Here is a 288,358-nt window from a genome sequence, read left to right as displayed (position 1 = left end):
TGCAGAATATATCACCAGATAAATTATGGTAAAGCCGGGCAATAAGAAACCACAATGGGAGCTGGGCTAACAGGGTCATCATTTCTTTCTCTCCCGTCTTCATGCTCACTCATACTCTTCCTCCTTCCTACCTCCTTCTCCAAACAGGGGACAGAGAAATAAGACAAGCCACTACAGTATCAATGCATCGGTGCGTTAGGCATTTTCATTTCCATTGTTTTTGCTAGTTTTCAGGGAACAAGCAAAACAGATATAAAAAAAGGACTAGGGGTGGCATAGAGAAAAAAAGGAGAAAGCAGTACAGGGAGTTTTTCCCCATTTAAAAAAAATGCGAATGCGCTGATGCAAATGAAAAACGAAGAAGAACCAGCATTGTAAAGACATGGAACCATTAACATATATATGTTCTGAACTGGACACATTTCCACATGCCTTATGAATAGCATTGTAGTAGTCCTACTTAACACAGAGCAAGATTGAAAAATATAGTCATCATATCATTTTAGACATGGCCGTCAAGAGGCCATAACCCATGTTAGCAATCATTGGATACGTGCCAACCAATGTGGTGACCAGAAATGCAGGCTGAATCTGGCAATGCACAAGTTCCATGGCCGTCACCAGCACCCCTCCCGCAACCTGCCATGTTTTGCTCCAGTATATCCCGTCCCCGAAACAACCCCTGACTCCCACCCTTCCCGCCTGCCAGACAACATGCCTACATGGTTGCTTCCCTCTGTCATCGACCTCCTTGCTGGACACCACAGCAAAATAATGGAATCCGCACGAGCTCCCTTTACTATTTCCAGTAGTTTGTAGTTTGTATTTAAGGGAAAGAAGGCCATGTGGTATGCACAAAGCTGATTTCCTTAACAAAAACAGCTCATATGTTTTCGTGGTCTTCTAATTTCATTTTTATTTTATTTTAATACACTTATAGCCTGACAGGCTTTGTATATACAAACATCACACATATTAAAAAATATAAAATCATCTCAGACATATCTTGTACACAATCAGTTTTCATACAAAGAAACAAAAATCAATTTGTGTAAAATTCATACATAATTTCGGACTGGCTAAATGACAGATAATCTAAAATATCTACACAATTGATATAAAATGTAACCATATAAAACATCAAATTATTACTTTTTCCCCTCCATCAGCATGTCCCATATGCTTTCCATTTCATCACAGTTCAACATGTTGTCAAATGATTTACAGTAGCTTATCCTCAGTTTATGTATGCTTTCACACTTAATTAGAATGTGTTTTATTGACTCAATTTCTTGACAGCAGCATAGGCGACACATTCGCTTGTCTTTACTGAAGCTAATTTTAGGCTCATGTACCTCAAGGAAATTAGTGACATTGAATTTAAGTAACAGATATTGGCAAACTATGTAGCTATTTGCATATGCTACTATATACCTTGGTTTCTGTTCATGCTCTAGCCAGTACTGGACATATTTGCGGCTATTGGCTTTCTGTAGCTAACTGTATGACATCTGTTTTACAACAACACACGTTTAGGGCCTCATCACGAGTTGGGCGCTAACCCCAGCGATATTACCGCTGGGTCTATTAGCCCTGTCGCCAAACCCCATGGCGCTATTAGCGCTGGATCACAGGTTTGGCGGAACGGTAAATCTCTATTCCCCATTGGGCCCATTCGGGAATTTCCCATTCCCCATTGGGCCCAATTGGAAATGTTCGGCGCTATTACCGCCGGCGCTATTACTGCCAGCGGTAAAAGCTCTGAAAATCGGCAAAATCGCGGCAGATTTGCCCCCAGCTCAGAGCTGGGGGGAAAATTGGCCAAGCCTGTGATTTGGCAGACCCTTAAATGCAGCAGTAATAGAGTTACCGCCACATTTGAGGATTACCGCCAAACTCATGATGAGGCCCTTAGTCTATACTTAAGCCATTTTTTAAAAGCCAATGATCATAATACAGGCACGGCTGCCGCCGGTGTCATTTTTTTTCCAGCGCCCGCGAATGGGCAGTTACCGGGTCATTATGGCTCTGCCGGACCCGGTAATTGCCCATTTGCGGGTGCCGGAAAAAAGATGCTCCCCATTCCCATTCGGCCCCATAGTGTATTTAGAGCTTAGTCAGATAGGGGCCAGGTGTAAGTATTGAAGAATCACAGGGAGAGTCAAGAGTCTTGATGGACCCAAAAGGACATCTTTGGAGATATTTATTCAAAGGGGCCAAGATTAATTTAAGAGGAAGAAGGAATTATTTGACACTCAGTGAGTATTGCATGGTCTTCTGCATCATAGGCTGCTACGTCTAGTAGAATCAGAATACATGCCTGGCTGTTGTTTCCGCAGCTTTGTGAATTTCTTCTCTCATGAACATGAACATAACTCTGGTTTCAGTGCTTCCCTTAAGATTAAATCCTGATTGTTTTTAATGGAATATTTTGCATGATTCCATGAAAGCTGGGAGTTGCAAGGTAGCTAGACTTTACAGAGGCTAGCCCATAAAGGGAAAATGGGAAATAGGTCTATAGAATGAGAGGTGGACTGGGGTGAAATTACACTTCTTTCTTAGAAGTGTACTGGCCGCAGCTTATATCCCTTCTGGAAATGCAACACTGCACACCCGGTAAATGTTTTGACACTACCAAATCCCACTGAAAGTGCTGTCACCATGAAGTCCCCAAGCTACCTTGCTGAAGTGCAGCATCTCCGGATGCCAATGATACACCCGAAGTAAGGACATGTGCAAACTTGAACTCTGCTAGTGCAGGAAAGAAAGAACCAAAAGCCAGGCCTTCTCATTCTACACCTTAATACACTGCAACCTCCTCCCTGTCAACATTAGGCTCACCCCCTCGACACTACAGTTCAGGAAGGAGCTCAAGACCTTCCTTTCAAGAGCTTCTCCCTGACCTAGGTCCACACACCCTCCATTCCCACCTACGTGAGAATGGGTGCTCTGCTAGCCACAATTTCCTCTCATGGTTGCTTGTAGGTCCCTTGCTGCCAAATTGCCCACCCTTACTCTCCCCTGTTGTTAGCTCCCTGCTCCCTTGTTTCGCTGCGTCCCTCACTGTGTTCTTCCCTCTATGATTGTAAAAAAAACTGTTGCTTCCCAAAACTAGGTCAGCGCACAATACATATAACAAAAATAACAATAGTAATAATAATAATCATAATAAGAATCCAGAAATGAACATACAGTGTGTGATGGGTGTTGCTTTGGGCAGGTGGGAGATGTGTAGTGGGTTTCGGGTTTCGGAGGCTCTGATGTCCTTTGGATTAGGGGATATGTATATAATTATTATAATATAAAACATATTTATGGGAGATAGAATCACAAACAATAGAGAAGAAAATTTAACAAATGCTCCTGGTGGGTGACTGCCTCTTCATAGCCCACAATGCATAAAGGCTCACTCTCTGAGTCCATACTGTTCAGGTTGGGCATTGATGCCTGGAGGAGACACGGTTCACCGCAAAAGCTGGCTTACTAGGGCCTTCGAGACAGAGCCATGAGCTGCCTGGATGGTGGTCAGGGGTGGGATGTGCAGATCCTCACTCCTTATCCATGCCCCCTCCATATCCATGGAACATAATGCCTAAACATGCCAGCTACTGTGATGGTTGTGCACCCTCTTATTAGGTCTTGTCCCCCAACTTTACATATGGTCAGTTGCAGAGGTCCCTATAGATAGTAAGGAGAGTCAGATTCTGAGTCATGACTACATGTGTGCAACAGAGACATTCTTAAGCTTCGCTGTTGAAGCACATTTCTCACTAGGGCAGATCTTGGGGGGGGGGCTATAAAAGGACTGGCAAATTCAGTTATACAATGATATCACCCAGATGAGCAGGGAAGTCCAAAATTGCAAAAGCACAAGGGAGGGAACCTTGCTGGAGCAGAGAGCCTATCTCTTAATTTTGCACCAGCAGGTGTACCTGAAGGGGTTGATGGTCCTTATAAGGTTGGGAGGGATGAAAGAGATACTGGGCCTAAGAGAGATGATAGCACTAAGGAAGCAAAAGGCCTGAGAAAGCTGAGATGCCTGAGCGCTGAGACTCCTGCAGAGAATACTAAGTAATCATTCCTTGGGATAAGTGATCTAGACACTATGCACATGAGAAAAGTGATATGGGAACTATATACCTGGAGGTTCACATGAAGTGAGCTTGGCATTATATCACTGAGACAACTGAGCTGGTCCCTTTACCCTCACAGCTGACAAGATATAGTATATATAAGACCTATAGTTTGAATAATTCCCGCACCTTGTGCTTAGTTATTTCACACAGAGAGGGACATCCTTTTCGATTGTAGGTAAAACCCTACTACCTATGCCATTACCCATCCAGACAAGAGTAAAATCTTTGGAAGCATATCATGTTGCATCAGGCGTCTTGTTGGTCTGCCATAATAACTTAGCAGGAGTGAGATAGAGATAGACAGAACATAACCAGAAGTTTCAAACCAGACTAATTCAAACCTAGGGGAGATTACCCATTAAAGTCATCAGGATCTCAGTAAGAGCTGTCCTACCTAGCAGGGTTATCTCCAAAGCAGCTAGCTCTGATTTGTTTACTGCAGAGAATTGAGCAACACCATCTAGAGAGAGGGACCTGATTTTTACACATTTAGGAATCACTTTCCCTCCTTCCCTCCAGGAGGATATGATAGATTAGCCCTCAAGATCAGCACTAGTGTAGAAATATTTAAAAATATAGGGGCAAGGTTAGTGGATGAGGACTACACAAGGACCATAATGGTCCTACTTCTGAACTTCAGAGGCATTGCTAAGGGTCTTGGGGGTCTATAGCCCGAGTACTTTTGGTTGTAACCCTGGATATAAGGTCAGGGCCTACAAACAAAAGGCTAGCTAGCACCGAGTCCAGACAGTCCTGACATTAGCGTAGGCCTAGATCTTTTCCAGACCTAGCAACACCACAGCTGAACTTCATCAAAAACCCTGCTATGTCAAAGAGGAACAACCCATTGCCCAGCTGATATGAGAATAGGTTGAAACTCCCAAGGTAGTGGAGGAGTCAAGGCTGATCCACACTGATATGGGTAAGAAAGTATTTGACTCAATGAATTACCTAGTGCAGCCTGTACTGGTGTCCAAGGTGGGTAGGTAACCCTACACTGAACCATGTGGCCTGAATTTGCTACAGCTCAGACAACCTCTTCAAATCTATGAAGTGTCTTTGAGAATGTGATGAGAGAGTAAGGTCTAAAACTGTAAGGATCCTTCTTTGTCAAAAGACTGGGATTGTTGCAAGGAGCTGATCAAAATCCCAAGGCAGATGGACGACTGAGGTATAAACTGTTGGTTGCCAGCTATCAACTGTAGGTTTCTCCAGTGTATGGTGTTGCCCTTGCTCATTCTCATTTGACAGCAGCACATCTAAGCCACCAAGGTACCGCAGGGAGTGGATTTCGACCCTGAGCAGAAGGTGGGTCTCATTCCTGGATTCATCATGGCCTTTAGGGGCCTTTAAAGCCCTGTAAGGACACAGAGAGAACACAGGTGAGGCAAACTGTTAGCTAAGATGAACTGACCTATCACAAGACACAAAACAGAGACACCCCGTCCAACCAATACTGTTCCATAGTAGACATGCTGACCTGTGGGGTTAGCCTATGAAAGACCTCACAGATTTGGTTATAGGGAGGCAGTTAGCCGGAACAGCAAGCAAGTCCACCATGGCAATGGCATGATGAAGATAACTCAGCTGGAACAGAGAGCTGAACTGGTCAAGCTGCTCCATGTAGTGTCCCTGCAGCAGATGATGAAGCTACAAAGTATGAGAAGCCTGAAAAAGCTAAGGAAACTGCAAGAGCTACTGGGTGTAAGAGAGGTGAGAGGACTGAGGAAAGATGCAAGATATGACGAAGCTGAGAGGCTTGCACCCATGAGACTGCCGCAGAGTGTGCTGGGCTCTATGTGTCTGAGATGTGAGCTGGGGACTATATCCCTGAGGCAAATGAGCTGCACTCTATATTCATGTAAGCTGACAAGAAGTGGACTGGGGAGGATATCCCTGCGACACTGAGCTGAACAATATGTCCCTGGTGAAGATGAGAAAAAGTGAGTGGGTATTATATCCCTGACACAAGTGAGCTGGACACTAAATCCATGGAAGGTAACACAAATCTAACTGGGACTGTATCCCCAAGCCAAGTAATTGGGGTGATATGTCCCTGGGAATTGAAAAGAAGTGAGCTGGGTGCTCTACACCGGAGACAAATTAAATGGTCTCTATATTCCTGGGAGCTGACAAGAAATGAGCTGAATACTCTATCCCTGCGACAAGTGAAAAAGGCACTATATCTCTGGGAGCTGATAAGATGGCAAAAAGTGAGCTGTGTACTATATCCCTGAGCTGATTGAGCTGGCCACTCTGTCCATGGAAACTGAAAAAGGTGAGTTGGGCATTATAAATAGCACGCTGGCTGCTATATCCCTAAACTGTGTTTTGAGAGTGGGTGCTATATTCCTGAGACTTTATTTAGAGTAGGAAATCAGAGGGAGACCAGTATCCTAATAGAAAAAAACAACCTTGGATGTACCATACTTTAGTCTCTTCCTGCACCTTTTGCTTCAAGAGTTCAGAAAGAGGGGAAGACCATTTTCCAGGTGTAGATAAATAAATAATAAAATAATTAGGCTTTTATATAGCGCTACAAACCCTCAGGTATCTGAGCGCTGCTTATTATTACCCACGGTGTGTGGTGCTACATCCCTGTTACCCATAGGCATTTACACCATTACCCATTGTGACAAAGATTTTTGTGACTGTCACAAGTTCTGTTGGCCTGCCACAATACACAATGCCTGGATGCCAGGATTGTGCAGAAAGCAGCACAAGAGATAGATCTTTCCAAATGCCCAGCCTGTACTGTTGTGGTCCTCCAATACAATGCTTAAAACATGACCTTGTGTTCAGGAGGCCAAATGCCTGCTCAGTTATCGCGGATCCTCATACACGTATCACTGCACTGTTCCTCGAAAACATTTTGGGATGTGAGGAGCCATGCAAATTCACCTCTGAAATGTCAGCACAGAAATAATAAAAGAATGCCTATAGGTCACATAATATTCTATTGAGGTCTTAAGATGACTTTTGTGATATTTATGGTATCAGTGCTCATCGTCACAGGGATTCCTAGCTTTTAACCCCTTGAAGTACAAATAATAAACAAGAAAATCGTGCAGATATCACTGCAAGTCAAGACGATGGACTCATCTGGGGAATTATGCCTATAAAAATTAATGATACAGTAATTCAGATAAAGTCTTAAATGTTTTTTAGAAAATACTTTCACAATTATATTCTAAAATAATTTGCAATGACTATTATACATTAATTACATTTATTTGCATTAATGAAAACATTTGATGAATCAACAATTAATTAAGTACATCCAAGTTAGGCTACTTTTTACAAAAATGTTGAAATATCTACATCAATTTGAGTGATGACCATATACAAAAGCCTCTAAATTTTGTGAACAAGTTCAAAGAGCCATATGTTTGATTTCTCAGAATTGCATGAGATTCATAACCTAATACCAAAACTGTATCAATGTCGTGTAGTCATCTACGTGTTTCGGGACAAGCCCTTCATCAGCAATGCAGACTACAATTTTTCTTGAAATTATCTTCGATCCAAGTACAACCAGCATGTTCACATCCCAACTGGTTAAAACAAAGATATTGGGCCTCATCACAAGTTAGTCAGTCCGGATTTAAAAGTGCTGGTAAAACTGTACCGGCACCATTACTGCATGGTGTTGTTGTTTCCGCAGTCCCCATTCCCGTAGAGTCCTATGGGCACCCACAGGAATGGGGAGTAACGAAATTCCAGCACTGGAATTACCAGACCACCAGGGCTGTAGTGCCCCGGTAATTCAAGCAAGTCCGGCACCGATAAATCCCCATGAGTCTGGCGGCAGCCTGCCAGCTACCGCCGGACTCGTAATGAGGCCCATTGAGTCTTGTAATCCCAATCCCACTTTTAAGATATATTCAATCGACGAACATGAGGTGGAAAAAGTCTCCTCTATGCATCATAACTGTCTGTATAAAGAGTGTACGTATTCCCCCACTTGGCAACGTGAACACTTATGCTTGGCTGCTCCTCTTGGTATTTTGGCCAGAATACTCAATTTCGAGAAAAACAGTGGTATGCATTACTAATAAAGGGCTTGTACTGAAACATGTAGAATGACTCGAGGACACTTTAGAATATGGAGGAAGTAGAGGGATGGGTAGTTGGCTCGGTGTTGCTGTCAGGGGTGAGTTTGTTCAAAATGGGTATAGTGGTTGCCACATGGAAATAGTTTGGGAATATACCAGAATGTAAACAAAAGGTTGAAGAGAGAGGTTAGTGTAGGTCCGGTGCACTAGCTCTTTCACTGTTTGTGGAGTGATGGGGTTAGCAAGAAGAGCTCAGGAGGGGTTGGCACCCCCTAGGATAGGTACCAAATCAACTGGAGTGGTGGGTGGGAGCTCTGATATTAAGAGGAGGCTGGGGGATGGTTGAGAGAAGGAGAGAAGGACAGAGGGGCAGGGGTATTGATAGAAAGACAGAGAAGACAGAGAGAGAGAGGCAGACAGAGAAAAGGGACATACAGTGTGTCCCATACCTTAGACATACATTTTGGAGGAAATGTAGCTGGCAAAGTCGTCTGCTGAGAGTGAGGAGAAGGAATGGTGCTGAAGATGACAGGCATGGGCTGGAGGGTCAGTTTATGGAGGAAATGAGGTCAGTGTAACAGAGTAATAGAGTCCCGAGTAGTATTGACAGAAAGGAGTGAATCCTAGATGGAAACAAAGAGGGAAGGAAGGATTTTTTGCTGCAGCAGCAGCACAGGTTGAGGCTCATGTCCTCATCTGTAGGATATCTGTGTAGATCCATGGTTGAGTGCATGGGTGAGAGGGAGTAAAGAAGGGAGCAGGGTAGTGATGCTCAAAACGAGATGCCAATGCGCACTACGATTCTGGAAATGAATGCCATTTCAAGTTGGCAAATTGGAGCTAGAGAGCCTGAATGATAGTGATGACCACCAATCAGTTTTCAGCCCACACGAGGAACCAACTCAGACCCATCTTTATTAAAAGTTAACTCCCTCTGGTTTGATAGTAACTGTCCTACCATAATCATTCTTCTTGCCCTAGCCTCGTCTTTCCACACTATTAACCATAATACTCTTGTGGACCATCTGAAAAACCCATTCAGCATCAATGCCAGGGCCTTCAGTTAAATCCCTTCCAACCTCCTAGACAAAGGAGTCCAGAACAGACCAGGGACTCTGGCCTGTTCTGGACCCCTTTGTCCAGGAGGTTGGAAGGGATTTAACTGAAGGCCCTGGCATTGATGCTGAATGGCCCAGGGTCTTCCCTCTCTCAGTCCATTGTCTCTCACTGTGGGACCCCTGAGGGCTATTTCCATCCCCCATGCCTCTTTATCAATTACCTGCCACCTCTTGGTGATCCCATCTCACTTTCATAATTATGTGGGTGACATGCAAAAATGTACTTCAGGTTGGAAGGAGACTCCCTGTTAGTTCTCACTCAAATTACATCCTGCCCTCATATTTAGGCTTCAATGTTTGAAAACAATTTGTGTCTGTCCTACTGTAATATTATGCTCTAAGGGATCCATGTGTGTGCACTTCCTGGTTCCCTTATGTTGATTTATTATAGTTCCTGCATATACCCTTATTTGCAATTACCCACTCCTCTTCCCTCTGCACCTACCTAACTTAACCATTACAAGACTGTGAAGGAAGATCAGTTCTCCCCTATTCCCTGTCCCCAAGTATGGGGCCACAAAGTGATTATGTTTCACTAATCAACTATACATAAAATAAATACAGAAGTATATGGTTTTATTGAAGTAGGGACAATAGAGTGCTTGAAGTTTTGTTTAGTGATATTAAGGGGAGGGATGAGGGAGAGTGGAGGAACGACAAAGACAGTGACGTGTAGACGGTTTAGGTACTAGGCTGATGGGTCAACAGATGGTGAAGACAAAATAGTTGAGGAGAGCAAGAAGGGATTGAGTGAGTTATCATGGTTGTGAGTCAGCTAGTTATTGAGGGTGACCAGAGAATGGTCAGGGAGAGTGGATTTCAGCTGAGGTTTGTGGACCTCGGTCATGTTGCAAGGTTGATGTTTCCAACAAGCATGTCTGGGACTTGATTGAGAATAGATTTGAGGAGAAGATGAAGATCGTGGAAAAGAGGTGGAGCATACCAGGGGACTGCTGTGAATGTGAAAGATAATAAGGGGGTATGGTAGCAGCACAAATATGATTGGAAAAGGTTGTATCTGATGTATGCAAACCCTGATAGGAGCAGAGACTCTGACATTCCCCTCAGTTAACTAGGTGAACACACCACTGACCCCTGGCCTTACTTCTCAAGAAATATATGGCAATGAAATCCAAGATGGTGTCCTGAGACTTTATAACTTCCTCTCTCATGACCAAGGAGGTCAGCAAAATAAATGATTTGGGAATGAAATGAGACAGAGAATAAAGGATCCATTAGACTATTGACAATAGGTCACGAGTCTCCCGACATATAATGTGAATTCATGAGGACGTTGAGGTGAAGGGACAAAGTGAGGAATGTAGAGGAAGAGAGACCATGGGGACCTGATTGAGTCCACACAGAGGCAGTTGCTGCTGAAACCTGGAGGAGAGATGATCCAGGGAGTGCTAGGGGATGGAGGCAATGTTACTTTAGTGAGCTAGCCCCAGAGAGCTCTGGTTGTTGGAGTGCTTCCAAGAGATGGAGGCCACAAAGAGAAATCTGCAATAATTCAGAATTCAGCATAATCCGAGGGTTAAAATACCACCACAAGATCCGTGGGAGGTCCTGAGGGAATGGGGGAGACATGACTGATATCGAGAGAGGAGAACTGTGCGCTGTGATAAGTCAGAACAGCCCTAATGGTGGAAGTTTGCGAGCAAGCTCAAGTGGGAACACAAAGAGATATGAGGACTAGTCCAAGGACTAGTCCAAGTGGAAGAGAAACCATGAAAGCAAGCGCACACAAGAATGTGATAGACATAGAAACAGGAACATTTACTCAAAGTAGCAAAGTGCCTAATAAAGACTGTGACCGAAGGAAAGCTCTGAGACTGAATTCTGGCAATTGTAGTCAAAGTACCAATATGTCCAAAACATAAATTGAGATGAAGCGGTCTGAAAATGTAGTCTAATAAATAGAGTGCATCTTCCATAGAATAAGCAAAAGGCATTTTATGAAAGGAAATACTACTCTGATAGCAGAATTAAAGAAATTCCATTCTGGGTGGTGGGGTTAAAGGTGATGATACAGAATATTTGAAAGAGAGTCAATATTTTTGCAAAAAAGCAAAGGAAGACATTTCTGTTTTTTACAAGTCACTAGCTGCCCCATTGTCTCTCCGTGACTGTAACCCAGGAAGTTAAGCAGAACATGCCATAAGCAATGGAATTTACTTTAAAGGGCTTTTATTTCTTGGGTTTTCAGCACAAAAAGATGCTACATTCTCACACATTTGGCCCACATGCAAACTCAGCATGTTAAATCACAAAACAAATGGTGTCAGTTCCAAAATACAGGCTTTTAAAATGCCAGCTGAGTGTAAAGTGTACAGGTTTTAAACCTACAAGTTTCCATTTCAAGAGTTCCTGTCCTAAATAAGATGCACAACTAAATGTCCTTAAACTGGCCAACAACCAACCACACAATCCCCCTCACCCTGCCCACATTCAAGTATGTCTGACATCTTAAATAGCCCTGTGTACTACTCCAACTATAGTCACTAATTCCCAAACACTTTCTTTCTTCAACAAAAACAGAATAAGCCTGGATCTCCACATCACAAATACAGTAACACCTGCCCACTTCCACTCTGCCTGCCAAGGACTATAAAATACATTATGCCAGAAACAGATGTACAATTACTGTTACAAGTTCTCGTAATTGCAAGAATATGCTACAGGAATGCTCGCCTCACTGGTTAGTAAAGAATCACCCAGCACCCATAAAGGTTGTGTATGTCTCATCTCTCCCACCCACCATTTTAATCGCATCATTCCAAAAACTCCACAGGCTTCATACAGATCTCTCTGTCACAACTCCCAAAGTACTTAAGACATAACTTTCTATTTTGTGACACTCTAAAGACCTTCTACCAGGAAGAATCCCAAGTTTCAACAAGGAAACATCTCTAAAGCAATCCTCATCTCGACATGAACAATGATCTGGAACTCTTTACCCCTCATACTTCACAGCGCTCCCTAAACACCACCTACCTCAAGGAGCTGAAAACTGTGTTTGTAAAACAACTTTCTTACTATGGAACCCTAAACCCTCTCTCCCCCCAACCACCTCCTCCTCTATTTCCTAAGGGTCTACAACCTTCACCTCTTTTTCACACTTATCCTTTTCTCAGATTACTATAACAGAGTGTTTTGGTGATACTAAGTGGCAACATTGTTTGAAACATGCAGTCTTTCTGCATTGTTTTCCTGCTGGAGAAGGTGTTTAATCCAGAAATACTCCTTTCCCAGCAGAGCGTGGCAGAGTGTCAGCAGAGTGTTCTTGTCATACTAAGTGCAAAGTTGTTTGAAGCGTGCAGTCTTTCTACATTGTTTTCCTGCTGGAGTAGTTGTTTAATCCAGAAATACTCCTTTCCCAGCGGAGCGTGGTGGAGTGTCAGCAGAGTGTTCTAGTGATACTAAGTGGCAACACTGTTTGAAGCGTGCAGTATTTCTACAATGTTTTCCTGCTGGAGGAGGTGCTTAATCCAGAAATACTCTGTTCCCAGTGAAGCATGGCAGAGTGTCAGCAGAGTTCTCTAGTGATACTAAATGGCAACTTTGCTTGAAGCATGCAGTCTTTCTACTTTGTTTTCCTGCTGGAGGATGAGCTTAATCTAGAAATACTCAATTCGCAGCCGAGCATGGCAGAGTGTAAGCAGAGTGTTCTGATAATACTAAGTTTCAATGTTACTTGAAGCATGCAGTTTTTCTACATTGTTTCCCTGCTGAAAGAGGTGCTTAATCCAGAAATGCTCCATTCCCAGCGGAGAGTGGGAGAGTGTTCTGGTGTTCTGCATTTCTATGGGGCTGCGAGCGTGCGATTGCAGACTTCTTTTGGACCAAACCCTGCCGTTGCCGCCCCACATCTTTATTTTTCCACCTACACCTTCGACTTCAACGTATACCGGGCCCTTCGCTGGTTGGCGGTTATTGTAATGCAACTTCAGGAAGTGAAAAGCAGCGAAAAGGCAGTAAGTGACTTGAGTTTGAACTTCTGATCTTTGTTGTTGGAAGCGGTCGCTGAGGTTTGCCTGCCCAGCGACCGTACTTATGTAATCGGGACAAAGGGGCTGTACACTTAATACCTAGCACTTAATTCAAAGTCACCCGCCTATTACTTGTTAGCAGACATACAGTACCTTTTTAAAAATAAAATTAAAATACACTATTCCAACAACTTTTCATTACTGCTAATCAGTGTTTGCGTGAGCTGCCCATTGTATCATTTTCAAACCATATCAGCTGCCCTACGAAGCGAGCAAAGAGCATTGAACTGGACAACATTAAAGATTGTACCATGTCCAAAACGCTTACTGGAAAATTTGACTATTCACAGTCTAGTTTAGAAAAAACCTTCAAACAAAACAATCAAACATTGTATTTCCTGTCAAATCAGTGATAAACTGGCCTTTAATGCGGCTGTCCGGTACCTAATCAAACACTGTTCTATCGAGCAAAGGGCAACTGGAGCCGCACAATATTTCCAGTGGGGGGCATCCCCCTGATGACCAGGGGTCACGGATGGAAGGTCTACCTTCGATCTTGAACATACCCCACATTCACTTTCCTATCATCAGTTTTACCATCCCTGCTGTGGTGCATGTGGCTGAAGACTTTAATCTGGGGGGAACCTCAACCGGAACCAGCCCTGACCGCATCACAAGCACCAACTCTTACGCAAAACGAACTTGAGGACTCAATTATTCTGGACAAGCCCTTTTTACGACTATGTAGGGAGATGGGTGATTTGAATGATAACAACCTGAGTGGGCTGGTCAATACCACAAACAAGCCATCCACTCTGGTGCAAAAACCCAATCTATTCACGAGTTGCAATGGAAATCTATCACAAAGACCACGTCCTATTAATGGGTCTAATTCAAATAACTTCTTTGCACAGCGAAACATTCAAAACAGGCGAGACTCGAACATTTTACCGAAGGTAGATTCTCTGGGTCCAGCCTCAATTACTGCTCTTCATTTGGTGCTGAGTCTTTACTATGGTCTGGTTCTATGATAACATCAAAGGAAATGGTGCAGGACAATTCTCATCAAATTACAGGGATTGACAAAAAAATCAAAAACTGTTCAGTCTAGCCACAACAAACAAGAAAAAGAAGAGGAGAAAGTCTATCCAAATTGACATCACTGACTCAAATAACAACAGCGTAGTCTTAGGGACAGGCTTAGACATACGCCTGGAATTAGAAGCAGTGAGCATGACACCTAACAGCCCATTGCCTCTTCTTGACTGTCATCTGGGAAGAAGTCCTACGTTGATGCCGTCCAATGCACCAACTGCTGGCCTCAATAAGTACACAGAGCACAAGAGCTAAAACAAAAGGAAAGCAACGTCAACAACAAAAAAAGAAAACAAAAAATATGGCAGCACAAATCAAGAACAGAAGGAAATCTTCCTTAAAATGTGTGCGGTATTTACCTACGGTAGAGGAATCCACCAACATATCTATCCAGGAGGCTCGGTACTCACATTTTCCAGCATCGGCTGGTTCTTTTAATTAAGAAGACCACTCAGTAGTCTGGGTGAAGGGGAATAAACCCAACCAACAGAAAATGATTTCCTTTCTAATACTGCCTCCTCAGGGTCTGGAATGCCACACAGGTCTACTCATCGCCAAGGACTACAAGACTGAGTAAAGAAAACTCTTTTCTCAATAAAAATGCACCGGGTGCCCTGGTTGTACAGCCCGTGGGTATAGGCCAAAACAGAACTGACCCATCAATTGAGCCTAGGGGGATCAAAGCAACAGGTCCTTCAACTAATCGAGAACTATTGACCGAGGAGACAAAATCGACATACAGGCGTACCACGAAATTGATGGGTTGGGTACATATTACCCATATCAATGGTGAGCTGGTCATGAACAGGAGTAAAGTTCTGGACCAGTTTCAAGCAATACCATGCTTACAGCCGCTATGTTCTGGAAACATAGACGTTGTTGAATTCTCAGACTCAGTGTCAGATATACCCCATTGATAACAAGAGTGTGCGCCTACTGGCAGTTGAACTTGTCGTGTAGACAGTGGTAGAAGTGAGCGGGTGCGGTGTCCTCTACTTTTTAGAATTAAGTTTTACTGTTCCTATACTTTTATTTTAAAAAGAAACCGTTCCGGAATGGTTTCGTTTTAAAATAAGAGTGTAGGAAGAAGTTGAAACTTGCACTTTCAGTGCACTGTACTTCATGTTCTCTTAAACAGCAGGCACATGTCTTTGGGGGTTTGCATTGTGTGTGGGAGGGGACGTGGCGATGGGGTTTGTGGGGACCGAGTGCAGGCCAGCAGGGAACATAACTCCACTACTTCTTTTGGCACACTTCGACCACTGCGTGTAGATGATGAATTATTTCTGCCAATGTAACTCTCAGGAGTACAAAAGAACAGACTGAGAGGTCTATTGACCGAAAGATTGGATGGACGTCCCCAAACACAGCTGGCTGAAGAAAGAAATACAGGTAATCAACACCAGGAAAGCAATAGGAAACAGTAATGCTGAAAAAAGGTTGTCAGTGCTAACATGTGTGTCAGACAGGAGTTCCCTGGATCTCAGGAGCCTTTATGGAATTCCTGTTCCCAATCAAGGAGGACGTCACCCTGGAAGTGGATGACAAGCACTATCTGAGATACAAAACTAAATAGCAGAAAGGGAGTGCAAGCATACAAATTAATAGCATAAAGAAACAGACTGGAGAAAATGTCTTACCAACTGGATACAGTGTGTGGCACGTAGAATGAGATGTTGTGGCGAAGTAGAGAGCAGCAGTAGGAGTCTTGAATGATGATCCCCTATACTGCCGGCACGAGGACGCCTAGAGCAGGAATCCCTATACCCGACAGCACGAGGACGCTTAGACTTCCTAGAAGTGTTCAATAAGGAAGTCTCTAGTCTGAGCACCAAAGTACAAGTTTCCAAGATTCAGCATAAGCACAGTAAGTCCAAGATAAGTTCTGTGTCAGTGAAACATGAAAGAACAATTCCGTTAGGCAAGATGAAATTCCGAGGACAGTCAGGGTTGTAACATTCCTAGCAGTGACAGCAACAAAGGCGAAAGGCAAATCAATCCAAAAAATAGTACTGTGTCTTAAGTATAACGGCTACACCAAGAACCAGACGTGAGGCAGAATGCAATCCAAGGGACGGTCCGAGTCAACACCAGGTTTCGTAAACTAGTCAAGGGGCAAGGAGAATAGCAGATCTGAGATAACAAGCAGAGTACAAAAACCAAGATTGCAAAAGTTAAGCGTAGTACAAGAAAAGCTGCCGATCAATGAAGATTCAGAAGCGCTCTTCCTCTGTTGGGCGGGGCTTATAAAGAAGTCATCTCATCAGTCGTACATGACGCTGCCGTAGCCGTGTGCATGAAGACCAGGAAGCTGGGCACCAGCGTCTCCATGATAACCCCAATGCACACGAAAAGACATGTCGTGTGTTGGAGGTTTGCCAGAGCCCAATTTAGCCCGCAGTTGTTTCCCTTTGCTAGAACTGAATGGGAAACAGGAGTGGGACGGGGAATATCCCTGTGCCTGACTGCGGCGTGCTTTCATTGTAGATAATGATGGTTTCCTGACAGTAAGTGGCTGGCATGCCACTTCTATTCCAACTTGGTCACCAGACTGGTTTTTGAAGAAGAATCAAACTCTAAGATCTTCGGGTTTTGACTTATATTATGTCAACAATGGAGAACAAGTAAACTCTTTTTCTTAATGGTGCTTAACAAAAACGCAATGTTAAAGAACAAGAAACAACCACCTGAAACAATTGTTCAGGCAACCTTTCAGCGTGGTAATCTAACTGCAGCTGCCAACATAGAATCGGGCCAGAATTGGTCAAGGTTGGAGGCTGCCCTCATGATGTTTGTGAACTCAAGACGAGTACAACAGCAGCTTTAACCCCCAAAACCTATCTTTAATCTCCTGGAACATATGTGGATACAGCAATTTAGACAAAGCTACGATTCAGACAAACCTCTTCTTGGACAAATACATCTTACTATTTCAAGAAACTATGGTTGTGTCCTACTTCGATTTAGAGGGTTTTTATACTTTCACCAAACCAGCCAGCAGAGGCCTCGATAGGTTGTCCCTTCAGAGACCTTGCAATTGCTATTGACTTGGGTCTGAAGGCCAAGTATAAGGAAATGGTCACTAGCCCTGATGGCCTACTGGCTGTAGTGCTGTCATTAGAAATTCTAAATTTGCCAATTCTTGTCTGGGTCCTTATTCATGTCCATGCAAGAGGGCCTGGTTGACCTCATTTCTAAGTGGGTCGACTTGGGTCACACCCTCATATCATTATAGGTGGATACTTTAATGCAAGCTGTGCAGAGGAGGCAAGACTTAACGACAAACAATCAGTCTCTATGGGACTTGCAAGGTGCTTTACAGCACGTGGTCAGCAATGGGACAGCTTCATGCAAGATTGGGGCCTACAGTTGGTCCTACCCTGGAATACACCAGATGAGGGGATGGTGTCGACCTGAAGTAGAGGCTCTGAGTCATCTTGGATAGACCATATCTACATGTCCAATTATTTACATTCTCTGTCTGGAGCCCAAGCCATTCACAAACTGGGACGTAATATCCATTCCACCTTACAGCTCAGTTTGAACATGGCTGTCAATGTACACACCATTTGTTGTTTCATGCTTCCGCTCTCTGACAACAGAGGATGGTTAACTGTGAAGTGCAACTCAACTACTGGTCATGATTTATTGGCCATCCAGAATAAAGCAATTATATTAGTGGACCAAAGAGGAGGCAACAATGACTAGATGATTATTCTAGTAAATTTTCCCAACCCGAAACGGTAGTTCAAGAGGACACACAGCTGACGGGACCCTTGGAGCCATCAGCTTATCCATGGGGAGAAGATGATTTGCTTTGGGCTATTTCAAGGGCCAAGGCATCTAGAGCACCAGGACCTGACGGCCTGGCACTGGCTCTACTGAAGAGTGACCCTCAGGCTTGGGTGGGACCAATGGGGTTGTTGTTTTCATCTATTTCCTGCACTAATTTTTTTCCTCCCTCCTGGCATATGTCAATCATTATACACATTTTTAAAAAAGGCCCCACCAACGACCCAAAAAAATATAGGCCAACAATACTCCTGGATTCAGTCAGCAACATATTTTATTCTCTGCTTTTGTGAGATTTGAATCGTTCGCTGGTGCATCTATGAGTGCTTAATCATTTACAGGTGGGCTTCAGAGCAGGCATGGACACTGCCCCATAATGCCAGAGTTATGGGACACTTATTGGAGCCTTTGAAAAAGGGGGCCACTTGTACCATCTATTGTACCATCTATTTGGCCTCACTTGATTTGAGCAGCACTTTTGACAGCGTACATAGAACTCTTCTGTGGAAGAAGCTGCTTGGATGGTCAGTGCCTTTGAACTTAGTCCAACTTATGGCGAACCCTGGCACCTACCCTCTTTAACATTCACATCAGCGATTTAGAAAATAATGGGTCAGACGCAATAACTTTCCCAGCTAATCCGGGACATGTAAAGCTAAATTGTTTGACATTTGCAGACAACCTTGTTTTCTTTGATAAAACTGCAATGGGCATTCAAAGAAAGTTGAATCTATTCTTTAATTACTCCATTTAGAATAATCTCCTGATAAACGGGGGAGAAGTCTAAGGTTATCATTTTTTCAAGCATAACTAAACCCAAAGTGATGTATTGGAAGGTGGGGAAATATAGCTTGGCGAGGGTGTCCTCGATTCATTATCTAGGATACAACTTCATAAACACATGATCACTGACAGCATGCAAGACCAATCTCAGAGACAAATCTAGGCCTCTGATCAGTCAGATGAAAAGGATCAACTCACATCTCTGCAAATTCTTGCTCCTTCCTTTAATCAAATAATATCTAGCCAAAGTGAAGCTGTCAATTGTGTGTAGTTTAGACATGACTACTCTCTATTTGGGACTATAGCTAACACTACTCAGGGTCTAGTGTGGAAGGAGACCCTGGGTCTGTCCTTATATGAGGTCTTGGTTGACCTGTTAGCAAACCAGTCCTTTGAATCGTTAAATGTGTTAAGGGTCAATAGTAAGAGCATTTGGGACACTATTAACTCCATGGAAGAGGAACTTACTTCCAGACCGTCCATCACAAAAAAAACATGTTGCGAATGACTGGTGTGTTACAATTGACAGCCTGTCCCGATACAAGACCTATACCGAATATGCAAAATTCCCAAGGAAAAGGGAGATGCTCCCTAAATTCGTTTACCTGTTTCCTTGAGTAGTAGTTTGTATCTCCGTTTACTACAATCCACTTACTACATTGGAACGGGTAGGTAGCTGGAACCCTGAGTTTGTGTCTACATTACATTGCAGACTATATGAGCAAGTATCTATTATAGCGACTGTGAAGCACTTAACCCTAGACTGTTATAAGGTACAGACAGTACACTCAAATATCTCAAACCTGCAGTTCAGTTAGAGCACAATGATCGGGGGAGCCTTTCTGGACTCGCCTTATGTGGTGCTACAGTGTATCACTCATATTGGCCGTGCTCTGTTTCTAGGTGGCTACATTCAGGAGAGTTGATGAACTTCCTCAAGTTTCTCTTTTGGTTTTCTTTCCTTCCATTAAACAATTAACACATGTCCAACTGTAGGCACATTTGGCAATACTGTTACAAATGATCATATATATAGTGTATGTAACAATTATTGTATTTTATGAAATTGTTCAAAATACTTATTTATAACTGTTTTTATGACTGTATTTACTTGTACCTTTTAGTAATCTTGTCAAACTGGTCCCATGGGACCCCCACATGGTCAGGGACGTTATGGAAAAATGCAATCGCCATGGCAGACGAGACAAAGCGGGATTACAGTCAGCTCCTCCCCTGATTCTGGACATGTGCTCCCTTCGAGGGACACCTTTAGCAATCAACTGCTCTCAGGGGCAAATCTTATTTCATTGGGCCCAAGGCGCACTGGGTGCTATAAGAGATATGGGGGAGGTGGCAGTTGATCTCTGGTCAAAAGTTTTGTCCGGGGGCACTTTCTCTGTTTTGATGGCTATGTTGTAATTTTTTTGCCAAAAGAAATGTATTTTTAGGATGTACTTTGATGGCCTTTTAGGCCGAATAAAGTTGCAAGAATGAATGTGATCTTGTTTCTGTTTTTTCTTCTTTTTTATTTTTTCTTTCTTACATACGTTAATTGTGAAAGGGATAAACTAAAAAAGAACACAATAAAACATGTTTCAATTATAACCTTTTAACCTTTTCTGGAACTCTTCACGCATTCCCCCCTGCCTTCTGCTTATGGCTCTGATGTTAGTTTCTTCCTCCCATACATGACTTTATGCCTGCACACATTGCTCTTCTGAGATCACCTCTCTTATGGTAGTATAGGCGCTTAAACCCCCTGTTCCGGCTGACGCCTGACCTCCCTTACTTTCCATGGCCCACCCCCTCCCCCCAGGCTTGTGGTTTTCCAGATAGCATGTTCTTCACTTTCCCCTTTCCTCCCCACCCTCATCTCAAATCAGCACCTGTCGCCACCATCCAGTGAGAGCCTCAAGCAAACTCACCCTGTTCTTCATCGTTTCCTTTCTCTGCTTTATATGCCACGGTTTAAATTCTAGCATATATCCCTCCCCCTACACCAGCCCTCTGCTCCCCTCTCTCCTATGTGAAGACTCTTTTCTCACCATTTACCAATATTGTAATATGGAAAATCCCCTTGCCAATGATTTACGGTTCTCTAATGCTTTTGTTTACCTTGTTCTTTGACGTGTTTCTCAGTGAGATATTTGCTCTGTATGAACCGTTTAAAGGTGTGTGTGTGTCTTCAGCACTTCGTGTACAGCGCCAGGCTCGGACTGGCCTACCGCACAATAGGCCAATGTCCGAACCAAAAACACATTTTAGTGTGGGCCTGTGTTTTAGTCAAAGTGGGCCAATTGTTTGCCCAGAGTGGGCCAGCTTGATAAGTTGCTTCACTATGCAGCTAGTAGTTTTGACCAGTGTTACTGAATACATATGCTTTAAAATGCACAATTTGCATCACATTTGATCAAAATCCTCCCCCTTGGGTACTACTCAAACAATCTGTCACAAAAGTAATGAATTTCCATTTGCAACAGTGGGTCTCTTTTTATATTGGTGCCCAAGACTATTTTATGCCCCAGTCAACCTCTGTACAGTGCTCTGATGCCCCCACGGGGCCTGGTCAACGCCCTATAAAACTGCACTTTGTCATGTCTATGTTACGACCCATACACATTGTTATGTGGAGGGTGTGTTTAGGGCAGGGGCGGGACACGGGAGAGAGAGGATGTGATGGGTAAAAGGGAAGTTGTGGTTAGTATTAATAAAGAAGGAGTTAAGACTGGTACTTACCGTGTGGGCCTCCCATCATTTGGTGTGCGTGTGGAGCCCTGAGAGTCAGTTTGTGTGTGTGCAATGCAGCTGAGCCTAATCGCTCCACAACATTGGCGACGAAGGTGATCCAGACCCGGTCTGGTCCCACAGCGCGAGCACCTGCTGTGTGCAGTGACTGGGAGGTGCGGCCCACCTCCACAAATAAGACTGGCCCGGTCTGCAGCAGTGCATATGGGGTGGGGGGGGCGGCGGTGAGTCTGACTGCAAGCGTTGCCATGAAATTAGCAGTGCACGTGGCAGTAGATCAGCTGGGGCCGCAGCAGTGTTTCTAGCTCCACATGAGTTGTGTGAGGCCACCTGGTGGCCATACATCGCACCGCAGCTGGCGAGGCTTACCCAGCTAAAATAGGGGAAGGAAACCCATCCCTCCAGGGGAAATCCAGACGTGGACCCTTTGCTCACAATTCTTAGAGAGGCACAGCCCACCCTACTGATGAGGTCCATCCAGACCGAAACACGTGTCTGGGGTTGCTGTTGGTTCTCTTGTTCAGATGAGAATTGCCTAGCATTTTGGTGCTGGACTGCCCCAGGGCAGGACAAAGACTGATATGTTTTGGATATTTCTCCTCTGGGAAAGATAGTGAGCTAAAGACTATGGGTAAGTCTGTCGTAAGGAGGTCTAATGTCTGGCAGAGAGACTCCCAGGACCCCCCCTTGTTACTTGGATATTTTAAGTAACTTTGGGTCTCACCCTAAATTACTAGGGAAATCCAGACATGGACCCCCTGCTCACTATTCTTAGAGAGGCACAGCTCCACACTACTGATGAGGTCCAACCAGATCGAAAAACGTGTCTGGGGTTGCTGTTGGTACTCTTGATCAGAGGAGAATTGCCTAGCATTTCGGTGCTGGACTGCCCCAGGGCAGGACATAGACTGATATGTTTTGGATATTTTTCATCTGTGAAAGATAGTGAGCTAAAGACTCTGGGTAAGTCTCTGGTAACCAGGACTAGTGTCTGATAGAGAGACTCCCAGACCCCCACTTGTTATTTGAAGAGCTGAAGCACGTGGGTGCCTCTAAAGGAAACAAGGTCACAGTGAAGGTGAAAAACAAAGGACAGAGTGAAGAATGTCTCAGGAAGACATCCAGGTGACAGTAGCTGCCAGGCTTTCAGAGGCTTTCCACCAAAGCCAGGGAGAGGTTACCCCTTGGCAATTGCTCCAACCATTTGACATCACAGACACTGGCAACATAGGGCCCCAATGGGTCAGATGGATGAAGGACTTTAGAGTGTATCTGGGGCGTTGGGCCCCATGGAGGATGAACGCAAACAAGCATTCTTACACTGGCAGTGGGAGCTGCAGTACGAGACATACTATATGAGTTGGTTGATGAGGCGAAGGCTAAGCTTAAAAAAATGTGTGAAGCACTTGACACATACTTTGCACCACACACCAACGTGGACTCAGAGCAACATATCTTCCACACCACCATGCAGGAAAAGGGTGAAACAATGGACAACTACATCATGATACTCCACATACGAATGGAGCACTGCACATTCCATCAATACTCCAATGACGAGGCTCTGTGCTCCCAAGTCATCATGGGGTGCAAGTCTGTTGAGTTTAAAAGAAAACTTCTCCAGAAACAACAGACCCTCGATGAAATCCTGGCAATCGTCCACACCGACTTGGCAGTAACACAGCATAAGTCTGGGTTGAGTGAAAATATCGTCAGACCCCAGAGATCAAGAGGCCATCAAGAAGCTAACCCCTACACCATCCCACAAAGGCACGCACCCCACCAATTTGTGTTACAGGTGTGGCTATGAATTTCCTCACGAGGGCATGTGCCCAGTGCAGGGTCAGGGGTGGGCGGCATGCAGAGGAAACAACCATTTCAGTAGTCTGCAGGAACGCCCCAGCTGTAAGTACCCAGGCCACCTCCCCGCAAAACAGCAGGTGCCAGCCCAACCATCGATTAGACGATAGAAGGTCAAGCTGCGAATACAGAAGGCGCTGTCCCTCAGATGGATACAGCAGCCGACAGCAGTCAAGATGATATGATATGATATGATATGGCATTTGTAACACACCTATACACGTGTTTCAAGGCGCAATGAGGCAGGGAGGGGGGAACAAAGGGAAGACAGACAACGATCGTACTAGGCCAGGTGTCATTCAGATCGTGCAAGTGCATGGGTAGAGGGGAAGGGAAAAGTGCAAAGGGAAAGGGAGAGGGGAAAGTGCAGTACAGGGGTAGTAGAATAACAAGATAAATAATAAGGGCCAGCTAGTGGCAAGTGCAAGGTAAGTGCAGACAGCTGGGAAGGGGGGCTGTAGGGATACAGAGACAGTCCCGCAGTGCAGGGGTTGCCAGGGAGGCAGTGCAAGGGGAGAGTGGCTGGGCCAAGGACCGAGATCGGTGAGAGTGGCCCAGTTGCAGATTCAGTGCAGTTTCAGTCAGGAATTTAGCAGGGGAGAGGGGGAGAGAAAGCAGAAGCAACGAGGAAGGTTTTGAGGTGCTTCCGGAACCGGAGATGGTTCTCCTCAAGTTTCAGGGAGGCAGGAAGGCTGTTCCAGAGGGAGGCCCCTGCGGTGGAGAGAGATCTACCCCCAATTCGTTGCTTGGAGAAGTGGCTGACCCTGAGGGAGTTGGAGGCGGATGAGCGAAGAGCTCAAGAAGGAAGATATCTAGGAAAAGAGAGTTGAAGGTATTTTGGCCCCAGGCCCCAGAAGGCCTTGTGGACAATGCAGATGGTCACAGCAGTCCCCGGACAGGAGGAGTGCACACAGACCCCGACAGATTGCACGCTAGGTGGAAGTCTGTGGAGTTTTCGTCCTCGCAAGACAGCCAGAGAAGGAAAGGGTACATGTGGGCACTAAGTAATAAGACAGCGAAGGAACACATCCCCATTTTGACTCTTCAGGTCCACAACATACTAAAAGAGTTCCTTATTGGCACCTGAGCAACAGTGAATGTCCTGAGCAAGGAGGCCTACAACTGACTCCCGCACCCACCAAAATTGAGACCCTCACAAGTTAACATTTTCCCATATGGCTGAAACACTCCATTGCCATTCAAGGGTACCTTTACAACAACTTGTGCACACAAATCGCACACAGCCCACATCCAACTACATGTACTCTCCGCAGAGGCCAACAGTGGCTGTATATTAAGCTTCAAACAGCCATAGACATGAGCATTGTCCACATTCTGTATCGCATGATGGCCCACAAGTACCTGGCCCCGGGCGGGGATGTCACCAAAGCATTTTTGAAACTCTTCAAGGGTCAGGGCAAACTACGGAACTGCAAGGTGAGATTTCACGTTGACCCGGAAGTTAAACCTGTCCCTCAACATTACAGGGGCATCCCCATAAATATCCAAAACCAAGTAGAAAGAGGACATAAAATTCCTACTAAACCTTCATATCATCAAGCCAGCGGTGGGGCCCACCCCTTGGGTCTCCCCGATTGTACCAGTTCCTAAGAAATTGGCAGAAGGATTTATCCATCTCTACGTGGATATGCGCCATCCCAATATCGCGATTCAGCCAGAACGGCACCAAGCCCCAAGGATAACGGATATGATCCACCTCCGAAGTGGAGCAACTATATTCTCAAAACTTGATCTCAATAAAGGCTACCATCAGCTGGAGTTAGCCCGGGAATCCCGATATATCACTACCTTTCTGACCAACATGGGACTTTTTCGCTACAAGCTCCTGAACTTTTGCATATCTTCAGCTGCCAAGATCTTTCAGGAAAAGATCCACCAGGTAATCAAGCACATCCCGGGGTGCCTGAACTACAGCAATGACATCCTGGTGTTTGGCAAGACAGCCCAGGAACACGACGACACCCTGAACAAGGTCTGCCTGGCCCTAGAAGCTACTCATGTGACGCGCAACAAAGATAAGTGTGAATTTGCCAAGCAGACCCTCAAGTTCTTTGGACACATCTTTTCAGACCAGGGAATGCGTCTGGACCAGACAAAGTAAAAGCTTTACGAGAAGCCCCCGACCCCGTGAATGTATCATATTTCCAGGATTGACTAGTTACTGCTCACGTTATCTAGAAAGTTTTGCAACAGTGAGAGCCCCACTCCGAGAACTAACCAATGAAAACCAAGACTTTGTCTGGACACCTGAATGGGAGGCCGCATTTACAGAAAATCCGCACACACATCGCCTCAGCCACCGACATGGCGTATTTCAACTCTGCCAAAGCGACGGAAGTAACTGCCAGCCCGGTGCGACTAGGCATGATACTCGTGCAATATGACCCTAGTACTCCACACATCAAGAAGGTTGTGTCATCTTCTGGTGGCAGCCTAACCACCAATGAGCAGAATTATTGTCAGGCGGGAAAAGAAAGCTTACCGGTCATCTAGGCGTGCAAACGTTTCCACCTGTTCCTATTTGGGAAAGCATTTACAGTGGTCACCGACCTCCAAGCCCTTCTCACCATCTACGGCAATCCACAAGCCCAGATGCCACCGTAAATAGAAAGATGGCGACTTCGTCTCCAGGACTACAAATTTACCATCTGCCACAGGCCAGGAAAAGACAAAAACCCAGCCAACTACCTCTCACGCCACCCTACTGGACCCCCACAACCCGAACACTCAATTGCGGATGCATATTTACAATACGTCATCCACCAAATGAAGCCATTCCCCACAGCATGGAGTACAATTCAACAGGAATCAGCGGCTGATCCGGTCCTATCGATCATAGCCGACTGCATCAGCCAAGGCAAAATGAGGCATGTGAAGGAAAGGGCCAAACACCTGCTCAATACGCTGCAAGGTGGCATCAAAGCCCTATCGCTTGTTCAGGACGAGCACACCATCCCTGAGGATCGAATCATCATGAAAGGCTGCAGGATTGTTTTGCCCCAGTCTCTACGGCAGCAAGTCATCGACCTGGCCCATGAGGGACACAGAGGGGTGGTTTCGACGAAGAAGCTGATATGGCAGAAAATCTAGTTCCCAGGTCTGGACAAGCAGGTGGAGGACACGCTGAAAAAGTGCACCATTTGTAGCGTGGTAGCGAACAAATGAGTCAATTGCCAGCTCTTCCCATGCTCCTAAGCGGAGTATGGGAAGAGCTGACAATTGACTTCTTTGGGCCCCTTCGGGATGGCACCTACGCATTAGTAGTCATTGATGAATACTCAAGATACTCGGAGGTACAATGATACTGAGCATATCTTCGAGGAAGGTGACAGAGTGATAGTGCGCCAGACCCAAAAAAGGAAAGAAGACTCCTGTTCGCACCTGGGCCTCTCACTGTCACAAGGGTAAAGGGCACAAAGATCACTGCAGCAGATGACGAAGGCAGGGAGATCACAAAAAATGTGGCACACTTCAAGGACTGTTGTGGTGATGTGACCTCCCAGGCACTCCTGTGGGTAGACCTGGAGGACCTGGAAGATTCTGATGACTCACACTGGGGGACGAGAAAGCCTCTCAGAAGATGACAACGGAGGATCATCAGGCTGATCTGTTCACTGCAGACTGGAGCCGACGAGAGAAGGCTGCCCAGTCAGAGCAAAGACTAAACCTAGAAGACTCATTGAAAAGATGGGCTAGCTCTTGACATAGCATTTAAAAAGGGGGAAGGTTGTCATGTCTATGTTAAGACCCATCCCCATTGTTATGTGGAGGGTGGGGGAGGGACAGGAGAGGGAGAGGATATGATGGGGAAAAGGTAAATTGGGGTTAGTATTAATAAAGAAGGAGTTGAGGCTGGTAATTACTGTGTGTTCCTCTCATCATTTGGCGCGCGTGTGGCGCCCTGAGAGTCAGTGTTTGTGTGTGTGTGTGTGTGTGTGTGCGACGCAGCGGAGCTTACTCGCTCCACAACTCACATGAATAAATAAATACAATGTAAAAATAATCATAGTGGCACCTGACATTTTATGTGATATGAGAGTACATCATTGCAGTGCATGGCAAACGGTGTTGCATCTGGGACTTATGATTGGCATAGCAGGCAAATAGAAAAGGCAGTTGAGAACAGTATTGTTTTGCCTCTTTTCATTTGTAAAGCGTTTTCGACCACGATAATATATGTGGTTACTGACTACAGAACCTGAAAAATGCGGTGAGTACCTAGGCATGTGATGGCAGTCCGTGGCAACGCTAAGAATGTTTTTATGATAGCAAAGCCAAAGGTGTTGGCGTTGTCCTGGCGTGTTTTCGTAGAACAGCCTAGGTCCTGTTTCTACTTCTTTTGAATGAACTGCTTCAGCTGGTGAGTGCTGCTTGCATCTGTATGCTGTTTAGGTCCTATTTCTACTTCTTTAGTTTTGAATGAACTGCTTCAGATGGTGAGGGTTGCTTGCATATGTGTGCTGTTTCCATAGATAGACCGTCTGTTTTACACAATAATCTCCTGTGAATGCAGAACTCCTTTATTCTGCACGCTGTTCTCGCTCAATCAGCAGCTCCATGAGAGGGTTTCCGCGAAGGAATTCCGGCTTATACTTCTTCGCCACTTTCCAGTACTCCAAAAAATATTTCATCACGATTGCAGGCCCTTGAATCATACTTACATCTTTGCACAATGTCGTCAGACCTGGCTTGAAGTGCTGTTTATTTAAAAGGTTCACAAGTTCAGTAAATGGTTTCTCTGCTCGCTACTCAATATTTAATGAAGGCCTCATCAGGCAACATATAGGAGCTCAACCAATAACACCGAGTAAAAGTGTGTTCTTTTTTTCTGAAAAGAAATATGATCATATTTTATAGAAGGCAGCAACTGCGGGTTAAATTCCGAACATTATTCCAGTGGTGGCAAGCCGCTATTTACTGTACGCTTCTTTGCAACAACATTCAGTGGTAAGAATTGTGTACTTTTTCTGAGACCAACTAGGCTCCAGACACTTTTGTTAAAGTTTCTATCCAGCCTGTTGTATACAATTTTGTTTTGTGTACGAAATATGTACCACACTCGTCATTATTATTGCAAAATAAAATAACTAACACGTTTTGTATCTTGAATGTAGGCAGCACCATTTCTTTCTTGTTTCTAGCTGCATAGAGGTTAAGCTCACTGTGAAAGCTCTTGTCACCATAAGTAAAATGTATTATTGACAGAAAGTCTTTGAATGTGCATTTTTATTTTAAAGCTCTGCGATTGGTGCTTGACGAGGAATATAAGTGCTAGGCTTCATCTTATGCTAACTTATTTGTGTTATTTGATATTGTATAGTGCCTACTGCCATTGTTATGCTTAGAAGCGCAGTGGGGTGGAAGGCCCTCCAGAAGACTCTTGTCTGTGCAAACATGAAAATAAAAAGAGAATTACATTGCATGCAATAGTAAATAGAATTAGGTCACTATTCAATTACAACATGTCAGTGACTATTTGGCAGCCAGACTGAAGTTTTTGTGGGGCTCATCTGTATTCTGTGGGTTGCAGTGCAAGAGGGGAATGGGCTTTCAATAGACTATTCACCCCTAGGGCATCTGTCTACAGTTGAGGACACTGCTGTACTTTACATGCAGAAGTCATGCAACTGAATAACATGCCGTCACATGCAAATTACATACACACTTGTCAGATAGGTCAAATATATATTTTCCTATTTATTGTGTTTGGTGCATTAGGCCTTTCACGAAGAAAGCAAATAAAACAAATGTACAATCAATTAATGACATCGTCATACATTGAACATTAAAATATTTATACCTATACATTAATACGGGACAATTCATATTTCTCTGCAATAAGACTACACCATATCAATCAGCTTAAAAACTGCTTTAAAAATTCTTATTACATTCAGTTTAATGCTGACGTTAGGTCCTTCTAAAATAACATTCCAGATCGTTTCCTAATTCATTGTAAGAGAACCAGCTAAGAATTTCCCAGCAAAAGCCTCCGGAGATAAGTCAAGTTCAGACAATTCAGGCACCAATGGTATAAACATTCAATATGGGAACTTTTGCATAACCAACAGGTTCTATTTTCCCTTACAATGTTCAACCTGGCTCCCAAGATTTCTATTGTATTTAGCAAATGGAGCTGAATTCTTAGAAATCATTTTCTCCAGGAGCTGTCAGAGAAAAGAACATATGCTATGGGACATTAGTACCTGGCATGCGCGGCGCAACGGGCATACAGCGTGGTGATTGGCTCATTTGCGAGCCATACCACACGGTATTCCCTTTTACGCCGTGCGTGCCGGCTACTCTGTTCCCGGCGAGGGGCGTGGCAGCCTCTCAGCCAATCAGGAGGCTCGAAGCGGGGCAATCCCCGCTCGAGCCTCCCCATGGCTGGAGGCTGCCTTCGTCCCCCGCCGGGGACTCAGGTAACTTATTTTTTTTTCCTCCACCCACCTCCCCCACAAACTATCCCCTCCCTGCCCTCCCAACCCCACTTACCTTCTTTTTTCTTCTTTTCTTGGAGCGAACGCGCTGGAAACACTTCTGTTCCCAGCGCGTCCGCTCCCGATGGCCGCCGTAGAAAGGGAAAACGGACTACGTTTTCCCTTTCCCAGCGGCCATCTTTTTTCAACTTCTTTTTTTTTTCTGCTTCGAAACGCGGCAGCGTTTCAAAACAGAAAAAAATGCCATTAGTAACCCAGTCTAACGGGCCGGGGTACTAATTTGGCAATAAGACCCTCGGCGACGGACCAATAGCGCCCACGGTAATGCCCCGGGGCTTCGTTAAGGCCTAACTACAGACCTGGGGGCATTACCTGGGGCGGTATTGGCCCGCCGCCGAGGGTCTTATTGCCACAGTATTTAATGCTTTCCCATCTAAGGATACATAATGCTGATGGGCATATTCTTTACACATTTCTATAGCGCCCAGCCGGTCTACCTCAGTCAACCATTTTTTTACTAGTTGAAGACAATCTTTTAATGTTTGCACCATTAGATCTGCCTCTAACAATATCCTCACACACGACTTAGCCCAATTGCTCAGGCTGGGTTAATTCTTTCTCTCCAGCACAGAGTGCACCTGCCCAATCGTAGGTTCCTGATCTGCAATTAGAATCTTTCTATAGAATGTTAACACTTTCCATATAACATGGAACCTGGGGGACAGCAAGCCCAACTCGAAACAGATGAGAGCATGGGAACTACTCAAGGGCAGATCGAATACTTTTTCCAAAAGATGCCCTCTAGACTGGCCCAATTTACCTCCTTCCACATCAATATGACATCCACCCCATAACTAATTATTGGAACCACCTTGGATCGATAAAATTGTAAGAGGGGGGTTTGCAGTACATTTTCCACAATGACGATTCGTCATTTTTGCCTGGGAAATCGGATTATTCAATTATTCAAAGATCTTGGTAATTAAAACACAAATACACAAAAACATTAACTTTGACTAAGATTTTATCCAATAAAACCCATTTAAAATTCTCTACCTTTTTTTCCCAACAGGTTTAAGGATCATCGCCTTTTTTTGTTCATGTTAATTACCAGCCTATTAATTTTCTTATATTGCACTAACGCAGACAATTGCTGTTGGACGCCAACGGGGTTTGCTCACACAATGTCAAGTCATCTGCGTAATGGAGCCGATTAACATATAATGAGCCTTATTTTTGGTGGGAATGATCTGGGCTCATGAAGGAGAAGCCCCATGTCAGCAATAAAAAGATTAAAAAGTAGTGGAGCCAAAAATCAACCTTGTTTCAGGCCCTTGTTGGAGTCCCTGCACATTCAGCCTTATTTTTAGAGCAGTTCCTGAATGCAATGCATATACTATTTCAAGCAGGTATTGAGGGCAGCCCAAGTATTCTACTTGTTCCATAATAAAAGACAGGAGACAGAATCAAAAGCCATAGTAACATCTATAAAACATATGTAGGAACAGTTCCTAAAATCCTGATACTTTGCCTGGATCAGATGAATTAAAACTCCATTTAGTGTGAAACCTAGTCCATGGACAAAGCCAGATTGGCTTGGGTCTAAAATCTTTGCTTTTAGCCCGATGTCAAAGTTCTTTTTCTATAATTGAACTGAAGATTTTTCCAGCGACATCTAAAAGGGCAATGAGCCTGTAATTCCTAGGTTTAAGGCGATTCCCTTTCTTATGCAGAGTTATTATTACTGAGGTTTTCCAGGACTGCAGTATTTGCCCTGTACTTATGAGATTATTAAACAAGGAGAATCAAATCGCAGTCAACAACTCTGGGGCGCCTTTCAATGTCAAATTAGACAGACCATCGCGCCAGGGGCTCTTGACACTTTACTCTTTTTAATAATATTTAGAATATCATCCAAATCAAAATTCAATGACAAGGGTACTTCCATATCAAATAAAAACCGGTTCAGTATCTTGTGTAATGTCTGTATAAACCTCACTATAAAATTCCAACCAATTTTCTTCTGTAATGGAGTTTAGCTGAGTTTGTGGTTGACAGTTTAACAGCTTCCTAAGCGCAAATCGGAACTGCCTAGAGTTCTGACTCTTTAGGATACTCAGCATTATTTCTGCATCTTATCATACTACCATGTTGTCTGAGCCAGTTCTTGTATTCTTTATATAAACCCCTACGCAGGGCCTGATAATATCCCGGGTACCTTGCTTGAAGTCACCTTTTTTCACAACATTTTCTTATGTCCTTTGAAATCATTATCAAAAAGCATGTCAATGTACAAACCCTTTCCTTCGTGGGTGAGCTAGAACACTGCATTTCATCATGTTTCACCATATACTGAAGTGAGATAAACTCCTCATGCCATTGTGGATTAAGTAATTGTCTGCTTAAAAGTATGTTAAATTTATCCACTAAAAACCCCTTCCAAATCAACAGATTTCCAGACAGATTACAATTCGCCTTAATGGGGTGAGTGTCATGAGGATCATCCTTACCCATGAATTTTATCTTTAATCTCATGGTCACTTTAAAGATATTCTTTAACCTGGAGAAAATTGCAATGAGGTGCAAGGGTATGAGAATTAAAAATGTAATCAATGTAGGAGGAGTAGGAGCAGCTTTTCCAAGTGGGATTGGGAAGGATATCACCTAACACCTCTCCATTTTGCTTGTGGATATCCCACCCATCCCAAAAAACACACCACCCTTTCCCTCTTAATAATGACATATTTTTCAAAGGCTTAAGCGTCACAACTAACTCTACCTGTAAACAACTACAATGTAAGTCCCCTCCAATCAACATATCCATGACAGGAAATGTAATAACCATACATTCCACAGTCGGGACAGAACCTCTTTCATCACCCGCAGGGACACAGCCACTGTATTCCAATACATGTTAATAAATAGAGTCGCAGGGATTTTTCCATATATTGTTTCGTAGGACAAATATACATTTAACAGATGTCCTCTTGTCTGTACCATTGTGTTATTGCAGTACAAATGTTTTATATTCAATACAAATGTGTTGGCGGTAATACAAAGCCATCTGTATAGAAAAATGCTGCCTCATCCTTCAAGACATCACCAATCACCAAGCCTCCTGGTACTCTAGCAAAAAACCACACACTCCCCTCAGCCCCCACCTCAGTTCCAGATATCAATTTCCCAGACAGCAGGAGTCCAGTGTTCCTGACCTTGGTCTGGTTGGAATTCTAATGGAGTATTATGATTCTTTTGAACCCCTGTAATCCCCATTGGTCCACCACAAGTCTAACGCTGACACAAACAGACCACAAAAAGAATTGCGACACATTGCAATGCGCATTTACCCATTGGGTGGACCCTCGGGCATACTGGGTAGACAAATCACAGTTTCATATGAGGATATGTATAAACAGCAGTATAACAGCAGGAATGACATTGTAATAGTATCCTGAAATATCTTTCTGAAACATATCGTATGAAGACCATCTCTTACTTACAAATCAAAGTCTAACATATAAATGAGGATATATGGGTGAAGAGCTCATCAGTGTAAAGCATAGCTTATCATGTAGTAACATCAAACTGTGTGTTGTGCAGGGCATGCCAGTGTTATTTGTAAGCAATCTCCTGAAATGTAATGCATTGTGCACGTAAATGAGTTCATGTTGTAAGCAAAATAAGACAGTAGTGTTCCCTTGCATTTGTTCCTTGCACTTAGTGTGGAATTTAGTTCTTGCACCATTAGCAGCACTTGTGTCCTAGATCTTTTGGAGAGTGCTCGGAAGAGAGCCACTGTCTTCACTGCAGCTATGTTAGGGGTAAGCAATGCTGTCATCGCAAAGCACAACAGCGCTTTACACAACAAGCATTGTCAAAACCAATTGTTTTGGCGTTTGCAATTGTTTATTATATTTTACATATATAGGTAAGAATGCACTCAATACTTGGGCTCGCCATAGACAGCAATTCTAAACATGTCAGCAAATTATTGCTTGTAGACAATAATATTAGTACTCAACATAATATAATGACTTCTCATCAATGCATTTTACAGAAAGGGTTATAGTTTAGAGGAGTGAAGTAGGGTGTGAGTAGAGAGGGGTATGGGAGGGTGGGAGGGAGTAGATGAGTGAGGAAGGGTGATAAAAGGAAGGTGGGTGGTGGGGTAGAAGGGTTTGTGAGTAGGGCACTGTGAGGTTAGGAAGGTTTGGTGTGTGCTGGAGAGAGGGGTGAAGAAGGGTAGGGAAGAGGGGTGAGGAAGAAAGAGTGTGTGGGGTAGAGAAGTAAGGAACGATCAGTGGGTGCTATGTGAGGAAGGGAGGATGGGATGGAGTAGGGGGCTAATGAAAGTTGGGCAGCTGGGGCAAGAGGGTGAGGAAGACTGGGCTGGTGGGGGTAGAAAGGACAGGACGGGTTTGTCTGTGTGTTTATGTGTGTGTGGGCATAAATGAGGCAAGAAATGTTGGGTGGGGCAATTGGGGTGATGAAGGTTGGACGGCACTAAGGAAAGGCAGTTGACGATACAAATGAAATAAGGAATGGTGGATGGAGTGGGAGAAAGAGGTGATGGTTGGGAATAGTGGGGGCGAGGAAGGGTATTTGGATGTGGTAGGGTTTGGGTAAGATTGGGTGGGTATAAAGGGGTGAGGATTGATGGGTGGGGTAGGGAATTGAGGAAGTGTGGTTAGGGATTAAGGGGTCAGGAAGGGTGGGAAAGAGGTTGTGGGGAGAGGAAGGGTGGATGGGTGGGTTACAGAAGTGAGTATGATGGGTGTATAGAGGTGAAAACGGGTGGGATGTGGAGGTTGAGGTGTGAGGGAGGGTAGGGTGTAGAGGGGTGAGAACTTGGTAGAGATGTGAGGGAAGGTGGAACTAGAGGTGTGAGGGTGGGAGAAGAGGTGTGAGGGCTGGTGGGATATAGGTGTGAGGGAGGGTGGGATGTACAGGGGTTAGGGCGGATGGTTGGGTGTGGGGAGTCGGGTGGGTAAGGGATGGAGTGTTGAGGAAGAGTGTGTGTGTATGGTGGAGGGTTGAGGAAGGTTGGGTGGGTAGAGGATTGAGGAAGGGTGGGTGGGGGGTTGATGAAGTGTGTGTGCTGGTGGAGGCAGTGGCACCTCACCCTCTTGCCTGTGTGGAAGGCCGCCTCCTTGGCTGAGTGACAGCCAGCAAATTCCCCTATGTGCTTTATCTGCATGGGGAACTATACTGCATGCCAAGGGCATGTCCCCACTTATGCATTTTTTTGTTAGTTTGTTGTGGAGCCCATGCAACAGAAGACTAGCTCGGCCACCACTCATTATTGGGCTAGCTGCATAAACATGTTGCCTGACAGGAGAGGCCTGCAAGTAAGGTAAGTGTTTATTTTTTATTTAATGTGTATGCATTTATGTATGTATTTATTTTAATGTTTGTTTTACAAATGCATGCATGCAAGCTGTTGGTTAAATGGGTGAAAGTGTTTGTTTGCGTGTGTGGGGGCATCGCATTCTTTTTTTCAGTACTTTGCATCAAGGGTGAAGAAAAAATTGCAAGTGAAGTGTTATTATTTGGATAGGCTGGCCTGCATTGAATACCAGTCTAGCCACATAACACTTATGTTTTCTTTACCCTTAATGCAAAGTTACATGTAGGCTAGTCTAGCCATGGAATAACACTTATGTTTGCTTTACCCTTGATAAACACACACTGTGCATAGGTTAAAGTAAACTTTATAAGTGTTGTCACTGGCCTACATTCAGTGTAGGGCAGTGCAAACATGATAAGTGTTATTTCATTGCTAGACTGTCCTACATTGAATGCAGGCCAGTCTAGCCGGGTAATAACACTAATGCTTGCTTAACACTTGATGTACATTTAATGTGATACATGCACATGATAAGTGTTATTCCATGGCTAGTCTGTCCTACATTAGTGGTGCCAGTCTGCATATACTTTCTTATTGTGGCATGGCATTTTTCACTTGGCATCAAGGATAATGCAAATATGATAAGTGTTATTACTTGGCTAGACTACCCTACATTGAATATAGGTCAGTCTAGCCATGTAAGCCACTTATCATGTTTGCATTACACTTGATGGCAAGTAAAACATGCCATAGCACATTAAGAAAGTATATGCAGCCTGGCACTGCTAGTGTCACTCTCTATAGACTTTCCTAATGTGGCATGGCATTTTCTATTTGACATCAAGGGTAAAGCAAGCATGATGCGTGCTATTATATGTTAGCTTGGCATATGGTGTCTGTGTGCATTTACTTTCTTATTGTGGCGTGGAATGTGTTACATTTTACTTGACAGCAAGGGTAAAGCAAACATGATGAGTGTTATTGCATAGCTAGATTGGCTTACATTGGTGGCTCTAGTCTAGCCATACATTCTTTGTGTGTCATGGCAATTTTGTACTTTGCATCAAGGGTCAAAGCAAGGATAAGTTTGATTACTTGGTACACTGGCCTATCTTGTTATAGCCAGTCTGCATATACTTTCTTTCCGTGGCAGGGCATTTTTTACTGGCTGGGAATTCATATGTGGTAATACTGGCATATACGTGCAGCATGCATGGGCATATATGGGCACAGCCAGCATGAACATGTTTTATATACTGGGATATGTTATGGGAAACGGCATAATGAAAATGTATTGGAAAAGGTCCTGTGCACTGTAGGTAACTTGCATCTATTGGGATTTTTCATGAGCTACCATACAACATTGATTGCAAATTGTGTTGCCTTTTAACACATTTTTCAAAGAAAGTGCTGTAAAATGCACCGTTTTAACCCATTATTGTACTCCTTTTCTTTGGGGGAAATCCCCCCAGTACTCCTCTTGTTTGGCTCGCCTTGTTTGCTCCTGCATATTTGACAAATACATGTATGCCCCTCCAGTTGAAAACTTCACCAGCCTCCACTGGGTAGAGGGAGGGTGGGTGAATGAGGGGTAGAGGGTTACGAATGGGTGGTATGGAGGGTAGATATAGAGGTTTGAGGGAGGGTGGTGTTGGTGGGGTTGAGGAAAGGTGTCTGGGTGTGGGTAGCAGGTTGAGGAGGGTTGGGTAACTGGGGTAGAGGGTTGAGGAGAGTGAGTTGATGTGAGATAAACGGTTGAGGAAGGGTGGCTGGGTGGGGGGTACAATTCTGTCGAAAGACTAGTGGGGTAGAGGGGTGAGGAAGGATGTGTGGGTGGTAGAGAATTGAGAAGTTTTTTTTTTAGAGTGGGGTGAGAAAGAGTGGGTGGGGAAGCATGGGGTGAGGCGTGGATGGCCATAAATGGCTGGGTAGGGTGGGAGCAGAGGGTAGAGGGGGGACAGGGGTAGAGTGGGTGGAGGGTAGATTGGCATGGGGTAGAGATGGGCAGGGGTGAGGGTAGAATGAGGTTGCGTGGGTTGTGTAAAAGAAGTGGTAGAGGGCAGGCTGGGGTAGAGTGCGGGCATGGTGTTAGAGTAGGGGTTTGAGAGTCGGGTGGTAGCTAAAGTGGTGTGGTGGTGTATGGTGTGATGTTCTGGTGTGCAGAGAGTAGTCTGTGGTGGTGTGGGGTATAGCCGGGTGGGGTGACATGGTGTGGGTGCTGTGTTGTGGCTTGTTGGGTGTGAAGGGGTGATGGTGTAGAGGTGCAGTGTAGAAGGGTGAGGTGGTGGCATGGGAGTGTAGGTGGTGTGGTGGGGTGGTAGAGGCCATTGGAGTGGTTTGGGGGATGGGGTGAAGTGAGATAGATGCCAGGGAGACAAAGAAATCAGCAGAATGTGCAATATGTTTCTAACCGCACATAACTGCACTGAAGCATGCCAGTGTAAGGGGGGCATGGGTTTGATGTTTAGTCAGAACTCAGAGGGAGTAAACACAATACGCAAGCACCCCCACGTGTACTAACAAGCTTTTTGACTCTCTTTAGAATGATGTGGCATTGAGGGGTAGTGGCGCAAGCAGTGCTTTAAGTGGATTGTGAAATCGTGGGTTGCAAAATCCCCTTGTAAGGGGGCACTCTAGCAAATGGGAATGGCCTGAAATGTGTGCCTGCTCCAAATAGCGATTGGAATGGCCAAAAGTGGTATCTCCTGATCCAAATAATACACCACGAGACCGTGCCAACATGTACTTTAAGTCACTCAGCATGGCCTCAAGTTGTATTTCTTGCATATGGTAAATTCATTTCTCTATGGTGTTTAAATGAGTCGCTCCCTCACTTAGTACATAAACAATTCAATCAGTGAGTAAATAAATGACCCTCATTCTGTAAATAAATCACCTATGGGAAAGGACAGGGGACACATAGCCTCAATGTGGTTTACTGGCGATTTACATAAAATCGAAGAGCATTTTGGGAACATAAGTATGATCAAGGAATTATATTTGAAATATGTCTGTTAGTGAATCAAGCCTGAAATCCTTCTGAGCATGTAATGCACACTGGGGTCTCTGCTCACTTCATTCATCACAACATTCACTCAAACAGCAAAATGTCTGCAAACCACGTGCCATATGAATTCATTTCAACAGTGTGAGCAGGAAAACAACTTTTAATTCCTAAATGCCTCACAGAGCTTGTAAATTAGTCACTGAGTCCCCCTCTCATACTGTGAGACTAATGAAAATTGTCTTGCACAAGGGAAATCTCACTGGCTGTTTATGGGTTGGAAAGGTCAATAAGTCACCCACTTCCCTTTGCTTAGCATAGCAGAGAGTCTCCAAAGCATGCTTTCCATATGAGATATTGGATGGGCTGCTTACGGGAGACAGAGTGAGCCCTCTGGCCCATAAGAGCGGCAAGGGAGAAGAATGGCTGTGAAGAGGCAGAGCCTGCAGTCCAAAGCCAGACACTTAAGAAATAGAATGTTCCTTTGAGAGTGAGAATTTGGATTCTGTACAGCAACAAAACACGAGTGGAATGAACACTGGTAGTGGGAGGGGGCATCCAAATAAGCAGAATCAGCCACCATAGGCACATCATGCAGAAGTAGGTGACCCACTGTTGCTCAGCAGGTCTCCTTAAAAGGAGGAGGAGGAATAGTGAGCTCTTAGGAGGAGACGCCCTGCAGGGGCTCAACCCATTTCATGCCACAAGCTACTCGAGTTGCCATACCCATCAGAGAATCAGCTTCTTGGCATCTTTTTCTCTCATTCGTTTACCTGTCGCAATGTTTTGACTATAGAGGTGTCATTAATATCACAAAAAGCCCAGCGCCAAAACGATTGCCCTGGGCGATGTGTACTGCTCTTGACTACTTAATTTGGAATTATTGAAAGTTAGGATGCCCTTTCAACCAGAAATGGTGTACATGGGAAAGAGTACAGTAGGCAGAGGCTGTCCTAGGATAGGGTGCACTTACAATATGTTTAGGGCAGGGATCTCTAACCTTAACCTTAGCAAGAGCTACTTGTAGTTGAGGGCCAGTAGGCAAGAGCTACTGGCGAGAGTTCCTGGGGTGCCGATTTTCATAAGAATGGGAATTTGTACCCAAATATTTTGGACGGTTTATTTACTCTTTATACAGAAAAGGATAAACATATGCATTCATCATTATATTAAGAACTTTGAAAACATCTTATTTGCATTGTTTTTAGTAGCGGATAAAGTAGCGCATAAACTTTTTCTAGCATATCAGAATGCAGGAAATCGATCAGGATATTGATGCGAAGACTGACATTGCCTGCTATCCACCAGTGCTACACAATCGGGTGTGTACCTTGAAACAGTAGTTTGTACATTTATTTTGGGACTGCACTTTCAAAAGGAATCTGAGGATTGAGATGAATGTGCTATTATAGTTTTAAAAATAATTCAGCATAGACAAAGGTCTGCTTCGTCTAAAATAAATCCATTGCCCTTTTAGCAAATCCCAATTTCATACAAATGTAACATTGGGGCATGCTGTTTTGCCAGGCCACAGATTTCAGCCAAGGAAAACTAGGCTGAAGGCAACTTTGTTGACTACCCTTACCAATTCCTATCTCAAATTAATGGGCAAGACTGAAAGACTGATCATGGTGGAAATTCATGTGATGAATTTATCCCTTTACAAATTAAATGCGTTTGCAAAAAAAGTGTAAATCACAGGGCTCAAAAAACACTGTCATATAGAGAGGATATGAAACGTGCGCAAATCCTAGTACAACCAAAAGAGGCAATATATGAATGGTTGGCGACCTGCTCCCAATCTGCCCATTATTAAGGGGATGCACAGGAGCGCTGCCTATCACTGCAGGAATCTTGCATTCTGGCGAAATCACAAAAAATGCAATCTCTATAACTGTCAGAGACACAGTTCTTTGTTAACAGTTAGTATTTCATTATTTACAGTTTTAGAATTCACAATGGTATATTTTTCAGGATGACTTCTCAATGCTGCTGCTTCCACTTCAACAACTTCACTTCTACTTGATTCACCATGAGAACAGATACCTTTATCCCACAGTACTCCACTTTGTTTAGGCTACTAAAATGTTGCATCTACTCACAACAAGATAAACCACCATAGCTTCGGTATTTGGACTACTACCACAACTTCAACGACTTGTACTTCAAAACAGGCAGGGACGTTATTTAGGGGTTGCCAGCTAAGGTCGCCCTTGCTACCCCTGTGGTCTCCCTTGCTACCCATAAAAAAGTTTATACATTCTTTTTAAATGCAAGGTCCTGGGCTGTGGCCAGCGCCATGTGGCTCTTTGCTTCTGGAGGGGTTGGCTTTCTTGTTCAGGCCTCTTAAAAAGAAAAATAGCATTAATAAATAAAAGGAAGGGGGTTCCTGAATCAGAGGCGGCTGTGCGATGGGAGGTGTGTCTCACAGTGCGGCTTGATTCAGCTGTGTTATGTTGGAGCTGGTGATGCTAGCTCCTAGGTTCTTTCCTTGAATGTTTTTCGTAAGGAAGACGAGAGGAGTTGGTGGCTGTACTTCGGTCCACTGATGGAGGCTTCAGAGGATAGTGTGCCGCAGTGTGTAGCAGTCAGCGCAGTCCGTGTGAGGCTGAGCTCCAACTGTATGCCGTGAGGAGTAAGGAGTAAGGTTTTCCTCCAATATGACGACATAAAGGTAAAAATACAAGTCGTCCGTCATCCATCTAGTTCCTCTCTCTCCAATTCAAAGTACTGAAGACTGTCAGCCCCCCTCTGATTTGTAACTGCCTCTGCATACGCTTGAAGTGTAAAACTTGAGTTTGGTGCGGGAGGTGGAGTTTTTTTGTTTTCCTGCTTTCCGTGCTAAAGCCTCAGAGGAACGATTCACTCTGTGTGCAGTGTAGTATCTGCACGGGTATCATTTGAGGAACAAGCTATGCTCCTTTCTGCCGCCCCGGTGCCTAACTCTAGAAGGCGCCTCTCGACACCACACATTTCCATCTGTTTGGTGTGTTTTGGTGAGATAAAAGAAGGGCAAAATTCAAGGACAAGTGTAAAGCAAATCCATTAGAATTCTGTAAAGTGTGGGAATCAGCATCACTTCCCATTGTCTGGTGCAGATCAGGATGAAGCTGCGCAGTACTTTAATACGTGATGACACTGTATGCCCAGAGTGGGATGGCTCTTTCATAGAGTCCACAGCGTCCGTGACCCATCAGTGTTCACAGGTCATTGAGATTAACTTGGCTGTTAATTGTAGTCAGACAATACAGGCTCAAGTTCATATGCATCCACTGCTCCATACGCCTGGAGCAGGCGTGGCACTGGATCAGGGACAGCATCCAATAACTCAAGCCTGGAAACGAGGCCTTGAGTATACAGTGACCACAAGGAAGATTCAAAGAAAAATTGATGATCATTTTGGGAAAAAAAGGAGTAAAAGTGTGAATGACCATGAACTGTTGTCTGTTGACCAGATCCTTACTCCACGGCAGGGCGAAGGAGGAAGAGAAAACATGGAGCCAGGATGTTCTGTACACTCGACTGAAACATTATTGGAAAGGGAGGCCTTGGATCCTTGGGAAGAAGGAATGAAGGCTAATAATTGCATCCAAGGAGATCCCGTAGAAAAAGAGAGGGTTAATGGAAACCCAGAAGGGACAACCCCTTTGCTGATAACTTCACCAGGACACGTGGCGCCTCAAACAACTGAAGCCACATTATCGGCACTCAACTTTGTCCTGAACTCTTTGGTGTCTGTCTTTGAACTCCTAAAGACAGAAGTTCAGTCACAAGCAGGGCTACTGTTAGAGCTCGGAAAAGAAATAGCAAACTATGAATCATCCTTGCTTGGGTGTAATAATATCATTAGCTCCATCGTTGTACCCACATTGAAGGATTTACAGCTGGAGGTAGCCAAAACAAGGTATGGATTTGTCAGCAATCCAGTCGTCCCTTGCTGCAAGTAGGAAGGAAAAAGAAAACAATAAATTGCTAGTGGAAGATATTCTGTCTCAGTTGAAATCTATATCCCAGCCAGCACAGGGTGTGGGAGAGGGGGACAATGTGGTGGAGCTAAACCTACCTTTCGATGACACTACCTTGTCGGAATCAACTTTAGAGGAATTCAGAAGACTGGCTATTGTGGCTGAGGGGGCCATAGAAGGGATATAATCCCTGTGCAGATCTCACCGGAGGACGCACTTCAGGTTATGAATGCAGATACGCAAATTAGGACAGAGACTGGATATCGCCTTTCTAAAGGTAGAAGGAGGTTAAGGAAGAAAGAAACGAGGAGGAGGAGGAATAAAGAATCCCTATCACTCATGAAAGAGTTGAAAAAAAGAAGCAAAAAAATCTGAAACATAAAAAAATAAAAACAAATCCCATATAACAAGGAATAATCAGGAAGATCACAATCACAAATGTAAGTGTGGGGCTTCAAATGGATTGGCAAGAACTGGGAAGTAAGAATAAGAACCTGCAACCCAGCTTAAACATTGAGAAGGGGATAACATGTCCCAGAGTGATATGAGAAAACCCCACTCTTTAATGAACCAGCGAGACTCCATCAAGTCCACGTTGCCAGTGGCGCCAATCTTATTGCTGAACAAATGCCCTGTAGTGACATCAAGGCTATCTACCATCGCCACAGTGATTGATGCACAGGGGGCAAAAGTGAAAAGCGCCAATTATTTTGAAGCATCTGAAAAAGGAGCCAGATAAAACCTCCATGTTAGAGCAAGTGAGATCTGGGCAAGGCAAGCACTCGATGATTAACATGAAATTCAATGGAGCTGGGAAGTCAGCAGAGGTTGGGGTGGGGTTGCTAATCAGTCCTCTTTGACGAAGCAAACACAGCTGGTTGGTTAAAATAAGAATAAAGAGGTAGACTTTTCATCCTTTGCAATGCCAAAAATCTGTCTCTCTTCAATATCAAAAAACAACAAACACAAGTCCCTTTGCAGAGTTGTAATTTTGTCGTACTTTAAAAAGGTAGCAAACCTTTATCTTCTATGTTCACAGGACATTGAATCTGTGCGGTTCCCCAACCTAAAGAATCTGTATATGGTGGAAGTGGGTCATACATCGCAAGAAGGTCTGGAAGCCATAATGGAGGCGGCAAGAGAACTGGAGAGCCAGGGTCTCTCGGTCTCACGCAAAGCACCATTGGAAACATCTATGCTGAACCTTTCTGCTCCGAAGTGGACATCTAGGGCTATAGTGGGCTCAGGTGGAAATATGAGGACTGAAGCCTCAGCTAAGAGGCAAAAGGACAATGGAGAAAGTCCTCAAGACAGTGCCCTCTCTTTATTGCCAGAAATCTTAACACAAGTGTTGCAGAAACTAGGTGTAGGCACGCAGTAGCTTTAGTCAGACAGGGTTGTGCCTGATCTGCTGGAACACGCGGGATCCTAACAGTTTCACCTCAAGGAAAATTAAAGAGCATCTGTTTCGTTATGCTGACATTTTGATACTGCAGGAAACATGGTTAGTTAATTCAATTGAAATTGAAGATTATACAGTTTACTCTCAAACCGCGCTACAAAAAGCCAAAGGGAGACCATCAAGTGGTTTGCTAATGGCATTTAAAAAAACACCACGATTGTAGATTCCATAATGATCTCTTATAGGCATTTTAGCCAGTAAGACCACTCTAAAAACATCAGAGTCCAGTCCTTGAGGTGATTTTTATCAATGTGTATTGGAACCCTGCCTGTCCAGTTATTGAATGCTCTTGCCACATTGCTGGAAAAGATTAAAATGCTCTATGGGTGTGTTCAGATGATATTTGCAAGGGACTTGAACACCCAATACGTTCCACTCTCACAGAAGTTGGCCAAACAAAGACCCAAGAGAATTTCGGAAAAGGGTAGAATTTGGGTGGAGTTTTTGGCCGGATGGGGGCTGAAGATGTCAAATGGGTCAATACTGGGGTATGTTCCAGCATCCCTGACTTGCATTGAGGTCCTTCTGCCTTGATCCTAGATTACATCTTTATGACAGCAGATCTCTTCACTCGCAATGTATCCTTGAGTATTGAATTGGATGGTGGGAGTGATCACTCTCGTTTGGAGCTGACCTTTTTGGACTTTGCCATCAGGCTACCAGATATACAGGTACATGTCCTTATGAATAGGAAAGGTAGGATACGCCTCCCTAAGTATAAATAGGAAGGTGGTGTTCTCAATAGTCATCTAATGGAAATTCCTGAGTACATCCAGCAGGAAAATTGTCAGCCTGAGGGATTTGTCAAATGTATCTGGTCAACATGTCCCCCGAGTGTAGGAAGTGGGGGGAGAAAACAAGCACATCGCTACTTGTTTGACGAGGCAAGAAGGCAGGAAAAAAAGTTGTTCAATTGGAAATTGAGACAACTAAAGAGATTGGATCTAAGCTGGGAGGACTTTAGGAGGGAGTCTAGAAAACTGACACAGCAATATAAACAGTGGTCAAAGGGTAGCGCCTACAAAAGGATGGCGAATTAATGTTGAAATTAATTGGCAGTAAAGATTCTAGTCATTTTTGGTCAGTCATTCACAAATTAGAGGGTAATGTATGCAGTTCACAGTGTAATCTTGTGCTGGAGAGTGGGTGGATAGACTACCTGTCTCTTAATTTTGAAAATCCCCTGGAGACTACATTTAGTGCAGTTATCATCTGGAGTCTCCCTTTCGATGAACAGATCTCGGTAGAAATTATTGCTAATTCCTCGACCTCAAAAGCAGCCGGTCCAAATGGTCTAACCTATCAAGTCCTGAAAAACAATCCTCCGCTATGGGTCAAATTGCTATTCTGGCTCTATAGAGAGATCCATCAGAGAAAAAAGTTTCCAGCTTTGCGGAAAACCGCAATTATTATTCTGTTGTTTAAGGGGGGCGACCAGATGTTACCAGCAAATTATCATCCGATCGCCCTCCTAGACATTGAAAGCAAGTTGTTCATGAGGATTCTCTTGGGGGAAATGGAGAGATGGGTGAAGGAGGCGAAAATTCTTTCTAAGTATCAAACAGGGTTTAGAAGGGGTCTTTCCAGTGCCCTGAATGAGCTGGCCTTGAATATCATAAGCGAAAAAACAGGGATGAAGGGAGAACAACAGCTATATGGGGCCTGGGTGGACTTTTCAAAAGTTTTCAACCAAGTTAACAGAAATCGATTACGGTCGAAACTCAGGAGCTGGGGCATTTCATCCTTCTGAGGTTGATAAATGAGTACCAACACAGGTTGCGTGATATGTATATTTGTTCTATATTAATTGCTTAAGTGTAAGTGCTATAAAATAACACATCATTATCACTTGGCCATTGACGTCTGCTTGCATTAACAGTAATTAGGTAGTATCAGCGTATTCACACTGATCTTAATGATACATATGGCGATCCATTCTTGTATGAAATGTACATCACATTATAGGATATCGTAACCATGTTTTTCATAGTGTACTTAGGTACAATGCTATGTCATGCCACTTCCTGTTTTATCAAGGGGAGAAAAGTCCTGTTGCATCGCTTCCTGTGATATCACTTATGGGTGGGGTCAAATTACATCACTTCCTGTGATGTCATCAGAGGCCAAGGGTTGTGTGATGTCACTTCCGCTACCCCTAGCATTTTGGTGAAATGAAGTCCCTGAAGACAGGCTTTGACAAGATTCACTTTAAAGACCTTCAACACCTTCAAGTAGGCAGGGTACTCTACCTCTGAATATCTCTATTCAAAAAGGGGCAGCCTATCTGCCTTTCTTGTCTGTTTGCCACAATGACAACCTGGGTTTGCCTCTACGACCCACTTCTCTGTCTTCCACAATCTTAGGCAATACAGGTTGTCAACTTCAGAATAATCTTCACAAGCAGCCAGTTTCTCTTCACCAACTTTATCTTCACCTTTCTGCCAGCTATCAGCCCATGTAAGTACCCAGAAGCCTTGGTGCCTCTCTTAGCTTCAGCAAATGATGGCACACTTGTATCGTAGGCTAGTTGAACTGTTATTAGATTCACAGTAAAGGTTAGATTGCTGTTTAACTTAGAGAAAGGCAGGTTTTACTCTTAATATGGGGAGACTCTTGGCCTGGGCAATGTTTGCTCTCCTCTTCAATAGTAGATACACTGTTAAAGTCTTTAACGTCTTGTGTATAAAAGATATGGCGCATTAAAGTACAGAATATTGTTCTGTCTTCTTTTGTGAATCACAATTAGGCACACACGACCACTTCTTAAGGTTGTTTTCAAAGGTTCAAGATTTGTATTGAATTGTATTCCTGTGTGAAAGTAAAGGACAGTGTTCAGTCTTCCTTTGTTAATCACAATTAGGTACACCTGACCACTCTCTAATGTAATTTTCACAGATTAAAGGTTTCAACAATTATTTTATCAAAGTCAGGTATTCAGTAATGGCCTTCGCAACTTTCACTCTTCTTAATAAGTGACACGCAACCAGTCCTTCAGATAGTTACAATACTTTAAGGGTTTAACAATGGTTTGAAGCAGCATTTACTTCTCACAGGAGTAAAAGTACTTTCTCAATATACAAGAGTGCTACTTTTCCATTGTTTAATGATTAGAGCTTCAAAGAACAACTTCAACTCGCTTTAAACACACAAGTGTATAGGGAAGTGGATACTGATGCCTGCAATGTTTGCGCAAGTTATTAGAACGCCAGGCTTCACTAACCTCCTATAACACTTGCTCTGCAGGTTGCACAGTTTCCACGACCTCTGCCACAACCTCTACTGCTTGTGGATTCTCAGGGACCCACACCCTTCCTCTGCGAAGGTGTCTCCGGTCCGGCCACTTGTTTCGGCCCCTCTTGCTTGACAACTGCTCCTCGCCTCAGTCTCCAACACGTTCTCTGAACTGCAAACATGGCTATCAGGCTCACATGTGGTAAGACACCTTCCTGCATGCCTTCTGCTTCAGTGTCAGCACTTCAGAGTTTGGGGGAACAAGACCCTCTCAGAACAAGCATGTGAAATCTGCTGTATGCACTTTCCGGCATACTGTCATAATCACGTTTGTGGTATTGGGCGCGTGTCTGATTCGAGAGCAGGCGAGTGTGATGTCATGGAGTTGGAGCGCGGTACGCCAGTGGTGACAGTTGGAGCTGAGTGAGCGCAGGTGGCTTCAGAGGTGTGGGGAGCCGGTGTGCTTCCTTATCGTCTTATCTTTTCTTGTGTTAACGTGACGTGTAAAGTGAACCTAAGACAATAAATGTAACTTATATAGTACTGGAGACCGGTATCACCTTATTTACGTCACTGGCGACGAGAAGTTGAAAGCGGACACGTGTGTAACCATCTCGCTGCTGTGGGGGGGTGCAGCTTGGACAGGACAGGACACCACCCCCCTGTTAGTATTCCCCACACCCTGTTTGGTTTTAGAGGCAGCTGGGTGCTGTTGCCTTAACGCGCCGCTGTTTGGCCAAGGCAGTTGGTAGTTGCCTGCAGGTGACGGCTGCCAGCGTTCTATGCGGTCAGGCTCAAGAGAGAAGAGGACGGAGAGTGGGCCAAATTGGGAGATGCTGTCCATCAGGAACAGCAGAGACTGGAAGAAAAGCGGCGCTGCGGTTCACCCTACAGGCCAGTGTGTGACTCAGCAGGAGGCTTTGTGGTTCACTCGACAGGTCTGTGCACTGCCCATGTCGCTAAGGGGCGGGGCGGCTACGCTGATTACCAGTTGGCTTCTGATTGGCGGATTGAAAATCGTCCTGATCGGCGGAGAGAAGAGCGGCTCCATTTGTTTACGGAAGTTGGTTTGCTGCAGTGAATCTTGGGACTTTGAGTACCTAGAACAGTCCCAGTCAGGGCACACATTTTTATGGTGCTGTGAAGAAGTACAGTGCGCGGTGTCTGAAGGTAATGCTGCCGGCTATGGAGGGCATTGTTAACCGGTCATGGCCGGTGTGGCACGTATGGAAATTGCACCGTGCGAAATGTGGACACCACTACGGCGAAGGGGTGTCGTAGCAATGGAGGTGCAGGTCTATGGTCTGTGCATGGGTCGGTCAGAAGGCCCTGGTGCAGTGCAGAGGTTGTGCATGGTGGTTTGGATCGCGAGCTCAAGCTTTCGGTCCAATGGTGCCCGGAAGATGGTGGAGATCCTTGTGTCTGGAACAGTTTCGGTGACGTACAAGGGCTGGGTGAGGATCCTGGAGGAGGCATTATCGCAATATGATTCCTCAAGTAACTTTGGGGAGGTGGGTGTTGTTTGGGCCTAGGTTTTGTTGTTATGCTTGGAATGTATTATTGTGTATGTGTTTATGTTCGTGCGTGGCCCATCTGTTTAGGGGTTATGTGTTACAGTTCCAGGGTTTGGGGGCTAGTTGTGGCGGCTGTTGTCATGTGGATGTAAAGTGTATGTAGTAGCCGCGGGTGTTAGGTCCTTTTTTTACATAAAATGTAATGGTACACGGTATGTTATGTGTTTTCCTTTTCAGGTATGGGTTAGGTTAAGGACCGCACCTGGAACTTTGGATGGGTTCCTGACTGTTTTTTCGGTCTGGAGTAAAAAAAAACAAAAAACTTGGGACAAATATGGGGACACATTTGGTTACTAAATTTTGTTTTAGTGGCATTCACAAGGGAACCAGGATTTGCAGAACCTACAGTCTGTGCTGGGTTTCTGGATCGGAAACACACTGAGGATCGGGTTGGCACAATATTGGGCTATGGCAACATTAAAGTTAATGCGCAGAGCTAATGTATTTTCCGTGTTAGGAGATTCACGGTACGGTTGTCGGGCGGATCTTGGACATGTGGTCGGGGGTGGCTACATATCACATGTATTTCTGTCAACGTTAATGATTAATCTTCAGAGTGTTATAATCGCGTGTGTGGTATTGGGCGCGTGTCTGATTGATTGCAAGGGTAGTGTATTTTCCATGTTAAGAGATTCACTGTCCCTTGGCGGTGATTGGACAAGTGATCGGGGGGAGGCTACATGATCTTATATGTTTTGTGGAAATGGTCTCATTCATTATCAACCTGTGTGCAGTGTTCAGGTTAAGGTTGAGCTGCTGGTTGGGTAATGTGTAGTGGTGCAGTTATGGATTATGGCTGTATTTGGTATTGCTTAGCAGGGGTTTGATATGTCATAGTGGCGGGTGGTTTATGTGCTGGTGGTGTTTCCCGCCTAGTACATGGGAGTTCTGTCTTTTAGCGCTTAGTTTTTGCAGCAATGGTGTTTACCATTTAGGGTGTTTGGTTATGTATTTTTGGTTATGTTATGCGGTAATTCAGGATGTGCAGTGGATGGTGTTACTGGTTTGGGTTGTTGTTTAAGTGGTTGGTGTTCCCAGTTTTTACATGGCAGGAAGTGCTGGGTGTGCTCGTGGCGAGCTGGTTTGTGCTTAGGTGTGGCAGGCCTAAGGCCCTAGGGGGCAGACTAGGGCGGCAGGTGTAAGTGCTTGCATGCATTGGGTTTGTTAGTTAGTTGCCCTTGTGGTTCTGTGGAATGTCCAGGTGTGGCAGACCTGGTACCGGTGGTTGTGCTTTGTTTATTATTTTTGTCCTCGAGGGTCCATGTAGCTTGGGACGGTTTAGGTGATATTTTGGTGATATCTAGGCCCTTGTATCAATTTGGTGGGTCTTATCGCTGTTTATATTTGTTTTTGGGATTTTCAGTGGGGTTGGAAGGTGGTGCTTGGTTAGCCTTAGTGGTGTGAAGGGTTTGCGGTTTGGTGACAGTGATACCGTGTTAGGTTGGTGCTGGTTGTTGTGTTGGTATTGCAGTTTAGTTATTGTGATACCACATTATGGCCAGTTGTTGTGGTCTGGGTTGGTTCAGTGAGGGTTGTATTCGTCTTTTGTGCTTCAGGTCTATCGCCTAGTTGGCCACTTAGTGATAGGGCTGGAGTGTATATGTTGTCATGGTGTTTGGAATATTGCTGGTCAGTATTTCACTCATTTGTTGTGTTGAGGTTTAAGGGAGGAGGATGTGTCATAATCGCGTGCGTGGTGTTGGGCGCGTGTCTGATTCGAGTGCAGGCGAGTGTGATGTCATGGAGTTGGAGCGCGGTACGCCAGTGGTGACAGTTGGAGCTGAGTGAGCGGAGGTGGCTTCAGGGGTGTGGGGAGCCGGTGTCCTTCCTTATCGTCTTATCTTGTCTTGTGTCAACGTGACGTGTTAACTGTACCTAAGACAATCAGTGTAACTTATATAGTACTGGAGACTGGGAGCACTTTATTTACGTCACATACCTCTTTTTCTCCCAATTCTGCTTCGTTTGGCAGCTTTCTGCTTCAACTGCTACAGCTTTCACTCCAGTCACAGTTCCAGCTCCTTACAATTGCCTGCAGCTGAGGGGACCTTTTATGCCTCACAGGTTCCTTCAGGTGTGGGTTGTTAGGCTTGATTGCCTGACTATTGCCTGACTATTGCAACTGCCTGCCTCATCAGCCCTCTTCATCTTCCCAGTACTCATGGGATTATGGGACTTGTAGTCCCTTTCAACAAGGTTGTTTCTTTCAACCTCTGTAGTTTGGCAAACAGCAATCAAAAGTGTGGTATTACGGGGAAAGTTAAACAGGGGGGTTTCCCAGTCTTCCTGGTCTGAGGTCCCCCATGATCCTCCAGCAGTACACCATGCCCAGGGTTGGGATCAGGAAGCTTATGTCTTTCGCTGGCCACATGAGACGGTTCCAAGACCAGGTTTCTGGGAGGAATCATCACTGATTCCTCACACTACTAAATGGCAATCCAAGTCGAAGACCGTAGTTTTGAAAGATAACTCAAGAAACACTTCAGAACAATTAAAAGAAGAGCACACTAATTTAGGCATTCCTAAAAATATAGAAAAGGGCTATGATAAAATGTATTCCACAAGGGGCCATCTACCAGCTTAATCTTCATACTGAATCTGTTGGTTGCCTCCATGACCCTCAGTCTGGCTTCAGAGCAGCCAGAAGCACGGAAACTGCTCTCCTGAACATCCATGAAGACCTGCTCTACAACCTCAATTCTAATACCCCTTCTGTACTCATCTTACTCGAACTCTCTTCTGCCTTTGACACGGTCAACCATGCCATCCTGCTCAACCGGCTCATGATAACCTGGGTATCACTGATCAGGCCCTAGCTTGGCTAATCTCTATCCTCTCTGATCGAACCTCCCAGATCCTTCCTCTCATCCCTCTCTCTCTCTCTCTCCCTCTCTCTCTATCTCTCTCTCTCTCTCTCTCTCTCTCTCTCTCTCTCTCTCTCTACCTGTGGTGTTCAATACCTGGCACCTCTTTCCCACTGCACTGCTGCTCTCTGCCCCAACTTTCAGTGCTATGCGGATGACACTCAGCTCATTTTCAGGCTCCCTTCTGCCATCTCTTCTCCTTCTCTCATCTCTGAATGTCTGCCTGCTATCCAGGAGTGGTGTACCACCAATGATCCCTGCCTTAATGACAGTAAGACAGAGATTCTCCTCATTGGCACACCTGCTCCCTCCATTCCTGTCACACTCTGGCTGGCCTCCATTGGCCCTCTTCCTGCTCCCACCTTTGAGGCTAAGAACCTCGGGGGCCTTCTTCGACTCCACACTCTCCTTTTCTCCTCACATCTGACATCTCTAAGAAGTCACACTACCAACTGCACCTCCTCAGAGGTATTCTCCAGAGCTGTGGGTCTCTCTAGGCTGAACTACTGCAACAACCTCTTTCTTAAATATGCCTGCTTCTAATCTCCACCCTATGCAACTCATCCCCTACCCGCCAGTTGGACACCTGCAATGCCCTCCCGGCAACCCTTGCACTTGGGTCTGTATCTGTAACCCTACCACACCCTACCTGCACTTTGGACACCTGCTGTCTGCACTTACCCTTGCACTTGCACTTGCCACCAGCTGGCCGCACTTCATTTATTGTTTGATCCCATGTACTGCACTGCCCCCTCTCCTTTCACCTTGCACTTTTCCCCGCCCCTCTCCCCTGCACTTGCTCTATCTCAATTTCACCTGGCCTAGTAAGATCGTTGTCTGTCTTCCCTTTGTTCCCACTCCCTTGCTTCGTCGCACCTTGAAACACTTGAGTATAGGCGCATTATAAATGCCATATCATATATCATCATATATGGGCACCCTCACCAAAAGAAACTCCACATGATATTTGTATTTTGTGTTTGCATTTGATTGCTATTTATGTAGTGTTTTCGCCAAAATGCTGAACAGGAGAAGACAGTACAATCAAAATTAAAATGACAAATGAGAATACCAGTTATAAAATTCCAGATTAAGAATTAGTTGTTAGAAGGTAAGGTTTAAGACAAGAATGGAAAATAGCAAGAGGGGAGGAAGCACAAATGTCAAGTGGGCAAACATTCCAATGCGGGAGGACCAGAAGGAGAAAAGAAGGGATATGGGAGGCAACACAAAGAGGTTTGGGGACAGTGAGTAAAAACTGAACCTGCAAGTGAAGAGGCCAGGGAGGAAGATAGAAAGAAACTAGAGAAGCAAGATACTGAGGAGCCAAGCCATGAGTGAATTTGAAAACAATACAGAGGAAACAGAACAGTTTTTTCGAGAGTCAAAGGAAAGACAAGAGATAGAACGAAGAGCAGAAAGGACAAAGTATGAGGAGAGGCATAAGAGGATACAAATAACCAAATTATAAATGGAGCACTGAGGAGAAAACTGGTAGGCAGGGAGACCAATTAGGAGAACTGAGCAGTAGTCCAGACAGGAGAAAATAAAACATGAGAGTAGATGTTTAATAGCATGACAAGATAGAAAGAGATGAGCATGATGAATGTTGTAAATGGGAAAACAGATAAGTGAAGTATTAGCAACATGTATGATGAAAGAAAGCGTTGGATCAACCAGAACACTGAGATTCCTAGCAGAGTCAGAGAAGGGGATAGAGGAAGGAGAAAGGGACAGAAAAGGCGGGAATGTCAGAGGGATCAGACAGAAGCTGGAAAAAATAACACCTCTGTTTTAAATGGATTTAAGTGGAGAAAGTATGAATTCATTCATGCTTGGGCAGCCAAGAGACAGTTGGAAAGAGTGGTATGGCTCATCGGAAAAAGAAGAAAAGGATGCAAAGCTTTGAGAATCAACAGTATAGAAATTGGGGAATAAAATAAAGGAAGGGATTATTGAAGAAAGGACAGCATGATGAATACCACATTTTAAGGGAAACGGAGAGGAAGATTTACCAGACCAGGACACAGAATAGGTCCAATCATATACATAGGAATAAAACCAGTGAAGTACGGAGCCAACAAAACCCAGAGAGGAAAAGGCAGTAGAAGAGTATGGTGATCAACACTGTCAAATCCCATAGAAAGATCAAAGAGAATAAGAATAGATGAATGCTTAGCATGACAAGCAGAAATAATAGAATTTGAGACATAATGAAGAGCAGCTACATTAGATTGTCTAGGTTGACAGCCTGATTGATGAGTAGAAAGCCGGGAATGCTGATCCAAACATGAAGTTACCTAAGAATAGACCACACGCTCTGGGACCATAAAGAGATAAGGAAGCCGAGATATAGGGTGAAAGTTAGCAGGATCAAGTGAAGACTTTTTTTTAGAATGGCAAGAATAGAGGCATGCTTGAAGATAGATGGACAGAATTGCAGAGGGGAGCCAAATGTTAAGGAGAGAAGTCAAACAGGGAGTAAGCAAGGAAAGACATTGGGGTTCAAGAGAGAGGGAAGTGTATCAGAAGGTGATGAAGTAGGATGAGTGTGAGAGAGAAAAGAAGCGGTATCAGAGTCAGAGAGAGGTTTGAAGGAATAGAGAGTAGGAGAGGAGCTGTATCAGGGGTGGGTGGAAAATAGGATTGTGTAGGATTCGGAAAGGAAGCGTGCAAGAGGAAAACTTCAGCAGAAAAATACTGAGCATAGCCAGAGGCAGAAGGTGGGAACTTAAGGACTACTTTTTCAGTGGTTTCTAACCCTGTCTTATTGTTACTTGCATTCCTACATCTGCTACACATTTTACTTTGCTCTTTTATTTTCTCTATACATGTGCATCCCGATAGTCAATTTATATTATTTTCTTATAAAAATCTTCAGTTTTGTTTCACGAGTCTTCCCCAGCGGTATGTCGAGAGTCTGACTCTCTTCACACAAATTCTAAAACTAGATCTTGTTTCACAGGTATTTAAAGGTGGGTCTGTCTTAGTTCAGTATGTGGATGACCTATTGTTGACATCTCCCTCTTTGAAAACCTGCAAACAGGATTCTCTTGATCTATTGAAGGCTCTTGCTTTGAAAAGGCACAAAGCCTCTAAAGAAAAGCTTCAACTATGCCAGACTGCAGTCCATTATCTTGTATATCGCTGGAGAGAAACACTTGTCCCAATACTGTATCAATGTGATTGTACAAATGCCCAGACCATAAACTCAAGCAAAGGAAAGAGTGTCTGGGGATGGTAATTAACTGCCAACAATGGGTCTTGGGATATGCTGCCTTCAAAATATTACCCTTGATCCACTTTCTGGACCCCTGGCTTTGTCCTCTGAAGCTTAAGAGGCATATGTTAAAATCAAGCAGTAATTGGTAAAGGCTTCAACCTTGGGTCTTCCCAATTATCAGAAGATTTTTACACGGTTTTGTGATGAACGAAAAGGTTTTCCCAAAGGGGTGTAAAGCCTCCCTTACACAACCATCTAAGACTAACAACCCAATTATAGACCTTGCGCCAAAGGTACAGGACCCAGTTATACGATTTATGTTCTCTAAAACTTCTATCCTTGAGGTGGAGAAAGTCATCCTCTCTCTCAAGCCGTCAAATTGCCAGGGCGAAACCTGCCCTGCCCAGCTCATAAAAGATGCTGCTAGGGATCTTTAAGCGTTTATTTCTAAACTTGTCAACTCCTCCTTCACGTCCGGCACGGTGCCCACCAATCTAAAACAATCCTGGGTACTACCACTGCTCAAAAAGCAAATGCTAGACCCTCTTATACCCACGAACTACCGCCATCACGACAGTCCCCTTTCTGCTTAAAATCTTGGATAAGATTGCCTATAATCAAATCCAAAGTTTCGTGGAACAACATAAACTCTTAGGAGAGCGCCAATCAGGATTCTGTCCCCAACACGGCACAGAGACTGCCCTCATTGACCTGAATGCTCAAATAGATGAACTAAGAGATAAAGGAAAAATGGCTCTCCTCTTGCTGCAGGACCTCTCGGCGGCATTTGACCTCGTGGACCATTTGGTACTTTGCAGCCATTTAGACCCTGGCACAAATTTCTCCAGAGAGGCCATAACTTGGATTGAATCCTTTCTTAGCGACAGGACCATGAGGGTGTTCTCCCCATCGGCAGCAGCTGACCCAATCCCCATCCTGTGCGGAGTCCCTCAGGGCTTGTGTGTCTCCCCGACTCTCTACAACATATTCACTAAGCCCCTTTTTGATGATCTGGACCTTCTCGGTATCACCTACACTAACTAAGCAGATGATACACAGATTCTCCTCCCACTTGCCGGGGATTATAATAAGGATTTGGCCTTGGTAAATAGGGTGTATGTCATCGTCCAGGCATGGATGGCAACCCACGGTCTATGCCTGAACGATGATAAAACAGAGCTTATCATCGTGGGGACGCATTCTAACCTCAAAAAACTCAGACAGGACTACACCTCATTTGAAATTGATGGTAATATCATCAAGGTGTCTAAAGACGTGAAGACACTTGGCTTCTATCTGGATGCCACCCTTTCTTTCGACAAACAGGTGAAGTCCTTGGCATCGGCCATCGCTTACACATGCAAGCTCATCAGAGCAGGCAAGCACTTTCTCTCTGACAACTGCCTTATTTTAGCGAGAGCATCAATCCCCTCGAGGCTCGACTATTGTAATGCCCTTTACATTGGAGCTAATAAATCCATCACCCACTAAATTCAAATTTTACAAAATAATGCCCTGCAAGCTGCCCTCGGTGCGTCTAAAAGATCGCATATTTCAAAGATCAGGCGCCAAAACAACTGGCTGTCCACCCAAAATAAAATCCACTTAAAAGTAGCGTCCCTGGTTCACAAAGACCTGAACAATGCTGCACCGTGCTATCTCACTAACAAGCTCACAAAAAGAAACCACACGCACCCAGCGAGAACCTCAAATGCCAATAGCCTCATCATTCCAAGATTTAGGCTAACTAAGGCGGGGGGTAGCAGCTTCCAGGTTCAAGCGGCCCAATTATGGAACTCATTGCCAAACACTCTACGTGAGGAGCAGCCCTTTCCGAAATTCAGAACCAACTACATTAACCTGCTGTGGTCTGCCAATGATTAGCACATTAGCGCCCATTTATCCTCATGCAACCCTAGCATATACACATTACTATCCTGCTCTCTTTTGATCTTATGGACCTCCTCGCTCTGCCCACCTGGCCGATGAATGAACGTCCATTTAGTGCCTGTACATACACTGTCCTTATTGTACTTTGTACTCATTTTTGCCTGTGTGTAAATTGCAATTGCCGCCTACCTGTGATATATTGTATTTTGTATTGTGTACTTTGTATGTAACCCACGACCCTACCCTGTAACTTAAGCTTTGCATTTTCTGTACTGCTGCGCCATGCTACCTTCGGGTCTGATGCGCATTATAAGTGAATAAAACAAACAAACAAACAAACTAAAATGCATGTTGATAAGCGCTGCCCAATTTCATATTAAAGCACTTCCATAGATCTAGTGTCAGCAGGGTTACCTTCTTGTTTACGAGTTGTGGTGGCTACTGCATAGCTAGTTGAAAAATCTGATGTTTTGGTTTAGTGTCACCCAATTAGTTTTGCAGTACTGAATGCTGTTTAGCGTTACTCCTGAAGGGAAAGAGCCAACATATCTTAAATTCTCAGTTAGCCAAATGCGAGAAACTAATAATGTCAGCAGCTAATGTTACCCTCAGCAGATTTTCTGCTTTAGACAGCTTGCCTGCTTTCATCTCCCTCAGATGGGGAATCTTATGATTGTCTGGTGGTGGTTGAGAACCTCATGATTCCTAGATCTGATCTATAAAATGTGCCTCTGCATAAACCAGAGATAAGTCTGTTCATGGTCTGTTGATGGTTCTTGTTTTTGTGGTTATCACCTGATAACCACATAAGATTGATATCTGATAAGAGCAGAGTTTTGGCAGGTTATTCAATATGTACACCACATGATGTTCTGGATGTCTAGCAGTTTTATATCCCTTGGCTTTGGCTGTTGTCACAAACCTTTGAATGGGAAATGGCCTGGCTGACAAATCAGCCAGAAATGGATCCGGTGGAAAAATCAACTCTTTCTAGTCTGGCCGTGATGAAGAATTAAGCACCAGAACCTAGGAAGGAGCTGCCGACCAGAACATTGCTGTAAGTTGTGGCCGATGGTCTATGGTGATCTCTGAATGGCCGCCTAGCAGCTCCAAGACTGCATCTTCCTTATCTTGACAGATTGGCACATTCTGTAGCACATTCCAGGAATGGAGAAACAAACTTGAACCATGATTGGTTCACTCCCTACTTCCCCACTCTAGCTCGGAAATATTGTACTAACTGTACTGTGTGTTTAGCACACAATATCGGAAGAGTGGTAAACACATCTGCACATCCAGCCCTTAAGGGTCCATTCATGAATGTGCAGAGCATCCTCATGCAGCTCCCCACATGTTTCCATTATGGATTATGGATTTTGTCTGGTCATTGTCGACATATTCACCGAGTGGGTTGAAGTCTATGCCTGTCATAAAGCTGATTCTATTATTTTAGCCAAATGATTCTCACTGACATTATTCCCAGGTTTGGCCCCCTCTTAATGAGCGATAGATGCATTAATTATGCTTTGGAAGTAATCAGGAATGTCTGTAAAGAGCTAAATATTTTCGGAACAGTTCCACTGTGCATATTACCTCCAATATAGGGAAGCAGTTGAATGAATGACATTAAGTTCCTTCCTTAAACGTATGTCAGAAAACTGGACTCAGATGGCCTGAGGGATTACCCTTAGTGTTGTTACACATGTGAAAGAACCCAAACAAAAGACATGGTCTATCACCCTATGAGATATTGACAGGATGGCCTATGTGCATGGATAAATCACCTCCTGTAGTGGAAAACGGTTTGAATATTCAGTTGAAGGATGAACATGCACTGCATTATTGCAAGGCCTGTGTGAAGACTATTCCATTTCACCATATGCTGGTCAAGGTGGCTTTTCCAGAACCAGCCGTTGGACCCTGCCACTATCTACAACCTGGTAACCACATCTACTTCCATCAGAAGAAGTCAGCTCCTCAGCACAGCTGGCACAGACCCTACAAGGTCCCCCTCACCACCCTGATGGCTGTGAAGTGTCAGAGACATCCAACCTGAGTTCATGGATCCCAATGCTGGAAGATCCCACCTCCATCAAAAGCATCAGGAACTACAATTTCATCCATGCCGATTCGCCACTCAATAATGGAACAGGAACACTGGTCGCCTCCACATCCTCCTCCGTACCTGCTTGCAGAAGCCCTGAGACAAGACTCACAGATGCTCCACCTTCTCAAAGTTGTGGGATTGCTCCAAAAGAGACTCTTCAGCCAGATTCAGCAAGTGGTGGAACTACCTCACCAATGAGCGCAGATGCAAACTTAACTGGAGAACCACTACAGCCTGCTACTGCTCTGTTCAAGGTTCTATCCAGTTCACAGGAGATACAACCTTTGTCCACTCAAAGGACAACTAGGAGAGTGAACCATCTGGTTATATCAACTCAACTATTTGCTTACCTTACCAACAACTGTGGTTGCGTTCTGACCCTATTTTGTTCTCTGAATTTTCACTTCATGCTAGGAGTATCATTTCTACAAGAACTCTGACCATAGACTGTATCCTGTATATTGCTTGACTACATCTAAAATAATCTGAAGACTATCACATGAGACAATAACTATACTCATGAATTAATAAAAGAACAATGATGTTTTTACACTTTGTGATTCTTGTGAGTCTTTTATGATAACTGTTACCATATCTCATGCATCCTCCACGAATCACAAGGTCCTGATGCTCATTCTTCAGCTGCAAGTCACAACACTTTTCTGTATGCAACATGACAGTACAATTGCATACAGAATGTTTCTGAATCCTGGCTCTGCGCTCATCTCCCACATGATATGGCTTCAGGTGTTCCTGTAACCCCTGTTCCCTTTAATTGGGGAGATATCTGCCGTGACCTTCGGCTGAACTGTGGAATGAAGGGTGCTGAGCCCTGTTGTGGATATTATTCCCAGATAGGATTTTAAGGTCAGCAAATTTTATTTTCTCCACACCAGCTTCTAAAGAAACCTGCTTCAATACAGGTATCCTCTCCTGCTACAGATTCTCTCTGCCACACTAATAAGGGCTCTGTGTTCATGGATACTAGTCGATATAGATTTTACCTGTCTACCAGTACTACCTTGTTATCTACAATGCTACTTTCTCTTTTGTTGAAGGTTTCACATTTATCAATTTTGGGTACGTTATCACAGAACCTACTTCATATGTGTAGTCAATGCTTATTCCTGGTACCCATGAATTGGAGTAAATGGTTTGAATGCCATTAGACACTCATCTAAACTAAAATCCCCACCAAGAAAAAAGATATCATCTGGTTGGGAAACTTTCATTGATAGCAAAGGGCACAATGCCTGGAGTGTGGGTTGCATTGAACGTGATATACCCCTTAGGTTGTCCTTATTGTTGGAGAGAGTAACCAAAGACAATGTTATGTCCCTCTCACTGATTACTCAGTAGAAAATGGTTATTTGCACGATAGTGCTGCATAATCGCATTGCCCCAAGCACCACACTGGTCTCTAACAGGAGCATCTGGCCCCTTGCGGGATCAGAGAGCTGTACTTTCATACCAAATCATGAGAAGAATATTATTGATATTATCCGTCTCCTTAGAAAGATGGTGCATTGTACACCAAGAAAACTATAATGGTTGGTGGTCACTTTGGTCCTGGTTTAGTACGTTCCATTGGCTGATTAGGAGCATCCTACATGGCGCATTGCTAAAATGTGCAATCCTGCTGGAAGTGTATCATGCATGCTGATTTCCATTTGGCAGCCTAGACCTTGCTAATGTATAACGTTTTGTACTTAAATCAAGAGGAATGTGTATGGATTGTATACCTTAGTTTTTGAAATATTTAATATGGTTTTTTAAGGTATCTTTTTAGAAAAATATGCATCGGTTAATGATTTTTTTTATTGCGTATGAACTTTTATGTATTATTTTATCTAAATAAAGTATACGATGGTTGTATTATTTATTTCTATTAGCTCAATGTTTATTTACCTGTTTAGAAAAGAAAACTGAGAATATCCTGAAAATGCCAGAATTTCTTTTTCTTAATAAAAGCATCGGAAGAATTGCTAGGTCGAGACCTATGCATATTTGAGCTTTTTCCCGGAATGTTTGAACATTTGAGACTAGTAAGGGGGAGTTGTGGTAAAAAATGTAAATTGGAAACAAGGGAACATGACTGTTAGAATGCACCCTTCATACTTTGAAGAGGAATATTACATGGTTGAATTACTATATTATTTCAGGACTAGGCCTTGTTTTTCTACTCTGGCCTAGTTAGTTTGAGGAGTCCATCTTGACTATATGTACCTGGTCATAGGATAGATATCGCTTGGGACACAGATACGTTCATCTGTTCACTCTTTCATTAGTAGCTGACGGTAGCTTGTTTTTGAAACTCGGCCCAGGCTGCTTAATTTACATCCTAGTACAGGATGGCTCTGCTATAAACAGAGTCTTGGCAAAGGTTGTACATTCAATTATAATAGGCACACAGAGCTGGGCTGATAAGGTTTAGATTGTAAATATCAAAATAAATTGTCTCAGTTTCAGGACATTAGATGAGCAAAAGAGTTTCTTACAGTTAGTCTTGCAAGTCAAACGTACAGCATCCTTGCATTGACCTCTTCCCAACCCATAAATCTGTGACACCCTCCAGATGCCCTGCTTAAATGTGTTGCAGACAATCAAACCCTTGATGTCAAAAGGCACTTATTAGACCTTCTGGCACACTATTCCCATCTCATCTAGAACAACAGGTTACTTTATCTCTAGGGATCAGTCCTTCCTTTATGTCCATGTCCATAGAGTATCACATGACTAACCAACGTTGGGTGAAATATGACACCGCTGGCATTTTTCCGGTTACATCCTCCTCAAGCGAGGGGCGTGGGTCTCGCCTCTTTGACAGAATTTGCTGCAGATGAACGATTTATTGCGCAAACCAGTTTATACAGGTGGAATCCATTGGCATTAGGTTGATGTCCTTGCTCTAATAACTTGAGGCTGGCCACATGTCCGAACTCCTCCCTTTCAGTGTTTCTGCACAGCTCAATAGATGGCAGAGAGCATGACCTGGTTCCAATATGAACAGGAGTGCCTTATCAAAAATCTAGTAAGAATTAAAGAAACATTATAAACATCAGGGGCTCGTAGGTGACACAGTGCAGTGCAAGGTGTTTCCCTCTTCCTTTTTTTTCTTTTGTCAAGGAAATCCTCTTCCGACCCATCCCCTCCTGAATCATAATCACTTTCATCCCCTATGTTCAGAGTATCATTAAATATGTTTATCACAATTCTTTTTAATTTATTTTTGGAGTCTGCACTCCTCCACAGACTCTCCTTTTGCCCTTCCTGCGCAACTATCATACCTTTTTTTCAGTTTTAACAGGAGTAGTCGATTTTTGTGGGATCATGACCATCAATTTTCAACCTTTAATATTCCTCTAAAACTACAATATAAGCATGGCAAAACTCATTACTGTTGCATTTTCTTCCAATAAACCAATTAACTCGCACTGGAGAGCATCCTTTTCTTTGTCAATTGCAAACAAAACAAATGAAGTTTACAATCTAGAATCATGGAGCACTTCACTTGTTATTGTAGTTTTTCTCTTATTGCTAAATCTCCAACTACAGAAAACAACACCTGCTAGTAAGAAGAAAAATATGGTTATGCACACAGAGGTGATCTAAGGCAGCTCAGACACTCATTATTAACAGCACATAAGATAACACTAGGAGTACACAGAGGGGTTGTACAATGTGTTACCTTCAATGTTTAATTCTGTTAATTTAATGCTATTTCTAACACATGTAGACTCTCCTGGATATCTGTAATCTTCTTAACCTCTGGTATGAGTTTTTCAAACTCCTCAAACCTTCTAGGTACTATCTTAGACCACCCATTCGAGAATTCAATCTAAACATGTAAGGATGTCCTCTCTACCCCAGGCCACTATGCATTTAACTGCCTAGCTTCTCTCTGTAAGACAAAATCCAAATCCATGTGGGCATCGAAACTAACCCCACACACCCGTCCTCACCATGAAACAACAGCCTGTCTGTCAATATCCCAGTTACCTTACCATTCCAACAAATCCTATTTCCCACTAAAAACATTTGACCTTTCCCTAACTTATTAAGTCATTGCAGCTGGCATAGCTGAAGGGGTCACAACATCCAGGTTGAGCCAATCCCTAGCCCCAAGTCAGGTGTTATCCCTGGGGTCAAAGTTAGCTATCTAGCTTGTCTGCCGGAGGGCGCCATTCTCACACTTCTCTGTGCGTCAACCAGTCCCAACTGCATCCTCCTATGGTACAAGCTTGCTGGTGGGCGCCCAGATGCCTTTGATTGCACCCTTAGTGGTGAAGGTGCATCCACAGGTCCATCCAATGTACTTTTTCTTTTTTTTTTTTAACATATAGTTTATTGCAAACTTTTATAACAGCAAACCAATACTTTGATCTTCAAATATGATCTCAGGAGTTCTTAATTTTAGTCAAAACTAAATTAGGTACATAAATTGATTCACAGCTAATTAATCAGCTTCTTTCTGCAATCAGTCCATAATTTTATTGAGGAAATTTGTTACTGAGCAAGTTAAGTGCACCGAGTTCCCACTCAGGATACGGAGCCACCAGTCGTCCATATTGTCAACTATCGGTGCAAATTTACTCAGATGAAGTGTCCTTTGACCTTTAAGTGAGGGACATTCAATAATTAGATGTTTTATAGATTCAGTCTCAGCTGAGCAGTATCTGCAAACATCGTCCTTTGCATCGTCAATATGTCTCAAGGCCATCATTTGTTTCAATTTGTAGGCATTTAGACGCAATCGAAGGAAACCATCGCGATGATGGCGAGATAGGAATTGTTGCAGATAATTTGGCATTTTTTCCAATTGATTCATTGTGGGGCCAAGCTCTAGAGCCGTAGGTAGTCTTTCATACTTGGACAGATTTTGAATTTAAGACCACTGTTTCAACTTTTTTTTTGCAATTTGAGGGTGGGCCAACAGGGTGTCCATCGGGATGTCGGCTGCTTGCAAGATGACCTTCACCCTTTGAACCCATGACAGAAGTACACCAGCATGAGGATGGCTATCAGATGGTGCAAATATTTTATATGCTGGTTCAGGATTTGAGGTGATCATATTTCTTAATAGTGCCATTGATTTCCAGATCACAGATCCATAGAGCTCATCCAATGCTAGTTCATATCTGATGATGGTCATGTATATGTAATTTGGAATCCTCAAAACACGTCTCCAAAAGGTACCTTCAAGCTGAGACCAAATTCTATGGTCGATGTTCCATCCTGCTTCCGCCCCAAATGTAATAGCAGGTATTGCTTTCTGCAATTAGAATGAGCGTACTGGTATTAAGGCACATTTTCCAAATAAGTTCTGAATTCTGGCTCCTTGTAAGGAAAACGTTTGCATACGCTGGAATAGATCTTGGGCCCAGCTCCATTCATGTATCGAATTGTTGACCATTACCCCTAGCTATTGGATTGCAGCAGTTTCTTTGATTTCTTCGTTATAAATTTTCCACTTGAAGTTATTATTATTTCTTCCTTTCGATGGACCAAACTTCATAATTTTAGTTTTTTTAACATTTATTCTTAATTCATTTTCGTCCATGTAGCTTTGTAATTTTAGAAGAAGTCGATATAACCCTATTTGGGTAGAGTCAAATAAGACCAGGTCATCGGCATATGTTGCACAGCGGATGTGGTGGCCATTGATTTTTGGAGGGAAGCACTTCACATTGTTTAGTGCAATAGGCACATCGGCAATACACAGCTTAAATAAAGCGGCAGCTAGGGAGCAACCTTGTTTCACCCCTTTATGCATGACAATTGCTTCAGATAAATCCCCTTTTTCATTTATCCTAATGCGGATTGATGTGTTTGAGTGTAGTGCTTTTATCGGTTACAACAGGGTTTCCGGACAGTTCCAATAAGCAAGTTTCTGCCATAACATCTTGCGGTTTATGGTGTCAAAGGCCTGTTGCATATCAATGAAGGCCAACGAAAAGATTAGACTTCTTTTTCAAGGCTTCCATTTTCAACAGGTTCACTATTGTCAGATTGATCTCAGTCCTGACTCCCTTTGTGAAGCCTGTCTGGCGACCATCTAAGATTCCACTCTTGTTTGACCACGCTGTTAATTTTTGTTACAAAAACTTGGCAAATAACTTGCCGATTGTATCTAGGAGGGCAATCGGGTGATAGTTGGCCAGATCAGCCCGATTGCCCTTCTTAAATACCGGCACAATTATCGCCTCGGTCCACGAAGATGGTAATGACCATTGTTCAGCTATTCTAAAGAACAACTTTTCAATGAAAGTGGACCACTCATGTTGTGTGCTTTCAGCATCACATTCGTGATGCCGTTGGGCCCAGCAGCTCTCGAGTTTTTTAGCTTGGCAATGGCAGTGCGTATATCATCCTTGCTTTCTCGTATGTCCCAACGTGTGGTATCTAAAACTGTTACAGTAGATATTGTCATGGATGTGATCGAAAAGACCTCCTTGAAGTGTTTTATCCAGTCACCCTCTTCGACCCCATTTGCCAACATATCGGTTTGGTTTGCGAACCCCCTATTCAGAATACACCAAATCTCTCTTGCATTATTCATTTCAATTAGTAACAACATTTCCTCCCCACGTTCTTCATCACGCAGATAAGAGAAGGCTTTTAGCTAATTTCGGTATTTTTGCTTCCTTTGTTTAATCGGTCCAAACACAAAGACACCATAGTGAGTCTTTAATTCACGTATATCCTTGTTAAGTTGTTTCTTTTCTTCCTTTGTACTCAAACTCCAAGTGTGAGTATGTATTTTGACACTTTGAGTTTTCTGTGAGGAGCCAAGACATTGGTATTGTAATAGCGCTGCGTAGTTTATCCAGTCGCAAGTTGTTTTATCTAAAGTCTGAAAGGCTTCGGTCAATTTGGTTATTTGTTTCAATTTTAACCTAAGCCGATTTCGCCTGTACCTTACTTCTAATGCTTGGGTCGAATTTGATACCTCGGGTTTTCGACATATCGACCACGACATCACCAGCACATCGTCGTCACTATTGTCTGTCGGCACGATTCTCAATTTGTCGATTTATTCCACAGGTTTTTTGAAGTCCAGATGTAATCTAAGATCTTATCATAACCCATATTGTGCCAGGTGAAATTAGGGGGTATATCGCCATTGACGTGGCCATTAACCATATCGCAATCTCGTGCTTCCATTTCGGCATCCAATCTAGATTTTCTAGATTTTACTCTCCGTTCTTCTTTTTTATTATCCAGAATTGGATCCTTGTTAGCGTCGAACCATGCAATGTTCATGTCCCCACACACGATAATCGATAGGTCTTGATGACTCATTTGATTAATGTCGATTATCAACATTACTGATGATATAAAATGTTCAGAGGTAATCTTAAGGGGCTTATAATAAACATTGATCAGGACCAAATTTTGCACTTTCTTTGTCGTTCCGATGGAGTGTTGAAGCAAGGTTGATTGAACAAAACTATTTGGATTTACTTTTTCTTTCACTTCCCAGTTTGTGCCAGTTTTCAGCATTGTTATTAAACCAGAAAAAGGACGACCTTGGCAATTTTTCTCAGCAGGATTTATCAATGTTAGGTAACCGTCCTTTACTGGTGGAGTTCGCATCCATGTTTCTTGCAAGCATATGGCAAAGTTATCAGTCAAATCCACTGGGAAGTCCTTATATAGGTGGCGAAATCCTCGAGTATTCCAGGATATCAGTGTCGATGGACCTTCATATCCAATAATGTCTAGCTAATGCTTGCTCGTCCCGAGTATGGTGCTGCCAGACAAAGGCTGAAAAGTTGACACAGTATTCAGATGTTTCCATAACTCAGCTCGTCGCTGTTCAATGGGTAACAGGCTTCTCATTGGCGCCAGATTGAATTGAGATTGCAGTCGGTTCATCTTCAGAGATCTCAAAGCCAAAAAGCAATAGATCTTCTTTCGCAGCCATTAAGGTCTTGCGTACCACTTGTGATTTTATGTGCAGCAGGACTCGATCAGCGTGATCTTCTGAAATATATTCTACTATGTAAATGTCTTGGGTCGTCACGGTCCTTAACGCCGGCACTGAATGCTGAAGCCAAATAATATTTCCTCTATTCAAGTTGACATCGTTGTCATCGTTGAAAACATTCTCAATCCTAATTTTCCAAGACAAAGGTTTCAGTTTAGCCTGCATTTGTTTCTCTGATGGATGAGATTTTTTCAATCTTTGAGCTTACGTTTGTTTCGGATTCAATGACGCCTGAGTGTTGTGCTTAGCGTCAAATTCACTGTTTACTTGTCTTATAGGGATTATTTTCTGTAAATCTGCAGGTTCTGCAGACCCTTCAATCGCCACTCCATTTGAAGTTTTATGGATTTGTGGTTTCAGAGATTACCGCACCTCATTGGGTCGCTGTCTCGTAATATTTAGAAGGCTGTTTTGGCAGTTTTGGACAGCCTCGTGACAATCCAGGCTGCTGTCTTCTTCGAAGTCATCAGAGTACGTCGCAGATTGCAAAGATCCACAGATGAGGCCACAGAATGGATAGTGTTGGCGCCAGAGTCACTTCTCATTATCTTTCTGGGATTCGTCACAGTAGGTTTTGTTGTTTCTCCAGCTGCTTTTAATATGTTTTCCACGTTGGTAGCTTTCTTGGGTAGTTCAAATTTCTCTCTCGAGAATAGACTTGGTTTACAGGGTGTAGATAGATTTCTTATACATTTTCTTGAACTGCTGGTTTGTTTTTTTGAGGTACAGATGTTTTTCTTTTTTTCTGTTTTTTTAGTAGGGCGAGGCCCAGCATCTTCAGTTTTCGGCATGATCGCTTCCGTTGTAAGATTTTTTGCAGGGCCGCTAAATATCCCATAAGACACTTTAGAAGTAGAACAATGATGATTTTCAGAAGGCTTTTGGGCAGGATCCACGTCCACATTCTCCATGTTTATTTTTTCAGGGAGAACATGAGGACTTGTTACAATTTGCTTTGTGCTCCTAAGTGGAATGTCCACACCCAATCCTGGTGGAATGCTGCTCGCAGGCAGTTCAGCGTTCTTAGTGCAGCGTGGGCTCAGAAGCCGAGAATTTCCTGCCGGTTGTCCTGCAAAGTCTATCATTCCAGAGGTGCCGATCATATCGACTTGACTGCAGAACTGCGTTCCGACATGATTTCCAGAGCGCTCCGGTCTCGATTTTAGGATGGGTGTACAGTTTACATTCATGGTCATTTGTTTCATGCAGTCTATGGCCGCCTCCATTAAGGTGGTTTTTTCAATGTTTTCTTTCAAGGCTAGATCATTTAGCCTGTTAAACCGGGATGCAGACTTTTTGGTTTCCGTTTCCAGTTGTAGTTGGAACGCCATAGATAGACTTTCCAATTTTGATATTTTTTTGTTTAAATTACCTATTATTGCACCATTGTTGTGAATTGTTTCATTTAGAGTTTCGTACCGTTTTAGAACGGAATTAAAGCCAATGAAGTGGCGGCCAGCACATTGTTATGAATCTGGATTGCCGCCGCCACAGACAGATTCGATTTTGTTGCAGCTTCTTGCTCGGCGGGGCTGCGTTGACTTTCATTGCTCGTAATCTTCTGCTCCGAGCCTCCGCAAACTGGAGGTCCCGTCATCCCTTGCGGCAACTGAGCAGAGACACCCGAAACGCTTGGCGTCTTTGGAGTAGAACAGTTTGACAAACGCTTCCCCATTAGCTGGCCTTCTACAGTATGTTGTTAGGGATTATCAAAAGGGTCAGATTGTAGGTTTACATGCGATCCTTGTGCAGATTGAGAGCCAGTAACAAACCCCGCCCTAGTTGAGCGGTCATCGGGTAGTCTTTGCGCTTTAAGGCTTATTTGCATGTTTTGTAAGGGTAAACCTGATCCCTGTGTCTGATGTTGGTCGTTGCAGGTGTTAGCACTTGTGCGTTGGCCATTTGTTTTGTTCGATTTTGAGAAACTCTCCGTCAGCTTTCTCCTCATTTTCTCAAAATCTGCTTGTAATCTCTCTGTTAGTCTGGCCTCGCGTCCTGCCAGATCGAATCCAGAGTTTGGTGTGTTTACTTCACTCGATGAATGCAATCGACTAAGGTTACTGCCATGCAGAGCATGGGTGCTGGTATCGCCTGTCTTGCCTGATTTTCCTTTCTTCTCAAGTGCCTTGGTGTACATAGTGTTTTTCATTAAAGGTGTGACAACGCAATTGTTTCCATTTGATATTGTCACAGGGTTTCCTGCAGGATGTCTCTCTACATCGGGGTTGTTTACACCATTGTTCGCCAGGGGGAAAGTAAATTTACGGAGATTTGCGTCCATAAAAGACTGCGGCACCACGAGCTCGAGAAGCTCGATGTCGATTACATCAAACGGTGTTAGGGAGGCTCCAGCATTAATTTCAATCACATTTAAGCCATCGCCATGGCTTAGGGACGTATTGTTGTTAATGGTGGCTGCGCCATCGGCACAAGCCTCCCCAAGCAAGCGGCGGCCATCCCTGTGCACAGAGCCTCCCCTGTGGAGTCAATAGCAGCAACAGCAGCCTCGTTCGTTTCCACTGGGCTTTGTTGCGGCCAGGGCTGTTTCAATAGTCTGTTCGTTGCTATTTGTACAAGAGAAGGACACAGAACTATAGCTGCTCCTGTAGATGGCAAGTCCTCATGCTGCTCTCGTGACCAATCATAGCCCCCCAGATCGCACGTTGTAACAGACGCTTCCCTTTCCATTAACAATGTATCTTCATTCAAAGAGCTCGGTCGTTATTGCAGAGATTGTTTTAGCTTTAAACGAGCCAACGGCCCATTTTCCGCCATAGAGTGCCGCTTACCTGCTGTCAGCTGCGGACTGCTGCAGACTGAACTCTGCACTCGAACTCCACACGCGCTCTCCGCTTTCCTGGAGTTTTTAAGGGTGGTAAGGCTTGTTGGCTTAAAGAGACAGCAAAGAAAGAACACAATCCAGAAGTTCACCACACAGTAGCTGCAGCTCCTCTCACTAGCACCAACTGCTGCAGACTGAACTCTGCGCTCGAACTCCGCCCATCCAATGTACTGCCAGAATTCTCTACAAGACCAGCTCTTCTGTTACACATCTTCATGGATGCTTATGAGTTAAGAATTCAGGTAATCCTGCACCTCTTCATAGGCAATATCCCATTGCAGCTTTTGGCCTGCTGTCATCACCCCAAGAATGAGATGGATCAGAGCATGTCATTTGAGCTTGCTTAGCATGCCGATAATGTGAAGCACCCCAACATTTGTGTTTGTGTTGGTGAGCTCTGCCCCAGAGGTAAGCCCTGTTACTAATTCTAGGCAACCTAAATGGCCATCTAAATCTTGACACTTGTAGATACCCCAAGCTGTAAGGGCTGTATTTGCCCCATCCCAAATCCGGTCAGCTACTTCCCTTTTCTGTCTCCCTCTGCATAATTCTTCCTCCTGCTGTTAAAGATGAATGGGGGCCCCCTCACTGCAGCTGGAATCTTAGCAGTGACCTCAAATGTAGACAGTGGATTAGTAAAAATCAACTCAGCTAAAGTAGTGTTCCGAATAACATACCTAAATCCAGACCTATCTATCATGTACACTGTCTCATACCAGAGAGGCTGACTATGCACTTGAGTTATTCCTTATAAATTATATGACCTCAAATGTTGACAACACCAGGTACTCTATGAGGGTACAGATTCTATTTACTAAGCCTTCATTCGACTGGCATATAGCATGGGTGGTGTTGGAACACACTCTTGTCACTTCAGTACTATTTCCAGAAATCAATGTATTTAGCAGATAGAAATAAAGTTCCATGGAGTTATTATAGTTCTTTCCTAGTACCACAATTTGGTCTTCTATACTACACTCTCCCGGTACATCCACCCTATGAAATCCGCAGGGCAGCGACACTAAATCAGTGGCCTTGCTCTCATTACCAGTCTACGCACGTTCTCTCACCACTGCTGTTTTATTGGTCTGCGAAAGATACCAGTAGATGATCTTCAGAATGTCCTTTCTTCCCAACCTAGAATGCAAAACAGAATAGTAGCAATTAGTTGAATCATAATAGTAGAATGGTTTGGGATATATTTCAGGAATCTAAGTTGCTTTAGCAACAGTAGTTCTACACATGGGCATGACTCCTAATGTAGGGGTCTATTGGAAGGACTGGGATTGAGAATTTAAAGTACAACGGCAATTCTCATCTGATATCCAATTAGGGGTATCAGGTAATATTAATCCCATATATATGGTCGCCGTACATAATATCGCCGGGAAAAGGTTGTGGCAATATTATATGGGTGACCATATATATGGGGATAGGAGCAGTCCCCTGCAAGGCTCTCCCTAATTGGGTTCCATACAATAATGTCCCCACAAAAAAACGGGAATTTTTCTGCGACATTTTTGCATGCCGATTTTTTTGAGGGGACATTATTACATGGAACCCAATTAGGGAGAGCCTCGCAGGGGACAGAAAAACACCATAGGGCACATAGCAGGCTTGGGATGAAACCCTAACAACAAATCTACCCCACATTCCCAACTTCCCCATAACCCACAGGTCCCTCTCTGCCAGTAGATCGTAACATTCTCAGATACCAGGGCCACATTTCTATTCATGAGGTGGTGGCCATGTTAGAGAGGTTTTAACCCTACATTAGTATGGAGGAGGTAGAATAGACAACATTTGAAATAAGGAAAGAGAGCAAAACATTGCGGATGTTCCGAGCAAACATTTTTCTTTCAAGGTAGTGGTGGTGCAGCCCTCTTACAATGGGTCACAGTCGGTGCCCCTGAAGTTTTACAGCAGAATTAGACACTAGCAAATCCTGCAGTAGCCCCTTCCAACTCAAAGCCAAAAGCTTCCACTAATACATCTTCACAAGGACTAAATCGCCTGGTTGCAGAAAATATCCAGGTACAAATGGCCAGCGCTGCCTTAACCTGGTTATGAACAGAACTGACAGAAGTTGTCATCAACAGCTTTTACAGGGTGGGGACAACGGTAAGCGCATAGGTCTGCCATATAGCACCACAACAGGGCTGAGGCCAGTTTCTGTTTGTTGTGCTTTTCATACTGAATAATACAAGGGGAAATGCTTTGGGCCACTTCAATGCAGTCTCTTGGCAGAGTTTAGCCAATGTATTCTTAATCACTCAATTACGCCTCTCCATCGCCACTGCTGATGGGGGTGGTGTGGCCAATGCAAATGATGCTTTATGTTGAAAGTGAACAATAATGATTTCACCACTCTGTTCAGAAAGTGGGAGGCCTGAACGCTGTTGAAGCTAACCGGCATCCCAGATCTGGGCACCAAGTCCCTCATAATTATTTTTACAATAGTCACAATGTCTGCTCTCCTGCAGAGGTAGGCCTCCCTCCCAAAGGACACATCTAGAATCACAAGAAGTAACTGCTAGTTATCACAGAGAGGACGTTGACGTCGGTTGATCTGGGGGGCCCACAAATGGGCTATGGGGGGCAGGGTGTACCCCCTGGTTGGCTGGTACAGCTTTTACCATATTATTTTGGAGTCAGATGGTAGATATTTTACAGTATTCATTGGCCAATCTGGATAACTTGGGAGTGAACCATGATTTGTTTAATGACATAACCATCCTGTCTCTTCCCACCCGAACATGGCCATTGTATATCCTAACAAGATGTGATAGTATTATTTTCGGTGCCACTAATTGATCTTGGTCCTCTCGCCACAGATTGTCGTCCTATAATCCAGCATCTGATATTGGAAAGGGACAGAACTAGCCTTTACCGGGTTGCCTTTTTCATCCTCTTTGTTTGTCACTGCTACTAGCTTCACAGTTTGGGCTGCAAAATCATTGCTTAAACACATTTTGTCATCCAGGGGCTGGTGTGAGTCACATTTAATGATGGCTATCTTTTCGGGCAACATACTATTGCCTAGGAGGGCTTTAACATATTGGCTGTTTCAATAAGGGATCCTGTATAGGTAAGGGATCCTCTTTGCTTCCAAAGTTGACCAAAGTCGTGGGCTGACCCAAATACATGGAGAAAGTCAGTATATATGTGTACAGATTGTTGAATAGCCAGACTGCATGCTTGTGTTCACGCTATCAACTACCTGGGCACAGTTGAGCTGGGGCAATCTTCCACTATCCACCACCCCAAAAATCTCACACACCACCTACCCTGTGACCAAGGTCCCATTCTGGTGACAGTAACAAAACCTGTCAATTAAGTAAGTTATGTATGCCTTCAGGTAAGGGAACATCGGTTAGATCTGCTCCAGGTGTCAGTTGGCAATCAGAGATAGCCACACAATTTTGGGGTTCAGTCTTGTGTAGCTCACCATCCTCTGGGGTGCAGCGCAGAGATGCCAGTTTCAGTACTGAGCACTGAGCATCCTGTGAGGCTAATATTGAAAGAATTTAAGAGGAGGATTTTACATTTACTAGCATAGGATGCAAACATATGTTGTGTTTTACTTTTCAGTAGTAGTGAGACAACTGAATGGGGATCTGTTACCTCTAGGGGTGAGCCTAGTACAATGTTTCACAGGATATACAGGATATACATGAAAATGTCAAAAGGGAAAAGCCTGTGGGAGGAAAAACTAGAGTGTTTTTACCCACCTTTCCCTTTCGAGATTGTCATGTGGCTCCATCTCTCTCAGTAATCGTCAATAATTCGCTCTCCCACCCCCCTACTTACGTTACAGCAGCACACTTTGTTGTGTGCCGCTGACTGCCCTGTCTCCCTGCAACACCAGTTCCTTCCGCTTATGTGGACGTGAACCGGTGCTGCAGGGTCCTTTTTTTTTTTTACACATAATTATTTATCACAGAGCTGAGGACACCCTTGCAACCCCCGATCACATTACAGAGAACAAGGGTGTGTGGGACGCTGCCCTTGTTCGCTGTAATGTAAATGTATAGCATATTTGTTCGATTATTTCGGCTGTTTGTAATTGTTGTACTGCCGAAATCTGTACAATTATGCCATGTGTTCTTTTCTATTCAACATTTCCTTACGGATTCCGTTTTCACATTGTTCTACCGCTAATATGACAGCCACAACAGATATTAACAAAGCAGCATTCCAGCAATAATCAGGTCTAATTCTTTGCTTTAAAAAGCTATTGATCTGTGGTGTATGCCATGTTTGTGCGTCAAGATGGCTAAAGCAAAAACAATTTATTTCATGAAAATGTAGGTTGAATCCCTTCATGAAACCAGGAAGTCCGAATGCTAACGCATTAACTAAACTATTCTTTATCATGGCAAATGTTTCTTCAGACTTGGCCTCTACTGTAAGGGCCCTATGGTGTTCATTCAGTTGTACTGCTTTAGGGGCTTAAGGATTTCAGACCACCCTAAAATCCACTATCGGCAGTACCCAACCATACACATAAATACTTTCATAAGTGTTATAGTCTGAGGTTTCGGAATCTTATGCGTTGCCTCTTTTCTGGAGGCGGCTATCAGTCAGAGACCTTGGGTTATGTTGTCTCCTAAATAGTGCACCATGTACATAGCTATAATTTACTCTTGGATGCCTTTTGATGCTTTACAGCAAGGGCCGTCAGTAGTACCTGCATGTCCTGCTTGCACGCTTCATTTGAAGGTGAGCCGATGAACAGGTCATCCACATACTGAACCAGTACTTACGACCAGGGAACTGTTTGCCATCTAGATCTTTCTTTAGTTGTTGGGAGAAAAGGGCAGGGGATTTGGTGTACTCCTGAGCAAACATTTCCAGGTGTACTGCCTTCCTCTATGTTGTATGGCGACCGGGAAAATGCTGAATAATAAGTTTACCACTGTGAAGTGTGTTGCATCTGGCAGAATGCATGACAATATTGTTTCCAGGTTTGACACTATGGGGAGTGAACGGACAAACACTGCGTTGACATCTCTCAAATCCTGCACAAAATGATACGTAGTCTTCCATGGCTGCTTGGTCAGCAGTATCAGGGTATTACATGGGCTAATAGTAGGTATGATTAAACCTTGCTTTAAGAGTACTTCCCTTGCTCTGGATCCCCTGCTTTGCCTCTGGCTTCAGGGGGTATTGAAGTATTTAGGTACGCTTCTTAAAGGCATCGCCTTTTATCGTGACTATGTGGATCTATCGCACTTCTGTATCATGGGTTGACCACGAAGTGGCAGGTGCAGAGTTAATCAAGTCATTTAAATCATTGGACCATTCTCCCTCACAGGGCAATTCGACCACTGGGTCTATTTAAAGTGTGGCTAGAACCTGCTCGGTATAAAATTATTCCATCTGCCGTCAGAAGATGGTGCACCTGAGCTTGCATAGCAAATCCCTACCTAACAGATTGCCTGGAGCTAAGTGGTTAAATAGAAAGGCATGTATTGTCAGTGATAGGTCTCAGCATGATGGTGAGGGTCTCTGTAAAGGGATATATGAGTGAAGTAGGGGATGTGCTTACTTTTATCAAGGTATTGGTAGATACAGATACATTTGGAAAGTGGTCAATATGCATGGCTGACTTGCCCTCCGCATTGTCTAGCAAGGGAAGAAATTCCTTCTATACTACATATACATATGGGCTTACTTGGTTAATCAGGAGTAACGGGTCCCTTTGGGTCTCACCATCCCGATATAATCAGAACCGGTCTTGGTCATTCTGGGGAATGAGAGGTGGTCTAGGGAATGAGAGGTGATCTGGGGGCAAATGCCAGAACATTCAAGTTAGGAAATGGAGTGGGAGCTCTTGGATTCTGTAGGTCTGTAAGTCAAGGGGGCATAGTTGTTGGTATAAATATTCTGAGCATTAATTTGACACTGATTGCTATGAAAATATGGTCTTTGGGGGTCTATGAGGACTTGTTCTTCCAGTGCCCCACCTAGTAGTTGCAGACTAATGGGTTTGTCATTGGTCCTTGTGTGCCCTGCTGACCCTGGAATACCAGAAGTCCCTTCTTCCCACATTGTTCCTATGGGCCCTATAGACCCCATTGTCCCTAAGGTCCCTGATGGCCCAATTGTCTCTGTTGATCTGGCTGTCCTCCATAACCCCCCACCAGTTCTTCCATTCCAGCTTGTCCCGGGGGTGGACCTCCTCTTCCCCTGTTTTGCAGTGTACCACTTTTTTGAGCAATGTTCAGTACATTCTGCATCTGTTCCTGCATATATCCCTGTAAGCACTGTATCTGGAGGGTCATTAGCTTACCCTCAAATCTCTTCTTGCCATGCTACACACTGGTTTGCAACCATCACTAGCTCCATTAAGGGTTTAGTGTGCCACCCAATGAACACTTTCTTTGCTTGCGCTTGTACTTTGGCAATAGTTCATTTCCAAAGGCATTTGCTATGGCCTCCTGTGCGGTCTCATCAGTCTTGGTGATGCCTGAATGTTGGAATGTTGGAATGTTGGACGAACACTACCTTTGGTCGATCCAAATAGTCTGCAAAAGATTTGCCTTTGTTCTGTTTGCAATTCTCTATCTTTTCACAACTGGTCTTTTAGGGACACATCTCAGGGATGGCAGTGGTTAGTCTCCTTTGGCCTGAACTATGGCATCCCCATTGCCAGGCATCTGGCCAGGTAGCCCATTCAACTAATCGCTGTCTCACCTAAGGCGGGATTAACACCCTCATGAGGTGGTTCATATTAGCCCAAGAGGGGTTATAGCACTGTATTAAAGTACTCAACTCTTCTACAAAATGTTATGGTTTTTAAGTAATATTTGGGAATTCTTTAGCCAGGCTCCGCCGATTGCCTGGAGTCCACGATGTATGTATATTGATAAGGAGTGACTGTTGCTGCCCTCCCTCATCCAGTTAATTCCCTGATAGCACTTGTCCAAGGCAGGGATCTCCAACATTTATGTTAGCTAACTTGTGTCACAGACAGAGTATTGGAGAGAGGGTGTGTCAGGCGAGGGCCCGCTCTCGACTCCCAAGTTATTCAGTACACTCACTGCAGGTTCTGAGGGCCTTTTGTGCAGGAACTGTATTGCCAAAACAGACTGATAAGCTCCTTCTTCTTGTACTCCCAGACCCACCTGTCGTGGGTCGGCTTTTGCTGCAGCTTGCACGTTAGCAAACAAATCAATTATGTCCTCAGGCATCTCCCCATTCTGATAGTCCTGTTTGGTTTCTGTCTTCCCTTCAGCTTGGGGCACCTGTTTGTGGATTTCTCTGACACTCCCCTTGCCCTTAGGAACTGTATCTGTCCCCGCAGTCTGTTGTTATGCTCCCTGAGTCCTTTAACCTTATTGTGATTGCGTCTGATTGCGTATGCCATTCACTTCCTCTAATCAAGACGCAAAGGGTTCCCATTGTATCCTACTTATTTTCCCCTTCTGTCACTCGCTCATCTGAGTTCACCCAACTTGTCCAACTTAAAATGTCCATCTTTCAGGTACTGAGTATACTTATTAAGTCTGGTCAGGAAGTGACAAGAGTCTAGGAAATCACAAATTGCAGTGGTGAGTTTTATGAGCATGTAATCCATGGGAGAGCCTTTAGGAGGGGTTTCCTGTTTAGATTGCCCTTTGCCCATTGTCTATCCCTAGTTATGATCTGAATTGTCCCCAGTTTTCTTGCCCCTGTACCATTCAATCATTGACTCCACTCTTTTGCTGTGCAGAGAGAGGAAGAGGACTATATCGGAGACTCCACAGAGTGGTCCTAAAAAGGTCTAAGGGACACTCAACCTACAAACATCTCTCTTTCTCTATTCATGCATTGGTCATTACTGTCCCACAAATCAATTCTGTTTTTTTCCATTACGGTTGTATTTTACCTATCTAAATGAAAAACACAGACATATGGACCTTTCTCGTGCACCGCCTCCTGCCAGAATGCGTTCAAATTCGGACTCTGCACAGATACATCTATCTGAGATCTGCAGAGTTTAATCATAACATCCATTACCATTATCATTATTAATTTATTTTTGTGAGTTGGTTTAAAGGGATGGTTCGGTAAAAAAATGTTATTCCCCCTACGGGTCGGCCATGTGTTTTTAAGCCTAAATCGCTCGATTTTAGAAACATTTCCTATGGACCTTACCCGAGTTTTCGTCCATTAAACGCACAAGAAAACAGGCATCAGGGAGCTGCCTTTTTGTGATAATCCTTTCATTTCCCCCATCGCACTGGCTGACCTACTTTTGCGGCACTAAATCATATCCCCCGCCCCTGAGCCTGTCATCAGCAGACGCGTACCACCCATTTCACAATGCCAAAGCACGTCTCGTGTCAACATTCGCTGCACTTCAGCTGATGACGTGTCGCATTGGAAATGACAGGACGCCTCTTTCCTCAATAAGTATAAACAGACCGTTTCACAACACACAGCAGCAGATTTTCAATTCTTCCTCTCTCTGTGTTACTTTGAGTATTCTGTGACTCGTTTCTGTGCTCTGGTCAGCTACCTTCGTTGCTTGTAGCCCGTGTGAACAGATACCAGTACCACCACTATAAATTATTTTAGTTTGTTTAACACACAATGGCTACAATAATGCCCTACATGTACGAGCCTGAGTATACCGAGGAGGAAATACTGGAAAGGGAAACACGCGAAAACGGAAAACGATGGGGCTTCGGACGGCAGTTGGGAGGACGATTCAACAGCTGAAGAGCCTGGACCTAGTCGCATGGATGGTGTTTCCACCTGGTGCACATGCAATCGGTGCGAGCTAATGCCAACCGAGGATGAGAACTGCTGCTGCTGTGAAAACTCGGGATGCGTGGCCTATATTTCGGAAGACAAGCCACGACCGCAATGCATCACCGAGCTGCCAGACTTCAGGGCAGCCTGCCTCACACGGTCCGTGTTGAGGATAATGATGGTGCTTATGCACGAACTTCGCGCAACTGTTCGTCCTCGTAATCCGAGTAACGAGTAAGTATACTCTGCTTGTCATGCCACTCCTATTTCATGGTGTTCTACTATATCCAAAATTACATATACATAGCATTGTAACGCATGAAAGTCGTTCAATAGTGTGCAGTGTCTAGATAGCATTTGTCTGAGCAGAATGCCATTAGTTACAAGAATTGTCATTGACAACAAACGTTTATTAAACTTATCTTGGTCATTTAAAAACTGTTTGTTTCATTCCTTTTCACAGGTGGTACAGGCTGGTGGCCTATCGTTCCTTTACATGGTGGCTTCACGGGAGGCTTGGACAGCGCGTTCGAAGAGTAATACCCGCCTGTGCCGTTCGTGCCATAAGAGAAACGTTCCCGAGTGACAGCGGTCAGTACAGGGGATTTTCTCTCACTGTGCTGCAACCTGACCTGTACAATGTGTAAAGTCTTGTATTTTTGTGTCATCAAAATAAGATACAAAATAAAACACCACATATATTTTAAAAACGGTTGTTTCAATTTTTTTAAATGAATCAAGTGTGTCTCCATTCAAGGATGGACGTCAGACATCTGTGCTCCGAATGGGTGAAGGTCAGGTCGCTGTGAAGCATGGTGGTCACTTTCTAAGCTAACATAATATATTCTCAATAATGCATGCAGGTATTGAGGACACGTTTGTGGAGATGAACGAGCTATGTGCTTAGTTCAGGCTGGTTCATATGCAGGACAGTGATCGAAGAGGAAGAGTGATGTGTTACATTTATTAGCTGTTGCAAATACCTCTGGAGTTTTCCAGTCAGAGTCGGAACGAGGGTGGGGGCCATGTGCTGTGCGCAGTGAGGCCTGGTCACCAAGATTGGAAAGGGGGTACAAAAATGGATGCCTCATGTCCTGCACAGTGGTCCCATCTATGCGAATGTCAACCAAAGTTAACATCACATAAGGGCAAGGGGCGAACCCACTACTGGAGGCACTTGGTCCGAGTTTCTACTGAGAAGTAAAGGATGAGAGGGGACTGATGGCCCCTCGCTCCCACACACTTGCCTGTATGCCCACCGGCCCATCCATCCCACCCCCCTCTATCAAAGGCGGTTCGCACCCGGCGATTGACCGCTGGCATGGGGGCTGTCACAGGCGCAAACGGCCAAGGTGCCAAACAGCATGTACACTTCAAAAGGTATCCCACGCCCAGGGGCCATCGCTCACATGGCCTCCTCAGACCTCGTGTCTCCATTCAGCAGTCTTCCTGTGCCTTATCTGCATGCCCACCGGCCCATCCATCCCACCCCCCTCTATCAAAGGCGGTTCACACCGGGGATGAGCGCTGGCATGGGGGGCTGTCACGGGCGCAAACAGCCAAGGTGCCAAACAGCATGTACACTACAAAAGGTATCCCACGCCTAGGGGCCATCGCTCAGATGGCCTCCTCAGACCCTGTGTCTCCAGGCAGGCCTCCCCTGAGGCAGGCCTACCCCCTGCAATCCACATAACACCACGACATACACACGTCATTCATTCACAAACACACCCCTGTTTCTAATACTTTATAAACCATTTGATATGTCTCATGAGAACATCTTTGTGCTTTGCAAGTCAACTCCTGAACCTTCTACCTGAGAAGCACTGAGATCTATGCTAATCTGCTCGTCGTCGTGCTATCTGTGACCGCTTCGAGCAAACTCGTCAGTGTGCTACCTGTGGCCATCTACCTGTTCTACTGCAACATACTGCTCGGCCTGCTGAATCCAACTGTTTGTTGGTCAAGGTAAGGCCATGTATCCTAGTCATATTTCGGTCATTTTTACATTTCTATCTATTTGCGATTACAGTATCCAATAGAGCTATGGTCATTGGTCTCATTGCTATTGACTTGAGTTTCAATTGTTATGCTATCAATAGATCTATTTATTTTCATCTGTGTCAATTGTCATCGAATTGCATCCTTCGGGGGTTCAGTCTATAATGTAAGCATGTTTCCTTCTGTGCAAGACAGAACATCCAAGGGACGAGTCACATGTTCAGAGTTTAGTCACATAATTTAAAACATTTCTGTAACTTATGCAAATACTAAGCCGCACATGATGAACTGGTATAGTTCTGGCGATCAAAACAAACCTTGCATTGAGCACGCTATGGTTCATTTACTTTTTTATGACATTTTTATTCATCAAGGTTTTATAATAATCTTGATATTTACTTTTCAGAATGTTCAACAATGCCTGCCTGTTCGATTAGCGGTAGCCCTTCGAAGACCCAAGATAAATCTGAAGGCACTACAATGCATGTATTCCCAAAAACTGTTGATCGAATAAGAGAATGGGTCAGACATTGCGGATATCCACTGGATGAGCTGGAAAGTAGAGTCCAACAAGTCTGCATCTGCAGCCGGCACTTTTCCTCGAACATGTACGCCACATCTTGGGTAACAAAGAAGAATAAACGGCGAACAACACGAAAACTGCTCGCAAACGCTATTCCAACTCTATTCGTCCACATTCCGCCACTGGTGAGTCAAGTGTCTGTATTTAGCTTTAGGCCTTGCGGTAGTGTGTAGGTAGCCGAATGGATTCATTGATATTTTAGGTGTTGTGTTCCTTGTAATACTCCCTTGTAATACTTTCGATATTGATATGAGTGTATATCTTTTTGAATAATGACATTTATCAATAAATTATTTTTCGATTTTATAACCCCCAAAGGAAATCTATTTATGGGCACAGGGAACTGTACTATATTGCGCATTTTCAATAGCATTATTCTCAAGTATTCTGTCGGTTTACATGGCAATTATTTAATATTTGCATTTCATCATCAAACAATAATTTACCTTTACAACTGCTTGACTATCCACTGAATCTGAAGCAAGAACATTCTACATCCGTGACGTGCCCGCAGTTATCAACCACTTCTAGCGCGTATCAGGTAATCATACTTGGCTATTCCGCTACAGACTTGTTTTATGCATGTGAAGTAATAGTTTTTATGTATCGTGTGATTATTTTACCAATTGTTTGGTTAGTGCTTTCCAATTGATATACACCTTAGTTGTCGTCCCCTGCTGTTTGTTTTCAGTTATAATTAGTGTTATCCATACTAATGCAAGTACTGTCTTTCAGGGAGATGCTGAAGCGTCCACCACATTGACAACAGCCCTAGATGTTCTTCAGCAGCGCGAGGTATGGATACTGACAGCTCCATCAACCGTGATCATCAGGACTGGAATACTTGTCGTTTGATTGTTCTACACCATGTTTCATTCTTTGTTAGCCTTTGATATGTACCTGTGCGGTCAACCCCAAGTGTGTGTTGTGTTTTCAATATTGTAATCCTTACTAATGCAAATACTATGTTTCAGGCAGTTGTTGAAGCGTCAACCCACGCACTTGATGCAGAGCCTAACATTCAAGTAATTCCAGGGGAAGCGGGACCATGCGGATACGAATCGGCGCAACAGCTTTCGGAAGTGCGCACCACATTTACAACATCCATAGATATTCTTCAGCAGCACGAGGTATGGATACTGACAGCTCCATCGAGTGTGATCATATAACGTGATTCCATTTGCTATACTTTCTTCCCTAGTAACGCAAGTACTGTGTTTCAGGGAGACGATGGAGCTTCCACTACAATCACAAGATCCCATTTAGATGATGCAGATGTAAAGAAATCGGAGAAATAAGTCGATTAAATCTGATAATATTTAAATATTCCTTGATTCTTTTAGACAATGCAACATTTGTGGTTATCTCTTTATATGTACCTGTGCCGTCGACCCAAAGTGTGTGTTATGTTTACAATATTGAAAACCATACTAACGCAAGTACTGTGTTTCAGGGAGTTGCTGATGCCTCCTCTTCAATACAATCATTTGTGGCAGTCCATGCAGAGCCAGAGGTATGGATACTGACAGCTCCATCGAACTAGGTCATCAGAGCTCGAATACTTGTCGTTTGATTGTTCCACACAATGTTTAAATCGTGTTTGGCTATTGAGATGTACCTGTGTATTCGTTCTCACGTGTGTTTTATGCTAACAATATTTTGATACACAGTAATGAAAATACTATGTTTCAGGGAGTCGATGGAGCCTCATTCTGTGCTGTCTATGCGGATACAGAAAATATAGTCGTTGCAGCGCAAGAGGAAGGGGAGACATGCGGATACAAATCGGAGCTTTGAACTTTAGAATTTTTTTTGTGCTGGGGACTATTTTATGTTTTTTTCCAGTCAATTGTACTATACTTTATCTTGTGTTTAAACTGAACATCCCTTTTCCAGTCTATCCTCTAGTTACCCGTGGATGTCCGAACTAACAGACACAGACAGTGAAGCCAATGAGAGATGTTGCTTGCCAGACCATTTACACTATGGAGGAACTATTAATTCAGACGCCGCGTGTTGAGACTAGAGATGATCATGTCCAATGGCCAGAACATGAAATTAATGTGTCCGGAGAATCCAGCAAAGTTGTATTGGACCATTGCTACAGTGCGACCGCAACACCACAACAACATGATACTGGATGTATTGAAGATAGCTCTGAAGTAGTCGCAGATCAATTCACACAATCTACACCCGCCAAAAAATTGCCACCAAAAAAGCTGTCGACATTGGTGTGTTCTCCCTACAATGTTGAAGTAGCAGATGTTGAAATGGCAGAGAATGAACCAGCAGCAGCATTCACCGACGCATCAAAACTTGATAGCAGCGATATTTCTTTCAAATGTGGTGATATGTCCGCAACGTCACAGGCCGAAACAACTTTGACGCCGGATGACAGTCTAATGAAAGAGGGCAAATACATAGTATTCGACAGTTGTTTGATGAATATTATAAGTATGCTGAAATGTGGGCATTCTGTTAGAAGGAAAGTATGTGGGGAGCCATTGATTCATGTCACTCGTCAAAAAAAAGGCAGTAACGTCAAAATAAATGCCGCCTGTAGATTAAATCATACGTTCTCATGGTCTGCACAACCGATGCTGGGGAAACTGCCAGCAGGCAATCTACTGTGTGCAGCTGCATCACTTTTTAGTGGGTCCAGTTTTAGAAAGTTAGAGTCTTTCTTTCAGTTTGTGGGACTCCATTTCATTCAAAAACGCAGTACTACAAATACCAACATGATTATCTGTTTCCGGCCATTAGTGATGCTTGGAAAATTGAACAATTGTCTCTAGCAAGTATATTCGAAGGCAAACGATTCAGGCTAGCCGGCAATGGACAGTGCGATAGCCCTGGATTTTCTGCCAAGTACTGCACCTACCACTTTCAGGACATGGATAGTAAGAAAATTGTGAGTTTGGTGGTCGTGCAGGTAACACAATGCACATCCTCAGTGGTCATGGAGAAACTAGGATTTATAAAATCAGTGGGATATCTACAATCGAGGGGAATGCACATCGACCTCATAGCCATGGACAGACACGTTTCAATTGCCAAGACAACGAGAGAGCTGTTCCCACATATTAAACATCAATTTGACGTATGGCATCTTGCTAAATCAAATTAACAAGGGGGGTCCTGGGAGTCCCTCTGCCAGACATTAGTCCTGGTTGCGAGAGACTTACCCAGAGTCTTTAGCTCACTGTCTTTCACAGAGAAGAAATATCCTAAACATATCAGTCTTTGTCCTGCCCTGGGGCAGTCCACCACCGAAATGCTAGGCAATTCTCCTCTGAACAAGAGTACCAACAGCATCCCCAGACACGTGTTTCGGTCTGGTTGGACCTCATCAGTAGGGAGGAGCTGTGCCTCTCTAAGAATAGTGAGCAAGGGGTCCACGTCTGGATTCCCCTAGTAACTTAGGGTGAGACCCAAAGTTACTTGCATATGCAAATTAACAAGGGGGGTCCTGGGATTCCCTCTGCCAGACATTAGTCCTGGATGCGAGAGACTTACCCAGAGTCTTTAGCTCACTATCTTTCACAGAGAAGAAATATCCTAAACATATCAGTCTTTGTCCTGCCCTGGGGCAGTCCAGCACCAAAATGCTAGGCAATTCTCCTCTGAACAAGAGTACCAACAGCATCCCCAGACACGTGTTTCGGTCTGGTTGGACCTCATCAGTAGGGAGGAGCTGTGCCTCTCTAAGAATAGTGAGCAAGGGGTCAATGTCTGGATTCCCCTAATAACTTAGGGTGAGACCCAAAGTTACTTGCATATGCAAATTAACAAGGGGGGTCCTGGGAGTCCCTCTGCCAGACATTAGTCCTGGTTGCGAGAGACTTACCCAGGGTCTTTAGCTCACTATCTTTCACAGAGAAGCAATATCCTAAACATATCAGTCTTTGTCCTGCCCTGGGGCAGTCCAGCACCAAAATGCTAGGCAATTCTCCTCTGAACAAGAGTACCAATAGCATCCCCAGACACGTGTTTCGGTCTGGTTGGACCTCATCAGTAGGGAGGAGCTGTGCCTCTCTAAGAATAGTGAGCAAGGGGTCCACGTCTGGATTCCCCTAGTAATTTAGGGTGAGACCCAAAGTTACTTGCATATGCAAATTAACAAGCTCACCGATGCACCACTGTACCAACGTGCACCACTGATCAGAAAACCTACATTTCCACCAATGTGAACATGGCCCTTTGTCCCCAGTGAAGACACGGAAGAAGAAGTGCTTGATTCCATCTTCACCGACACACAAAGCCATTGAGAAGATTGTTTTCGATAAAACTCTATCAAAAGATTTGAGGGGACTGACAGAATTCTGTCACACAGGATGTTTGGAGGTGTTCCACAATATGTGCCTAAAGTACATACAGCATACAGGGCATGAGACATAGGACTCTACTTGCCGTCTTGGCCCATAACGAGAATCTCGGCCGTGAACAATCTAGGACTACGGGTAATCTAAGGATGCCTCACTACACTAAGGCCTTTTCGAAAAGAAGTAAGTAATGGGTGATCAAACCAGTCTATGAGGAAATGGAGTTCGACTTTGTCAAAAGCCTTTTTGTCGCTGTATTAGAGAAGCACAGATATGGAATTTTGAACGTTTCTGTGCAGAGCACTGATCCATTGCCACCAAACATTGCCACTGTGCCATGTCCACCCAAAGGAGAGCTGGTTGTGAAGTACAAATCCCGGTTTAAATAATTGTAATACGATTGTCGTTTTGTAAATAAATGTTATTGTACAGTGTACATACAAAGTATGCTAACCCTAACCCCTACCTTCACCATCCTGGGTGGCGAATAACCTGGGTGTCATCTTTGAATTCTCTCTCTATTCACCTCATATTGCTGACCTTGTCTATATGTGTATGTATATATTTTTGTTGATGTAAGTAATTTTCGCAATCGCATGTAAATGCTGCTCACTGTTAACCGAGGGGAGGCTTGCGTATTGCAAATAATAAAACAAACAAACAATAAATCTCACTTTCAACTCAACTCCTCGGGTACTTTATACTTTCCCTGACCTTCCCCAAAAAATTAAAAGTCCCAATAGTTATGGTTCTTTGGGGCTGCAAAGCTCGCAGACAACAAGGACAAAATTGGGGGCCTTAGAACGCGCCAAGCGAGCCGTTGCAGATGGGAGAGAAGCCAGTTCGCATTTGCACATTGAGGCGTAGTACATAGATGTATTCGAAACTTCAAGTTCTCACAGGTGGCTTTACTACGGGATGTTGCAAAGAAAGAATGAATGCTCATTTCTAGTGAAGGTCAGCGGCTTTGATTTTCAGCTCGCGGCCTGAAGAGGCCCACAACTCGCACTGGCAGTATAAGGTTCTATTGTTTTTTGACCTTGAGAGACAGGGACCATGCCGAAAGAACTTCATTTGAAGGGGCGGGTGCAATAACGTAAGAGACGACAAGGCAGAAAATTCTGAAACTAGACCGAGTTTCATGTTAGTTCAGTATACGAAAAATCGTCAAGAGCACAGTGGGATTTACGGACTGCATTAGAGACACAATGGAAATTGCAAATAAAATGTAAGTAACTCTTTAGACGCTTTTATACCGGAATGAAGAATTAATGAATGGATGCATGAATAAATGAATGAATGAAGAGCTAGGAAAACGTTTGTGGGATCGTCCTTGTAGTGGGCACATGGGCATGCAGGTCCACATTCCACATACATGTAGACAAACAGTAGTTTCTCATTGTGTGCTAACCTCGATTTATTTCGTTACTTTTCGCATTGATTTTAGAGCCGAACATACTCCATTGCACTATCCTTGAAAGCAAATAATTTCAGCTCGGCCATAATAAATAAAATGAATAATATTAATAAAGATCGGCTGGCGAGACTAATTATAATTCATATGTTTTCAAAACAGGTATATCCTTCCCTACTGCGACTGCCAACATTTTCAGACCCGGCAGATGGCTTCTTCAACCGCCAGCTGCAGCTTCTTGTCAACAACTGCACCACTTTGACAATCTTATGGGACGATCGCCAAGGGCCCATATGTCCTTACGCGGTACTAGCGGCTAGAAGCAACATATCAACCTTTACGCTGGCCTAGTGCCTACTTGATGGAACAGCCTTGCGGTTCACGGTGCGGCCAAAGTGCTTCTTTTAACGAAAACCAACACCCTGTGTACCATAAAGGAACAGCGTGTGACTCACGATAAAACGGAAAAGTTTTTGTGGATAGAGATAAAAGAAAATAAATGGCATTCAGAGTTAATATGGCAATTGCTGAATATTCTATAAACATTTAATGTCAAATAAATGTACTTTACCAAATGTCCCGTGTTGCTGTTTGATTTTAAAGTACAGTTTCATATTCCGAATTGTGGCGCGCTGTGTGGTGAGTTGATCTGTGTTGGTTTCCGGGTTCTGTGTGAAGTCGCGTAGAAGACGACTGGACGCGTTTGCCTACGCAGCACAGAAACGTCACAGAGAGAGGTGGGGAATATGAATGTTTTGATAATGTCAGGCTCAGGGGCGGGGGATATGATTTAGTGCCGCAAAAGCAGGTCAGCCAGGGCGATGCAGCAAGTGATAGGATTATCACAAAATGGCAGCTCCCTGATGCCTGTTTTCACGTGCGTTTAATGGACCAAAAAACTCGTGTAAGGTCCATAGGAAATTTTTCTAAAATCGAGCGATTTAGGCTTAAAAACACATGGCCGACCCGTAGGGGCAATAACATTTTTTTACCGAACCATTCCTTTAATATATTAAACCTTACACAATGAATTAATTCATTGCTATGCACCAATAAAAAAGGTTCACAATGCACAGGTATTTTAGACAAATATTACAAATCACAATAATCAGATGTACAAAATTATAAGAAATTGAGTCAATAGGCAGTAAACAAAAAATAAAATCATAGCTAAAAATAGTAAAAAATTAGGTTCAAGTAGGTTCATTTAAAACCTATAAAGTGCTAGTAACAGTGACTTATTCCAGCCTTGAACTATCATCTAAATTTCAGGCAATAAGAGAAGCAAAAGGGTTCATTACAGTTAGTCTTTCAAGACAAAAGGATACATTCGTAAAATTAACCTGTTCCCAACCCACAAAAAGATGCGCTCCTTAAATGCGCTCCAGACAATCAACCCCTCGACATTGAAAGGCACTTACCAGGCCTTCCGGCAGACTATTCCCATCTCATCTACAACAATAGGGTACTTTGTCTCCAGGGCTTAATCCTTCCTGTATGTCAATGTCCATAGGGTAACCTGTTCCCGGTGAAATATGGCGGCACTGATGCTTTTTCAGTTACATCCTTCTCAGGTAGGGGCTTAGGTCTCCACCCCTATGGCAGTATCAAAGGCAGATGAACTACTTATTGATTCAAACCTGTTTATACCAGTGAAATCCATTGGCATTGGGATGATGTCCTTGCCCTGGTTACCTAAGGCCCGGCCAAATGTCCAAAGTCAGCATTGTCAGTGCATCTGTGCAGTCCAATATGGCGGCAACCTGCATTACCTGGTGCCAATACGATCTGGAGTGCCTTAACCAAAGTCTATTAAGATTTACAGAAAAACAATAAACACTGGGGTTGGGGGGAGGAGGGGTCTCAAGGGTGATGCAATGGCAAGTTGTTCAAAAAAAGGGTTCACTCTTGCTTGTTTTCCTTTGACAAAGAAGCCATCATTTATTTATTTTATTTATTTATTTGACATTTGTAGAGCACGCCAAACCCGTAGGTATCTGGGCACTGGACAGGCATGTAATATATAAGTGCACAGTAGTGGCACAGAAAAAATACAGTTATAGCTAGTTACTAGGTTTACAATGTGTACATGATTTACAGTATCTACAGTATGGCGCCTGAGACATTGTTACCGATTGAATGTTAGTAGCCAGGATTTGAGCTTTCTGCAGAAGCATAAGTGGGAAGGGTCAGCTTGGAGAGCTAGTGGGAGGGTGTTCCATTCTTTTGCTGCTACTACCGGAAACCTCGGCCTCCGGCTTTAGCTCTCTTGAATGTAGGCACTGTGAGGAGGTGGGCAGTCAAGGCACGTGTAGTTTTGGTGGTTTGGGATGATGTAAGTATGTTGGACAGGTATTTTGGTGAAGTATTGGCCAGACATTTGTGGATGATTAACATAGTTTTATATCTGAATCTGTCGTGGACAGGTAGCCAACGTGCTTTGCGTCTAGTTTCAAATATGTGCTGGCTTTTGGGGATATTTAGGGCGGCGCATAAGGGGTTGTGTTGTGTGACCTGAATTTCTTTAATGTTGCCTATTGAGGCACCAGCTAGGAGAACATTGCAATAGTCCAGTTTGGACAGGATGAGAGCTCTGGCTAGGGTCATGCAGCTGTCCGGTGAGCGATAGGGTCTGCATGCATTGATAAGCTTAGCTATATATGCTGCCGATGAGATAGTAGCATTGACTTGTCTAGTGAGCAATAGTGATGAGTCGCGGTACACTCCCAGGTTTTTCACTTCCTTTTCACCAGGTGATGGTATTACCGTCTATAGTGAAGCTTTTGTATTTTGGGTCGATTTCTTTGAGACAAGTCTGGGTGCCTACCAGTAGCAGGTCAGTTCTGTCATTGTTTAGTCACAGTTCATGTTAAGCCATCCAGGTTTGGATGATCTAATAGATATTGTTGAGTGACATGGAGTCTTTTTCGAGGTGTTGCAAGATCTGTGTGTCGTCCGCATAGTAAGTATAAGTCACTCCGTGTTCATCTAAGCGATCGAATAAAGGCTTAGTGAATATATTGTATAATATCGGTGACATGCACACTACTTGGAGGATGCAAACTGGGGCAGGGGGGGGCGTTTGCTGTGTTATAAAAAACTCTCATTGTTCGATCTGAGACTAATGATTGATCCATGTATGGCTTTTGGGGAGAAGTGGATGGTACTAGATGAATGCGGCATAGGATTTTGTGGTTCAAAAATCAAAGGCCGCGTAGAGGTCAAGGAGAAGTAGGATAGCTAGTTTTTACATTGTTGGTGAGGTCGATGAGTGCCGTTTCCGTGCCATGCCTAGGTCAGAAACCTGATTGGGGTAGGTTGAGGAGGTTGTTTATTTCCAGATGTTCTTGTATTTGGAGGTTGGCGGCTCGGTCGAGGATTTTTAGGAGCAATGGGACGATAGTGATGGGGCATTAGTTGGTTGGAATGTTAGGGTCAAGTGAAGTTTTTTTTAGCAGTGGGAGGACCCAGGCGTCTTTTAGGTTGTTAGGGACTCTACTTCGGAGAAGGAGTTATTGATGAGGGAGATGATAAATGGGGCAAGCTCCTAGACGCAATCTTTGTTGGGCAGGGCAGATATCGCCTTGGCATCTGGAGGATTTGAGGCTAGAGATGATCTTGATAACCTCCATAGTGGAGACAGACCTGAATTCGAACGGTGGGTTGTGCTTATCGATGTTGAGAGGGTTGATGGGGGTTTCAGTGGCCGGTGCCACGGCGGTTACATTGTCTTTTTTCTTGTTATCGATTTTCATCTGGAGCATAGGTATTTGGACTATTAATGCTTTTTGGATGTCGATACACCAGGCTTCGTTTTTGTGGCAAGTTTCTGGTGGGCTAAATGGGGACTCAAGTTCCCGCAGCATGGAGAACAGTTCTTTGCTCCCTGATTTAGCATTGATATATGCTTGTTGTATGTGATGCTCTTCGCCTGGATTACCACTAGATTATATTTTTTTGCTTTGGCTAGGAAGAGTTCTCTATTGGCTTTGGTAGGGGAGACTTTCCATTTGGACTCAGCAGCGCATTTGATAGATGTAAGGTTTTTGAGGCTAGGTGTATACCATGAGTTGAGGTGGGCGGATGGTTTAGGTTTTCAGAGTTTCGGTGGTGCCATCTTGTCGAGGGCCTGCACAAGGGTAGTGTTGTATAACTCGACCATAGATGCTGGGCTGGCAGTAGAGTGGGTGTGATCTGTAATGGGGAGTAGCAAAGGGAACAGGTTAGTGCGTTTAATATTGCGTGTGTTTCTCGCAAGTGATGCAGGGACAAGTTGAGGAGCAGGTTTAGTCGTGGTTTGCTTATGGAAGGTGAAGGTAATGATATTGTGGTCAGACCAGGGGCAGAGGGAGCTCAATATGATACTGTTCGAGCTGTTTAAGTCAGCAAGTCAATCTAGGTTTCAGCCTTTATCGTGAGTGGCAATGTCAATGCGCTGGGTGAAGCCTAGGGGGGCAATTGTTTTGTGTATGGTCATGGCATCGTTGTCAGAGCTGTCATAAAGGCCTAGTTTGAAATCACCTAGGGTGATCATTCTAGAGGAGGTCTTGATATTGTTTGCTAGGAGGAGGGCTATGTTCTCTTCAAATGAATAAAGTGGGCCTGGAGGTCTGTAAACAATGTGGAGGATGAGTGAGGCAGTGTTAGGTATTGATGATTTGAGTGAAAGTAGTTCACCTGATGGGAAGGATTGGATCGATGGTTCCCTGATGGTCAGATTGGATTTGGCGATCAAGGTGACCCTGCCTCCTTTAGTTAGAGGCCTATCTTTCCTGCAAATTGTTTACCCTTCAGGGACAGCTAAAGATAAGGAGGGTCCAGCTGCTGTGTGTAGAGTTGGTTGAAGGTAATGAGATTGTGTATGTCTAAGGCGTGTGCTACTAGTGATCTAGCCTTGAGAAGTCCGCCCTTGATGAGGGCTGTGTTTGGGATGTCTGTAGAATTGGGCAAGATGGTGTTGGGATTGTCTGAAGTGATCCCAAGGATGTGGCTGGTATTGCTTATGGCAGCACTCATTAGAAGGGGAGCGCTCTCGTGATGTTGGTTTGGTTCTCAGGTGGGTGCGAGTGGGACAGGTGTTGCATGGAGGGGGTAATTGGGATAGCAGCGAGCTTCTCGTTGGACTCAGCAGGGGAGTCACAGATTTTAGTCTTGTCGGGGGGGACTGTGCGAATCGGGCGATGCAATATTCATAGAAGCATATGTGATATGAACATAAGGTTCTGCGTGATCATAGTGAGCACAGGAGTCAGTGCACATGGTAGGGGGCTCGTTCATGGAGGTATTCAGAGTAGCATTAGCCGTATGGGCGCAATGTTTAACACAGTTATTAAGGTTACAAGAATCAAAACACTGATTCAGAGCAACATTCGGCTGGGCCTTAAACGCAGGACACACGAGGGGCTCATTCATGGGGCATTCAGAGTAGTATTTGCTGTGTGGACACAGTGATTGACACAGTCATTGGGGTCACCAGATTCAAAACGCTCATTCGGACCAACTTTTGGCTGGGCATTTGCAGCGAGACACATGGTGAAAGGCTCATTCATGGCAATCAAAGTAATATTATCCATATGGGCACAGTGAATAGCACAGTCATTAGGGTCACAAGAATCAAAACGCTCATTCAGAGTAACATTCGGCTGAGCATTTAACACAGAACATATGAGGGGCTCATTCATTTAGTCATTCAGAGTAATATTATCCGTATGGTCTCAGTGAATAGCACAGTCATTGGGGTCACCAAAGTCAAAACGTTCACTCGGAGCAGAATTCGGCTGGGCATTTACAACGGGATACAGGGTGAGGGGTTCGTTCATGGAGGCATTCAGAGAAGTATTAGCCGTAGCATTAGCCATATGGGCGCAATGTTTAGCACAGTCATTAGGGTCACAAGAATCAAAAAGCTAATTCGGAGCAACATTCGCTGAGCATTTAACGCGGGGCACATGAAGTGTTAATTCATGGAGGCATACAGGGTAGCATTAGCCATAAGGGCATGGTGAGTAGCACAGACATTAGGGTCACCAGAGTCAAAACGCTCATTCGGAGCCGCATTCGGCTGGGCGTTTGTAGCAGGGCGCATGTAGAAGGGCTTATTCAGGGTGGAAAAGATGAGGCTATTTGCTGCATGGGCACAAGGTTTTGCAAAGGCAATGAGGTTGCAGGTGTCAGAGTGCTTAATAGGAGCTGCATCTGTTGGAGCATTTGTGGTGCGGCAGTAGGATCCGGCACCAGAGATGGGATCAGGTGGATCAGGAAGCATGCTGAGGGATACAATAGGATTCACGTTGATTTTTAAAGTAGTGTTAACGATGAGATTGCCGCGTTCAGTGGCATCGTTGGAGTAGTGTGGGTCAAGGCACGCAGGGCACATTGCGGGCGGCTCCATCAAAGCGAATGCGGAGGTGATTGTGATCATATCAAAAAGTGGAGAAGTCGCAGTGATTTTGTAAAGGTTGTAGTCAGCTGGTTCCATTTGTTTATGGGTGGCAGAGGGTGTAAGTTCAGACACCCTAGTAATGTTCGGCAGGTCGGATTGAGCAGTAATGCCTGTTGCCATGGAGGTAGGGGTCCAAAAAGGAGGAGTGGCTTGGGGTGACTGCATTGCATGCAGTTAGTGATCGAGTTAGGAGGGTGGCTGTAGTGATGTCATTCTGAGGAGGGGAGGAGTCGTTTGTAGGGTTCTCATGAGGCGTGCACCAGTCTGTGAGACGATTTGTGCGGGTAGTGTACTGGTAGGTTTTTGGCAGAGAAACTCTTATTGTTCTCAAGGTTAAACGTTGATTGCGTTGCATTGTAAGTCGCTTGGTGAGCACACCAGCACCAGATGTGTGGGCTGATCAGTTGTTATGTCTCGTAGACGGAGTGCGGTATTCAGTTTCAGCAATATGTTTGGGCTCCAGCCCTCTCATTGCCTGACAGGGCCAGACAGGAAACATCCTTTTGAGTGGGCTTTTGAAGGGGGCCGGCTTTGCCTGCCGACATTCCTCCATAAGTCCATTTGCAGGCTGTTGGGTCCAATGACAGACAATAAAGGTGGGCTTATTCAGGCATGGGGGTGTGTGTGCTGTCGCGGCAGCCATGTTTGCACATATTCCATTCCAAGGTACCTTTCTATGCAGCGTTGTTATTCCCTTTTCAATGGTGTCGCATTCATCATTTCAGCAGTAGTAGTCGACCGGTTGATTAAAACCGAGGTATTCAGCTCATATGCTGGTCCGAATTCAGATTTGTGGTTCTCGAAAGTTTCAGCACGGCATTCTACCACTCTGTCTGTTGCTGTGGGTGCTGGATGTTGCAATGGCCAACAGGGCCAGACAGGAAACAGCCTTGTGAGTGGGCATTTGGAGGGGGCCGGCTTCGCCTGCCGGCGCTTCTCCATAGGTCCATTTGAAGTTTGTTGGGGCCATGACAGACAATAAAGGTGGGCTGATTCAGGCATGGCGGTGTGTGTGCTGCTTCGGCGGCCATGTATGCACATATTCCATTCCCAGGTACCTTTCTATGCAGCATTGTGATTCCCTTCTCAATGGTGTCGCATTCATCTATTTCAGCAGTAGTAGTCGACCGGTTGATTAAAGCTGAGGTATTCAGCTCATATGCGGGTCCGATTTCTGATTTGTGGTTCTTGAAAGTTGCAGCACTGCATTCTACCACCGTGTCTGCTGCTGTGGGTGCTGGATGGGTGCATCATGATCCCTTTCATCCCCTGTGTTCAGAGTATCATTATATATATTTATTATACTTCCTACTAATTTGTTTTGGGGGCTTGCGCTCTTCCACAAGACTAACAGAGGAGTAACCGGTCTATGGTGTAGCTTGAATTAAAGTTTGAATGCAATGACTCTTTGAAGATAACACTAAAACCAGAGAAACCTCCTTAAATTGAGTTGTAAATGACTAAAGTCCTTGTGTCATGCATAGGCTTCAATGTACCAATGTACCAATATAAATCGGCTGAAACCCAGTGGGAGGAGTTAACCAGGATTTTTGGGACGTTTTTCTGAATCTGTCTTGATATGTAAAACAAAGGTGGTTCTGGGACTCCCTCTACCTGCACGAACATGGCCCATTGACCTGTTCTTGTGTGTAAGGACCCTGGAGAGTCTCAACCAAGTCTTTAGCTCACTGTCCCTTTCACAGACGTGGGCCCTTGCTCACTGTTCTTAGAGGCTCGACTAGGCTGAAACACGTGTCTGGGGTTGCTGTTGGTACTCTTGTTCAGTGAAGAATTGCCTAGCATTTCGGTGCTGGACTGCCCCTGAGCAGGACAAAGACTGATATGCAGGGATATTTCTCCTCTGTGAAAGGGACAGTGAGCTAAACACTTGGTTGAGACGCTCCCGGGGGCCATCCACCCAAGAACAGGTCAATGAGCCATGTTTGTGCCGGTAGAGGGACTCCCAGAACCCCCTTTGTTTAGCATATTAAGTAACTATGACTTTCACCCTAAGTTACCTGGGGAATCCAGACGTGAACCCCTTGCTCAATGTTCTTAGAGTGGCTCAGCTCCACCTCACTGATGAGGCCCAACTAGGCTGAAACACGTGTCTGGGGTTGCTGTTCGTACTCTTGTTCAGAGGAGAATTGCCTAGCATTTCGGTGCTGGCCTGCCACTGGGCAGGACAAAGACTGTTATGCAAGGATATTTGTCCTATGTGAAAGGGACAGTGTGGTAAAGACTTGGATGAGACTCTCCCGGGGGCCATCCACCCAAGAACAGGTTAATAGACTGTGTTCATGCCAGTAGAGGGACTCCCAGAAACCCCCTTATTTTGCTGTCTTGATATGTGTTTGTTCCTGTGTCATCTTCCCTTTTGCTACGAATTAAGTTTACCGAACAAACCTCATCCGAATCTGGAGCTGCATCTGAAGGTTTTCATGATCATCTATTCAATGGTGTCTCAACTCTTGATTCCTCACTTAGTGTAATGGCCACAGGCCCCAGAACACAAGAAACACACCATCTAGTGATGGGGGCAATGGGTCACTTGACTCACTTATGTCCCTTTGCGACCTATAATCACCGGGGCCCTGGCTGGACTCAGTCCTGGCGCCTTTGGCGCCAGGTACATATAGAGATGTGAGCAGGAACACTTTATTTCAGTGCCAGAGTGCTTTTATTTTACAAGAACTTTCCAGTAGCTGAAAGTCTTTATTCCAGAGAACATCCTCATGTGCTGACTCATCAGGTGTGGAAGGGTGTGGCAGGCAGGCTGAACCTGGTGGGCGTGGCTTCAGAAGCTCAGCTATATAAGCTGCTCCATCCTTAAGACCGATGCTTCATGTTACTGTGCACTTGCGTGCAACGTGACGCTCACTGCCGCTTGGACAAGTTTACTTACCTTTGAAACCAGGCGTTTTCCTGCATACTCACCTCCAAGAAACCGGTGCTTCATCGCTTCATCTGCAGACTCATCTCCTGACATCCAGTGATCTTGATCCCGACGCCGCAGCACTGCACTCTGCATCCACGAACTCAGACCCTGTGAAGAAGAAGAAAGTCAAGGTTAGAACATCCGTCCTAGGGCCGTGTTGCATTTGAACCCTGCATGCCTCGAGTTAACAACTTACCAGCTACTGTACTGCTGCAGCTTCGTTCCTCATTCCCTCCGGCTGTCACCTTGAGCTCTGCAGCTTCTGCCGGGCCGGCAACATTACCTGCAAGGGAGGAAAGCAAAAGAGCAAACATCAAAAGTGAAACAGACAGCAATACAAACTTTACAATACTACAAAAACAGACAAGGAAAGACAAAGGCAAACAGGACCACTTACCTGAAGTATAGTGGCTTAGTCGCAGCAGGACTGGACTACCACGTGCATGGGACCAGTGAAGGAACTCGGTCCAGATCATACAAGTGCCCCTGCCAGAAGCAGCAGGACGGAGTGCTCGCCAAAACTAATCAACAGGTGAGCTTTCCAGGGACAACGCATACCACGGGTACCACGGTTTGGAAGAAGGGGTCTGGAAGGGGATCAGGCGCACAAGGTGGCATACTCACGCCCCCTATTCTCCACGCAGGAGCAGTCCCAAGCAGCATCACCTATTACCACCAGTCACCACATAAACGCAGAGGGCGAAGTTGGACCCGAGCGACCTCATCCCCGGGAGGCAGAGACCAGGTGAGCGTAACACATAGTGGTTCTTCCAGTCTCTCGAAATGGGCACTGTTTGTGGTGTCCTGTCTATCTGGACACTTCTCCGAGATTGGGGTTGGAAGATCAAAGTTGAAATGTTCGAGGGAGAAAAGACTGAAAGTTATTTTCTCTCTCCTGAACATTTCAGACTTTGCCCTTGCCGCCAGCCCCCTACTTACCTATGGGTGGCACACCTCCTTGCGTGCTGCTGTCACCAACATCCCTCTGCAACGCCGGTTCCCTTCACTTGCGTTCTTGAGAACCGGCACGGCAGGGTCTCCTTTTCTTTTTTTTTCTTCTTTTTTTTATCGAGTCTGGAACGAGGGACACGCCATCAACCCTCGCTCACATTAGAGTGAAAAAGGGTGCGGGTGACACCATCGCCGCCCCCACTGCCCTTCTTCTTTATAATGTTTTGTATGGCATATCTGTTTGAATCTTTAGGCTACATGATATTTTCGTGTAGCCAAAATTCGGACAAATATGCCATACTTTTTTTTCTCAGGCTTTTTGGACGATTCCCTTCTCTGCCACCATTTTCCCTATGTATTTGCATCACTGTGTAAGATCTGTCCTCAAATGGCAAACATGTATTTTTCTTTTTAATGCTGGCCATATCTCCAGTTTAAATGGTTGTCTCGTTTTCTCACGTTTTGTTGCTTTGGTTGTTATTTACCCAGTGTTTGCCTTCTACATGCCTTTCATTCAGTTCTATGAAAGACCATGGCTGGTAGACTGCAATGGCCATTGTAGTGGAGCAAGCATTGAGTAGCGCTACTGGTGAACATTCAATAGATGTATGAGCAGTGGTTCAGCAGTTTTGAAGGAAGCAGAATATCTCCATCTCAAAGTTATCGTGTGATCCTGTGCCTATCCCATTAACCTTATTGAGTATGCACGTGAAGCATTCAGTATCCTCAATGACCTCTAGGCATCATGGTATGATTCTTACCTTTTGGAATCCCAGACACTCTGAGGAGTTCAACACTCTGCTTCGACAAGGAGGGCCATGGTCAGGTTTTAGTTCACTAGAGATTCACTAGAAATTCAATTTGCTGTAAATATTTTCTCCACATTTAGTAAAACAGCAGTTGTGCCTGTGTAGTGAAAATACTCAAATTATTTGAGAAGTCATTATTGCTCACAAGTAGATGCGTTCCATTGGGCAGTATGCAGATATTGGCACTCACTTCGGCTTATGGTAAATTAACTCTGTTTTTGGAATGTATTGGGAAGTGGATCACTGGAGCCTACAGCATAGTACGTAACACAAGTGTTTTGAACAGTCTTGTTGATGCCTGGTAACTATACTTTTGCTCCCAGACGTGCTTCTCTTTTTTAATACACCCCAATGGCATTTGTGATAAAGGAGGATCACGTGTTCCAATAGTGAGTCAGATAGAACTATTCTGGTACATCTCAGGAGAAGACATTCTGATTTGAATAGCTCCTTCCATATTGTTATAAAGGCTGGTATTCTCATTTTGGCTTTTTTTTATTTATTTTTTTACAGTGGGCGTTGTCCTCCAGGATATTTCTCTATTGCTCTGTCTCAATTACCTAAATAAATGCTTATAGGCACTCATCCTGACTTGTTTCTGAAATTATTTTGCCACTGGAACCACAATGAGTGTGGCAAGCTGCACTACCATCCTCATATGTTCTTCTGTGTGATTTGCTTCTCAGATTGCCATGACAGCAGGTGCCTTCATAAGACATCCACCAGGTTGTCTACTCCTTGCCAGAACACTTGAAGGAAAGTATAACCTTGTTACTGTAGTATCCATTTCTCAATGCGTGGAAGTGGTCAGAGGGCAGACACTTCTAGTATGAGAAGCAGCCATTTGTGGTCTTAAACCCCTTAAAATTAAAAGCGCAGCCATACATGCCAATTTGAAAGTGATTGACACCCCACATGAGAGCTATGGCTTCCTTTTCAATTTGGGAGTAACGTTGTTTTGTGAGTTTCAGAGCTCTGCAGGCGCATGCAACTACATCATGGTGACCGTTTGTGCCAGTTTGTGAAAGGACTGTGCCTATTCCATATGGACTGGAACCCACCAAGATCTCAGTCGTTATATGCATGTCAAAGTAGAGGGTGGTGTTGCTGAGAAGCATGTGTTTCATAGTTTAGAGCACTGCTTTCTGGCAATTGCTCCATTGCCATTTCACATTCTACCAGGTCAGCTCTCTTAACGGCTCAGTTATTGTGGTCAGTTGTGGGAGGAAGAGGTAACATTAATTGAAATGCCATGGAATCCCCTCTACTCCGACACACTCTGGACAGGGTGTAGTGCCCGAATGTTTTTAACCTTCCTCTGAGCAAGTTTTACTCCATTTTGATTAGCATCTTAACGAAAAATATGTAGGCTAGTTTTTAAGTTTTCAAAAATGTCCCTTTTGTATTGTGTTACTGCCGTGATTGGTGCAGGTTAATCTTGAGAGTTTGAGTACAGCAGGTTGTTTTGAGACATTAAGTACACATTCCAGGCCTGTACGCAGACCACTGATGGTATTTTGGAACACCTCTGCCACAGTGGGCATGCTAAAGTTGATTCTCTAATGTCTATGAAAAGCAATGTTCATGAAAAAGGTTGTGATAGTATTGAACTTCCGCAGTGCAAGCTGGTTAATTTTACAATTGGAACGGCATAGGCATGTCCCATAATCATGCAGGAAGTACCCAGCATAGACTGGTAGCCGGAACCAAACGAGGGGGAGGTTGACGGGACCCTTACCACAACATTTTTTAACTAATTAGTTAAAATGGTTCTTTTTACCTGACACTTTCTGTGAAAAATATAGTGAAATACCCACGTCATGAATACCAGGTATGTGGTTGGGGCAAGCTGGGTAAAGGCTTAGCAGACCTGGCATAGACACACAAACACCCATAGTTAGTAGATTCCAGGCTGGGCTTGTACACGCACAAACACCCCTAAGTGGCAGGCTTCCTCTAGTTAGCCTTGCATGGTTGCTTCCTGCTTAGTTCAGTTACTTCCTACTCATTGTTACCACTTCCTGTTGCCAAAAAGGAAGTGTGTAAGAACTCATATGCTCTCTAGTGTTTGGGCGTGGCTGGCTATATAAGCCACGCCCCTGGTTTCTCCAACGCTTCGTGTTGCTTTCTGTAAGCTGCATCAACAACACACGCACCGTGCTCTGGACCTGTCCACGTGCTTCAGCTTCTGGGCTTACCAACTCCGGATCCTTCACCGTGCATTCGTCGAGCAGCAATCTTCGTTCAGATACGAGCAAAGAAAAGGAGAATATTACTCGGAGCTCGCGAAACAGCAACGCCACGCATACTCACCGGACCGGTGAAGTTCATCACGCTGCTCTTGCATCTCGGCTCGTAGCACGCACATCCACCAGCCGACTCCAGCAAAAGAAAAGAGAGACATTACTCAGTGCTCATAAGTCAGTGACGCCGCGCCTACTCACCGGACCTTCGGAGCTCAGCATACTTACCTAAGATATCTTTTGGTATTTCAACGCTTAGTAGCATCTGAAAGAGAATTGAGAACAGAATCATAAATCAGTGCTTACTCGAATCCTAGCGCTACGTCTATCGCGATGCGCACTTACCTGAGTCCATTTGGAACTCTCTGCTAGTGAAGCAACTGGCATTTTGAACAGTACAGTACACTGTGTGAAGCCAGAACAGTGTGGCATCTGAACGTTGGCTAAATAGACATTGGCCATCAAACCTACGTGGGAAGGACTACGAATCTCTTCCAGTAGAACAGCGCCTCTGCGGAGAGCAGGATGGAGTGCACACCCAACTAAAAGCAAAGGTGAGCCTTGGGGGGGACATCTCAGCACATTCTTAGAGAGAAGAGAGGGAGTTCAAGGGGTCAAGTTAACCCAGATCTTAGTGTGTATCTTTTTACTTGACAGGCACATCTACCAGGCTGAATCAGGGGAAGTGTGTGCTTGGGGCCTAGGGGATGTACCATTGCTCCTGCAGAGACACAGGTGAGTGTGACACCACACAGTTAACAATTGGTTTTGTATAATTTAAAATTAACATGACCCAATAAATGCCAATTCATCAATAGCTCACAGGGGCATCTTCTGATGCCTTTTCCCCCAATATATGCCAGTATTCTGCTAGTGTACATACAATGTCCATGCTGGTGGTGCTCATACATATCCATGATGGCTGCACCAATATATGCCAACATTTCTATGTAAGAACATACTCATGTTTATTTTGCTCATAATGCAAGTAATGAAAACATATATTAAAAAAATGTCCATCCTGCCACTGGCTAGCCCCATGTAAGAATGTGGGCTCCACCCAAAATGCCAGTTACAAATGCCATGCTGCTGTAAGACATAATGACCATATTGGTTGCACCAATGTGGGCCAGTATGCCCATTTAAGAACACATCATGTTGGCATTTCCAATGATGCTAGTACTAAATGTTGTCTCACTGTAAAAAACATGACCATACTGGTGGCAGAAATATAGGCTAATATGGCGAGATAAGAGCACATAATGTTGGCTTTGTCCGTAGTGCCAGTAAAAGGTACCATGCCCACGTGAGAATACTGATCAAGTGCCAGTACCAATGTACAGCCACCCCCACATAAGAGCTGTGAGGCCGTATATCCCTTGTACTCTGTTATCCACAGGTGAGTATTGAGAAGAATAAAAATGGCACCAACCCTAGATAGGGAAAGCAGACTTGCAGATATGAGAATCGACCTGGTCTCCCTATCCAACCCTGGACTAAAGCCAGGGCTGAACAGGGATTCCAGGGAAACCCTTGTGGGGAAGAAAACCCTATTCTGATGTTCAGCTGGAGATATGCCAGTTGCTGAGAAGAATGTAGCTGGGGAGGTCTGGGAATCCCTTCTGAGAACCCTGCAATAAAAAGGCGAGAGTTAGTTACTTAGAACTGGGAGCGGTAGGAATGATCCTAGACTGAATGGGAGATTACCCAGTGGCGAGGAGTGGGTCTATTAATGTTCCAGCTTGAGATGGGATCCGGAGGAAGGAGGGATTGTACATAGACGCTAACAAGTAGGGGCTACAGTGAAATGATCTGCACAAGGACTTTGGGTAGAGGGTATATATATATATATATATTACACGGCCACGCTAGTGGCCGTGCAGTTATGGTTAAGTTGCTCTTTACAAAGGAAGAGCTCTTTTTGGGCAGCTTATAACTCAGCTCCCCCTGGACGAATCCTCACCAAACTTTGCAAAAAAAGTATATGGGCCACTCTGAATTTCTTTCCAAAGTTCGGTGATGTTTGGTCCAGGGGGGGAAAAGTTATAGGGGGGGTTTCAAAACGTCTTTTTTCCCCATAGACTGAAAGGGGGAAAAACTTTGCGCACGGCTACAGGTCAAACCGCTGGATGGATTTTCACGAAATTTGCGGCAGGTATAGGGGCTTGGGTCCAGAAAGCGTGCTTTTGTAAATTTGGTGACAATCCGTGTAGTATTTTTCTTCAAAACGGCCAAAATGTATGTCTCAAAAAATTAGTGATATCTATGTCAGCTCCGCGGTCACACTTCCGTGAACAAGATAACGATTGGCTAATGGGCTCGCGTTATGACCGTGGACACGTGACGTCTCTGCCGATTGGCTGCTACGAGACATGTTCTGCGCCAGATTGTTTGGCTGCGCCCGACATCTTGGATCCACCGATAGCGGAGCAACAACCAGCGTACACATGCTATATTTATAAAACTCTTTTGCTGTGTCACAGAGCGTTGGGACAGTTTCAGACAGTAAGGCATGGGTGATCAATGCATTTGTTCTGGGGGTCGGTCTTCACAATGTATTTTCTATGGCCACCTTGTATGCACAGAAAATGAGGGGTGTAATAACGGTAGCATTTCAGTCCATGCAGTGCACAGGAAACATTTATTTTTTTAAAAATCAAGTTTTATTAAGTTTCGTGCATGTATTACAACAGTACATAGCATGTATAAGCATACATTAACAAAAAGCCAATCGTAACACACCACCCCTCCCCTCCCCCCGTCTCTCACCCCACCCCCCTACAGTTCAAGTTCTCACTAGTTGCTTGTTGCTTGTTTGACGGGTTTTTAGAAAACATAACAGTGTCATCGCAAAGTGCACTTGGGACGCCAAAGTCATGGGTCAAACTGGGAGAGATTCGTGATCAGGTCAGTGGGCAATGGCCTAGTGCCTCTGGGGAAGGCCCCCGGCTTAGGTGCAAAACATTAAACTGGCCGGCCATATTTGTCAAAAAAGGGGAGCCAGATTTCCTCGATATTGGACTTGGACTCATCGAGTAGGTGTGTGAGAAACTCCATGTCGTAAATGGCCCGCACCTTGGTCACCCACGCTTTTTCCCCTGGCATTCCAGGGTTCTTCCATTTTTGTGCCAGGCAGCATCTGGCCGCCACCAGCATGACCTGGAGCATATGATCTTGAGTGCCCTCTTGTCCATCCCCGATGTCGATTCAAAAAAGGACGAGCCAAGGGCAGGAAGTCCGCTCAACCCCGTCCACCCCCTTGATCCAGGCCAGTACCCTTTCCCAATAGTTTTGGACCACTGGGCATCCCCACCACATGTGGATATAATCCCCCCTCTCAGTCCTGCATTTACAGCAGTGTGGGTCGTATCCTGGCTTCATCCTAGCAATCCTCTGCGGGGGGTATTGCCATCAGTGTAATACCTTAAGGGCTTGATGGCGATATTGGAGGGAGGCCGTGGAGCGATTGGCCCGCCTGCACATTTCCACCCATCTTTCATCATCAATTACTTCTCCTAGGTCCTTACCCCATTGTGTGCGTGCCGGTGGAGGATCTCTGGGGACAGAGAACAGGAAGAGCTTATAAAGGCGAGATATTATCCCCTTAGAGCCCCTCGCAGATAGGAGAAGCTTTTCGAAATCCGTGAGATCCCTCCTGAGGGTGTCGCCCCAAGATGGCTCAGTAAGGACACCCTTGAGCTGGAGGTAGCGAAAGGGGGGCAGGGTACCTATTCGCAGGGCCTCCTCCAGGTCACTTAAGGGCAGGAAAGAACCTCCCACCCAAAGATGGCCAGTCCTGCTAAGGCCTGCCTCAAACCATGTCTGGTATGCCGCTGGCTCTGCTATTTTGGCCAGGAAAGGGGGGACCCAGATGCAACTCAGCGGAGAAGGCCAAGTTGTAAGCCAACAATAGTAACCTCCTTCCCTCCACAGGGACCGCAGCACCTTTAATATCGGGTGGTTCAGGACGCTTCTGGGGATCTTCTTTCCTGGGACTCAAAGCCATTCCTCTATTGTGACAGGGTCAAGGGGCCCATTATCCATGGCCACCCACTGTTTCTTCGTACCTGGAGAGAAGTGATCGACCAAAACTCTCAACTGGGATGCTCTGTGATATGTCTCCAGGTCGGGGTAACCCACCCCCCCATCCTCCTTAGGCCGGGTCAACACCTCGTAGGAGATCCTATGCTTTTTACCCGACCAGAGGAAGTTGAGAAGGACTCGCTTCGTTTCAGTAAAGAATGTTTTAGGGATCAGTACCGGGAGCATTTGGAAGAGAAATAAGAACTTGGGGAGGAGAACCATTTTTATGAGATTGAGGCGTGCCATCCAAGAGAGACCCGACTCCGCCCACCTCTCTACATCTCTTCTGATTGCAGACCAAAGGGGGGGAAGTTGGCCACGTATAGCTCTTCAAGGTCGCGTGTGACCTGTACTCCCAAATACCGGAATCCCTCCTCCCTCCGTCTAAAGGGGAGCCCACTCACAAAGGCCATCTCCGGGTCCGACAGATTCCCACCTATAAACGCCACCGATTTATCCAGGTTGAATTTGTACCCCGATAGCTCTCCATAGCCCGAGAGGCCTTGTAACAACCGGGGGACTGTTTGGGACGGTCTGGTGACATAGAGTAGCGCATCATCCGCGAAGAGGCAGATTTTGCATTGCATGTCTCCCATCTGTACTCCCCTAATGGCCGCATCGTTGCGGACCGAGATCGGCCATGGTTCCATTACCAATGCATAAATTAGCGAGGACAGAGGGCATCCCTGCTGTGTGCCGCGCTCTAGGGGGAACACTCTCGACTCTGTCCCGTTTGCCACCACTCTAGCCGAGGGGGAAGAGTAAAGCGCAGACATCCACCCCAGCCACTTTGGGCCCATCCCCAGAGATGTGAAAACCTCCCCCATGAAAGCCCAGCTGACCCTGTCGAAGGCTTTCTCCGCATAGCGGGCCAGCAGGAGTGCGCCCTGTCCCGGACCCCCCTTGAGGCAAGTATATGGAGTGTCTTCCGCAAGTTGTCGGAGCCCTGCCTGTTTAGGACGAATCCCGCCTGGTCAGGGTGTATCAGGCGGGGAAGGCAGCCCTCGAGTCTAGAGGCCAAGATTCTGGCGAAATAGGTCTATGAGACCCGCATTCCGTCTGGTCTTTACCGGGCTTGGGTATGACGGTGATAAGAGCTTGCAGAAACATTGGTGGAATTGAGTCTCGGTTCCTGATCTGATTAAACAATTTGGCCAGGGGTTTCAGCAGGATCGATTGGGTCTGTTTGTAGAAGTCAGCCGTGTAGCCGTCCCCCCCATGTGCCTTTCCCGCCTTCAGTCTCTTGATAGCGCCCTCCACCTCCTCCTCCGATATCTCCCCCTCGAAGGCCCCCAGATCCTCGTCAGACAGCTTAGGGAGAGGATGTTCCGCCAGGTAGGAGGAGCCTGTCTGGAATAGAGTTTGCTGTAATAGTCAGCAAAACACACCCCGTGAACCCTGCCCTCCCTGTCCCTGAGCTGGTCAACCCCCCTTTCAACCCTACAACCCCGGGCCCTTTGTGCCAGAAGAGTCCCCACCCTGTCTCCCCGTTCGTAATATCTTTGCTTGGTATACCGCATTTTCTTAATAACCTCCCCTATGAGAATCGTGTGGAGCTCTTGTCTTTTGCCCTGCATCTCTTCCAGAAGAGCCTCTCGGTCTACCCCAGGAACGCCCAGTCTGGCTCGCAGAACACCCAATTCCGCACGGAGCTTGCCCTCAATCAGGCCCCTTTCCCGCTTACGCCTCGAGCCCTCAGATATGAGGAGACCCCTAAAAGTAGCTTTTGCGGCTTCCCATACCATGGACATGTCGGTCTCACCATTGTCATTCGTCTCAAAGTAGGCCAACATTTCTTGCTTCATGAAATCCCGAAATACGGGGTCCCTAAGGAGCGTATCGTTGCACTGTCATCGGGAAGAAGGCCATGCACCCAACAACAAAGTTGTAAGTACTGGACGGGCAAGGCACTGCACACCCATCCCATGTAATATCTATGGACATACAGCTAGGAGTGAAGCCTCTGGCCAGAACATATCACAGCTATTGGTGCACTTGAACTATGCAATATCATTAAAATGGTTGTGGGGAGGGCATAGCATTTTGGGAGCATGGCCAAAGGCCATGCTCCGAAAACCAACTTTGTATATAGTGAAATGAGAAGGCACAATGGTTCCGATATGCTTCGGTGTTTCTGGCCAGGTCCCAGAGTCTTGACTACATGCCCAAAGGCCATGCACCCAAGACTGAAGTCATAAGCAGTGGAGTTATAAGTGCATATGGGAGTGATGTAATGCGTTGGTTGTGTGCACGCCCTAATGTCTTGGTTACATGGCTGCAGACGATGGTCCCAACAGTAAATTTATAAGTAGCAAATTTACAAGGAACATGGTTTGGATATGCAGCAATGGTTGTCACTAGGAAGTATACTCTTTGTACTTTGGTTGTAAGGTGTAGATTGTAGGTTAGACACAGAAGATGCAAGGGCCAGACTCCAGCCACTGCAGCATACTATTACCATAGATTAGACGTGTACATTCGCATGTGTAGAAAATGACTGCCAATATACTTACTCCTTACTTTGTTCAGAATCCACTTATATTTTTTTAATGCTTTTCGTACTTGGTGGAAGTATCCCTTTTTTAATTTCTGTGATAAAAGAAAAAGGTATGTTAGTCTTTGCATTTTCTGAAAACTTACTACATTGCATAATACACAGTTTACCTTTTTTTTACCCTCATATTTAGTTTACAAACCAGTGTACTGTGCATTGTGCTCAGTTTCTGTGTTTGCGTTTCTAATCCTTGGCTCTGGGAAAATAAATCCTTGTTGGATTAAAAAAACCTTCTTTTCCTATGGTACTAACTACTTCCTTGTTTCCTTTGAGTGTTTCCTTCATCTTTCTGATTAATGTTATGTTTGTTGCCTCCTGCCGATTTTTAATAAAAGTTACATACCTGTAGGGGTATTGGAACTGTGCATTTGTTCCTACAGATCTGTGAAATTCATTTATTTGTGTCGTTGTTATATACTGTTTCCTTCATCTTTCTGATTAATGTTATGTTTGTTGCCTTCCTTCCGATTTTTAACAACAGTTAGATATCTGTAGGCGTATTCTAACTGTGCATTTGTTGCTACAAATCTGTGATATCCATGTATTTGTGTCATTGTTATATCCTCTTGGGCAGTTAGATACCTGTTGGCGTATTCTAACTGTTTGTCGTCTTTCGCATAATTTTTTGGCAATCTTGAAGTACAGATTATTTGTTAAATTTTGGCTTTAAGAACATTAAATACGCATTTGTAAGATTAGCTGGCAATCTTTGCTTTAGAGTAATGGGGCTATCATTACATTCAAACCATCCACATTTCGTTTTAATGTATGCAGTGTAGTGACCTGCACTGGTTGTAGTTCCTGCATGGTAGATTATACCTATTGTTGTAAAGGTTTTCTTTCCAAGTGACACTTGACCGTGTGTGAATCCAGTCAGTTTGCAGTTGTTTTTGGTACCATCTACATTATAACGTAGAAGCATAAGTATTATGTAGGAACTATGTGATTGTATCAGTAAGGTGGAGCGATTGTCTGAATTGCAAATAGTACATAATCTGCCATGGTTTGCATTCTGTACAAGTTGCTGAAATGGAATGCTTTCACAATTTGGTATGGAAACATACACAAATCGCTCATTTGGGATTTCTTCTTGTATCACATTGCTACAGAGAGTGCATGTATGTTTCCACATATACGAAATCTGGAAGATTTCAGTTACAGGTATGCTTTTGTTTTCTAATACTAATAGTAAGTACATTAGAAATTCTTGTGGATCTTCTTGTGAGTTCAGAGTGAATCTCACCATTCCAGCACAGTCGTCCAATTCTTGCCGTATTCCATGAACACTGTATGTGTTGTCAGGATTGCTTGTTGCATTTCTATGAATCACTAACATTTGCAAACACAATAGGTCTGTACTGTGCAAGTAAATATTGTTAACAATTGGTGGCAATTGAAATAGAATATTCATTGCTACATTTGCATAGCAACTTACCCCACTTTCATTTGCAAATTCGAATGGACCAGCTACTTCTGGATCTAAGTGCATTATTCGGAATTTCTGTTCCTTTTTTGCCGACAACCCTGGTTTACATTCCCTAATAGGTTTTTCTTTGTTTGTGGTAATTGCTGAAACTTTAGCTTCTTTTCTTTTCTTTGAGGAATTTGCTGTTGGATTCTGTTGCATTTCTGTTTCATTTAGTTTTCTTTTACCACATTTTACTTTATCTGGAAAAGGATATTGTTTCAGATGAGGGATGTACAGTGAACGCAGTCTATTGTATTCTAGAATGCAAGGAATATCAGCTTTCACTTTACTTGCATCAAAGTTCATTATCAATAGACCGTCAAGTGTATGTAAGGGTGATATGCTACGTAGCTCATGCCTTCCTTAAAGACAGGGCCTCATTAGGACCCTGGCGGAGAGGGTATTACGCCAGCGTAGTGCATGGCGTACCTCTCCGCCATACTACGAGTTCCCGTAGCGCCATGGAGGTTTTCTCCGCCTGGTTTTACCAGCCGGAGAAAACCATGGCGCTACGGGACCTCGTTGTTAATTACGCCACCGTATTTTACGGTGGCGTAATTAACTCCTTCCCCACTCCCATTATACCCTATGGGGCAAAAATGGGAATGGGGAAGGGCAGAATGGGGATTGGGGATTTACCGCTCCGCCGAGGTCGGAATGGGGCGGTAAATCCGCCAACCCCCATGGCGCTATCGGCGGCTTTCCGCCATGCTTCGCGGTGCATTTAGCACCGCGAAATCCGCCTGGGTCGTAATGAGGCCCTGTGTTTCCTATATCTATCAATGCTTTGTCTAGGGTAAGACCTTGGGATTTATGAATGGTAACTGCATATGCAAGAGTTAGAGAAAATTCCTCTCCACGTACATACATGTCTTTGAAGAGAAGGAATCGAGCAATTGAGCGCCCTATCCTTTTCACTTCTGAAACTTTATCAAAGCGAATATTGACAAACTGAATGTTGCTGTCACGTGGGTATGATTGAAAGCGTACAACTGTACCTAGTGCTCCATTAACTAGCCCTTGCTCGACGTCAAGGTTACGTTTAAGCATTACTCTACAATTTAAGGATCATTTTTTAATATTTTTTCCAACCCAGCTGTGTTGGAGATTGAATTTTCTAAACTATTTAGTCTTGTTGTGGCTTGTTCACACACGGGTACTGTCATACCATGTATGTCTAGTTTGTCTGTGGCGCTAATTTCCATTGTTGGTTGCATTTCTTTATTTAAAATTGTTTCATTGAATTTGAAACAGCTTGCAAGAGTTGGCATAAAGGCCATACAATTGACATTTTTGTGCCCTATTTATTCCATAACATCAGTTGCACATGCATTATCGCCATAAAGTGCATGAATGTACTGGTTTTTCAATACAACTTGTGCTTCTTGCGATAGTACACCGACTATAATACTTTTTAAGATGTTGGCATAAGTGAGATCTGCAGATTGCTGCATGTTCTCAGTTAATTCTCTGTATTGGAAATGTTGCCAAAGGTTGACATTACCTATGCTACCAACAGTTCTCCGGCAGAGTTTGTGGCCTAAGGTTTTAAAAATAGGTTCACTTTTCACTGGTGTTAATTGTAGAAGATCTCCGAAAAAGATAATGGGCCTCATTCCGAGTATGGCGGTAAGGGATAGCGGCCACCGGTAACGAGACCGGTGGCGGTAATCCCTTACCGCCATACTCCGAGTTCCCTCTGCGCCCTCGCCCTTAACGCCTGCTTTGAGCAGGTGTTAAAGTCGAGGGCGCAAAGGGGCCTCCAAGCCAATAACGGTGACCGTAATGAACGGTCACCGTTATTTGCATCTTCCCCATTCTCATTGAGCCCTATGGGGGCTCATTTGGGAATGGGGAAGAGCCTTGGTGAATGGGGAATTACCGCCCCGCCAACCTTGGAATGGGCCGGTGATTCCGCCATCCAACAAGGCGCTGCCGTTCCGGGTACGGCGTCAACCAAGGCGTTAATAGCGCCATTGGTTAGCGCCGTACTCGGAATGAGGCCCAATGTGTTTCCCTGGAAAGAGTTCTTCGTTGTTACTTTTAAGTACTTCTTGCAATCTGAGGTGAATCAAAGCTAACATTAGGTTGGAGACCATGCTCACTTCATCTATTAGTAGCATTTTCATTTGTTTTAATACTCTGCGTAATTCCATTGCAGCTTCTGCAGAAAGTTTTTAATAGTCTAATTTATTTTGATGCTCTACTGGAAGCAGTAGTAATCGGTGTAAAGTGACACCACCTATGTTGTAGGCAGCTAAACCTGTGGGGGCCGTTACAACAGCTGACAGTTTGATGTTTGTCAACTGTTGAAGGAACTTGCTGATGATTTTGATTAAGAATGTTTTCCCTGATCCAGCTTCACCACTCACGTACAGCAGTATAGGTTTGTAATTTTGGCAGGTACATTCTTTATTTTCGTGTTGTACACCATGTACTATTTGTTTTGTTACGTGTTCAAAAATGATGCGCTGATCTTTGTTAAGTTTTGCATGTTGTACAGTTAAGTCTTCTATATCTTCTTGATACTGATACATGGTGTTTTCTACTTCTGCCATAGCTACTTCAGCCTCATTTGCTATTAGTGGTTGTCCTAGTGGTTCTTGACTTCCTGTTACAGAAGGTCGACTGCTGTCGGAAGAGTCCTTATCTAGTTGGGCCTGAAGTTCTTCTTCCTGTTGCTGCTCATTGTGTAACATTGTTTTGTATTGCGTAAAGTTCACATCGGTGATAGCGCTTTCATAGTTTTCTAGTATGTCTTCCTCTTTTCTCCATGGTTTGAAAAGTTGTAACAGAGACATGTAATATAGTTCTTTCTGTTGAGGAGTTTTTAATGACAATTTTACATGATTAATTAAGCTTTGTTTGGTAAGTTTCACTAAGCTCCCTTCACAATCGGTCACTCTATATCTACGTTTGCTTTCATCGGGTTTTACTTGCATATATCCTCAGTTTATATTTTATTGGTCCTTGGCTCTGTCGACACAGAGAAATGTGTTTCTGGGTGTCAGCTGATGTAGTTTAAAAAAAGGAAACATTCTCTGGCTGGCTTAATCTGTCATGAGACATGTGCTGAACCCGTCTTCAGGACAATAAATAAACTGAGGATACATGCATTGTCAATATTACACCTATACTAACCTCACTCAACTGTTTTTTTTTAAAATGATGACGGTTGTAGTTGTTGTTGTTGTTTTTTTTCGACTAGAAAAATTGTGTTTTTCACTAATTGTTTTTATGTTTTGTAAACAGAATGCATTACGTTTTTTTAACTTGTTAGTTTTCTACGGATTAATTAAAAAATGTTGATCTCTATTCTTTTCCCTTGTCCTATTTGGATCATTTTGACCAATATGACTGCCAACACTTAGTGCAACCAGGTACACCCAGCATGTGTAGAGGTGGGTAGCTGTATTTAGTGGCACTCTTGTTATATACTCTTACATTCGGTCCTCAGCCACACAGCCCCCTAAAAAAGAGGACTTTCCTAGCTCAACACGTTTGTTTTACTATTTTTGGACAACCCCTTTGGTTGGTAGAGCTCCAAACAAATTTATAATGGAAAACGTCAATATTCTATCATTTACTGATGAGGAATATAGAAAATGTTTCGACCTTCCGTCAATCCTAGTCGCACCCACACCTGGTGCTATTACTGCACCATCCCCACCAACCACCAATGATCTAGATCTGTTAACCCAGAAATAAAAGAAGCTTATTCGCACTGAGTCGCACGGCCAACTAATGGTGGAATATCTCAAGGCCTACAGGTCAAAAACATTCCTCGAGTGTTCTTAGACAACCCAAAATTCATGGTGGGTTTTAGTGGGGTGGGCAACAAGTGCTCCAGACACTGGGTGATTCTAGTGATTTCGACGGCAGAAGAGGAGGCTAAAACACAGAAAAAAGAACTTGCCATCCTAGAGAAAAAGGACCAATAAAATATAAACTGAGGATATATGCAGTGTCAATATTACACCTATACTAACCTCACTCAACTGTTTTTTTAAAAAATGATGACGGTTGTAGTTGTTGTTTTTTCGACTAGAAAAATTGTGTTTTTCACTAATTGTTTTTATGTTTTGTAAACAGAATGCATTACGTTTTTTTAACATGTTAGTTTTCTACGGATTAATTAAAATATGTTGATCTCTATTCTTTTCCCTTGTCCTATTTGGATCATTTGACCAATATGACTGCCAACACTTAGTGCAACCATGTACACCCAGCATGTGTAGAGGCGGGTAGCTGTATTTAGTGGCAATCTTGTTATATACTCTTACATTCGGTCCTCAGCCACACAGCCCGCTAAAAAAGAGGACTTTCCTAGCTCAACACGTTTGTTTTACTATTTTTGGACAACCCCTTTGGTTGGTAGAGCTCCAAACAAATTTATAATGGAAAACGTCAATATTCTATCATTTACTGATGAGAAATATAGAAAATGTTTTGACCTTCCGTCAATCCTAGTCGCACCGACACCTGGTGCTATTACTGCACCATCCCCACCAACCACCAATGATCTAGACCTGTTAACCCAGAAACAAAAGAAGCTTATTCGCACTGAATCGCACGGCTAACTAATGGTGGAATATCTCAAGGCGGGAGTTATCCCGGAAGGCCTACAGGTCAAAAACATTCCTCGAGTGTTCTTAGACAACCCAAAATTCATGGTGGGTTTTAGTGGGGTGGGCAACAAGTGCTCCAGAGACTGGGTGATTCTAGTGATTTCGACGGCAGAAGAGGAGGCTAAAACACTGAAAAAAGAACTTGCCATCCTAGAGAAAAAGATTCTAGATGAATCCATTATTCCAGAGACAAAAACACTACTGGAAAAAATACACGAAGAAATGGTGAAATTCAAGACGTTCACTCTTGATTAAAAAATATGGAAACTGAAAAAAGATATATTAAATTACAAAGAGGAGACCACTTATCCATACCTGGTCCCCGGTTTCTTCCAAACAATGAACGCCAATCAAGGCCCCGCTCGGGGCACAAATGGGCAAAGACCTTACAAAAAATGTGTGTCTTGTTCAAATTCGAGCAACAGTAGTGATTCGGAATCTGCGAATGGTGCCCCCAGCAACAGAGGGGGAAATCCTTTACGAGGCCAGTTTTTTCAGGGACGGGGAAAAAGAGGCAAGATGCGACAACCAGGCAACCATGGAATGCGTACACGCCAGTGGCAACCGCCACCACAAACCTGGTAACTCCATCTTTGAAAATCCCTATCTTCAATCTGAGCCAACATAGCCTAACACCTGTTGAAATTGACCTTTTAAGTAAGGGTCTTTCTTTTGTGCCTACAAACAGTGCCAACCTGTTTGAAACTGAAATTGAAATGCGGAATTTTTTTCGTATTATACGATTTAAGTATTTTTTCCGTGAAAAAAACTCTGATATTAGACCATCTAAAAACACAACAGGTTTAAGGCCCCCCTCCTCCTTTACACCGCTGTCCTCCATGGTTTCGCCTGAAATCATTAGTTTTGAAAACAAAGTGCTTCGAGAGATGAAAATTCTCATAAAAACAAAAAACAAATGCAATAGTAACCTCTCTAAAGAAGAACAATTGGCTCTCACCAACTTGGAAAACAATGACTCATTTGTGATCAAGCCAGCGGATAAGGGTGGAGGGGTTGTTTTATGGGATACAAAAAAGTACAACACTTAAATTAGGAGACAATTGGAGAACAGGAAATTTTATAAACAACTAAGGGGCAATCCAACTGAAATCATCCAAGGCGAAATCACCAGTCTTTTGGCTCATGCATTCAATGAAGGGTGGATTGATGATGAAGAAAAGTCATTCCTTGCCATCAGTCATCCCATCATCCCTGCACTATAATGCCTTCCAAAGATCCATAAAAATGCTTTAGAACCACCGGGCCGTCCTATTTTGGCTGCTATTGGCTCATTGTTAGAACCTTTGTCTATCTACATGGATTCTTTCCCTAGACCATTTGTGCTCCAAATGAAGTCATATGTCCAAGACACAACTCACATGATAAAAATTGTCAACAATCTCGCGAGTTCTCCCGATGACATTTTGGTTACATTGGATGTAGAATCCCTATATACCAGCATCCCTCAGCTACAATGCATTAGAACCATACACACATATCTTGAGAAAAGGGCCGATTTATCACCGCCATCTGATTTTATATGTGAATGCATTAGAATAGCTTTGGTGAACAACTTTTTTATGGTAGACAATACATTTTTTCAGCAGCTACATGGGACAAGTATGGGTGCCACATTTGCACCCGACTTGGCCAATTTATTTATGGATGATCTAGAACACAAATCGGTCTATCATGACAACAATCCTTTTACAATGGAAATCATCGCATGGCATCGTTACATAGAGGATGTGGTCTTACTTTGGAATGGAGATGTAACAACTCTGAACACTTTCTTAGAATGGTTAAACAAACAAGACCCATGCATAAATTTCACCATGAATTATGATCATCAAAAAATAGCATTTTTGGATCTAGAAATTTATAGAACAACGTTGGGCACCTTTAACACTACCCTTTACAAAAAGCCCACTGATAAAAACACTTTGCTTTCCTTTAAAAGCTTTCACCCACAATCATTGCAGGAAAATCTCCCTTTCAGCCAATTTTTACGAATAAGGCGCAATCGCTCGACTAAAGAAGACTTTGATAGTCATAGTCACAATTTATCCCTTAGACTAAAAGAACGGGGATACCCCTCACACATCATTAGACGATCCGTGAAAAGGGCACGAAACACAGATAGATCTCGATGTCTGGAAAAACAAGAAAAGACACAAGAAGACAAAATCACATGTGTCTCAACTTTCTCGCCTACCAGCAATGACTTGCGCCGTTGCATCCTAAAAAATTGGCCTCTTATTCAAACTGAAGATTTCTTTGTACAGAAACCTCGCTTTGCCTTCAAACGTATGCCCAATTTACGTGACAAGCTTGTCCATACATACAAGAGCCCAAAGACAACTCAGACTCTGTCACAAACTACATTATGGCATTCATTGCCAATAACCGGGCACTTTAAATGCGGCAACTGTTCAGTATGTGAACTAACAGACAACCTCAAAAGCGTCAACCTCAATGGCTTCACTTGGTATCTCAAAAAATTCCCAAATTGTAACACCCCTTGGGCTATCTATGCCATCACTTGCCCTTGTGGCCTCATTTGCATCGGCAAAACAAAGAGACCTATAAAACAAAGAATATGCGAGCATCGTTCATGCGTAAAAAACGCAGTGCCCGAAAAACCATTAGTGGCCCATTTTGTGAAAGCTAAACATAGGGTGAAAGACATTCAGTGGGTTATACTGCAAACAGTACCACCACATCCACGGGGCAGTGACAGAGATCGAAAACTAAGACAGCTTGAACAAAAGTGGATTTATAATCTGAATACAGTCCAATCCGGCCTGAACATCGGAATAGAATGGAGTCTGTTTCTTCGAAAATGATTCACCACTTTGCCTTTACATCAGCTGTTTTCCAATATATATCAGTTTGAGATATATTATATCATTGTGTTCATTTTACTACACAGCCCACCTCTGTGGATGTGGCTATGTGCAAGTTAACAAATCCCTTTATTGTATATTTAGACTGTTCGAGCTCTCCCTGTAAAAGTGCCCAATTTGGCCCCTTCGCTACGGTAATTTGTAAAGACTAGTCAACGCTGTCTTGTAACACCGTTTCAAATCCATTAATGAATATTAATAGTACCACAGAAGAATGATGTGGCGGTTTGCAGTGATTGGAGCAATTTGTTCTGCACCTTCGCTTTATCTCTATTACGAATCCCATTACTGAGATCGGCCATTTTTTCACCCAAGATGGCGTCCGACTTTTTGCACTCAACAAGCACGCGCATGGTCTAGTAGTCGGTTTTCAAATACAGACCCATCTGATCCACAGCTTTCAGCGTTTTCACTCAGCACGCATTGTAACAGTCTGCACCTTGCTGGCAGTACACGCCGGGTCAAGAACAGGTAAGCAGATAAAAAAGTTACGCTATCGCCGGTCAATTAACTACGACCCCTGTGGGTTCAGTCACTCACTAGCACTTTATGTGCTTTTCTCTTTTTGGAAAACAGTCACACGACGTTCCATATGAGAACTTTGTCAAATAAATGAAAGGTACCCCCTCCAGTCTGGGTCCTTCGGATAGCAAACTGTGGCTTCCTATCAGTAATATCGACAAGACGAACACCGTTTCATTTTACTGCATTCCGTGTTGATCATCGTACACGCACAGGGCTCGTGCTCGAATGGGTTCAACGGTAATTATCACCGGTTGTTGGTCAAATTTTGGACACACTTTTAACAAAAATTGAATGTTTAAAGTCATTAAGCGCATAGTTTCGCTTGCGCAATCACAATTTAACAATGGCATAAGTGGTTCCGAAAAATTAATAGCTAAAACCAAAAATTTGGTTTTATTTTTTAGCCCTTTTTCAAACTGTAAGTTTGCACAGTTGATGTTATCGAATTTGGTCTACACAGTCACCATCTTCGACGCCTTACACTGCCACAAAGTAATTGCCAGGTCAGTACCAATGGTTGTACGTGCACATTTATAGAGATCCTCTCTTTAATTTTTAAAGGTGCCATTAACACGTTGTTTTTGTGTTTTTGGTTTTTAGCTGCATCATTATGCATCTGTGTCCCTAAAAACGTATTGTCCTGAAGACAGGTTCAGCACATGTCTCATGACAGATTAAGCCAGCCAGAGAATGTTTCCTTTTTTTAAACTACATCAGCTGATATCCAGAAACACATTTCTCTGTGTCGACAGAGCCAAGGACCAATAAAATATAAACTGAGGATATATGCATTGTCAATATTACACCTATACTAACCTCACTCAACTGTTTTTTTAAAAAAATGATGACGGTTGTAGTTGTTGTTGTTTTTTTCGACTAGAAAAATGGTGTTTTTCACTAATTGTTTTTATGTTTTGTAAACATAATGCATTACATTTTTTTAACATGTTAGTTTTCTACAGATTCATTAAAATATGTTGATCTCTATTCTTTTCCCTTGTTCTATTTGGATCATTTTGACCAATATGACTGCCAACACTTAGTGCAACCAGGTACACCCAGCATGTGTAGAGGCGGGTAGCTGCATTTAGTGGCACTCTTGTTATATACTCTTACATTCGGTCCTCAGCCACACAGCCCCCTAAAAAAGAGGACTTTCCTAGCTCAACACGTTTGTTTTACCACTTACTTAACTGCGTAGCTGACATATTTTGAAAGTGGGTTCCAGATTTCAAAATGTGTGCAACTCCGTAACATAGTGTTGCTAATTCACTTTCATAGAGTAGGTGGAATATGTATTCCACATTTTGTCTAAATCTGGGATCTTGCGAATACATTCGTAAAGAGCGGTATTCTGATGCCCCAATCTGAGTGGGTCTATCATCGTATCTTCCACCTTTGCCAGTAGGAAATAGCAGTGGAAAAGCACGTGCTTCTATACTTTTTTCCCATTTACTCATTGGTGACCCTTTGGTTTGTCACATTTGGTAAGTTTATAGTGCATCATCTATGCTTTCATTGGAATGCAATGGATGAATTGTGTAATGGTCCAAAAGAGTGGATACTATAGCAGGATCCAGAAGTTCAAATTGTCCAGTTTCTGCTGGCTCTTGAATTATTTCTGTTGTTTCCCTTATGCTTTCATCAATATTTATTTCCTTGTAGTACTCATTATTGTCTTTTAGATATTGCAATGCTTGTCTAACTTTATGTAAGTCCACCAGTTGTTGCCAATTTTTTTTGTCCTTTGTTGGTACACCATTTACCAAGACTATTAAAGAATGCTCTATTGAAAGTTGCACTCCTAGAGTGTGTACATTTTCCGTTAGATCTAATGGCAAATAAACTACTTTGCCACGAATGCCTTTCACCAATTCAGAGGAAGGTAATTTTGCTGTTTTTGGATGAAGGCGTATAATTGCTTGAAATTTGTGAACTGTTTGAATTATTATGCTCTCATACAAATTGAGTTGTTACAGGATTTTTGGTAGTGGGAACAATTACAAATTATTTGTAATAGCACGTGAAGGAGTGTGGTTGTTGTCTAATTTTGTAGTACAGTAACTGCAACATATTAGGCGTTCAGTTAGTTCATATTTGTTTTCTGCTAAAAGGTCGAGAGCTCATTCAAACCATTTAGAGTCTTCATTGTCTTCTATTTTGTATGCTATGCCTACATTTGTTCTGTTCCTTTTGCAAAACATTTTGCGGCAACACACACATACATGGTTTGGTACTTCAGCTGATGACCTTTTACATTTTACTATTTCTTTTCTGTATGTGTGTAATAGAAGGTTTCTATGTGCAGAATTGTTGCTACTATGTTCGAAAACTATTGCATTTTGTAAGTGGCTTTCACCTCCAAAATACTTTCTCTGAATACGGTCAATTTCTTCTTGTAAGTGTTTGGGTGTACCATGCAGAAGAGTGTTATTTAACCATACACTAGATTTCTTACACTTGAATGATGTATTGATATCCTTTTGATATCATGGAAGGTGCTTTTGCAAATAGGCCCAGAAATGCAGGCTAATGAATGTCCTTGTAGTCCTGTGTATTTGCGCACTGGACAAATATCCATATTTTGTAGCACTTTCATTTTACGTTTGCCTTTAGCTTTTACATACTGATTGAAGAGCTGACGTAAAGATTTGAAAGCTTTGCTTGGAATGGCACACATTGATGTGCACGGCCATTTGTATACTGGACGGTGTAGTTCTGCTGAATCGAGAGGTAATTCTGAGTTTACAGAGGATACTTTTGTAAGCAGTGTTTCTTGTTCCATGATGGTAGTATTGATTTTATCATACCCTAGTCCACTGCTATGGATGGCAATTGTGTTTGTTTGATTTTGTTTGTATGCTTCTTCATTAAAATATGGTTCTGTGGTTGTTGTGTGACTCCATTCACCACGACAAACATTAAAAAAATTATTTTTGTTCACATTCCTTTTATTGCTGAGTTTCTTTTGTAGTTTGGTGCTTAGTTTTGTTAGTGCTTTCATCCTATTTAACACTAATATAAACAACTTCCTTTTCAGAAGGATTGCACTGTCCACGAGAGTTTGTAGGATTAACTTTCTACGGTAGGTTTGAAGGGGTGAGGATGATTTCGGTCCTCTTCTTAGCAGATTCTGAAGGACTCTGACAAAACATTTTTGATAAAATACTTTTTTTACTATGGGTTCTTGTTACACTATCAGGATTAGTAGGAGCATTGTTAGCTGTACTGGTAGCCGCTTTTTTGCCAAAATGTTTGTGTTTTGTGACACATTTTGATGGGGGACGTAAAGTTTCGGTAGTCAAGGCTTCTTTTGTTTTGCTAACCGACTGCATTAGCTGGTTTCTTCCAACATTCTCTACAAACTCTACAACAGATGGATGCTTAGATTGGGCACTTTTATTTTTATTTGCTCTACTTCTGCGTTCCTTTCTACAGAGTTGCTTTTTGGTAGGCATTCTTTGGTGTCTGTTGAAAAAAAGAAGGCATACTTTGGTCTGTTGTATAATGTGTGTGTGCTGTGTGCATGCGTGCATGAGTCTGATGGGGAAGCTCTTTGTTATGGTTTGTGAATGTGCATTGGACTCTTGCAATGATTTGGGAAGGCTATTTTACTGTTTGTATACTAGTACAATGTGCTTCAGATGAGAGTACAAAGTGGGCTAGTGGTGACGAGAAGCATTATTAATAAACGAAATGCCATAAACTTGCAACAGCAACTACTTTTCTAAATCTAACCTTCTATGGATTACGTACGTTATTTAAGTTCCAAACACACAGGGATTTGTGAGCCATTCTGCCTGTTATTCTTTGTTCAATAAATGGATATTTGTAGGTAGAATGGTTCAGAAATCAATGTTTGCTTTGGTGCCCAAATTAAACAAATAACCCATATGCAGCCTCTACGAGGAGTAGTTACAATATAAAGGTAGTACTGTACTTACTTTTTTTTTGCAAAATGACCAGGTTTCTTCGGATATGTCGTCTGCAGTGTAGATGCTGTTGATTCCTAGGAGAGTAGTCTTCACTGCGATTCAAAAAAACAAAATGAATAACTTTGTGTGTTGATAGCAGTGCTGATACTGCACACATTCATTGTGCATCGTTCGTCAGAGCATTCTCCTTTCATATTTGAACCCAGTGCATGTGCGCATTTCACTTCACTCTGTGCAGGCTTTGCATGGTATTTGGAATGTTACTTGCAAGTCCTTCAAAATTGCTATCATTTATAAGGTTATGAAAAGGCCTTGTTTTTACAAGGTGTACTATCAATAGGAGAGAGGTTTGTGAGCAATAGGGTGTAGTAGTAGATGGTAAAAATGTTCTGCTTGCAATGTAAAAGCACAATGCCGAAAAATCGGGACACCCTCAGAGGGAGATGTCACCACAGCAATCGGGAGCGCTTACTTTTGTCATACGATTAAGTAGCATTACTGTAGGCCGTACACAGTATACAACTCTGTGACATTTTCTAATACAAAATCGAGTTTCGACGAAAATAAGCACCCTTGCAACTTTTGTATAGGTTATGTGGAAGACAGTAAGAAGTTGTGCGGTTTGTCAATGATAAATCGGACCTCTTGCACTTAAAAGGGGGAGCTTTGGTATGTATTGCCTATGCACATTTAGCAGCATTAATTTGTTTTAAAGTAAATCATAAAGGTTGCACATGTTCTCCGATAGAAATATACATACCTGTACTCTACGTATGCATGTGTGCATGCATGGAGCTGTACGTAGAAATTTGCAACACTTGCACAGTAGCTTCTGAAGTAGGTGCTTTGCAATGATATGCGACTTCCATTCAGAATTATCGACAGTAATTTTGAAGTGACGGAGTTACATTTAGCGATTTCCAATGTGATTGGTGGATGGTTGTGTGACTGCTTAGTTGTGTCCAATGAGGCACTGGATTTGCTACCGCTGTGGAAAGGGTGAAAGGACTGGGTAAGAGTTGCGTGCCGCATATAGGCAACGCTTGTCCACGGGTAGGGAGTGTCACATACAGGTTTCTACAGAAAATCCTGCATGCAAAGGGGACTGGAGGCATCAGCCAATCAGATGTTCACATTACTCTTTTGTGTCAAAAGACGGTGCGTACACTGAAGATGACAGAGGTGGAGAGGGTCAGGGATTTAGTGCTTGGAGACATTTTTCTCCATGGCTTACAACATTATGCAGAGAGTAGGCATGTGGCACACCATTTCGATGTGAGAGCAGTGGAGGTGGTGTGGAATGCTGAGACTGATGCCAATGTTGCAGGAATTCTGCAAGTTTGCAAACACATATGTACGATGACCTCTCCTCATGTGGTAAGTTTGCTCTACGGTGCTTGCCATTTGGGCTATGTGACTGCACATACTCTTTTGGCAGATTTGGGACAGTTGGTTGAAGCACTCATGAACATCTTTCCAACTGCAAAAGTAATTTTTTCTGGTTTACTCCCTAGAGTACAATGGAACAACAATATTTTTTTCTGTCCAGATCAAAGTATTGGGAAGTGTATAATTAATCATGGCATACGTGCGTTTATGTTACACGCTGGTATGTTTTTCTGCAGCCACGAAAACATTGTTCCAAGTAATACAGATTATTTTCAAGCAGATGGTGTTGCACTATGTATGTAGGGTGGCCAATGCGCAGCTGCCACCCCAGGATTGTGGGAGGTGCAGGTATGCCTGGTTGCCACATACCCAATAAGTGTCCATGAGGGCCGCTGTCCCCTTCCTCATATCTGGGATGGTGAGGGTCTTGTTGCAATTTTTGTTTACCCCCATGAAGACTTTCCCGTCTCCCTTGAAACACAGTTCCTAGTTTATTTCTTTCTGTAGCTTGAAGGGCTTTTCGATGGCCATTACCCAGGTCAATTTTGAGATGTGCTCCTTCCAGACTGGTGTGCAAGTTTTTTCTATCCATTGCAGTTTCTCTGGTGCCACACCTCGCAGCGCTTCAGCTTTGCACATTATCTCTTCATCTTTCCACGTATTTTCTGAAAATAGTGTCCCTTGTATTATAAAAAATGGTTCTTCCAAACATATCACTCCTACCGCCTTCGGATAACAGGTCTTCTCATTCTGCAACATTTTAAAAGTTACCTCATGTGCCTGGAAGGTGTTCTTAATTCTGCACAATGTGAGAGGAAGGAGACATTGGGCATCGACAATAAGCAACTCTTTGGGTAGCAATACTTTAGGTGTACCTGAAGCATGGGGAATGAGGGAGCAGACATAACAGCTCTCATTTGTTGTTTGCTTAGCCGTTGCATTCATGTCCGCATACCATTTATTTGTCTGGTGGGGGTGTCGTGGGTCTTCCATTTTGTCCAGCCCCAACCTGTAATATTCATCATATTTTCTCCTTCCCGTCTCCCTTTTCCTTCTGTTATTTCTAAGATTTTTCCCAGCTTCATGGGCGAGGAACAGTGTGGGCACCCCTTTCTCCACTTTGCCCCCCTTTCGCCAGTCATTGTATAATGCTTCGTATCTCACCACCATCTTTTCATTCTCTTTCTTCATACTATCTAGCAGTGTGTTTTCTATTGCGGGAGTGGACACGCTGGTGGGGGTGTTGTATAACCATGATATAACAGAGGGTTTGCGATCATTTAAACTGTGGGCATTGTAATTAGATGCTTTCGGTGAGAAGTTGTGCTGTTTTGCGTTTTTTCCTGCAGTCTTTCATTTGGCGAGATACCAACATTGAGCGGTGTCATGTAATATCCCCATATAAGTTTAGATCCGTCCCACACCAAAAAATCACCTTCTTTAGTATTTGCAGTTGTTGTATCATTTGTCGCATTAATCCCGTTGCTCCCTCCCCCCTCGTTCATCTCGATAGAGATGAACGCTATAACCAAGCCAAACAGTATTGTAAAAAATAATGTAATGCATACAGACAATCCACACTCATACGAATATCTACATCTTTCTGCTAAAACTTCTCTATATCTAACAAATCTATCCGTTGCAGGCTGCCCGTTAGTTGCCATGGTAGTTCCTGTTTGAGATATAAAAGTGCATTAAGTGCGTGCATGTAAACATTTTTGTTGGCACTGTTTGTGCCAGGAGGTCATGGAAGGGAGTTGGGTTGGGTAGGGGAGGGGAGAGAGGGGGGAAATGTACAGAGAAGGGAGCAGACAATATACATATTTTTCACATCGTTATTTACACTTGAACGCCTTTTTTTTTATCTCGATCGTTAACCTGTAATATAATTTCTTTCATTAACATTTTTGTCTGTCAGTTACATTCCTCCACTCACTTGTTCACGTTCACTCATCATTTTCATTACTGTTGTTTGCTGTTGTCTGTGCCTCTCCATCCACCACTTCCTGTACACTATTATATGCCTTTTGTACATCTGTCAAATGTATCCAGTATTTGAGCCCCTTTACTTTTACAGCTGTAGGGGTACAAAATACCACTTCGTACGGCCCATGGAACCTTGGGGCATTCCACCGGCGCACAAAGCTACGGACATAAATGAACTCTCCTGGCATTAATTGTGCCTGTACTTCATGTTCTGCATGGGACACCATCGTGTTTCCTTCTTCCCTTGTGAATGGTGGTGAGAGCTGCTTTGAGATTGTATGCGCTGCCCTGGTTAGCTTCTTCAGGTATTCCGTGAACTCATCTCCCAATATCGTGGCGCTTCTGTGTGCATCTGAGTGTTTGCGTAGTGGGGAATGTGCAGTGTGCATCCGTCTCCCTGTCACAATTTCGTGTGGGGACAGATGGTGGTCCTTGCTCGGCTGATTCCTCAGCTCAAACAGTGCAAGGGGTAAGCAGTAGATCCAGTTTTTCTTCAGCGAGAAACACAATTTAGATAGTCTCCCTTTTAACAGTCCGTTCATCTTTTCGACAACGCCATTACTTTGGGGATGATAAATCGAGCACAATTTATGTTTTATTCCCAATAACGTGGTCACTTCGTTGAAGAGCTCGTTCACAAAATGAGTGCCGTTGTCTGAGCGAATTACATCGCAAATTCCCCAACGCGGGAACACTTCCCTTACTAGGAAATTTGCAGCGCTTTTAGCATCAGGTTGTGCACATGGGCCTGCTTCCACCCACCTCGGAAATGGACATACAACCACTATCATGTAGCGTGCCCCATTACACCTTTCCCCCTTGTCTGCATAATCAATGTGCAGTTCTCTGAAGGGCCCTACAGGTTTTGGAATTGTTCCCCTGAGTGTTCGTAGCGTCATTCCAGAGTTATATATTTGGCACGTTGTGCACTCCATTGTCAATCTAGATATGTGCTCCTGGAGACATGGCACGAACCAGTCTTCTTGTAGCTCTGCTGCAATGTGTTGTTTGGTGTTATGCGCGGGAAAGTGTAATTGCTGAAATGCTATCTCTAACAGTTTGACGGGCATTACTACTTTTCCTGAGTTATTTTGTCACCATAGTAAGTCTGTTGCCGATTGGCTGCACCCTCTTTTTTCCCACACCATCTTTTCATCACAAGTGGCCCCTTCCTGCAGCTCTAGTATTTGTGATATGGGCATGGCATTGTATCCTTCTGGAAGCTCTTCGCTCGTCTTGTGCTGTAATAGGTACTCACCCGCTCCATGTCTTTCAAAATATGAAGCTTCCTTGGCAGCAGCGTCTGCTGCCGCGTTCCCCAAAGATACAACGTCTGTGTTGGACGTATGGGCTTGGCACTTCACTATTGCTACCACTGTTGGATCTTTTAGGGCCTCAATCAATTCTTTCAGTAGTTCTGCATGTTGCACCGGGGTCCCATCTGCCCTTCGAAACCCCCTCCGCCCCCACCGGGCTAGACCTCCGTGTACTGTCGTCGTCATGTAGGCTGAATCTGTATATATTGTTACTGCACATCCTTTAGCTGCATGTAATGCTTCTATTAGGGCAATAAGTTCTGCTGCTTGTGCTGAGAAATGTGATGGAAGGCGATACTGTACTAGTACTTCATACCCACCTTCTTCTAGCCTCACTACTGCCAATCCCACATGTTTCTCTCCTGTGTCCATGTCAATGGACGCTGACCCATCCACAAAGTACACCTCCCCCTCGCTCAGGGCATTTTCGTACACCACCGTGCCCTCCCCTGGTTCTCCTGTGTAAGTTGCACAATTGTGTTCTTGCATGTCCTCTAGTGTGCATGGTTCTGTGATGAATGTTGCCGGGTTTACTGTCCTGCACCGTACCACGTGAATATTGGCGCTGGACAATATTATTTCATAGGCAGTTGCTCACTGTGTGGTCAGTGTACTTTTTGATCTTTCAAGTATCGCAAATAATGAGTGTTCCACGAACAACGTGACAGGGCACCCCATTACTATTGTGGCACTTTTCTCAATGGCGAACGCGGCAGCGGCGAGAGATTGCTCGCACGTGAAGTGGCCTTGCATCACTGCATCCAATGTGCCACTATAGTAAGCCAATGGTTTGTGTCCTAGGGAAGTCTTTTGTGTCAGTACAGCTGTCATAAGGGTTCCCTTACAATGTGAGAACAAGTAAAATTTGCGCTCATAATCAGGATTGGCGAGTACTGGAGCACTCGAAATCAGCTCTTTTAGTGACTTAAACGAGTCACTCATCTCTTCTGACAACTCTATTTTCCTGTTCTCTTGCTGGGCCTCCTTGAGTGCTTGCAGTAATGGCCTGGTGTAGGCTGCATAATCTAATATCAATGCTCTACAATAGTTACACATTCCCAAGAATTTCTGCATCTCCTTCACTGTTGTGGGTTCTCTCACTGACCTTATTGCTTCCACTCTGTCAGGGATTATTCTTTTCCCGTCTCTTGATATCAGCTGTCCCAGGTACAGCACCTCTGTCTGACAGTATTGTAGCTTTCCCTTGTCCACCTTGTACCCTTTATTCGCCAGCAGCGTCAAAAGTATTACTGAGTCTTTCCTACACGTCTCTTCACTCTGTGCGCAGACGAGCAGATCGTCCACGTACTGAATGATCGTGCTTTCAACTGATAAATTACCCAGGTCTTCGTGTAGTATGTGGTTGAATATACTTGGACTTTCACCGTATCCCTGAGGTAATCTGCAATGCTCGTATTTCTTTCCCCCTAATGTGAATGCTGTCAGGTATCTGCTCTCTTCTGCCAAGGGGATGGAGAAGAATGCATTTTTCAAATCAAGCACTGTGAAATGTGATGCCGTTTTTGGGATGCTGCATGATATTGAAGCAGGGTTCGGAACTAAAGGGAACTCTTTCTGTATGACGTCATTTAGGGGGCGTAAATCCTGGATCATCCTCCAAGCCCCTCCCTTTGCTTTTTTGATCGGGTATATACAGGTGTTACATGGGGAGTTTGAAGGCACTATTATCCCCTGTGCTAACAATGCATTTATTGTCTCTTTTATCCCTTCCACAGCTTCGCGGGACAATGGATATTGTTTCACTCGGGGCAAAATTGCCCCTTGTTTGAGCTTTATTACCACTGGTGTCACTCCATGCAACAACCCTACATCATGGGGGCCTGTTGTCCACAGATTGTTTGGCACTAGTCGCATGTCATCGTCAAAAAAGGACGGTGGCATTCCCACCACTGCCATCAACTGGACGGGAATTTGTCTAGTCTGAATCAAAATGTCACAGGGCATTGCTATTTCCATTATTATCTCGCCATCATTTTCCACATCAGAAAAGAGGTCCTCATCAGATAAGTCCCATAGGGCAATATTAGCATTGATGCACAGTACAGTGCGCCATTCACACCCATCTATGTCCATCCCAATCACTGCAATCCTTTTTGCTGACACCTGGACAGCATGCAGGTCTAAGGATACCACCGACCCTGGTGCTATGTCTGGGCGCACTATTGGGCGGAAGATGAATTCTGCGGGTATTTGCCACTCCATCTTTTTTAGCTCGGGGACTACTTGGGCCAGCGTTTTTAAGCCTCCGATGAACATTCTCTCGTCCACTGGCATGCCACGTATTTCCAGTGCCGTTGTCCGAGCCTGCACTACCAGCATTACACGTAATGGGCATATTCCTGGTGTCGAGCACACTATCCCTCTTTCTGTAAATGATATTGTCATGTTAAGCTTGCTAAGAAGGTCCCTTCCGAGCAGGTTTATTGGCGATTGTTCATAATACAGTAAGGGTGTCTTTACCGTTTTACCCCCCACTGTCACATCCAAATCTTCTGTGTAAGGAACTTCAATTACAGCCCCAGAGAACCCCTGCGTCTCTAACTTCCGGTTAGATAACGGAAACCGGCCCTCCCGAATACATGATTTCTCCGCTCCCGAATCCACCATGAATATGAACTGCTTGTCTCCTATCTGCGCCCCTACCAATGGTTCCTCTGCTGCATCATAGGTTGTAGATAGAACAGGACACGCAAGTGTTCTCTGTGGGCTGTCCTATGCTGGTTGTCTTATTGTCCCCCCCTGGTTGAACACACTTCCTGAAACTACTGACACACCACTATAGGGGGCTGGTGCTGGGGCTCCATTTGCATTTGTTGCAAAAGGGTTGCCTGGGGTGTAGTTGATAGTGTCATTGTTTTGTGGGTGATTCTGTGTTCTGTAGTGATGCACTTGCCTTTGCTCTGGGTACCCCTGCTCTTGTTCCCTTTGTTCTTGCCCCATTGGGAGACCATATGGGCTTCCCAGGTGAGGGTTGCCATAGTGTTCTATCTCTGGAAATCCGTTGTTTGTTCTACTCCTGCACTCTCTGGAAAAGTGCCCCCACCTCCCGCAGTTCCAACAGCTTCCCTGCACACCTCTGGGACCTTGCCATCCATTTCCTCCCATTCCCCTGTACCCTTGTCCACCCCCTCTTCGACCCCTGTACCCAGCTCGTCCCCCTCGAGGGGCCCACTCTTGCCACTGCAGACCTCCACTCTGCTCCTGCTCGTTCCACTGTCGTTTCCCTACTCCTGCCCAATTCGTTGCCATCTGCCCCTGTATTGCTACCAGCCCCTCCTCCTCCTCTTCTCCCTCCCTGTTGTGTGGGAGCGCGGCTACTGCTGCAGCGACCTTCACCAGCTCCGTTTGTACTAATTTTGCCTCGTCTGCCAATCTTTTCTGCGCTATCTCCTTTTCCCGCTCTTTTATTCGTTTACAGTGGTGGACTACTATGCTCTGTATTTCGGGCCATCCTTTTGCTTCAATACCTGTGATTTTGTCAAGTGCTTTTTGTACTTCTTTAGGGAGCCCCCTCTTTATTATGAAGTAGAATAATGATGTTGATTGATACCAGGGCGTGCCCGTCTCTGCTCTCCACATCTCCTGGACCCGAAAAATGTAATCCATAGCATCTTCCCCATCATTCATTGTACATTGCATTATTGACTGCAAATCTGGGGTGTCTCGGAACGTCTCTATTAAGGCGTCCCACACCCTGGCACGTACTGTGTTGAAAGAGGCGCCATCATGGCGATCGCAGTCTAAAGTTACTCCCGGGAAGCCAGCCTTTACCCATACTCTGTCAGCTTGATCCCCGACTGCTGATAGTAGCAGACTCTTCACATCACCTATTGCTAGAGGTACCCCATCTGTGTTTTTCTCGAATGCATATATCCACTTGCTTGCCCCTCCTGATAGCGGGGGCAATAACTTTAACAAATTGGCCTTATCCATCTGAGCCCAAGGTATGTAATTTGGCCTCCCTCCTCCCCTGTGTATTAGTGGGAGTTGTAACCTCCCCTTTGTTGTCTTATCTGCACTCACCTTCATTCCGTTTTTTCCCAGTGGTGCCATTTTCCCCAACCTATTCCTTAGTCGTCCTGCCCACTCTTCTTCCATGGTTCTCCCTGAACATGCGCCATCCAACCCCTCACTTCCTCCTCCCATTGCCATGCTTAGTCTTTCACTTTCCTCTAAGTCTTCTCCTATATCACACAATAGCTCCCCTCTACCTCCTGTAGTCCTTGTCTCATCGTCAGTGCGCTCCTCCCTCCCCTCTAGTTCAATTATTCGGGCCGGTTCTTCTTGTATCCTAAACAATATTTCCTCCTTCTTCTACCCCTCCTCAATGGTTTTATTCTCACTCTGCGCTCTTGATGTGGGCTCTGACCTAGCAGCATTAATCGCAGTCTGTTCACATATACTTTTTATCCTCGAGAGCTCATCTTTTGCTATAGAGAGCCTGGACTCTAGGTCTTCTGTTAGTTTCTCTATGTTCACTATTGGTGTACTTACCTGGTTTCGCTCTCTATGACTCTCATACGGTGGGTGTGCTGTTGGCCCTTGAGTCCTAGTGACTGTTGTTGGGGGTACATATGTTGGGTCACTGTATCCTTCTGTGGGCACTGGCTTATTTAGTATTGGGTACAGCCTAGTTATCTCTACCGGTGGCTCCCCTTCTGGCAACACCTTGTCATCTTTTGGTATCAGTAATGGATTGTCAGTGGTAGATGGTAGATCAGTACCTAATTCCCTTTTCTTAGGCGGGGGTACTTCTTCAAACAATCTCCATATCGTAATATTTCTCTCCTATTATGTAGCTGCTTCCCCTTGTATTTTAAACAAATGCATGTAGCTACCATATCTAGGACACTCTTGTCAAATGATCCCCCTTCGGGCCATATTTGGGGTAATCCTTCCCCCTTCAGCTCTGTGATCCACTGATTGTGATATTTCTTAATGCGTTCAGCGTACCCAGGTAGATTCTTACAAATATGTGATAATGGTGTTTCTGCCCCCATAGCTCGTGGTTGCTCGATACTGAGGTATATTTATATATATCTTTATATAGATGTATCACCAGATGTATCTAAGTATTTGTGTATTACTGCGCGTGGGGACCTGCGTGTGTTTCCGCCACCTGTACAATATAAGAATGGCCACGCACAGCCTCTATTCTGTATACTTTAGGGGGCACATACAAAAGCAAACCACCCTTCGTACACCATCAATATCTTCAGCAACTTTATCCAAAGAATCAAAAGGAAACAATCACTTTACCGCATTGCGCTCTTCCTTGTAAAATTTCTTCTGGTCACACTTACCATAACCACACCATAATTATGCACTTATGAACACCTTTACACATTCATCGTGACAAATATGTTCTGGCACATACGATGCTTACACACCCATAGGCAACACTCTATACATTGCTCAATTTGTAATCCCTTTCCTCCCTTGCTAGCTGTCCCTTTCCGTCTTAATCTGATATGAATTCGTCTTGTAGTTTTGATATAAACTCGTCTTTCTACTTAGATTATCTTTTTTTTTTTTTGTACTAACCCTGTTTTTTTTTCCCCATAAACCCAGAGAGAAGAATAGAAAAAATAGCAGTCACTAATGTATTCTCCGTGTCTTCCTTTACCAGACACCTTTATCTCATTTTCCACTTCTTCATATATTCCCAGTACTAGTCAAGATAGCACTATGCGGCGCCGCCTTCAACCCCCACGCGCAGCTAGGTTCCCGTCTCTTTATCTCTTTTCACCTCTTGATCCTAATGGCCATAGGAAAAGAAAAAGTAAAGAAAGTCTAGAGTGGTTCTTAGTAGTCCCAAAGTGTCCCCTTTCAACCAGCCTCGTTCCCTGTCCTATTTTTTCCTCGCCTACTCCCTTTATGGTCGCTCGCACTTAATACTCACATGCCCGTCTTGAACCGAGAGTCTCCGAAACTGGGTCCGTCCAGGCAGTGTTGCCGTACGCTCAACGGTCAGCCCCGGCTCCGGCGAGCGGTACTCAAAGGGGATTTTTCAACCGGGATCCCGTACCCTCTCTCTGTTGAGTGCGCACTTCTGAGCGTACCGGTCGCCATTGGCGGGCAGCCTCCCGGAGCCGGCGCACCATGCGTATCCCTTTTCGACCGGAGATTTTCGTGCCAAAGGGGACGGTAGGGATATATATATATTAAGAGAAAATAATCATCACGCTGTCAGGGTCACAACTGAAGGCGTGCGTCCCCCAGATAGCACGATTCTCCCCTTTATGAGAGACAATAATGGACTCTCCCAAGATGGGAATAAGGCTAAGACAAAGTGCGGGTGAGCTTAAATGGGAGTTTATCAATCAGAATAGGGCATGCAAAGGACTCTGCAAACTCCGAGAGCGCTCTGTCTGACAATAGCAAAGACAGGCGTATATATTTACAAAAAGCGTCATAAGAACCTACATGCTATAGGGGGCACAAGTTCGTGGGGATTGGGTGGCGACGACTAACTATAGGTGCTGCTGCGATGTGGTTTGCCGTGGTCGATGGACGTCACTGGTTACCCTCATGGGCTGGGCTGGGCTGGGCAGGTCAGCTGGCCTCATCCGGACGGTGTTGTTGTGCCAGCCGTGGCCAGTGTCCGTGATGAACGTCTTCCCTGGCTTTCTGCCCTAAGGCCACGCACACCGCAGTCATTCAACATTGCAATATTATCTTCCCCGATAAATCTTCCAATAGGTTATTCTACAGGTTAATGCAACACAGGAGGAATGCACCTAGAGTGGGGTCTTTTGGTGATACATCAATACATGGTTGCCATTGTCTTGTTGACCGGGTATCATAGGTCGCGAGGTTGGGTCTCAGGGCACGGGACGGGCTGTCCGAGTTATGATGTCTCGTTAGAAGTCATTATGAATGTGTTCCTGTAGTGTTGCTATAATATTGGGTGTCCTAATTTTACAGGGGCCATTAACCTAAGGTGAGCCGGTGGGTCGTGGAGCCTAAGAAAGGGCGCCTTCGGATCTGTGTTTAAGGCCGGGGTTTACTGCTGGGTTGTAAATAATTCAGGTGGCAGGCCGTGGCCTTGGGTGCTGCGGGGGAATGTGAATGTTTGAAGCGGCTCCAGCCGAATTGGGGGAGGTGGAGCAGAGCAGCACAGGCCTCTGCTTCCTCGTCTGGCAGGCTTCAATGGGGAGGAAGGGGGAATGGCCTTTCATATGCTCACAAAGGTATTTTCCTCGTGTGTTGCAGATTTAAGTGGAAGAGGCATAAACATTCACATAATATACAATACTCATTGAGTCTTTTCAAAGCTTATGTTTTTGACATTGTTAGTGCCTTTTACATGGCCATTTAAAATGCGTTACCTATATGCTAAGTATTTAACAACCACAACATTTTGTTACATTTCTATACATGTGCGGTAAGCGAGGTAGTAGTAAGGTTGGTGGAGCACGCAGGAACAACCCGCTAATAAGACTGATGGCAGTGACACATGGTGAGCTTGGACATACATATTGTGCATTTTCGTGCACCACTTGCATGAGCTCCCAATAGGGCTGTATTTGTCTTCCTTTGCACTCTAGCAGCATTTGTTCAGTTATGGCATGGGACCTTGGGGTGCAGTTTTCTCGGTGAAACAAATAACATGAAAACCCCGGGACACTTTTACCAATTGCGCATAGCTACGGGATGTGGGTACTTCACCCCGAATGTCATATAAGCACACATTCTGCCATCTTCATGGAGGTTACAGGTTTTTAATCAGAAAGGTCATGGAGAGAAAAGTTTCATCACAGGTAGTTTGCTCATTAGTATTTGGGGGCTCTCCTTTTGTCAGGGGACCATTTTACAGTTCTTTTCCACCCCGGCCCTGCTGGCCGGGTCATACTGGGAACAGCGATACACTGCGGAAGGTGAAATGTTACAGTGTTGGTATCTAACACTAGCTCATGTCCGTCTGTTCGTGGGAACGGGCTCTCAGCGGATCCGCCAGGGAGCTGTAGCCACAGGGACAAGTGAGACTCTCCAGGGGTGGGGGCCGCGCTGTGGTGCACAGGGCTCAAACCATCTTGATTTCACTAAATGGTTTCCAGGGCCTAGCTAAATACAGCATGTTTGGTCAATGTCTTCAGCCAGTGGTCCACCCGCCACCTGGGCCCTGGTGGCAGGGGGAACCCCCGACGAGCCATGGACTTCACAAGGGAAAGGGGCCGCAGGGGAGGGGGGTCGCTTGGACCAATCCTCCCATACAATACTTTTGTCAGCTGGGCAAAGTATCTGAATATGACAGGGTTTTAACAATAGCAAAGCAAAAGAGGTGATAGCTGGATGGTTTAGAAATAATCTTAACCTCTGTCATTGCTTTTGGCAAACATCCAGACCAGCGTTCTTCACCTGCTAAGCCATTACAAAAGAGGAAAGACCATATGCAAATCAGCGGTGGTCCCACACCAAACAGGGCGGTCCAGCCAGAACTGTTTGGTCATACCCTTTTTGCATGAGCCCACAAGCATCCCTAGACATGTTTCGGCTTAAAAATTACACTGCTATAATTAGTAAAGACATTTATTGAAAAATAATTTGCATGGTACAAATAAACACAAATCTTGCAGGTATAAACCAATAAGCCAGCTGAAACCACAGCAGGTTCATTGGCCAACATTCTCGCACTGTCCAGGACTCTGTCCTGGCTATATTGCTACTGAGGTCTCATCCCCTCAACACCTCCTTCTAGGCCTCCACACCATGGCCCAGAGCAACTGGCGAGCAATAATTTAGGGTGCTGTGAGCAACATGTTGCTCCCGAGCTACAAGTTGGGGATCACTGCCATACACCAACCACAGTATGTGGAATTGTCCCATTTTTAGCGGCACATTATTAACTCTGGCCAGCTTTCCAGTTAGATCTCCTAAATACAATTTGAACAGCATGGGCGCAAGGATGCATTCTCATATAGTTAAAGTGCCCATGCTGCTCACATTCATATGAACAGTCGTCTCCTCATGCAATTGAATCAGGAGGGTGAGCAGCCACCCAGCTATGTTTCACCTCCTTAATTTAACCCATAAAAGTTGCCTATCGATTGAGTCAAAAGCCTCTTTAAAATCGACAAATAGAGCAAACAGTGGAGGATTTTCCCTTGACTGTGCCGATAAGATCAAGGTGTTAAGCATAAGTGATGCATCTTGGGCCGGATGGAAGTAAGGAAACACTCAGGTACGACGCAGGACCAAGGTAGACACAAATGGAAAGCTTCTATATTGTTGCAGTATTTAGGTAGAAAGATCAGTCAGGAGAAAATGGCAGGCACATCTTTCCAGTTAGGGCTCCCATGCTGCAGTCCCCAGCTGATATCCTTGGAAAACTCTGGTCCCTGTACATTATACATTCCATTCATTTAATTAGCTATTGCACACACTCACTTTAGATAATCCTCCACATGACTACACACCTCTCTTTCTAAAAAGAAACAACAGAAATACTACTCACACTCTGAAAGGCTCTCTCCAACTAAACACCAAACCTAACATGACAGGATATTAAACATCTCGAGAAACAAAAACTCCTTTTGCCATGACCTGCCATGTCACAACCTCAGGCCTGCCACACCTGAGAACATTCTGTCCACAAAAAGACAAATCTGCCCACACTAGGACAAAACCAACTTGTAACATCCGCAAACCCTCTAAACAAAAACGTTACTCTTTCTGCCTGGGGCTGCCAATGCCAAGCCCAGGATTGCTACTACTAACACATCCTCACTCCAACAATAGAGACTCCAACTCTGTAATCAGGAACATCACCACTAAGCTGATATTCACAATAACAAATACCACCATGCTTACATTGACCAACCAACAAGCTAACACGCACCATCAAGCTGACATCAGTGGTCGAAGTGAGCGGTGCTCCTATACTTTTTTAAATGACCTTGTACAGCTCCTATACTTTTATTTTGAAAAGAAACCGTTCTGGAATGGTTTTGTTTTAAAATAAATGTGTAGGAAGAAGTTGAAACCTTCCCTTTCAGTGCACTGCACTGAACGTTCCCTTAAACAGCAGGTGCAAGTGTTTGGGGGGGGCGTGTTGTTTGTGGGAGGGTTTGTGGCAATTGGGTTTGTGGGGAGCAGGGTCAGGCCAGCAGGGAACATAGTTCCACTACTTCTTTTCATACACTTCGACCACTGGCTGACATCCACAATTCAAAACATCGAACACCACCTCTTCTCCTGAAAGAAAGCAATAAGAAGGCAGAAAATGACAGAAAAGCAACAAACTAGACAAAGAGCACAATGAAAACAAAACAATGCAACCATAATGATATGGTGTGCTAAATAGGCATACAAACCAAGGTTGGTCATTCTTCCAGCCTGGATGTGCAAAAACATTGTCCACCACAACTACCGAGGTAGAGCAGCAAACTATTACACCAACATGGATCAGCTACTTCCATGTATGGGCAACTAAAAATTCAATTTAAAATCAAATATTTCTACTACTCATCATAATTTTATTTAATCTACATACCACAAATTGTAATACCTACACTCCACTTCAATATAAACTGCCAGGACATCTCCGGAAACCGCTATGGCCAGAAAAAACTGATAAATGCTCCAGTGCTAAAACACTCACTGGCTCTAGGCTACATCTTGTGTCAGAAGAGGTGCATGAGGCTAAATACTCAGAATAACCCCAAAAGTTAAAATACTGCACACCATGTGCTTGACCTACAATCATGGCTGCTCGGCAACTAACACACTATGTGCTTTCACCACAAAACTCCCTGCAATCTAGTGCACTCACTACAAATTCATTAAACTTAAAGGCCTTAACACTCTGTGTGCTAATGTTCCAAAGTTTACTCCGATACACCAAATGCATCTACAACCCATCTCTAGTACTCTCTCTTGTTCTCTCATTCTCCCAACATTTACGCACTATGTGCCTGCAAATCTACAAAATGTTTAAAGCACTTAAATCTCTACACCAAAGTGCTTAACTTCAAGTGCTAACTCTCACTCATAACTCTCATGCACATCACCCAACTGAGTGAACATCAATTCACACCGAGCAATGATACACCTACCAGCCCCCAGCATACTGTACACGTATGTTGATGTATATGCTAGAAATGCATTCTAATATTTCCCACTTGGAGTGGTGATCAGTCACCGCAATCAAAGAATAAAAATAGCATGACCTATGCATTTTAGCATGGTGCATGGTGACATTGCTACATTTTAACATAGCAAAGCATTTAGTACCTTTAGTGCAATACTCTGCACTGAAACATCTAATTCCACAAACATGATACACTCCACTCAACCGGACACATTCTCAAACACTGCATTCAACATTTAGAAATATTCACAGTGTTCTAACTTGCAATAACCAATACATAAATTGCAAAGTCCAGCCTAAAACAGATTGTAAGGACACTACATTAACGTATGGGACTCATGCTTTTCTAATAACACTTGCAAAACATTTAAATATTTCACTGATGATTTAATACTTTAATACTCAAAGATACTAATGGCCTTACACACCATTACAACATCATATCTACTAATATAATAACTCTTTTTGTTCCTGTATGTCTTTTTTTCCTGTTCCCCACAGCACTGAGGCAACCTGAAGCCCCACCCTCTGCCTGCACATGGCGCATCACTGCCTACAAAATACAGCGGTCACACTTACCAGCGCGTGCTCACTGAGGAAGTGCATGGAAGTGCTGTCTTGCTGTTGGAAACTCTGTCTCTCCTCTCTACCGCTACTGCTAAATAGTGGAGAATGAGCAGTTGATTGAATTACATGACCTGAAGCACCACCCCTTGCCCGCATCACTCCCTACAAAATACAGCGGTCGCACGCACCACACGTGCAAATTCTGTCCTGCTGTTAGAAACTCTGTCTCTCCCCTCTGCCGCTGCTGCTAAACCTAGTGGAGAACGAGCAGTTGATTGAATTACATAGTTGGTACTCACTGCGGTCAATCCAGAACTTTACTGAAGAATGAATAGCTAATTGGACTTTTTAATATTTAGTTTTTTCATAGATATCCATTTGTCTTTTTTTGTTTTGATATTAGACATGAAGCCCTGCCCCCCTCCGCATCACCACCTACAAAATACAGCGGCCACGGGCCTTGCTGTCCTGTGGTCTGAGGGCTCTGGGCTGTGGAGTGTTAGAGTATTGCCATTGTTATTCCCTTGATACATAGTAACGATTAGAGTGTAGTCAACTACGCTAAGCACAAGTGAATTCCCCAGAAACCTCTGTAACTCCCTTAGTAAGTTTCTTCACTGAACATCAGCTGAATAGCATCTATACGTGAATAGTCCTTTGTGCACATACGCAGAGAGCTACAGAACTGGAACACAGTGCCTGCATATGCCTTTATAGCAGATAACAAACGAACATGGTAAGGCTGCTTACCTCTTTATTTGGCTGAAAGTGTTCTAACATGCTGAATAGTGTTGTCCTGGGAGACCGGCTCATGAAATACACATAGTTCATAACAGCATATCGTATATAAACGTACCCTGCATTTGCAGTGTCTTTTCTCCTTATAGGTAGCTGTATCGGTAATACATATCTGAACTCACAAGTGTAACTTAAATAGGAACTATGAAAGCCCCCTCTGAGCTATAGTAATCTGCTTTGTAGTATTCTTGTTGTCCTGTCACAATAGCTCACACACTCATTGGCGCTTGCTAGCTGTGTAGTGCTGGTACAACTTAAGGTGCTACCACAAGTGTAATGCTTGCTTAATTCTTAGTTTTTCTAACAGCACTGTCTAGCTTACAGAAGGTGCCATAGGACTGTTTTAGTGTATTGTTTAAGTGTTATTTTTTTTTGTGTCGTTTAAGTGATATTTATTTGAGTTTACTGCCTCTGTATCTGTATCAGTACTTCTGTTTTTTTAAAAGCACTAACATTTGCACGAATATTGCATTGATACTTGTTATGGAAGAGTTGCGATCTCAGTGCACAGAAAAGATGTCTAACTAATTTTGAATGTATCGTTAAAACTGATTACTTAGTAAGTACAAAGCTGACCAGCCTATTGCTAGACACTGACTTCCTTAAACTATGGAAGCAGAAGCAATATCTGACGGTGGTCGGTCATAATTTCGAAAACAAAAGGTTGAATGACAATAATATCGAAACAATAATGTCGTAAAAATAAAAAATCGATTTTTTTTTAATTTATATATTTTTTGGGGGGTTTCATGAGTAAAAAAAAGATTTTTAAAAAAAGGGTGGGTTGGGGGGAACCCCCCCATTTCGAATAAAAAACATAGTTAAAAAGAAATTCGATTTTTTATTTTTCGACATTATTTTTTCGCAAAAATGACTTTCAACATTTTTGCTTTCGAGATTATCACTATAAACCATATCTGACATTGACTGCGATGTGGTTGACATAACTGAAAACATTTTAGAAACAACCGAGACCGATGCCCAATCTCTAAGGAAAGTCCCTGAGAAATAAATGATGACCGTTGATCAACTTCTAGATACAGCGATCTGCACTGATATCGATAACGGTGGGTCTATGTCCACCCCTTATAGACGAGACAAAATGAAGCATGCAAAAATAACAATTAACCCTATAATTCTATAATTCATCCTTTGTTAACTTCACCTAGTCGACACTTTCCACATCGAGGAAATCGGACCTGTATTCCTAAGACAATAACAACTACTGGTCTGCAACAGAAACGTGGGGGTGTGAGGGAAAAAGATACAAGAAAAGTAATTAGTGGAGTGACACACTCAGAGACTATGCCCACTAAGCTGAGTGTAATGACCAACTACTTCCCTAAAATAGCCTCGAGCATTCCGGTAAATGAGAACGACAAAGTAGGAAAAGGACCCATCCAGCACGAAGTAAATGAAAGTGATGTCTTGATGAATAAAGAACAGGAAATGGCCACAAGAGATATTGCGAAAGAACTCAATGGGCTGTTGCCTTGTTTGACGATTAAGCTAATAGAGAACGTTCTTCATCTCTCTACTGAGACATATAAAGAGGATGCACCACTTAGCCTGGTCCACCAGAAAACTCATAGGGGCCGATTCATGGAACCAACGTGGGCCTGAAAATGCCAGCACAAGCAGGCACAAGGTGGCGCAAGCGTGAGAAAGCAAGCGCACTCGCACGCGTGTGATTCAAGGAAGGCGCTGCGCGTTTATACCACTGGCTGTGTGCTAAATCCATGCATGGCGCACACGGGCGCACACGTCATCAAACGGCGTGCGCTACGCGCACAGCGAAAGCGCATATAGCGCGGCGCACACAACAAAAGTGGGCGGAACAGTGGGCGTAACACGCAGAATGAGGAATAACACGTGAAAAAGAAGGCGTAACTGGGGAAGTACTGCAGGGAACTACACGGAATGCCCACACGCACGCAAACAACCCGTATTCATGGATCTGAATACGGGAAACCTGCGCATGGCAAAAGACGCGCATAGGCGTCAACGCGTCCGCCACAGGAAGGCAGGCGGAAGCGTCCCCGCGCACAGTATAAAAGTGTGTGCAAACAACAAACACGTATATACTGCTACGATGAATGCCCCATTTGTCGCAGCACTGATCGTGGGACACCGCAGGAGGGGAATAGCCAGGGCAAGCATTTTTTCACCCCGGACAAGCCTTTTTGAGATGCCTGATGACCAGGTCTACGGCAGGTATAGGTTTCCACTTCGTATCATCCTAGACCTGGTCAGGGAGTGGGAAGATGACCTTAAATCCCCCACCCTCTGCTCCCAAGCATTGAGCCCCTTGGAGATGGTGCTCAATGTCCTGCATTTTTTGGCCACTGGGTCATTTCAGCGGACTACTGCCATAGTGGGGGGGGTCTCACAGGCCACGCAGTCACGCTGCCTGCACCAGGTCTTGGCAATCATGACAGCATGCCACTTCCGTCCGCAGGCACATATACATGCCCAGAAAGGCAGGCCGTTGTCCAGGACTTTTACAGGGTGGCACACTTCCCCAAAGTGCTTGGTGCCATAGATTGCACCCATGTGGGCCTATGTCCACCTAGGGCCAGTGAGCACATTTACCGAAACCGCAAGCACTGCCATTCCATCAACGTGCAGGTGGTATGCGATGCAAAGGGAATCATCACCTCTGTCTATGCAAACTACCCTGTCTCCACCCATGACAGTTTCATATACAGAATGTCCGCCCTGAGCCGGGCCCTGGAAGCTGGCCAGCATGGCGACACATGGCTCCTAGGTGAGTACAAATGCCTGTGCACATCCATGCATGTCACACTCACACACAAATACACGAACCCCAATAATCACAACCATCATCACCTCTCCAGGGGACAGTGCCTACCCTCTGAGCAACCACATGATGGCGCCAATCTGGAACCCCACCACACCACCCCAGGTAAGATACAACGCTGCCCATATTGCAACCAGGGCCATAGTGGAGCGCACATTCGGAGTGCTCAAGTCACGCTTCCGCTCCCTTGACCGCTCTGGCGGGCAGATACTCTATGCACCCCCAGTAGTGTGCAGGATCATTGTGGCAGCATGTGCCCTGCACAATGTTGCAACACGGCAGAGCGTACTGGTTGACATGGTGGTGGCCCCACATCCCCAACCACAGCCACAGGTGCTGCCCATGGGAGGGGACAGGGCACGTGGCGAGGCAGCCCAGACCCAGCTTGTGGCCACATTTTTCACCTAAACTCCCACCCCTGCGGAGTGCACACAGGCCTGGCACATACGAGGTGACAATCGATGATGACAAAGAGACAGTCAACTGTCACAGCCTTACCACCCTGAGAATGTTGCCATGGAAGTGCCACATTGTGTGCATCCCTAGCTACTTAAACATAACCAATCCTGTGTGACCAAAAGGCACACATGCAAGGTGTGAATCACACAGACCTGCAAAACAGGCCATGAATATCACTGCTATGTCACCCAAACCCTCCCAAACCACAACATGACATGGCAAGTAATAGCTATACACCAACACAGTACCAATAAGGTACACATTGACATGTGAAAAATGTAAAGTGGCATCACACAATGATGCCTGACATGGAATCAGATGAAATGACTGACCAACAACCTCCCACCCAAAAGAAGTCATACCCAAATGCATTCCAACAGCTGTAGTTGTAACATAACAACGAATGCCTGTCTACATGCACATTGTGCATTGCAAAATCAATACTGCAGCCTCTGTGTGCCGTGCCCACCTCATGCAACACACTGCTCAGTGCACAGCATTGTGAAAAGCCATTGTGTGTGACGCACACCCGGAGCATCACATCCAAGCGACAAACTACATCAAAAAGCAAATTACGCATGTACAGGATCCACAATTGGTCATAGATCATGTGCTGCAGGGACACAGTGGGCACCAGAAGGCAAACAGAGTGTACATGTGGACATGGAAGGGTGGTTGTACATGTAGTGGATCATAGAGCGAGTGTGTGGGTCAGTAGAGACATGCACTCAATATATGCATGTGCAATCAAGTGACCATCAGTTTCCTCTACACATCACATGTGAACATTCACCATGTGTACACCCCAGCATGTCAAGCCACAACTATTCCCTCACACCTGAAAGGTAAACACAACACATGAACAGGCATTGATCAGCAGAATACATCATGGATACTGCAATTAAAATATCAGGGTGTGCATCACACTGTAGGGCAAGGCAACTGTCAACAACAAAACACCGCCCCCTCCCTCACAAATCACCATGACCCACTGAACAACTGCACCTGGGTTATCTAGCCTTCATCCTTGAAGTTTCCCTGGCCACAGGATCACCCTTCCCCTTTGTCACCATCTCCCACCTTGTGTGCAAAAAGTGTCCAGCACCCTCAGGGGCCACCTTGACTTGCAAAAACACCACATCAAAGAGAACTCAAAGCAGGCCAACACAGAAGCCAAGCAAAAAGCCTGCAGGCAGCAAAACAAACCAGAAGACCCTCCAGTAGATGACTTGAAGTAGCAGTATGTCACAAAGCCCAAGTACTACCACAATGATGTAACAAACAAGGTAGCACAGTAAAATAATGTCACAACAGGATGTGTACCATGTGTGGTACGTAACACAGAATAATGCACCACGAACTGATGTGTACTGTCACTGCTCCCGTGTACAGGTGCAGGAGTGGCACAAACCAACCACGCCCACCGTGGCTGGGTGCCTGCAAGGTCAAACCCACACAGGCCTCTGAGACCCTGGTGGGGAAGGAGGGTCAGGGATATGCAGTCGGGACAGGCATTGCTATGCTGGATAACCGGAATGAGGGGCAGGAGAGGGGAGTAGGATTCACATGGGAAAGTAGGAAATGCACAAAACTGTACTACTCGCATTAACACATACACAAGTACACCAAAGCTTATCATCATGCACATAGTAACAAATTACTCAAATGGAAGACAAACAGAAACTTATCTCTGGGGTGAGTGCTGGCCTCCTGTCTGCGCACTCTCAGGTCCAGTAACAGGAGCAGTTTAATGCTGCAAAGAGAGCCACAGTTACTAATCTGTGCGTGCCTATAACACACAAACACACCACCATATATGCCCCAAAATAACAAAATACTCTACAAACAAACAATCTGGTGTGGATGCTTCGTAACCATACATAACATTATCCATGTGATGGTTCATACACAGTCAATGCAGTAAGTCATGCGCCGCTGGGTGCGTTGCAAATGAAGACCAATGTGTCACGAATCACACAACATGCAATGCTCCCTGGGTAAGCAGCCAGACGCATATAGCAAGGAATGACTTCAGAACAAGTCGTGTTCCACCATGACCCACATAAAGTAGGTAGTGCATGTGTCAAATTCGACATGGTAATGAAATGCACTGCACACGAGTCTGTCCCTTGCTGTCTGTCCCTGTAAGCTGCTTCTTTCCATGTCTCTGAATGCTACATGGCTAATACAAGTGCCTCAATGGACCATGGTGGACCGGAGGGTATGTGCCACTGGCCCTGCTGGTGCCCCAGACAACTTTCCCATCAACTAGCCATTAGTCCACCAACGCATCTCAGCTGTATTGTGTGCTTCAACACCAATATTTGTCCAAGCTCACCGTCAGTGCCGCTACTAAGCATGCATGTGCAACTGGCCAGGTGGAAGGTCTGCTGCGTTGTGGCCCCCCTGTCCTGCTCACCTTGCCTGGAGTCCCTTGAAATACGTCAGCTGTTTTTGGCCTCTGCTTGCGCACACATGCGCATGTCAGCACCACCAAATGTGTCCAGCTTCCAGACGTCCAATGGCCCATGTCTGCTGGTAAAGGTGGTCTGGGGGCTCATACCCCTGCAAAAAGGACATGAAACACATGATTAATGCTTTAAATTAATCTGTGTGTGTCTCTTCAGGCATTTCATGACTGGACCATGTCAGAGACGTACATCAGAAATCACACCATCAGTCCGTCTTTCACAGGCAAAGTGTGGAACATGTGCACATGTACAGTAAAGATAAGAAACATACTACACAATGCATATCAATTAATGTACACATGAATCATGAAACCCCCCATCTAGCGAAAGAAGAACAGTGGTCAATAGCCCCCCTATCATCCCCACTAGGGGTGTTAACACAAGTTCGACAGCAGCAGACATGCCATAGATATGACAGTCCAAAGCCCTTGTGTAATAGGCTGTTACACCGAACCATCCTTGCGAGCCAATGGATAAGGGAAGCAGGAGTGGCATATGTGAGTCAAGGACCCCAAGCTGCAAACACATACACAAGACAAGCTTGAAGGGCCCAGCTGGAACAGACAGTGGATGCTTTCAAAAGCCACAAAGCACCACACCGTCACATGAAAGCACAACAGACAAGCAATTTTAAACTATATTAACTAATTACACTAACTATGAAAAACCTACATTACCTAATTAAACTAACTATCAAATAGAAACTTAAACTAACTAAACTAAAAGAAAAATAAAAAAAGGCCATATACGACCCAGGGTGGGGGTACCCAGGAGGGGGGAGGTACAGGGTGCTGCTCAACACCCACATGCAATGATGTTGAGGGAAAAAAAAACCTCCATGGGCTCAACGCCTGCACAGCCCGACCTATGTGGGAGATTGTCATCCGAGTCTGGCTCTTCCTGGAAAGGAGGACGTGGCACAGGAGCCTGACCACGCCTAGCACAGCTTGCCCCTCGTCGGCAGCAAGTATGCCGGGCGGGTGAGCCTGGTTCTGTGTGGCGATCACACGTAGGTCTGCATGCAGGACCTCAAGTGATACGCGTGCGTCCTCTTGCAAGGTAACACGTGTAACACAGAGTTCCTCCTGCAAGGCCTGCCTGGACAACTGTTGCACCTCCCGGCAAGCACGTAGCTCAGCTGAGATGGTACGCTCAAGCTGTGCAAACCTCTCCTCTGCCCGCTCCCTCTGGGACATCATACGGATACCCAGAGTGGATCTGAGGGAAGCATACTCCTCCCTCAGGGCCTCCATGTGTGCCTCTGCATGAGCAGCAATTGCTCGACGCAAAGACACCATCTCAGCCTGGCGTGCCCTGTCTGAGGCTGCCATGCCGAGCCTGCGTGAGCGGGCCATGGACCGTGCCGCCTGCTGCTGGAGAAGCACCTGCCTAGCAGGGGGGAGCACGGATTGGGCCACACGCTCCATGCTCTCAGCGATGTTCTCCATTGCTGTCCCCTGCTGTCCCCTCCATTGCTGTCAGTATACAGCGGTTGCGTGTGGCCACCGCGTTGCTGGGCTTGACCCTTGCGGGACCCAAGGACTGGGTGTCCTCGTTGTGTTGGCACCGCCCGCGGCTGCACGACTACATGCCCCTGTCGACGTGATGGCCCAGGCACATCAGTGTCTGGTGTGGAGGGTGACACTGCATCCCGATCCACCACAGGCCGAGGTTCCAAGACTGTTTGACCCCTCAGTGCAGGTGTCGCGGACAGAGGAGTGCCCACATCAGAATCACTCACCCCTGACATATGGACCTGATGCTCATCCAACTCGACATGGACGTCAGAGTGGTCATCAGGGCTGGACTCATTGGCAGCCAGAGAAAAGATGGACTGTAGCACATGTGGGTTTTCGTGGCCTACCACCTCTTGACCCCCACTTGTGCCGGGTTGCTGTAGTGATAACAACCCTGTGCCTGGCATGACAACACCATCCTCTGGCTTTACGACATCATCTGAAAAGTAGAGAGAAAAAAGGTCACTACACATGTTAGAATCACACAACACACACACACACAGACACCAAACACATCAAGCAGACATGTCACACACAAAATAGAAGCTGCCATGCATGCCTGGTCAACTTGAAATTGCTTCTGTGATTAGGCATTTCGAAAGGTGTCAGTTTGCAATGAAGTGGGTCGATGCAGTTCAGCAAATATGTACGTTACTCACTATCTACATGTACAAGAACTTCATGATGTGTGTCAGAAAATGTGAAGGCAGTGCAAGGTCAACTTCAGGCATCACGTGCAATGTGCATTCAATGGGTAGCATGTCTACAAGCAAACCACCCCTCCCCCCAAGTGCAAATGCAGGGATGCCTAGCATGTTATCAAAAGGCTGAACATAGACCTGTGTATTGACAGACAGTGTTGATTAGCATCAACTGCAGCATGTAAGTCAAGTGACAACACAGCAAATGATGATGGGACAGTAAGCAGGACACATGATGAAACCTCTGGAGTACACCCACGTGTGAAGAAGACACTACACCAGTTGGACAGAGTCATTGGCCATTACACAGGCTGAGGCCTGTGACCCACACAGACTGTCACATCCTAGACATGTGTGTGACGCAGGACTGAGCCACAGTGGAAATGGGAAGGCTGATGAAATGCCAGGCAATGTTGGCCCCCCTGGACTCCTACTACAATGATCATCCAGTCACGGACACAGGGGCATGAGTGGAATACACATGGAGCATGAATGGGCACTCATGTCCCTGCGGGGCATCTGACCTCTGCACAGTCCAAGTGAGACACCCTTCATCAAGTACAAAGGAGGTACCACACAGCATATGTCTTCAGTTTGGCTGCTGGAAGTTAGCATGTACGCAGGACGCATGAACAGGGAAGTACTCAACAGCAGAATTGAAGCATACCAGTATTAAGGTGGAATTGGGGTGCAGAGGGGGGGTGGAGGGGCAAGGAAGCATGCCTACAATGAGTACCCGCATGCAGGCACAGGACACATGCACGTCAGCCATGCTTTGACATAGTCCCTGGGCTGAGAGAAAGGTCACCCCACGCTACTTGCAGAAGGGCCAGTGAGCTGGAACATGGACTTGAGGGGCATCCTGGTGACCAGCATGTGAGTAGGGTGAAATAGTGGTGATGTGCTCAGTCCCCATCCGTGCCAGATCGAAAGATGCTGTGAGAACTGGTGAGTATGGCGCCGTGCTGGAGCTGGCGAAGCGATGCGTGCAGGACTGATGTACTTTCCAGGTCCGGAGATGAAATGGTTCCGGAATTAGGTGAGGAATTTGAAATAAATTAGTTTTCTATCCTTGTCCTTTTCTTCTTCTTTATTCTAGGAGCTCCGGATTCGAGGTGGGCGTGGCAGAAGACTGGATGCTGGCTGCAGGCACGCGGGCATGGCAGAAGACTGGATGCTGGCTGCAGGCACGGTGAGCGTCACGCTGCTGGAAGCAGAATAACGCGAAGCATGTGCTGCTGTTCGGGAGTGGTTTAAATAGCCTCCAAAGTAGTTCCAGGTAAGAAGTTCCCTAGAGCCACGCCCGAGTAAAATATAGTCCCTGTAACAAAATAGTCCCATCCAGGCCTCATGTAGGCTTGGACTCTTTTGCAGCATGGTCTGCATCAGGTAAGTAAAGTCTATGAGCCTGGCGCCTATGGCGCCAGGACTGATTTCTATGATGAGCCTGCGCCTCAGGCACCAGGACTGAACCCAGACAGCCCCTAGCCGGGGCTGCTGAGGTTTAAACAAATGTCTGGATGCCTGCTCCCGGAGCTGAGGGCCTTGGTTCTGATGCCCGGGGGTAGGCATCATGACAATCTGGGACCGGGGTGAGCCTGTCCTGAGTGGGATGGCGTTGCGTCAACGGGGCATGTGAGGTGACCTGCAGTGTTTTCGTGAGGACACTGCACGTCATCTCGAATGCCTCGTTGACCGCGTTGACCTACTGGGATGGGTCACCAGGGCCGGATTCCTCAGTTTGGTGGACCTTGTTCCGACCCCCTCCTCACCTGAACCCCCTATGTGCCAGTCGTCCTCCATGCCATCTTCCCACCCATGTATCACCTGGGTACCCTGTGGAGCTGCCTCCGACCCTGCGGCCAGGCTAGTGGAGGACACATCCCTGCCACAGTTGGGAGTCGGACGTCCAGCAGGGGTGGCCACCTCAACAACTGCACCCCAGCCGGAGGAGGACGTGCAGGCAGCAAGAGCCAGGGCACAGGCACAGCAGCAGCAGCAACAAGGTGGGAGCCATGATGGCTCAGGGCCTTCAACATCGGAGGGGCAGGCATCGGCCAGAGGGCAGGAGGACCCAGGATTGGAAGTGTCTTCCGTGTGGCAGCGGTTGGGCCAGGCCGTAGATGCAGAGCTGCAGCGGGTGGAAGAGGCACGGCTCACAATGGTCAGGGCGGAGAACTCCATGCGGAGGGCTCTGAGGCGGGCCGAGTGCCTCAAGGCAATTCGCAGGGAGTTGGAGTTCCACATGTCATCGTCCCTGCGAACCCTCGGGGCCATGGAAGAGGACCGCCTCCGGGACATCGATCAGGAGTTCGATGATGCCCTGGCCCAGGAAATCGGGAAGTGAGCCGTCGGACTAGCCTGCTGCCATTGTAAATAGTTTTTAGAGTTAGGTTTCCTTTTCCTTTTCCTTTGATTTGTGGTAAATGGACTATGCCACACACATTTGTATATAGTTTTTTTATTAGGTAGTTTCTTAGGTAGGTTTCATTTCTTTCGTTGGGCTCACGGACCCTTGACAATGGATTGTACATAGTTGGACAATGGATTTAGTTGAACTTTTTATTTGATTTTGAACATGGATTAATGGATTTTTCTTTTGGACAATGGATTGTACATAGTTGGACAATGGATTATGTTGAACTTTTTCTTTTGATTTCACCATGGATCAATGGATTTTTCTTTTTACGTTTCCTTTCGATTTGCGTTGGTGGAGGGAGAGTTTGGACTATTTTTCTTTCGGATTTCTTTGGATTGGTTATACTTTTCATTTACCCATCTTTTGCACATGCTTTTCATTTCATGTTTGCTATTTTGTTATGCTTTCATTTCATTGCTTTATTTTTGTACATAATACATTTTGATATTTTAGTTCCATGTGGGGGATTCGCTCATTGGGTTAATGCATGTGAAAATGTGGGTTTACACAATCAATGCCAACCAGTGTGTGTGTGTGACGGACATGTGTTGATGTACATAGTTGACTTTTGGTTTGTGTCTTGAGATAGGCATGTCAGTGTGGGGTGGATTGGGAAATCATTGCATCTCAAGAATGGGGTGGCGTGCTGTGGTATTTTGGTGTAGAAGTGGGCCATGATTGTGCATCTTTATTTCATGTAGGGGGGACATGAGTGGGGGCCTGCTGGCCGGTGCCCCTCACTGCTGGGGGGTGCGGGTGCTGGGGGCATGAGGGGGACATGAGTGGGGGCCTGCTGGCAGGTGCCCCACACTGCCGGGGGGTGGGGGTGCTGGGGACATGAGTGGGACATGAGTGGGGGCCTGCTGGCAGGTGCCCCTCACTGCTGGGGGTTGGGGGTACAGGGGGACATGAGCGGGACATGAGTGGGGGCCTGCTGGCAGGTGCCCCTCACTGCTGGGGAGTGGGGGTGCTGGGGGAGATGAGTGGGACATGAGCGGGGGCCTGCTGGCAGGTGCCCCTCACTGCTGGGGGGTGGGGGTGCTGGGGGACATGAGTGGGACATGAGTGGGGGCCTGCTGGCAGGTGCCCCTCACTGCTGGGGGGTGGGTGTGCAGGGGGACATGAGTGGGGGCCTGCTGGCAGGTGCCCCTCACTGCTGGGGGTGAGGGTGCTGGGGGACATGAGTGGGGGCTGCTGGCAGGTGCCCCTCACTGCTGGGGGGTGGGAGTGCTGGGGGACATGAGTGGGGGCCTGCTGGCAGGTGCCCCTCACTGCTGGGGGTTGGGGGTCCAGGGGGACCTGAGTGGGGGCCTGCTGGCAGGTGCCCCTCACGGCTGGGGGGTGGGGGTGCAGGGAGACATGAGTGGGGGCCTGCTGGCAGGTGCCCCACACTGCTGGGGGACATGAGTGGGACATGAGCGGGGGCCTGCTGGCAGGTGCCCCTCACTGCTGGGGGGTGGGCGTGCAGGGGGACATGAGTGGGACATGAGTGGGGACCTGCTGGCAGGTGCCCCTCACTGCTGGGGGACATGGAGGTGCAGGGGGACATGAGTGGGGGCCTGCTGGCAGGTGCCCCTCACTGCTGGGGGGTGGGGGTGCAGGGGGACATGAGTGGGACATGAGTGGGGGCCTGCTGGCAGGTGCCCCTCACTGCTGGGGGACATGGAGGTGCAGGGGGACATGAGTGGGGGCCTGCTGGCAGGTGCCCCTCACTGCTGGGGGGTGGGGGTACAGGGGGACATGAGGTGGGGACTTCTGACAGGTTCCCCTCTCTGCTGGGGGGTGGGGGCGCTGGGGGACATGAGTGGGACATGAGTGGGGGCCTGCTGGCAGGTGCCCCTCACTGCTGGGGGGTGGGGGTGCAGGGGGACATGAGGTGGGGACTGCTGACAGGTTCCCCTCTCTGCTGTGGGGTGGGGGCGCTGGGGGACATGAGTGGGACATGAGTGGGGGCCTGCTGGCAGGTGCCCCTCACTGCTGGGGGGTGGGGGTGCAGGGGGACTTGAGTGGGGGCCTTCTGGCAGGTGCCCCTCACTGCTGGGGGTGGGTGTGCAGGGGGACATGAGTGGGGGCCTGCTGGCAAGTGCCCCTCACTGCTGGGGGTGAGGGCGCTGGGGGACATGAGTGGGACATGAGTGGGGGCTGCTGGCAGGTGCCCCTCACTGCTGGGGGGTGGGAGTGCTGGGGGACATGAGTGGGGGCCTGCTGGCAGGTGCCCCTCACTGCTGGGGGGTGGGGGTCCAGGGGGACCTGAGTGTGGTCCTGCTGGCAGGTGCCCCTCACTGCTGGGGGGTGGGGGTGCAGGGAGACATGAGTGGGGGCCTGCTGGCAGGTGCCCCACACTGCTGGGGGACATGAGTGGGACATGAGCGGGGGCCTGCTGGCAGGTGCCCCTCACTGCTGGGGGGTGGGGGTGCAGGGGGACATGAGTGGGACATGAGTGGGGGCCTGCTGGCAGGTGCCCCTCACTGCTGGGGGACATGGAGGTGCAGGGGGACATGAGTGGGGGCCTGCTGGCAGGTGCCTCTCACTGCTGGGGGGTGGGGGTGCAGGGGGACATGAGGTGGGGACTGCTGACAGGTTCCCCTCTCTGCTGGGGGGTGGGGGCGCTGGGGGACATAAGTGGGACATGAGTGGGGGCCTGCTGGCAGGTGCCCCTCACTGCTGGGGGGTGGGGGTGCAGGGGGACTTGAGTGGGGGCCTTCTGGCAGGTGCCCCTCACTGCTGGGGGGTGGGTGTGCAGGGGGACATGAGTGGGGGCCTGCTGGCAGGTGCCCCTCACTGCTGGGGGGTGAGGGTGCTGGGGGACATGAGTGGGACATGAGTGGGGGCTGCTGGCAGGTGCCCCTCACTGCTGGGGGTGGGAGTGCTGGGGGACATGAGTGGGGGCCTGCTGGCAGGTGCCCCTCACTGCTGGGGGGTGGGGGTCCAGGGGGACCTGAGTGGGGGCCTGCTGGCAGGTGCCCCTCACTGCTGGGGGGTGGGGGTGCAGGGAGACATGAGTGGGGGCCTGCTGGCAGGTGCCCCACACTGCTGGGGGACATGAGTGGGATATGAGCGGGGGCCTGCTGGCAGGTGCCCCTCACTGCTGGGGGGTGGGGTTGCAGGGGGACATGAGTGGGACATGAGTGGGGGCCTGCTGGCAGGTGCCCCTCACTGCTGGGGGGTGGGGGTCCAGGGGGACCTGAGTGTGGTCCTGCTGGCAGGTGCCCCTCACTGCTGGGGGGTGGGGGTGCAGGGAGACATGAGTGGGGGCCTGCTGGCAGGTGCCCCACACTGCTGGGGGACATGAGTGGGACATGAGCGGGGGCCTGCTGGCAGGTGCCCCTCACTGCTGGGGGGTGGGGGTGCAGGGGGACATGAGTGGGACATGAGTGGGGGCCTGCTGGCAGGTGCCCCTCACTGCTGGGGGACATGGAGGTGCAGGGGGACATGAGTGGGGGCCTGCTGGCAGGTGCCTCTCACTGCTGGGGGGTGGGGGTGCAGGGGGACATGAGGTGGGGACTGCTGACAGGTTCCCCTCTCTGCTGGGGGGTGGGGGCGCTGGGGGACATGAGTGGGACATGAGTGGGGGCCTGCTGGCAGGTGCCCCTCACTGCTGGGGGGTGGGGGTGCAGGGGGACTTGAGTGGGGGCCTTCTGGCAGGTGCCCCTCACTGCTGGGGGGTGGGTGTGCAGGGGGACATGAGTGGGGGCCTGCTGGCAGGTGCCCCTCACTGCTGGGGGGTGAGGGTGCTGGGGGACATGAGTGGGACATGAGTGGGGGCTGCTGGCAGGTGCCCCTCACTGCTGGGGGTGGGAGTGCTGGGGGACATGAGTGGGGGCCTGCTGGCAGGTGCCCCTCACTGCTGGGGGGTGGGGGTCCAGGGGGACCTGAGTGGGGGCCTGCTGGCAGGTGCCCCTCACTGCTGGGGGGTGGGGGTGCAGGGAGACATGAGTGGGGGCCTGCTGGCAGGTGCCCCACACTGCTGGGGGACATGAGTGGGATATGAGCGGGGGCCTGCTGGCAGGTGCCCCTCACTGCTGGGGGGTGGGGGTGCAGGGGGACATGAGTGGGACATGAGTGGGGGCCTGCTGGCAGGTGCCCCTCACTGCTGGGGGACATGGAGGTGCAGGGGGACATGAGTGGGGGCCTGCTGGCAGGTGCCCCTCACTGCTGGGGGGTGGGGGTGCAGGGGGACATGAGGTGGGGACTGCTGACAGGTTCCCCTCTCTGCTGGGGGGTGGGGGCGCTGGGGGACATGAGTGGGACATGAGTGGGGGCCTGCTGGCAGGTGCCCCTCACTGCTGGGGGGTGGGGGTGCAGGAGGACTTGAGTGGGGGCCTTCTGGCAGGTGCCCCTCACTACTGGGGGGTGGGGTTGCAGGGGGACATGAGTGGGCCATGAGTGGGGGCCTGCTGGCAGGTGCCCCTCACTGCTGGGGGGTGGGGGTGCAGGGGGACATGAGTGGGGGCCTGCTGGCAGGTGCCCCTCAGTGCTGGGGGGTGGGAGTGCTGGGGGACATGACTTGGTGATCATATTGCAACGTGACATGTGGCTTGGCTGGGGGGCATGCCCATGGTGGATGGGCTGCCTGCGGGACATGACCAGGGGTGCAGGGTAGTCCCCTGTGGTGTGGGCTGCCTGCAGGGGCCCTGGAGGGGGTAGAGGGGACACCTGGGAGGACCCACACTGCCAATTCATGTGTGGGACACCCCGCGCACCCCACTGGATACACGTACCCCGCTCTGACAGCGAAATTGCGTGTGAAACTTCACACGCACCCCCAAAATACACGTACCCCGCTCTGACAGCGAAATCGCGTGTGAAACATCACGCACACCCCGAAATACATGTACCCCGCTCTGACAGCAAAATCGCATGTGAAACTTCACACGCACCCTAGAAATACACGTACCCCGCTCGCACAGGGCCAATCACGTGTGAAACTCCCCGCGAACCCCAGTAATACACGTACCCCGCTCGCACAGGGCCAATCGCATGTGACACTTCCTGCGAACCCCAGTAATACACGTAACCCGCTCGCACAGGGCCAATCGCATGTGAAACTTCCCGCGAACCCCAGTAATACACGTACCCCGCTCGCACAGGGCCAATCGCGTGTGACACTTCCCGCGAACCCCAGTAATACACGTAACCCGCTCGCACAGGGCCAATCGCATGTGAAACCTCCCGCGAACCTCAGTAATACACATACCCCGCTCGCACAGGGCCAATCGCGTGTGAAACTTCCCGCGAACCCCAGTAATACACGTACCCCGCTGACACAGGACCAGGCGTTTTCGTGGTTGGGGGCTTGTGCGCCATGTACGGGATTTGTGCGCTGTGCATGGCGCAAAGGGAGGGGTTGGGGACGTAACTGGCGCTGCTGCAGGGTCGCTGCACCACTGTGCGCCGCAGCTGATTTTGGATGTTAAAATCCATGAATACGCTCTGCGCGGAAATGGATTTTAGCGCACGCGGCTGGTGCAGACTTTCACACGCGCACACTGTGTGCCAGCCGCGTGCGCCACTTGTGCGCTGGATTCTATGAATTACCTCCATAATCTTTCCAACAATGTGACTACTCTAGTACAAATTAATGGTCCTTCTATGTTAACCACTATGTCCCCTTCAACAGATAACACCAGGGTCAGTGCACCTAAGAATGAAACGATCAACATAGAAGTAAGCAACAACACTAACAATGCTGACATTAGTTACATGCCAATCCCACATCCGTCAGATAGTTGTGAGGTAGCAAGCAACGATGAGAACTTTTATGGCACCTCTGGTAATACAGATCAATTGAAGGATGCATATCATTTAGGTACACAAACAAAAACTATGTCTGGACAACAGGCAATCAATCTGGATGTATCAAATAATAGCGTTGCTAGTATTGCCTCAGAAGCTATGCTTGAAATTGTAGAAAATCTTGTATATCGATTAAATGAGAAATGTGAAAGTTTAGAAAAGAGAATAGATGTGCAATTGCTATTATTACACAAACGTATTAATCAGTCTAGATGAGTGTTCAAAGATGCTGCATCAAACACAGAAGCACATTTGGTTGAAATTGAGTCCATCCCTAAAACCAGTCTTTTGACTAAAGATTGTCAAAAGACAAAGCCTAAACCTAAGATCAAAAAGAAAGTGTTATCCCAGGCATGTATGTATTCGACAAAAAAGCGAGGGAAAAAAGATAAAGGCTGTATACTGAAAGAAAAATCAAATGAGGCAATCTTGACACTAATAAGTGAGAGTGGTGACACTAACAAATCTGAGAAGACCAAACCTAATGATGAGGTTAAAAAGAGTAATCCTCAAGGAAGTTTAACTACTGATACCTGTGTAGATCTAGAGGTCGGTTGCTCTCCATGTGACCCACTCAAAGAAATATTAAACCCGAACGACATCTGTAACTTTTTATGAGAACTAATCAAAGAATCTCAGAGTTATACACCTAGACAGAGTGAGAAACAAGATAAGGTGGATTTGATTCCTGTAATTCATATCACTGCTGCAAGTGATGGTGGCTCACTGAATGCTAGTAAATGTAATCAGATGGGTAGCGCTGGGCACGTAACAGTACACTGCGCAGTGAGCGCTACTAAGCCAAATGAGGACACAGCAAATGTAACTTGTGCCTCACTGAAAACTAATAACACCACTCAGAATCTTCAAGAAGCAAGTACGATTGGAACTAACATTCAATTGGACACAGTAAAGGCATTCAAAATAAAATCTGACTTAGATATTGATAGCCATCCCCCGTTAAATAGAACCACTCTGAAGAGAATTATTTATTCAATAATACACCTAATGATGATCACACCTGATGACATCTTAATTGTGGATCAGCTTGAAGACAGACATCAAGTAACATCTCATGTATGGTTTAAATCAAATCTGACCATAGCCTATATATTAAATTATGAGAACAAACATTTTAAATTAGGCTGTAGTTGTCAAGAAATTAACATAAGGAAAATTAAATATCCAAAAGTAAGTATAAAACCACTAAATCAAACATCTTCTGCGAACATAACAGTAACATCTCTTCCTCCTCTGTCAATAAATTGCACCAACAGACAGATCCGAACCTAGTGCAATCAACAAAGTAGCCCAAGTGGAGTAACCTGATAATAAATCAGGATATTTGAAGTGGCTACCTACTATTTTTAAAACCCACTTTGCAGGCACCCCACCATAATCTCTGCCTAATGTGCTTGTGGAACACCAAAGGTTTTAATCATCTGTCGGCAGATGATGGGCTACTAGATAATATCGACCTATTTCAAATAATAGTTTTACAGGAGCCATGGCTCACAGAATCGTGTGAGATAGACGGGCGCAGTACTCTACTGACCACTAAAGGTCAAAAAGGTAGACCGCGAGGTGGCTTACTTATTTCTGTACTACACCCATGACGGTTGACAGCAATACACTCCTCTGCAATGATACAGGCTGTCCTAGCAAAGGCTAAGAATATAATCTCTACTGAGATTATAGTAATAAATATCTATGATCCTCCCAATAGAGTTGCTGCTTAATCTAACTGTAGAATTGTGAGGCATATTCTTGAATCAAATAAGTGGAACATTCCTGTGTTTGCAGTAGGAGATTTTAATGCAAAGATATATGATAACATCCTCTCTCCTTTACATCAGTTGAATTCTAGCCCCCTGCCCAAAACGGAAACTGATTTGCAGGGGAAAGTGTGATTTACCCTGTTAACCAGTTTTAATTTTACCATGCTCGATGGAAATTGTAGTGGAGACTCTGGTAGATATTACACTAGAGTCAGTGGTAGGAGGGCTTCCACAATTGATCATGTGTTTACCAACAAAATAACTAATAACTACCGACATGTCTGTTATACACAGCAAGGAAAGCGACCATCTTCTTCTATGTGTAATGTTGGATGTGCTGGTTACAGAATCCAAAACACTCCAAACGGGTGATGTTGTCCTAAATGCTGGTAAAAATAGAATCAGCTAGAATCCAACTAACCTTGAAGCAGCAAATACCATTGCAACCGAAAGGCTCCATCTCTTTGTTATTAAATATCAGGCCTTGCATGTTAACACAACATCTAATACCCTATATGAGTTCCTGAACTTAATGACTCGAATTATTGATGTCACAAAAAAAACTAAATATAATAGTTCATGTGAACGATGGAATAAGCCAGCTACTAAATACCTGAGATATGATCATAACATCCAAATAGCGAAAAAAAGAGATGAGAAAATAAATTGCAAAGGTCACCAATAATAAAAGATCTAATGTACGTTGTACTGATATCCCGACAAGGGTGAAAGTTATTTTAAAAAGTTTCTGTAGTTTCTTAAGAAGATACAAAAAGAAGCAACAATATGAGTCATGGTTAACATTGGCAACTCATGCTAGAAATAACAATAACATAAGTATTTGGTCAACCATCAGAGGGGCAACAAAAAGAAATGTATACATTAACAGTGCCCCTGAAGAAAGCCTGCAAACCCATATTCAGAATGCATTGGGAGCCACATCACCTTGTGTTGAGCACCACACTCAGTTAGAAGCCTTGTGGTCTTGTAGTCAGTCCACTGACCAGATCTCTCTAATGATAGCCAAACATCTATCATCACGAGCAATAGGTCCTGAAGGGACCTGCAGTGTTCTGCTCAAGTTATCTCCTGATCCTGATCCTCTATTTAATGCAATAGGGAGCAGTTGCCAAATACCTTACACATGGAAAGAAAGCTTCATACTCTCAGTTTATGAAAAAAGGCACGTGGAAACTACCTACCAACTACAGAATGCTAGCAATGCTAGACATTCCTGCTAAAATGTTTGCATGTGTCCTATTAAACGAGCTGAATCAATGGATTGATCAAAACCAAGTCCTGCCAATTAATCAGACAGGCTTTTGGATGAAATCCAGCACCAGCCATAATTTGATTTGCTTGGTATCAACCATTGAGTATGTTTGGAAATGCAGTCAATTGTCAGTTTAAGCAGCCTTCATTGATTTTAGCGCAGCATTTGACACGGTCATGAGGAATAAACTATGGAACAAGTTAGTGAAATGGAATATTCCTAATGGCCTGCTAAAAATGATTCAGTTGCTATATTCTGACACCAAGGTCCGAGTGAGAGCTGACAACATGGGCCATGTAACCAATCCATTTCCAACAGTGCGGGCAGTCAAGCAGGGATGTACACACACAGCAACACTGTTCAATATATAACTACAGCTGGCTAGGGTACTCGATTACCTTTTGGTAGCTGATTATACACCCAAGGGCCTTCAGCTGCTCCTGGATGCCCTGAGTGAGCACGCATCTAGTAATGGCCTACGCATTAATATTGAGAAAACCAAGATTGTCGCATTTCAGGGTAAATCTAAGAGTAGGAAACAACTAAGTGTGAAGTGGAAAATAGATGAGAAAGAAATAGAACAGGTGAAATGCTACAGATACTTAGGCATCATAATAGATGAGAGGCTGAGCTGGGATAAACATTGGAAGGCTAACAAAACTAAATATATGACCATTGCATATACTTTGAGCGATTTCATCGGCCAACAAAGCAGTATTTCCATTAAGACAATTCTACTGCTGTACACCTCTAAGGTAGTTCCCTGCATGCTACTGGTGTTGAAGTATGGGGACATAAACAGATATGTAAACTTGGGAAACTTGAAGCCAAGATCTTGAGATTACTGTTTCGTATACCAGCATCTCTCCCCATTGAATTTCTCAAGCTAGAATTTACAATTGTTAAAATCGCAGGAGTGTTTGACCACAAGTTAGCAATGATCTATGAGACATTGGTACGATTCAGTAATGGAACTATTATGTGTGTCTTCATGCAAGCCTTTGCAATGATGGAAAACCATGCGCAGGTGTTGACCCTTGGCCAGCTATATGTGAAACATAAGAAATGGATTAAAGAAAATCTGACCATAAAAGCCCCTGCATCCTTGCTCCAGATAAAACACTGCTGTAAGGATAAATAGTGAAAGAGACATGGTGAACATAGCATCAATGATAAATAGTGGCCCTTTCCTAGCCTATTGGTTTGAACTATCTAACCGATGCTTACATCAACAGTGATCGTTTAAGAAATGATCTGCTGTGCACATTTAACCATGCAGAAGTGCTGGAAATAATAGGAGGGCGTATGCACCTAAAGCGTGAGGTGCCTTACTGTCGCTTATGTGGAAACAACACAATTGAATCGATAGAACATATATTGTGTAGATGTGAGAGTTTAAATACACTGAGAATGAGAACCATGCAAGCATATTCGTATAAGTTAATGGAGTTTTCTCCGACTGCGATGTGGTTTGATCTGATGGAAGGCAATGATGCTAATTTAATCAATCATTTGATGAGATTTTATAAGGATATCATGAAGATTTTTAAACTGCTGACTGACTAATATAGTTGAATGATGGCAGATGATGCAAGAAACTGGTTAGACACAATCAATGTTCGTGTCTATGTTAAGATAATTTAATGATGTATTATGCTATATGTTTTAATGTATGTGTTTTTGTACAAAGCCCTGTCAGGCTATGTAAGTGCCAGGCTATTACCTACTGTTGGGCATTACAGTATAGACATTTACCAGCAAAGCCAGTGCCTTTGGCTTTAAGGTGAACTGAGTGTTCAGCCACGCCCCCTGGACCTCGGACCTCGAACTCGGATATAAAAAACAGAGCCCAGGACCCTTGTGGCGTGAAGCCCGTGTGCGAGTAAAGGGCGGTGCTTTTCGTTTTTTTTTTCTACGCTGTTTGAGCTGCTGTTTGGCTCTGGTTGGCGAAGGGGCGTACGGAACTACTCCGTGGAAAGGAGTGTAATAAATCTGTGTTGCATGTGGGGCTGGCGCACTTCAGCAATTATAAACAGAGTAACGTGTGCCCCGCTTATACACCCCCCGCCGCCTCTCCAAAAAGCCTCTGCTAAAGTCTGGAATACAAAAGCCCTTTTCAGCTGCCGTGTCGTGCCATGCTGAGACGCTGAACTGTGATTGCTGGATAAAAATAAGCACGGCCCGAGAAGGTAGGATTTAAACATGTTTTTTTTTGTGGTGTAAGCGGGAGACTGTGGGAGGTTTCTCCATTGATCCCGCCACACTATACCAACAGATTAGATTGTCACAGAAACTGTTAAAAGCTTGTATTGGCACAGTGACTGCTCCTGTGAATGATAAACGTCTATTCCCTCCCTCCCCCTTCATTTTCTCTCCTTTCGTTACACTGCAAGGGAGCAATAACACAAGAGGTGTTTATTTGAAATAGAAACCCAGATCAGAGCAAGTGCTCCAAAACATAAAACCCAGCTGGTCGGGCACGGACGATAAACCCCCTTTTACACCAGCTGAACACAGTCTCAGAACCCAATAACAGTTAATGAGATTGTGAGGAGAAATAACCATTGCACTTGGTTTTTACTTCGTGAGCGCTGTCTAGACCTCGTCTATTTAAAGAGGTAATCCTTTTGGATGACAGAAATGAGACTGCGAAGCACAAAAGGAATAGAGGGAGAGAAAGATGGGTCATACTTGGGGGAGGACCAAGTTGACAACGTAACCATCAATCAGCCAATTCAAAATATTTTATACCTAAATACTCCAGAGCGAATTCAGGTTCAAATACATGCTGAAGAAGCAAATGGAAATATGACACCCATGTGCACAGAGAAAAATCCATGCATCATATTGACAAACAAATGGAAACGGGGACTAGAATATACTATAACTACAAAAAAGATCCAGCAAAAAATTAAGAACCATTTTGGCAAAAAAAGACACAAGAGCCATAATGATGTGGAAGGAGACTCAATTATATGCTGGGAAAATCCACAATCCCCCCAAGTACCATTATCAAGCACAGAAATCCCCCTCTTGCTTGAAAAGACAGGGATTGGTCTCAACCTGTCAGGCGCAGAGGAAGAAATATCATTTCCAAACCCAAACGAGAACGCAAGAGAACTAAAAAACTCAGTAGCGAGTGAAGACTCCATGGGAAAGATAGATCCGAAGACAGATACACTAAAAGCACTGAATTTCGTCCTGAACTCATTAGTATCAGTTTTCGAAATGCTTAAGATGGAGGCACAGACACAAACCGGTACACTGTTAGAGGTCACAAAAGAAGTATCCTTGTGTGAATCAACACTGGTGGGATTAGTGTCTGCCATTAATACCAATATGACTCTGCCTCTTCGGGACCTACGATTGGAAATAACAAAACAAGGTCTCGACATTTCCTCTATACAGTGTATCCTCAACAAAAGAAGTCAAGTGGAAGAACAGAACAGCAAGCTTTTAGAAGAGATTTTAAACCTTCTGAGAGGAAATCCAATGACAGATCCACCAAATAGAGGAAATGAAAATACCCAGGAGTCTTTATTTGATGATACTCCACTGTCAGACTCTATATTGGAGGAATTTAGGAGACTGGCCAATGTAGTGGATGAAGAAGTGGAAATCCCTGAGGTGATAGCCAAAAGCAATCGTGAAACCTCTATAGAAAAGCAAAAAGATTCACCCCTTGGTTGGCTTCCCCGACACAGTCAAACCTCTAGAGGAAGGAGAAAATTGAGAAAGCGCCAGGCGGAGAAAGAAAGGACAAAAAAAGCGCACTCCAGAACAAGAAAGATCTTGAAAAAAAAGGGGGAACAAAGAAACGCTAATAATAAAAACATGATGGAAAAATTAAAAGATCAACCGATTCCCAAAACTACTAAAAAAAATGAGGATATTGGAAACACAACCAATGAATCCCGAGAAGTAACAAATACCTCAAAGAGAAATGTGATAAGTGGAAACAAGAAAAATAAAAAATAAACACAAAGATTAGTGGAAAAAGCAACACAGATATTATTAAGGAATCAGGAGAAACCATCACACCGCAGAAAATTAGCATTGGATTACAAACTGATGGTAAACCAAGGTGCAGAAGTGAATCAGGAAGCAACATAGAACAGAGCATCTTAGAGGACCCAAATAACCTTAACAACTTGGAGAGCCCAAAAAGAGTCACAAAAGCTCTCCCCAAAAACTCTGCACTAACTGCAATTAAATGGGCCCCGATTTTTCTACAAAAAGGCCCAAAATCAAAGGATAAAAACAACAAATCTTTAATTCCCCTATCGACACATGATGACCTAAAGGTAAAAATAGCCCCGATTTTCCTAGCAGCAAAGAGCAAGGGGGGGGTCAAAAGATCCGGCTATTGATAAGATACGCATGTTGGATACAATCATGGATCCTAAGAAAATAAGCCAATTGGAAACAGATACGATACAAAATGGACAAGGAAAATTTGTATCCTTAAATGATCAGGACAAACAAGAGATTACGAATTTGACAGTAAAAGCTCCGTTAAAAAATATGGAGAGTTGAAAAATAAATGACACCAAGGACTACGCAATTCCCAGAATATGGCTCAGACTCTGCTCAAACACCAAACAGTACAAATCGTTAAGTCGCTCTGTTATGCTAAGTATAACAAAGAAAATAAGAAATCTATATTCTTTCTCATCATATAGACAGTGTAATATTCCCAATGTCATAGGATCCCTTTTTTGTAGAACTAGTTCTCAGTTCATCTAATGCAATGAAAGCTGTGCTCAAAGAATCAATAGAACTAGAAACCCATGGACTTGAAATCTCAGTTAGTGACTCTGGAAATACCACTATTAAGAACGTCATTTCTATGGAAACTTCTGCTTCAAACCAGGAGAAAGAGAAGATCTCAAATGTTCTGAAATCTAGCAAGGGGGGGACCATAGAACAAGAAGTGAAGATACAGGAAAGTGTACTCTCCAGTCTCCCAGAGATCCTCTCCCAAGTATTTCAGAAACTAGGTCTAGGCTCGCGGCAACTTTAGAAAAGAGCATCTAAATGTGATCAGTTGGAACTCGCGGGGTCCCAGTAATATTAAAGCCAAAAATATGCGTGCACATCTATTTACCCATGGAGATATTATCTTATTACAAGAAACGTGGTTAGTTAATCCACTCAACATCGAAGGGTATACAGTACTCTCCCTTTCAGCATCTCAAATGGCACAGGGAAGACCCTCAGGTGGCCTTCTCATGGCTCTAAAAAATCATATATTCAAAAATATAGTCCCAACATGGGAAAACCATTTAGGTATTCAAGCATGCAAAGCACATATTGCTCTAGAGGGTAAGTCCTCAACATGGAATTTTATTAATATTTACTGGAACCCTGCTGGCTCAAAACTGATGAACTTCTTAGAAAATCTAGGTCTCCTTCTCGAAAGAATAAAAATAGAATCGACCTGTAGTCACATAATTCTAGCTGGAGACTTCAATGCAAATTGCACTCAGCAAAAAGAAAATACTCTGAACTCTCCCACAACTGAGAAATCAAGAAGGGGAAGATTGTGGCTAGAATTTATGAAACACTGGGACCTGAAAATGGTTAATGGATCCACAGGTGTAGACCAAGAACCAGTTGCGACATGGCATAGAGGAAACTCTGCTTCCACCTTGGACTACATCTTTGTTTCTCAGAAACTATTTACATCTTCACTAGTCCTTGGAATAAAGCAAGATGGGGGCAGTGATCATAGTAGATTGGAGCTTACCTTTCCCAATATTCTCAGTGGCGTACCAAATGTAAATAACCAGAACCTCCAGAATATGAAAGGTAAGGTGAGGGTTGTGAAATATAAAAGTGGAGGGACAAAGCTTAATAAACAACTAAAAAAAATTCCAAACTACATTTGGGAAGCAGAATGCAACCCACAGAGATTCACTAATTTTCTTTGGGAAACCCTACCCCCAAGCGAATTATTGGGTACAGAGAAGCAAAAACATCTACACGCATTCGATGAAATAACTCAAAAGAAAAAAAGAGAACATAGGAAAGCCATAAGAAAAATTAGAGCCTTGGGACTTTCGGATGAGTCATATAAAATAGAACTAAAAAAAGAGAAAACCAACTATAAATCTTGGTCATACCTGCAGAAAGAAGCCCGAATGCAAAAAGATGGGGAGTATGTCCTAAAAACCCTAACAAAATACAGTACAAAAAACTTTTGGGCAACGATTAGTCATCTAGAAGGGGGAACAGGCAACTCTTTATGTAATCTGGTTCCGGAAGAGGGTTGGGTGAAACACCTGAGAGAAACGTTTAGAAGCCAAAACACCCAACAATTTCTGCTAAACCAAGAAATACCCTGGAAACTAGATTTCGAGACAAAAGAAATTCAGGAGATCATAACCAATGCTTCAACCTCTAAAGCAGCAGGCCTGAATGGCCTAACTTATCAAACACTCAAGAATGAACCAGAACTATGGTCACAATTATTGTCACGTCTTTTCAGAGAAATTCTGAGGAAGCGAACAGTTCCAATCTCTTGGAAAACAGCGCTGATAATACCACTCTTCAAAAATGGAGATCGTCGAGCAGTGGCCAATTATAGACCAATAGCCCTGCTCGACATAGAGAGCAAAATTTTCATGAAGCTCCTCTTAAACCATATCCTACATTGGGTAGAAGAACATGAAATACTCTCACGCTATCAAACAGGTTTTAGAAAAGGAATGTCGACTACAATAAATGGTCTGACTCTAAACCTGTTAAATGAACAGACAAAAAAAGACAACTCTTCCCCTTTATATGGAGCATGTATTGACCTGTCAAAAGCGTTTGACCAAGTTGAAAGAGTTTTATTATGGCAAAAACTGTGAAGTTGGGGCATACCAGAAACGCTGTTATCCATATTGGTGGAACTGCACAAAAACACCAATCTCAGAGTTCGCTTAGATGAAATAGGCCATTTGTCTGAACTCATAGAGGTAAATAGAGGAGTAAGACAGGGCTGTCTGGGAGCACCGCTCTTTTTCAATCTCTTCTTATCAGATATAGGACCCTTTATTGAATCATCAGCATTGGCCAGCCCCGTTTTGAACGGGAGGAAAATCTGTTGGTTGGCCTATGCTGATGACATTCTGCTTTGAGACAGAACACCAATAGGACTTCAGTGATTGCTAACAAGAATGAATGAGTATGCTAAGATCAATGGACTCTCAATCAACCCAGCTAAAACAAACATTCTCATCTTTAAACACCCGCAGAAAAAAGTGAAATCCATCAGCTGGAAACTAGGTGGAGAGCAAGTTAAAGTAGTAGAAAGAGTAAAATATCTAGGCTACAATATACATGCCAATCCTGCTATATACAAGGTAGAGGGTGAGGTAATGGCCAAGGTAACACAAGTAGCATCACAGATGATCAAATTAAACTACAAGCTTTGCAAATTTTCCATCATACCACTAGTGAGGTACTATTTAGCCAAAGTAGTTCCAGTAATATTATACGGTTTGGAAGCAAAACCAAATTTATGGTCTGCAAATTGGGAGCACTTTGAGGGGTGATTATGGAAAAAAACTCTAGGTCTGCCCAACTGTACATCCACCAGCAGCCTGAGATTTGAACTAGGTCTTAAGTCCTTAAGATGTATGGCAAACTGGAAACTAATGACCCTTTACAGAGAGATAAACATAGGAAAAGAAACCAGCTTGTACAGTGATATGAGAAAACATATGGTAAGCTGCAAATCAGACATCCTCTCGACCCTAAGGGGAATTGTAATTAAAGCATTTGCGAAAACCAAACTTGATATAGAAACATTGGTCTCAAATCCACTCAAAGTCAAAAAAGAACTTGAAATTCTAGACTGGATAGAGACAATAGAAAAAGTAAGAAAGGTTCCAGTTGCAAACCCATTTCTAAGGGGAGAAAAAAATCTTGGATGTCTCTCAAAATATCTGATGAAATCTCCAGACAGGAAACTTCGCACAAATATTCTCAGAATGAGACTAAATCTAGTCTGCTGTGGGGAAGTGCTGGAGAAACGAAATCAGGGTCATAGGGCCAAAAGGTTATGTTCGATCTGTATAAATCCGGCCAAACAGACACTAAGGCACCTGCTAATGGACTGCGAAGGTTCATGGAAATACCGCCTTAGACTTTTTAGAAATTTTGTTCGAAAAGAAAATGACATCATTTCAGAATTTCTATGGGACAGAATCATCTCAGGCTCAAACATTATGCTTGCTGCAGCTGCAATTCAGGTGCTAATACATTGTAAAATTGACGTTTAGATGGATTGTGTGTGGAATGGGAAATCTGGATCAATCTGACTAGAGAACATCTGGTACCAATAAAAGGACTGGGGAGCAAAGTGTAATTAGAAAGACAGTCACTTCTGTTGAGCAACCTCACTGGCTGGAATATTTTAATGGTCAATTTTGGCTGGATTTATTATTTATTTATTATTTATTTATTTATTTATTTTTTCTTTTTATTTATTTTGCTATTATTATTTTTTTTTTTCATACTTATTTTATATTCAAATGTATATAAATCTGTTTTGTTGGTCTGTTTGCTTATGTTTTGTAAAGACTCATTGAGTCATAAACAAATTTAAAAAAATAAAAAAATATATATATAAGTGCCAGGCTATTATGCAAGTCTATGCAAAAAGGACGATCATTCTCATCATTGGCACTTAAGGGGTATAAATAAATAAATAAATAAATAAATAAATAAATAAATAAATAAATAACTGTGACTGTAAGAAGTACAATTAATTTCCTTCAGGAAATGGTCAAAAACATGTTTTTATCTCTCTAATAAATTGATAACAAGTTACTTAGAATCTCCAAAATCAAAGTCAAACATCTCCTTGCATAACGGCAGTCCAGCCTGCCACTATAACAAAGGAAATCTAAAACAATTCTGCTGAGCACACATTGCGGGTAAAAACCGAAAAGATCACTCTGCCACAAAAACAGTAACTCAAAGTAAAACTCCTTTTCTATGTCCGGCTTCTATTCACCATGCAGCCGCGACTTCCGCAGAGCACGCTGTCACAATGAATCCCAAAAATACATGCCACAACTACAGATAGGGCAGATAGATGTTGTACATTCTTGACACTCCAGTTCCCTGTGATGCTGCGAGTCAGGGCTAACATTCTGCTTCCGCGCTCCACGGCCTGCCTCACTAACGGCACACAAACGTCAGCACCCGCTCAAAGCGCAGCTGGCTGCTTTCTTTCAGTACACCAATTGTGGCGCTGTGAAACGCCATCTCCAAAGGCAGGTGTGCGTTCGAGCTCGAGGAAGCTCCTCTTTCATAATACCGCTCCAGCGCCAGCTGGCAGCATGGACCCCACAACATCTGGCAAACTCGCTTGTACACCTTCCGATGCCTCCATCAGCACGTTGGATGCCGACTCATCCGCCACTCCGCTTTCCAGGCCCCTTGATGGTCTACATGTGCCAGGAAGCTGCATGGTGAGAGCAACAGCAACTTACACTGCATTTTCTTGCTGTGGGTATGGGGGGGGGGTCAAACATCACTGCCCCACATCCAGAGCCCTCAGGTCTGTCTCGGGGGCGCTGTTTGCTTCAAAACTGCCTGTTCAAGCCCACAATCTCTCCACTGGGCTAACAGAACTGCTGCAGTCTCTTCTCCACCCAGCAGCACAGCTAGACTTCCACCCCTCCTCTACGTCACCATAAAGACCCTTCTCCAGCGGTCCTTATGCTTTTTAGCTCTCCACCTGCCTTCCAGCTCCATCTTCCTCTGGATTCTTCAAGTCTCATCACCAAAATGATGTATCTTGGGCGGGAAGGAAGGCAAGAACCACTCAGGTAAGGAACAGGACCCAGGGAGGTACACATGGAAAGCTTCTATATTGTTGCAGTATTTAGGTAGAAAGATCAGTCAGGAGAAACAGGCAGGCCCATCTTTCCAGATAGGGCTCCCATGCAGCAGTCCCGAACTGACATACTTGGAACCCTCAGGTCCCTACATGGTCTACATTCCATTAGTTCCATTAGCTATTCCACACACTCACTCTAGATAATCATCCAAGTCACAGCAGTAAATATATTATGGGCTTCATTATGATACTGGTGGTTCTACCGGCACGGCTGCTGCGGGTATCATTTGCATTCCGTGGTCGTGAATGGGCAATTACCGGGTCATTACAGCCTTGCCGGACCCAGTATTTGCCCATTCGCGGGCACCAGAAAATATTCTTCCCCATTCCCATTTGAGCCCCATAGGGTTCAATGGGAATGGGGAGGTCGGATGCGCCAGCACCATTCGTGAAAGATGGCGGTGTATCCGACGAGTTGTGCTCGCGGGTGCCGCTCTGCCCGCCAGGTCAGACCTGGCGGCCTGAAAGTCTCCCACGAGCACAACTCGTAGTTCGGTCCAGTAGTAACGGCGCTGGTAGCTTACCGGCACCGTTACTACCAGACCGGCAAACTTATAATGAGACCCTATGTGTCGTTGCAGATTCAGCTCTAAAATGAATCTGGAATGGACTTATAGTTTTTTTCCCTCATCACAACATTTTATCTCTGTGATTAGCATGCCGCAAATACTCGATACATCGAATAAAGACAAGAGTCTGTAATTTGATGGATCAACCCGCACATTTTGCAGGAGTGCCTTCTTCCATGATGCTGGTATGACACCTTCCTTGATCATTTTGATAAAGAAATCAGCAAGTATGCAGGCCCAAATCTCTGGATCTTTTTCAGGACCATGTTAGCAAGGCCATCAGGCCTAAGGGCCTTGGATATTTTTCAATTTGAATCAAACGTCAAGCTATTGGCCCTTGCATCACTGCTGTTGGGTATGTATTCACATTCCCCACATTTCACATAGATGTCTTCAGTGCGTGCAATCCACGCTTCTTCACCTATAGGGTTAGGGATCACAGCAGCTTCATTACTCCTTGCCCTGTTTAACATACGCCAGTATTTATTTGGTGTCACCCTTACGCAAGATGTCATACACTGCCTGCTGCTGGGCGTTCTTATAAGAGAATGTGTGCCTCTTCGCCCAGCTGTTGGATTTATTCTATTGCATCTAAATCAGCCGAACTCTCTCTTCATCGTCAGAGCTACATATGTTGATGTGCCTCATGTGTTGTCTTAGTACCCATTTTGCATCCCGAATTCCTGTCATAAATACCTCCATGTTCCTTACCTTGCTTAACTGTGTAAGTACCTCTTGAGAATGTGACTGAGGATGTTAATACCATGATCCACATGACCATTGAGTTTGCACTCATTTCCCTCAGTTCAGTTAAATCATGATGATGCAGCTCAGCGATCTGTCTACTAACAGCGTTCAGATTGCGGTCCACCTTGTTCTACTATCCCCACTATTCACATCTACATCTCCCACTTTTTGCTTTCTTGACATTTGACCTTTGAATACAATGATAACAATGCAGGGTCGCTGTAGTGTGCAAGGCACTGCTGCCGAACTACCAAAGGAATAATCAGAATGGCTTTCTTAGTTTCATCATGCGGTATTGCCTCGAAAAAAAAGAATTACAAAATAACGAGGCTGAAAATGCCAAATTGTTTTGACCAAATCTTTTGGTATTTTTGCACTTGTTTTGAAATAAATAGATGGTGTGTTGGGTAAGGGAATAAAATAAGACTGGGGGATGTGTGGGACGCTGCAGCGGGTCGCCCCCATGTTAAGTATCAAAACAAAGTGCAAACATTTCTTTATTATCATTTTCAAAATTCAATTAAAACAAATCTGGCATTTTCAACCTCGTTGTTTTAAATTTGTTCTTTCAACGTAGGTCCCCCGCCCCCATGCCATGTAGAATTCCCTGGGGTATCGCCTTTCCGCCGACCATTGAGCATGCTTAGGTCCCATTCCTCCATAAACCTAGTGCATGACATCCCTGTTTGTTTTCAGACCTGTAACATTGTACGGTAACATTGTACTCCGGGCCAGAATATTTGCAGTGTCGCTGATTACCTGTCTGTCAATACAATGCGTGTTTAAATCTTGGCCAATTATAACCAGATCATCTTTGTTGGCCTCCTGCTAATTTATTAACAGATCACAAACACTTGATTGAATATTTTCGATTTGAAGCCCGCCTGGAGGATCATAGACATTTACAGGAAGCATTTTCTGATTCACAACAACATTGTTGTATCCAATCTCCATCGCCAAAATATTTAGTTCATTCCCAGACAGCATTATTTCAGCAGCAGGAAGGTCATTACCGATGCCAATTATTAAACCCCCTGCAGGCTTTCCTATCAGGACCTTTTTAGCAAATTTTGGATGAGCACTGAATAGAAAGCCGAAGTCAACCAACTCTGTTGTATTCAAAATATATCAGTGTCTATTAGTAAATTGTGCCATCTCATGGAGCATGTAAAATGCCTATGCCCACGAGTATTCCACATAAATATATTGCTTATTCAGGGTCTACTCATGGGTAAAGTTGGAAAGAACCCTGGTAGCCATGCCCAGTCTTGCAATACATTATCTCCCTTAAACATGTTGGTCTCTTGTGATACCTTCCTTCCCACCTAAGTAGTTTTTATTTTGAAATTAATTTCTGGAGCTTTTTCCTAAAGATTCACATTTTATTGCGAGGGGTAGGAGTCTAGTCAAAACCCAACTTCAAGAAGTTGTGTAAATGTGCTCTTATCATGGTCACCATTTCTCATGTTGTACAGTGCACTCACGTGGTGGGCAGCAGTGCAGCCTCCAAAAACTCTATACAGTCAGTTTCACTGGAGGCTACAACACTATGATGAGGTATTAAATTAAATAAGCGCAGAATGTATGAACGATTGAGTAGTGTATCATTTTGTTCAGGGAATATGTTGTAAATTGTGAAGGTAAAGGATGCCTCTGCCATCAAATCACCCGGCCTGTCAACGATTAGAGATGCTAATGACAGACAACCATTTTTCAATGTATTTATTCCGAGTAAATCTATAGGAGGAATGTCCACCTGTAGTGCATTTAAAAAATGTAACCTTTAAATCCAAGATGGAATCTAAGTGAAATGCATTTTGTGAACACACATGACCATTTGACTTCAAGTTTAAAGAGAGGCCCATTTCTGAGCACACTGTGAGTTTGCTAGAGCCATAGAAAGACAGCGGGCCTCATTACGACCCAGGCGGTAAGTTACCGCCTGGGTCGTACCTTTACCACCATGGTGTAAACTATGTTTACACCATGGTGGATGGCGGATTTACCGCCGCATTCCAAGGTGAGTGGGGCGGTAAATCCCCATTTCCCATTTTACCCTTCCCCATTCCCATTTTTGCCCCATAGGGCATAATGGGAGTGGGGAAGGCGCTAATTACGCCACCGTAAATTACGGTGGCGTAATTAGCACCATGGTCCCTTAGCGCCATGGATTTTAACGCCTGCAAAAAGCAGGCGTTAAAATCACCATGGCGCTAAGGGACCTTGTAATCAGGCGTTAAGGGTCGGCGCCGTTTACGGCGCCGTTAACCCCTTAACGCCTGACTCGTAATGAGGCCCAGCTTGTTTATGTGTTCAGACAAAGCCTGGTTTGCATTATTTTAGCAGCCGAGAGCAAGGTCTGTCAGCTTCTCATGAGAAACCAGAGATTATTTACAAATTCAGTGCAATCGGGTAGCTGTAACAGCCGTGAAGCCATGGGGTTGTACTGATGGTAAACATCTCTGGAAAAATACTGGATTACATTTGGTGGGAAAGACATCGCACAGACAGGGAAAGAGGACTTCACTTCTTACTTTGAACTCCGACTGGGCTGACTGAAGCAGACGTGTTTCCGTCAGCCTGTTCCTCTTGGCAAAGGATTCTCTTTCCTACCCTGGTGATTCGCAGTGAAAGCTTGGCAGAGATGAAGAGTGTTCGAGAAACGCTAATGGTGATGTATTTCTGTGTCATTTCTATCTGTCCTTTATTGTGATCATCTTTAATTGTGATAGTAAAGAGACCTGAGACAGGTCTATTTCAAAATGTAAATGAAGTGTGAATTAATTCTTTGCGTTCCAAGATAAAGCACATTGCCTTCCAGCCTTTTTATAAGTGTAGAGGGGAACCCTTTAAGTTAAACAGATATCTTTAAATTACTGAGAAACAGGAAGGCAAAACAGCATCTCAGGTGTAGAACACCTGTCTCCGGGGTCGTCTGTGCTCTCATCGATGGTAGTGTCAATGGACACCAATTCAGATCCATCTCTTTTCTCTTCAGTTGCAGCTTTCAGTTTAATTACACAGTTTGTTATGTCTCCTGTGCTCTTATTGCCTCTTTTTTGCTGTCTGTTGTCTCTTTTCCTTGCTTTTTTCGTGCTAGCCAATTTCACAGTCCCACCATTCTCGTTTATTTTGGGAGCATTCCAGACCATTTTTTTAGTCTTTGTCTCTCCTTAGGAGTTGCATAAATACCCTCCAGATCTTCTTCTTCTATTATATGAATAGATGATTCATTATGCATCTGAGAGATATGTGCTGGCAGGCGTAATACCAGTCGGATCTCCATTATTTTCGTAGATGGATACATCATTACTTGGCTGCAATCAGGACTGGACCTGCTAAGTGAGGTTGATTTTAGCACCCCAGGTCTTGTTCTGTACATTCTCTATGCGTTGCAAGATGCGAGTTTCAAAACACATATCCTCGAGTATCTTGTAACATATTTTTTGCAGAATTGTCATGGCAAACTGAAGGGCATGCACAGTGAAATTTGTTGTTAGTGTTCTCAACATGGTTGAACTGTGGCTTCCTTTCCCCTCTTTGTCAGAAAAGAACTCAGGAGTTGTAATCAGGCTATTTTTTAATGGGTGCCTTTTCACAGGTTTGGCCCACTTGATGTTCACTTGTTGTTCATCACCTCCTGTTCATTCGGCTAAATATGAGGAATTTCAGTTTGCAATGAATAAAACAGATTTGTCAATTAATTATTATTGATTATGGATCATATAGAAGTATTAGGGTTGGGTTGTTGTTTCCGTTTCTTGCATATTTTTACTACTGGTTTGAACCCGGGGGCAAAATATGCTGTTATTTTCCCTTTTCGAGTCAGTTTTAGCTGCCAGCTCTTGCCCAGGTCCAGCCCATTCCTTGAGTTTTGCAGGGTTGGAATTCCCCATTTTACCTGTCTTACCAGTGGCTATCCCCCGATTGGAGCTGCTCTTTTAGAGCATAGGTTGTATGCACTCCTCTTAGCCTTCTTTGATGGCATGTTTCCTCAGGCAGGCGGTTACAACAACCACAATAAACTAGCAAGACTAATCATATTATTTTACTTCTTCCTGTGTGTGCTGGGTAGTGTGGGATCAATCCATGTATCAGGGGACGGCAGGCTCAACTGACCCTTGGCACCCACACCCCACAGACTGCAAGACTACACAGCAATTTGCCGCACTTAGCTGCTAACACACTCGAGCTACGCTCAGTGCTTCCATTGTTATATACGGCAGGCGGGTGTGTAAATAGCCGATCAGCCCAAAGCAATCCAGAGCAGTACAAGTCCAACTGCAGCAAACACGATGGGACCTCGAGACTGCACAGCACTTCACTGCACTTAGCCACTAATTAAAGAAGGAAGGTCTTGTAGGACTGTAGTTGCAATGTGAAATGTAAGAGAGCAAAAGTCTGTGGACCTGCAGCTTAGCAATGTGTTGGAGCAAACTATGGCAACACTAGTGAATCGGCCTCTTTTCACTGTAAGCAAATATCTTCACATGTGTGTGCTGCCAGACAAGGACAGAAACAATGTGCTGGAAATTGGATGCCGGTAGCACATTGTCAATGATCGCAGACACTAAAAGGTGATTGGTGTGAATTTTGCATTTGGGTGGCTTTGTTCTTCATTGTTGTGAGTCCCAATTTATTTCAGACAGGAAGAATACTATTTCAATCTTTCTTTCTCCATTTTCAGATGCTACTTGTTCATCTGCTATTTTTATTTACTGTATGGTCACTTGCCTGCTTGTTAATCTTTGTTTGGTGGGCTTCATTCAGCAAACATTTACAAAATAATGTTTTTTTCCAACTATGACAGGTGTTTTCCTGAGCTGCATCTTCTTTTAGGGCATGCGTGCTACCTCTCCAGTGTGAGCCAGTGCACCATTGCCCATGATGGTGCCAATCATTGTTCCATTGCTTTTCTTCATCACAGTACCAGACAGGTACTTTTTCTCATGTGGAATATCACAGTAGGAGATTTATAGTGATTCCTCCTGTTTTCTTCCAGCAGGTTTCACTAGCTTTGGTTGTTGAGAGATTTAGATAGGGAGTTCCTTGTCAGAACGGGAGTCCATGTCTCTACGGGGGAGTCTCTCCCGGTGAGGTCAAATTTGCCTCTACCGATAGGGAAAGTATTGCGTATTGGGCTCACCTCCCTAGCCTCTCAAGGAAAGGCTCCCCATGGGGGAGAAGTGACAAAATCCCACGATTCGTCACATACCCTTTCCCTTAGGACGTTGGCCTCCCCTTCTTCACTGATCGGAAATCGGCTGAAAAATCCACATATCCTTGCTCTTGTCCCTTCCAGGGTTCCACTGTAAAGAAGAAAGTTTGGAGGACTAAAAACCATTTAAATAATTCAATCGTCTTTTCTCAAAATTGGCCAAGTGAGTGGGGAGTGATCTGTAACCGTGAGATAATATTTGAGATGGGTTACAGCCAATGCTGTAGGGTTGGCCAAGGCTTCCAATTCTATGGTGGCACTGTTCTGCTCCCTTGGAAAAATCTTTTTGCTTATGTATAGGACCAGATGCTCCATACCATCACATTCTTGCGATAATATAGCTCCAAGGCCAATCTTAGACGCATTGGTCTGTATTATAAATTCCTGATTGAAGTTAGTTGGGGACCTTTAGTACTGAATCGCTACATAAGGGGCCTGATTCAAAGAAGCACTTTAGAATTATGCAATCCCATAGGAAAACGCTCTGGGAATCATGCCCAAGGTGTTCTTCAAGCCAGTGAAGCTATCTTGATCCTGATTATCCCATACCAATTTTTAAGGCTGTGAATTTTTAAGTTTGCCTGTCAGTTGGACAGCAGTGGTTCTGGGTTTAGGAGTACGTTTTTACCACCTTGACCTTTTCAATTTGGGACTGAATAAACCCATTACCCACAAAGATCCCAGGTACTTGACTGCCGATTGGGATAAATGACATTTTTTGGGGGTTGCAGTCAGTCCTGCCTTTCTTAATTCCCTGACGATTTTGTATAAATGGAAAACATGATCCGCCCAGATGCACAATAAATCACGTTATCGTCAGGGTATGGCCCACAGAAATGTGAGAAGCATCACAACACTCTGTCCATTAGGCATGGGAAAGTTGCTGTGGCATCACGTAACCTAAAGGGTAACACTTCGAATTGAAATAACCCTTAAAGGGTTCAGAAAGCAGTTTTCTCTCTATTTGGAGGATTAAGAGGTACTTGCCAATAGCCTTTAGTAAGATCAATCATGAATATGAAATTAGCACTGCCCAATTTACCAATCAAATCATCTATTCGGGGCATCGGATAGTTATCAAATTGTAAGATGGAATTCAGCTACTGGAAATCAATGCAAATATCCCATTATTGATCAGGTTTTGCAACTAAGATTATTGGTGAAGACCATGTGCTTTCTGAAGGCTCAATGTCAGCCTTAATCATATTCTCTACTTCCTGTTCAATTATTTATTTCCTAGCCTTAGGAATTTGTTATGGTTGAAGGTTTACTACTACCTTCCTGTGGGGTGTTCTTATGGTATGGAAGACATTTTTGTCACGATAGGGGCCCTAGGGTTTTCTGGTACCCCTCATCCTTCCCCCAATGGCCCTCTGTAGTGCGTGTGTGAAAATGGAACCAAACAACATGGCACCAGTGCGCAGCAATTTTGGACATTCACTCCCATCACCGCAATGAAAGCCTACGTTTTTGTGGGTAAATGTGAATTTAAAAAACGGTTTAAAGGTAAGGATGGTCTCAGATGAGCTAGCGGGAAGGAATGATTGTTGCCTCGTCCACTGAAGGATGAGCGAGGAGGGAGTGGGGCTCCGCAGGTGCAGCGATAACGGGTGCTGGGAACGGAGATAAGAGAGAGAGAAGCTGGGTTTTTCCACTTCTATCTGGATTTTTCCACTCTCTGCTCCCAATGCTTGCTGTCTGCTCTTTGGCCGAGGGCAGATGTAACCATGAGGGGGCGGGGATTTATCCCAATAAAGAGCTGAGATATTGCTCAGAGGGGAGAGATAAAACTGGACCCCGGATGATGAAGCCTCGCTGAGAGGGAGGACGCTCCGCTCCAGACCCCATTAGCACGAGTGATCTCTCTGCCTACCTGCTTTTGGGACTAAACAGTATTGAGGAGGCTGGGATGAAGGTGTCTTCTGCATCCACTGCTACGGTGATGTTCTTTATTCCTGTTTATGTCTAATTCTGTAAATGTTCTATGTGTTAGTTATATGTATGTTCATTGGTGTGAATAAAGGGCCTATTACAAGCCATTTATTTTATCTTTCTAACCAGCAGTCTATGGGCCTCATTCCGAGGTTGGCAGTAAGGGGTTAACGGCGCCGGTAAGGGTGCCGGTGCCGTTAACCCCTTACTGTTGCATTACGAGGTCCTGTAGCGGATCCCGCTAAGGGCGGCTGGTTTTGCCAGGTGCCCTTAATGGGAGCCGCTTACGGCACCAGGGAGCTAATAACAGGACCGTTATTAACGGGCCCGGTATTAGCTCCCTTCCCATTCCCATTGAGACCTATGGGGGCTTGAATGGGAATGGGATGGGTTCCCTGAATGGGGAAATACCGGGTCCTCCAAGGTTGGAATGGCCCAGTATTTCCCCATTCAGGGAATCCGGACCCGGTATGCGTTATGGGGGTAGCCATGGCGCTAATAGCACCATGGCTACCTCCATACTCGTAATGATCCCCTATGCGTGTTTCATTGCCTCCCTGAGTCCAAATTTTTACATCTGGTCGGGGTAAGAGGGTGCAGGGTTCTGAGGCATTTGCATGTGCCTCGAAAAGCAAAACACCCTCTTGGGTAACCTTGGTGCAATCCTGGGGGCAGAGGCAGGCAGGCATGCAAGCAGCCCACATGTACAGCCTTACAGCAGCACAAGAGAACTAGGAAAAGCCCCAACAGAGCCAGGGACAACAGCAGCAGCAGCACGAGAGAATAAGGAATAAACACTGGCAACAGAGCGAGTGACAACACCAGCAACAACCCACAAAATCCCACAAGGCTGGACAGTCCCACGAAAATGACAGAACATCACCAGAGCCAATTTAGGCACCACAGCTATATAAGCTATGCCCACCCGCTCTTCCATGCTTGGCATTCGTTGAAGGGAGGCTGACCGCACTTGCACAGTTAAGTCCTAATCTTCGCACATGCACTTACCTGAAGACCACCAGATCATGTTTGCTGGCGCTCTTCTCACCGCCGGCTCATCTCAGCAACCGTTGGTGGCACCTACAGAAGGAAGAAAAGTTCACATTAGAACCAGCCAGGTTTTATGCTGCCTGTACTGCAAGTTACAATTACCTTTCCATCGCTGACAGCCTGCTCATTCTCCTGATCCCAACAGTCATCTGTAAGAGAAAGAAACACCCTAATCAAGGTATGGACTCAGTGAGGAACACATCAGAACATACCCTACCTTCGCACAGCTAAGAAGGATTATTAGCTACAGAAGGAGAAAGGAAGAATTATGATACATTGAGGAGAAGCAAAGACATTAAGCAGCACAGAGCATAACACAGCACACGAACACTTTAAAGCAGATGAGAAACATTATCTGTTAAAACAGAGTTGATTACAGCTGGTCTGAGTCGACAGGGCAGTGAAGAAACCACCTGTTAGCTTCAATCCTGGCGTCTCCATAATTAGACACCAAGGTAAGCCCAGGGTGGGGAAGCAAGGAAGTAGGCAGCCCGGGAGTGAGGGGAGGAACCATGTAATCACAAACACTCATATACCCCTTTGTTTTCCGTAGTGTTAGCTACCAACTAGCACAGTAGACGCCAGTCATTTCCATTTCCCATCACTTCCTTCCTAACCAGATCTGTGCACCATTAGAAGGCCATTAGTAATCGGGTAGGAAGTGTTGGAGACCAGTTGACAGAGGACCTCCACGCCATCCCTGAAGGACTCAAAGGTGAGTGTTACAAAACACCAACCCCACGTGTTTGTCTTGCCTGGGCATCTTGGGGACCTCAGAGGTGGATCCCGTAGCCAGGTTTTTGGGGAGCTTTGGGCAGAATCACATACCGCTCAATCAGAGACTCATGCCCTATGATGGGAGTTAGTGGTGAACCGTGAACGAACGGAGGACCTTGCTGTTAGGTTCAATCAGGTTCAGTCGGGTCAGACCCCTCTTCCCGGACTGATTGTGCCACCAGGGTTCGCTTCAGGGGTGCAGGGTTGCCGCTTGCCCCATCCATGTACAGGCTCTGACCTCAGTCCAGTTGCGTTGGCCCCACCAGAATACTTCTTAGGTGACCCTCATGAGTATGCCATGTTTATAAATCAATATAAGTTCAATTTCTTATGCAAGCATGGCACCTTCCCCATGTTCAATGTAATAATGTGTCTGCAAAAAACTTCCATTTTATGGTGGCTTTTTTGCCAGGTGACATTTTTGCAGGGACATTACATGGAACCTCCTTCCTGCCTTCCTGTTGGATGACATGGTACCTGATGCCCCCCAAAGCTTCCACACAGCCCTGTTCCATTTCCTGGACTACCTGTATAAAACCAGGGCTGGGTTTGATAGGCAAATTGCCACACGAATATCAGGTCTATGAAGATGTGGTCCACAATGATCACTCTACTGACTCACCGACCATATGACTGCCAGATATTCCTGGCCCCGTGGCACAAGTACCGTGCAGTCATATTTATCTTTTAACTGCACCAGAAAATTAACTCCTGAAGGCCTATGTAGGGAAATTGCTCGCCCACCCCGGTATACTAAGCTCAATGACTTAACTGGGGATCAGCCTCGCCATTGCCCTAGAAACTAGACAGTTGGTAAAGAAAGAGAAAGAATACACCACCCAGCATGGATACCGGACACAGAAAACAAAACTACAAGGATTAAGAGTAAAAAAGAGGGATTGAGGCGCACACTCCAATTCCTGGCCAATATACTACCTGAAGAAAGAAAAAATATTTAACTGGGTTAAATCCCAAGAGTGTTGGGACACGAAAGCGCTAGGAGAAGGAGAACAGCAGCACAAATGCAGCAGAAGGGATTCAACCTTGTGAACATTTTGTCAACAATTGGGATCCAACCCAGTGATTTGGACGCTTTTGGGATTTAACCCAGATATATATTTTTTCTTTCTTCAGGTAGTATATTGACCAGGAATTGGAGTGCGCGCCTCACCCCCTCTTTTCTACATACTAAGATTAAGAGACCTATAACCCACTAACCAAAACCTCAAATTTCCGCATACTTAACTCACACAAAAACCCACGAAACCACTTCTCTCACAGCAAACCACACACACTTCACCACACCGCAACAACAAGCAATCAACACATAATCGCAACAACAACACACAAGGACTCGCTTTGATCCTATATTCACACCCATGCTCAGCGCATGGTGAAAACTGAACTGAAGCTGGCAACAGGACACCACCTTCCTACGCCCTCTTCACCCACTAAACCAACCCCCACCTCTTTGTTTATAAATCCGCCTGAGCACGTGGATACCAACTCCGTTGGTGATGGTGCGCTATATAAATACCTTTAACATTAACATTATGTCGCTCAGTACCTAGCCAATGGTTTTATCTGCCATTCAAAGTCCCCAGCTGAATCCTGCTATTCTTCGTTCCCAAGATGGGTGGGGACTTGAGAACTTGTATTCCCTATTGAGCCGTGAACTGCATAACGATCAAGAACCGGTACCCTCTGCCTCTCATCCCTGTATTATTAGTCTAAGTGAAGGATGCCTCCGTAAACACAAAACTCGACCTTCGTGGAGCCTACCACCTAGTGCGTGTGCATGAAAGGGGTTGAGTGGAAAACTGCATTCCGCACTAAATATGGGCTGTTTGAATATCAGGTAAACCCTACGGCTTGTGCAATGCTCTGGCAGTGTAATATAACTTTATGAATGACGTCCTTCGTGAGTTATTGGACGTGAGTGTCGCTGTATACATCAATGATATCTTAATATATACAAAACCATCAAAGAACATGTCGGGCCAGTCTGTCCCATGATGGAACATCAGCTTTTTGCTAAATTGGAGAAGTGTGCTTTCCACATGGACATGGTTGAGTTCCTGGGCTTCATACTAACACCTCCAGGTATCGTGATGGATAATAGCAAAGTGGAGACCATCTTGCAGTGGCCCTCACCAACTACGGTCAAGGCTGTGCAAAGTTTCCTTGGCTTTGCTAATTTCTACATGCGCTTCATCCCAAAGATTTCTGAAGTTGTCCATCCCATCACTATATTGCTCTCTAAAAATAAGCCCTTTGTCTGGAACAAGGAAGCAGAAAACGCCTTTCAAGCCTTTAAGGAACGATTCACTGAAACCTTGATACTACAGCATCCAGACACTGAACAACTCTTTGTGGTGGAAACCGAAGCCTCTACTATTGCCATGGGAGCTGTACTAGCACAGCGTGAATGTTCACACCAGCAGAAATTAACTATGCGATTAGTGACAAGGAGTTGCAAGCCATTAAGGAAGCATTCATGGCGTCATCAACTCCTAGGAGCCAAAAATTGCATACAAGTCTTCACCGACCACCGCAATTTGCAGTACTTAAATCGGCTTGGGCACTGTCAGCCAGACAACTACACTGGGTGTTATTCTTTGCTGACTACAACTTCGTCATTATATATCGCCTAGCAGTCTGTAACGGCAGGGCAGATGCACTATATCACCTTGGACTCAATAAGGAGGACGAAGAACAAGCACATGCACCACCAGAGCCATCTCCTATTATTCCGTTTAACAAGGCTCAGAGGTGTATTGACTCTGCAGACTGATATTCGTAATGCCTTGTCATTAAACAAGTTGCAAGAATGGCTACAGGCAGACTACACTCGCACCATACAAGACGAGCTGACGTACCATCAAAACCGACACTATGTACCCACTCAAGACCTACTTAAACTAGTAATACAGAGTTACCATGATACAATTTTGGCCTGACATCCCAGTATAAAGAAGACTCTCCTGGTGGCCCACACTGATGGAAAATGTGACTCACCACATACAGACTTGCGATGTATGTGCAAAAAATACAACCGCAAAAAAAAAGCCCCAACGGTCCATCAGCCGCTCCCTGTACCTCCAGCACCGTGGCATAGGATCTCGATTGACTTCATCACTGAGCTAGCCCCAAGCCACGGATACCACACAATCTTAGTAGTGGCGAACCACTTTTCTAAAATGGCCCGCTTCGTAACCTTGAAAGGACTTCCCAATTCCTCCACACTAGCACGGACATTTATTCAACACATGGTAAAAATGCATGGGTTTCCTTCCATGATCTTGTCAGATCGAGAGAGTCAGTTTGTGTCCAGGTTCTGCCAACACTGCTGTAGGTTAGCTCAAATTGACATCTGGAGCAATATCTGTGATGCTTGCTCACTCAAACTGGATTGAAAATGGTGGATATTTTTTGGGTCGCAGAGTACCCTTCTAACAACACTGCCCACAGTTCAACTGGGTGCACTCCATATTACCACTTGCACGGAAAGCACCTGCGTATGTCTGCATTTGACCCCGTTATAAAAACCCCAGACATACCAGTGGTTCATACATTGCATGCCAATATTTACGACACACTGACTTTAGCCAAAAAGAACTTCATTCAAGCCAAAGAAAGGTATAAATACTTTGCTGACCAAGGCTGGAAACCCAACCTTGATTCTAAGGTCTTTAGTAACACATTGGGCTTCATTACGACCCAGGCGGACGGGGGTTAACGGCGCTGGTAGAGCTGCCAGCGCTGTTAACCCCCTACTGCCTCATTACGAGGTCTGCTCGCGGGACCCGCTAAGGACGCCTGGTAAAACCAGGCGTCCTTAGCGGATCCCGCGAACAGGCCAAGATGCTAACAACGGGCCCGTCATTAACGGACCCATTGTTAGCATTCTCCCCATTCCCATTGAGCCCTATGGGGCTCAAATGGGAACGGGGATGTACCGGGTCTGGGTTCCTTGAATGGGGAAATACCAGGCCCTCCAAGGTCGGAATGGTCCGGTATTTCTCCATTCAAGGAACCCAGACCCGGTACCCGGTATGGGGGTAGCCATGCCGCTAAATGAATGAGGCCCATTGTATTATTTAGGGGATTGGAAAGGGTATGATGTCACTGATGGGTCATGGGAACCAGTTACAGGAGTACATGCACCCCGGCTGGTTAAGAGCCTTCACCAAGAACACCCTGAGAGACTGGGACCTGGGGAAGGGTCTTTGGCAGGAAGTGCTTTCACGATAGGGACGTCTGGTATCCCTCATCCATTCCACCACGGGCCCTTTGGGTAACCTTGGTGCAATCCTGGAGGCAGAAGCAATATTGGCAACAGCAAGAGAGTCGGAAAAAACCACTGGCAACAGAGCAAGAGGTAACACTGGCAACAACCCTAGAGGCTGGGCAGCCCCACGAGAATGGCAGAACATCACGTGATATGATATGATATGATAGGTTATTTATAACGCGCTTAATACCCAGAGGTTTCTAAGCGCGGACCCAGGGATCGAACCCATGTTGCTCCGTGTCATCTTGTTTCCAAGGCAAGCACGTTGCCGTTGAGCTATCCTCCTATATATGCCAAGCCCAACTGCTCCTCCGTGCTTGGCATTCGGTGAAGAGACACTCACTGCGCTTGCACATTAAAGTCCTGATCTTCCCACTTGCACTTACCTGAAGACCCCGGATCCTGTTTGCTGCCGTTCTTCTCGCCGTCGGCTCATCTCAGCAACTGTTGGTGGCACCTACAGTTGGAAAAAAAGTTCAGATTAGATCTAGCAAGGTATCATGCAAGTTTACCTTTCTGCTGCTGACAGCCTGCTTGTTCTCCCTATTCCAACCGTTATCTGTAAGGGAAAGAAACACATTATTCAAGTTAGAACACTTTAAAGCAGATAAGAAGCCGTTGGCCTCATTACAACCTTGGCAGTATGCTGGGGGTTAACCCGCGAGCATACCGGCAAATGCTATTAGCATTTCTAGCACTCAGTTGGGCGGCACTGCTGCCAGATTTAGAGTGCCAGAGTAACTGTGTTAATCCCCATTCATGGAGTCTCATAAGGATTTACCATCATTACTGTCAATGCCAGTGTAGGTAATGTGCCGCTAACCATCAATACCGCCACTTTATTGTTGGACGCCCGACATGGAATGAGGCACATTATCTGTTAAAATGGAGCCAATTAAAGCTGGTCTGAGTTGACAGGGCAGTGACAAAACTAACTGTTAGCTTTAATCTTGGAGTCTCAAAACCCACGCACCAAGGTAAGCCCAGGTCAAGGAAGGGAGGAAATAGGCAGCCCGGGGGGAGAAGGAACCACATAATCACAAACACTCATGTACCCCTTTGTTTTCCGTAGTGATACCTACCAACTAGCAACACTCAAGGGTGACACATAAAATCCCAGTCTCTTCCATTTCCCATCCCTTCCTTCCTGACCATGTCAGCGCACCATTTGACTGCCATTCACAACTGGGTAGGGAGTACTGGGGAGCAGTCAACAGGGGACCACCATGCTATCCCTGCACGGACCCACAGGTGAGCATTACATTTTTTGACCATTCCTGGTTTGTCCCTAAATACATCTTTTAATTGAGTTAATAGGTCTCTGATGTCTTCTTGTTGGGTAGTGTTGAGTTCTAGCAGTATTTGGCGGTTTTCATGTCTGACATCTGTAAGCAAGGTGGTCATGGTCATAGTGGAATTCTCACTGGGGTCTACCCTCCATTCTTTTAAGATATTTATTTGATACACTTGTGTTTTTTGTCTCCTGTCAGGTTGGGAAACCAGGCAATTTTAGGGTCCAAACCATTTTGAAAGCATCGTATTGTCTGTGGTAGGTAACAACACTAAGACCATTTGTCCTACTGAAAAGGAGTGTGAAATTGCTTTTCTATCATAGTTGGTCTTCTGGTTTTCCAGGGCTTGTCCTAAATGATTTTTTACAATCTCCCTAACATTGGCAATGTGTTGCATTAGGTTTTGCACTGTCAGTAAAATGGTTAACATGGCTTCTTCCCTCTCCTCCCACGTTTCTCTAAGCATATTGAGAACATTGCTGGACTCTCCCCCATAGAGGAAGTCTAAGAGAGAACATACCAAAGAAGCCTGAGGTTTCTTCCTTATTGCAAAGAGCACCCAGGGGATCACAGTATCTTAGAACTTGCCGTCCGCTTCCACGAGTTTCTTTGGAATCCTCATATAGGTTTGATTAAAGCATTTGATAAGACCATCAGTATGAGGGTGATAGACGGAAGTCCTCCAGGTTATTATCTATAGGATCTCCTTTAACTCAGACATAATGCGGGACATGAAGGTGGTAACTTGATTTGTCAAAATCTCTTTAGAGAATCCTACTCTGGAAAGGAAGGGAATGAGGTGTTTTAAAATGTACTGACTTGTGTTCTTTCTCAGCGGAAAGGCCTCTGGATATGTTGTGGCATTGTCAAGAATAACAAGGATACATTTATTCCCCAATATTGATGGTTCAAGGTGTCCCACGATATCCATTACAATGCGATAGAACAGAACTTCTATTATAGGGAGAGGTTGAAAAAGGACAGGTGGAACTTGAGTGGATGTGGTGTTTTGGCAAAGTAGGCAGGTCAACACATATTTTTTTAGATTGGCGTATACCCTTGACCAATAGAACCATGCTATCACCTGAGTCTGAGTTTTACCCACTCCTTGATGTCCTGCCGTTAAGTGGGAATGAGCTAGTTCCAAGACCGCTCTTCTTTGGCTTCGGGGAACTACTAGTTGTGACCTTGGTTTCCCTTCTGGAGTGACATTTGGAGTGACATCACCCCTATACAAAAGGCCTGAACTCTACCTTCCTCCTCTGAAATGACCTTAGAGAAGGCTTCAGCCAATGTGGGGTTGTTTTGCTGTGTGCATGCTCGGTTAGGAAGAAGACCTGCTTCCTCTATTTCCTGTGAAGGTTTATTCTTCTTTGGTTGATCTGCCTCCCCAAATCTTTGTGAGCCTCGATCAGTCTGTAAGTGATTTCAATCCGGCACACACCCAAGTCAAAGCCTAGCATGTAGTGCACAACTGAAATCCTTATTTATTTTTGTCTAAAAGTTCAATATTTTGAACGATATACCACTCATATCACACCCTTCTCCTGGAACCCCCCAGTCACACTGAACCAGAAATCAGGCTAGTTTGCAAAGGTAAATATTTATTTATGTATTTAAAATGTAATCACAATGGCCCTCATTCCGAGGTTGGTGGTAGTCATGGCGCTATTTGCGCCATGACTGTCACCAATAACGGTACCGTGTCCGGTTTTGTGCAATGGGGACTTACCGGTCTAGTCAGACCTTGGCGGTACCGGTAAGTCCCCATTCACCAAACCATTCCCCATTCCCATTTGAGCCCCCAAAGGGCTCAATGGGAAAGGGGAGGGTGCAAATAACGCGCCAGCATATGCCAAGCCCGTTATTTGCGCCCGGGTCCCTTAATGGGTCCCGTCCATAACACCTGGTCAGACCAGGCGTCAAGGAAGGGACCCGCTAAGGGACCTCGTAGTAAGGTAGTAAGGGATTACCGGCACCGGTCTCCTTACCGGTGCCCGGTATCCCTTACTGCCATACTCAGAATGAGGGCCAATATGTTTTAATAGATAAACAACAATCACCAATCTGGTGACAGAATACAGAATAATATCCTTAATACACTAGGAATAGGTACTGAGCAAAACAAATGCAGCACAGAAATGAATACTTTTGTGTTGGTTCAGATCAGATAGCACTACAGGTAGAGGTTCCCCGTGCAAAACCCCTCAACCCCCCAATAGGCAATGTAAAGAGATGGGAGGAGAGAGCAGGTAGTCAGGATTAGCACAAATCAAACAGAATATCAGTCCCATTTCCCCCCTTCAAACACAAGAGAAAAACTGAATTGACTTTTCAGCTGTAAGCATGGCTTTTAAATTAGTCTTTAAAATTGACTGGGCAAAAACACCAAATGTGGTCAAAAATACTTACATTGTTATAAATTCTTATGGGAGCCGCTTGGAACAGTTGCACACAATCCCAAGCAATGATTTAGTTCAAAGAAAACATTTGAAATCTTAAAGTCCAGGTCGGAAGCAGTTTAAAGCGATTTTACATGTGTAAACCTTTCAGATTTTTAAAATCGCTGCAAACTTTTCCTTGCGCGATTTACGCTCTAACGGGAGAATCGCACTGATTTGCAGTGCGGTTTTGGGTTCTATGGATAGCTATGGATGTTAGGTACAAAAACTGAAGGAGTCACAGGGAGGGAGTTACAGAGGTTTTAGTAAAGGTCGTTTTTGCGAGATAGGCACGAGAATGGAAAACAGAAATGCACTTTTGAAAATGACAAATGGGTTTGCTTACACTAGAGGATGACTATGAAAAAGCAAATACCACACAGGGATCTTACAGTCACGTGATCAGTGTGACCCGCCTGCTAAGGAAACTCGACTTCTTCAGATGAGAAAAGGGTCAGCGCAAATATAGTTCTAACAATACTGGTTCTGAAGCGAAGATAGGATGGGTTTTAGATAGGGATAAGATAATGCAAAGATACTCCTAACAATACTGGTTCTGAATGAAAGATAGGATGGGTTGGAAATAGGGATAAGACAAAGTAAATATACTAAGGGCCACAGTTCTTCCTATGAATATTCACAGGATAAGTTTATAAATGGGACCGTCAGCTCTGGTCATAGGATTGGGTCTGGTCTAGGAAACACAGCACATCAGGCATGGTACTGGAACAGCTATGCCGGTCGCCGGATTTGCACAGGATCTGCCCTCCTACTCTGTGGGTATTTGAATCAGCTGAATGGCGAGTTCCTCAGGCAAGCCTAGTGGTGGCAAACCAGAGGATTTCAGGATACTGGTTCAAAAGGCCTTCTCACACCACCCAGAGCTTTACTGGGTAGAGAGAATACATTTGAGGATTTGGGCCTTGCTGGAAATCAATAGTTCTCTATTGCTGGCAAGAGTTTTGGCATCTGGATCTGGAAGAATATTAAAGCTGGGTGTAGAATGCTGGATCAGAGTGCTTCGCTGCAATCAGGAAATTGGCTGGATCAGTGAGTCACTATGTGTTGTCAGCTGTCTCTATTTATCCTTTAAAATGACATCACAAAGGGGGTGTATCGGCCAGCTTAGCTGAGCTTGCCCCTGTGAGCTGGGATAGGACCACACTTCATCTCCGCCTTGCAATTTGAGTGATTGGATCAAGGCTGGATGATGTCACATTTTATGATTTGCTTTACAGTCCTCAGCGACCTCCCTTTAGTCACTGGTCTCAAAATTGGATTTGATGAGGGGGCGCTGTTGAGCGCGACGCAGATGGCCGCCTGGGGGGAGAGCTCCAGCCCGAATTTAACAAAATTAATCCTTGTTGGGGCTGCCGTTACGCCGGGGGCACACACGGTCTGGTGGAGGAAGGTGTGGAGCTCTACAGATCCGAAGGTGGGGAAAAATCAGACCCGATCCTCTGCTCCGAGATATCGTTCTGGAAACTTTCGCCGACAGGAGCGGAGGCGGGCGGCCTGCGCTGCGGCTCCACGCTGCTGCAAATACACGCCGGTGGCGCGTCTTTGCTGACGGGCCGTGTGGGGGAGGAGTGATCCAGCACGCCCGTCGACTCGGCTTCCCGCCAAACTTTGTAGACGGCCAGCGGTTGAGGCCGTAGCCCGTAGGGAGAACCTGCTACCCGGACACCACTGGGGCCCTTTTTCCGGGGCTCATTGCTCCAGAAGCCCGCACTGAAGACGCCCGCACCTGCCCACTGCCCTGGCGCGAGCAATCTGAATCACTCCTGCTCAATCCGAACCATCCGCCCACAGATCCCTTTCTACCTGCGGGGGAGCCGCCTGCTGGCAGACCGGCTCACCCTTCTGTGCCTCACACGCGGAGGGACAGTGCTCCGCTGCGCTGCAGCTCCTGGCTGTGGCCCCTGCCGAGGTGTGGGATTACTGCTTTTTGGAACACAACGCAGCATTTACTCCTCTATGCCCTGATCCTGTGCCGTTGCCCCAGCGGCTGTGTCCTTTGCGAGGGAGGCGGACTTCCCCGGCTCCTGCATCCCACACGGTAATACCCCTCTACCCCTCACTCCTTACCTTAAAGCTTGCAATTGAAACTGGTGTAATCCTTATTAACCTCTGGGGTCCTGGACTCTGGGTCCTGGCGGCACCTGCGATGTGGTAAGGGAATAATGAATATACTTATTACCGACTGGTCTGCGCGGACTCCCGTGTGACCCATATACTAGCCTTGGTCCGCGGTGGTGGGCAGTTCGTCGGACTCTGGGGCCATAGACCCGGAGGACAGGGGGAGTCTATGTGATCTTCTGTACACCGACCCGTCCCAAAACAGTTGGCCCTCACGGTCTTGGTGGTGCAGGCGTGCGGTGCTGTGGCACATCTGCATACCCTTCCTTATCCGAGTCAACCATCGGCAATACAACTCACACTGAAGTGACGTGGGAGAGCTAAATCCACCCGACCTGTTATATGGGCCGCCACGACAAACGGGGACGTGGCCCCAAGAAAACTGGCCCGATGGACTCTTTTACTAACCCCCATCCACAGGGTTCCATCACACCGCCGCCGTGAATAGCGGATAGCCAAGCTGAGCCCCCGATGGATGAAAGAGTGGATAAGCTGATGTCGATGGAACAAAATGGCTTTCTGGCGGTCAATAGCAAGCTGGATGATATTGGAGCTACTATTAGTTCCCTGAAGGCAAGGGTCGATAAAGAGAGCGCTCGAACTACGGAGGCGGAGGGCAGGATCAGCGCCAATGAGGACTCGATAACTCAACATAGCCGAGACATTGCCCAACTGAAAGGTGACCTCCAGAGAACCCTAAAGAAGTGCGAGGACCTCGAATCACGGTCCAGGAGGAACAATATCTGATTGGTGGGAGTGGCCGAGACCTTTGGCAAGGGGTCTATGGAACGTCATGTCGAGAACCTTTTGAAATCTCTCCTGGGCCCAGACTCCTTCTCAGACCACTTCCTTGTGGAGTGAGCTCATCGCACTCTGGCACCCCCTCCTAAACCTGGCCCACCGCCCCGTACAATCATTGCTCGCCTCCTTAACTATAGGGACAGAGACGCTATCCTGAGAATTTCCAGGGAGAAAGGCTCCTTATTCTACGAAAACAACAGAATACATATATACCCGGATTTTTCAACGAATGTGCAATCACTGAGAAGATCCTATGAACCAGTTAAGAAACAGTTGAGTCTACGCCAGATTCCATATGCACTCGTCTTCCCGGCCAAGATGAGGATCCAACACGGGGGCCGAGCGCACTTCTTTGAAAACCCTACAGAAGCCATGCTATATGTTGAAGCCTCCATTCCGCTTCCCCCAAGGGACCGGGCGGTACACCAGAACTTACTGCCCCATCTGCCGGACGAACCGGACGAACATACTGGCTGACGGTTCTCGGCTAACACCGAGCTACCGTGATGCTGCAATTCCCATGATCGGCGTGGCAGCCCTGACTGCTGTACATGATAAAGTAAGGCCGTGAGCCCCTCTCAGTGAACGGCCCCGTGAGTACAGCTCTTACCCCCAAGAGATTCTTATCCAAGTTATGTTCCATGGGTTACATCGTCATGTTGGGGTTGATGATGCGGGTGGGGGTTGGAGGGGATTTCGAGAAAGGGTCCACCCCGATACTGGGTTGGAAATGTTTGGGGAAGTTATATTGTTAAAATCAGAGAGCGCTTTTACAACAGGTCACCCACACCACTTTCGGTGGGGGCATTGCCATGGTCAGTGGATTAACCCGCGGCACAACTATGGCACAGGTTAATAAAGGCTTAAACATTAGGCTGCTTTCATGGAACATCCGTGGCCTTAATAACCCCGTTAAGGCACAGAAGATTGCAGCATACATTTCACGCCATAACCCTCAAATCCTTTTTATACAGGAAACACACGCACTGGGGACTGTCAACACTAACTTCCTCTCACGGTGGGGCCCCCACAGATACTACACGGAATACTCAGCGCAATCCAGGGGAGTGCTGACCCTCATACACCCCAAACTGGGTTTTAAATATTGCTCTAGTACAATCGACCCTCAAGGTAGATATGAATTGGTGCGGGGGGAACTGGCGGGACACCAGATAATTTTGATCAACACGTATGGACCCAATATAGATGATCCACAGTTTTATTGCACAATACTCGATATGTTGGCCACTGCGGGGGAGGCACAGGTGCTCTTGTGTGGGGACTTTAACACAATATTAGATCAATCCCTAGATCGTTCCTCGGCCGCTCCCAGGACCCCATCCATGGCCGCACTGGTCGTGCAACAACTAATGGAACAGGTGGACATGACTGGTGTGTGGCGTGCATTACACCCAGAAGAGAGGAAGTTCACCTTTTACTCCTCCGTCCACGACTCCCACTCGCGCATTGATTATTGGCTCATCACCTCCTCTCTAGTTAGGACGATCTCTAGTTGTGAAATACACCCCCGCACCCTCTCAGACCACTCACCGGTAACACTTGATATTACCCTAGGTGACTCTCCACCCCCGGTCAGAAGATGGAGGATGCCTCCCGCGATCCTGAAAGATCCCAATGTCTGTGAAACTCTACATATGGAAATCACAGAATTTCTGGAATTAAATGAGGGCTCGGTATCCACCTATGCTACCCTATGGGAGGCATTCAAGGTCTGGATCTGCGAGACCATTCTGGGCAAGTCCACGGGTATGCTGAAGTCCTTGCGGAGGGAACTGGGAATAGCCGAAACCAAGTTAGACTCGTTACAGACCGAATATGGCGTCACACAGGACAAGGGTACCCTCTCGAAAATTCAGGCTACACTAGAGGAATTCAACGAATTGGCCAGAAGGGAAGTCTTGTACATAGCTACACCAGCCAAGGCCCATAGATATGGGGCAAGTAATAAAGCTGGGAAATTTTTAGCTAATATGCTTAAAACGGATAGACACCACAACCCGATCCCCAGCATCAGGACACCGTCCGGGGCAATAGTCAACAAGGAACAGGACATCAACTCCACCTTTGCTGAGTTGTATTCCTCCCTCTACTCCAACCATGATTTAAAAAGTACAGGTGATACTTCCCGGTATTTGGACAATCTAGACCTACCCACCCTAACCACCGAGACTCGCAATATACTAGATCAACCTATTACAGTAGAGGAGCTCACAGAAGCCATTGAATCCTTATCCGGCGGCCGCTCCCTGGGATCGGACGGCCTCAATGCAGAACTATACAAAGAATTCCATAGTGAGTTAGCCCCGATATTACTGAAAGTATGGGAGGAGGCGATGAATAGCGGGGTACTACCAGTCTCAATGCGCGAATCAATTATCACTGTCCTTCTGAAACCTCACAGACCGGCACAAGACATGGCATCCTACAGGCCCCTTTCCTTGATTAATACTGACGCGAAGATTTTCGCTAAGGTATTGGCCACCAGACTCCTCCCATACATGCAGATCCTGGTCCACCCTGATCAGGCTGGCTTTATACCTACTAGATCCACAGCTCTTAATCTTAGGCGTTTATTCAATGTAATGGCACAAATAGACCCGGAAGCAAAGGCGGCTGTAGTGGCCCTAGACGCCGAAAGGCATTTGACTCCGTCTCCTGGACATACCTCTTTTTGGTGCTTGAGCGGTTTGGTTTGCCAGTACTTTATTAAATGTGTGCGACTACTATACACCCAGCCGTCCGCCAAAGTCCTAACTAATGCCACCTTATCCTCTAAATTTCAACTGCACAGGGGGACTAGGCAGGGCTGCCCCTTTTCACCTATACTTTTTGCACTCACTATTGAGCCCATGGCAGAATTTATTCACCAGAACCATTCACATAGAGGTCTCAGGATGACTGGGCCCCCCCAGATCATATCATTATACGCAGATGACACCCTGCTATATGTCCAGGACCCAAAGGAGAACGTGCAGCACATCATGTCAGACATACACAGTTTTTCAGAATACTCGGGATACAGAATCAATGTCCCCAAGTCCAAAATATTCCCTTTGACCGACGCTACGGGCGACCTAACCGGAATAGTGGGGATTAGACCCGCTCCTACCCAGGTCCGTTACTTAGGTGTCATGGTTGCTAGAAACAAACAACTGTTATACACACATAACCATGGTGAACTGCTACTTAATCTGACAACTAGGTTCCAGTTATGGGCTAACCTTCCACTGTCCCTGTATGGCCGGGTGGCATTACTCAAAATGGTAGTCCCCCCCAAACTTCTATATTATTTCAGCAACATCCCGATCTGGCCTGGTAAGCCCTTTTTCATGAAACTCAAATCGCTTGCCTCCTCCTTCATATAGAATGGGAAGACGGCTAGACTGGGGTGGGATAAGATGGTTGAACCCTTCTCGCAGGGCGGTATCGCTGCACCGGATTTCAAACTATATTACTTAACTTCACAAGCACAATTCGTGAAACATTGGTTTGACCCCGAAGACACAGCCCCACACATACCCCTTGAGAGACATGCTGTCCGCCCTAATGACATACGCTCAGTCCTCTTTCATCCTATCTATGGTGACATCTGCCCGTTTGACCCAGTGTACACGACTGCGCATGCATGGTCCAGAATCTACAGACGGATCGGTCTGGAGACCCCCTATGACCCAGAGGTTACCCTTTGGAATTTCTCCAGTATCTCCTCTACATTTGATAAAGCCCTTCAACAAACCTGGGACCCCAATAAACACTTCACCTTGAGGGACATGCTCCCGGACGGCACGTTCTGTGAACTCGCAGACTTTATTGCGGCAGTGGAAAGGGGCCAACTCAAGCGCCTCCAATACCATCGCATGAGAAGCGCCTTCACTGCTAGATGGACGACATTTCCCTTAGAACTCCAGACACATGAGTGTATCAGGGCGATGTTATCCATGAATGGTCCTAACAAAGGGGTCTCGATGCTATATAGCTTAATGCAAACCCATACCCCCTCCCGTAATACTATCAAAGAGACCTGGGAGCGTGATTTGGGTGCACAGATAGATGATGTTAGGTGGGCCCCCTACTGCCAACTCACTAGATCAGTCTCCATGAACTCTGGGTTCCGACTGATCCAATTTAAAGTCTTGAACCAACTGCACTATGCCCCTGCTAGGTTGGCTAAATTTGTGGATAACTGTACAGGGGCCTGTCTCAAATGCAATGCCCCGAATGCTGGGCCATTTCACATGTATTGGTCATGCCCCTTGATTGTTGATTTTTGGCGTGAGGTGGCTGAGCTTCTTGAGGACATAACGTCGATACCGGCGACTTTATCCCCTTAAAGTATTTGCTTGGAGACATTGGTAAAGTAAAGGAAACCACGAGACGTCTATTTAATGTTGCATGTATTGTCGCCAAGAGCTGTATCCTTAAGTGCTGGAAATCTTCAACAGGTCCAACCCGGGCCAATTTCTTAAGGGACCTATGTATGGTAAACGATGACGAGGAACTTTTTGTGCTATCAGCCCATCGCCCTGTCACCCCAAAGACATTTGGACGCTACTGCACCTGTACCTATGTGACCTTCTGCCTGATATAGATGTGACACCCGTGACCACACCCTGATATTTTTTGATGCTTTTTGACTATTGCGACCATATAAGTAAAGTAACTGTTTTGAATTATGTTACAATGTTTATGCAACTGACCTTGTTGTGAATTTGCTCTCTTAATAAAGAAAAGTAAAAAAAAAAAAATTGGATTTGATACTAAATGTACATTTCTACATTGGTCACCTTTATACAAATCACACATAAAGATGCCATATTTTATGTGGCAGCTATTCCTCAAAACCCCGTAGCGGTGGGATCTTGTCTCAACGTTCTACAGAATTTTACCCTTTTCGCTATGAACCTAATTTCCAAATTTGATGCAAATTTCCACAAATGTGCGTGTTTTACATAGGGATGTGCGTGTAAATTTTCACAATTCTAACATTAATACATTTTGTATAAAGCCACATATATTGCCATTCCCGTCCAGAACATGTCACACAGTTCTACCTCCTCTTCACACGTGCAGCCAAAAATTAAATTAACAACTCTGTCCTTTTTATATTTTTCACCCTTTTGGATGACAAGTTATGAGTCTTTTAAGAATGGTTCTTTGTTCATGTTTAGCAACAGATGGTCATTTGGCTCCACCCCTTTGCCTCTCCTGGTAGTCCAGAGGCATCCCTCTCCTTGTTTGTTCCTTGCAGGAGGCATTTACGACCCCCTTCACACTTCCAGTTTCCTGGGTTGAAACTTTGTTATTGTTCCTTCGCTTTCTGTAGACAAGATTCTGTTCTAATCCGCTATTAACACCTCCCAGTGAGTTTCTGCTGAGAGGAAGGCCCTCCTTCTGGGAGAAAAACCTGCTTTTCCAGTTCTTGCAGCTTCAGCCAGGCTAATTAACTTCTTAAATCCAGTAAAAATTAAATTTGTTACATCAAACACAAATACATTTCTTAACAAACAATCAACCGAACAAAACAACGAAATCCATATAAAGAAATTGGAGAACCAACAAAAACGGCAACCTGCATGAACTCCTTGAGCTAAACAAACCACACCCAACATTCATGGAAGAAGATGACCTGGACAAAAAGGTAACCCTGCTGCATTCCTGGATTATAACTTCTATAGACAACATCGACAAAGAAAAACCCTTCTCTTCTTCTAATAAACGGTCTATGGCAAAATGGTTCAACCCACTACTTTGCACAATGAAAAGAAAAAAAACAAAGACTAGAACTTGATTGGAGAAAACAAAACGACGAGGTGAACAAACTGAAATTCCTACAACACAACCGGGCTTACAAAAAGGAAATCCAAAAAGCAAAGAGGAAACACTACGACAACCGAATCTTCAAAGCACCAAACACCCAAAAAGAGCTCTTCAAATTCATAAACGAAATCAAAATCCCTCTGGGATGTAACAACACACCAACTCCGTCTACGAAACTCTGCAACAACCTTGCCGACCACTTCAAAAACAAAATCACCAACATCCAACAAATTATTCAAAGCAGACCGTCTGATCTGACCACAACCTCAACCTACACCCGGGAGGAGCACCCAAACAAACTACAAAGCTTTCCAGAAATATCAGTGGAGACATTCGTCAAACTGGTGAATGAAAGCAATAACTCAGGGTCCCCCGAAGACCCATGCCCACCAAACATATACAAATCGATTCTTAAACAAGGAATGCCCATGGAATATCACAGGAACGTCCTCAACCATTCCATTACAACTGGGAAAGTGCCACTAGCCTTCAAAACTGCATACATCAGGCCACTACTCAAAGATACAGCTGGAAACGTAGAGGACCTCTCCAACTACAGACCCATCTCCAACATCCCGTATGCAGCCAAGCTGCTCGAAACGTACATATATAAAACAACCCAAGAGTTTATAGAAGAGCACAGCCTACTAGACCAAGCACAAGTTGGCTTCAGACCACTGAGAGGAACGGAATCAGCTCTACTCTCAATATGGGACGATCTAAAAATCAATGCAGACTCGGACAACAGCACTGCCTTGATACTCCTAGACCTATCGGCAGTATTTGACACAGTTGACCATTACACCCTCATAACGAGATTAGAAGGACTTGGAATAACAGACACCGCTCTACTATGGATCAAATCTTTCCTAACAAAGAGAACAGAAACTGTATGGATGAAACCCTTCAAATCTAGCCCGAGAGAGTCCACCTGTGGAGTACCACAAGGATCATCCTTCTCCCCGCTACTATTCAACATCTGCCTGTACCTACTGATCAGAATCATCAAAAGACACAGCCTCACTTGCTACAACTACGCTGATGATACACAAATAATCTTCAAAATACAAGACAACCCGGAAAGAAACTCAACGCTAGAAAACTGCCTCTGCGATGTATTCTTCTGGATGAACTCCAATTCCCTGAAAAATCAACCCAGGCAAAACTGAAATAATGATCATCACAAAAAATGGAGGAGAAAACCAATTCATCCCTTGGCCAAGGGAACTCGGGACAACCCCAGCACCCTCAGCGATTGTAAAGAATCTGGGGGTTCTGATGGACAATAATCTCACGCTAGAGCCACAAGTAAACACTCTCCTCAAGAAATGCTTCTTCCTCCTGCGAGAGGCAAAGAGAATCTTACCGTTCTTATCGTTCGCCAACAAAACGACCACCATCATCGCCCTCGTCATGTCCAAAGTAGACTACGCCAATAGCCTATACCTAGGCATGCCTGAATGACTTCTAAAAAAACTACAATGCATTCAAAACGCGGCAGACAGACTACTTCTGAAACTACCCCGAAGAGAACACACCGCACCAGCGCTGAAAACACTACATTGGCTACCAATAAAACAACGAAAAAAAATTCAAAACCATGTGCATTACGCACAGAGCAGTACACAACGAAGGCGCACAGTTCCTAAGAGACAAACTGCGCCTACATCAACCAACAAAAATGCTCAGATCAAGCATGGACATCCGCCTGGAACTGAAGCCCTACAACAAAAGAAAACTTGGAGGATCCTCTTTCTCTCACCAAGCCCCGAAAACCTGGAACGACCTTCCAAAGTACATACGCAACACAAGAAACCACCTATTATGTAGGAAACTACTCAAAGCCTGGCTCTTCACATCATAATTAAAAAGACTAGCCACAGGGGCACCGACATAACTAAAAACATCAATGAGCGTAGAGCGACCGCGATACACACCGATCAATCAGTGGGAAAAACTGAGGTAAATATCCCAAGACATACTAAAGGACCAAATGGGATACAGTCACAACACGACCAAAGACAGTAAACATAGCAAACTAAGACAGAAAGACTAGAACGAATCATCAAGAGGACCATGGCCTTACCCAACAGTCATAAAAACAAAACATAGAGAGAGAAAGGAAGCACTGCATCACGGGCCCCATTACAATGGGTGAGAAACAGAATGTTTCATCACTACATACTGCCCACCAACACAAAGCAGGAAGCACAATGCCCCACCACACAAAACTACATCTAAACAAAAGTCCCAAGGATGTTCACCCCACAAAAATCAAAGAACCGGTCAGAACAGAAGGACAACACTGCAACAAGACCCCGACCCTGAACCATTCAAAGCCTTAACCAACCAGGGTCACACTAGATCACCTGAGAACAAATATCACCTGCCCAGTCCCACACCTGAAGATTAGGTTCAGACGCACACACCAATCCAAACTATACTCAATAGAATACAGGTGGATCAGAGCATCACCACCAAAACAAGTCGGCCCTCGAGGAACCAGCAACATCTGAACCTGCAGGTTTACAACTCTAACAGAATCATAAGTACCTGAACCAGGATACAGACCCCACTAACCCAACCCTCAATCTTCTGCATACTTAAACTCACACAAAACCTCACAACCATCTCTCTCCCAGCAATCCGCACACACTTTACCACACCGCATCAACAACACATAAACTTCACCCACAGCATTTGAGGCCTTCATCCTAGCCGATACTAGCACCAAAGCCCAGCACTCGGTGTATACCGAGCTGAAGCTGCCAACAGCATACCACTTCTCCCACTCTCCTTCTCTCCTCCTCCCGACTAACCCTACCCACCCTTCCTGTTTACAGATCCGCCAGAGTGCCTGGGGACCAATTATGTTGGTGACGGTGCGCTATACAAGTACCGCTAACATAACACAACATAACATTTCTTTCTTGGCTTTAAAATCTGTGGGAAAAAAACACAACTAAAATCTTTATTCCCTTTTGGCAACAATCCTTTTTATGTTTGCTAATCCAGCAGACTTTTTAGTTTTAGGTCATTTCAAAGTTTCATCAGTACTCCTCTGAAAGCTGTCATTCAGGTAGCCCTGGGTACTGCACCCAGATCAGTTTGTCTGAAGAATGTTTTGCTCTTCACATTGTGACTTTGTATGTTCACAATTTTTTATAAGATACATGAATTTTAGCACCAAGCTAAATTTTGAATGTTGAGAAGTGTTGTGTTATGGGCATTTTGGAGTTTTTGGCAACAAAGCAAATGTCATTTGTAGGCACATTTTGGGGTTTCACTTGCAAAGTGCTGCTTTTCTCTCTGCTCTCTGTTTGCTGGTCATGGAGCCCACTGGCACATTTCTGCAGGGTGTGCTCTATTCCACCTCACATGTACCATAGGTGGCATGTTGTGCATCCCTCTTTTTGTGTGCTGAAGCACACGGTTTTTGTAGGTTTTTGACGGTTTTTCGCGCACACAAGGGTTTTAGTGCCATTGTTGCCATTTCTTTCACCATAACTGGCAGGGTGATGTCGCATAGCATAGTGGAGTGGGTCAGTACATCCCACAAGTCTCGGTCTGTTCTTGTTCTTCCTGAGGGCTGGGAAATAAAGCCTTTTCCAAAATTCCCTGTGCAACGTTCTCCCCTTCCTTAGCTGTATATGGGTTGTTCCCATGGTTATGTACAAGTATTGTCACATCACCCCTATAGACTGGGTCAATAATTCTGGCCATAATATTTAAGCCCTGTCTCCAGGCCAACCTGATTCCAAAATCAATCTTATTTGGATTCATTTAGGGGGATTCAAAATGAACCCAGTGGGAATTAGACACCTTTCCCCTGATGGTATTGTTATTTCAGCAGTAATTTGTAGATCAAAACCTATAGATTCGGCAATGGCCACTGTGGGTGCATAGGCTTTGGGGCTTTGTTTACTAAATGTAGGTTGCCCCAACCTTTGTCAGCTGGGCCGCATTCCCCTTCTGACACCATATGTGCAGGGTCAGGAGAAGGACACAGACTAGATTTTTCCATTCTGAGCTTGATTTTCTTTAAATAATGTGAAAACTTCCTTGCTTTCCCTAAACTATGGGTTTCCTTACCTAACAGAACTAACAGAGGTGCTCATCAGTGAGTTGTGAAGTCCCAAGAAATAGTGTGTCCTCTCTCTAAAACTGACCTACTCTGGCCCTACCACTAATACAAAAAAACTAAAGTCCAGTAGAATGACTCCCTTCTCCTGAGGCTGCTTTCTCCGCAAGTTTCCATCAATATAGGATCTTCAGATAGTTCTTGGTTATCACTTGTATCAGTTTGTTTAATTCACTTAAGGGATGTTTCCAAATCTATTGATCTATCTTCTCTTGACTTTACGCAATTCTCTTTAAATGTGTTCCTTTTCCTTGAGGTTCTTTCACTCTGGATGTATCACATGAACTTGAAAATATCTCCTTATCCGACAGCCAACTTGTACCCTGAGTATTATGAGCAATCATTTTCTTATTAGAGTCATCAATTCTCTTATAACTTGGCTTTTCAGTGGGATGAGTATGACAAACCAAGTAGTGACTCTGACTCTTCTGGTTACTTTGCATCTATCTGGGACGAGTATGACAGAACCAGTGATTATTCTCAATCTTCTGGTTATTTTGCATCTCAATGGGACAGGTATGATTGGCCCAGTGATAATTGTTATGCTTCTGATTACTTTGCATCTTACTGAGACGAGTATGAGTATAGTATTTGTTATACTCGCTACCCCCCACACCCCAGTCTCCTGCTTTTCCCATCACCTTTGTAGTGTTGAGACTGAAACACTGGTTCGGTAGTGCGCCTCTTGGACTTTTCTCCATGGGTCAGGACTTTCTCTCTCCCTGGCACCCTCTGCGGTGTCGCTTTGTGCGCTGCTTCGATGTATGGAAATTGCTTCCCAGTATTCTCTTCAGAGCGTTTCGGCTTCGGAGTGCGAATCGAGCACTGCTATATCCAGGTTTCTTCCCTGCATAAGAAGCCACATCTTCTTATCCTCTCCTTTCGCCTCGCTGCCACAGCAGTGTAGAGTTTCCTGGGTTTCTCTCACTGGTTCTCCTCCTCCAATACTTATTACGCTGCTCTTGGGCTTCCCCTTCGTAACTTTATAGTCAGTCTTTTGTATTGGACTTGTGCTCATTATTGTTCCATTGGTTTTCCTTGTCAAAGTACCAGACAGGACTTTTTTCTCAGGTGGAATATCACAGTAGCAGATGTATAGTGATTTGTCCTGTTTTCTTCCAGCAGGTTTCACTAGTTGTGGTTCTTGAGATCTTTGGATAGGGAGTTCCACGTCAGAACCGGATTCCTTGTCCACACAGGGGGAGTCTCTCCCTGGGAGGTCCCACTTCCCTCTACCTCTGGCAAGGGTATCGCATAGAGAGCTAACCTCCCTAGCCTCACAAGCAAAGGCTTATCCTGGGGAGAACTGACAAAATACTGAAAGATAGCGACCATGGCCTGTGGGCCACCACAAAAGCTACCATCCAGGGTGGCTTGGGGGAAACAACAACCATCTAGGGTCCCCAAAAATCATCTAGGGTTAACCAAGCACCATCCAAGACTATGGGCCCTTCTGACAGATGGCGGGTCATCTATGTGGCCTTGAACGTTTGTTTGTGCATTAACCTCTTGGCCCTCACTGGCTCTTTTAAAATCCCACAAAGCACCTATCTCTGTATTTTCATCCAAATTCAAGGAGGGCAATGTGGGCCACCATCTTGGCAGCTCCCAATATTTGGGGGATCATCACAAGCTCGAGATTGAAGACTGTGGCAGAGACCTCAACAAGTCACTGGTGCACCCAACCCAGAAGCAACAACTACCTCAAGATCCCAAAGTCGGTCCTGACAGCATACACTGGGGAAAACCACTGACGGCACCAGTTATCGACAGGCAGGAAACGAGGCCGGGGCATCTGTCATGCCCTCTCACACAACCCATCTCTCACTTCCCCCCTCACACCTGTCTCCCTCATCAGGCGCTTCTCGCCGTCGTATTCTCCATCCACATCAGCGGGGGAAGCACGGCAGGCGGAATACCATGTTGGGCAGACCCGCCTCTTTTCGCCCTTTTCCGCGTTGGTGGTTGCCATGGCGCCTCCTGCCCAGCCGGCGACGCCAGGATACCAGGAGGTACCGGCAGCCCCAATCGCTGGCCGTGTTGCGCTCCACGCAACGTGCGCGAGCGGTCACGTGATGCGTCACGTGATTCCGCTCGCCGCTTCAAAAGAAGCCGGCAAACAAGACTCTTTGCTTCACAGCTACTTCTACGAAGGACTGCCAGGCGTTACCTTTGCTTCTTGTTTCTCTCCTTGCTTCGACCTTGGAACGCTTCACTTGGACCTGCTCTTGGATTACCCTTTGTCTCTGGCGTGCTCTCTGATTTCCCGGACATCTGACACCTATTTGTACTCTGGACTTGCTCTTTGGATTGCCCTTCTGTTTTTGCAACCCTCGGATTACTTCACGTTTTGCCACGGATCCAGTCTTGCTCCACCAGGTGCTTTCAGGAGTGCCAACTACATCATCTCAGCCTGCTGTGGGTTCCCCTGCATAGGTTTCTTACCTATACTCCACCCCTTTTAGGTAAGCTGGTGTCACTGCATCTTGTTTACTCCTTCTGCCAATTGCCAATTGCCTTTTTGGGTGTTTCCTTGATTATAACCCTTTGCCTTACAGCACTCAGGGGTCCTTCCGGCGTTCCCGATACCAGGCTGACGATGACAATCCCACCTGTGGCCTCAAAGATTGCTAGGGCAGTATTTTACATTCTGCTCGAGCGGTACTTGGGGACGGAGGCATTACATAACTGCACGACCATCAAGTCAGACCCATCAAGTTAGAACAGCATCTCAACTGCACAAAGACAATTGGCACTAACAAAACAGTTCACACATGAAAGTGCATTCATAATTAGGAGATTATAGTGTTAACATAGATACTTTGAACCTGAGAAAAGTAAGTTAAGCAAACAAAAGAATTTCAAAAGAACAACCAAAGGTCTGTGACAGAAGTGAATTATAGACACAATAACAGCTCCCAGATGAATTAATGCATTTCAGCACTAGCACATGAACAAATTTAATAGGGAGGGATATTCCATGTTGAGTGGAGTATTATTTACTTAATTTTGTATGGTAGGCATATGAATTCGAATCAACACAGAGCTACACAAGACACATTGGCCACATTTCATGTGTGTGAGTGAAACATGTTATGTGAAATCAGCACATAAAAGATTCCTGGCAACAGTTGATAAAATCAGTATGATAACAGCATTCACTAACCTTCCCCATACCTTCTGAATGTGCCTACACAACCCATGTTCCAGTTCCCTAACTATCGTTTCCCTATCCACTTTTTGTCACTCTCCGTCCTTCCCTTTCAGGGTTCCTTGGATCCTGAAACTACTCATCCATGTTCCGGCAGACCCCAATGAGCAGTGATGGGGGCACACTACACCTGCATAAGGATGAGACCCTGGCACCTGGGCTTAGACAGCAATGATGTACACAGGAATAATGAAACCCCTTAGCATGGGCAAGGCAAGAAGGTTAAACAGATGAACTTAAACCTAGTTGCCAGGTGTTACTTATTTCTTGATGAGTTGCGGCACAGGGTGATGGCACATCGGGGAACATACATAGGAACCTTGTTTGGAGTCCCTGCCAATGAAGTTTTTCCTACTCGAGTGTGCAAGATATGCTCTGATTGAGCAGTGATGTGTTTGAGTTATTGCTCATGTATGCATGCATGCATGTTGGCAAAGCCGCCCTCTCGCAGAAGCCCTGAAGACAAACAGCATGTGTACAAACAACAACAATGATTGTCTCATGGGCAATGGCTTGGTAGAGGCTGTAAATGTTAGCTTTCAAATGAGCCCTCTGTCAGTTATTTAAGTATTTTCATAAAATGTGATGGAATTAATGCATTTATTTTTGTATGTTACCCACATCATTGTGGCACAACCCCCCAAACCCTGCTTAGAGGGTTTGGACTTGCTTGCATGGTATCATTTGGGGCCACTTTTGAAAAACATTTCCAGGACCACTTTTGGTTCCCAGTCCTCCCCTGATTACAGGCCTTCGGTTTTGAAAGAATGAGTCTTGACTGCTGAGGATGGGCACAACCTTTGTTCCATCACTGCTTCTCTTTTCAGTAGACTCCACGGATTCCTGTACCCTCAATTGGTGGAAGATTGCGACTGTCCTCCTCAGTCTTGGTCCGGACAGAATGAGCCTTTGGAAAATAGACAGAATATCAAGCTTTACCTCATCTGTCCCGAAGAAACCTTAGGGGGGAAAGCATTTAAAATATGTGGATTTGCTTTTCCATGATCGGGGAGTTAATGGATGTAAAACAGTCGTCTTGAGCTTTTTACCTTTCATGACATATCTACATTACAAGTTAGTCTCCCGGTTTTATGGAAACATGGTTGGAAACATGGCTGCATTACCATTGACAAAGTTATAAGCACACCTCGGCACCCATTCGCTTTGAGCTTCCTTTTATAGAGTATTTTGGGTCCAATTTTAAGAATTTTCCATTGCATTGAAAAGAAAACTCTATGAAGATTCAGATCGCTGAAAATACTTGAATGAAACAAGTTACCCATATCTCCCAATTGGACAGATCAAAAGCGGGAATCTTTTTTTTCTTCTTTTTTTTCTGGAACAGAGACATGCTCATCAAATGTGTCTGAAAGGTAGGGACAGTTTATGGATATTAAACTAAACAAAGTAGAGTCTGGAGCGGGAGCAAGCATCTCGTCTTCTCCATGTGTTCATGGCATTATGTACTGTCTTGCCCACATCACTCCACAATGCTTCATTCACCTTTTTCGTTATGAAAAAAAAATCCTGCATATATGCCAATATTTTAAAACACTCAAGAGGAACATTTTGGTAGAGTAACAAGGGGAATTGTATTTGCCCATCGGCTTGCATTAGAGCAAAGGATCTATCAGGAGGGAGAAAGTAAATAAATATTATTAAAATTCAACATATTCGACAACAGCAATGTTTGCAGTCTATCTTCTAAATAGGAAGGTTTGGCATTTATGCTAGTGGGGTTGGTCATTAGATATGTTTGCCTCTAAAAACAGAAATTACTGGCCTGAAGCAGCACTTTATTATACTGGCAAGCAGCCCAGTCTGCAGCATCCTCTCATCTGAGTAAATAACACTGTTTATGGGAGGATCTTTAGTGTTTGATTTCAACATTTTGAAGGGATGTTTTCATCTCCATCTAAGCCAATTGTACACCATTGTCTATGACTACGCTGGTTGGATTGGTTTCAGTCTAAATACTTCTTTGAAGAAACTGATGTAAGATCTGTTGGTTATATGTCTTCAACGAACTTGATTTCCATCCACCTGGATGAGTCGTCCATCAGCATTATGGTACATTTTTTCCTGGTTGCATGTATTCAATTGGGCTGATAAAATCAACACCCACTTTGCATCACATTTCTGGGTTCAGCTCTACTGACTGTAGTCATGCCTCTCTTGTGGCTAGTATTTTGCCACTGTCCCCACAAAGATGGCACCCATTTGTCTATCTATTTTGGGGTCCATTTGAAGCTTCCACCAACTTTCCCTGATTCATCTTTTCATTAGTGGTATTCTGATGTCATCTTCAAAGCCTTGTTTTATTGGTGTTTGGGCCTCATAACGAGTTTGGTAGTGTAGTATAATGTGGTGGTAAAGGATGCAAAACTATTAGGAGCCAAAGAGAAGGCTCCACAGTGACTAGAGAAACAGCATTGATGCCTGCTTGAGAATCAATAGAAGAAAAGCAAGTTTATGTAACAACCTACTATCCACAGAGTTCAAAAATCAAAATAATTGGAACATTTAGAAAATTGATCAGACACTAGCCCAGTTATTTGAACAACCACCTACTTTTGCACACAGAAGGAGGAAGTCAGTGAGGGACTATCTGGTCTGGCAGAATTTGTTGATAACACATCATTGAAAACATTGTTTAAAGGAACATTATCATGCAACATTTGTCAACATTGTCATAAGATTATAAAAGGCTATTATATTAATCAGCCATACACTGGCAAAACATATCGAATTAAGAGATACCACAACCTGTGATTCTTCTAATGTGATTTATGTAACCACATGCCCGTGTGGCTTCTTTTATGTAGGTCTAACTACAAGGAAAGTTAAAATAAGGTGGAATGAGCACAAATCCAATCTGTACACACATCAATTGTATTCATCAGTCACACAACATTTCGAATCTGCTCAATATACTATAGCACAGATGAGATTTATTATTTTAGAACATGTCAAATGCCCTAAAAGAGGTCGAGATTTAATCAACCTACTTCATCAAAAGGAGATTTTCTGGATAGAGCATCTTGACGCTTTGAATCCAAGAGGTATGAACCCTGAATTTGATCTGTCGGGTTTTCTGTGAACAATGGGTTAATTACTCTTGCATTGACTTATATGTGACGTAAACACAAGAATATTAATTCTAAAAAATGCTTTGATAACAAGAGTGATCACTGAGACTTGTTGAGAATGGAAGCTCAACATTTTAGCAACAATTTGAAAATATAATTATCTTTAATTATAGGATGAAGATTATATGAGCCCCTTGGAATGTTTTCATTAATTTTTGCTAGTTACATGAGCTAAATTTGTCAATGAATTTCCCGGAAGATATAATTCATGACTGTAATCATATCAGAGTAATAGACCATCAATAAGTGTGGAATTTACTTCAATGAACAGCAATATATACTAATGGACCTAGTCTCTTGATATTCATGCAGATTAAATTATACATTAGCCCTTTGGGAATATCACATAGCCCATGCTTGCATGAAATAATGTATCACTTCAGGTGTTGTCTTGATTTGAGATAGACACAGCTCTATAGTGGGTATGAATAATAGACATATTTCCATTTAGTTTTTAAGTGAATTATTTAATTTCATTTACTTTGTGTGTATTATATTATTGGAGATATATCTAATCGTGAATGAGATGCTCGAGAGATCCCGTCACCAACTGGCAAGGGACATTGCACGCAAACTTCTTTTGAAAGGGCAATACGTTTAATAATGGCCGCTGAGTAACAAGAAATCTGCTATGCTTTGTGTGAGATAAGCTCACTGTGACACTACGGGTCACGGGATGTGTTTCCTACACTACATTACACCGGCACAGGATGGGAGGCTGTTTTCACAGCCATCTCCTGATTCCTGCGTTGTGCGTCAACAGTTGAATAGAGGTAAGTAAGCAGCAAGTGCTTTGTTGGAGATGCACTTACTCATGAATGTAATGCCTGAGATATCTCGGCTTTAGTTGGCGAGGTAGTTTAGAGTTAAACTGTCTCTAGAGAGTGGAACACTCAACAGTACCTGCCGTGGAATAATAATACATTATAAGAATACATTTGCCATGCCATGTGACTAGTGAGCTTGACGTGACGCTAGGTGTTATGTGAATATTTTCTTTACTAAATTATGCCGGCACAGGACAGAAGGCTGTTTTTAAAGCCATCTCCCTCATCATGCGCCGAGCGCCAATAATCTATCTAACAGTGGGAAGCAAGTACCAAAACAAAGCAGGTGGGCATTGGATTATGAATAGAATCGATCTTACATATTGAACTACAATTAGGACAATATGTCCTTTTCATTTGCAGAGGAGATCAATGAATTGAAGGTGGCTGATCTAGTGTTGCCATAGCGATCAAGTGTTTAATGCTTATTATTAGAAGAATAAGTATACATGGTGATATGTATCCTTTTTTCAGCTCCCGTAATGGAGTATTGATTGTGATATTTACCAAACATGTTAGTGCCTCTTCTATTAAATTAATTTAAAAAACAATGGAACATAGATATTGGTTAACGTTTTACCTTTTATCTTTTATCTTTCACTCCAGTAGATATTGAGAAGGATAACACTTTTGTCCCGAAACACGTAGTGTATAGCTTGTAAAAGAGTTCCTTATTCAATGATATGCCATCTTTATTGATGCTTTGTTGCTCTGATACAAACATAGGATTGTTATGTAACAAGATGTAAAAGATCATGGTGATCTATGACAACATTAATTGAATGTCAAATATTGATGAATTGATTAGATTACTATTATTGCTTTTTCTGTGTTTCTTCTTTCTTCTACATTGAAAGTAAATTGATGGTCTTGAATATTAGTTTTACTTTAATTGTGATAGAATGAAAACATTTTGATTCACATAAATGGTTTGAGTATGAACATATATGAGAAACAAATCTCCTAGCAGCATAAAAATTTCCTTTGTGGAATGTATATGGGGAAGTTCATTATTTGCCCCTTTGGAGTGACTGGGTAATTTGCCAATTTGTTGACATGCAGTTTGTTGGTAATTCTATTACAGCCACCTTTTTAAAAATAACAGAATTATTGCAACTTTTACCACACTGACAAATTTGGAGTTAAATTGGAGGAAAGGTCACCAGTCAAGTGCTGGAGGTATATACTCCAATACCAAACACTGGGGAATTTATCACAGGCAAAATTGGTTCGGGCAAATCCACCATTCTGTTTTACGAGCTACATGAATGGGAATTAGTGCTTCTTGAATTAGTTTGACTAAGCTTTTTTTAGGTTCAACTCCTGCTGCAGAAGGTGAGTATCCCGAAAAGTCTAGATGGCAAAGAAAGAAACTTGCATTTCTCTTTCTTCAAATGAAATACATTTTTTACTATTCTTGTAAGTACTTTGTCAAGTACTTGATTCTGTTCCTTGTTGGTGGTACCATACACAAGCGTGTCACCCTGTAGTAATTTGATTTTTCCTTACTTTTCAGTGTGTTAGTCATGATGAGTTGAAATGGAGGCTGGTGAGCAGAGCCTGAATGGCATTCCTCAAGTGATACATTATTTCATGCAAGCATACCTGGTCTCAATGTCACTTGCTTCGTCGTGCCGTGAAAGACTTGTGTATAGGCACGCTACAAATGCCATATCGTATCATCACAAGGGCTAAGTCACCATATCTAGCCATCAAAGAAACATATTAAGTTCAGCAGAATAAAAGGATCATGTGTTCAGGCCTTAGTAAAATAGCTTAAACATGAATGATTACAATGCAATACAGCCAAATCCATGGTAGTCCAGCTGATAAACATTGAGTTGGCCATATGATGAAGAGGCCTTTTTTCCAGAACCAGACCTTCAAAGGCAAATTGTGCACTCAATGTTTCACCTTTGGCAGAGGTCTTCCCATTAAAAACCACAATTTAATGGAAAGATTCACAAACAGACATATCAGCCACTCATATTAATCATGAGTGTGTTGGGACCATAATTAGGTGAAAGTTGCTATACAAAAGACAAAATGAATGAATGAATTAGCTTCACAAAGGGCCTCTGAGAGCCACTCACTTGATTCATTAGGCTCACACAAGTCTTTGCATGCCCGATTGTTACGCTCACCTGGTCTCTGCGGGGATGTTGGGGCACGGTTGGAGCCCTCCCTCGACTTGGCTCCCTTGGATAGACTCTCCCCCAACTGCTGCTGAGCCTGATGTTCTGGACGCTGGTATTGCCCCTGAGAGAAGATGAGAGGCGTGGTGGTGTTGTGATTTCCCTCGACCCTTTTGTGCCAAAATGAAGTGTGCAAGCGTTTTCCCATGCAAGTGCACCTGTGGTTTTGTAACGCTGAGCTCTCCGTCCTGCTTCGTGTAGCAGGGGCGCATAGGGTGGACCTAGTTGCTTCACTAGTCTGTGGAAGTGGTGATCCAGACCGGCTGCGATCAATCCACTTAGAAGGTAAGTCTTTTGGTTATGATTAATGTTGGTTTTCTTTATAATGTCTTTTGCCTTGATTATTAATAGTAATTCTTGCAATGTCTTATCTCTTTCCCAATAGGTGTGAAGATGGCCATTCGGAGTCGTGGAGCGAGTCCGGGGATTCCCTTGAGGATGATGGAGCTCCCGAATTAGCTGGTAAACTGGCCTTTATAATGGAATTCTAGACTCAGGTATGGTGCGGCCAAGCGTTCATTATTTATATGGTTTCTAACCTGTTGAGTTCTTTTTCGCTTGCAGGAGAAGACTGGCGGCATAGAGCTGAGTTTGGAGGCTCGGGAGCTGCTCCGCGGCTGCAGGATGAAGGTACCACGAAGATGAAGAAAGGACGTGGAGCTCTGCGTTGCTGGAAGCCTGGATCAGGTGAGGAAAGGCTCCAACTCCGATAACGATGGGATGAAGGTAAGAGGCGCGCCCAGCGAAGGAGCGGCTGGAATCAGGAAAGGAGTGCCTTCAGCGATGGAGTAGCTGGGTTCAGGTAAGAGGTGCCTTCAGCGATGGAATAGCTCGAATCAGTAAGATACACCTTCAGCGATGGAGTAGCTGGAATCAGGAAAGATACGCCTTCAGCGATGGAGTAGCTGGATTCAGGTAAGAGACGCCTTCAGCGATGGAGTAGCTGGATTCAGGGAAGAGGCGCCTTCAGCCATGGAGTAGCTGGAATCAGGTAAAATGGTCTTCAGCGATGGAGCGGCTGGAATCAAGTGGATGCACGACGAGATGAAGAAAAGGTAAGGACAACGGTAAGCGTTACACTGCTGAAAGCAGAATAACGCGGAGCGGAGGCATGTGGGTGGGTTGGCCTTAAATAGGCTGGCCCTGGCCCCTCCCTTTGGCCCCGCGTTGTGGCTCCACCTTGCCCCTCCCAGGGACCCTTGCACGTGCCTTCCAATGATAATCCATGGCCACGCCCAGCCCTGATGCACGTGCCCTAGGCACAGAGTGTCCAAAGCACACTTTTTCATGAGCCTGGCGCCAGAGGCACCAGGACTGTTTCCATTTGGGCCCTGGGGGTGATGAAGGCCTGGACCCTTGTCCAATGTCCATGACAGCACTCCCCCCCAAGGCCCCTCTCACGGGCGTTCCTCTCCCCGGTCCAGGTTTGCTGGGGTTGTTATGGTGAAACCACCTGATTAGTCGAGATGCATGAACAAATTCCAGAGGTTCCCAAGTCCGATCTTGAGGTCCATAACCATCCCAATCGATTAAATATTACAGTTTTGATCATACTATTTTAGAATCCAGGATGTCTTTAACCTCCTACTTTGGTTCTCCTTCGATAACTTCAGGCTCTGGTGTTTTTTTTTATCCTAGTCTCAGGCTTCACAGGCTTCAAGAGGGAAACGTGAAACACGGGATGAATTTGCATATTGGCGGGTAGATCCAGTTTTACTGTGGCCGGGTTGATGATGGCCTTGATGGGATAAGGTCCGAGATATCTGGGACGAAAGACCTGAAGTCCTTTTAATGGTATATTTCTGGCAGCCAACCATACTTTGTCCCCAATTTGATAATGTGGAGCTTCCCTTCTATGCCTGTCAGCAAACTTCTTTTGTTGTTCCTTGGCTTTAGTTAAATTCTTGGTTGCTTCTTTAAGAGTTTGAGTAATTGTTTTATGTATAGAGGTGATTGCCGGCATTTCTAGCTCATCAAGCGGGTCAAAGGAGGACGTCCGGGGATGCAACCATTCATGATATAGAATGGGGTTTGTCCAGTACTGGTGTGGATAGTGTTATTGTATGCAAATTCGGTTAACCAAAGAACATCCTGCCAGGATCCTTCCGCCTGCTGCAACATGCATCTCAAGTATTGCTCTAACGTCTGATTAGTCCTCTCAGTCTGACCATCGGTTTGGGGATGGTGACTGATGGACAGGCAAAGATCGTTCTGCACTATCTTGCAACAACTCCTCCAGAAGGGTGAGACAAATTGCTTTCCTCGATCAGAAATCAGTACCGAAGGGAAACCATGTAGTTTGATTACTTGTTCTAGGAATACAGTAGTCAGAGTTCCAGCAGTAGGAAGTCCTTTTAGTGGAATAAAGTGTGCCATCTTGGAGAATAAATCTACTGCCACTAAAATTGTGTTGAAGCCATCGCAGGGAGGTAAGTCTGTGATGAAGTCCATGGATAACATATGCCAAGGAACTGGTGGTATAGCCAGAGGATGCAATAACCCTGCAGGACTTGACTTTTAGGATTTCTGTTGTGCACAAACTCTGCAGGTTGCAATGAATTAGGCCACAGCCTTTCTCCAGGTTGGCCACCAATAATTCATCCTGATTTTGGGTCGTGTTTTAGTAATCCCGGGATGTCCGTCCACTAATCACTCGTGGTAATTAGCTATAATCCTATTCTGAGTTTCTTTGTCTTTAATATATAGTCTCCCCTGGAAATAGGGTAAATTATCCATGATGGAGTACTGGTCTCCGTTGTATAACCATTCTTGTTGGGCGGTTTGGTCCATTTGAGACTGGAGGTCGACCTTCAAATCTTCCCAGCAGGCAGTTACTGCAATCTGATTTTGGATTTGCTCTTCCGAAATGATGGGTACTGGTTCTGATGGTATAAAAGCATCTTTATCTTCTCCCAATTGCGACAGAGCGTCTGCTTTTCCGTTACGCACTCCTGGTCGGTATGTGATCACAAAATCGTACTCCGCGAAGAAAAGAGCCCAGCAAAGCTGAAGAGAAGATTGGGCCTTTGCAGTTTTTAAATATTGCAAATTACGGTGATCCGTGATAACGGTGACAGTATGTCTAGCTCCCAGGAGGTAGTGTCTCCATGTTTTAAGGCCTCCTTTGATCGCCAATAATTCTTTGTCGTTTATGGCATAGTTCATTTCTGGTGCTGTAAACTTACGGGACCAAAATGCTATGGGATGTAACTGCCCCGTGTCCGGGTCCCTTTGTGATAACACAGCCCCCATGGCCACACTGGAGGCATCGGTCTCAACTACATAGTGCAGATCGGGATGAGGATGCTGAATAACAGGTGCTGAAGTAAAGCCAATTTAAATTCCTGGAAGGCCTTTTCGGCGTCGGGAGTCCAAGAAAACGTTTTATTCTTTCTTAGTAAAGAAGTGATAGGATGAACGATTTGAGAAAATCCTGGGATGACTCGATGGTAGAAATTGTCAAACCTGAGTACGCTCTGCACTCCCTTGGTCAATGACGGGGTGGCCACTGAAGAATAGTTTCCACCTTACGAGTGTCCATGTGCACCCCTCATGGGGTAAGCATGAAGCCCAAGAACTCGACTTCCGTGACATGGAAAAAACATTTTTCCAATTTGGCAAACAGCTGATGCTTACAGAGTTTTTCCAGAACGGCCCTTACATGGCCCACGTGATCTTCCTTGGATGCTGAATATATGAGGATGTCGTCGATATAGGCAAGGACACAGACGTCCAGCAGTTTGTGGAGTACATCGTTCATAAAGAACTGGAATGCTGCTGGTGCGTTGCATGACCCAAAGGGCATGACCTGGTACTCGAAAAGTCTGTATTTGATTCGGAATGCTGTCTTCCATTCATCGCCTTTCTTTACCCTTACCCAATGGTAAGCTGCTCGTAGGTCTAATTTTGTATAGATTTGAGCATTCTTTACTTGGTCAAGTAGTTCGGGAATGAGTGGCAGAGGGTATCTATTCTTCACGGTAATCTGGTTTAACGCCCTATAATCTGTACTAGTTCTGTGGTCCCCTTCCATCTTTGACATGAAGAAGAGAGCTGAGGAGGCTGGGGACTTGGACGGGCAGATGAACCTATTAGCTAGGTACTGATCTAGATATGTCCTTAGGTGCTGATTTTCTTGCTCAGTGAGAGCGTAGATTCTGCTGCAGGGAATTTGTGCCCCTGGGACCAGATTGATTTGGCTGTCGTAAGTTCTGTGTGGAGGCAGCGTGTTAGCTTGTTCCTTTTGGAACACGTCCAGAAAATCTTGATATTCGGAAGGTAATGAACCAGAAATTCCTAGGATGGGTTTCCCTTTAAGTTGTAGATTCCTCACGTCCGCATGGTAGCAGCTCTTTGAACATTCTTGAGGGAAAGTCAGCTTTCTTGTGCGCCAGTCAATCCTTGGGTTATGGGTTTCAAGCCACTGCATTCCTAGGATCATTTGGAACTGGGGGGCCCCTATAAGATCAAACGAGATGCTTTCCGGTGACATGTCCGTATTACCTTATCGGTGTGTTGAGTTATTGGCCCCGAAGACAGCTGAGAGCCATCCACGGCAGTAACGTTTTCCGAGTGTGATTTTTGCTGAAGTGGAAGGACTATCCGTGTGGCCAAATCCTGATCGATGTAATTTCCCACCGCACCACTATCGATGTAGGCTTCTAGAGCATGTGCTCTTGACGGTTGTTGGTGATGGGTTATTAATACCAGGATGACCAGGTGTGAGGTCTGTACAACTTTCTTAATTCTGCTCGACAAGTGGACCCCTACGCTTGCCGGGCGTTTGAGTTTTCCGACTTCTGTTCTTTTTCTTTGTTACCATTGTCCGTGGCACCTACCATCTTCTTGGGAGGTTTAATAGGGCAATCTCGCAAGAAATGTCCAGCCTTTCCGCAATATAGATAAAGTTGTTGTTGTCTCCTTTTTTCCCTCTCAACCTTGGAAATGGGAGTTCGTAATCCTCCAATTTGCATAAGTTTCGGTGGTTCCATGAGCCCTGGTTTGATTGTCCCGGGATCGCTCGTAAACTGATTTCCCTTCTGCCCTTGTGCGGTCCATTTTTTGGACTTGCAACCGGTGGTCCAATTGCACAGTTAGATTGATATATTCCGTACAACACTCGGGCGGATTGACCTCTTGAGCTAGTACGTCTTTTAACTCACCACGTAGGCCCCGGGAAAAAAGTGTGGTCCGTTTCTCCTCAGGCCAATTAGTCTGTGCAATGAAATGGTTGAAGGTGGCAATGTAAGTCAATAAGTCATGGTTTTCTTGTCTAAGAGATAGTAGTTTGTTGTCTAATGCTTGTCCTTGGGTGTGCCTGGCAAACAATTTTTCCTATTCCCATTGGAATTCCCCAAAGTTCTGAAGTATTGGATCATCCTGGGTTACTAATGGTATGGACCAGTCAGCTGCACAGCCTCCCAAATAGGAAAGTACAAAGGCCACCCTTGCGCTGTCATTAGGGAGGCTCCTGGTCGGCACAAAAAGTGGAGACGGCACTGGTTCATGAACACAGCATATTTGTTCGGGTCACCGAAGAAGCGTTCTGGTGGAGCCAGTGTAACTGCCCCTGGAAGTACCACTTGCACTGGTGGTGATGGTTGAGGCAAAGGAGTTGGTGCCATCCCGGGTAATGGAACTTGTCCTGCATGTGCATGGAGCATTTGCCTTGCCAAATCATCCGTCTGTTCTCGGGCTACAATAAGGTCTCTCCTCAAGGAACTAGTCTCTTGTCTTGAGGCATGCACTTCAGCCCGCAGCTCTCCCAGTAATTGGGCTAACTGGTCGGTTTCAGAGGTTTCCATAACACTCAGGCAGAGATTCAGAGAGGCTTCGTGTTCTGTTACGCTCACCTGGTCTCTGCGGGGACGTTGGGGCACGGTTGGAGCCCTCCCTCGACTTGGCTTCCTTGGATAGACTCTCTCCCCCAGTTGCTGCTGAGCCTGCTGTCTGGAGACTGGTATTGCCCCTGAGAGAAGATGAGAGGCAATGAGAATGGCGTGGTGGTGTTGTGAATTCCTTCGACCCTCTCGTGCCAAAATGAAGTGTGCAAGCGTTTTCCCATGAAAGCTTACCTGTGGTTTTGTAACACTGAGCTCTCCGTTCTGCTTCGTGTAGCAGGGGGCGCGTAGAGTGGACCTAGTTGCTTCACTAGTCCATGGAAGTGGTGATCCAGACCGGCTGCGAACAATCCACTTAGAAGGTAAGTCTTTTGGTTATGATTAATGTTCGTTGTCTTTTGCCTTGATTATTAATAGTAATTCTTGCAATGTCTTATCTCTTTCCCAATAGGTGTGAAAATGGCCAATCGGAGTCGTGGAGCGAGTCCGGGGATTCCATTGAGGATGATGGAGCTCCCAAATTAGCTGGTAAATTTGCCTTTATAATGGAACTCTAGACTCAGGTATGGCGCGGCAAAGCATTCGTTATTTCTATGGTTTCAAACCTGTTGTGTTCTTTTCCCTTGCAGGAGAAGACTGGCGGCATAGAGCGGAGACACACCTTCAGCGGTGGAGTAACTGGATTCAGGTAAGAGGCGCCTTCAGCGATGGAGTCGCTGGAATCAGGTAAGATATGCCTTCAGCGATGGAGTAGCTGGATTCAGGTAAGAGAAACCTTCAGCAATGGAGTAGCTGGATTCAGGTAAGAGGTGCCTTCAGCGATGGAGTAGTTGGAATCAAGTAAGATGGTCTTCAGCGATGGAGCAGCTGGAATCAAGTGGATGCATGACGAGATGAAGAACAGGTAAGGACAGCAGTAAGCGTTATGCTGCTGAAAGCAGAATAACGCAAAGCGGAGGCATGTGGGTGGGTTGGCCTTAAATAGGCTGGGCCTGGCCCCTCCCTTTGGCCCCGCCTTGTGGCTCCACCTTGGCCCTCCCATGAACTCTTGCACGTGCCTTCCAATGATAGTCTATGGCCACGCCCAGCCCTGATGCACGTGCCCTAGGCAGAGTGTGCAAAGCACACTTTTTCATGAGCCTGGCGCCAGAGGCCAGAGGCGCCAGGACTGGGTCCATTTGGGCCCTGGGGTTGATGAAGGCCTGGACCCTTGTCCAATGACCATGACACTGATTCAACAAGAATAATGTGGATCATGTAAATCAGCATTATTTGGAGAATTTAAACATTATTTTGGCTGTAGCTTTACAATGCATAGGTTTAGAATCAAAATGACAAGTGTTTTGAAACTGTGAGGGTCTCTCCTACGAAATGAGTCTAAAGACAACACATAAACATTTATTAAGAAATGATACATTATATAAATGTTAATAATTCATTCACGATTCGTAGCACAAACTCATGTCGGATGTCCCTGAATTTGGCTTGATCATGCAAATTTAAAAATCTGTATTACAGTGATGGAAGACATCCCCACAAGAAGGTATGCAAGAAAAAGATTATGAATTCAAATCGTCCAACTCCACTCTATCATATGTGCAGAAATATGACCAACCTATGAAATGTGTAGAGGCGTATTCTCTGGGAGTGTCAACCAGTTAAGCTAGCCAATGAGAACGTTTTACCAATCAGAAGTTGTGATGTAAATATGATATAGTATGGGAAAACTAGTTGATATTAATGTGAAAACCGACATAAAGTGGGTTGTGAACTTTAGATTTTGAAGGCAGCAGAATGGGAAACCTTTGTCCAACTGCATGGGTGCTTATTTGGTATAAGACTTGAGGATTGGAGATACCAAGGGGGTTGTCTAAGAGGTACCCTGAAACAGATGTACCTGACGCAGACCTGATTGCCAGAGGAAAATAAGGTGGAGAACAGAGGAGCCTGGCTGGATAGGGAGATTATCTGGAGGATTTGAGGGTCCATGCTGTCTCTGTGCCTTAAAATAATTATCCAAAGTAAGTACAAAATGCCCCAATGCAATTAGGTGTATGTCTTCTATAATCATCAATCTGCTATGTCACAGGAAATGGGTGCAACTGGTAGGGGGGAGTAATTAAGAAAGGAACTGATTTCAATGATAATGCCTTAGCAACTGTGTTTGAACTGCACCTTGCTTTCTCGCTACATTCAAACCCAAATGAGATCTGATTTAGCATAGAACAATAACATTTTCCTGAGCATAGCCGGTAGTGTTTGATGAATTATCACCAATTGAATGTGAATAGAATGTTGTAGCATGTCTGTGTGAAATGTGTCCTGCCTTCTGAGCATATTCAAAGCCAATGGAAGATTGATTTAAACTTGAACCCAATTGCATTTCTGGGCAGGACACACATTCCTTTGAAAACAAAGCCAAGTAAATAGGAACGTGTGTGTTCCCACAGGTATAGTCAATAACTGAGGCTTTCAACCGAGTTGTGCGCTTCATAGCCTGCCAGAGAATTTACAGAAAAAATAGATATTGGGATGAAAGGGAACTCAGCAGAACAACTTCAATGCCCATAAACAATAATACAATTTCGAAGGAATTGTTACATTTCACCAATGACATTGTGTTGAAGTGAGAGGACCTTGAATTAGATACACCAAGATCATCCTAGGGAATTGTGGGGATAGTTGGTGTACTTTCAGAAACTCATAATTTTGAGTTGATACATAGTGAAGATAAATCATTGTTCTGTGTGTTTAAATTGATGGGACATTTTCCGTAATCTCAATCCTGTAGATTTTGCATTTCAATTATATGCAAGAAGCCAACCACATCACATTGCACATTGGCACACATTGCTAATTGAAAATATCCAGCAAATGCACTTTTCTGTGTAACATTTCTCTGATACCAATATTTGTTTTTGATCATGCAAAATGACATGGAAGGAAATTTAAATTGCGTTGTGCTATTAACAAATAGATGTCTAGATATATTATTGTTCAATTCACTAAGTTATGTATGTGTGTGAAAGGAGTCAGATTTAACAGACAGGTTGATTTTCTTCAGTGGCCTAGCTCCGAACATCTGTAGGTTAGTGTGGTCACTTCCCTGCATAAGATTTTGGGGAACACCATGGTATGGATTGCTATGGATTGGTTTAAATAAATTAGCCTGTTTCTTGTCCCAGAATTGTGGGGTGGGATTGTATACTACAGTGTGTTAAATCAGAGGGTGTTCATTAATAAATGAAATATTTTAAACTCACAATAAATCCGAGACCATTGAGTGCACGGGTTTGGCTTATTTATGTTTGGTTTTTGTGTCTTTTATGCTCAGAATCATCTGGCCATCGGTCTGTTCATTGCTGCTGCTGTTGCTCGTTGGTTTTGTCTTCTCACTCTTCTTCTTCTCCACACTTTGGCAATGTGTCCGATTTTATCTGCACATTTTCTACAGTATGTGCTGTATATGTGTGTGACCTATGCAGCAATAGCACCCTTTATTGTATGTTTTTGTTGTATTTTGTTCTTTCTTTGTCCATCTCTTTTTTTCAAGGTTTCTTTCTTCATTTTCCTTTGGGAATTCCATTTCAGCACAGCCCCTTTGTTCATTTACCCTGTTCAATGTGTCTTCTTGCAAAGTCTGTGCGATTATTCTTAAACAACAGATTTACTTGCACTTTCACACTGCTACATCACACTATTAGAATGTCTTTAAAAATCGAGTCCACAATATTTCCTAACTGCCAGAGGTTTGCTAACTGCTTTAGCCTTAATCTATGGCCTACCTGGGTTTTGTATGGTCCCTTTCAGGTTGAATCGTTTGGACACTCTTTGTAGTGCCTCTTCACACTAGTCATCTGTTTCTGTGCTGTCTTCCTAATTTTCTTCATGCATTGGCTGGAACACTTGATAGCCCGCCATGCCTAGGGCATTGATTAGAAGGGCTGCTTTTCTGCTGTGAGTCTTGTTATGCCAGGCCTAGCGCTTCAAGGAACACTGTGAAGCTGGCTTTCCCCTTATGCTATGATATGGTTGGTATGCCTACAGTCTTTTTTCTGTGTATGTCATGTGCGTAGTTTTCTGATGGTGCACGCTTGCTTTGGGCCTCCACTCAGTTTCATTCTCTTGTCGCATTGTGATTTTGGTGTTACTTTATTAAAGCAGAATGCAGGCCAAATGCCTTCTGCTAATTTGGTCAAAGTTGACTCATGCAATGTATTGCCTGCTGCTGCTACCAATGTTTTAGGGGCTACCCTGCCTTCTGCTAATCTGTTCAAATTTGACTCATGCACTGGATTGCCTGCTGCTGCTACCAATGTTTTAGGGGCCACACTACCCTGCACAAGCATAAAACAAAGCTTCCCAGACTAGTGCACCCTGTCAGCCCATGATTCCAGCAACTTAGTGGCCTGTCTGAACCTCAAGACCTCAGTACCGTTCCGACTAAGCCCACTCTCCTCCACATAAAGCTTTCCAATCTATGCCAGTAATGGTCACTTTAAATCACACGCATTAAGCTGATGCCACAACCTATCTATGCCAGTAATGGTCACTTTAAATCATATGCATGAAGCACTGAAGTCTTCAGTCTTCATGCATGTGATTTAAGGTGACCATTACTGCCTTAGATAGGTTGTGCCTAGCTATGCCAGTAGTGGTAATTTCAAACCATATGCATGTGATTCAAACAGGGGCAACTCATCAATAATGGACGAGGGGGTGTCCACCCTCCTGGGCCCTCGTCCATCATGGAGGAGCCATGCCAGCCCAGAGACCCTCCCTCAGCTGCCTGTTGCAGCTGAGGGAGCGCTCCTGAGCTGGCTTGAACTGTCGAGGGAAAACGCGGTTTCCCTTTGAGAGTTCGTATCCCAACCCTTTCGTACTGTGGCATGTGGATGTTTTTTTACTGGGAGTCTATGATACACCAAGCATGATATGTGTTAGTACCTAGCTAGGCTGGCATTTTGGGGAAGCCAGTGTAGCCCTTTCTTACTGTGGCATTATTTCTTTTACTGGAAATCTATGATAAAGCAGGCATGTTCATTAGTACTACTTGGCTAGACTGGCATTTTGCAGCCGGCCAGTCTAGCCCTTTCTTACTGTAGCATACATTTACTTTACTGGGCATCTATGATAAACCAAGCATGATATGTGTTATACTTGACTGGATGGACATTTTGGGGCCAGTCTAGCCCTTTCTTACTGTGGCTAAAGTTTCTTTATGGGGCATCAATGATAAACAAAGCATGGTATGTGTTATTACTTGGCTAGAGTGGCATTTTGGGGTAGACAGTCTAGCCCTTTCTTACTGTGGCATCATTTTCTTTATTGAAAATCTATGGTAAAGCAAGCATATTAAGTGATACTACTTGGCTAAACTGGCATTTTGCTGACAGCCAGTCTAGCCCTTTCTAAATGTGGCATAATGTTTCTTTACTGGGCATCTATGATAAACCAAGCATGATATGTGTTTTTACTTGGCTAGACTGGCATTTTGGTGCAGACAGTCTAGCCATTTCTTACTGTGGCATGTTTTTTTATTCTGGACATCTATGATAAAGTAAGCATGATAACGGTGTGTACGTGTCTAGACTGGACTACGTTTTGCAGCCAGTCTGGACATGTTTTCTTATTGTGGATAAAGCCAACAGGAGTATGTTCTTATGTGGAGATACTACCATGTATTGGCACAGCCAGTGTGGACATGTTTTCTTGTAGTATGATTACTGGCATTATGTGCAAAGCAAACAGGATTATGTTTTTATATGGAAATTCTGGCATATATTGGGCGATGGCATCATGAAATGGGAAATGCTTGTGTGTACTGTTGGTGACTAGCAAACTGTCTGCAATTTTTGCACAGTTTTGCACAGAAAGTGTGCTGTATAATGCACCTTTTTGATCCCCAATTTTTGCTTTTTAAATCTCTTGGTGAGGGCAAGGCCCCCAAACCCCTAGGTTGGTTTGGGCTCCCTCTCTATGCTCGGTCGCTCTGGCATATTTGGTGGAAATATTTACGCCACTCCAATTAAACAATTCACCAGCTGCCACCGGATTTAAAGTGACCATTGCTGGCACAAATAGGTTATCATGTCTATGCCAGCAATGGTCACTTTAAATCATATGCATGAAGGCTGAAGCGCTTCTTGCATGTAAATTAAATTGACCATTGCTAGCATCGATAGGATGCGGCTGTAGCCTTCTGAACATGGTGTAAAGCGCTCTTATATAGCGTACTGTTGGGGAAATGCCATTTACTTGATTTTTTTCATGTTACCCTATAGAAACAACTGTAAATTGTATCGCTTTTTGCCTCTTTTTTTGCTAAAATTGTGCTGCAAAATGCATTATTTCAGCACATTAGTTTACAAAAATGCCTCCAGGTGTACCACCTTGCTCCAACCACCCTTACATTTTGGGGGGCTCCATCGCTAAACCCGGTCGCTTGCGCTAATTTGAGGAATAATTCAGAAGCCTCTACTGAAAACATTCACTTCCTCAATTAAAAGCCCTCACTCGTCCCCCTATTACAAGCCCTCACACCTCCGCCCCACCCCCAGGGGCTATCCACCACCTGACACTAAAAGATGCCTCCTCCACTGTGTGTAAGAGTAACCGTTTCGTTAATACATTTACATTTTCTCTGGGCCGGTTCAAATTCATACTGGCGTTTGGCCTCCATTAGAGAATGGTACTGTTAGGGAAGCACATTGTAGTGCGCGTCCGTACTGTTTGGCTAATTCAGAAAGGTAAGTGCTGACAGCTCTAATTAGGCAGGAGTCCACCTCGAACTGTTGCTGCAAGAGGATCCGAGCCCCTGCTGCGTCTCGAAGGCAGTTCACGCAATGCGTCATCTCATCAAAAGCAGCTACACAAAATGCTCACATTATTTTACCAGACAGCTGAGCCGCCATTATCCCCCAGGGGCGACCCATGCAACTCCTCTTTCTCAAATGGAATTCAAGGTCAGGGAGGTCGCATTACATGGGAGCATTCCAAGAACACGCAATCCTCGGTTTCACATCCCCCTTCCTTTTCGGTCCATGGCTCACAGTTTCTACAGTGATAGCACGGTGTCTTTAATTATAAGCTCTCGCCAACCACTGTGGAATGGTGTTAAAAGGCAATGTAAACAGTATTAAGAACGAGGCAACAGTTCTTAGGTCAAGCTGTCAATGTCACGACCCGTGACCCAAAACCCAACTGGCATGGTCACATGCCAGGTAGGGTTAAGACTCAGGGCTCATTTAGGGTCCCAAGGGCCTTGCACTATCCTCATGGACTCTCCTAGAGTCAGTCCAGGCGCCTTTGGCGCCAGGCTCATGTTCAGATTGGGACACATGGGGTCATTACGACCCAGGCGGTAATTACGCCAACTTTACCACCATGGTGTAAACTACGTTTACACCATGGTGGATGGCGGATTTACCGCCCCATTCCAAGGTGAGTGGGGCGGTAAATCCCCATTTCCCATTTTCCCTTCCCCATTCCCATTTTTGCCCCATAGGGCATTATGGGAGTGGGGAAGGCGCTAATTACGCCACCGTAAATTACGGTGGCGTAATTAGCATCATGGCGGGTTAGCGCTATGGATTTTAACGGCTGCTAAAAGCAGCCGTTAAAATCGGAATCAGGCGTTAAGGGTTAACGACAGCGTTAACCCTTAACGCCTGAGTTGTAATGAGGCCCACAGTCTTGAAGGGACTACTTTTCATTGGAGGCCTGCAGCCAACATGGAGGCACCCACACAGCCTAGTTCCTAGAACCAGACTTTGCGGTGCAGTGTTTTGGGTGTGGTAGCCCGGACTACTTTACCTGGACTACTTTACAAGAGGGCTATATAAACCACACCCAAGTTACAGAACGTGCTTCGCGTTATTCTGCAGCCAGCAGCGTGACGCTCATCGTGTCCAGAGACCAGAATCCGGCGATCCTTCAACAGCTGACCTGCAGAGGAGACCAAAGAACATCATTAGCAATCTCTGCTTACCTGCAGCTTCCAATCTGTTGAGTATCCGTCTTCCTGCAGCTCGTGGTCTTTCATCCAGTCGCCAGCATCACCAGGACATCACGCATGCACCAGAACGAAGCACCTGGAGGGAGAGAGAAAGAAGGACAACGTTAAAACAGGTTACTCACAGCATTTACAGCAGTAATCACGAGAACCTCACCTGGCTGGGCATTTCTTGGCCGGCTCCGCTCCGGAAATCGTCACATGCCCAGAAAGACCATCGCGACCTGAAAAGGAATAAAGAACAGAGGTTAGCAAAAGAAGACATTACCGCGTTGCACTTCGCGCTTAACCTACCATCCATCACATGCTCCTGCGTCCATCATCCGGGTAGGAGCCCGATCCAAGATGTGCATCCACCGAACCTCTGTGCACCTAAGGGGGAATAAATAAGGAAAAGACATTAATAGCAAGAAAGGAAAACAAGGACATTTTAAGATTGCTTTAACCAGACTTACCTCCTTAAAGGCACTTGAATGGGTTAGCACCAGTGAAGTTAACCGGTCGCTCAAACCCGCAGACACCTACGCGCCCCTGCACAGAAGGCAGGACGGAGGGTACACCAGACATCACAACAAGGTGAGGAGTGGGCCACCAGATCAAATCCAGGAAGCGGGGGGAAGAAACTAAATCTGTTCCTAAGTCCAGTCCTCCTGTGTTTTCAGGCCCAACCTCCATAGAAGGCACCATCCGGAATCGGGAAGGGTCCAGGGTGAATCCGGCAACCAGGGCATAAGTGCGTCCCTGTGGATACCAGGTGAGCGTAACAGTCAGTAAGCAAACTAAGATCTTACCAATACCTACAATAGACAATATTTTGCCTGAGTGAAACAGTTCTATTATTGCAAATACTGTGAGACAGAGAGCCTCCTCCTAGCACTCTGCAACATGGCCCGTGAGCTTTGCTGAGCCTTTAAGTGCATTATGCTTCTCTTCCAGAATGATCCTTCATGATCCCGAATGTCAGGGTATGCCAGTGACCCTATTTTCCCTTTGAACGTCTCCTCGCACAACTGGCTCCATGGGCTTCATTAACTAGTGGTACGCATTTGTGATTATAATTGGGTTCCCTAGGGATGTACCTACTAGGAACACTTCCAGTACCCAAGTAAGCCACCCGATATTATTCCTATGTAAGAGTGTGACCATATATGGTCATGGTCACTTCTTGTTCCATTGGAGCGTGAGGGGTGCAGTGACAAGAACAGATATTCCAATTTCTGTTAATGGTGTTTGGATTCAGCCCTGAATCAACATGTGTGAAAGCCTGGGAAGAAGACAGCCAATGTTGAATGTGGCACCTCCCCACTGATAGGCAGATTGCCAGACTATTTTAATTGATACAGTGCTTTTAACCAGGCTGAATTTTGGGTAGTAGGTAGTAGGTGGCTAGTTTGTGGGTAGATTTGAAGACAAGTAGTTGAAACTTGAAGATGCAGTGAGTATGCACCAAGAGCCAAGCACCAAGAGCCATCAAGGCAGGCTAGGCAGCAGCAGGGGAGGATCAAGGTAAGTTGGAGATTATGCGTGTGGCAAAGTTGAGTACTCTGTTGAGGGGAGAAAAAAGAGAAGCAGGGAACCCTGCAGCAGGCTGAAGCAGTAGTCAAGTCTGCTGAGTGTTTTGGCAGAGTAGTTGGTGAGGAACTGGTTGCGCTTCCTGATATTTAGGAGGTTGATCCTGACTGCGGGGACAGTGATTAAGAGGTTTAGTTTAAATTAGCTAGCAAATCTGGCTGAGGAATGAGGAGGTCAGAAGGAAAGCTGATAGGGGATAGGCGACTGAGCTTGTCATTGGAGGACCATCTTGGGAGTGTTTAACCTAAGGCAGCATATTGTCATCCAGTGACAAATGGAGGAGGTGCTGCTGGTGATGGGTTCTGGGATCTCAGGGGAGAAAGAGAGAAAAGAGAGATACACTTGAGTGTCATTGGCAAAGAGATTGTAAGAGAGGCCAAAGATGTAATTAGTTCACATAGGCAGGAGGTATACAAAGTTAAGGTGGGTGGGCCCAGGAATAATCCTTGTGAGATGCCCACTGGTGGTGGTGGAGAAGGTTTTGGAGTTCAAGGAGATAGAGAAGGATCAGTGTCTAAAGCCAATGGAAGGGTGAGTTTGAAGGAGGGGGAGATGATCCAACGTGTCAAAGGTGTCCAGGGGGTTGAGCACAATGAGAATGGAGAAGTGGGCTTGATGAGCAAAGGTCAGAAAATTGGAACAATAGTAATATTATTTTCTATGGGGTGTTTGTTATGGAACCGAGATTGTGGTTGACAATATGGTTAAAGACAACTCTCTCCAAGGATTTTGGAGTGAGTGCACAAAAGAGACAAGTCTCTGGGAATGTTAGGGTCAGCTGTAAATTGTTGACGATTGGTTTGCCAATGGCAACCTTATAGCAGGAAGTTTACAGGGAGACATTGAAGAGAAGTGAGAGTAGGATACAGGGGCACGCTTTTTGATTGTTTCAGGTGCAAAGGGATCAACATGAGTGCAGGATGGGTTAGCTAAGCAGTGGTTGTCTCTCAGCTGACCATAGACAGTGGGTTGAAGAAGAAATTGCTTGGGTGAGAGAATTAGGTGGGGTCAGGGAGAGAAGGCTGATAAGGGTGTCCCATGTTTTAGTGATTTTAGAGGAGGAATAGTAGGCATTGGTGGAAGGGAGGAGGAAAGGTAGTTAGGCTTCATGGACCGCACCGAGAGTGTGATTGGAGAGAGAGAGAATATAAGGTCAATGCAGTCGGAAGATATGGAGGAGTTTGGAGCAGTGGTGAGGACAATGACCTAGAAGGGGAGCAAGCCTTGAGCCAACAAGAAGTGGAGACACATGGTGGTGCTTAGCTGTTGAATGACTGAGGAGAATCATGGTTAATTCTCTGGACAAGAAGGGTCGGAGAAGTATGCTGGGTAGTGATAGTGAAATGGGGTAGCCAGTGCAGTGTTGAATTCAGTAAAGTTGTGTTCAACAGAGTGAGTAAGCAAGGGGGAGAGTGCTTGGAACAAAGTCCTCACTTGGTCAATGTAAGGGGCCATGTAGATAATGTTTCTTGCTTTTGGTGAATAGTATCAGTCTGTGCGCTCTACCGGTGGTTTGGTCTATTTGGATTCCTTTCTGTTGTTATGTTTGTTTAGTAACTGACTTATCCAAATTTAGTTGGAGGTCAGTGGTGGCATGGCTCATTAGGGACAGATATTCACCTGTCGGTCTATTGTTTAAGAAAAGTAAAGGTGTATTTCCTATGCAAGCCTTTGCGCTTTTTAATACAGCTGTCCTCACAGGTTCCCAAATTATGTAATGATTGTGAGGCACACACATGTTAGGGTTTTTCATACAATGTTTTTACTTTATTCAATTCTTTTCACATTCATCTTATAAACACAAGTTAGTTCACCTAGTGTCTGTACAATTTGTTTTCACATTCATCATATGTACATAAGTTACTTCACTTCCGTTATTTGTGGTGACTTTTCTTGGTGAAAGATGTATCATTCTTTAAGAAGCATTTGTGCCAATAAAAGATGTGTCATTTATACAAAAACTTGTGTGCCATGTAGATAAGTTTGAATTTGATTGTGGTGATAGATGAGGGAGCTAGAGCTAGAATGGAGGGGGAATGGACACAGTGAAGGTGAGGGTGAGGTATCGACAAAGCAAAGGAGCCAAGAAAGGAAGATAGGAAGATAGGAAGAGCAGGTCTTGTGGTTATGAAAGATATGTTAGCAGATCAGAGTGTGGACAAGAGTAGAGTCATCCAGATGTAATTGATGAGCTTTGGTCAAGTTGATCAGGGTGAGCCCCTCTATTTTATTTATTTGCATTTGTATAGCGCACCACAGCCCTCAGGCATTGCGGCGCTGTTCAAGAAGGCTTACTTGGTTACATAAGTGGTTGTGAAGACATACATACATGTTACCTAAGCCCATGTTGTAGGGTGCGGCTAGCTTAGTTACATAAGTGCTTGCAGATACATCCATTTTGCATAAGCCATGTTACAGGTTGCTAGCATTGTACAAGCTTTAAATTCAGATTAGATGGCACAAACATGCTGCCCAGCCCTTTCTTGCAGGGCGGCGGCAGCATACAAATGCAGAGTCCAAGTAGGTGGCACAGACATGTTGCCCAACCCCTTGTTGCAGGTCAGCAGCAACATACAAAATGCTAAGTCAAATTAGGTGTCACAGACATGTTGCCCAACCGCTTGTTGCAGGGCGGCAGCAACATACAAAATGCAAAGTCAAATTAGGTGGCACAGACATGTTGCCCAACCCCATGTTGCAGGGCGGCATCAACATACAAAATGCAGAGCCAAATTAGGTGACAGAGACATGGTGCCCAACCCCTTGTTGCAGGGCGGCAGCAACATACAAAATGCAAAGTCAAATTAGGTGGCACATGCATGCTGCCCATCACCCACATTGCAGGGCGGCAGCAACATACAAAATGCAAAGTCAAAGTAGGTGGCACAGACATGTTGCCCATCCCCATCTTGCAGGCCGGCATCAGCATACAAATGCATTAAGACAGTTTGGGCGGATGTGAATCGGCAGAGATGGCGTGGGGGGGAGGAGTGGCAGGAGGTGGTGGGGATATGATATAGCCAGGTGACCCAGGGGGTTGGGAGGCTTCACGCAACAACAGGTGACCAGGGTGGTGGGGGGGCTTCACGCAGCAACAGGTGACCAAGGGGGTGGGGGAGCTACACACAACAACAGTGGACCAGGGGGGTGGAGGGCTTCACGCAGCAACAGGATACCAAGGGGGTGGAGGGGGGCTACACGCAGCAACAGTTGACAAAGGGGGAGGGGGAGCTACACGCAGCAACAGTTGACCAAGGGGGTGGGGGGAACTTGACACAGCAACAGGTGACCAAGGGGGTGGTGGGGCTTCACGCAGCAACAGGTGCCGAAGGGGGTGGGCGGAGCTTCACGCTGCAAAGGGTGACAGGTGACTTCTATGATGATGGCTGGGACATTAGTTGGGAGACTTCCAAGTAGTATGTTGTTGTACTTAATCAAAAGGTTGACTGTTCAAGTTAGGTGGTTGATGAGTAGGATAGTAAAAGCGTGGAAACAAAAAAGTGGACAGAGTGTCCCGAAAGGAGAACGTTGGGAAGTCACAGGGGAAATAGTGGTCTTCTGTGTACCTTACTAATCATTAGTCCATAATCACTACCTTTTGTTAGTCAATAGGAGTGGGACAAGGCAGTGCAGTCAGTATGGAGGGAAGCCAAAGGGGCAGTATCAAGAGAGTGAATCCATGTTTCGGTGACTGCCATCCCAGAGATTTTGGGGTGATGCTAATCACAGTAGGCCCAGAAATCCTCTCAATAGGCCTGACTGACTCCACATCATTTCCATTCATCTGGCCAGGCTCTTTGACCCTGAGCCTCAGCCTGCCAAGAAAGTGGACATCGTTAGAGTGCTCTTTGACTTGTCTTTTACTCTACAATCGAAAATAAGGTCAGCAAAACGGAATTCAACCACCTTTAACCCCCAAAAAGAATCCTTCAACTATATATCCTAAATTGAATTACTTTGACCTAAACAGTAGCATTGTCTTGTTTGGACTTTTCTTTAATGCTGTATAGACCAGGCTTCCATCAAAATCCAGTAATAAACATAAAAGGGCTCAGAACCGTGCTACTTGGATCATTCTTAGAATAACATGCTTGGATGGCATTATCCCAGCCTTAATATTCTTGCACTTGCCTCTGATCAGAAAAAAAGCCACCTCAAGCAATTCAGAACGCTGGCTCCACCAGCCTTGTGCCTGTAGTCAGAGAAAAAGGAGCAAACCTTCAGAACTTCAAAAGAATTTAAGACTTGCAGAGGAGGGGATGTGGCCTGGATGGATGGATTACATGGATGAAGGAGTGACAGGGATCAGCTCATCTAATGAGAAACATTGAAGGCAATGTAGAGGCCTTCAGTCTTACAAAATGTCTGTCATCAGTCGATCCTCTAAGAAGCTGAGGCGCAATATTTGTGTGTAGGCTGAAACTGAACCATACATGATTAGTGTGCTTTTATTGACATCTGATTCAGTGTGGTTTGGTGTACCAGATTTTATATGGTGTAGGAGTCACACCGTACAGCTGTTCGTCGCCCAGGAACACTGTATGCCTTCAGTCCAGTGATGATGACCATGGACCAGTGCAGCTGTGTGAAGAACGGCACTTAACAGGAGCGCAGCTCCGATTGTATTAACGCAGAGAAGCAGTGACAAAACAGAGAACGTGTTGCACTTTGCTGCTTTTGTCCTTTTGCAGCTAATGTTATGAGCCCTACAATAGGAGCATATAATACACATCCCTTCTTTCTTGGAATATCGCTGCTTTGAAAAATAACATCCAAGATGAGGGCCGGACTACATTTATTAGAGAATCAGACATTATTTGTTTCCAAGAGACTGGGGCAGTAGAACCAATCATTTTTTTTTCATTTTTTATTGTGATATAATCAAAAAAATGACTTTTCACACAAGAAAACAATCTAATCTAATTAGAAAATATACAGAAAAAAAGCAATCTGAAAATATAAAACATGCGTTTTACAATCAATACGATTGTACATGATAAAACACAAACTGTTCAACATTTTCAATACTTATATAGTTAAAAATGTTTCATGACCCAAGGATAATCTTCTCCAGAAATCCTGTTTAACCAGCTACTCCAATCAACAAAACGTTCCAAGTAAAACAACCTTAACTTTTGAACTGCAGTACAAGACATTAAAATGTGTTGCAGTGTCTGCCCCACATTTCCACCAGATAACAAGCAATCACCCTTTATTTTGAGCCCCTTGTCCCGTGCTGCCAAAATATCTCCCGTTTGGTATAAGGTTTAGGCTGAATCACAAGAATTCAGCTCACCATTTGGAATTAAGAAATTGCTTTAGTACGATGGAAGGACACCACTAGGTTTATCCTTGATGGAGAAACAGTTGTGCAGCTTGTAACGGCACATTCCGTTTATTGTTGTTACCCACTCTCTATGCATTATAGCCCTTTTAACACCTATCGGGTTTGCTACCAAATACACTATTGTTTTTAAACAGTTATCTAAGATTTCGAACACCATGCCTTCTAACTTATGAAGAAATTGACTATTGGCTTCCTGAAGTGTTACTTTAGCCTCCTATTAAAAAGACCGCTGACGAGGAACATTGTCAGAATCCGAATCCTCTGATTCATGACTCACCCGTTTGCTTCTTGTGGATTTCTTCTTTGAGTTCGCAGGTTTCTTTTTCCTGGACGAGCGTGCCTTATAAAGGTAAACTCTAGAGTCTTCTGAATCCAGTCTGCTGGGCTTCTGTGAGCGCGCAGGTCAGTGACTCCCGATCGCGGCGGCGCCGGGGCTCGGGCTACGTTCAATGTTCCAGGAGGGGTCCAGGACGGAACCAGGATAAGGAAGATGGGGCAACTAGGTTCCGATTAGAGCATGCGAAATGAATACGAAGGGGGGACCAGGACGGATGGATAGATAGTTACCAGGATTCGCAAAGAAAAGGGGGCTAGGTACCAGAACACAACTTGCCAGGTGAGGCATGGGGGCGTGTGTGTTTTCAAGGGAGCATGTGATCCACACAGAAGACTAGACCGCACCGATGACATGGCATGAAGGTGAACGGAGTAGTGGCTATTGACTGAGGGACCAGGCAGACCAGAAGGGTCGATATTGCCGAATCATGACAGCATGCCTCCAGCTAAACTCCATTCCACCCGGCTTGCCTGGATGAGCCTGATGAAAACGTTGCAATAGGCATGGTGGATTCATATTGGAGACTGGTTCCCAAGTTTGTTCGCTAGGTGGATAGCCCTTCCATTCCACCAAATATTGGAGACGACCTCTTCTGTATTTGGAATCACAGATCCGGGACACTTCGAACTCGATTTGACTGTCAACAAGGAGTGGAGGAGGTTGAGGACTTGGCTTGGTTGACTGGTGGAAGGGTTTCAGCAGTGATGTATGAAAAACAGGGTGGATATTTTTCCAAGTGGTGGGTAATTGGAGTCGAAAGGCGACTGGGTTGATAATCTCTATTACTGTGAGGGGTCCGTAGAAACGAGGAGCCAATTTGTTGGGTCTCAGATGTCTGGGTAGATAACGCGATGAGAGCCAAACCTTATCTCTGACAGTGTAAGAAGGCCCGGGACGCTTTTTGGTATCTGCAAAGCTCTTTATGTCCATGCTGGCCTTTTCTAGATGTTCCTTAACTTGCTTGTGAATTGAGGTTAGTTGAGCAATCCAAGCGTCTACTGAAGGAGTCAATGTGGGTGGTGGCAAGAGTATGTGTAATAATGAAGGGTGGAACCCTTGGTTACACAAAGACAGACTGATCCTTGTCGAGGAATGATCTGTATTATTGTAGGCAAATTCAGCTACAGGAATCAGGAGCGACCAGTCATCTTGTACCTTAGATGCGAAACAACGTAGATACTGTTCCAGGGTTTGGTTTACTCTCTCAGTAAATCCATTTGTTTGTGGATGGTAACCCGATGACAATGCACGTTGAATACCCAATTGTCAACAAAGATGCTTCCAGAACCTGGAAACATATTGTGGTCCTCGATCAGAGATGATTTTGGAGGGTAGTCCATGCAACCGAAATATGTGAGTGACAAAGTTCCCTGCCATCTTGTGTGCTGAAGGTAGTTTGGTTAAAGGGGTAAAATGAGCCATGTGGAAAAAGAGGTCTACCGTGACATTATAGTGGTAAATCCTCTGGAAGGAGGAAGGTACACAATAAAGTCTGTGGCAATGAATTCCCAGGGTCGAGATGGTAATTCTGGTTGATGAAGCAAACCTACTGACTTCCTGTTGTCGATTTTGTTCTGGTTGCAGACTGAACAGGCTTGTATATAGGCGCGTACGTCAGCATGCATCTGAGGCCACCAGAAGTTTCTTCTGATTGTCTGATAAGTGGTCGTGATGCCACGGTGCCCAGAATGAAACATGTCATGACAGAGACTCATAATCTTGGATTGAACTTTCTGGGTAGGAACAACCAAACACTTGTCCTTAAAGAGGTATTCATCCTCGATTGAGAGAGTCCAGGTATTGTCTGTAATATACTCCTTCCAAATGTTCGATGTTGCAGTCTCTTCATGTATCATTTCTAAGAGTGAGTTAACCTTGTCGGGAAACATCTTGGGAAGGAGTGGTACATCCTCTTTTATGTAATCTGATCTTCAGGAGAAAGCATCTGCTATTACATTGGATGGACCAGGAACGGATTGAATGCTGAATTGATATTGGGCAAAAAAGTAGGCCCATCTTCCCTGGAGACTGTTTCGGCATTCCACGGCCTGTAAAACCTGGAAATTCTGATGGCCGGTCCTTACCACGACTGGATATCTTGCGCCCAAAAGGAGGTGACGCCAGTCTGTAAAGGCTTGTCTGATGGCGAGTAGTTCTTTCTCCAGGACTGAGTAATGAGTTTCGCTAGGCTGTAATGTTTGCGATAAATAAGCAATTGGTTGTTCCAATCCGTCTTCGGTTTCTTGCTTAAGGACTGCCCCGATGGCATGTTCGGAAGCATCAGTTTCTACCAGGAAGGGTTTGGTAGTGTCTGGTTGAGCCAGGATGGGTTCGCTAATAAACAGATGTTTGAGTTTCTGAAAGGCAGTTTCTTGGCTGGCAGTCCATTGGAAGAGAGTATCTTTCTTTAGCAGACGGACGATGGGTTGAACAATAGCTGAGAACGAAGGGATGAATTTCCTGTAGAAATTAGCAAGCCCTAGGAATGACTGCACCTGTTTCACTGTGGTTGGGGCCGGCCAAGAAAGGATTGCTTCCACTTTAGATGGATCCATGGCTACCCCTTAAGGACTTAATACAAACCCTAAGTATTTGACTGTGGATACGTGGGAAATACACTTCTCGGGTTTGGCCAACCGATGGTGTTCGCGCAATCGTTGTAGGACCATAGAGACATGTTTCTGATGCAAGGCGGGGTCTTGTGAATAAATCAAGATATCATCTAAGTAGACGATGACGAAAAGAAATAACATGTCAGACAAAACCCGATCCATGAAGCGCTGGAATATGGCAGGAGCATTTGCTAAGCCGAATGGCATCACCAGATATTCATAGTGACCAAAGGGGGTCCAAAAGGTTGTCTTCCATTCGTCGCCCTCCTTTATGCGAATCAGATGGTAACCCCCTCTTAAATCCAGCTTAGTGAATATCACGGCTCAACGTAGGGCTTCCAGGATGTCCGAAATGAGTGGCAAGGGGTATCTGTCTTTCAAGGTACATTTATTCAAACCCTGGTAGTCCAGGCATGGACGGAGTTCCTCAGTATCCTTTTTAGGTACAAAAATAGAGATGCTCTGGCTGGGGACTTGGATGGACAAATGGTTCCATTGGAGAGGTTGGTGTCTAGATACTCTTGCAAGGCAACTTTCTCGGGTTCTGACAGAATAAACATCCTTCCAAATGGAATATCTGCATTCTCTTGTGTCAATTGCACAATCTTCAGGACGATGGAGAGGGAGTGATTGAACAATGGCAGAAGAAAATACATCTAAAAATTGACGGTACACCTCGGGTACCTGGGTTATGGCAGAGACCGTGAGGTGTTGTGGTTGAGGAAGCTTCACTCCGGCGGACTGTTTGGGTTCTCCAGATAGACAATGAGTGAGACAGAACTCGGAAGCCAAGAACAAGGGTCCAGCTGCCCAGTTGATATACGGATGATGCTTCCGCAACCGTGGTATGCGAAGTACTATGGTATAGTGAGGTGCTCTGATTATGTCAAAACGCAATATTTCTTGGTGATTGTGAATAGAGAGCATAAGCTCTGAAGTTTGTTGAGTTCTGGGACCAGTGGATAAGGGTTTCCCGTCGATTCCTTCCACTGCCTGGAAGACTTCCTTGGCCTCTCGGGGAATATGATGTCTCTGTGCCCATTCGTCATCCAAAAAAAGACCCATGGCACCGCAATCCACCAGGGCTAATATAGAATGTATTTCTTTGTTGTGTGTTGAAAGGTTCACTTGGAGTAGCACCAAGGTGCTGCCTAAAGGACAGTCTTGTGAAGGTGAAATGTCGGAGCAAGATTCCTTTCCCTGAAACTGGGCTCCGTTCAGGATCGGGAGCTGGCGCTTCCCGATCGTCGTGGAGGGGCAATCGGGCAATTACGCACTAAATGTTTATCCGATTCACAGTACATGCAAAGACCGCTATTGATCCTTCGTGTTCTTTCCTGGGTAGAGATGGGGCCTCTCAAGGACCCAAGCTGCATGGGTTCAGGTTCAGATTGACCTTGGATTGAGGTTTCCTGTTCCCCGGGACTGTTATATTTAGGCAGAGGTTTGGGTGGCCGGTTCCGTGTCTTCTTCTTCTCTGCCTTTCTCTCTTGTATCCTGAAATCTATCTGCAAGGACAGAGCTAAGAGGGCCTGATAGGAGGCTGGGCAGGCTACTCTGGCTAATTCATCCTTGACTTCTTCGCTTAATCCGCATGTGAACAAGGTAAAACAGGCTTCTGGGGTCCAGTTAGCATCCTTAGCCAATTGTTTGAAACGGGTAACATATGTCAACATATCCTGATTTCCCTGCCGGAATTCTAACTCTTTTTCCTGGGCGGAATACACCTGTTCTGGGTGGTTGAACATGGCCTTGAGGGCAGAAACAAATTCATCATAATTGTCAAGTACCGAATCCCCAGCGGAGACTAAAGGAGTAGCCCAGGCCAGTGCGTTGCCGGATAGATGAGACCTCATGAACCCCACCTTAGCTCTGGGGGTAGAGAAGTAGTATGGTTTAAAGGTGAAATGAACCAAGCAAGAGTCCAGGAAGGAACGCAAGGTTTTTGGATTCCCATCATACTTGTCAACAATGCCTCCTACCGATGCACTTTCCTGATATGCTGAGTCCCTGGATAAAACAAGCTGTTTTAAGGCATCATTTTCAGCCTTAACATTCTGCACTTCAGTAGTGAGTTCGTGCATACCTCTCATTAGGTCTTGAATGGCTGCCTGCATGGCGGAAACAGTTGTAGTCTGTTGTCGTCTCAAACTGTCAGAATCCGAGTCCTCGGATTCGTGACTACCCTGTTTGCTTCTTGTGGATTTCTTCTTTGAGTACGCAGGTTTCTTTTTCCTGGACGAGCGTGCCTTATAAAGGTAAGCTCTAGAGTCTTCTGAATCCAGTCTGCTGGGCTTCTGTGAGCGCGCAGGTCAGTGACTCCCGATCGCAGCAGCGCCGGGGCTCGGGTTATGTTCATTGTTCCAGGAAGGGTCCAGGACAGAACCAGGATAAGGAAGACGGGGCAACTAGGTTCTGAATAGAGCACGCAAAAGGAATAGGAAGGGGGGACCAGGAAGGATGGATGGATGGTTACCAGGATTCGCAAAGAAAAGGGGGCTAGGTACTAGAACACAACTTGCCGGACGAGGCGCAGCCAAGCAAAGCGTTGAGACGCGCATAGGCACGGGGGCGTGTCTGGTTTCAAGTGAGCATGTGATCAACACAGAAGACTAGATCGCACCGATGACATGGCGTCGGCCATGTTGAAGGTGAACGGAGTAGTGGCTATTGACTAAGGGACCAGGCAGACCAGAAGGGTCGATATCACTGAATCATGACAAACATAGATAGTCCTCTACAGTGAGACCAACTTCCAATCCAAACTGGCATGAGTGATTAGAGGGAGAATGGAAAATCTGCAGCAATTACTCAATAGTTTTTCTTATCTGACAGCTTAATTGATCCACTTTTTCCTCCAATCTATTTTCCACTAGTGCAATGTTGGGATGAGGTGTGATTTTGAAACCAAGATAAATGACTTATTTACTCTCAGTGAAAATTATTTACTTCAGTGTAATTTACAAGAGCCGTAAGCAAGCGTTGGATGCCCCGCAGAGTGTAATCCAAAAGCATGATATTGTCTGCGAAGGCAAGCTAGCTTAATTTTAGGGTTCCCACCTTCGGGCACGCAAGTGCCTTGCCGTTCAAAACCTCATTTAAATCAGCCAAGTAAAGGTTACTTTGCACCCCTGTCTCACACCTCTCTCCGTACTTATTGAGTTTGTTAGATGTCCCTGGCCGTCTAATCTGACTTGTACTTTGGAGTTGTCGTGGAGGTTAACTATTATTGGCAACAGATGTGAAGGCAGCCCCTATTGTCTAAGTTTGTTCCATAGATGCCCTTTATTAATGGTATCGAAGGCTTTCTATACGTCTATTAAACCCCCTGTACAGGGGAGGACAATCCTTGGTCCAAGCCTTCCCCTGTAAAATATTGATGATCAGGCCATTCCGGGAGGTAGACATTCCTTTTCTAAAGCTGATTTGGGATGCCTTTATTCTCTGCCAAGTTTTCTAATTCTCACCAAACAGCTTGCTGTCCACATCAAGACGATAGGGCGATAGTTGACTGGAGGATCTGCCCGATCGCCTTTCTTATCAATTGGAATCGTTATGGCTGTTCTCCAACTCGGTCGACAACATTGGGAGTGTATCATACTTTTGAATTGGCCAAAAGCAAAGCAGCCAACAGATCTATATCGGATTAAAATAATTGTGTTCGTCAAGCCATTTGGCCCAGCCACTCTCAATGTAGATGATTTCTTTATCAGGGTGATTATATCTTCCTTTGTTAGGTTTGGTAACTCCATGTCCATTCCTCCAAAGCCGGATTCGTATTGAGATCTCTGAAGTGAGTACTCCAGGCATTCTCAGACACTGATACTTTGCAGCTGGAATTGAAAGCCACCCTCTTGGTTTACCAAGCCCAGAGGTTGTGAGCATTTTTTGTTAAAGGGTCATAGCATTTGTTCTCCTGCCTTTGGCACTTGAAGAAACGATTAGCTCTAGCCCAATTTTTTTGAGGCAAGCCTCTTTTTTCCAGCTGAGTTTCGATTGTCGACAAATGGGCATAATTCAGGGCACAGATATAGTTTCTTAGTTCCCTTTAGTTAGCCCAAGTTTCTTGGTCAAAGGCATGTTTATGGATGTTTTTGGTTCTGGTCCCTCTATGTATGGGTCTATCCAAGTCCCATATAAAGTCTTGGAAATTAGATGGGGTGCAATGTCGATCAAGATGATCGGCCGACATAGAATTCACTAAGTCGCTCAAGTTTGTATTAATGTTGTACCCTCCTGCTCTAAATTTAGACAATCTATTTCCCCCTTGATTGACAAGTAACCTTTAGGTTAGGCCTGTCCCAGTTCTATATACAGCCAAAGAGAATTTTCCATTTAGCATGTTATGGTCACTAAAGCTGTTGGCCTTGATTTCCATGAACCTACAACCTTCAAACATTTCTCTTGACAGAATCAAATATTCTATTATCGAGCTGGACAAGCCAGATTTCCATGTTATGGCCAGAGGTCTGTCACCCTCTATGTTGCCATTTGCCAAGAGGAACTCCCACTCCTGGAACTATGCCACCCATTTTTCCCATGATCCCGAGGCGTTGACCTATTACACAACGCTGAATTAGGAAGAAGACAATATGAATTGAGGTCCCCTGCCACCATTAGTCTCAGAGACCCACCCCCAAGGATATCTCCAGCAAGATGTCCGATAAACTTTACAAGAAAATTTCCTGGCTGGACCACAAGGGGTTCCAATAGAGATTTACTACTATCAAATACATCATGACCCCACCCACTTCATAGTAGCATTTAGCTGCTAGGATGCCTTGATGTTTTTTTTCGAAAGTAGTTCTAATTTCTTTACTATCACATTTATGGGAGCCTATTATTATTCCTCCCGATGGACAACTACCAACATCATTTGTTGTGTCCTGTTTCAATGTAGAAAAAACATCTATTTTGAGACCTGATTTAATCAGGTCTCCTGCAGCAAGATCAAATCCTAGTTATCAAGAATATATGGTCTCATAATATTATTTGTGAAGCTCTTATGATGTCTTGTGTTCCAGCTTAGTACATACCCCAATCAACTGGAGAGACACATTGCTATCCCCTAGTTTCTGAAAGACTTGGGAGAGGATTTCCGGCAATAGGGACCACATTTTACTCTTACAGTCCATCAAGGCAGAATTTGTTGGAGTTTGCGTTATCCTCTGCCACAGTTCAACATTCCACTGTAATCATTTCAGGTGATTCAAAATTAGATTGCTGCTGCTTTTCCATTCAGTGTTTTTACAATCTGCACTGGCCATTCTTTTCAGGTTGGGCTTATTATTCAAGATTTCCATAGGCCAAGTGCAAAAATGGAACACTAGTGTCTAAGAGGGCAATCACTCCCAATCAGGACTTTAAATCCACTTCTACGATGTTCGTACACTCTTCATAGGGAAGGTGAATGTAGTCGATATCGTGAATTGAAAAGAGGTACAGAGCCGGGATTTCTTTTGAAATTTTTTGGAGTATTGCATTTCTGTTCAAAGCCCTCCAGCCTTCAAATGATGTTAGTTGTTCAATCCACAAGCATTGCACTGTGAATAGCTTTATACCATTGTCCATTGATTTATGGGATGAGCAGTCATCACCAGTTCTGGGTGTTGAACCCAGGGGAGCAGAACCCAGAGTATGTACAATCGCAGGGGGCAGCGATATCTGATTTTGTTTAGCCACTTTCCCCACCTTGGAATTATCATGCCCATCTGCATTAAGGACATCTGTCGGCATTTGGATTGATATTGGGTACAAGCCGGGCCTGTTTCCAACAGTAAATGTTGGCTCCCATCTTCTTTGGGAATCGATCTTGACTGATTGGGTAATCCCTGGGCCTCTTTGCGATGAACTGAGGATTCGGGTAGCTTCAGCAGACAAGAATGTATTGTGAGAAACCCAAGGGTATTCCTACTCCCCTTGAATCCTCTGCGCAGTTGGCCAGGCAAAGGCGTTCTCTCTTTGATCCTGCCCTTGGTGGTGGAGAAGCGAGGGAGGATCACCTGGGTGGATGGTCCTTGACGATTTGGAGTGGGAACCCTTGGGTGAGATATGGCATCCCCCTTTTCCCATAGATGACAAACCTATCCCTTCCCCGACCTTTAAGGGCTATTATAAGCCAGTGCCCCTCACTTATCCACACATGACATTTGACAGTACTGGGACGAGGAAGAGGTCCTCAGTGTACTTTCTTGGCTGAGAGAGGTGAGATGTTCTCATGTGTGAAGCTGTGCTGCAACAGAGGAAGTAAACTGAGGACCGACCTAGCTGAGGGTCTGAACGGGTGTGAAGTGGGAGCATGATCTCTGTGACACAGAGGCGCAGCGAAGGAAGGAGACCAGATGAGGGGTCGTCCTTCGAAAGGACTGCACATTCTCCCATGGCACAGCAAGAGCGCAAGGGTATCAAAGGGGCAGAGAGAGGCCCCCTGGAAGGAAGCCGACAAGGGAATGGCCAACGCGATACAGAAGAGGACTTCACAGTGAGCCAGTGAATTTCCCAGCTCGAGAAACCCTGTGTTACTGTGACCACCTATCTCATAAAATTTACTGCTATTGCCAATGAGGACTGAAGCTGAATGCAATGTTACAGAGAGGTCGCGTGGCTTGTTAAAGGGACAAGCACATTTTCAAAAGTCTCTGAACGCTGTGAATAATTCCTTTTTGAACTAATTAAGCTTGTTGAAGTGGTTGTGAGCCTTAAACAAGGAACATTTTTGAAAGTCTTCAACCAAGGATAAAAACACTGAAAACGAATATATATTGAAGACCAAACTAAAAGGGAAATTCAAAATTTAAGAAAACCAGTAAAATGCTGAATGCATGCTGTACAACGAATAAACTCAAAGTGAATGCATATTGAATACCGAACTAAAAGGGAAATTTGATATTGAAGTCAACTAGTAAAACCCAAAATACTGAATACGTGTTGCACAATGAACAAAATGAAATCTTGAAGCTGAATCAAATCTTGAAGCCAAATATCCGAATGTCACAAGGCCTATTAGAACCGTAAATGTTTTTTATTCCCTTGTTCCCCAGCCCTCCACCCTTCCTGTCTTGTGGCGCCTGGAAACACATTGTGTATAGGCGCCATATAAATATGCAATAAAATAAAAATAAAATTAAGCAGCACAGAACTGCATTAAGCTTTTAACTGCAATTGAATAACATTAATTGTTGCACAATGAAAAAAGCCTAAAATAGTGAACCTTAAGGAGTGAATACATTGTGGCAAGAATGCCAGTTGGTGCCCAAGAGAACACCCTAAGTCCAGGGACCAATATAGGGAATCAAGTGAAGGTATCTTGGTGCACAGGAACAAGCACCAAGGAACTGGTGTGAGCCATTGAAGACTTGGTGGAGGGAACCCTGAGACGTGGCAAGTTTATATGTATTGTGTTAGGATTGGAGTCTCAAGACCCCCTTTATTTGGATTTTGTTGTTTTGAAACTTGGGAAAGGGAACTCCAGGAGTGATTTTGTTGTTTTGAAATGGAGAAAGGTAAACTTCAAGACTCTTTTTCGTGGAACCAGGCTTGGGGAATGGGAGCTGAGAGGAAGCTGTGATCTGGAAGAAGCTCAGAACTTTAAATTGAACATTTTTTATTTTGACTTTGACATCCCTACACATTTGTTTGTTTTAGTGGTATGGGCAAGAATAGGTTTTGGACACAGACAGACTATTAAATTGAACTCTTTGACTCAGATATTCCTTAGTTTTGTTCAGGTAAGGAAATCCCACCTTAGCATAGTTAGGCCTTTAACCATCCTGACATTTAAGTTAATAAATATCTTTTGTTTGAACTTTAAGTCTGCTGTCTGTGTCTTGCTTCATGATGTCTTCACAGTATGGATTGCTTCATTATGTTTAGCAGCTGGAATGGAAGCCCAGCTGTCCCCTGAGCGGTGGGTTTGCTGCGCTAAATCCTTCGTTCTTAGATTAGTCACTGTTGGCTCATTGCTATTTGGGGGTGGTTCGTTTTACTCGGGAGTCTTCGTTGGTCGATTGAGTAATTCAGTCCACATACACCTGTCGCCATCACTTAGGTGCTTACCTCGCCGGTCTTAGTTTGTGTACTACCGTCTTTTCTTTTCCAGGCGAATGACAGTAGTCACACTCTCGACATTGGCTGGTTTTTGATCACACACAGTTTTCTGAATCGGCACTCTGACCGTAGAGATATCATCATTTAGGTTGATGATTTCTCAAAAATGTTCTCGAGTTCTTCATTTTCTTTCTCCCCTTTTTGGTTTTCCGTTCGGCCTTACTTGCTGAACTTGCCTGCATGCCATCATTTTTCATTGCGTCCCTCTGATTAGTAGACCTTGTTTTCAGGACTGCCTCCGAAGATACTTCCAAGACTTGCATGCCGATGGAGTGGGCTGCTTTCAGACTCTCTACACGAGTCAGAATGAAAGCTGGAATTTGAATTCCCGATTTTAGAGGCAAATTATTATCGAGGTTTAGAGTTCCTTCACTTATTATAATTGGAGAGTCGTGAGTAGGAATCTGAGTCTCCTCCCTGATGTTCAATAATTTCGAGACGACCACTGTAGCCTTCCAGCACTTTTCGCACCCTGGATTAATTCCTACAGGAATCTTTGCTGTTGAGCCTTGGTTCATACTTATCTCATTTTGTTTTGTTCAGGTTCATCTTTTAACAAAAATAGGTCTATTTTTATCTCGCTTAGTTGCAATGTGTTTGCCGATAAGTTGACGTTTATATTCTTGTACAGGCTTAAAAAAGAGCTTAAGACCACGTTTAAAGGCAAGATTGAAGAGGCTGTTAATTTCACCCTTTCGTCCATTTCAGGCATTTTGTGTAAGCCAGACCAGACCCAGCGATGGAGATGGGATGGAGCTCAGAGAAAGATGTTCCATCAATATTGATGCTATTTCCTCACAATTTATTAAAGACTCTTCGGTTCTGGGCATGGCGTGCGATTGTCCCATGTTTAGTTCTAACGGGGAAATTACTCTTGTCCTCTCCATCTCACTGAGTGACCGCATCAGGAATACTGCCATCACTCATGGGGTGCACATCCAAATCTCCCCCCTGCTGCTTGGACACTCTTGGGTCTGAGCTTTGTCCAGCCATAAAAAGTTATTCATACTTGTTTGATAATTAATGCTTACCGAACTTGGGGGCATGTTATTCTCATGCACCTTCCCCTTTAATGCTGATCCAGGTCTCTCAGTTGATCTGTAATCATGCTGTGCCCCTGTTTTTTCACCCTCTCCCCTTCAGCTGATTTTCTCGTTGACTGTAATTTGGGCATTGAGGCTTTATCTGGGTGGATGAATCTCACCATCTGCCCCTTGGCCACGACCCCCGTGGACTTTGACATTGAGGGTATAGAAGTTGCAAGGGATGGGTCTAAATTAATGTTTGCAGTGGGCTTAGTGGGGGAGGAGCCACTGATATGACCACATTGACAGCTGAAGCAGTGTCCTGCATTCCCTGGTTGGAACAGTATTAATGTACATAAGTGCGCCCGCTGATCTGCTTAGGCAGCGGAACATTGCCTTTAACAGGCCAAATGTCTGTTCAATTGTACAAGTACGAATATGGGCATGGTTGTATCCCTACTCGTGCTGGTTGTGTGTGATTGCCTTATGGGAGACATCAGTCATGGCATCAGGTGATAACCAGCATCACCTGCACTGGAGCAATAGAAAATGTAGAATATCATACTTGTGCCTGTAACATGTTCATACAGTCTGTATAGTGTTCACAAAACACTGCAAATGTGTGCATGCTAATTGCTGGTTATATAGCCTAGGTCCTATTTTGGGTAGTAGAAATGCGCATTTTGGGGTGCATTTAAGGCCCTAAACAGAAATCTCTTTCATTTCAAAAACAGCACTGAAACTCTGCAACAAAAACGGCTGTGCTTTGCTTTCCCTGTCACATGAGTGGCAAGCAGTTGAACCCTGGAATCCAAAAAACGGCCCTGCATTGCTTTTGTTTCACTTGAATGACATGAATTCATTCACTGCATCATAAACAGCCTGATTGTACTGTTCATTCACATGAGTGGAAAGCAGTTGAACCCTTCAATCTGAAAACAGCCCTGCGTTGATTTTGTTTCACTTGAATGACATGAAGTTCTTCACTGCATCAAAAACGGCCATATTGTACTTTTCATTCATATGAGGGGCAAGAATTGCAATCCTACAAACAGACACAGCTTTTGCTTTTCATGTTACTGGAACATCTGCCCTTTAAAACATTGCAACTGAAAAAACGGCTTGGCTTTTTTCTTTATTCAGTGTCAAATCAAAGATCCCCGTGGAAGGGCGCCTACCCCTCTTTGTCAATGGACCCACAGCAAATGCCAACCCACTCAAAAAGGAGAAATTAAAGAATCCTGTGACATACAAGATAGGAGTTCAAACATCAGACACAGAAACGGCTTGCACACATGTAAAGAAATTATAAAGAAATGACTTTAAAAAGCCACTCTGAAAGGAAAGCTTTACTCGCACAGAAATGTGAGTGAAAATTGCTGTCGGGTGGGGGTTGACTAAGCAATGTACCTTATGTTTCCACCCACAAGACTTCAATCACCTTGGAAGAGGCTCACAATACCGGAAAAAAATGTATTTCGGCTCATGAAGAAAACTTCTTAATTGAAAGCCCTGCTCTCCACTGAATGTCGCGCATACTAGTAAATCAGCCTGCAAGGACATGTGATTTACTGAGGGTGTTATAATTCCCTGCTCTGCTAGACTTGAAGGCAGGGACTCAGGTATTTCAAGGAAAGCAAGTGTGGCTAAAAACTTGACTTGGAGGAATGAGTTCCTCCTACACCCACTGCCAAGGACAAACTGGCAACTTCAAAGGGGGTAATCAAAATCTCTGGTCACCAGCTGTGGGGGATAAAGCACTCCTCCCAAAGAGGGGGACTGATCTTCCAAATTGACATTAACAATAAGAATGAGAAATAATTTTGTTTTATGTTATGTTTTTATGTAATTTCCAGAGGGTTTTTAAGAGCTATAGTGCATTTTCCTGGGGCTTTGGTGACTGAAATGGCCAGTTAAAACTAGTTTCTGGCTGCTCGGAAGATGTGACAAGTATGAGATTAGATGGAATGATGGAAGGTGAAATTAGGAATATGCTTGATCATTTGCAAAGTCATAATTATTATTCTTTTTATGAAAATGGCAAAAATGTGCCAAAGGGCCATGCTACCTCATACGGAGTTGGCGATCGGCTCACCTAATTCCCTATGACCCCCTCAACCCGCATATCTAATGCATATGTCAGGGGCTAGTAGAAATATATTAAGTTATGAGACATAGTTGGGTTTTGTCAAAGAAGGGCAATAAAATTCCAATAGACAGATGGTGCTCTCTTACCTTGAACCAATCATGCCAGGGGACGGAGAGAGGAATGGTAAACTTTCCTATCTGAAGGGTAGGGGTAATTATAGAGTACTCCCCCCAGATTGTAAAGTGAGTGATGTCATTTGTGCTGTATAAGGGGGACTGCACTAAGTGAGAGAGACACACAAGAATCTGGGGGGACAGGAGAAGGAGGATGGAGAGGAGGCAGCTGAACCACACCAACGAGAGTGCAGTGACCATACGCCTTGCCTAGCTGCCCAGAATGTCCGGAGATCCATCCGGATGTCCAGAATCCCAAACCAAGGAGAGGGCAGTGAACAGACCCCATGCCTAGCTGTCCAGAGGGTTCTGAGATCCAGCTAACTTTCCAGAATCCCAAACCCAGGCTAACTTTGTAAGTAGCAAATAACCCCAGCACTAAATTACATAAGCCCTTCCTTTTGTAGCATTGCACCCATTGAAAACCCATTGAAAACCCCATTGAAACCCCCAGTTGAAACCCCCATTGACAACCTCAAAATGTTAGTTTAATGCAGTCCACTTCCCATAGAAGAATCTGTGTTTAGCCTGTGTATATTTATATTAGCATATTCCCTTTGGTAAGCCTCTCCATGTGTGTGTAAATCATTAGCCTATTCTTAAGTAAATCAATTAATTCCCCCATTGAAATTCACAGTACAAGTTGGTTAAAATTGGAAATTAACCCCCTTGTCCCTAATGTCTTTCTTTAATAAATACAGTCATTAAAGTATTGCCTCAAAAAAATTAGTATCCTTGTAACTGAAAACCGAATTAGCCCATGCATTGTGTGCATTACCCCACGAATTCCTATTTGCATCCGTCCCATTGAAAACCCCAAACCATAGTCCCATTGAGAGCAATTCCTTTTGCCTGCAAATCTATCTGTCATGTATGTCTGTGCCAATGAAAACCGATTTTCCTATTCTGAGCAATACCCCTTCCCTGAGCTGCCTGTCATTGTAAATCCATTTTAATACAATTTTCCATTTGATATTTGTTTTTTTCCTTTGCATTAGCTTTCTCCCCAAAATCTATTTTCCTACTTTATTTCCACATTGCCCTGGTGTGCTTATTAGTGGTCTCTAAGCTTCCCTATCTCCTCAAGTGTAGCAACACAAATTCCCTAGTAGCTGTGTGAGTAATAATCAAAATCTGATTCTGCTGTTTTCTCCAAAAACGGGTTTTCACTTTCTTTGCTGGCCTCCCATCCTAGGGTGGTGGGCTTTACTCAAAATCCGATTTTCTCTCTCTATCCCTACTCCTTGCCACTGTCTTCCATTCAAAGGAATCAAGTTAGATAATGTCTGGGGGTGAGTGTTGCAGGGAGAATTGCTAAACCATTGGGGTTATCTCTTTCTAAAAATTGCTCTTTTTCTGTGTTGCCATTAAATATTGTGAGAATTGTAACAGTATGTCTTCGCTAAATTGTTTTGTAGAGATTAGTGCAATTGTGTACCACAACAGTAGTGGCTGTAAAATTGTTTGATTGTCCTTCTCCATTAAATAATAAAGTAATAAATATTTTATTGATACACACCGGCCTGATTCCTGGTCCATTGTGACACGGGGTGTTTGTGGAGGTTGGGTGCGAGATGGGTTGGAAGCCTACTTAAATAAAATAACCTGTGGTTTATTAAAAATAAAAAGCTCTTTATTGTATGCCAAATTCATTGACTGGGGAGGAGTCCCTGGTTGGAGTGTGCCGTGTAATAAAACCGTGACAAAGTGGGGGCTTGTGCCGTGATTGGGGTTAGAGTTTTCACCCATGACAGTGCAACACAGCAGGCTAACCCATTGAAGGTAGTGTTACCTTTAGTGGCTAGAAAGCTGTTTTACACTGTAAAGGCACCATCCAAAAACTGGTACCCTGGGTATCAGGCCTGTGTCTTAAAATAAAATATTTTAACCATAAACTAGACAGGCGCAGGGTGGAGATGTTGTCCTTGCATAGATAACCCACCAGCAGTAGAACACTCTTCATAATGAGCACTGTGGAAATGAACATGGTTTGGCAGCACCTTCTGTCCAAATTATTCATTAGAAGGGAATGAGCAGAACAAAAACATGAAACCTGGCTATCTAGTATGATGCAACAGGTGACCTCTATAAGTTTGGATGTGTGGCAGGAGAGTGGCCTGTTACATCAAGCCCTGACTAACTTCTATATGGCGCTGAACATCAAAGATGAACAAATTAAAATTGTCCAACTCACTACATACATGTACTTCCACATGATAGTCATGGAAGAAAAGTACCAAGAAAGTGTAACATCTGTGCAGAATCAGTCTGAACTTTTAAATCAAACACAGAGTGAGTTAAGGCAAGTAGAGGAGAAAATGCGAGAGAGACAAAATTCTGAATTAGAATTAGGGAACCTCATTCAGCGGCTCAAGGAGGAGTTGGCAGTTCAGCAACAAACTAATTCAGAACAGGAGGCCCAATTATCTGCACTAAAAGAAGAGTGCCAAGAAAGGGTTGATTCCCTGAAGGAGAGTCAACTGAAATTGAACCAGCAAGTGACATACAAAAGAATCTTCTTAGGGGACATGGGCACTTTACAAAATCAGATCAAGCAATTGAAAGAGGAGAATAGCAAGATAATCATTAAAGAGGTCCATTCCCAAGCAGAGTTTGACGAGGAACGCCAGAAGTTGGGCGCTATAAAACAGAGAGATAACCTGACTGAACAGATTGGCACCCTGTATCAGGAAAAAGATGCCCTATGCCAGGAAGTGTGCAAATTAAAGACAGACCTGGAGAAATATGAGATGTGTTTTCAGGAACTGACTAACATAAAATTAGAGAATGAAAAATTAATGGGGCACATAAGACAAATAGAATTTGATCTAGAACAGACAATACAGACCAGAAATGTGCAGAGTGAAGAGATGCATCTCCTGCAACAGAAATGGTCTGAGTACTCCTAGACAATACAAGAAGCACAGAAAGAAAATTAGGCTTTTGTGATGAGAACAGGGGACTCCAGAGCCAAGTAGTAGCACAAGGGAAGGTCTTAGAGGCCAGTCAAGCCCTGATAGAAGAGCACAAGGCTCAGGCCTTTGCATTATATCAAGAAATAGGGGCGGAGAAAGAGAAATTCGAGAGGTTAGAAAAAGTGTGTGCTAGGTTTAAAAGGGACCTGAGGAACCCTGAACAGTAAGAGAGTGGCAGGCAATCCCTAATCATGGTGTAGGGCCCTCTTACCAGGTGCCTCAAGCCAACCTACCACCCTGTATGCGCAAAGCGCTGGTAACCTCATGTCCACAGGTTCACAAGAACCCGGAACCATGAGGCAGCCAAACTCAATTAGGCCCAGCATGATTGAGCCGGCAGGCCAGCGTCCATCAGAGATGGATGGGCGTGCATCCCTGTTTAGGTTCAAAAATATTGTAGCCAATGTATCTGACCAGGAATACTCCTATGAAGAGAAAATCAGGGAGTTAGACTGGCAGAAGCATCAGCTACAAAGAAACCACCTGGTCCACTTTGCAGATAAAAAGGAGTCTCAGTTTAGGCCTAAATGAGCATCCTGAAAACTTCCACCCAATCAGGGAGGTGGGGGGAGTTCTCCACCAACCCTGGCAGAAGGGAGGAGTCAGTTGAGTACTCCACTGTGCGAAAGAGGGAGCCCAAGGGAAGTGACCAAGAGAGCCAACAAAATAACAGGGGAGAAGAGACAAGGCCCCATCATTCTGGGAGAGACTGCCATGCTCAAAGAATCAGGGAGCGCCTAAAGGATAGGGATGGGACCTCAAATAGCAGCAGCTCTGAGTCTGAGGGCGAATGGACTCAGGTACAGTGGAAAAAGAAGGCTGCCAAACAAAGAAGAACTTTGATAAAATACCCCATTAGAGAAATAAAAGCCATAAGAAACTACATGACCTTGTACTATAAAAATGCCAAGAACTCAGTCTGGGAGCATCTGGAGCTGTATGATCAGATGGTGACGTCATTTGGCATTAAAAATTGATCAGAATTCTATGGAGTTTACCAAATGGACATGCTCCCCAGAATACAGCAGCTTCTTTGCTGCACTGGATGATCAGAATCACTCAAGGTGGTCTACCTAGAAGGTGGCCATCTTGAAGCTCTTCTCTGTGCACCGAAACCCCCAGGAGGCTCGCAAGGCGGCCTACAACCTGCAGTGCGGAGAGGATCAGGCCCTGAGGTAATATGTCCAAGAATTGAAGCAGGCATTTGCACAAACCTCTAGGCGAGTGTGCATGAACAGTAGGGAGTTCATCAATACCTATTTCCATGCACTTCCTAAATACACTATGTTGCAGCTGGTTAGGGAATTCCACGATGAAAGGACCCTGGACTGGGTAAGAGAGCAAGCTACCCAGATCTGTGAGGTCCAAAAGCCAGTAAAAAACAACAGTTCCCCCAAAAATCTCAAACCAACCAACACCCCCGCTGCTGCCAAGGTGGTGGAGGTGAAGGTTACCCCCATTTTGGACCTAGAGATGGGGGCGACCTAAAAATACACCTCCCACTAACCAACCAAACCAGAGGCAAAGAAGACCCTCTGACCAGTCCCAATCAGGTGGTAGCCAGGCAGGGTACCCCACAAATGCATCAGCTGACTCTGCCACCTACATTAGCCCGAGGTACAAGGGGAATAGACCCATCTTGGGGTACACATGAACTCCCCCGGCTCAGGGGGGTGGATCCAACCAGGTAAGTATGGCCACAAGAAATCTTCCAACTTCTCTTCCAACATCCCTCCAAACTTCCCTCAGGAGGGCAATAATCTTCCACCCTCTAGTTTAAGTTTCTTCCCCATGTACCCCCAAACCCCCAACATTCAGAACAACCCTTGTTTCTCTCCCCGCTTTCAGGAGTCTAGACCCCCAAATCAGGGAGAAGTGAGGCCAAGGATGGAGGGCCACCAGCGAAACCTTCCATATCAAAGTTACTCTGGGAGAAGGGACAGTTACCCTTCCCGAGAGCAACAACGGTTTTACCCCAAACCCTATATCAGACAGAGAGGGTGTCACAAATGGAGCACCAGGTCCAGAGCTTGACCCAAGACCTGAGTCGCATGTTGAAGGCTCAGCAGAACCCTCAGATGAACAGGGCTGCTCAGAACAGCTCAAACAAAGGTCTGGCACCCGGGAACAATGACAGGGAGAGAACCCCGACAACCAGCAGGTTCCAGAGGAGGAGGTTCGGGAGGAAGAGAGATGCAAAGCCCTTGAGGAAGCTTCCTTCCTCAAAAGTGAAAAGCACCTAGAAACCTCTGAACCTGCACCCAAATGTCCTAATCCTCGAAAAACTGCAACCTAGCAAACAGAGGGTAAGTAGGCGAAACTAAGGGACAAAGAAAATCCATTTTGTGGAGGAAGTCTGGGTCCTCCAGTTTGAAGGTGAAGAATCCTTGGAGGATTCTAGGAAGAAAGTCTTCTCTTTCTAGGATGGGGGGATTCCTCCCAAAGAAAAATGGGTCCCAAAAGACCAAAACTCAGACTGGATAGCTATGGGGACTTACCTAGAACCGCCTATCCCTGAACCCCAGAAATGTAATCCTGAGAAATCAGAAATGAATGAGGGATCCTCCCCTGAAACCGGTTTCATGTGACTGTCTCTGGGAGAAGGGGGGGACAGCACAGAATAAAGGGAAAAAGGGGATTCACAAACTCCCCAAATATAAGAATGCCAAATTGAATTTACAGATTCTCAAACTCTGACACAGAAAACTGCCCAAGATCTCATGGTGTCAGAGTCCAAATAAAGAAATAAACTGCCCAGCTGGCACAAAATGCCCATTTCCTTTTCCCCCTGGAGGAGAAAGAAGGTAGGTTTTATGCCCCCGTCCGGGAGCAGGGGCAGTGCGCATTTCCAGCACTGGTGGATACCAGATGCCAAGCCACCCTCCTGTATAAAAAGGCATTTGAACAAATCAATTCAGGAAGGGGAGATTCACCACCCCTCACACCACTTCCTGGACAACTTCAGAACTTCGACAGGAATGATATTCCCGTCAAGGGGACTGCTGATCTGGATATCAGAATTGGGCAACACAAGGTGAAACACCTGGTCATATTCGTGATTCCAGGGGGAACCCCATGTCTCTTAGGGAATGACCTCCTCCGGAGGCTGTCACCACTAATAGACTGTGTGAACAAGGCAATCTGGAGCAAGACTAACCAGCCAATAAAATTAAAACAGAGCACCAACTATGTAAGCCTAAATGGCACATGCCACATGGTTGAACAGCGGTCTGACAAAATTGCGTTCCATTTTAAGAACAATCAAGTCCCCGACATCACTCTAATTGCTGTAGGACAACAAACTGGTGATGGGAACCCTTCTCCATTCCTAACAAAATCAACCTTCCTTCCAGTTCCAGGTGGCATTCCACACTGGAAGGAAATACCCTGACATTTTATACTGATCCACAATTTGAAAACCCAAATCCCATGATAAAACGTGATGAGAAACCAGCTCAAAGCAAGACCGATATTCAGAAAAAGGGTGAACAACTGTTCCTCCCCATTCGGGGTAAATGAGGGTGGGGGCGGGGGAGCCTGTTCTCACCAGAGTATGCTTAAATAATGGAAAAAGCTTCATCAGCGAAGCGTTATTCAGGAAACTCCCAAAAGATCAGACCATTCCCACATTTAAATTTATTGATAAATGGGAAATGGACCTGGAAACTCCGAATTCCGAACATCTCATCATGCCTAGCAAGTGCATGCTAAATATTTACATTGGTGATAAAAGTATAGAGCATAACTTATGGGTCATGCGAGATGTCCCCTCTGCATTCTACTTAGGCAGTGAAATTCTCAATCGGTTTGCTATTAATTTGGACCTCATTAATTACAAAGCCTGGTCCCGACTGGGGGGTAACCCCATGGGCTTTGACAATCCTGAAAAGGCATTTCGGTCAGCTCAATTGCTAATGTATGCAATTGAAATTCAAATTGGAGAGGAGGTCACCATCTCAGGACAGACCGACAATTCCCAATCTCCCTAAAAATTAAGAGAGGACAGAAACTTCAAAACCCGGACGCATATGTACATTTAAATCATCATCTCCAACAGCAGGGGTTGGGTTTGAACCCAACACCATTAATTGACTTAGAACACAACACCATTCTAATATTGGTGGATAACAGCGACCCTATGAGTATTACTCTGGGCGCAGACACCTTTATTGGAATGGCGGTTGATGACCAAGATTTCTCCATTGACTTAGGGAGTGAAATCATGGGACCGATCCCCAATGACTGCTATGACTGGGACAATTACATACCACCAGAAAGGATCTTTACCCGGCAAGGGGGGAATTTCTTGGTGTACTCTTCCTGCCCTTACGGGGGGAGAGGTGACCTGTGGCATCAGGAAGAATGAGGTGATATTCCAGGTCCACAGTGACTGCCCCTCCTACCTGACACCTCCTGTCCAGGTCAACACCATGACCAGAGATATCTCCACGCAGCTGGAGGATACCGCGGAGATTGCGAAACCCAAGGTATTTCCAGGCTTCAGACAGATGGTGGAGGAAAGGGTCAATCTCGCTGATGCCTGTGAGACCGAGGAGCAAAAGCAAAAACTGAAGCAAGTGTTTTTAGATTTTCAAGAAATCTTTTCTGTGGATTTGTACGACTGTGGACACACCGAGATAAATCCCATACCCACAGACCCTGGGATGACTCCCGTATTCGTGAAGCAATATCGGTTGCCTCTCGCATATATATGGAGTCACTCACGGAAATCATAAAGAACCTAGAGTCGTGTGGGATAATTTGTCCAGTCCACAGTACCTTTAACAATCCGGTACTGGGAATACTAAAACCTAATGGCCAATGGAGATTATGCGCAGAACTTAGAGAGTTGAACAAACGGGTACACATGTCCCGATGGCCTCTTCCCGATATTGACCAGGGACTGGCCCAGATCTAGGGGTCAACGGTGTATGCCACCATTGGCCTGACCAATGGATACTGGACAGAACCCATGAGTAGGGAAGCCCAGTACAAGCTGGCCTTCACCTTCGGGTGGCAGCAGTACAGATGGACCCGAACTCCCTTTCGATATATAAACTTCTGCAATGAATTTAACATCTTTCTGCACAAGGCCACGCCCGACTTGGGTCAGAGGTGTAACCTGGCTTATGTGGACGATGTCCTAATTAAAAGCTCAACTGTGGAGGAGCACATAGCGGAAATCCGCTTTGTTCTGACCCAGCTGAAGAAAGCCAGAGCAAAACTGTCCTTCCAGAAGCTGCAGTGGTGTAGGACCCATGTGAACTTCTTAGGGCATGAAATCACCCCTGAGGACTATGTCCCCTGGCGAAAAAGGTGGAAGCACTAGTAAAACTGAAAGACGCCACAACTCTGAGTGAACTAAGGAGCCTTCTTGGACTGACAAATTACAGTAGAAAGTTCATTGAGATTTACGCAAAGGTCACGAGACCCCTGGTCCATTTGTTAAAAGGCCAGGGTCTAGTGGGAGTGGGTGCCAGAATAAAAATGTTATATACACTTTGAAGACCCTGTGAATTTTCCTCTGACCGAAACCGATTACATCGGGAAAGAGGATCTTCGGGTTATGAACTTTCCCAAAATGTTCAGAATCAAAGACAGTTTGTTGGTACAGAGATTCATCTCTGGATGTGACCAGTGGGTGGTACCTACCTCGTTCCGGAGGACTGATGCTAAGTCATGCCCATAATGCGGCCACAGCCGGTCATCAGGGGTTTCATACTACTTTGGAAATCTTGTGAGAGGTCACATACTGACCACAATGGGCCAGGACCTCAACCAATATTTGAAGGGGTGTCTTGTGTGTGTGCAACTTCAGCCAAGTTCACTCACACACCAAGCTCCCCTCTGGAAAAGGGGGATGCCAAATGGGTGGAATGTCTCCCGACCCCAAATTGCAAGACAAAACAGCAGCTGCCATGATGACCAACCACATCTCATCATGTTTCAGCCTTCCCCAAAGGATTGAGTCGGTCCGAGGAAGGCACTTCACCAGCGAGGTGATGACAAAGATGTGGGAGATACATAGGGTAAAGAGAAAACTCCATATTGCCTACCGCTGAGCCTCTAGTGGGGTAGTTAAGAGGTACAATAAAACAATTGTGAACATTCTTAAGAAGTTTGTGGCAGACTCTGGTGCTAGTTGGGACATCTGACCACTGCGTGTCCTGATGGCCTTCAGGTCTACACCAACTTTTGCAACCAAAATGTTTCCATTTGAGCTAATGACTGGACAAAAAATGGTGCTTCCCCAGCATCTGCTCTTTAGGACACAAGAGCAGACACTGATTAACGCGTCCACGACACATGAATATATTGAATCTGGAAAAATCGGCAGAGGGGATGAAAGCCCACTATGATTTAAAGACTACTAAAACGTAATATCAAATAGGAGACATTGCTCCCTTCCTGGCATGGCCCCTTTGAAATTGTAGACAAAATCTCACCTGCCGCCTATAAGATCCTCATCCCCAAAGGAGAACAGACAGAAGAAAAAAGGGTCCACATCAATCAGTTAAAAAGCGTTCATCCCAGACATGTTTTGCGACTGATTGATGAGCCAGATGAAAAGCAAGCAGAGGAACCATCCGAGGAGTGAAAAGAAAGGAGGCAAAATCAGACAGAAGTATGTATATACCTATACATATATAAAAGGGAGTAATTCTCTTGGTGTTATTGCAAAAATGAAGAACAAACAAAAGGGATATTGTGTAAAAAATAATAATAATGTATACAAATTGTAAGTGTTGTAATTGTAAATTCTTTGTAAACCTTCCAGGAATCTTCTAATAGAGAACTAATATCCTTAGATTCCAGCCTGGAGACCCCGGGGCCCTGGTAGGGAAGGAAGAAAGGGGATGCTGTGCAACACTCTCCAACCCAAAGATAGAAGGGGATACCTGAGTGCCCGCTCCCAAAGGAAGGAAGGAAAGGGGGTGCCATACCATACCCCCAACCCAGAGATGGAAGGGGATACTGGAGTGCCCACTCCCTGAGGAAGGAAGATTGGGTCAAAGGAAACCCCATTCTGCCCTACATTTTCCCAACAAAAAGTCATGGAAGAGCAGTGGGGGATTATGGGGTGCATTTAAGGCCCTAAACAGAAATCTCTTTAATTTTAAAAACTGCATTGAAACTCTGCTCCAGAAACGGCTGTGCTTTGCTTTCCCTGTCACATGAGTGGCAAGCAGTTGAACCCTGGACTCCAAAAAACGGCCCTGCATTGCTTTTGTTTCACTTGAATGACATGAAGTCATTCACTGCATCAAAAACAGCCTTGTTGTACTGTTCATTCACATGAGTGGAAAGCAGTCGAACCCTTCAATCTGAAACAGCCCTGCATTGATTTTCTTTCACTTGAATGACATGAAGTAATTCACTGCATCAAAAACGGCCATATTGTACTTTTCATTCATATGAGGGGCAAGAATTGAAATCCTACAAATAGACACGGCTTTTGCTTTTCATGTCACTGGAAAATCTGCCCTTTAAAACATTGCAACTGAAAAAATGGCTTGGTTTTTTCTTTATTCAGTGTCAAATCAAAGATCCCTGTGGAAGGGCGCCTACCCCTCATTGTCAATGGACCAACAGCAAATGCCAGCTCACTCAAAAAGGAGAAATTAAAGAATCCTGTTACATACAAGATAGGAGTTCAAACATCAGACACAGAAACGGCTTGCACACGTGTAAAAAAATAATAAAGAAATTACTTTAAAAAGCCACTGTGAAAGGAAAGCTTTACTCGCACAGAAATGTGAGTGAAAAATGCTGTGGGGTGGGAGTTGACTAAGCAATGTACCTTATGTTTCCACCCACAAGACTTCAATCACCTTGGAAGAGGCTCACAATACCGGAAGAAAATGGTTTTGGGCTCAGGAAGAAAACTTCTTAATTGAAAGCCCTGCTCTCCACTGAATGTCGCACGTACTAGTGAATCAGCCTGCAAGGACATGTGATTTACTGAGGGCGTTATAATTCCCTGATCTGCCAGACTTGAAGGCAGGGGCTCAGGTATTTCAAGGAAAGCAAGTGTGGCTAAAAACTTGACTGGGAGGTATGCGTTCCTCCTGCACCCACTGCCAAGGACAAACTGGCAACTTCAAAGGGGGTAATCAAAATCTCTGGTCACTGGCTGTGGGGGATAAAGCACTCCTCCCACAGAGGGGGACCGATCTTCCAAATTGACATTAAATGACTGAGTCCATTTTTAGGCATTTTTGTAACAATAAGAATGAGAAATAATTTCGTTTTATGCTATGTTTTTATGTAATTTCCAGGCGGTTTTTAAGAGCTATAGTGCATTTTCCTGGGGCTTTGGTGACTGAAATGGCCAGTTAAAACTAGTTTCTGGCTGCTCGGAAGATATGACAAGTCTGAGATTAGAGATAATGATGGAAGGTGAAATTAGGAATATGCTTGATCATTTGCAAAGTCATAACTATTATACATTTTATGAATATGGAAAAAATGTGCCAAAGGGCCATGCTACCTCATACGGAGTTGGCGATCGGCTCACCTAATTCCCTATGACCCCCTCAACCCGCATACCTAATGCATATGTCAGGGGCTAGTAGAAATATATTAAGTTATGAGACGTAGCTGGGTTTTGTCAAAAAGTGGCCAAGAGAACAAAGAAGGGCAATAAAATTCCAATACACAGATGGTGCTCTCTTACCTTGAACCAATCATGCCAGGGGACGGAGAGAGGAATGGTAAACTGTCCTATCTGAAGGGTAGGGGTAATTATAGAGTACTCCCCCCAGATTGTAAAGTGAGTGATGTCATTTGTGCTATATAAGGGGGACTGTAGTAAGTCAGAGGGACACACAAGAATCCGGGGGGACAGGAGAAGGAGGATGGAGAGGAGGCAGCTGAACCACACCAAGGAGAGTGCAGTGACCATACCCCTTGCCCAGCTGCCCAGAATGTCCGGAGATCCAGCCAGCTGTCCAGAATCCCAAACCAAGGAGAGGGCAGTGACCAGACCCCTTACCTAGCTGTCCAGAGGGTTCTAAGATCCAGCTGACTTTCCAGAATCCCAAACCCAGGCTAACTTTGTAAGTAGCAAATAACCCCAGCACTAAATTACATAAGCCCTTCCTTTTGTAGCATTGCACCCATTGAAAATCCATTGAAAACCCCATTGAAACCCCCAGTTGAAACCCCCATTGACAACCTCACACTGTTAGTTTAATGCAGTCCACTTCCCATAGAAGAATCTGTGTTTAGCCTGTGTATATTAGCATATTCCCTTTGGTAAACCTCTCCAAGTGTGTGTAATTCCTTATCCTATTCTTAAGTAAATCAATCAATTCCCCCATTGAATTTCACAGTACAAGTTGGTTAAAATTGGAAATTAACCCCCTTGTCCCTAGTGTCTTTCTTTAATAAATACAGTCATTAAAGTATTCCATCAAAAGAATTAGTATCCTTGTAACTGAAAACCGAATTAGCCCATGCATTGTGTGCATTACCCCACAAATTCCTATTTGCATCCGTCCCATTGAAAACCCCAAACCATAGTCCCATTGAGAGCAATCCCTTTTGCCTGCAAATCTATCCGTCATGTATCTCTGTCTGTGCCAATGAAAACTGATTTTCCTATTCTGAGCAATACCCCTTCCCTCAGCTGCCTGTCATTGTAAATCCATTTTAAAACAAATTTCCATTTGCTATTTGTTTTTTTCCTTTGCATTAGCTTTCTCCCCAAAATCGATTTTCCTACTTTATTTCCACCTTGCCCTGGTGTGCTTATTAGTGGTCTCTAAGCTTCCCTATCTCAAGTGTAGCAACACAAATTCCCTAGTAGCTGTGTGAGTAATAATCAAAATCTGATTCTGCTGTTTTCTCCAAAAACGGGTTTTCACTTTCTTTGCTGGCCTCCCATCCTAGGGTGGTGGGCTTTACTCAAAATCAGATTTTCTCTCTCTATCCCTACTCCTTGCCACTGTCTTCCATTCAAAGGAATCAAGTTAGATAATGTCTGGGGGTGAGTGTTGCAGGGAGAATTGCTAAACCATTGGGGTTATCTCTTTCTAAAAATTGCTCTTTTTCTGTGTTGCCATTAAATATTGTGAGAATTGTAACAGTATGTCTTCGCTAAATTGTTTTGTAGAGATTAGTGCAATTGTGTACCACAACAGTAGTGGCTGTAAAATTGTTTGATTGTCCTCCATTAAATAATAAAGTAATAAATATTTTATTGATACACACCGGCCTGATTCCTGGTCCATTGTGACATGGGGTGTTTGTGGAGGTTGGGTACGAGATGGGTTGGAAGCCTACTTAAATAAAATAACCTGTGGTTTATTAAAAATAAAAAGCGCTTTATTGTATGCCACATTCATTGACGGGGGAGGAGTCCCTGGCTGGAGTGTGCCGTGTAATAAAACCATGACAAAGTGGGGGCTTGTGCCGTGATAGGGTTAGAGTTTTCACCCATGACAGTGCAACACAGAAGGCTAACCCATTGAAGAAAGTGTTACTTTTAGTGGCTAGAAAGCTGTTTTACACTGTAAAGGCACCATCCAAAAACTGGCACCCTGGGTATCAGGCCTGTGTCTTAAAATTCAATATTTTAAGCATAAACTAGGCAGGCGCGGGGTGGAGATGTTGTCCTTGCATAGATAACCCACCAGCAGTAGAACACTCTTCATAATGAGCACTGTGGAAATGAACATGGTTTGGCAGCACCTTCTGTCCAAATTATTCATTAGAAGGGAATGGGCAGAACAAAAACATGAAACCTGGCTATCTAGTATGATGCAACAGGTGACCTCTATAAGTTTGGATGTGTGGCAGGAGAGTGGCCTGTTACATCAAGCCCTGACTAACTTCTATATGGCGCTGAACATCAAAGATGAACAAATTAAAATTGTCCAACTCACTACATACATGTACTTCCACATGATAGTCATGGAAGAAAAGTACCAAGAAAGTGTAACATCTGTGCAGAATCAGTCTGAACTTTTAAATCAAACACAGAGTGAGTTAAGGCAAGTAGAGGAGAAAATGCGAGAGAGACAAAATTCTGAGTTAGAATTAGGGAACCTCATTCAGCGGCTCAAGGCAGTTCAGCAACAAACTAATTCAGAACAGGAGGCCCAATTATCTGCACTAAAAGAAGAGTGCCAAGAAAGGGTTGATTCCCTGAAGGAGAGTCAACTGAAATTGAACCAGCAAGTGACATACAAAAGAATCTGCTTAGAGGACATGGGCACTTTACAAAATCAGATCAAGCAATTGAAAGAGGAGAATAGCAAGTTAATCATTAGAGAGGTCCATTCCCAAGCAGAGTTTGACCAGGAACGCCAGAAGTTGGGCGCTATAAAACAACAGAGAGATAACCTGACTGAACAGATTGGCACCGTGTATCAGGAAAAAGATGCCCTATGCCAGGAAGTGTGCAAATTAAAGACAGACCTGGAGAAATATGAGATGTGTTTTCAGGAACTGACTAACATAAAATTAGAGAATGAAAAATTAATGGGGCACATAAGACAAATAGAATTTGATCTAGAGCAGACAATACAGACCAAAAATGTGCAGAGTGAAGAGATGCATCTTCTGCAACAGAAGTGGTCTGAGTACTCTTAGACAATACAAGAAGCACAGAAAGAAAATTAGGCTTTTGTGATGGGAACAGGGGACTCCAGGGCCAAGTAGTAGCACAAGGGAAGGTCTTAGAGGCCAGTCAAGCCCTGATAGAAGAGCACAAGGCTCAGGCCGTTGCATTATATCAAGAAATAGGGACTGAGAAAGAGAAATTCGAGAGGTTAGAAAAAGAGTGTGCTAGGTTTAAAAGGGACTTGAGGAACCCTGAACAGTTAGAGTGACAGGCAATCCCTAATCATGGTGTAGGGCCCTCTGTACCAGGGGCCTCAAGCCAACCTACCACCCTGTATGTGCAAAGTGCTGGTATCCTCATGTCCACAGGTTCACAAGAGCCGGGAACCATGAGGCAGCCAGACTCAATTAGGCCCAGCATGATTGAGCCGGCAGGCCAGGGTCCATCAGAGATGGATGGCCGTGCATCCCTGTTTAGGTTCAAAAATATTGTAGCCAATGTATCTGACCAGGAAGACTCCTATGAAGAGAAAATCAGGGAGTTAGGCTGGCAGAAACATCAGCTACAAAGAAACCACCTGGTCCACTTTGCAGATAAAAAGGAGTCTCAGTTTAGGCCCTACAAGAGCATCCTGAAAACTTCCACCCAAACAGAGAGGTGGGGGGAGTTCTCCACCAACCCTGGCAGAAGGGAGGAGTCAGTTGAGTACTCCACTGTGCGAAAGAGGGAGCCCAAGGGAAGTGACCAAGAGAGCCAACAAAATAACAGGGGAGAAGAGACAAGGCCCCGTCATTCTGGGAGAGACTGCCATGCTCAAAGAATCAGGGAGCGCCTAAAGGATAGGGATGGGACCTCAAATAGCAGCAGCTCTGAGTCTGAGGGCGAATGGACTCAGGTGCAGTGGAAAAAGAAGGCTGCCAAACAAAGAAGAACTTTGGTAAAAGACCCCATTAGAGAAATAAAAGCCATAAGAAACTACATGACCTTGTACCATAAAAATGCCAAGAACTCAGTCTGGGAGCATCTGGAGCTGTATGATCAGATAGTGACGTCATTTGGCATTAAAAAACTGGTCAGAATTCTATGGAGTTTACCAAATGGACATGCTCCCCAGAATACAGCAGCTTCTTTGCTGCACTGGATGATCAGAATCACTCAAGGTGGTCTACCTAGAAGGTGGCCATCTTGAAGCTCTTCTCTGTGCACCGAAACCCCCAGGAGGCTCGCAAGGCAGCCTACAAACTGCAGTGCGGAGAGGATCAGGCCCTGAGGTAATATGTCCAAGAATTGAAGCGGGCATTTGCACAAACCTCTAGGCGGGTGTGCATGAACAGTAGGGAGTTCATCAATACCTATTTCTATGCACTTCCTAAATACACTATGGCGCAGCTGGTTAGGGACTTCCACGATGAAAGGACCCTGGACTGGGTAATAGAGCAAGCTACCCAGATCTGTGAGGTCCAAAAGCCAGTCAAAAACAATAGTTCCCCCCAAAAATCTCAAACCAACCAACACCCCCGCTGCTGCCAAGGTGGTGGAGGTGAAGGTTACCCCCATTTTGGACCTAGAGATGGGGGGGACCTGAAAATACACCTCCCACTAACCAACCAAACCAGAGGCAAAGAAGACCCTCTGACCAGTCCCAATCAGGTGGTAGCCAGGCAGGGTACCCCACAAATGCATCAGCTGACTCTGCCACCTACATTAGCCCGAGGTACAAGGGGAATAGACCCATCTTGGGGTAAAAATGAACTCCCCCGGTTCAGGGGGGTGGATCCAAACAGGTAAGTACGCCCCAAGAAATCTTCCTCCCAACTTCTCTTCCAACATCCCTCCAAACTTCCCTCAGGAGGGCAATAATCTTCCACCCTCTAGTTTAAGTTTCTTCCCCATATATCCCCAAACCCCCAACATTCAGAACAACCCTTGGTTCTCTCCCCGCTTTCAGGAGTCTAGACCCCCAAATCAGGGAGAAGTGAGGCCAAGGATGGAGGGCCACCAGAGAAACCTTCCATATCAAAGTTACTCTGGGAGAAGGGACAGTAACCCTTCCCGAGAGCAACAAAGATTTTACCCCAAGCCCCTATATCAGACAGAGAGGGTGTCACAAATGGAGCACCAGGTCCAGAGCTTGACCCAAGACCTGAGCCACATGTTGAAGGCTCAGCAGAACCCTCAGATGAACAGGGCTGCTCAGAACAGCTCAAACAACGGTCTGGCACCCTGGAACAATGACCGGGAGAGAAGCCCGACAACCAGCAGGTTCCAGAGGAGGAGGTTCGGGAGGAAGAGAAACGCAAAGCCCTTGAGGAAGCTTCCTTCCTCAACCGTGAAAAGCCCCTAGAAACCTCTGAACCTGAACCCAAATGTCCTAACCCTCAAAAGACTGCAACCTAGGGAACAGAGGGTAAGTAGGCGAAACTAAGGCACAAAGATAATCCATTTTGTGGAGGAAGTCTGGGTCCTCCAGTTTGAAGGTGAAGAATCCTTGGAGGATTCTGGGAAGAAAGTCTTCTCTTTCTAGGATGGGGGGATTCCTCCCAAAGAAAAATGGGTCCCAAAAGACCAAAACTCAGACTGGATAGGTATGGGGACTCACCTAGAACCGCCTATCCCTGAACCCCAGAAATGTAATCCTGAGAAATCAGAAATGAATGAGGGATCCTCCCCTGAAACCGGTTTCATGTGACTGTCTCTGGGAGAAGGGGGATAGCACAGAATAAAGGGAAAAAGGGGATTCACAAACTCCCCAAATATAAGAATGCCAAATTGAATTTACAGATTCTCAAACTCTGACACTGAAAACTTCCCAAGATCTCATGGTGTCAGAGTCCAAAATAAAGCAATAACTGCCCAGCTGGCCCAAAATGCCCATTTATTTTGCCCCCTGGAGGAGAAATAAGGTAGGTTTTATGCCCCCGTCCGGGAGCAGGGGCAGTGCGCATTTTCAGCACTGGTGGATACCGGATGCCAAGCCACCCTCATGGATAAAAAGGCATTTGAACAAATGAATTCAGGAAGGGGAGAGTCACCACCCCTCACACCTCTTCCTGGACAACTCCAGAACTTCAACAGGAATGACATTCTCGTCAAGGGGACTGCTGATCTGGAGATCAAAATTGGGCAACACAAGGTGAAACACCCGGTCATATTCGTGATTCCAGGGGGAACCCCATGTCTCTTAGGGAATGACCTCCTCCAGAGGCTGTCACCACTAATGGACTGTGTGAACAAGGTAATCTGGAGCCAGACTAACCAATAAAATTAAAACAGAGCACCAACTATGTAAGCCTAAATGGCACATGCCACATGGTTGAACAGCGGTCTGACAAAATTGCGTTCCATTTAAGAACAATCAAGTCCCCGACATCACTCTAATTGCTTAGGACAACAAACTGGTGATGGGAACCCTTCTCCATTCCGAACAAAATAAACCTTTCTTCCAGTTCCAGGTGGCATTCCACACTGGAAGGAAATACCCTGACATTTTATACTGATCCACAATTTGAAAACCCAAATCCCATGATAAAACGTGATGAGAAACCAGCTCAAAGCATGACCGATATTCAGAAAAAGGGTGAACAACTGTTCCTCCCCATTCAGGGTAAATGAGGGTGGGGCGGGGGAGCATGTTCTCACCAGAATATGCTTAAATAATGGAAAAAGCTTCATCAGCGAAGCGTTATTCAGGAAACTCCCAAAAGATCAGACCATTCCCACACTTAAATTGATTGATAAATGGGAAATGGGCCTGGAAACTCCCAATTCCGAACATCTCATCATGCCTAGCAAGTGCATGGTAAATATTTACATTGGTCATAAAAGTATGGAGCATACTTTATGGGTCATGCGAGATGTACCCTCTGCATTCTACTTAGGCAGTGACATTCTCAATCGGTTTGCTATTAATTTGGACCTCATTAATTACAAAGCCTGGTCCCCACTGGGGGGTAACCCCATGGGCTTTGACAATCCTGAAAAAGCATTTCGGCCAGCTCAATTGCTACTGTATACTGTTGAAATTCAAATTGGAGAGGAGGTCACCATCCCAGGACGGACTGACAATTCTCAATCTCCCTAAAAATTAAGAGAGGACAGAAACTCCAAAACCCGGACGCTTATGTACATTTAAATCATCATCTCCAACCTCGTTCCGGAGGACTGATGCTAAGTCATGCCCATAACGCGGCCACAGTCAGTCATCGGGGGTTTCATACTACTTTGGAAATCTTGCGAGAGGTCACATACTGGCCACACATGGTCCTGGACCTCAACCAATATTTGAAGGCGTGTCTTGGGTGTGTGCAACTTCAGCCAAGTTCACTCACACACCAAGCTCCTCTCCGGAAAAGGGGGATGACACTGTCTTGGTCAGATTTACAATTAGATTTCATCGGGCCCGTGATTCGCTCCTCTAGAGGAAACAAGAACATGTTAACAGTAACATGCTTGTATACCAAATGGGTGGAATGTCTCCCGACCCCAAATTGCAAGACAAAACAGCAGCTGCCATGATGACCAACCACATCTTCTCATGTTTCAGCCTTCCCCAAAGGATTGAGTCAGACCGAGGAAGGCACTTCACCAGCGAGGTGATGACAAAGATGTGGGAGATACTTGGGGTAAAGAGAAAACTCCATATTGCCTAATGCCAAGCCTTTAGTGGGGTAGTTAAGAGGTACAATAAAACAATTGTGAACATTCTTAAGAAGTTTGTGGCAGACTCTGGTGCTAGTTGGGACATCTGACCACTGCGTGTCCTGATGGCCTTCAGGTCTACACCATCTTTTGCAACCAAAATGTTTCCATTTGAGCTAATGACTGGACGAAACATGGTGCTTCCCCAGCATCTGCTCTTTAGGACACAAGAGCAGACACTGATTAACGCGTCCACGACACATGAATATATTGAATCTGGAAAAATCGGCAGAGGGGATGAAAGCCCACTATGATTTAAAGACTACTAAAACGTAATATCAAATAGGAGACAGGGTCTACTTGTACAATTTTCAAAGGAACCACACCAAGGAGCGGAAATTCCTCCCTTCCTGGCACGGCCCCTTTGAAATTGTAGACAAAATCTCACCTGTCGCCTATAAGATCCGCATCCCCAAAGGAGAGCAGACAGAAGAAAAATGGGTCCACATCAATCAGTTAAAAAGCGTTCATCCCAGACATGTTTTGCGACTGATTGATGAGCCAGATGAAAAGCAAGCAGAGGAACCATCCGAGGAGTGAAAAGAAAGGAGGCAAAATCAGACAGAAGTATGTAGATACCTATACATATATAAAAGGGAGTAATTCTCTTGGTGTTATTGCAAAAATGAAGAACAAACAAAAGGGAGAGTGGGTAAAAAAAAATAATGTATAAAAATCGTAAGTGTTGTAATTGTAAATTCTTTGTAAACCTTCCAGGAAAAGTGTCTCTAAAAAGTACTGAAACTTGTTTTTTTAAAATCTTCTATTAGAGAACTAATATCCTTACATTCCAGCCTGGAGAGGACCCCGGGGCCCTGGCAGGGAAGGAAGAAAGGGGATGCTGTGCAACACTCTCCAACCCAAAGATAGAAGGGGATACTGGAGTTCCCACTCCCAAAGGAAGGAAGGAAAGGGGGTGCCATGCCATACCCCCAACCCAGAGATGGAAGGGATTACTGGAGTGCCCACTCCCGAAGGAAGGCAAAGTGGGCCGAAGGAAACCCCATTCTGCCCTACTTTTCCCCAACAAAAAGTCATGGAATAGCAGTGGGGGTTTATGGGGTTATATAGCCTAGGTCCTATTTTGGGTAGTAGAAATGCGCATTTTGGGGTGCATTTAAGGCCCTAAACAGAAATCTCTTTCATTTTAAAAACTGCATTGAAACTCTGCACCAGAAACGGCTGTGCTTTGCTTTCCCCGTCACATGAGTGGCAAGCAGTTGAACCCTGGAATCCAAAAAACGGCCTTGCATTGCTTTTGTTTCACTTGAATGACATGAAGTCATTCACTGCATCAGAAACAGCCTTATTGTACTGTTCATTCACATGAGTGGAAAGAAGTTGAACCCTGCAATCTGAAAACAGCCTTGCGTTGATTTTGTTCCACTTGAATGACATGAAGTTATTCACTGCATCAAAAACGGCCATATTGTACTTTTCATTCATATGAGGGGCAAGAATTGCAATCCTACAAACAGACACGGCTTTTGCTTTTCATGTCACTGGAACATCTGCCCTTTAAAACATTGTAACTGAAAAAACGCTTGGCTTTTTTCTTTATTCAGTGTCAAATCAAAGATCCCTGTGGAAGGGCGCCTACCCCTCATTGTCAATAGACCAACAGCAAATGCCACCTCACTCAAAAAGCACAAATTAACGAATCCTGTAACATACAAGATAGGAGTTTAAACATCAGATGCAGAAACGGTTTGAACACGTGTACAAAAAAAAACTGACTTTAAAAAGCCACTGTGAAAGGATAGCTTTGCTCTCACAGAAATGTGAGTGAAAAATGCTGTGGGAGGGGGTTTATTAAGCAATGTACCTTATGTTTACACCCACAAGACTTTAATCACCTTGGAAGAGGCTCACAATACCAGGAAAAACAGTTTTTGGGCTCTGACAGGAAACTTCTTAATTGAAAGCCCCGATCTCCACTGAATTGTAACGCTCACCTGATTCCCGTAGAGGCGCCGGTCTTGACTGGGCGTATACCGTATCTCCAAAGGTGATGTGTAACACACGGCTGGCTCTTTGGGCTGGACCTCTGTGCACTGTATGTCTGACTCGAAGGGTAAGATGTCTGCAGATAGAAAATATGGGATTAAGGAACTGGGTTATTGAATGTCTCTCTCTTCTTCCCTTTCTCTTCTCCTGTAGAACCCCAAAGGTTAACACTCTCACCTTAGGTAAGTGAACGCCGTGCTCTCCATCTGCCTCGGGGCAGGGTGCTGTAACCAGTTTCTTCACTGGATAAGGGGAGCAGGCCTCTTGACTTCAGAGGACTGCTGTCCGTCGTTTACTGCACGAACGGTAAGTTTCGAGTAATTCTAATGTCTTTAAAGTCTTTAGTAAAGATGTCTCTTGTTTTGCAGGGTTCCGGCGATGGCGGATGACGGGCTGAAGTGAGTTGAAGATGGAGCCCGTGTGATGAATAGTAGCGCCTGGAAGCACGTAAGTAAGCGCTTGTTGCCTGCTTCACGATGCGCTCTAACTGTCTTTTTATTTTGCAGGTACAAGTTCGGAGCGGCTGCAGGGTGCCGGAATACCCACTGGGTTAGATGTGGAAAGGAGTAATGGCACGTGAGTATTAAAGTTCCCCAATGTCTTTAAACGCACCTTGTTTTGTCTTTCAGATGCGGGATGCAGCGCCGAAGGCCTCCGGAGCGTGCGAAGAGTTGGTAAGCTTTTGTCTTTCAGATGCCGGAATGCAGTGTGAAGACCTCCGGAGCGCACGAAGAGTAGGTAAGCCTTTGTCTTTCAGATGCCTTAATGTAGCGCGAGGCGTTGGTGACAGCCGATGGACCAGGTAAGTGAAGAACTGTCACTGAAGACCGTAATGCTAACCTGTTCTTTCTTGTCTTTATAGGTGTTGCTGAAGACTGGATTCAGGATGGTAAGCCTTTTTCCTTAGGCCCAGGATCAGATGCAGAAGACACGATGAGCGTTCTGCTGCAGAGGATGCAGAATAACGCAAAGCAAGATTCATCCATCGGGTGTGGTTTAAATAGCCTCCTGTAGTGCTTAGGTGTCTCCTTCCACAGCCACGCCTAGGTAAGAAAAGAGTTCCTGCTTTCCAGAAGAGTTCCAGTGTTCTGAATCTAGGGAGTGGCTCCTGCCCCACCCAACAGGAAAAGTAGTTCCAAACAGAAGAGGATCAGAGGCTCAACTGGCAGGCAAGTAAGCAGTATGGTCTGCTGCAGGTAAGTCCACCCAAGCATTATGAGCCCGGCGCTTCCAGCGCTGGGACTGGGCATATTTATGAGCCTGGTGCCACTGGCGCCAGGAATGGGTCCAAAAGGTCCCAATTGGGACTGGTTGGCACTCGGAACCTGGGTTATGGATCTGCTTCCAAGGGAGTTGGGAAAACCCTGACCTTTTGGAAGCAGAGATCATGACATGAATGTCGCACTTACTAGTGAATCAGCCTGCAAAGATATGTGATGTACTGAGGGTGTTATAATTCCCTGCTCTGACAGACTTGAAGGCAGGGGCTCAGGGATTTCAAGGAAAGCAAGTGTGGCTAAAAATGTGACTGGGAGGTGTGAGTTCCTCCTGCACCCACTACCAGGGCCAAACTGGCAACATCAAAGGGGGTAATCAAAATCTCTGGTCACTGGCTGTGGGGGGATAAATCACTCCTCCCTAAGAGGGGGACAGGTCTTCCAAATTGACATTAAAGGACTGAGTCCATTTGTAGGCATTTTTGTAAAAATTACAATGAGAAATAATTTGTTTTATGCTGTTTTTCTGTAATTTCCAGGCGGTTTTTAAGAGCTATAGTGCATTTTCCTATGACTTTGGGGACTGAAAAGGCCAGTTAAGAATAGTTTTTGGCTACTCCGAAGATGTGACAAGTACGAGATTTGATGGAAAGATGGAAGGTGAAATTAGGACTATGCTTGATCATTTGCAAAGTCATAAATATTATACATTTTATGAAAACAGCAAAAATGTGTCAAAGGGCCATGCTACCTCATACAGAGTTGGCGATCGGCTTACCTAATTCCCTATGACTCCCTCAAATCACATATTTAATGCATATGTCAGGGGCTAATAGAAATATGAATTTATGAGACATAACTGGGTTTTTGTCAAAAAGTGGCCAAGAGAACAAAGAAGGGTAATACAATGCCAATAGACAGATGGTGCTCTTCTTTTACCTTGAAGCAATCATGTCAAGGGGTGGAGAGAGGAATGCTAAGCTGTCCTATCGGAGGGGTACGGGTAATTATAGAGTACTCACCCCAGATTGTAAAGGGAGTGATGTCATTTGGGCTTAGGAGCAAAGCTCAGGGGCAGTGTGCTTGTCTTGGAAGCAAGACAACACGGAGCAACACAGGTTCAATCCCCGGGTCCGTGCTTAGAAACCTCTGGGTATTAAGCGCATTATAAATAACCTATCATATCATATGTAAGGGGGACTGTGCTAAATCAGAGGGACACACAAGAATCCAGGAGACAGGAGAAGGAGAACGGAGAGGAGGCAGCTGAACCACACCAATGAGAGTGCAGTGACCAGACCCCTTGCCTAGCTGTCCAGAGGGTCCTGAGATCCAGTTGGCTGTCCAGAATGACCAGTCCCCTTGCCTAGCTGTTCAGAGGGTCCTGAGATCCAGCTGACTTTCCAGAATCCCAAACCAAGGATTACTTTTAAGTATCAAATAAATCCAGCCCTAAATTGCATAAGCCCTTCCTTTTGTAGCATTGCACCCATTGAAAACCCATTGAAAACCCCATTGAAACCCCCAATTGAAAACCCCACTGGGAACCTCACATTGGTAGTGTAATTCAGTCACCTTCCCATAGAATAATCTGTGTCTAGCCTGTGTATGTTAGCATATTTCCTTTGGTAATCCTCTCTGAGTCTGTGTAAATCCTTAGCATATTCTTAATTAAATCAATTAATTCCCCGATAGAAATTCACGGCACAAGTTGATTAAAATTCAAAATTAACCACCCTATCCCTACTGTCTTTCTTTAATAAATATAGTCATTAAAGTATTGCCTCAAAAAAAATTTGTAACTAAAAACCGAATTTGCCAGTGCATTGTGTGCATTACCCCACAAATAACTATTTGCATCTGTCCCATTAAAAATCCCAAACGGTGTTCCCATTGAGAGCAATCCCTTTTGCCTACAAATCTATCTGTCATGTGTCTCTGTCCGTGTCAATGAAAACCGATTTTCCTATTCTGAGTTATACCCCTTCCCTGAGCTGTCTGTCATTGTAAATCCAGTGTAAAACGAATTTCTATTTGCCATTTGTATTTTTCCTTTTGCATTTGCTTTCTACCCAAAATCAATTTTCCTTCTTTATTTCCACGTTGCCCTGGTGTGCTGATTAGTAGTCTCTAAGCTTCCCTATCTCCTCAAGTGTAGCAACACAAATTTCCTTTTTCCTTTTATTCTGTTCCATAGCAGTTGTGAGTAGCTGTGTGAGGAATAATCAGAATCCGATTCTGCCATTTTGCTCCAAAAACGGGTTTTCACATTCTTTGCTAGCCTTCCATCCTGGGGTGGTGGGCTTTACACAAAATCAGTTTTTCTCTCTCTAGCCCTACTTCTTGCCACTGCCTTCCAGCCAAAGGAATCAAGTTTGCCAATTTCTAGGGGGGGAGTGTTGCAGGGGGAGTGCTAAACCATTGGGGTTATCTCTTTCTAACAATTGCTCTTTTTCTGTGTTGCCATTAAAGATTGTGAGAATTGTAACAGTATATCTTCACTGAATTGTTTTTTAGAGTATAGTGCAAATGTGTACCACAACAGTAGTTGCTGTAAAATTGTTTGATTGTCCTTTTGTATTAAATAATAAATTAATAATTATCTTATTGATACACACCGGCCTGATTCCTGGTCCATTGTGACACAGGGTGTTTGTGGACGTTGGGTGCTAGACGGGTTGGAGGCCTTCTCAAATAAAAGAAACCGTATTTGTATTTTTGTATTTTGTTTATTTATATAGTGCACCCTGCCCAAAGGTGGTTTATTAAAAATAAAAAGCGCTTTATTGTACGCCACATTAATTGCTGGGGAAGTAGTCCCTGGCTGGAGTGTGCTGTGTTATAAAACTGTGACAGCATTGTCAGTATGATGGGATGTCCCTGCATTGTACGGGCCATTTTGTGTAGGATCAGGGTGATGTCAGGGATATATGTCTACAGTCATCAATCTAAATGTAATGTAAGTGCTAAATGCAATTGTGGCTTGTTCAGGTCTAAGTGTGCAGATGCCATCACCAGGCGTCATTGTTTAACGGCCAGGAAAATAGTCTTTGGCCTGACACAGCTGGTGTGCGTGACATGGCAGACCCTGCTGGGTGCCACAGACCTAGTAGGCATGGCAAACACAGGTAAGGACATTAATCTGGTTGATATGCGCTTCTAAATTTATGTGACATCTGTACATGCCTGAAGGTGTACTTGCATTCTGAGGTACATGACATGCTGCATGGGAGTGGTTGAACAGCTTCACTGATTATTGCAGATGGATTACTTAGGTGACATATTCACAGAGAGATATCATACGAGGAATTTGATGGATGGAGAATGCAATGATATCCTGATGATTGACTTGAAGCAAATACGCTTTGTTAATATACGTGGTGGGTGTGTGGTATGCAGTCGCTTTGGCGTGGCCCATTTACAGTCACCATGACTGCTGACCCTTTCACTACAACACACACAAATTAGACTGATGTGTGTGTTATTATTATGTTCAAATGCAATATTCCATGTGTCTCAATCATAGATATGTGTGGCTAATCATTTCAACTTCAGCCCACATGCATATGTGTATGTGAACTTCAAACAGGCAGGGGACCTGGCTACTTGGTGTGCGGGACACTAGTGGTATGCAGGTGGGTTGTTCTTATGCATAAGTATTATCAGTCTGTGCCTCAGGTGGTGTGGGTTTTGGTGAATGTGTTTGTGCTAGATTTTGTGACATTGGTGATATGCATTCTGGTACATGCAGTGCTTTTGATATTGCTGTATAGATTTGATGTTGTTATGCATGCATATGATCAGTTTGGTCAATTGAGACACGCCTGTCAAAGTCTTGCACTCAGACATGCTATTACTGTGGTATAAATTGCATTGCACACATCCACTGCTGATAGGTATTGTACATATTTACATTGGACAGTGCACATTCCCTGGTAGTGACACTCACCCAAAAGCCATGTATGCTGTGGTGTTTTCTGCCCCTCCCCCCCAATTCAACAGTGCACATGCCCTGGTAGTTACAGTCACCCAACAGCCAGGTATATTCTCCACTGTGATGTGCCATGTACCAGGCAGCGTGGAGTTGCGCAGCAGCATGGAGTCGTGGGTTGAACCGGGAAATCTGGCACAGCAGTCGGTGATGAGGTGGCACGCATCGAACACCATCTGCACATTGAGTGAGTGGTAGAGTTTTCTATTATGGTACACTGCCTCAAAGGCATGCCTGGGCACCAGCACCACATGTGTGCATTCCAATGCAACTATCACATTTGGCATGCCAGCAAGGGCATGAAAGGTGATTTTAGTGGCTTTGACCTGGTCAGCTCTCCTGGGTGGGCTGATGTGATCTCTAAAGTGACACAGGAGTTAATCAATGACTTGTAACAGAACACGTGAGAAACAGAGTTGTGTTAGCCCATGCAGTTCACCAACAGTGTGTTGGTAGGTGCCCGTGGCTAGGAGGTGTAGCACAGATGCTACCTTGAGCAAGGGGGGGATGGCTATACGGATCTGTATCAGGCTGACCAGGTTGTCATGGATCAGATCCACTATGGAAGTGATGGTCTCCATGTCCAGCCGGTACAGGGTATGGATCTGGCTTTGGCTTAGGGTGAAGGGTGTGGCCCTTATGCGTGGTATTGGTGGCTGCCTGTGGGTTGCAACCTGCTTGCCACCCTTCTCCTCAAGCGCCTCCAATGCATCCTATACCTCCCTGCCTCCTCCAGTAGTAGGCCTGCAAGCAGGGCCTGCAGCTCTATTTGTCAGATATCCTGAAGCACGGTTCCGTGTTGACCCGTCGTGAAGAATATATTTCTTCCTACCAATGTGATTCTCAGGAGTACGTAAGGACAGGCTGAGAAACTAATTGATCGGAAGATGGTGTAGAGTCGTTGGGATCGGTAGAGTTGAGCGGACCGCAAACTTCACGATAGATGGAGAATCCAGGTTCCTTTCAACGACTGCAGAATATTACACTGATTAACAATCAAATACACCCCTTTCCGGATAAACGTTTAACAATTAATTAACAGACTAACCTGCAGAAAACGGGTTTTAACCAGAAGTGTTTCATGCAAGAATGTCCTCAATACTGGGGAAATCTGGAGACCATAAGAAGAGAAAATACAATCAGTACCAGATAGTGAGTTTGTAGAGAATGGTAAGGAAAGTTAAGTTTCTTACCCTGGTTTCCCTGGAAGTGGTCGTCTCTGGCAAATCTCCTTTTCTGTACGAACTGTGTGATGGTATCTGCCCCCTGTCCGACGAACCAAAAACAAATCCAATGGTGCAAGGAAGTCACTAGTCCAGCAACAACCTATTCCCGCCGGCACGAGGACGCCTAAAAGGTGCTCAGGAAGTCTCTAGTCCAGCACCTAGCCTATTCCCGCCGGCACGAGGACGCCTACAGCACCCTGGAGGGAAGGACAGGGAAGGAATAGGAGGGGAAGAGGAAGGAAGGAAAGAAAGAAGGTAAGAGGTCTCCCAACCTTCAAGGTCCAAAATCAACTTAACCAAACCACTAGGCAAGAATAACCAAAAAACAATCCGAGGTCAAAATACTAGAACAGGTAAGGGCAATCCGTGAGCATATCCAATAAACGTAATCCGAGATCAAAAACACCAAAAATTTCCAAGCGAGAAGAGCCGCTGTCAATATGGGATCAGAAGCAGCGAGAAGTGGGCGCCGGATCATTAAGTACCTGCACTACCGGCAACAAGATGGTCACGTGACCCAGTACGTTTTCTATCACGTGGAAGACGCCGCGCCCACTGACGTAACCTCCATGGTAACTTCCACGTGAGGCGTCGGGAACTACGTTCCCGACGAAAATGTCTACCGTGAGTAGAGCGTGGATAATGCAAGCCCGCCTCCTGTCTGATGTTCGAACGCGACAGGCGCTTTTGGCTACGAGAAGACAAGAGAACCGAAGGGGTATCACAAGACCTGAAGCGTTTTCTGACAGTATCCTCCCCCAAAGGACCCCCATGCCCCCGTGCGGCCAGAAACTGGGATACCAACAACGGGGCATGCACATTCTGCTCTGGTTCCCATGTCCGATCTTCCGGACCGTAACCTTTCCAATCCACTAAGAAATACCTGGTACCACGAGAAACCTTAGAATCAAGAATGGAATTGACTTCATACTCCTCTACCCCTTGAACCAATATCGGAGATGGAGAAGCCACTACCCTGGTACTGTCCACACAAGGCTTAACCATGGACACATGAAAGACTGGATGTATCTTCCAAGAGCACGGCAAATCTAGCTTGACTACCAATGGACTCAAGACATCCTTTACAACATAAGGACCGACGAAATGTGGCAACAAGCATCGTCGTCCTGGAATGCGTAAATTCTTTGTGGACAACCATACCCGCGAACCGGGAACGTAATCGGGTGCAGGACGGCGATTCCGATCAGCGTACTTCTTTGCCTGCTCTTGAGCTTGTTTCAGATGTTCCAGCACCCTATCACGGACCAGAGACAGATCCTTGATACAAGACTGAACTGCCGGGCAATCCGCAGGTAGTTTCCAATCAAGAGGTAGGGTGCGTGGGTGTTGCCCATATAAGGCATAAAATGGCGATGTTCCCGTAGATGAATGGCTGGAATTATTATAAGCGAATTCCGCTAATGGAAGAACGGCTAACCAGGATTCCTGATGTTGAAGGATGAGACACCTGAGATACTGCTCCATAGTAGCGTTCACCCGCTCTGTTTGACCATCCGTCTGGGGATGGAATGCTGTGGAACACCGTTCATCCACCCCTAATGAGGACATAAGATGCCTCCAGAAACGTGACGTAAACTGGGACCCTCTGTCAGAAACCACAATCTCAGGTAACCCAAAAAACCTGAAGACATGTCGCAAGAACAGCTCCGCCAGCTTAGCAGCTGATGGCAAACCTTGGCAAGGAACAAATAGAGACATTTTAGAAAAGCTGTCAACCACCACCCATATAGTATCAAAACCATCGATGAAAGGCAACTCCACCACAAAATCCATGGTAATCATCGCCCATGGTCTGGCCGGCACTGGTAATGGCTGTAGTAACCCCATAGGTTTCGCCGAATGGGATTTACATTGGGCACAAATGGCGCAGGTCGAGATATACTGCGAGACGTCTCTTCGCATAGAGGGCCACCAACACCAGCGTTTGAGGAGTTCGAGGGTTTTCTGTGAACCAGGGTGCGCTGCGATAGCAGCGTCATGACATAAGGAAATAGCTGCACACCGGGTATCCTGATCAGGCATAAAGACACGACCCTGGACATAAGGAAGACCATGCAAAATATCCATGTTATATTCTGCCAATTCTGCGGGCTCTTTATCAACCCAGGTCTGAAGCGTTGACTTCAAAGTGGGCTGTAGAACACAACTACAAACCACTTGTGTTGGTAATAACAATGACCCATCCTGTGGAAACATCATTCCCCAAGCTTCTGGATAGAGCGTCAGCCTTGGAATTTAGAACACCTGGGCGATAGGTCAACGTAAAGTTGTACATAGAAAAGAATTCATGCCAGCGGGCATGTCTCGCAGTGGTGCACGTCAAGGACTGCAAGGCCAACAGGTTTCTGTGGTCAGTAAAGACCTGGACCGGTACTTCCGTACCAAGAAGATGATGTCGCCAGACCATAAATGCGTCCCTAACAGCCAACAATTCCCGTTCAGTTACGGTATAATTGCGCTCATAGGGCGTTAACTTGCGTGAATGATAGGCGACTGGATGTAATTCCCCGGTATCAGCGCATATCTGGGACAGAATAGCTCCTACCGCAACATCCGAAGCATCAGCTTCGACGGCGAAAGGACGTTTGACATTTGGATGCAGCAAAACAGGAGCTGTAGTGAATGCGGCCTTTAAAGACTCAAACGCTATTTGGGCGTTATCGTTCCATAGATAAGGTTTCTTGTTGCTGGTCAATTCGGTGAGGGGTGCAGCAATAGAAGAGAACTGTCTAATGAACCGCCTGTAAAAGTTAGAAAACCCCAGAAACGATTGCAACTCTTTCCTTGAAGTTGGTACAGGCCAGTTTAAGACCGCTTTTACCTTACGACTACTCATCTGCACTCCTTTGTTGGTGATGTCATATCCAAGGAACTCGACTTGATTAGCATGGAAGACACATTTTTCTAACTTAACAAAAAGGTGATGCTCCCGCAAGCGTTGTAAGACTTCTGAAACTTGACGTACATGATCTTCCATAGATGGAGAATAGATGAGTATATCATCTAGATAGACGATAACGAACCTGTCGATCATGTCACGCAGAACGTCGTTGATGAAATTCTGGAATGTGGCCGGGGCATTGCAAAGCCCGAATGGCATCACCAAATACTCGAATAGGCCATATCGGGTCTTGAAAGCGGTTTTCCATTCATCCCCTCGACGAATCCGGACCAGGTTGTAAGCACCCCTTAGATCCAATTTGGTGAAGAACTATGAAGACCCTAACTGATCCAGTAAGACAGAAATCAGCCGAATCGGGTACTGATTTCGGATAGTACCTGCATTGAGCTCCCGATAATCAATACAAGGTCTTAAGTCACCCTCCTTCTTGGGTACAAAGAATAGCGGTGAAGCAAATGGAGAGTGAGAAGGCCGAATAAAACCTAACTCAAGGGCTTTATCCAAATATTCCTTAAGGACGACTTCTTCCTTTTGGGTAAGGGAATAAATACGTCCCGATGGTGTCTTAACATCTGGTTTGAGAACAATTGGGCAATCGTAGGGCCGATGAGGCGGCAGAATCTCCGCTTTCCCTTTGTCAAAAACATCCTTATAACTTGTGTATTCGACAGGCAATACGGTGTTAACAACTGCTCCAATGGTAACCACAGAGTCCAACAAAGCCCGACTAGGAGCTTCCGGTGCTTCACACATAGACTCTACTGAATTGCATGATCGAAGACATTGCTGAGAACTGAAAGTGATAGCCCCGGTCTCCCAGTTAATGACCGGATTATGAAGCTTGAGCCATGGTAAACCCAGGATTAGTTTATATTGCGGTGCCATAATGACGTCAAATGTGATGGTTTCCGAATGCTCAACACCAATGGTTAACAGTAACGGAATGGTATGTTCAGTAACAAGCCCAGAAAGAAGGGTTGATCCGTCAACGGCATTGACTACCTCAGGAACACTCTTTGACAATAATGGAATACCCCATTTCCGAACATATTGGGCATCAATGTAGTTACCAGTTGCCCCAGAGTCAAGAACAGCTACAGAACTCCAAGGCGTGACCTGGTCATAACTCAACGTAACGTCAATATAAAAGGGTGTGGACAACAAGGAACCCTGCATGGAAGAGCTCGGCGTAGGGGTTCCTTCTACGACCGGGCCTTGGCGTTTCCCGACTTGCGGGGTCTCTTTGGGCATGCACTGAGTAGATGATTAGCGGAACCGCAATAAAAGCACAAATTGTTCCGTCTGCGATGTTCTCTTTCTTCCGATGTTAACGGGCCCCTTACTGCCCCGATTTGCATAGGTTCGTCACCACCAGAAACAGGAATTGGGGAAACGGTAGTATTGACCGGAATTACTCTCTTCTCCCCTTTTCTTTCGGCGCGTCGGGCATCAATCTGAAGTACTAGGTCCAAGAAATCAGGAAAGGACGTAGGAACCACCGGAACCGTGGCTATAGTATCTTTCAATGAATCCGACAATCCTTTATAAAATAGGGCTGCCTTTTTATCTTCCGGCCAACCAGTTTCAGCAACCAACTGATTAAACTTAGCCAAATACGACAACAAAGGAGTATCCCCCTGACGGAGATTTAACAATTCCAGATCCGTGGCTTGAGTCTTGTAGCGAGTATCAAACACCCTAGTCATAGCACTGATCAATGCATCGCAATCGAACAATAGCGGACTGCCTTGTTCTAACAAAGGATTAGCCCAAACAGCGGCCATACCACCGAGGTTTGATAAGACAAAGGCAGCTTTTGTAGTCGCATCAGGAAACGAGGTAGGCCGACACAAGAAATGCAACCTGCATTGGTTAACGAAAGTCCGAAAGGATTTAGGATCCCCAGTAAACCTTTCTGGGGGAGCAAGCGGGAACTGAGCGGCCATGTACACATGCGTAGAATCAGATCTGACCGAAGGCCCTGCCTGACCTGAAGTGGAAGCGGAGGCCAAAGATGGTGATCCTGTAACCACTTCCCTGATACCAGCTTGCATTTCATCAATGCGCCGGTGGGTGTCAGCCTGGGCCGCCGTCAAATCGGCACGTAGGTCGGCCACCAACTGAACCAAAACGGCCAACGGGTCATTCGCGGCATCCATGATAAGGCTTCTGATTCTGTCAGATATCCTGAAGCACGGTTCCGTGTTGACCCGTCGTGAAGAATATATTTCTTCCTACCAATGTGATTCTCAGGAGTACGTAAGGACAGGCTGAGAAACTAATTGATCGGAAGATGGTGTAGAGTCGTTGGGATCGGTAGAGTTGAGCGGACCGCAAACTTCACGATAGATGGAGAATCCAGGTTCCTTTCAACGACTGCAGAATATTACACTGATTAACAATCAAATACACCCCTTTCCGGATAAACGTTTAACAATTAATTAACAGACTAACCTGCAGAAAACGGGTTTTAACCAGAAGTGTTTCATGCAAGAATGTCCTCAATACTGGGGAAATCTGGAGACCATAAGAAGAGAAAATACAATCAGTACCAGATAGTGAGTTTGTAGAGAATGGTAAGGAAAGTTAAGTTTCTTACCCTGGTTTCCCTGGAAGTGGTCGTCTCTGGCAAATCTCCTTTTCTGTACGAACTGTGTGATGGTATCTGCCCCCTGTCCGACGAACCAAAAACAAATCCAATGGTGCAAGGAAGTCACTAGTCCAGCAACAACCTATTCCCGCCGGCACAAGGACGCCTAAAAGGTGCTCAGGAAGTCTCTAGTCCAGCACCTAGCCTATTCCCGCCGGCACGAGGACGCCTACAGCACCCTGGAGGGAAGGACAGGGAAGGAATAGGAGGGGAAGAGGAAGGAAGGAAAGAAAGAAGGTAAGAGGTCTCCCAACCTTCAAGGTCCAAAATCAACTTAACCAAACCACTAGGCAAGAATAACCAAAAAACAATCCGAGGTCAAAATACTAGAACAGGTAAGGGCAATCCGTGAGCATATCCAATAAACGTAATCCGAGATCAAAAACACCAAAAATTTCCAAGCGAGAAGAGCCGCTGTCAATATGGGATCAGAAGCAGCGAGAAGTGGGCGCCGGATCATTAAGTACCTGCACTACCGGCAACAAGATGGTCACGTGACCCAGTACGTTTTCTATCACGTGGAAGACGCCGCGCCCACTGACGTAACCTCCATGGTAACTTCCACGTGAGGCGTCGGGAACTACGTTCCCGACGAAAATGTCTACCGTGAGTAGAGCGTGGATAATGCAAGCCCGCCTCCTGTCTGATGTTCGAACGCGACAGGCGCTTTTGGCTACGAGAAGACAAGAGAACCGAAGGGGTATCACAAGACCTGAAGCGTTTTCTGACACTATTACTCTACTGCTAGCATGGTAGTGTTGGAAGGGGTGTGTGGTTTGGGAGTGGTCCTTTTGTGCTTTTGCAGTGCCTATAGGGGCCACCTGGGCTGATTTTGGCCACCTGTGGCATGTTTCTACACACCTGACTCTACTTAACTCCTGGTCTGCGATGCCTGTGTTGCCGGCACAGTGTTCACAGTGCTACCAGCATGTCCATGCCATTATTTCCGTGTGCGTGGAGCTCGGAATGTGCACTTACTAACGGCAGGCAGACACGTCTTGCCACAGATTCCGGGCACATTGTTGCCAGATACGATAGGTCACTTGCGGTGAAGGTGTTTGCAGCATCACGACTCAGAGTATGCCGGACTAGAAAAAGGGGCCGGTATGGTGTGACCAGCACCGATATTTCTGGACCGGCATACTTGTAATGAAGCCCAATGTATTTCTTGCTATTTTTCCAGTGAGCCATTAAGGGTAATTCATAGAATTTAGCGCACAAGTGGCGCACGCGGCTGGCGCCCAGTGTGCACATGCGAATCTCTGCGCCAGCCGCGTGCGCTAAAATCAATTTCTGCGCACAGCGTATTCATGGATTTTAGCTACCAAAACCAGCCGTGGCGCACAGTGGCGCAGCGACCCTGCAGCAGCACCAGTTACGCCCCCAAGAATGCCCCTCGCGCAGGGAAAAGCCATCAAAATCCCCAATCCAGCGCAAAGGGCTGCGCTAACCCTGTACCAGTATACATGGCCGCCACACAGCACACGGCAAGCGGGGAACGTGTATTACTGGGGTGCGCAGGAAGTTTCACAAGCGATTGGCCCTGTGCGAGTGGGGTATGTGTATTACTGGGGTTCGTAGGAAGTTTCACACGCGATTGGCGCTGTGCGAGTAGGGTACGTGTATTACTGGGGTTCGCAGGAAGTTTCACACGCGATTGCCCTGTGCAAGTGGGGTATGCGTATTACTGGGGTTTGCGGGAAGTTTCACACGAGATTGGCCATGTGCGAGTGGGGTACGTGTATTACTGGGGTTCACTGGAAGTTTCACACGCGATTGGCCCTGTGCGAGTGGGGTACGTGTATTACTGGGGTTCGCGGGAAGTTTCACACGTGATTGGCCCTGTGCGAGTGGGGTACGTGTATTACAGGGGTTCGCGGGAAGTTTCACACGCGATTGGCGCTGTGCGAGTGGGGTATGTGTATTACTGGGGTTCGTGGGAAGTTTCACACGCGATAGGCCCTGTGCGAGTGGGGTATGTGTATTACTGGGGTTCGCGGTAAGTTTCACACGCGAAAGGGCCTGTGTGAGTGGGGTACGTGTATTACTAGGATTCGCAGGAAGTTTCACACGCAAAAGGGCCTGTGCGAGTGGGGTGCGTGTATTACTGGGGTTCGCGGGAAGTTTCACACGCAATTGGCCCTGTGCGAGTGGGGTACGTGTATTACTGGGGTTTGCGGGAAGTTACACACGCGATTTCGCTGTCAGAGCGGGTACGTGTATCTAGTGGGGTGCACGGGGAGTCCCACACGTGAATTGGCAGTGTGGGTCCTCCCAGGTGTGCCCTCCACCCCATCCATGGCCCCTGCAGGCAACCCACAACACAGGGGACTAACTTGCATCCCTGGGCATGCCCCCCAGCCAGCACACATGTCACCTTCCACTAGTGATCACCAACTCACGTCCACCTGCACTCCCACCCCCCAGCAGTGAGGGGCACCTGCCAGCAGACCCCCACTCATGTCCCACTCATGGCCCCCTGCACCCCCACCCCCCAGCAGTGACAGGCACCTGCCAGCAGGCCCCCACTCATGTCCCACTCATGTCCCCCTGCACCCTCACCCCCAAGCAGTGAGGGGCACCTGCCAGCAGGCCCCCACTCATGTCCCACTCATGTCCCCCTGCACCCCTACCCCCCAGCAGTGACAGGCACCTGCCAGCAGGCGCCCACTCATGTCCCCCTGCACACCCACCCCTCAGCGGTGAGGGGCACCTGCCAGCAGGCCCCCACTCATGTCCCACTCATGTCCCCCTGCACCCCACCCCCCCAGCAGTGACAGGCACCTGCCAGCAGGCCCCCACTCATGTCCCCATGCACCCCTACCCCCCAGCAGTGGGGGCACCTGCCAGCAGGCCCCCACTCATGTCCCACTCATGTCCCCCTGCACCCCCACACCCCAGTAGTCACAGGCACCTGCCAACAGGCCCCCACTCATGTCCCACTCATTTCCCCCTGCACCCCCACCCCCCAGCAGTGAGGGGCACCTGCCAGCAGGCCCCCACTCATGTCCCACTCATGTCCCCCTGCACCCCCACCCCCCAGCAATGACAGGCACCTGCCAGCAGGCCCCCACTCATGTCCCCCTGCACCCCTACCCCCCAGCAGTGAGGGGCACCTGCCAGCAGGCCCCCACTCATGTCCCACTCATGTCCCTCTGCACCCCCACCCCCCAGCAGTGAGGGCACCTGCCAGCAGGCCCCCACTCATGTCCCACTCATGTCCCCCCCTACACAAAATAAAGAAGCACAATCATGGGCCACTTCTACACCAAAAAACCACATCACGCCACCCCATTCTTGAGACGCAATGATTTCCCAATCCACCCCACACTGACATGCCTATCTCAAGACACAAACCAAAAGTCAACTATGTACATCAACACATGTCCATCACACAGATACACTGGTTGGCATTGATTGTGTTAAACACACATTTTCACATGCATCAACCCAATGAGCAAATCCCACACATGAAAATAAAATATGAATATGTATTATGTACAAAAATAAATAAATGAAATGAAATCATACAAAAATAGCAAACATGAAATGAAAAGCATGTGCAAAAGATGAGTGAATGAAAATTATAACCAATCCAAAAAAATGTGAAAGAAAAACAGTCCAAACTCTCCCTCCACCAACGCAAATCCAAAGGAAAGGTAAAAAAAAAATCCATTGCTTCATGTTCATAATGAAAAAAAAAATTCTAATTATTCCATAGTCCAACTATTTACAATACATTGTCCTAAAAAAAATCCATTACTCCATGTCCATAATGAAAAAAAATATTCTAATTAATCTATGATCAAACTATTCACAATCCATTGTCCAAAAGAAAAATCCATGAATCCATGTGCAAAATCCAAAAAATAAATCAAATCAATCCATTGTCCAACTATGTAAAGGGTCCATGAGCCCAACCAAACAAATGAAACCTACCTAAGAAACTACATAAAAATAAAACTATATACAAATGTGTTTGGCATTGTCCATTGACCACAAATAAAAGGAAAAGGAAAAGGAAACCTAACTCTAAAAACTATATACAATGACACCGGGCTAGTCCGACAGCTCACTTCCCGATTTCCCGGGCCAGGGCATCATCGAACTCCTGCCTCGATGTCCCGGAGGCAGTCCTCTTCCATGGCCCAGAGAGTTCGCAGGGACGATGACATGTGGACCTCCAGGTCCCTGCGAATTGCCTCGAGGCACTCGGCCCGCCTCAGAGCCCTCCGCATGGAGTTCTCCGCCCTGACCATTGTGAGCCGTGCCTCTTCTGCCCGCTGCCGCTCCGCATCTATAGCATGGCCTAACCGCTGCCACACGGAAGACACTTCCAGTCCTGGGTCCTCCTGCCCTCTGGCCAATGCCTGCCCCTCCGATGTTGAAGGCCCCAAGGCATCATGGCTCCCACCCTGTTGTTGCAGCTGCTGTACTTCTGCCTGTGCCCTGGCTCTTGCTGCCTGCACATCCTCCTCCAGCTGGGGTGCAGTTGTTGAGGTGGCCACTCCTGCTGGACGTCCGACTCCCGACTGTGGCAGGGATGTGTCCTCCACCAGCCTGGCTGCAGGGTCAGAGGCAGCTCCACAGGGTACCCAGGTGATACATGGGTGGGAAGATGGCATGGAGGACAACTGGCACATAGGGGGTTCAGGTGAGGAGGGGGTCGGAACAAGATCCAGCAAACGGAGGAATCTGGACCTGGTGACCCGTCCCAGTAGGTCAACGCGGTCAACGAGGCATTCGAGATGATGTGCAGTGTCCTCACGAAAACACTGCAGGTCACCTCACATGCCCCGTTGACGCAACGCCATCCCGCTCAGGACAGGCTCAACCCGGTCCCAGATAGCCACGTCCGTAGGGATAGGAAGGCCAGTTGTTGTAAGCGGATCCTCTCCCTGAAAACGGGCCTGGACGTAGGCATCCCTGCTGGTGCAGGATGATGCAGTCACAGGATCGGGGACAGGATTACACACAGGCACCTCCACGGTGGCCTGTGCTGCCTCCTGTCCCTCCCTCTGCACTGCACCACCTCCAGACCCCGTGTCTGTCCCTTGCACGGCCTCCTCCTCCACCAAACCCCCCACCAACCTGGATGACTCCATGCCATCTTCCTCCGTCGGACCCTATTGGGTCTCAGCTGCCCCTTCTGCTGCCGAGGAGTCCAACTCCGACCTCCACCTCTTGGACCTACCCTCGGCAGCTGCAGCCTGGGACGGGCCTGGCACGTGGCACCGGACTCCTCACTCCCTGACGAGATGACAACCTGGGAGGGGAGCCGGGCCTTGCGTTTCCGGCTGGCGATGCGATCCCTGCCGCTGTGCTCCATAGCACCCTCTCCGCCCTCTTCATCAGTTGACGCTGCAGACAAGCAGAGATAGGACACAGGCATCAGGGCACTGTACAATGGACTGATACACACGTGACAGTTGCACATGAGTGGCAGTGTCAAACTTCAGACATGGCCTCACAATCCTCAACACACATGTCATTTCAACTCACACACATGAGCAATTCCACAGCCACATCACAACAGCCAGCACCATCCATACACATACAACAGCATGAGCATCCAAAGGTGAGCCAGACATCACATGAAACACAGGGAGTGCAGTAGACATGGACACACGCCACCACACTTACATGCATGTCTACATCTCATCCAACTGTTGCAGTGAGGAGATTGCCATACATGTCAGATCTGCCATTCAGCCTTCTACATATCAGTGTCACATGCATCCATGTTGCATCACAGTTGCACACTTGTCAAATACACACACATGCACATGTACACAGTGCCGATACATGCATTAGGAACCACCATCCATGCCACAACCATGCCAATGTACAAACACAGAAATTCAAACATGTGTGCTCCCACACCTGCATTTGTCCAGCATGCTTACCAACACATACACCATCAATGTGTCTCACACCTGAGAGGACACACATGTGGCAGCTTCACGCCCATGTTCATACACATCCCTACATGGCCCAACAAAAACACATGTGCAACCTGCACACTACTGGCACACCACGACACGCACAGCGTCCAAACACCCTGCATGCACACTTACCGCTCGACTCCAGACGGGTCTGCCTTTCAAGGATCTGGACGTAGAGCGCTGGGCATATGTGTTCCAGGACCCTCATTTGGTGGTCCGACAGCTGGCCCCGGCGCCCCTCGGCATCCGCTGCCTTCGCGAGGCGCCGGGCCTTATTGAGGGTCCTGGACCTGAACTCCTCCCAGCGCTTCTTGACATGATGTAAGTCGCGGACTGCCACCCCCTCCGCGTTGATGGCAGTCACGATGTCCATCCAGATCCCTCGTGACGTAGGCATAGTGGTTCAGCACACGTGAAAAAACTGCACGTCCGCGTGTGAATGCGTGTAATCCGAGGAAAGGGCCTACGCGCGTAAGTGACGTGACGCACGCAGGCGTTTCCTTCAGCACGGGTTAAAGGTGAGCGGGGCCAGCAGTTCGCTGTACGTGCCTTTCGTGGAGACCGACGTGTGTAGCTGCTTCGTGTTGTTTCACGCACCATCACATCTTCACAGCGATCGAGGACGTATCTCTTCTTTTGGCGGGGGTATTGGCTATGCGTGTTTTTCATTATCACGCTAGTCAGACGGTGAGTCGCGCACGCTATTTTTCCCACTGCGGGTGCCCCTGTGTATCGCACCCATTTTCAAGGTCATAGTAGCCTGCGTGTCCCACGCGTACACGTTTTCCGTGTTACTGGGTGCCACCGCATACTGCGGGAGGTTGAGTCCACGCACGTAGGCTGCAGGGTTGCGTGCACGGTTTTACTGCAGTTTTGGGGTGCCTGAGCGTAGCGTGACCCGTCACTACATCACCGGGGTCACATACAGCCTTGGAGGTGCAGGGGGGCAGTTAACATCTTGCATCCCACCCCCTTCACACCAATTGCCCAGGTCAATTGTGGTGTACACCTCCCATTGGCACTACTCCATCTGTGCCGGCACTACTCCATCTGTGCCATGGTTGGGAGGCCACCAAAGGTGAGGGGCGCCTCAGCTGGGCGTACTCCTCGTGGTGGGCGTGGTCAGGGACGTGGCCGGGGAGACCAGGGAGTCGGGGGACTCCAGGGTGTCCAGGGTGGCCGCAGAGGGGGAAGAGGCAGGGTTGCGCTACTTGAGCACGATGTTGTGCCATGTGTCGGTGCAGTCATGCCACCACCCCCTGTGGTTCCAGGAGATGCAGCTTCTGCATCTGGCACTGGCGCCCGTGTGACCCGGCAGTCCATTTCATCGACTGCCATTGGCCCAAGGGTAGTGGTAGCTTCAGGTGCAGCTGTGGACACCACCACCCAGGCTCAGGGTCTGCCAGCACAGGCTGCGTTGGCAATTGAAGACCCCTTGGAAGATTTCCAACAGGACCGGAGGGAAACCGTAGGTGCACGCAGGGCTGCCCTGACCAAGACACGTGTCCCTGGGGCAGTAATGTCATCTGCTGCCCCGAACAGCCGGGTGTTGGCAAGTGCAGGGGCAGATGCAGCCAACAACACCCCGGTTGTGAGTCTGCCAACCAGGACAGTTGCGGTCAATGACCCTGCCACAGCGGATGTTGATGTGCAGGGTCCATTAGAGGGCACCCAGCTGCCACTGACACAAGTCAGCCCTTTGGTCGTCCCTCCACCTGCCACTCCCTTGGCTCAATCCACCAGTCCCACTGGCCATTCTGATCAGGGTGGCATCAGCCAGCCAGGGTCCGCGCCACAATCCAAGAGGAGGAAGGTTACAACTGCAGCACAGGCTGGGACCCCACACACAGCCACGACCTCCTGCACATCGAGGAAGAAGCCTTTCTGCAACCAGGAACTGGACTTCCTCGTAGGCTATGTGCGGAAACACAGATGTGACATGCTAGTGGGTGCTAATTGTCAGACTACGGCTGCCCACCGTGATACCCACTGGAAGCAAGTAGCGGAACATGTGAGTGCATTCGGCTGTGAGGTGCGCACGGCGCAAGAGTGCAAAAAGTTTTGGAATGACCTCAAACGCAGTGCTAAGGCTAAGTGTGCCTCAAATTACAACTTGACTCTGGTGACTGGTGGTGGACCTGCACCGGAGGAGGAAGACCTCACTCCGCATGAGTCACTCGTTGCGGAGTTCATACCATATGAATCGGTCGAAGGAGTGGGAGGGATGCCGGACTTTGATGCCCAGTCCGGTGAGTGTTGATGCGTGTTTGTCGAGGACGTGTGTGTTTTACTTGTGTGATGTGTTGTGCATGACTGCCACGTGTACATGGTTATGATGTGTGAGTAATGCAATGCTTCCCTGATGCATGTCTGCTCTGCTGGATGGTGGACATGTGGAGCAGACGGGGACTGTCCACATCACCACTTTTGCACCGTAGTCACATGCTGGTTACCAGTATGCCCCTCCGGTCCATGTTCCATCTCACTGGCACTTCTGCATGTAGTGTGGGGTGAGCTTCCTCTCAGCCCAGGAACTATGCATAGCATGACTAATGAGCATGTGTCCTCTGCCTGCAAGGGGGTAACCAATGTAGGCATGCTCCCTTGCCCCTCAACCCCCTGCTCTGCACCCCAATTCCATCTTAGCACTGGTCTGCTACAATATTGCCGTTGGTTACTTCCCTGGTCATGCCTCCTGTGTACATTCTAACATCCAGCGGTCAATCTGCCAGACATATAAATTGTAGTACATCCTTAGTACTTGATGCAGGGTGTCTCACTTGGACTATGCAGAGGTCAGATACCCCGCAGGGACATGAGTGCCCATTCATGCTCCATGTGCATTCCACGCATGCTCATATGTGTCCATGACTGGATGATCACTGTTACACAAGTCCATGATGACCCAAATTGCATGGCATTTCATCTGCCTTCCCATGTCAACTGTGGCTCAGTACTGCGTTGCACACATGTTTAGGGTCTGACAATCTGTGAGGGTCACAGGCCTCAGCCTGTTTAATAGCCAATGACTCTGTCCAACTGGTGTAGTGTCTTCTTCACACGTGGGTGGACTCCAGAGGTTTCATCATGTGTCCTGCTTACTGTCCCATCATCATTGGCAGTGTTGTCACTTGACTCACATGAAGCTGTTGATGCTAGTCAACACTGTCTGTCAATACACAGGTCTATGGTCAGCCTTTTGATAGCATGCTAGGCATCCCTGCTTTTGCACTTGGGTGGAGGGGTGCTTTGCTTGTAGATATGCTACCCATTGAATGCACATTGCACGTGATGCCTGAAGTTGACCTTGCACTGCCTTCACATTTTCTGACACACACCATGGAGTCCTTGTACATGTAGTTAGTGAGTAACATACATATTTGCTGCACTGCACAGACCCACTTCAATGCAGACTGCCCCCTTTCAACAGGTCTGATCACAGAAGCAATTCCAAGTTGATCCAGCATGCATGCCAGGTTCTATTTTGTGTGTCACATGTCTGCCTGATGTGTTTGTTGTCGATGTGTGTATGTGTTGTGTGCTTCTAACATGTGTAGTGACCTTTTTTCTCTCTATTTTTCAGATGATGACGCAATGGAGCCGGAGGATGGTGTTGTCATGCCAGGCACAGGGTTGTTATCACTACATCAACCCAGCACAAGTGGGGGTAGTGGGGTGGTAGGCCACGAAAACCCCTAAATGCTACAGTCCATCTTGTCTCTGGCTGCCTATGAGTCCAGTCCTGAAGAACACTCTGACGACCATGTCGAGTTGGATGAGCATCAGGTCCATATGTCAGGGGTGAATGATTCTGATGTGGACACTCCTCTGTCCGTGACAACTGCACTGAGGGGTCAGACAGTCTTGAAACCTCCGCCCGTGGTGGATCGGGACGCAGGGCCACCCTCCACACCAGTCACTGATGTGCCTGGGACATCACGTCGACGGGGGCATGTAGTCGTGCAACCGCGGGCGGTGCCTACACAACGAGGACACAGAGTCCGTGGGTCTCGCAGGGGTCAAGCCCAGCAACGTGGTCGCCGCGCGCAACCACAGTATATTGTCGGTTACCAGACATTTGGTCGAAAAAAATTGGTCGACTAGACAAATGGTCGAACCAATTTGGTCGAAAACCAAATGGTCGAATTTTTTATTTTTTTATTTTCAGCCCTTTTTTTGGGGGGGGGTGTCCCCCCCAACCCCCTTTTTTCTTCTAAAAACCCCTTTTTTTTTAAAACGAAAAACCGAAAAATATATATATAAATAAAATAAAAAAATTCGACCATTTGGTTTTCGACCAAATTGCGTCGACCAAATGTCTTTCGACCAGTTTTCTTTCGACCAAATGTCTGGACACCTATACTGAGTGGAAGCAAGACATGACTGCCAATTCTGAACGGCAGCGGGCAGCAATGGAGAACATCGCTGAGAGCATGGAGCGTTTGGCCCAATCTGTGCTCCCCCCTGCTAGGCAGGTGCTTCTCCAGCAGCAGGCGGCACGGTCCAGGGCCCGCTCGCTCAGGCTGGGCATGGCGGCCTCAGACAGGGCACGCCAGGGTGAAATGTCGTCTCTGCGTCAAGCAATTGCTGCTCACGCAGAGGCACACATGAAGGCCCTGAGGGAGGAGCATGCTTCCCTAAGATCCACTCTGCGTGTCCTTCTGATGTCCCAGAGGGAGCGGGCAGAGGAGAGGTTTGCACAACTTGAGCGTACCATCTCGGCTGAGCTACATGCTTGCCAGGAGGTGCAGCAGTTGTCCAGCCAGGCCTTGCAGGAGGAACTCTGTGTTACATGTGCTACCTTGCAAGAGGAAGACGTGTATCATGGAGGTTCTGCATGCAGACCTACATGTCATCACCACACAGAACCAGGCTCACCCGTCCGGCAGACCTGCTGCCGACGAGGGGCAAGCTGCTGCTAGGCATGGTCATTCTCCTATGCCACGTCCTCCTTTCCAGGAAGAGCCAGACTCGGACGACAATCTATCTCCCACATAGGTCGGGCTGTGCAGGCGTTGAGCCCATGGAGGATTTTTTTTCCTCAGCATCATCGCATGTGGGTGTAGAGCAGCACCCTGTACCTCCCCCCTCCTGGATGCCTTCCCCCCGGGTCGTATGTGGCCATTTTTGATTTTTCTTTTAGTTTAGTTAGTTAAGTTTCTGTTTGATATTTAGTTTAAATAGGTAAAGTAGGTTTTTCGTAGTTAGTGTAATTAGTTAATATAGTTTAAAATTGCAAGTCTATTCTGCTTTCATGTGACAGTGTGGTGCTTTGTGGCTTTTGAAAGCATCCACTGTCTGTTCCAGCTGGGCCCTTCAAGCTTGTCTTCTGTATGAATTTGCTGCTTGGGGTCCTTGACTCACATATGCCACTCCTGCTTCCCTTATCCATGGGCTCGCAAGGATAGTTTGGTTTAACAGCCTATTACACAAGGGCAATGGACTGTCATATCTGTGGCATGTCTGCTGCTGTGGAACTTGTGTAAACACCCCTTGTGGGGATGATTGGGGTGTAATTGACCACTGTTCTTCTTTTTCTAGATGGGGTGTTTAATGATTCATGTGTACATTCATTGCTATGCATTGTGTAGTATGTTTCTTATCTTTAATGAACATGTGCTTGTTGAAAATCATGCCGTAGATAGTGTGTTCCACACTGCTACTGTGAAAGACGGACTGATGGTGTGATTTCTGATGTACGTCTCTGACATGGTCAACTCATGTAATGCCTGAAGAGACACACACAGATGAATATTAAGCATTAATCATGTGTTTCATGGACTTTCTGCAGGGGGATGAGCCTCAAGACCACCTTTGCCAGCAGACATGGGCCATTGGACGTCTAGAATCTGGACATGTTTGGTGGTGCCGACATGCGCATGTGTGCGCAAGCAGAGGCACAGGGATTGCGATCATACATCCAATAAAAGATGACGTGTTTCAAGGGACTCCAGGCAAGGTGAGCAGCACAGGGGGGTCACAACAAAGCAAACCTTCCACCTGGCCACTTGAACATGCATGCTTAGTAGCAGCAATGACGGTGAGCTTGGACAAATATTGGTGTTGAAGCGCACAATACAGCTCAGATGTGTTGGTGGACTGATGGCTAGTTGATGGGAAAGTTGTCTGGGGCACCTGCATGGGCAGTGGCACATACCCTCCGTTCCACCGTGGTCCATTGAGGCACTTGTATTAGCCATGTAGCGTTGCAAGACATGGAATGAAGCAGCTCACAGGGACAGACAGCAAGGGACAGACTCGGGTGCAGTGCATTTCATTTCCAAGTAGAATGTGATACATGCACTGACTACTTTATTTTGGTCATCGTGGTACAGGACTTGTTCTGAAGTCAGACCTTGCTATATGCGTCTGTCTGCTTACCCAGGGAACATTGCATGTTGTGTGAATCGTGACACATTGGTGTTCCATTTGCCACGCACCCACCAGTGCCTAACTTAATGCATTGACTGTGTATGAACCATCACAGGGGTAATGTTACATATGGGTATGAAGCATCCACACAAGATTGTCTGTTTGTAGAGTATTTTGTTACTTTGGGGCATATTTGGTGGTGTGTTTGTGTGTTTTGGGCAAGCACAGATTATTAACTGTGGCTCTCTTTGCAGCATTGAACTGCTCCTGTTACCGGACCGGAGAGTGCGCAGGCAGGAGGCCAGCACTCACCCCAGAGATAAGTTTCTCTTTGACTTCCATTTGAGTAATTTGCTGCTATGTGTATGTGAACAAATTTGGTCTATTTGTGTATGGGTTAATGTGTGTACTACATTTTGGTGCATTCCCTACTTTCCCGTGTCAATCCTACTCCCCTCTCCTGCCCCTCATTCCGGTTAACCAGTATGCCAATGCCTGTGCCGACTGCATATCCCTGACCCTCCTTCCCCACCAGGGTCTCAGAGGCTTGTGTGAGTTAGACCTTGCAGGCACCCAGACCTGCAAGGTCTAACTCACACAAGCCTCTGAGTGGGGGTGGTTGTTTTGTGCCACTCCTGCGCCTGTACACGGGAGCTGTGACAGT

This window comes from Ambystoma mexicanum, chromosome 5p (assembly GCF_040938575.1).
Source record: "Ambystoma mexicanum isolate Mex_15411 chromosome 5p, UKY_AmexF1_1, whole genome shotgun sequence".
Classification (NCBI taxonomy): domain Eukaryota; kingdom Metazoa; phylum Chordata; class Amphibia; order Caudata; family Ambystomatidae; genus Ambystoma; species Ambystoma mexicanum.
This window is presented reverse-complemented; position numbering follows the sequence as displayed.